This window comes from Phocoena phocoena, chromosome 19 (genome assembly GCF_963924675.1).
Source record: "Phocoena phocoena chromosome 19, mPhoPho1.1, whole genome shotgun sequence".
In the NCBI taxonomy this organism is placed as follows: domain Eukaryota; kingdom Metazoa; phylum Chordata; class Mammalia; order Artiodactyla; family Phocoenidae; genus Phocoena; species Phocoena phocoena.
The window spans coordinates 23,103,949-23,368,203 of record NC_089237.1 but is presented as its reverse complement, the minus strand read 5'-3'; the positions used below and the strand labels follow the sequence as shown (position 1 = coordinate 23,368,203).

General features: G+C 45.8%; 7 protein-coding genes and 1 non-coding gene across 13 annotated transcripts; 3 read left to right on the top strand and 5 right to left on the bottom strand.

The window, feature by feature from the left end:
- Positions 1-40,987: 40,987 nt before the first annotated feature.
- Positions 40,988-79,188, bottom strand: IGF2BP1 (insulin like growth factor 2 mRNA binding protein 1). Of its 2 annotated transcripts, XM_065896504.1 has the most exons (15): positions 79,014-79,188; positions 77,772-77,832; positions 54,769-54,817; positions 54,199-54,250; positions 50,770-50,833; positions 49,185-49,466; positions 48,290-48,424; positions 47,460-47,582; positions 46,568-46,703; positions 45,594-45,716; positions 45,124-45,243; positions 44,342-44,416; positions 43,471-43,602; positions 43,091-43,204; positions 40,988-41,426 (listed from the first exon to the last, which is right to left on the bottom strand). In XM_065896504.1, the coding sequence occupies exons 1-15, from the start codon at positions 79,186-79,188 to the stop codon at positions 41,334-41,336; spliced, it is 1,734 nt and encodes a 577-aa protein (XP_065752576.1). In that variant the 3' UTR covers positions 40,988-41,333. The 2 variants fall into 2 exon arrangements, with proteins under 2 accessions (XP_065752576.1, XP_065752578.1); XM_065896506.1 differs by lacking the exons at positions 48,290-48,424; positions 49,185-49,466 and having other exon boundaries at positions 41,334-41,426.
- Positions 79,189-100,636: 21,448 nt separating this feature from the next.
- On the top strand, positions 100,637-105,772 carry GIP (gastric inhibitory polypeptide). Its single transcript, XM_065897579.1, has 6 exons — positions 100,637-100,697; positions 101,530-101,632; positions 103,085-103,231; positions 103,790-103,879; positions 104,627-104,728; positions 105,639-105,772. The coding sequence occupies exons 2-6, from the start codon at positions 101,556-101,558 to the stop codon at positions 105,646-105,648; spliced, it is 426 nt and encodes a 141-aa protein (XP_065753651.1). The 5' UTR covers positions 100,637-100,697; positions 101,530-101,555; the 3' UTR covers positions 105,649-105,772.
- Positions 105,773-110,386: 4,614 nt separating this feature from the next.
- Positions 110,387-119,609, top strand: SNF8 (SNF8 subunit of ESCRT-II). Of its 2 annotated transcripts, XM_065897057.1 has the most exons (8): positions 110,387-110,521; positions 110,882-110,932; positions 112,415-112,553; positions 113,711-113,815; positions 114,452-114,524; positions 115,472-115,613; positions 116,815-116,889; positions 117,919-119,609. In XM_065897057.1, the coding sequence occupies exons 1-8, from the start codon at positions 110,468-110,470 to the stop codon at positions 118,054-118,056; spliced, it is 777 nt and encodes a 258-aa protein (XP_065753129.1). In that variant the 5' UTR covers positions 110,387-110,467; the 3' UTR covers positions 118,057-119,609. The 2 variants fall into 2 exon arrangements, with proteins under 2 accessions (XP_065753129.1, XP_065753130.1); XM_065897058.1 differs by lacking the exon at positions 110,882-110,932 and having other exon boundaries at positions 110,468-110,521; positions 117,919-118,142.
- A 2,036-nt stretch (positions 119,610-121,645) lies between these two features.
- UBE2Z (ubiquitin conjugating enzyme E2 Z) lies at positions 121,646-134,291 on the bottom strand. The gene is made up of 7 exons (XM_065897494.1): positions 133,978-134,291; positions 131,916-131,988; positions 129,801-129,988; positions 127,360-127,471; positions 124,643-124,755; positions 123,790-123,880; positions 121,646-121,816 (listed from the first exon to the last, which is right to left on the bottom strand). Exons 1-7 carry the CDS (start codon positions 134,289-134,291, stop codon positions 121,646-121,648), a joined length of 1,062 nt encoding a protein of 353 aa, XP_065753566.1.
- An 8,966-nt stretch (positions 134,292-143,257) lies between these two features.
- Positions 143,258-146,057, bottom strand: ATP5MC1 (ATP synthase membrane subunit c locus 1). 2 transcript variants are annotated; one of them, XM_065896697.1, is made up of 5 exons: positions 146,011-146,057; positions 145,373-145,420; positions 144,372-144,449; positions 143,796-143,974; positions 143,258-143,475 (listed from the first exon to the last, which is right to left on the bottom strand). In XM_065896697.1, the coding sequence occupies exons 2-5, from the start codon at positions 145,409-145,411 to the stop codon at positions 143,361-143,363; spliced, it is 411 nt and encodes a 136-aa protein (XP_065752769.1). In that variant the 5' UTR covers positions 145,412-145,420; positions 146,011-146,057; the 3' UTR covers positions 143,258-143,360. The 2 variants fall into 2 exon arrangements, with proteins under 2 accessions (XP_065752769.1, XP_065752768.1); XM_065896696.1 differs by having other exon boundaries at positions 145,941-146,034.
- Positions 146,058-147,848: 1,791 nt separating this feature from the next.
- LOC136139611 (small nucleolar RNA U89) lies at positions 147,849-148,134 on the bottom strand. The gene has a single exon (XR_010657130.1). It is a non-coding gene; the product is annotated as a small nucleolar RNA U89 (small nucleolar RNA).
- Positions 148,135-187,307: 39,173 nt separating this feature from the next.
- Positions 187,308-210,100, bottom strand: CALCOCO2 (calcium binding and coiled-coil domain 2). 3 transcript variants are annotated; one of them, XM_065896356.1, is made up of 13 exons: positions 210,052-210,100; positions 202,558-202,747; positions 198,269-198,371; positions 197,980-198,113; positions 197,044-197,169; positions 196,093-196,181; positions 195,643-195,712; positions 195,016-195,138; positions 194,633-194,719; positions 191,791-191,886; positions 190,113-190,248; positions 188,848-188,876; positions 187,308-188,337 (listed from the first exon to the last, which is right to left on the bottom strand). In XM_065896356.1, the coding sequence occupies exons 2-13, from the start codon at positions 202,735-202,737 to the stop codon at positions 188,164-188,166; spliced, it is 1,347 nt and encodes a 448-aa protein (XP_065752428.1). In that variant the 5' UTR covers positions 202,738-202,747; positions 210,052-210,100; the 3' UTR covers positions 187,308-188,163. The 3 variants fall into 3 exon arrangements, with proteins under 3 accessions (XP_065752428.1, XP_065752427.1, XP_065752430.1); XM_065896355.1 differs by lacking the exon at positions 210,052-210,100 and adding an exon at positions 200,092-200,154 and having other exon boundaries at positions 188,164-188,337; positions 202,558-202,737; XM_065896358.1 differs by lacking the exons at positions 197,044-197,169; positions 210,052-210,100 and having other exon boundaries at positions 188,164-188,337; positions 202,558-202,737.
- Positions 210,101-232,751: 22,651 nt separating this feature from the next.
- Positions 232,752-260,138, top strand: TTLL6 (tubulin tyrosine ligase like 6). The gene is made up of 14 exons (XM_065897510.1): positions 232,752-232,954; positions 233,828-233,868; positions 234,871-234,989; positions 235,127-235,257; positions 236,761-236,917; positions 237,701-237,844; positions 238,445-238,530; positions 243,143-243,368; positions 244,712-244,887; positions 246,185-246,373; positions 247,051-247,228; positions 248,171-248,452; positions 259,023-259,392; positions 259,870-260,138. Exons 3-14 carry the CDS (start codon positions 234,969-234,971, stop codon positions 260,136-260,138), a joined length of 2,229 nt encoding a protein of 742 aa, XP_065753582.1. The 5' UTR covers positions 232,752-232,954; positions 233,828-233,868; positions 234,871-234,968.
- The last annotated feature ends 4,117 nt before the right edge of the window (positions 260,139-264,255 follow it).

The following is a 264,255-nucleotide window of genomic DNA, read 5'->3' as shown; positions in this document are numbered from 1 at the left end:
CTCACTACCAGCCAATCGGAATAAAGTCACACACACTGCAGCCCGCACCCCAAATTTTGCCTAGAAAATCTTCTCCCCCAAAACCATTGGGGAGTTAGGGGTTTTGGAGCACGAGCCATCCATTCTCCTTGCTTGGCTCTGAAATAAACCTTTCTCTGCTCCGAACTCCAAAGCCTCAGCTTTGCCTCATTGTGCACTGGACACAGAACTTTTCTTCGGTAACATTGTGACCTGTGATTTTGGTTCCAGGGTGCATTCTTTGTGATGGGCAGGAAGGGAAAGTTAGCTAAGTGAGGACGTTTGCTGGTTTTCAGCTTGATTAGCCAGGGGTTTAAACACCAGTTCCCCATGGCAAAAGCCTGGCTGTGGTCCCTGGGTGTCTAGACCCAGAGCCAAGCAGTGTTCGCTGTTGCCCTGAGACATAGGGAAGAAACGGCCCCTCCCGTCTACCTGGAGCCCTAACATGTGGCCAGGTCTGTGCACATCTTACACCAGGTGCTGTCTGGGCCAGCCTGAGGGTAGCCTCTCCCAGGATGACTTCAGGCTTTTTCATGGTGGCTGGTTACTATATATTTTACCACCATAACAAGACCTCCACTTCTCCCTATGTGTGGGCCCATTTCTGGCTGTCACTTGATAAATTGGCAAGTTCTTAAGTCATTTGAACCTCCTCTGTGCTTGGTTATTCTAGCCACTCCCAGTGTACATTACACCCACCTCCATTACTGGTGTCACTGGGTCAAAGGCCAAGCTCTTTTTTTAAAAAATTGATGTATAGTTGATTTACAGTGTTGTGTTAATTACTGCTGTACAGCAAATTGCACAAACTAGGCACTGTTCATTGACTGAGTGGATGATTACCTTGAGTGGTAGAATTGCTTTCTTATCCACATAGTCACTAGCCCTTCCTCCTCCCCAAATCTAGTCCTCGCTGATGCTCAATAAATGTGTGCTGAAATTATTTTTATATATTTATTTAGTTAGTTTTGGTTGCACTGGGTCTTCATTGCTGCGCTCCGGCTTTCTCTAGTTGCAGCGAGCAGGGGCTACTCTTTGCTGCAGTGCGCGGGCCTCAGGCTCTAGGCGCACGGGGTTCAGTAGTTGTGGCTCTCGGGCTTAGTTGCTCTGTGGCATGTGGGATCTTCCCGGTCCAGGGCTCGAACCCGTGTCCCCTGCATTGGCAGGTGGATTCTTAATCACTGAGCCACCAGGGAAGTCCTATGTTGAAATTAAAAAAAAAAAAAAAAAAAAAAAAAAAGAAGATGGGGGTCAGCTGTTCTAAGGACTGAAGGAGCAGGGACAAAATACCCTGGTGTTGGTTTGCAAACTGGCCCGTGTACACGGAGGGCAAGAAGCGACTGAAGAAAGCAGCAGACCACTCCAGACTGGTAGCTGGCAATTTTACAAAGCAAGGGAACTTACAAGGCTTGTCTTGAGCAGCAGCAAGGCAAGTAGATCTCAGCATCCATCTGCCAGAATCTTAAGTTTATATAGCGGCCTTAACAGAGTTCAATCGTATACGGTTGTTGATGGTCCCAACACCACCTTGCTCTCTCAAGGCTGTGTCCTTGGAATGGCTCTCGCTGTGGGAACAATGTACAGAGTGTACCTTCCAAGGACAGGGGAGGGGGCGAGGAGCTGCCTACATCCACCTCGAGGGTCAACCAGAGGCCATGTCCTCTTGATTACCTCCTCCAACACCTGGCTTGCCATAATCTCAAAAGGCAAGTGGTGTCATTTGCTCCAGAATAAGAATTAAGCTCTAGATATACAGGGTTGGGCCCTCAAGGAGGCAAGGTCCTAAATAAATTAGGCTCTGATCTTGGTGAGGCTCAAAGGTTGTTCAAGGTCTCACATGCTATTCCTTCTCCCCGAAAGACTCCTCCAATCCTCCATGCTTCTTTTGTCTGGCTTTTATTTTCAGTCTCTGGTTAAATGTCACTTCCTCAAAGTGGCCTTTTCCAGAGCAGGTGTAGCTAAATCGGACTCCTCGTTCGACCTGTTTCTTTGACTTTAACCTTTGTTTTTCGTTGCTTTTGTTATTATAATCATACCTGCCTCAGGAAACCCTGCCCACCTGTGAATGGCTGCAAGAAAAAAGAAACTAACACATCTCCTCCCTGAAGCTGGCCATTCCAGCAGCTGTTTTGCAAGACTGATGGCCCTTTTACTTTTTCTTCCTTACTGCCTCTCCCTCTCTGATACTGTAAGAGAAACTGGCAGCCAGACCCATATAAGATGGTTTTTCAGAGACTCTAGTCTGCCGGCTTTCCGAATAAAGTCATATTCCTTGCCTCAACACCTCCGATTCACTGGCCAGTCGTGCGGTGAGCAGAGCGAGCTTGGACTCGGTAACACAGGGACCAGGTCAAATTCTTCTTTTGGTGTCCTTGTAGCACCCAGTACTTCCTGGTCGCCGTCCCGGGCAGAGTTTGTAAGTTATATTAATGTGCTCGTGTGCGTGTGTGTGTGTGTGTGTGTGTGTGTGTGTGTTTGCTGCCTGTTTCCAACATTCCCTGAAAACAAGGAACATCACCACTTCTGTTTTGCTCTCCAGTTTATCCCTAGCGTAGGAGCTGGCTCATAGTTAATGTTCAAAACTATCTCATGGAGAAAGGAATGAACGCGTTTTGCTTTACCAATTTGATGCTCAGAACAATCTCGGGCCTTCAGTGTTGTGTTTGTCTCATTTTCACATGAGGAAAGTGAGCTCAGAGACTTGTGAGGGGAGGCAGAGGGACTGGAGCCGGGTCTGCTGGATCTAAAGCCCCTATACCTCCCCTGCTGCCTGTGTAGAAGGGAGGGTCCAGGTTAGTGATTATGGGAGAAACAGAAAGAGAAAGGAAGAGACAGAAAGAAAGTCAGGAAGGATAGGGCCAAGTCTGGAACAGTGAAGCGAGGACTGAAGTGGAGGATACTGCCTTGCTGTCTTTAGCCTTAACCTGACAGTCAAGAAGTGCGTCACTGGGAATTCCCTGGTGGTCCAGGGGTTAGGGCGCCATGTTCTCACTGCTGAGGGCTCAGGTTCAACCCCTGGTTAGGGAACTAAAATCCCACAAGCTGCATGGTGCCGCCAAAAAAAAAAAAAAGGGCCTCACCGATGAGGACCGAGGGGAAAAGAATGCAGACTTGAAAGGCTACGGATTTCTTCTCAATTGTCTTCTGAATTCTCTGGATGCCTTCCAGAGGCAGAGTGTACTGGTTAAAAGGCGAACTCCAGAGCCTGGCTCTGCTCCTGCCCCCTACCTGCTGTGTGGCCTTGGACAAGTTATTCAACATCTCTGTGCTTCAGTACCCTCAGCTGTAAAAATGTGGATGATAATATCACTTACCTCATGAGATTGTTTTAAGAATTAAGTGAGTTAATACATGTAAAGTGCTTCAGACAGTGCCTGCAAGTGGTACTCTCATAGTAAGTGTTGGCAATTATTATTTGAAGGGCAGCTTTTTTTTTTAACATCTTTATTGGGGTATAATTGCTTTACAATGGTGTGTTAGTTTCTGCTTTATAACAAAGTGAATCAGTTATACATATGTTCCCATATCTCTTCCCTCTTACAGAAGGGCAGCTTTTTTTTTTAATTTTTTAATTTTTTTTTTTTTATACAGCAGGTCCTTATTAGTCATCAGTTTTATACACATCCTTGTATACATGTCAGTCCCAATCGCCCAATTCATCACAGCACCACCACCACCACCACCGCTTTTCCCCCTTGGTGTCCATACGTTTGTTCTCTACATCTGTGTCTCAATTTCTGCCTGAAGGGCAGCTTTTGTGCTTTGAAGTCTCTGTAACTACTAGGGTTTAAGTTAATATTTTTAAAATTTTATTTTTTATTGAATTCTAGTTGATTTACAATGTTGTGTTAATTACTGCTGTATAGCAAAGTGACTCAGTTATACATATATATATACATACATATATATATATTCTTTTTCATATTCTTTTCCATTATGGTTTATCACAGGAGATTGAATATAGTTCCCTGTGCTATACAGTAGGACCTTGTTGTTTATCCATTCTATATCTACCAGTTTGCATCTGCTAATCCCAAACTCCCAATCCTTCCCTCTCCCAACCCCTCCCCCTTGGCAACCACCATTCTATTCTCTATGTCCCTGATTCTCTTTCTGTTTCATAGATAGGTTCATTTGTGTCATATTTTAGATTCCACATGTAAATGATATCATATGGTATTTGTCTTTCTCTTTCTGACTCACAAATTAATATTGAATGTACTGAAATCACAACTACAAGCTCCATATTCAATGAACAAATCTTATTATTTGTGGTGGAATGAATTATGGGTTCCAATACTTCACTCCCCTGTAGAGTTCTACATCACATGCTTGCCATGGCCTCAGGGTGGGCCAAGCCCAGCAACCCTGGGTTCAGTCATAACATTTGCTTGAGCCAAGTGGATGTTAACAGAGGCTGAAACATGTTTGTGTGGATCGGCTTTTTCTCCTGAGTTCCAGTGATCTGCCCTTAGAAGAACACGCCCCAGGTAGCTGTTGTCCCTTTAGCTTTTGACTCTAGAAGAAAACCCAGGAAGGGGATTCAAACCGAACCCATGGCCAGGAGCCAAGACTAACTGACGAGCAGTCTATAGCAGAGTCACCTAGCTGAGCACAGCCTAGGTCTGCTGAAACGTAGTTGATCTTTGGACTCCACAAACTTGAGAATGAATGCTTGTAAGCATTTCTGGGATTTTTTTTTTTTTTTTTTTTTTTTTGCGGTACGGGGGCCTCTCACTGTTATGGCCTCTCCCGTTGCGGAGCACAGGCTCAGCGGCCATGGCTCATGGGCCCAGCTGCTCCACAGCATGTGGGATCTTTCCGGACCGGGGCACGAACCCGTGTCCCCTGCATCGGCAGGCGGACTCTCAACCACTGCGCCACCAGGGAAGCCCTGGGATGGTTTTTATACAGCACTATTTTGACAAAAGTCAACTAAGACATATTTCTATCAACAAGTCCAGTACATTTTAATCCTAAGTTTTAAGGGAAACTTCGATTAATATTTAAAGTTCCTTTAATAATCGTATGCATCGGTCAATGTCAAGTTCACAGTTGGCTCACTCCAAAGGGTTTGGCTGAAGGGAGTTAGAATAGGAATTATTCACAGAGATGTGGGTAGGGTTAAAGAAACCAAAATGAGACAGTGAAACCTTTGGGTGATTAGCAGCAGGAAGAAGCCGTTAGTTACCGCCTTAGGCTGAGGGGCAAGAGGTGGAAAGAGGGATATTCGAATGACCTCCCACTCCAGAGGACACCTAATGGCATTGTCCCCCCGTAATCTGACACCCCTGGGAAAACTATTTGCATGGTCCTTTAGTTAATTCAGAGGCCCCATGGAGACCCAAACGGCCAGGTGAATGAGTGGGTACAGCTTGTTTGCAGTTTTTTATGAACACTTTACACAGGTGCTTCATTCAACCGGATGGCACTGCATAATCCTCAGGTTACCTGTAATACCACAGGGTTTAGTTGGGCACCTGGTGGCAGACCCAGGCTCGGGAGAAGCAGAAGCACCAAACAGAGGTGGTGAGCTGGGTCTGTCATCTGCTATATTAGCTATACCTCTTGTCTTTGAATCACCTGCAAATAAGATGTTAGAAATATGTACAGCTATATTAGAAACCATGATAGATATGAGGACTAAACTCATATATAAAAGACAACCTATTGGAAATTCTCTGGCAGTCCAGTGATTAGAACTCGGTGCTTTCACTGTCCAGGGGCCGGGGGTTCGATCCCTGGTCAGGGAACTAAAATCCTGCAAGCTGCAAGGTGTGGCCAAAAAAAAAAAGACAGCCTATCAACTTGGATTATTAAAATGAGCTATATGATCCTCGTAAGGCACATCCCAAACCAAAATAAAACAAAACAAAAGGGGCACAGGAAGGTTAAACATAAAATGATGGAAAATATTTACTCGGCAAATAGCTAACTAAAAGAAAGCCGGTAGAACAATATTAAAATCAGACAGGAAAATCTTAGGCAATGAATATTAACAGAGACAAGGAGCAATATTTTGTAAAGATAAAAGGAACACTCTTAAAAGAATAGATAGTAATCAGGAAATCTTCTGTCTCCTTATAACAGAACCTCAAAAATGTAATTATAAGGAGAAATTAACAAGCATCCAATTATAGTTGGAGATTTTAACATAAACAGTTCAAGCAGACAAAATTCTAGTGAGGATTTACTAGAATCAAAAAATCCAGTTAACAACCTTGATCAAGTGTGTGTGCGCGCACGCACGCTTATGTACACTGACATATATACACATACACACATATATGTACTCAAAAGATAGAGAATATACATTCTTTTTAAGCACACACACACATTTATGAAATGGACTGTTTACTGTGCCCCCCAAAATCTCCAAAAAGTCAGCATCTTATAGACATTCTCTAACCACAGTGCAGAGCAGTTAGAATCACACACACACACACACACACACACACACACACACGCCAGGAACCCTTATTAATTTGTAAACTGAGACACATACTTTAAAATGATGCATGCCTTAAAGAAGAGATCTCAATGGAAATTGCTAAATATTTAGAAGTGAACTATGGTGTGGTTCTGGTTGTTACCAGTAAGCTGAACTAACTATGGAGGGAAAACACCACGAAATGGGAAGATTGTGAAAAAACCTAAGGGTGGAGGGGTGGGTGGAAGGTATAGGACAGCAGCTTTGGCTCGAGGTTAGCCAAAGGTGGTTATAGAAACTCAAGGAGGAGCTATTGGAGTTATGCCATTACCTTGGAACAACTCGTGCCTGGCCACACCTGTGGCGACTCAGAGCTGTTCCAGGTGTCCTCAGAGTAAAATCAGGACAGCACAAGCAAGTGAGGGGCTAAGGAAAACAAGAAGGCCAACCAACCTGTATATTCACTTCTCTCCCCAAACCTCCAGGAGACAGTTTCAGTTCCTAATTCTGTGAAACCATGACTGTGCATTTCAGTGAGAACATTCCTCCTTGTTCACTAGGACCTTCACATCCCCAAACACAAGGTCATGGCGGATGGGAAGAAAAATTATTCAAGCAAATTTTTATGTGTAATAGTAAGAGGACTGCTTCATCCTTCACTCCATGGTTCCCCAATCCGTGCTTCCAGGCTAAGGGGAAGAAGATGGCATACACTGGCCACAGGTTTAAGGCATATGCCCTTTAGACCCAAGCGAAAGGGAACCCTGACTTGGGCCATGAACTTCAGAGGCCCTGTTGTGTTTCTCCTGTGGGGGCACTCTCATGGGAGGAAGAGTCTGGGCCAAGGGGAGGTACCAACCCAGAGCCCACACACACTCAGGCCACTCTCTAGGTGCCCAGGACCCTGGAATTCCCTGCCCACTTCCGGAATCTGCACAGGCCTCTTCCCTAGGAATGTGTCACCACCATCAACATATACATCCCTAGACTCACAGAGTGGCCAAGCGTTAGCTATTTGCAGGGCGTGTGGATGGCGCTTGAGATGTGAAGGTTTGGTCTATACAAATTTACGGAAAGACAAAGGCAGTGGTTGGAAAGGGAAGGGGCTAGACCACGGGCTGCAGCTGGACGTTGGTTTGCCTTGCACTACGGAGATCCGAAAACTCTCAATTCAAATTTGAGTTTCCCCTTCTAATCTGTGCCTCTTAATACCCTACACCTATTTTGCCCCTCCCCCTATCCCTGTCCCCTGTGGTAACCTCTAGTTTATTCTCTGTATCTGTGAGGCTGTTTCTGTTACACTTGTTTGTTTCGTTTTTTAGATTCCACATATAAGTGAAAACATACAGTATTTCTCTTCCTCAGTCTGACTTAGTTCATAATACCCTCCAGCTCCATTCATGTTGTTGCAAATGCCAACATTCCTTTTGATGGTTAATATTCCATTGTATATATATATATATACCACAACCTCTTTATCCATTCATCTGTTGATGGGCACTTATTTTTTATTAATATTTATTTATTTGGCTGCGCCAGGTCTTAGTTGCTGCGGCATGTGAGATCTTTTAGTTGGGGGCATGCGGGATCTTTAGTTGCGGCATGTGGGATCTAGTTCCTTGACCAGGGATCGAACTCCGGCCCCCTGCATTGGGAGTGCAGAGTCTTAGCCACTGGTCCGCCAGAGAAGTCACTGTTGATGGACATTTAGGTTGCTTTCATAGCTTGGCTATTGTAAATAGTGCTGCAGTTAACACAGGAATGCACATATCTTTTCATTTTCTTTGGATAAACACCCAGAAGTGGACTGCTGGATCTATGGTAGTCCTATTTTTAATTTTTTGAGGAACTTCCATACTGTTTTCCATGGAAGCTGTACCAATTTACATTTCCACCAGCAGTGTATTAGGGTTGTAAAGTACAGCACAGGCCATATAGTCAATATTTTGTAATAACTTTGTATCGAATTGCCATTTGTACACCTGGAACTAATATAATATTGTAAGCCAACTATATTTCAATAAAAATAGTAATAGAGAAATAGAGAATAGATGCACTGGGGCTTCCCTGGTGGCGCAGTGGTTAAGAATCCGCCTGCCAATGCAGGAGACGTGGGTTCGAGACCTGGTCTGGGAAGATCCCACATGCCACGTTGCACCTAAGCCCGGGCGGGGCACCACAACTACTGAGCCTGCTCTCTAGAGCCCGTGAGCCACAACTACCGAGCCCACGTGCCACAACTATTGAAGCCCTCGCACCTAAAGCCCGTGCTCCCACTAAGAGAAGCCACTACAATGAGAAGACTGTGCACCACAATGAAGAGTAGCCCCTGCTCGCCACAACCAGAGAAAAGCCCACGTGCAGCAACAAAGACCCAGTACAGCCAAAAATAAATAAATTTATTTAGTTTTTAAAAAAAAGGAATAGATGCACTAAAAAATTGAGTTCCAATTCACTATGAAAGTGTATTTGTTAAGGTAGGAGGGCAGAACATTTTATATTTCACTGTTAGCCTCATTTGTAACTTAGAGTATTCAGACACATGGTATGTCTGCCTCCTATATTCTTGCCTTAGCCTCGCCACTGGGCCTGTGTACTGTGCGCTGTAGGACAGAACTCCAAAGGCACAGTGCTGTCTCCCAGCTAGTGTGTGACTGAGTCTTCAGCAGACCTTTCTGCTGTTCTGTCAAGCCGCTGCTTCTGTGATGGGGCCACTTGTTAAGACCAGGAATTCTGTGAGCATGAACCCACTATCATACTTGCTTCACCACAAAATGTGTCCCCTGGTTGGCATTCCACATTTTATGGGGGACATCATGGTGATGGACGAAGCATTCTGTACAGGGGGTTCGGGCAGAAGTGCTGAGGGTAGGCGGGCAAATCTGTACCCGAATGTGTCTTATCCCCATGTGGACAAAGCACTGCCCTCCATGATGGGGAAGGGTCCAATGTAGTCCACCCACCTTGCCTCCAGGTAGCCAGCTGGTTCCCAGGGAATTGGGGGAGCTTAGTATTAGTCTCTGCTGTTGGCAGGTCCGGCACTCAGCAGTGGCAGAAGCCAAATCAACATTGGGAAGGGAAGAACGTGTCTCCACTATGGCCGCTTTGTACCTGGGCCCATTGAGCAAGCACTAGGGTGACTGGGCAGGGAACAACCCCATGCCTGGTATTTACATCAATCCTAGTTAGGACCCTCCAGAGCAGAAAAGATCTGATATAATCAACCTGCCTCTGACTGGCAAGTTGGTTTCCTAAAGACGGTACCATTTTGAGGGTTTAGCCATTGTTTCTGCAGCTGACAGGTCAGACACGCAGAGGTAGCAGCAGAACGTAGACCAGCCTTGATGATAGGGGCCCATGCACAGGGCCATGCCTAGCTGCATCCCTGCCATTATGGCTACTCTGCTCATGGGCCCATTGGCAAGCATGGGGTGGGGCTGGGGCAGGACAGAGGCTGGCTGGCATCCACTGAATTAGTGTATCCACTGAGTGCCTCTGAGGTGGATGCCCTCTTATGGTTATTGATGGAAAACATAAATATATGCACACTGATGCCCACTCCCACAGATCCATCCACACACATCTCTAGACCTCCTCTCTCTAGTCTTTCAATCTTGCTTCTTCCAGACCCCAGAGCATCCAGCCAAGCTATTCTTTATTATCCAGACATTCATGTATCTCTTAACCTCTGACCACTTTACCATCTATACTATGACACTGCCATTAAGATACAGCCTGTATCAGTTAGCTTTTGCTACGTAAAAAACTTCTCCAGTCTGAATGGCTTAAAAACAACAAGCACTTATTTTTTCTCATGATACTGTGGGTAGACTGGGCAGCTCCTCTGCTCTGGACTGGACTCAGCTGGAGCTGGGGCTGAATAATCTGAGAGCCTCATGGCATGTCTGATTGTTGGCAGGCTGAGTGGTCTAAGGAGACCTCAGCTGGAATTGAGGACTCTTCACATTTAGGAACCCTTCTGAGGGAGAAAGGTTCCTAAATTCAGTGAGGGCAAACCCTTCCCGAGTCTCTGCTTTCATCACTTTTGCTAATAATGTAACATCCTACAGAGCAAGCCACCTGGCCCAACCCAGATTGAAAGCGTGAAAAACAGGATCTACCTCTTGATGGAAGGATTGACAGTCACAATGAAAGGGGTGTGCATACAACCCTCTGGAGGAATTTGTGGCCATTACTGCAATCTACTACATGGCTTTAAGACAAAGAAAAACTCAAGTGTGTGGCTATCACACCCTTTTAAAAAGACCTCTGAAAAGATTAAGGCAGGGCCTAATCCATTCAGCTAGACAGAAGGGTTCCTGGAATGATTAACTCTAAACTCACAGAAGAGTGATATGCCAGTTCTTTTTCTGTTTGTTTTGCCTTTTTTTTAAATTTATTTTATACCGGAGTATAGCTGATTAACAGTGTTGAGTTAGTTTCAGGTGTACAGCAAAGTATACATATAAATGTATCTATTCTTTTTCAAATTCTTTTCCCCTTTAGGTTGTTACATAATATTGAGCTGGGTTCCCTGTGCTATACAATAAGTCTTTGTTGGTTAACCATTTTGTTTTAAACCTTAATTTTCTTTACTTTTTAAAATTGGTTAATTAATTAATTTATTTTTGGCTGCGTTGGGTCCCCGTCGCTGCACGCGTGGGCCCTCTCTAGTTGCAGTGAGCAGGGTCCTCTCACGGTGGTGAGCTCTCTTGTGGAGCATGGGCTCCAGGCGTGCTGGCTCAGTAGCTGTGGCACACGGGCCTAGTCGCTCAGCAGCATGTGGGACCCTCCTGGACCAGGGATTGAACCCGCATCCCCTGCACTGGCAGGCAGACTCCCAACCACTGCACCACCAGAGAAGTCCCCATCCATTTTAAATATAGCAGTGTGTACATGTCAATCCCAAACTCCCTAACTACCCCTTCCCCCCGCCCCCTCCGGTAACCATAAGTTCGTTCTCTAAGTCTGTGAGTCTGTTTCTGTTTTGTAAATAAGTTCATTTTTATCTTTTTATTTTTAGATTCTGCATGTAGGCGATATCATGATATTTCTCTTTCTCTGTCTGACTTACTTCACTCGGTATGACAATCTCTAGGTCCATCCATGTTGCTGCAAATGGCATTATTATTATTCTTTTAATGCTATACTGTATGAAACTATTTATTTGGTTGCTCTGGGTCTTAGTTGTGGCAGGCGGGCTCCTTAGTTGTAGCTTGTCTGCTCCTTAGTTGTGGCACGCGGGCTCCTTTAGTTGCAGCAGGCAGGCTCCTTAGTTGCGGCACACCAACCGTTAGTTGCAGCATGCATGTGGGATCTAGTTCCCTGGCCAGGGATCGAACATGAGCCCCCTGCACTGGGAGTGCAGAGTCTTAACAACTGCGCCCCAAGGGAAGTCCTGCAAATGGCATTATTTTGTTCTTTTTTTATGGCTGAGTGATATTCCATTGTATGTATATACCACATCTTCTTTATCTGTTCCTCTATCAATGGACATTTAGGTTGCTGCCATGTCTTGGCTATTGTAAACAGTTGATATGCCTGTTCATAAATATCCAATATTAAGTCTAGAGAGCATAAAAGAATTGTGAGCATGGCTTCTGGCCCATGAAGTTATCTGAAATCAAATACATAAGAAATATTCATTTCTGGCAGTTATGTTGACAAGTGGCCCCAACTTGGACTGAAAGAGACAGGAGATGTAAAAGAACTTCAATGCCCCCAAGTTTCTACTATGAAAGGAAAATCAAAATGGGAGTCTGCATTGCTAAGAGCACTCTCCACAAGCAGGACACTAGGCAAGTGTGATGTATGCACTTCTCAGCCTGGATGGAATCTGACCTTTTGACCTGCCGAAGTCACACAGAACACCTGCCAGAAACTCAGCGTATGTATTGGACCCTTACACTAGAATAACTTGTGATAATCTATCTACTTATCAGACACCTACCCTACAACAACTTGGGATTCCTTGAGGACAAATATTTTCCGATTTTCGTCAAAGTCAATCACAATTCTCACCAGGCAACTTTTAACAACATAGTGGCTTTTTGTATTTATAAACACCTGACTCTCTCTTCCTTGGAACACTCTTTCAGTATTACCCAAATCTGTGCCTCTCAAATTGCAATTCTTTTTTTTTCTTTTTAATTTATTTACTTTATTTATTTATTTTTGGCTGCATTGGGTCTTCGCTGCTGCGTGCGGGCTTTCTCTAATAGCAGCGAGCGGGGGCTGCTCTTCGTTGCGGTGCGCGGGCTTCTCATTGTGGTGGCCTCTCTTGTTGCGGAGCACAGTCTCTAGGTGCGCGGGCTTCAGTAGTTCTAGAGTGCAGGCTCAGTAGTTGTGGCACACGGGCTTAGTTGCTCTGCGGCATGTGGGATCTTCCCGGACCAGGGCTTGAACTCATGTCCCCTGCATTGGCAGGCAGATTCTTAACCACTGCGCCACCAGGGAAGTCCTCAGTCACAATTCTCAAGACCCCAATTAAATAAATAAGTAAATTCTTTTCTTATTTGCAGCTCCTGCATTATTATTTTCATTGACACTGAAGACAAGAAGGTTAATAAAGCTTCTCCGCCAACACAGGGGGCATATTTTCAATGCCTTCTTCCAAAGTGACCAAGGAGAATGAGAAAGGAAGGATCTTGTAAATACTGAGCTAGGTCCGACAGGAAGGACGCCCAGGTGGTAAACACTCCACTGAGAATGTCACAATGCCAAATGCAATGGTCCCTTCTCCACACTCATGCTATTTGTCTTCTTAGGAGCTTTTAGCAGTTGACTGCTCCCTCTTTCTAGGAACCCATTCTTCTTTTGGTTTCTACTCCACCACATATTTCAGGTTTCCCTCCTACACCCTGGCAGCTGCTTTCCAGTCTTCTTTACTGGCTCTGTTATCTGCTCAAACTCAAAATGTAATCCAAGGTCATTCCTGAGAGTCCTTTCTCCAACTATACAGTATCCCTAGGAAATTTCATCCAGATCATGGCATTAAATATCATCTCCATGCCAATGACTATCAAATCTGTATCTCTAGTTCTGACACTAACCACCCAGAGTTAGCACAGACACCACAGGTTTAAGGGCACGATTTCCCAAACTGCTCTTACTTCATATGCCAAGTGCAGGGGTGTCCAGACCACCCGCACTTCTGACCAACTGGCTACAAATTCAGAGGTCACCACACCCTCTCAGATTCAATAATTTGCTGGAATGACTCATAGAACTCAGGAAACTCTATACTTACTATTACACTTTTCTTATAAAGGATACAAATCAGGACCCGCTAAATGAAGAGACACATAGCAGAAGGTCTGGGAATAAAATTAGATGAGCTATTCTCACTCAGCTTAAGGCTGAGCTAGTTTGTCCTGCATTCCCTCACTCCGGAAAAACATGGTTGTATATGTTAGTCAGCTGGGCCTGCCATCACAAAATACCATAAACTGGGTGACTTAACCAAAAGAAAGTTCTTTTCTCACAGTTCTGGAGGCTGGAAGTCTGGGAGCAGGGTGCCAGCATGGTCAGGTTCTGGTGAGAGCTCTCTTCCGGGGCCTGCAGACAGCCACCTTCTTGCTGTGTGCTCAAATGGTGGAGAGAGAGACCAGAAGTTCTCTTGTATATCTTTTTTTTTTTTTTTTGGGTGGGGGGCACACCGTGCAGCATGCAATGTGGAATCTTAGTTCCCCTACCAGGGATCAAACCTGAGCCCCCTGCAGTGAAGTGTGGATTCTTAACCACTGGACCGCCAGCGAAGTCTTGTGTATCTTCTTTTAAAGGCACTAATTCATTCTTTAGGGTCCCATCCTCACGAACTCATCTAAAACTAATTACCTCCCAAAGGCCCCATCTCCAAATACCATTACACTGGGGGTTAGGGATTCAGCGTATGAATTTGGAGAGGACACAATTCTTCCACGGCACTGTAGTTTTTTGTTATCTTATTTTTCTGTGAGACCTAGATCTCTTACACACATCTTGGTGGTTTGTGATGTCCCCCAAAAGCATGTCCTAGGTGACTGAGATGGGACCTGAATGTCTTGGACCTCTTTGATGTTTGCTTGGGTTCTCTTTCTTCTACTGTACTGTACCCTTTGTTGTAACAAGTATACTTTGCTAAGTCTCATGAGTCCTTTCAATCATCTGGTCGTGTGTAACTGCTGCATCCTCTTCCTGCTGAGCCACCTGTTTGGCTTCCACCGCTTCTGTGAACACCTGCCTGAAGGTCAGATGCGTCTAAGGGGAGAGAGTGAGCACGAGATGAGGCAGAGTAATGGCTTCGACAGCGCTGCTGCAGGGCCCGCATGGCCGCTGGAGGAAGAGGCCACGAATGGCTCTAGCAGCTGGAGATAATGTGAGGTCAGAACGCCCTTCCACCTCCACATCCGTGCCCAAACTGAGTTCACACCCCAGAATCCTCGGCTGCCCAAAGTGCTCCTGTACCTCATTCTGGCACCCTCAGGTAGAACACAGCCCACGGGCACCAGAAGGTATCTACTCGATTGACCACCTCCCTAGGGGAGGAGACCTGTGGGTCCCAGGACCCCCACCACTGACTAGTGCTCTTCCAAGGTCCTTTGATGGCCTGCTTGAAGCCCCCAGAGAAGCCAGATGGAAAACTGAGCCCCTGAGAGTGAGGGATGCAGCTGGTTCTCAGGGATTCAAGAGTGTGCTGCTCTCTGCTTATGACTTAACCAGTCCACTGCTTTCTCACAGCATCTCCACCACAAAACAGGAAGAGGACTAAAGAGACGATTTCCAAACCATGATTTTGCAAATCATGGTTTTCCCTATGTGTGAGTGCTTCTGATAAAGGGTTTAAAAGAAAGAGAAGGCAGGTAGAGGTATTGCTTCGGGTGAAGGTTTAGAATTCTGATTATGCATAGGTCTTCCCTAATAACATAAATAACTAAGAGACTTGGCTAAAATAAATGTCCCTAATGATAGTGCAAACAGTGAGAATAGATCTCAGGACTCCTAATGCCTAGCCTAAAGCAATTTACTAACTAACACAATTTTTTATTAAAAAAGAAGTAAAGGGGAAAACAGCTTTCGTTCTTCTATCAAATTCTACTTGCTTTATTTCTTCCCCTACTCTCCTAACTTCTGCTTTTTCTAATATAAGTAGTTCAAAACTTCTACTGAAGACTGCAGTGTGTTCCCTGTTTCTTCCAGAATTTTTAACACCCTCAACTCCCAAACTATGCCTGTTCTGTTCTGTCTGCTGTTTCTACTCTTGTTCAAAGTTTGAGGACGAAAACCCAATCCTGAGAAATGAAAAGTGAAATATATAATTGGAAAATAAAATTTCTCTCTAGAAGGGCCAGCTGAAGGCAGCAAATTTCCCATAAAATCTAATTTTATTCTCATGCTTCTTAGATATGGTTTCTTGTGGTCAGCCCAAATTTCCCCATCCAGAATGAAAAGAGCTTGGCAAACAATCTGAGCTGTTCTGAGAACAATCTGAGATCCCAGACAGACCATGTCCTATAAGTAAGGCTACACACACTCCAGGAATAAAGTAAAAAAAAGACTCACTCTAACAAAACCTAAGTCAGGGTTACCTATTAGCAATTTAACTGCCTGCCAAAACCAAATGTAATATTCTTTATGGGAAGATAAAATAATCCAGAACCTCTACAACATATTATCCCAATGTCCAATACACAATACAAATTACTGGACGTGGGGGCTTCTCTGGTGGCGCAGTGGTTAAGAATCCACCTGCCAATGCAGTGGACACAGGTTTGAGCCCTGGTCCGGGAAGATCCCACATGTCGCGAAGCAACTAAGCCCGTGTGCCACAAATACTGAGCCTGCGCTCCAGAGCCCGTGAGCCACAACTACTGAGCCCATGCGCCACAACTACTAAAGCCATGCGCCTACAGCCTGTGCTCTGCAACAGGAGAAGCCACCACAATGAGAAGCCCGCGCATCGCAAGAAAGAGTAGCCCCTGCTATGCGCAACTAGACAAAGCCTGCACAGCAACGAAGACCCAACACAGCCAAAAAATAAATAAATGAAATAAATTTTTAAAAAAAATTTTGTAAAATGAAATTACTGGACATGAGAAGGAAGAAAGTAACTCATAACCTGTAGCTAAAAGCCAATAGAAGCAGCTTCTTCATTTTATTTGTAGCTACTTCAGCTCCTCACTCCATGATACCCTAGACTTCTCTTTTTACACTTTGAGTTACCTCTTTTACCATTTTATACCTAGCTTCACCTAGTTAACAATTCTTTTTTTTTCCCCATTGTTGAGGTATAATTGATATATAACATGATGAGGTATAACTGACATATTAGTTTCAGGTGTGCAACACAATGATTCAGTATTTATATATATTGCAAAATGATCACCACAGTAAGTAGTTAACAGCTGTCATCATCCACGGTCACAACGTTTGTTTTCTTGTGATGAGAACCTCTAAGATTTATCCTCTTAGCAACTTTCAAGTATGCAATACGATATTATTAGCTATAGTTACCATGCTGTACATTGCTTGTAACTGGAAGTTTCTACCTTTTGACTCCCTTCACCTTTTTTGACCACCATCCATCCTCCACCTCTGGCAACCACCAATCTGTTCTCTGAATCTTATGAATACGTTTTTTTGGTTCTTTGTTTTTCAGGTTTTTAAAGATTCTACATATAAGTGAGATTATATGGTATTTGTCTTTCTCTTTTTTTTTTTTTTTTTTTTTTTTTGCGGTACGCGGGCCTCTCACTGTTGTGGCCTCTCCCGTTGCGGAGCACAGGCTCTGGACGCGCAGTCTCAGCGGCCATGGCTCACGGGCCCAGCCGTTCCGCGGCATGTGGGATCCTCCCGGACCGGGGCACGAACTCGCGTCCCCTGCATCAGCAGGCGGACTCCCAACCACTGCGCCACCAGGGAAGCCCCTGTCTGACTTATTTCACTTAGCATAATGTCCTCAAGGTCCATCCTTGTCACAAATGGCAAGATTTCTTTCTTTCTTTCTTTTTTAATTAATTTATTTACTTATTTATTTTTGGCTGCGTTGGGTCGTCATTGCTGCACACAGGCTTTCTCTAGTTGCAGTGAGTGGAGGCTACTCTTCGTTGCAGTGTGCGAGCTTCTCATTGCAGGGGCTTCTCTTGTTGCTGAGCACGGGCTCTAGGCACACGAGCTTCAGTAGTTGTGGCACACAGTCTCAGTAGCTGTGGCTCGCAGGCTCTAGAGCGCAGGCTCAGTAGTTGTGGTGCACTGGCTTAGTTGCTCCGTGGCATGTGGAAGCCTCCTGGGCTGGGGCTCAAACCCGTGTCCCCTGCATTGGCAGGCGGATTCTTAACCACTGTGCCACCAGGGAAGTCCCCAAGATTTCTTTCTTTTTTACGGCTGAATAATATTATGTTGTGTGCATGTGTGTGTGTGTGTCTCACATTTTCTTTATCCGTTCATCCACTGATGGGCACTTAGGTTGTTTCCATATCTCGGTTATTGTATATAATGCTGTAATGAACATAAGGGCGGCATGATAACAATTCTTAATAACAATTATATTAAGTTCTATCTTTTCAAATAACTATTAAGATTTCTGTCTCCTCACTGGACCAGCAGCAAAAAGAATAACAACAGCAGTGAGTTGAAACACATCAATTACGTCAAAATTCATGAACTCACAATAATACTTTTCAAAAACATCTTTGGCTTTGGAGAATGCTTAGAAACCAACTTGTTGTTCAGCAAACAGGTAAATAAAGGTGAAATTTTAAGCATTTATCCTGTCTTTCCCGTATGAACTGTTCCTCAGGGCAACCAAATAGTTGACGAGGGAAAAGTTTTTATGATAGAAACATTCCAGTTAATAAATAAAGAAGGAATAATAGAATTAGAAAATAGCTAATGGAATAATGAAACTAGGCAGTGATTGTAAGCAGCTGCTAAAAACATTAGGTGAAAAGCTGCATAGTTTCACTCTTACGTGTGCATAATAGTAATATGATTTTTTAAATGTCTAAATAAGTCTTAAGACTCTTTTAATAAAATAAAATTTCTAAGTGAAAGGAAGCAATGACAAGATGCTCAACACCATCAGCCATCTCAGAAATGTAAACCAAAACCACACTGAGATACATCCACTAGGGTGGCCGTAAGCAAAAAGACAGACAAAAATAACAAGTACTGGTGAGGATGTGAAAAAACTGGAAGCCTCATACGTTGCTAGTAGAAAAATAAAATGATGCAGCTACTTTGGAAAACAGTTTGGCACTTCCTCAAAAAGTTAAACATAGGGCTTCCCTGGTGGCGCAGTGGTTGAGAGCCCGCCTGCCGATGCAGGGGATGCGGGTTCGTGCCCCGGTCCGGGAAGATCCCACATGCCGCCGAGCGGCGGGCCCGTGAGCCACGGCCGCTGAGCCTGCGCGTCCGGAGCCTGTGCTCCGCAACGGGAGAGGCCGCAACAGTGAGAGGCCCGCGTACCGCCAAAAAAAAAAAAGTTAAACATAGAATTACCATATAACCCAGCAATTCCATTCATAGGTATATACCCAGAGAAAAAGTATATATGTCCAGACAAAAACTTGCACAGGAATGTTTACAGCAGCATTATTCATAATAGCCAAAAAGTAGAAACAACCCAAACGTCCAGCAACTTCTGAATAAACAAAATGTGGTATCTCCATACAGGGCAATATTACTTGGTAATAAAAAGAAATGAAAAACTAACTTATCTACGACATGAATGAACCTTGAAAACATTATTACGTTAAGTGAAAGAAGCCAGTCATAAAGACCACATATTGTATGACTCCATTTATATGAAATGTCCAGAACAGGCAAATCTATAGAGACAGGAAGTAAGTTAGTGGTTGCCAGGGGCTAGAGGATGTGACCTCTAATGGGGTTTCTTTGGAGGGAGGGACCAAAATGTTCTAACGTTAGATTGTGGTAATAGATGAATATACAAACACCATGGAATTGTATACTTAAATGGGTGAATTTTATGTTATGGAATTATATGGGTATATGGGACTATATGGTTACCAAAAGCAACCAAACAAACAAAAAGAAGCAATGGGGCTTCCCTGGTGGCGCAGCGGTTGAGAGTCCGCCTGCCGATGCAGGGGACAAGGGTTCGTGCCCTGGTCTGGGAAGATCCCACATGCCGCAGAGCGGCTGGGCCCGTGAGCCATGGCCGCTGAGCCTGCGCGTCCGGAGCCTGTGCTCCGCAACAGGAGAGGCCACAACAGTGAGAGGCCCGCGTACCAAAAAAAAAAAAAAAAAAAAAAAAAGGAGCAATATGGGGACTTTCTTTTCATGGTGATTAATGCTGCATCTTACAACTGATATCATTTTGGCATTGATTAAATATGGTAGCTTGTTTTCTTAATTATCAAAGCAATCCTGGAACTTAAGTATTAATAGCCTTATCTTGCAGATGAGTGAACAGTTGTGGATTTGAGGTTAGGTCTACATGGCTCCCGCACTCTGCCTAAGAGTTTGAGTGATTGCAAACCCGGGGTTAGCGCACGGCAGGAAGGACCCTAAGTCAAGGCTGAGCCTACAGGGAAAGCAGAGCTGATTTTGACCCTGGGAGTCCAGGTGGAGGAAACAGGTGCTGGTTTCTTCTAGTCTGGTCAAGAAGATAGTTCCTAGCTTGGGGACATGAAAAAAATAGGGCTGGCGGCAGAGGTAATCATCCTAAACTCAGCAGTCTCCTCAGGCCCCAGTCCAGGTGCCGACTCCTCCACGGAGTAAACACTATGGGCTCCGCCCCCAACCCGCAGTGTCAGGGCATCTTAGCTCTTCCCCTGGGGTTGGGGTCAGGGTCGCATATCAGGTCTGACTCTCCCTGGGAAGGCTTCATTCACTCTTCTGTCGGAACACTACAGCCAGAAAGAAGGCTTCTTCTCTCCTCCTGGTGCAGGGGCTCTTCCCTCGCGGCAGGGCTGGTTCTGTCTCAGGAGAAGATCGCAGATGTCTCACAGGAGAGCGGGGCCTAGTAGACAGCTGTTTGGACAGTTTCTGGACCCGCCTTCCAAGCCATGCCTTGAGACTGGCTTAGAATTTTGGCTTCAAACAATTAGTAAACCTATAAAAGCCATCTCGGCAAGGAGGAGAGAAGGCAAACGAGTTAGGTGTTTGCATCTAAATGTACTGTTTCACCTCCACATGACGTCCAGAAACCAAGGACCCTCTGAGCAAGACCCTTAATCCTGGAGAGTGAAAATAATATGTAAACCCATCCTGAGTTCCCTCTCTTTCCTCCCTTCTCTGGATTAGGTTTCCAGCCTTTATCAGTTTCTTAGCCTGTTTTGTCCCCCACCCCAACTCCCCCCCAGATCTGCTGTTATCACCTATTTTCCCTTCCTGAGGCTCAGTTTGTGCTCAGTGACATGGGTAGATTCGTCTCTGCCCTAGAAACCACTGCTGCTGGGAATGTTGCCACTTCCTTGTTCTTTCCAGCCTCCTGCAGGAGCGTCTGCTCAAAGCTCCCTGCCTCATCTACCACTTCCCCTGCTGAACTGTCAGGACTCTGCCCTGGGCTCTCCTCACCCTGCATTCTCCCTTCGGAGTGGGGCAGAAGTAGGGCTCTCCGCTTCAGTCAGGAAAGGAAAGACACAACGGTTCAGCCGATTGGAATGAAAGATGCAGCACCTGGAATCACATATCTGCACGGGTCAGGCTCTCAGGTGGAAAGACGGGAGGTAGAATCTGCACACAGGTACCATCCCTCTCCTTGCCGAGAGAGCAGCGAGACCCACTTGGTGGGATCGCCCCACTCTGTCTTGTCACACTGCCTGACTGAGCCTCATTGACTAGCCTCTCGAGGTCTAAGATGGTCTCTCCCACCGACCCAGGTTCTTCCCTGCCTTCCACAGCCACGTGATTATATGACCAGTCTCTGCAGGGATCATTCCACCCTTTATCCAGTCCTCCCCATGTCTTGCCTGCATCGCACACTCAGCCTCAACCCTAGATGGCTCAGCAATTTCTTTCTTATATAACTTGTACGATCCTAGACCATCTCACCCTGTACCTTACCCACTATGTGAGCTCCACCACTCTGTGATCTATGCCAGGACTAGCTTAGGAGTTGTCACTTGCATTCTTGATCATTAACTTCAGTGTCCATAATTGTCCAAATCCAGCAAGCATGGGCAGGGGGTGGGGGGTGGGGGCAAAAGAATCACCGGGTTGGGTTGGCGGTGCCTGATCTTCTCTGTTACTCTCCAATTCCAGTGGTCCAGTCTCCCAGGGGTAGATGTGGAAAGGAACAATGTGACCTGAGAAGGGTTCATTATGTGGTTTGGGTCTCTTACAGCCATTCTGGGTCTCCTCCCCTCCTCCCCAACCTCATAATTAAGCAATGTATTTAAACGGAAGGTACTTTCTAGAAAATTGCCACATTCAGAGACCAAACTGCCTTTCTTAAGTGTGATTTGCTGGAAGCTGAACCTCGGTTGTCTGGTTAGTTGTCTTTTCCAGTTTTTCCTTTAAGAGTCCATAGTAGGGGGGCTTCCCTGGTGGCACCGTGGTAAGAATCCACCTGCCAATGCAGTGGACACGGGTTTGAGCCCTGGTCCGGGAAGATCCCACGTGCTGCGGAGCAACTAAGCCCGTGCGCCATAAGTACTGAGCCTGCGCTCTAGAGCCCGTGAGCCACAACTACTGAAGCCCGCACGCCTAGAGCCCGTGCTCCGCAACGAGAAGCCACCGCAATAAGAAGCCCGCGCACCGCAACGAAGAGTAGCCCCCGCTCGCCGCAACTAGAGAAAAAGCCCGCACACAGCAACGGAGACCCAATGCAGCCAAAAATAAATAAATAAAATAAATAAATTTATTAAAAAAAAAAAAAAAAAAGGAGTCCATACTAGGCGTCAACGGCACTTGCAGCCAGGGGGTGATATGGGGCACGAAAGATCCAGTGAATGTTCCAGGTGCTGCCCACTGCTGCTGTACTTTCTACTGCAAAGGCAATGCCATTGTCTGATTGTATGTGTTCAGGGAATCCAAAAACATTACTCAGTCCATCTAAGAGTCCTTGAACAGTATGGCACCCATCTCTTGTGCAAACAGAGATGGTTGTGCCACCCCACGAAGATATCCATGGACCCCCAAAGGTATCCACATCCTAATCCCTGGAACCTGTGAACACATGTTACCTGGGAAGGTGAACTGGAGTTACAGATGGAATTAAGGTTGCTGAGTTTGAGGTGAGGAGATTATCCTGGATTTTCTGGGTGGGCCCAATGAAATCACAAGGATCCTTGTAAGTGAAAGAGGGAGGCTGGAGGGTCAGCGTCAGAATGATGCACGTGAGAAAGACTGGATGGGCCATTGCTAGCTTTGAAGATGGAAGAAGCCAGGAGTCAAGGGTGTGAGCACCCTCTAGAAACTGGAAAAGACAGGGAAAAGGGTTCTGCCTCGGAGCTTCCAGGAAGGAATGCAGGCCTGCCAACATCTTGATGCTGGCCTGGTGAGACCCATTTTGTATTTCTGAACTGCAGCATTGTAAGATAATAACCGTATGTTGACTTAAGCCTCTAAACGTGCGGCAACTTGTTACAGCAGCGACAGGGAAATAACACAAGTCTCCTGCAGCCAGTGCCCTCAAGAAACAAAACAGGGGGCTTCCCTGGTGGCGCAGTGGTTGAGAGTCCGCCTGCCGATGCAGGGGACGTGGGTTTGTGCCCCGGTCCGGGAAGATCCCACAGGCTGCGGAGCGGCTGGGCCCGTGAGCCATGGCCGCTGAGCCTGCGCGTCCGGAGCCTGTGCTCCACAACGGGAGAGGCCACCACAGTGAGAGGCCCACGTACCGCAAAAAAAAAAAAAAAAAAAAAAAGGAAGAGTAGGGCCCTACACGGTCTGCTTGCCAGGGCCAGCCCTGTCTGGTACCCTTAACTGTACACTCTGAAGTCCCCTTTGCTACTCAACTATGTAGCTGGCAGTCCAGGCACATTTTCCAGGCTTCCTTAGCCTTCTGGGCTGGAATCACTAGGCCTTGTTTTAGGGCCCAGTTCTGAATTGTACATGGATGACCACACCCTGTGTGACCATGTGTATGCACAAAGCTGTGGTCCTCACCTGGGCAGTGCAGACCAGCTTGTCGATTCCACCCATGTTCATCCTTGAAGGGTCTCTTTCCCCACGGGTCATGAACAGGGGGTGTGGCTCTTGTGCGATCTGCTGCCATGGTGTTCGGCCCCACGGGGCCTGAGACTTGTTGATCCGGTCAACTCCGGCCAGGCACCAGACCACACTGCCAGTCCCATGAGTTAATAAATAGATCACAAGGTACATTTTTGGGGGGGTGTTTTCAAGACAAGCACCGAAGTCTGCACTCTGCGTACTGAGCAGAATTCCTTTGCCCATGCAGTCTGCAACCACGTTCTAGGGCTGCCACAACAAAGTACCACACACTGGGTGGCTTAAACAACAGCAATTTATTTTCCCACAGTTCTACAAGCTAAAGGTGCAAGATCAAGGTGTCAGCGAGTTTGGTTTCTTCTGAGGCCTCGGTCCCTGGCTTGCACACGGCCACCTTCTCGCCGTATCTCCATATGGCCTTTCCTCTGTGTTGTACATCCCGGGTGCCCGTGTGTCAAATTTCCTCTGTTTATAAGGACACCAGGCAGACTGGATTAGGACCCGCTCTAACACCCTCATTTTAACTTAATCACCTCTTTAAAGCCCCTCTCTCCAAATGCAATCCAATTCTGAGGTAGTGGGGGTTAGGGGTTTTGTTTGGCTGTGCCATGCAGCTTGCAGGATCTTAGTTCCCCGACCAGGGATCGAACCCCTGCACCCCTGGCATGGGAATTCTGGGGGTTAGGGCTTTGACGCATGAATTTTAAGGGGACACAATTCAGACCATAACAGTTTCCAAGAACTCTGGTTGGGTTTCTGGTCCCAGATTCATGATGGGGTTAATCTTCCAGCCCTGTTCACTCAGAAACTGAACCATCTTATCTAAGGCAGTCGGTATAGTGTCCTTAGCCCTTCCAGTCAGAATAATGTCTCCATGTAATGGTACTGGACCCTGCTGGTGAGATGTTAGCCTTTTTAGGTCTCAATCTATCCACTGGTGACAAGTTGTGGGAGAGATTAGGCCGCCTTGCAGCAGCCCAGTGACAACACTGTAACCTAAGCCACGTGAAGGCAAATCGGCTCTGATCATCTGGATGCAGTGGGATGCTGGAGTCGGCGTTAGCCACGCTCCCCCACAGTGTGTGAGGCTGCTCCAGTCTGCACAGTGGGGCATTAGGCCACATTGAGCTTGTAGGGGTCCACAGGAAGATGCCAGGTGCCAAGGGCTTTTTCACTGACCACAAGGCTTATTATAAGGTGATAAGACTTCGGGTTTTCTTCATTAATTAATTGATTGATTGATTTTTGGCTGCGTTGGGTCTTCGTTGCTTCACGCGGCCTTTCTCTAGTTCTGGCGAGCGGGGGCTACTCTTTTTATTTTTTTTTAAATCTTTATTCGAGTATAATAGCTTTACAATGGTGTGTTAGTTTCTGCTTTATAACAAAGTGAATCAGTTACACATATACATATGTTCCCATATCTCTTCCATCTTGTGTTTCCCTCCCTCCCACCCACCCTATCCCACCCCTCTAGGTGGTCACAAAGCACCGAGCTGATCTCCCTGTGCTATGCGGCTGCTTCCCACTAGCTATCTATTTTACGTTTGGTAGTGTATACTATGTCCATGCCACTCTCTCACTTTGTCACAGCTTACCCTTCCCCCTCCCCATATCCTCAAGTCCATTCTCTAGTAGCTCTGTGTCTTTATTCCCATCTTGCCCCTAGGTTCTTCATGACCTTTTTTCTTAAATTAGATTCCATATATATGTATTAGCATACAGTATTTGTTTTACTCTTTCTGACTTACTTCACTCCGTATGACAGACTCTAGGTCCATCCACCTCACTACAAATAACTCAATTTTGTTTCTTATTATGGCTGAGTAATATTCCATTGTATATATGTACCACATCTTCTTTATCCATTCATCTGTTGATGGACACTTAGGTTGCTTCCATGTCCTGGCTATTGTAAATAGAGCTGCAATGAACATTTTGGTACATGACTCTTACTGAATTATGGTTTTCACAGGGTAGATGCCCAGTAGTGGGATCGCTGGGTCGTATGGTAGTTCTATTTGTAGTTTTTTAAGGAACCTCCATACTGTTCTCCATAGTGGCCGTATCAATTTACATTCCCACCAACAGTGCAAGAGTGTTCCCTTTTCTCCACGCCTTCTCCAGAATTCATTGTTTCTAGATTTTTTGATGATGGCCATTCTGACCGGTGTGAGATGATATCTCATTGTAGTTTTGATTTGCATTTCTCTAATGAGTAATGATGTTGAGCATTCTTTCATGTGTTTGTTGGCAATCTGTATATCTTCTTTGGAGAAATGTCTATTTAGGTCTTCTGCCCAGTTTTGGATTGGGTTGTTTGCTTTTTTGATATTGAGCTGCATGAGCTGCTTGTATTTTATGGAGATTAATCCTTTGTCAGTTGCTTCATTTGCAAATATTTTCTCCCATTCTGAGTGTTGTCCTTTGGTCTTGTGTATGGTGTCCTTTGCTGTGCAAAAGCTTTTAGGTTTCATTAGGTCCCATTTGTTTATTTTTGTTTTTATTTCCATTTCTCTAGGAGGTGGGTCAAAAAGGATCTTGCTGTGATTTATGTCATAGAGTGTTATGCCTATGTTTTCCTCTAAGAGTTTGATAGTGTCTGGTCTTACATTTAGGTCTTTAATCCATTTTGAGTTTATTTTTGTGTATGGTGTTAGGGAGTGTTCTAATTTCATACTTTTACATGTACTTGTCCAGTTTTCCCAGCACCACTTAATGAAGAGACTGTCTTTTCTCCACTGTATATTCTTGCCTCCTTTATCAAAGATAAGGTGACCATATGTGCCTGGGTTTATCTCTAGGTTTTCTATCCTATTCCATTGATCTATATTTCTGTTTTTGTGCCAGTACCATACTGTCTTGATTACTGTAGCTTTGTAGTATAGTCTGAAGTCAGGAAGCTTGATTCCTCCAGCTCCATTTTTTGTTCTCAAGATTGCTTTGGCTATTCGGGGTCTTTTGTGTTTCCATACAAATTGTGAAGTTTTTTGTTCTAGTTCTGTGAAAAATGCCAGTGGTAGTTTGATAGGGATTGCATTGAATCTGTAGATTACTTTGGGTAGTAGAGTCATTTTCACAATGTTGATTCTTCCAATTCAACAACATGGTATATCTCTCCATCTATTTGTATCATCTTTAATTTGTTTCATCAGTGTCTTATAATTTTCTGCATACAGGTCTTTTGTCTCTTTAGGTAGGTTTATTCCTAGATATTTTATTCTTTTTGTTGCAATGGTAAATGGGAGTGTTTTCTTAATTTCACTTTCAGATTTTTCATCATTAGTGTATAGGAATGCCAGAGATTTCTGTGCATTAATTTTGTCCTGCTACTTTACCAAATTCATTGATTAGCTCTAGTAGTTATCTGGTAGCATCTTTAGGATTCTCTATGTATAGTACCATGTCATCTGCAAATAGTGACAGCTTTACTTCTTTTCCAATTTGGATTCCTTTTATTTCTTTTTCTTCTCTCATTGCTGTGGCTAAAACTTCCAAAACTCTGTTGAATAATAGTGGTGAGAGTGGGCAATCTTGTCTTGTCCCTGATCTTAGTGGAAATGGTTTCAGTTTTTCACCATTGAGGACAATGCTGGCTGTGGGTTTGTCATATATGGCCTTTATTATGTTGAGGAAAGTACCCTCTATGCCTACTTTCTGCAGGGTTTTTATCATAAATGGGTGTTGAATTTTGTCAAAAGCTTTCTCTGCATCCATTGAGGTGATCATATGGTTTTTCTCCTTCAGTTGGTTAATATGGTGTATCACATTGATTGATTTGCGTATATTGAAGAATCCTTGCATCCCTGGGATAAATCCCACTTGATCATGGTGTATGATCCTTTTAATGTGTTGTTGAATTCTGTTTGCTAGTATTTTGTTGAGGATCTTTGTATTTATGTTCATCAGTGATATTGGCCGGTAGTTTTCTTTCTTTGTGACATCTTTGTCTGGTTTTGGTATCAGGGTGATGGTGGCCTCACAGAATGAGTTTGGGAGTGTTCCTCCCTCTGCTATATTTTGGTAGAGTTTGAGAAGGATAGGTGTTAGCTCTTCTCTAAATGTTTGATAGAATTCGCCTGTGAAGCCATCTGGTCCTGGGTTTTTGTTTGTTGGAAGTTTTTTAATCACAGTTCCAATTTCAGTGCTTGTGATTGGTCTGTTCATATTTTCTATTTCTTCCTGGTTCAGTCTCGGCAGGTTGTGCATTTCTAAGAATTTGCCCATTTCTTCCAGTTTGTCCATTTTATTGGCATAGAGTTGCTTGTAGTAATCTCTCATGAGTCTTTGTATTTCTGCAGTGTCAGCTGTTACTTTTCCTTTTTCATTTCTAATTCTGTTGATTTGAGTCCTCTCCCTTTTTTTCTTGATGAGTCTGGCTAATGGTTTATCAATTTTGTTTATCTTCTCAAAGAACCAGCTTTTAGTTTTATTGATCTTTGCTATCGTTTCATTTCTTTTTCATTTATTTCTGATCTGATCTGATCTTTATGATTTCTTTCCTTCTGCTGACTTTGGGGTTTTTTTGTTCATCTTTCTCTAATTGCTTTAGGTGCAAGGTTAGGTTGTTTATTTGAGATGTTTCCTGTTTCTTAAGGTAGGATTGTATTGCTATAAAATTCCCTCTTAGAACTGCTTTTGCTGCATCCCACAGGTTTTTGGTCGTCGTGTCTCCATTGTCGTTTGTTTCTAGGTATTTTTTGATTTCCTCTTTGATTTTTTCAGTGATCACTTGGTTATTAAGTAGTGTATTGTTTAGCCTCCATGTGTTTGTATTTTTTACAGACCTTTTCCTGTAATTGATATCTAGTCTCATAGCGTTGTGGTCAGAAAAGATACTTGATACGATTTCAATTTCTTAAGTTTACCAAGGCTAGATTTGTGACCCAAGATATGATCTATCCTGGAGAATGTTCCATGAGCACTTGAGAAAAATGTGTATTCTGTTGTTTTTGGATGGAATGTTCTATAAATATCAATTAATAAGTCCATCTTGTTTAATCTATCATTTAAAGCTTGTGTTTCCTTATTTATTTTCATTTTGGATGATCTGTCCATTGGTGAAAATGGGGTGTTAACGTCCCCTACTATGATTGTGTTACTGTCGATTTCTCCTTTTATGGCTGTTAGCATTTTCCTTATGTATTGAGTCGAAAACTTCCCTAATATGGGAAGGGAAATAGTTAGTCAAGTCCAGGAAGCACAGAGAGTCCCATACAGGATAAATCCAAGGAGAAACACGCCAAGACACATATTAATCAAACAATCAAAAATTAAATACAAAGAAAACATATTAAAAGCAGCAAGGGAAAAATAACAGACAAGGGAATCCCCATAAGGTTAACAGCTGATCTTGCAGCAGAAACTCTGCAAGCCAGAAGCAAGTGGCAAGACATATTTAAAGTGATGAAGGAGAAAAACCTACAACCAAGATTACTCTACCCAGCAAGGATCTCATTCAGATTTGATGGAGAAATTAAAACCTTTACAGACAAGCAAAAGCTGAGAGAGTTCAGCACCACCAAACCAGCTTTACAACAAATGCTAAAGGAACTTCTCTAGGCAGGAAACACAAGAGAAGGAAAAGACCTACAATAACAAACCCAAAACAATTAAGAAAATGGTAATAGGAACATACATATCGATAATTAGCTTAAATGTAAATGGATTAAATGCTCCCACCAAAAGACACAGACTGGCTGAATGGATACAAAAACAAGACCCATATATATGCTGTCTACAAGAGACCCACTTCAGACCTAGGGACACATACAGACTAAAAGTGAGGGGATGGAAAAAGATATTCCATGCAAATGGAAATCAAAAGAAAGCTGGAGTAGCAATTCTCATATCAGACAAAATAGACTTTAAAATAAAGATTAGGGCTTCCCTGGTGGCGCAGTGGTTGAGAGTCCGCCTGCCGATGCAGGGGACACGGGTTCGTGCCCCAGTCCAGGAAGATACCACGTGCCACGGAGTGGCTGGGCCCGTGAGCCATGGCCGCTGAGCCTGTGCGTCTGGCGCCTGTGCTCCGCGACGGGAGAGGCCACAACAGTGAGAGGCCCACATACCGCAAAAAAAATAAAAAATAAAAAAAAAAAAATAAAGATTATTATAAGAGACAAAGAAGGACACTACATAATGATCAAGGGATCGATCCAAGAAGAAGATATAACAATTGTAAATATTTATGCACTGAACACAGGAGCACCTCAATACATAAGGCAAATACTAACAGCCATAAAAGGGGAAATCGACAGCAACACAATCATAGCAGGGGACTTTAACACCCCACTTTCACCAATGGAGGCTACTCTTCGTTGTGGTGCGCAGGCTTCTCATTGCGGTGGCTTCTCTTGTTGCGGAGCACAGGCTCTAGGCGCGTGGGCTTCAGTAGTTGTGGCACGCGGGCTCTAGATTGCAGGCTCAGTAGTTGTGGCGCACGGGCTCAGCTGTTGCGCAGCATGTGGGATCTTCCCAGACCAGGGCTCGAACCCGTGTCCACTGCATTGGCAGGTGGATTCTCAACCACTGAGCCACCAGAGAAGCCCCAATAACACTTCTTAAACATCTCTGACTCCATTAGCTTCTTGGTCAGTATAGTGACCTCCTACCCCTTCTTCGGCCCCTACCTCATAGCATCCTGTATTGGTTCACAGTCATAAGAGTAGGCCAGGGAAGCCTGTTGGGCTCCTGACTATGGACTTGTCCCACTACCACTGTTCTAATTGTGGCATTTCCCCATTGGGAATATTCTTTGTAGTCAAAAGCAGTATCAGTGACAACCACTTGAGCGTGTATTGGCCAAAGGGCCCACTCATCGAGTTACAGTTGTCCACTGTCCAAGCTGAGAGTTAGTCCCAAATCCAGTGGCAGTAGCTTTCCAGCCATGTCCCTGGGTGTTTCCTGGCACCACAGACTTGTACCTCAGTGTCCAAAAGGACTGAAAAGGTTTGGCAACCTTGGTTGCCATCAGGTCCCCAGCACATCTTGACCAGTGCATACAGCCTCCAGCCTCCCTTAAGGAAGACGGGACCTTGGCTTCTGCCATAGTCCTGTTTGTTCTTGAAAGGGTGACGTCTGGTTAGACGGGCGAAGTGAAGGCATCAGACCAACACAAGTATAAGCAGCGCCGACCTCAGCAGGGCCTCTCAGCCCTCCTGGTCCTCCTATTTGTCCACAGTAAATGTCACAGCTGGCCAGGCATCTTCACCTGCTACAGCCCTGATCTTTAAAATGTGTGGCCCTCTAATGGCCCAAGAGTGATAATTTCCTTCGTGCGCAAGTCATCAATCTCCTGTTTGGGAACTCCCTGACGTAAATGCTAGGTCCACATTGTCCTACAGACTGGATATTCAATCTGTTTCTCTCCTCTTTATTCTGAAGGGCATTTACCTCAACCTGTGTCAGGCCTCTGACCTGTGGAGTTGGTTGCCCAGTAGCTAAATAGTTTTCTGGACTTAATTGTCCCCGACGATTGGTGCCAATTGACCAAGCCAGTCAGTCTGACCCTGAGTAACTATCTCATCACCTCGGCACTCATGGTTTCCGCTGAAATTCCAGGCTGGGGTTCCAGTGACCCTAAGGAAATTTATAGATTCTCCTTCTATCACCCATGGATGCTTATCAGACAAGGGAAGCTCCTGTAGGGTAGGCCACTGTTTCATTGTGGAGGCAGACACCCACTAACTGGGCTTCCCTGGTGGTGCAGTGGTTAAGAATCTGCCTGGGGCTTCCCTGGTGGCGCAGTGGTTGAGAATCTGCCTGCCAGTGCAGGGGGCATGGGTTCGAGCCCTGGTCTGGGAAGATCCCACATGCCGCGGAGCAACTGGGCCCGTGAGCCACAACTACTGAGCCTGCGCATCTGGAGCCTGTGCTCCGCAACAAGAGAGGCCGCGATAGTGAGAGGCCCGTGCACCGCAATGAAGAGTGGCCCCTGCTCACCGCAACTAGAGAAAGCCCTCGCACAGAAACGAATACCCAACACAGCTATAAATAAATAAATAAATTTATTTATTTATTTTTAAAAAAAGACTCTGCCTGCCAATGCAGGGGAAACAGGTTCGATCCCTGGTCCGGGAAGATCCCACATGCCGCGGAGCAAATAAGCCTGTGTGCTACAACTACTGAGCCTGCGCTCTAGGGTCCATGAACCACAACTACTGAGCCCGCGTGCTGCAACTACTGAAGCCCGTGCTCCGCAATGAGGGAAGCCACGGCAACAAGAAGGCCACGCACCGCAACTAAGAGTAGCCCCCGCTTGCCGCAACTAGACAAAGTCCGCGCGCAACAACGAAGACCCAACGCTGCCAAAAATAAACTTAAAAAAACCCCCAAAAAACCCATGTAGGCAGCCTGTCAGGTAGGCCCAAGTAGTATGTCTTCTGTAGTAAGTTGCATGGTGTCCCCCCAAAAGATATCCCCACCCCAGACCCTAGAATGTGACCTTAATAGAAATAAGGGTCTTTGCAGATATGTGCAAGGATCTCGAGATGAGATCATCCTGGATGAGGGTGGACCCTAAATCCAGTGAGGACTGTCTTTACAGGAGACGGAAAAACAGAGACAGAGCCACAGAGAAGACCATGTTGGCAGAGATTGGAGTGATCTGTCTTCAAGCCACGGAGGGCCAGTGATTGCTATTAACTACCAGAAGGTGGAAGACAGGCATGAGGTGGATGTCCCTAAGGGCCTCCAGAAGGAACAGACCTGCTGACACCTTGATCTGACTTGTTTTGGGGTAATTTGTTACAGCGGCCCAAGGAAACTAATATGGCCTCTTTTACAGCAAGATGAATAGGCCAACTTTGACCAACTTTTGCCAAGAGTTACAAGTTTTGAATTAGGACACGGAGTTTCTTGTTAAAAAAAAAAAAAAGCAGTTTTTCCTTGACTGTCAGAGAAAATCATTGTTTCAAGACACTTGACTTGGCAAGCAGGCCTGAGTCTCGCTGAGGCCCATGGGTTGTGGTCGCTGCCACTGGCAGGCATCCAAGGCCACTAAGAACGAGACCTCTAAACTCACCAAACAAGATACCTGCATAGAGTGAAAATTTGGGACACCAGAGGAATTTTCTAACACTTCATGCACAGTCACAATTCAAACAGGTGACACATTTTGATGCCTATTGCACGTTTATACAATAGTTCATACAATGAATGGGCTGGACCCTTGGCCTGCAAAGTTACTTTAACCTTTTTTTTTCCCGTCTTCACTGCAAGTTTTTTGCCCAAACTCTATTAGGTGCTTTTTCACAGAAACAGAGACCAAGGAGTTTTAACACAGGCACTGCAGTAGCTGGAAGCTGAGGGAGCAACTTGCACCAATAAGCAGCTCTGTACTTACTTTGGGTTTTAAGTGATCATTAATTCAGCCTCAAAGTCACTTTTAACACCTGAAAGCTCCAATCCTACCTCTAGCCACTTGACCTCCAACATTTATCAAGTGGCATTAGCTATCAGATCCCTGGAAGTCCTGTCCCCTAATGCGACCCACGAAGCACACAGCCCCTGAATAGATAGGACCTCTGCCCTCTTGCCAACCACTGAGTTACCAGGTCCGGGGGCAAGTATATTATTCCCTAGCCTGGTCCACACAGCCTCCAGTCTTCTTTTAAGGTCATTTTAACTGTATGAGCTCCACACTGGGCACCAATTTGTCAAACTCATGTACACGTGACAAGGCAGGGCCAAGGTCAAGGTCTAACGGGCTTGACCAGCAAAGATACAAAGAGATTTACAGTTTATTACTTACATGCATGGTGAAAAGAAGAAAACGGTTTTCCAGTAAACCTTTCCTCTTGTCTCACATGCACCAATGACGATTTCTCTCGCAGAGATGCTGGTTAGCCTTGTTGTGAAAGGTAGTTTCTAGAATCAAATGTCTGTGTGACTTTAGTAACAACCACTCTGAACTTCAGTTGCTTCATCTATAAAATGGGAATAACATTCACTTTAGAATTGTTGTAAGGGTTAAATAAATAATCCATCATGTAAAGTCCTTAATGCCTTAAATGTGTAACAAGCACAGTATTTATCTCGACAAACACTGGCCACCATTAGGCAAGTATCCACAGGGTTTCATTCCCATGTTTAACCACCTTAATTATTCCTGTTTTTTTTTGGCCGCACCTCAAGTGGCTTGCAGGATCTTAGTTCCCCGACCAGGGATTGAACCCGGGCCCCGGCAGTGAAAGCACTGAACCACCAGGGAATTCCCTAAGCTGCTTTTTTTTTTTCCACCTTAATTATTCCTAAAAAAAAAGTCAGGGAGCCAATAAATATTAATCTCCTACATAAAGCTTCCACTAAGACTTGAAAATCATGCCCCAACATTTACCCAATTATTTGCGAAGGCACTATAACAGCAACACTAAATCTAGCCCGATGACCTTACCCCATCCAGTCACTTTGCAGAGGAAGAGGGTTAAGTATGGTATCACCATACTTAGCAAATATCCCTCACTGTCCCCTGTGGAAGTCAAGTTTTCACTGATCTGCTCAAGATCCAGGGCTGCTGAAAAACCTAAGTGGGAGGGACAGTTCTTAGTGTGTTCCTTCTACACCAGACTTCTGGGGGTAGCCACATCTATTCACTCAAAAGATAACCTGGAATGTTTCTTTAAGCGTGGCGTTGCCCAGTACCAACATGTCATCTTTTAAGGATGGGTGATAAGAGTGGAAAAGGCTGGACCGAGAATCAGGAGAGCCAAGTTCGGGTCCAGGTTGTGTCACAAGGCTGTCCCTCAACCAATCTGGGCTTCAAAAAAGGAAAAAAAAAATAAGGGAGGGCAGGGTCACAGTAGATGATGACCAAGCTCCCTTCCAGGAAACCCCCCCCAAAAAGCCATTGGCACCGTTTTTCTTAGGGCAGGTGTCAGGAACAGCAACTGCAACTCCTCTGCAGACGTTATCCAACACCTTCTTTAACGGTGGAGGCCTTACTCCAATATGCAAAGTAAATTAGGAGCAAGGCCATTTAAAAGCCACTCCTCTCTTGCTATCCTGTAAATATAAGAAAAACCGCCTACTTTGCATTTGAGTGGCTCTGGTCCCTGGAGACCAGAGCTCAGCCCCCGCCCCCCCCCCCCCCCCCCCCCCGCCCCAGAAGTCTGAGCATCTCAGCTACCAGATCTCCCAAACCCTCCCTGAAACATAGACACAGTTCACAGCTTTCAATATGTTTCCTTTTATTTTGAAATTGAAACAGCAGAATGAAGTGATTTGTAGCTGAAACAACCTTCACAGGAAAGAAAACGGGAGCGCGCTCATCCAGCAAAAGAACAAACCCCAAGAGTCGGAGGCAGCCGCCCCACCTCCCCAGACCAAGCACAGAGCAGGTTAAAGGGTGGAAGGAAGGGTACAATCAAAACCCGGTGGCGACGGGCCGGCAGATTCCCAGCCAAGTACAGTTTTCAAAGTGGCCGCAGTTACAGAATACGGTTACACATATCACAGGCGTGAGTCCCCCCTCCAGCCCCCACCCATGTTTCGCATTTATAAAAATACATTTTTCACTCTCCCACGTGAGTGATGTCTCAGGACCAGACACCAATTCACTTCGCCTCAGGGGAGGGGGCTCTTTTATTCTGGTTTCTGGCACCAGGATCAAGATGCTGGAGAAAGGGGGAGACCTCAAACGGTGGCAGAGGGTTTTTATTCCTCCTGCTATCTCATTATCGGCTGAAATTCATCTCAAACACCTTTGCACTGCAGCAGGTTACAGAAACTTTGCATGGAAGTATTATAGGTGCTCCCCCAACCCCCGGAGGTTGAAATGGTGAGACCAGACTTCAGCACCCAAACATACACAAGCCCTTGTTCTTGGTGGGGGTGAGTGAAGTCACGTGGCTGAGAAGCAACAGGGAGAGCACAGGTAGGAACTCACTGGCAGGAACGGCGTCTGGGGTGGGGCAAGCCGGGGGGCAGATTGTGAAAGCTGAACCTGTTAGAAGAGCACATCATCTTAAACAAGTGGAGAAAAACGCCGAAGAGTGAAACTTATTTGCGGGGGAAAAAAAGAGAAAAGTTTGGGGAATTAAAACACTCCAGCGGTCACTGGAAAATGTCTCCCTCTTAAAATTTTTTTTTTTTGGTTTTTTTGTGTTTTTTTTTTTTTAATTTTTTGGAAAGTATTTTTAAGGTAATATTTTTCTTTTCCTTTGGAAAAAGAAATCTTTTTCCCCCCCTAATCTAAGCAAGTGGAGTTGCCACTACCTAATTTATCTCTATTGTCTTGCTAAGAGGTAGATAAAACAAAAGTGAAATGGGGCTTCTATGAGGAGGTCCATTAGAGGGTGGGGAGGGGCTGGGATCGCCCAGTGGAACTCCCCGACTACAAAGACTCCTGAGTGACCAGAGGACCAGGCCCTCGGACTCTCAGGATAAGGGGTCCTGCACCACCTGTCCTTCTAGAGCCAACCGTCCCTGTGAAGACTGGGATGGGGTACAGAGGAGGTGGAACATCTCCAAGAAACCCTGTTGAAGAGGTCTTAGCTCCAGCTTCCCCAGGCTTCCTGGCTTTGGGGCTGAGTGGCGGGTTCCAGGCTGAGCCCCACATCTCACCTCCAGGCAGCCCCCTCCGCGGGAAGAGAGGAGGCAAGTCCTCTCCTCACCCTCTGGTCCAATAAGATACAGCAGGTGAGGGAGGGACAGGCTGAGGGGAACAAGATGAAGCATAGGACCCCGGGGGCAAGGAAGGCAGAAAGGGAGGCCTAATGGCCAGTCCTCCCAACCCAACCGATGAGTATCTAGCAGGCATGCCTGTTCCTCAAGGACAAACCTTTTGCGGCACACGCCTCAGCTCACTCCTCCTGACTGGGATCCAAACCCTCACTCACGGGTCCCAGCCCTTGGTTCTAATCTCGCTGTGAGGATTGAGGTAGTTAATCCGTTTATACTCCTAGCGTCCACCACCTGTGGTTACTCAGAGCACATGCCCCGAGGAGCTTCCTGCTGTTTCATTTAAGGAAAAAAATTCTTTCTTTCGTCTTGTCCATCCAGATTCAACCAGACTAAGGCACCAGTAATGGTGCCATCAGACTGTGCCCCCAAGGAGTTGCACAGGGCCGAGGGTCAGGGTTGGGGCTCCCGCCCTCACCCTCTAAATCCACCTTCGGTCATGAGGCCCCCTCCCTGTTCTGTACCCCGACAGAGAAGCCTTATGTATCCAAAGGAAAGAAACTGAAGTTTTTAGCTGGTGTTCCTCTAAGTCTGAACACAAGAGAAAAGTCCTGCATCTAAATCACCAAGAGTTTGGAGAGGAAATGGCTTTATGTCCCCTGGCACTGAGGATTCTTCTATCTTCCTGCAGCTACGGTGGCAGGCTGTGCTGTTTTCCTCCTACCAGTTTTCAACAAATAGGCAAAAGTTGGCAGGGTTTGAACGTCAAAAGCCACTAGGATCTCCCCACCAACACTTCAGGGGGGAAAGGGGACTCCCCACCCCTGAGCCAGGAGGAGGAGGGAAGGCTGGACTGGAGGCAGACGCTCGGGCAGTCCCTCTGGGGCTCTGTGAGGTAGTTACGTAGTACTGCTGTTCCCAGTTTGGCAGAGGGTATGTCTGGGGTGGGAGGAGGGGAAGGCACCCTTGAGAGATAACTGAGGCCCCTCCTCGTTGCCAGTCTGCCAGGCCTGAAGAGAACTCGCAGTGCTGCCTCTGCAGTGGGGTCAGGGGACAGAGCACAGCCCCACTCGGAGGAGCCCCGAACTTCCCCTCCTTCTCCAAAGTGCAACCAGGAGCCATCGGACCCCCTTCTCAGCTCCCTGCCCCTTGGCACGTACCGCCCCCAATCCCCCAGGAGCCTCAGAAGGGAAGGGACGGGTCTTTAAGCCCACGCTGTGTCCGGGAGCCCTCCCCCACTCAGACAGCCCAGGTCTATGTCAAAAGATGGTTATTGCTTTGATTCAGAAATGGCGTCTCTCAGCCTCTGTCTGTCTGTCTTTGGCACAGAGGAAAACGGACACACAGAACCAACTGGAGTGTTCCCCTCCAGTGTTCTCTGGGTTTTACACAGGGTCTTTTCTGCCAATCCTGAGGCATGACTTAACAGCCCCCAACCGCCCCCCAGAAGTGGAGAGCTCAGGGTAAAGGGAAAAAGGCTGAGAAGGACCAGGTGAAGGGGAGGAAAGAGACGGTGATGAAACTCCCTGTCCCTAAAAACAGCTCTCTCCTCCCCAGACCCCTCCCTAAGAGCCAAGTCCACAACCCAAACTGCAAAAGGCAAGCAGACCCTCGAGGGGATTCAAGCCATTGGGTGTCACTGTCAGATGCAGCTTCAAAGTCAGGGAATCAAACCATTTTGGTTTTTTTACGTGTTCCACAGAATTAAACAATATATCCCAAAGTGATGGTCCTTTCTTCAAAATATATATGTAGCTCACACACATATCAGAGCACAGAAGCTGTTTTTTTTACAAGTCGTTTTTCTCAAATCAACCAAACCTCCCAAGTGCGTTTCACGTTGTTATCTCACCGAGGATGGGGAAATGGAGGTGATGTGCAGGCGGGCGTGAGGTGCCCAAAGCCCTCGTCTATGGGTCAAAGGCAGACCCACCAAGACAGGCCTTTTATCCTGCTAAACCTTAACCACCAAACCATATTCCTTTGCTTTCTGGTAGCGTAACTTCCACCATTTTCCTGCTGGGCGAGTATCAGCCGTGCCTAATCCAAGTCAAGTTTGACAGTCCCTTGCCACACTCCTGGTCTCTTCTGGGAGCTGAATCAGCGAAAGGGAAAGGAAGTGGGCTTCAGGTGTGAAGGGAGCCGGATCCCAAGGAAACTGAACACTGCAACAATCACATTTCAGGTACTGTGGGGATTTTATTCCGACGGTAGTTTGAACCAGATATCAAAGCATGCTTGCTGCTGGAAATTCACCTTACATCACTAAATGGCCGACGTCTGAACGTTATCTGCTTCATTTTGGAATAAAGCGTATAGAGCCAGAAAGAGAAGTTGGGAGACCCTTTTTTTGTGGTTTGGACAGGTGGGAAGCTTAATTATACTGGCCTGATATCATCCCTAAATGCTTTCCTGCCTCCTCCTCTTTGGGGTAGACAGTTCTGGGGGCTATAAAGGAATGTCATGGGGAGAAAGTGACAAGACACAAATGAGGCAGGAACCTGTCCGCAGTCACATTCCCGGATCCCCTGCCCCTCCTTGCCACCCACCACCCTAAATCAAGAATTTGGTACGTTTGGGTCCACAGTTAAAGAGTCCATCAGATCAATCGAAAGAAGAGGGGGAGACAGAGGGGGCAGTTAACTGTTTGCCCCTTGGTCTGTTGATAAAAGACCGAGAATAGCAAGACGGGATTGAAATGAAATAACAAGAACAAAAAGTGAAAAGCACTGCAACGACAAATCAGGTGGACCTCTCTGAGGGCGAGAGGATGGCTTTGTCTCTTCCACTAATGGAATCTTGGCTCCCATATTTTTAGACAGAGAAGTATAGATTTTTTAAAGGGTATCTTTTTTTAGTTATTATTTCTCTCCTCGATAAAACGGAGGCAATATTTTTAAATATCTCAACAGCACCACTGGTGGGAAAAACCGACTGGGGTGCCCTTTAACCAAAGCGGGGAGGGGAGACCACAGGCCGGCCGTTGGAGGGGCTGTTGTTTCGCCCTTGGGGCCACAGCTCTGCTGGGCCTGTTAATCTCATCAGGCAGGATTTTCCTGGGAGAGGCTGGTGGCTTAGGAGATCAGAGCCTGGCCCGGGGCTCTCTCACACGCATGGGCCTTCCCCCACTCGGCCCAGCCTCCGTCCAAGGGGCAGCTCCAGCCGCCTTTCCCACAGGGCCTGTTCTCCATAGAGAGTTCCTAAAGGGTTACACTGGCTCATGTTGTAAGAAATTATGAAACATAACTTTCTCGTTTTTTTTTTCTTTTCATTAAAAAAATAAAATATTCAAGACTATCAGCTTCTCTTTTGCTTCTTTTCTTTTTTATATAAAATATCAGCAAGCCGCAAAGAAAAAAAAAAGATTAAAAAAAAAGAGGTGGGGGAACAAAGAGGAAAGTAATTGCTGAGGTAACTTCATACCTTGAGGTAGTTTACTTCGCGCACAGCATTACCTGACTGACTCCGCCCACATGTCAAGGTTGTCTGGTTGTTACTGTCGTTGTTGCAATGTCGGAAGGAGGGGAGTCCAGAGCATGGGCTCTTCCACATGCGGGAGGCCTTCCTCCCTTCCCAGCACACTTGATAGCATTGTCCAAGGTAGCTAAAGTGCACCACCTGGCTAACATGCACTGACAATCAGTACATCTGGAGGGGAGGCCTAACCTCATTTAACTGATGGCTGATAGTCTTCCACAAGGGCTGAACTGAAAACGGGATCTTGCTGAGCCTGGAAAATTAATAAATTAAGCTTGTTTACCCCTTTGTGCATAACGTTGCTGGTATTTTGAATTTTGTTTTTTTAGGCACACATAACGTCATGCCAACGACTCGTGGAGGCAGAAGCCATCAGTTCAATATGCCTCTAGGATAAAAACAGAAGCCATCAGTTCAATATGCCTCTAGGATAGAAAGAGAAGCAAATTTTCTCTCCAATTTACCGAACAGTCATAAAAGATGCCAAATGATGGACTTCAGCTTTATCAGGAGCCTAGGGTCGGGTTCCACGTCCCACCACCACCAAGGGAACAGTGCCGTGGGGGGGAGTGCCCCGCAACCCCTGCTTCTGGGAACCAGCCCTTATGGGAGCACGTGGGCTGGCGTGAGGGCACAGTGGCAGCCTTTGGGGCCACTCAAGTCCTCCATGGAACTGAGACTTTATCAAGGGGCGTTAGTGTCCCCTTCCCAGTGCTCGTATCCAATCATTAAAATAGACTTTAAAAAAATATAAAATCTGCCTGAGAATGATAGGAATCAGGGACAGTACAGTGGTCAGCCCCTATCCCGCTGAGCAGTCAGTACCACCCATGTGCACCTGGACATGACGTGGGACTTACTTACATGGTTAGAGGGACATGAACGGGGCGGGAATCCTAGTGGGGAAGCCCCAACAGAGCGGGAAATTTGAACTGTGCCAATTTTTCAAGGTGGTGATCTGGAATCAATCAGCCACAGGGCACTCCTTTTAAACGTGGATTACTGTATAGTTCCATCACCTTTCTCCCCATTTCTCCCCCATTCTTTATTCCTTGCCATTCCTACTGGCTGGTTAGGAAGGGATTGGAATTAATCTACAGATGCCAATGTGTCTTCTCCCTTCGAGTCAATAACGTAAGCAAAGCAATGGATTGGTTCTCACTTTTGCCGGTAGCAGAAAGGTAACATAACCAGCGTGAATATACAAAAAGGCTATGTCAGGGCACAAGAACAGAGGTATTTTAATCAATAAATCAAGTAGAAGGTTGGAAGGATCTTAGGGTCAAGAAGTAAACCATCCTTTGAGGTTGATTAAAACACCCCTCTGCGTGTTTTAAAAGCCTGAAGGAAATTTTATTTCTCTTCCCACTGGGGTCTGACCCACCCTCTCGGTGGGACCTAGAGAACTTAAACAATCCACGTTTAAAAGCACCCTGAGCTAGAATGTCCACGGTGACACCCTCAGGGGTGGGCAGTGTTGGGCCAATTGGTTGGGTGTTTAGGGCTGAGAGATCAGGGTTCCTCACTGGAACAACTTCCTCAAGCAAGTGGGCAAACCTGATCTACATCCCGGCCCAAGTGTCCCTGATTCCCGCTCATTCTCAGGCCTGCTGGGGAGAACGTGCTCTCGGTTTCGGCCTGTTGTCCTTGAGCCGACGTGATGGGAAGGGGCCGGTCACTTCCTCCGGGCCTGGGCCTGGTTACTCTGTCCCTTTTGGTGCAGCTGTTTGACTTGGGCCAAGATGTCTCGTATCTTCCGCTGAGCCATCTGCAGATAGAACAAGTGAGAGTGAGGGTCTCCGAAGGCAAGGAGTTATAGCCTTACGTGCGGAGAGAAGCCATCGGGGTCTGGACACCAGCGGCAACCACAGGTCATGTTGGACTTGTGAGAAAGGTAAGAGAAGACAGGATTAGAGTGACCGTAAGTTTCTTTGCCTCCGAGCAGACCCTGAGCACCCACTGGATTCATACAGAGGAAGGGAGGATAAAAGTAGTATAAACTCATTCATCAGAATTTACAACGTGACCAAGTTGACACATGTTACTGAACTCAAGGGGGAACTCCCAGAGTTTCCAGGAGCATGTGTTGTCAGAAGGTCAAAAAGCAGGAGACCTCGTCACCAAACACAACTCCACTACACATGTAAACATCCCAGGAAAGGGGATGAACTGGGATAACCAAAAGGTAGTGAAAGAAGCTCCACTGTGAAAACGGACAAAACACCGAAGGACTGGTATCTTTACTCTTTCCTTCTGAGAAGTGTCTTCCCTGTGAACAACGTTTTATAAGGGAAATCAACTGCAGAATGCGATTCTCTTGACAGAAATTTACCAGGATGTCTCCTTTCCATAAACTGAGTGCTTGATTTCTTGGTTAAAGTTGGCCTAGGTTGGGGAAAGAATGTGGAGTCAATATTTATACATTAATTCTTACTCTGTCAGCCCTGTGCTTGACGTTTTACATAGTTTTTCACTGAGTTCTCATTTTAACCAATGAAAAATGTCACCACTTTGGTATTTAATGCACCCTGGCTCTCTGCATCCCTGGATATATCATTTAAATCTCACATTCCTCACTTGTACGATGAGGGTTACATGAGTTAATAGAGACCACACAGAATAATGCTTGGTGTAGCAGCAGAACCCGTAAACCTTAAATATGTCTGTGGCTATTAATGGCTCCCAAAGGGCTGTCAGAGAAAGTCGTCACGCTACGCTGGGGCCTGGGTTCCCGTCTTGCCCTTGATTGAGTGAGCAGCCTCAGGTGGGCCCCAAGCCTGATGTGACATGCTCATCTTCTGTGAGTGGAAGGGACTGTATCCAGTAGTCTCCACACCCCTTCTAGCTCCAACACTAAGGGGTTTTAGGAAAACCCCACTAGCTTCCAATCATCCTATAATTTGAACCTGATACCCGCCCTCCTTTCTAGACTCTGGGGTCAGTCCCAATGCTGGGCACTGCTGACTGGCTTTACTGGAAGCAGTGCAGGGACAGATGGTGAGTTCCAGGAAGAGAACAGGAGGGTGGAAGAACTGGAAGCAAGGATGGAGCAGTGGTTCTGGCAAAGGTGAAGGAACTGCACTGCAAATGGGCAACCCAGGATGTTATTCCATGAACAAGGCTGGGTGGTGGATAAGACCCATTTCTCTCCTTATCCAGTGCAAAAGAGAAGGACTAAGGTTAGACGACAGGGAAGGCTATTAACATATAACATAATACACCATAGTTATTATATAATGTAGACTATCTATGAAAACGGTCAAATCACTGTCCCTACAGCCTTCAGAGGGAATAAAACATCTACACCTCACACCCTTACACCTGGAAGGAAAGAATGACCCAGCCCACAGGCGGGCAGAGTGCACGGGATTTGTCGAGGTCATGCTCCTGGAGCCCTGCCGCCCTCCCGTGACGGGGGAGTGACATACGTACCTGGCTGGCATAGAAATGCCCGATGATCTTGACGATGACCTGGTCGTTCTCATCAGGAGTCTGGTCTCTTGGCACCACCACCTCAGCTGCTGTCAAATTTTGCAGCTCATTCACCTGGGGGCAGGGGCAGGGAGGACAGGTCAGAGAGGAGCTCAGGGTGCTGTCCATGTCAAACACGGATGGGACTGGAGGCTCAAGCGCTTGGTCACTAGCAGGTAGAAACTGGAGGAGTCAGGAGCTGGGCGTGGGAAGTGGAATCAAGTAAACGGGCAAATTGGGAGTACCCAGGCTGAGCCGGGCGGAGGAGCTGGGGGCCAGGGAAGAGCTGTTGGGTTTGGGGACTAATGTCCAGAGCTTTCAACCTGACCCTCACGGCTCACCGTTTTGCCACCTTTGCCAATGACCCGGCCAGCTGCCGACGCTGGCACCCGGATGTGGGTCTCCAGCTTTACTTCCTCCTTGGGACCAAAGAAGTTCTCCTCCTTGAGTTTTCCATAAATTCTTCCCTGAGCCTGAGAAGAGGAGGTCATTGTTGTGTCAGCGGGCCACATGTATATGACGAAAGGGAAGCTCCCCAAGCCCCACCCCTTCCTCCTCTGGCCCACAGGCCCACGCCCACTCGGGGTGGGTCACCATCTAGGCCAGGTGATACGAAAGGTGCACAGGACTGACCTGCTCACTTGTAACACTGGGGAGCCCAGGCAGAGTGACTGAGTATGAGTACGTAGCTCCCCAGAGGAACACAGCACCTAAGCTACAAACCAGACCTATGGGGTCTGGGATGCTTGCGTGGACTTGGACAAGCTGTGGCTGGCAAGTCAAGGCCCTGAGTGGCAGCTGGTGGAAGTCACCCACTCAGAGGGCAGGCTCTTGGTCACTCCACAGAGTCTAGAGAGCTGTCCCCGCTCTCCATCCCTCCCTAGGTCAGAATAAGCTATTAGCTCTTTGACTGTCTGCCCAGAAGTTCGAGAACCTCGGCACGTCATAGGGACATAAAGGAGAGGAGGGCCTTCCTTAGTCACTAAGGCAGAGGGCGAGGAAGAAGCCCTCAGACTGCCTTCTTTCCCACGTGCCTATTCACTCTCAGGAAGCAAAGAGGGAAAGCAACAGAGTTCCCGCTTGATGTCAATCTGAAAGCAGCCTTGCAGCCCTGTGTTTTGCAGGGAAGCTTAAAAACATGACGCAGATTTGCACTCCCATCCAAACTCGATTCCTCTGGGTCCTACTTGGAAAAACAATAAAGATCGGAACCTTGAATTGGGCCTCTGGGGGTCCAGTGATGATGACCATACGAAGTTTGGAGTCCGGAGTTTCAGGAGGAGCAATCTACAAAGCAAACGCCCGTCAGAGAGGTGCCCTCTACCTCCACCGCCTCCAGACCTCTACCACCACCCTGCTTCCGCTGCCCACCTGTGATGGCCAGGGGAGGGGAGAACAGAGACCCCGAACCCCAAGTCTCTTGCGCCTGCGCCAGAATCCATGAGGACGTGGGTGCGTTCGTTTCTTGACGTTTTCTAAGTAGGGGCACCCCGCCCACACCCCATCTCCCCCACTCCCCAGCAGGTTTCAGCAGAGTCCTGCCAAGAGGGAGGGGCACAGAAATGTAACAAAACATCTGTTCACTGTGACAGGTTCTCCATGGCCAGGGAAGGTGGAAAGACGGCTAACATTTACTGAGCAACCACTGTGCACCAGGCACTGAGCCAGGGGCTTTGGCTGCGTTGCTTCAGGGCATCATCATCCCTACTGTACTGACGAGGAATCGAAGGCTCAGGACCTACAGCTCAGAAGCTGCGATCTGAACCCGGTCGGTCTCGTCTGAACTGAAGTTCTCTTCTGTGCTACAATACCACCTCCTCCCTTAGCCTGAAAGCCCAGGAGCCTGGAAGGCATCCCACGGAGGACTAAGCGAGGTCAGAAGCAAAGCAACTGCCTAACACTAGGCAGATGGGGTGTCTGAGAACAAAAGCAGAGGGTGACGGGAGCAGAGCACTCTCCCACTCCGGGAACTGGAAGGAGACAGAGCAGCTCACCTTGATGGAGGCACTGGCAAAACGGGAGAGCTGTTTGATGTGCTGCCCCTTCTTGCCGATGATGGCGCCCACGGCCTGGGCAGGAATGAACACCTGCACCATCTCCTGCTCTGGAGCCTGCTGCCAAGACAGGACATGTTATTAACGCAGGTCAACGGACACAGCCCGGAAGCCCTCCGTGGCCCTGCCCTGCGTCCTCGAGGAGGGAAGGGTGCAGGCACCCAGCGGCCACCCTGGGCTACATGCTCTGTAGCTCTTTGTAGCAGGGACAAAGGGAAGAAGCTGGGCAAGACAAAGAGGAAGAGTGCTGCCAGCATCTGAGGCTGCCGTGCACAGGGCTGGTGCTCCGGAGGGTTGGCGCCAGTGGCTGGGAGCCCTTCCCTCTCCCCGCAAATCCCCAAGCGTCAGGCTGCCACAAAGAGTTGGACCCTGCAGCCGCATGGTCCCCTGTAATAAGACCCTGCACCTACCATAAAGGAGCTGTAGGGGGCAGCTCCAGTGACGCTGCTGGGAGGTGGTGGGACTGCACTGGAGGAGGCTGGAAAAAGGCCTACAGCAGCCAAGTTCAGGCCGGGGATGAGGTGAGACTGCAGCTGGGGAAGGAAGGTGAAGAGAGAGAGGTCGGCTCATTCTGACAGTACCTGGTGGCCCTCGTACGTGGCCCTGGCTGGACAAGAGGGTGAGTGGGCCTCCACAGAGGAATGACGTGCTTTTGCCCCAAACCTGCCTGCCCTTCTGGCTTTTACACACACTCACATGTACACCGAGGGTTCTCGCTGGACTAAGAACCGGCAGCTCTGAGGAGAAGGCCCAGCGTTAGACCCTCAGACGTCCTTCCTCTCTAGTGGTTTACAGCGCTCTGACAGAGACATACGTCGGACTCAGCCGATGACAAGGAAGAGGAGACACATCTCTGACTTTCGGGACTCACCTTTTTGGTCACGTGTCCCACATCCTCACTCCCCTTTAAAAACCAGATGAAAATTATGGATCCTCTCCCCACTCAAGTGCACGTAAACACAAACTTTACAGGAGGGTCACAGACCTCAAAGCCCAAGACCGGACTCCCACGTGCACCCCAGGAATCAAATGAAGAATCCCTATTAATTTAATTTAAAAAGGATTCTGATGAATCGAGGTCCAAAAAGCAAAGTAAAAGCTCCAAGGCCCGGGCTTCCCTGGTGGCGCAGTGGTTGAGAGTCCGCCTGCCGACGCAGGAGACGCGGGTTCGTGCCCCGGTCCGGGAAGATCCCACGTGCCGCGGAGCGGCTGGGCCCGTGAGCCATGGCCGCTGAGCCTGCGCTCCGCAACGGGAGAGGCCGCAACAGGGAGAGGCCCGCGTACCGCAGAGGCCCCCCAGCCTGTGAGTGCCCACCCCACTGGGGACCCACTTCTGCCATGGCTCAGGCTCACAGAAGGGCAAGCAGAGGCACCCGACACTCACACTCATGGCAGCCACGTCATTCTCATAGGCTTCCCGAACTTTCTTCATGATCTCCTGCTCGGCCCGGCAGCAGTTCTCGATGGCGCCCTTCACAGTGATGGTCCTCTCGGGGTTATAGAGGGTGAGGTCCTGTAGCCTGGGGCGGGGAGCAGAGCAGTGTCAACCTTCCACACAGGTCCTGGCTGGGGCCGAGACACAACGATGCCATTTCTGCAGGCTGTTTAGTTTTGGGCAAATAGCTCTCTGCTTCTGGCCTTCGGTCTGTAACCGGGGCAAGGATTCCCCACAGGGAGGTGAGGATACTCAGAGCAGACTGGTAGAGCAAGGAGGATGCTCGTAACTGGAAGCTGGTCCCCAATGGTGCCAAGCAATCCATTTCCTGTGCCCGTAGGAACAGAGCAGTTACTTTGCCCACGGGTAAGTCTCTGACAACATCAAGAGGCACAGTGCTCACGGAGTTGCCAGTCCAGCTGCATGACTTTGGTTCCGCCCCGCAGTGAGGCAAACCACCACGCACAGCACGTGCTCGGGGCTCAGAAAAGGATCTGGGTCTGTCCACATCCCATGGCCTGGCAAATGCTCCCGAAACCCCAAAGCCCTGGCTCCTGGCCACAGGTTCTCTCCTCCAGATGCAGAGCAAGAGAGAGAGGACGTGGCAGCAAAGGACTGAAGAGGCAGCAGGCTAACAGCAGCCCACAGCGGTGACGGGCGCTATAATAAACGCTCCAGCCCTTACGGATAAACGCTCTTTACCGCTGCTTTGATTCTTCTTCTTCAACAAGCAGAAACTGTTTCCAACTTAAGGGGCAGATATTAAGGCTCAGCAATGAGATACTGCCACGCCAGGTGCCCAGGCATCCCACTCGTAAAGGGAAATGAGAGAGCGCCTTACGAAGAGATGGTGATTTTCGTCTCTGTGTCCTGCTCCACCTTCTTCAGGTTGCGCCCCTCCTTGCCAATGAGACGCCCCACGAAATTATTATGGGCCAGGATCTTCAGGGGAACCTCGTCAGCCCTTGGGAAGAAGCGAGGGACAAGAGCTTCTTAGATGGTGGGCCACCGCAGACAAGGGGTTTCCAAGGTAAACCCCAAGACAAAATTACATTTTCAAAGAAAACCAGCAGATCAGTGGTTGTTTAGGGAGAGAAATGGGAAGCAGGGATGGGTGGCCAAGGGCACACGGTCAATAAGGGCGATGGGTATGTTCCTCATCCTAACTGTGGTGATGGTTTTATAGATGGAAAGAAGCGAACTATAGGACAGCGTGTTCATTATGATGCTATTTGTGCTAAAATACACGCACATACATACATGCGCACACACCTGTGAGGGCACAGCATTGCTAAGATATACAAGGCGTTCTTTACATGGAGGATTCATTTTCTCAGCTTTTATCCTTTCGTACCATTTCTCTGTCTCCTATTGGTCTCTATTATTGCTTTTAAAAAGTCTGCGTTAGGGCTTCCCTGGTGGCTCAGTGGTTCAGAGTCCGCCAGCCGATGCAGGGGACACGGGTTCGTGCCCCGGTCCGGGAAGATCCCACATGCCGCGGAGCGGCTGGGCCCGTGAGCCATGGCCGCTGAGCCTGTGCGTCCGGAGCCCGTGCTCCACAACGGGAGAGGCAACAGCAGCGAGAGGCCCGTGTACCGCACAAAAAAAAAAAAGTCTGTGTTATAGTCGAGGAGGTGGCAGTCCCCATGTGCCCAGAAGCTGAAGCCTTACGTTTTGGTGTCCTTTGCCTCCTTGTGCATAATCTCCAAGATCATTTTACAGGCAGAGGAGCAGCCCTCGGGGGTCGAGTGCACGCTGATGGCCTTCTCGGCAGCACCTGCGTTCTCCTTCCTGTGCACGTCGATCCTGAGGGCCACAAGTACACGGACGGTTAGCTAACCCTCAGCCGAAGCTATAGTCCGGCTCCTTTTGGAACGAGGCCAAGTGCAGAGTTGAAATGGGCAGAGAAAAGGGCCAGCCTGTTGCTATGGTTTCTGTCTCAGTCAGGAGGTGGTGGCTGAGAATGGTGGCATCTATCATGGGAATACAGGGTTGGGGGATCAACAGCCCTCAGCTCTGAAGCTGCATTTCCCCTTGAATTCTGGATTTCCCCCTTGAAACAACTATAAAGAGAAGGCACGCTGTCCCAAGTTAAAAGTAAATAATAAAAGGATGCATTACGAACAAGGACACAACGTGACCTGTTCTCTTTCCACAGAACACACAACGATCAGCTATAAAGATCAGCGACGATGGGTGGCTGTGGTGGAATGGGAGACGGGTCAGAACTGTGACCTCTTACTAAGGTCCCTGACGGGCCCCATCCTGCTGCCGCCAATAAGCAGTGCTGAAATCACAGAGCACTAAGGAGTGGCCACCTTACCAAGACTAGGTTTGCTCGATGAGACTTTCTACAAGAAATAAACCCTTCTTACTAACAAAAGTGTGTGGCCCAGCCACTGCCGCCAAATGGCACCCCCCCAGGCTTATTCCACCTCCCCAACATTTCCTAAGAGGTAAAGTTGAGTCGAGGCCCCTCAGCGTGCTTCCAGGAGAGGCTTCGCCCCCTGGGCACCCACCACTGTTCCCTGGCCCCACCTCCCCTTCCCCTGCAGCCAAGACTCACTTGGACTGGGTCTGTTTTGTGATGTTGCGGATGGTGGCACCCTCCTTGCCGATGATGGCGCCCACGTACTGGGTGGGCACAAGGAGCCGCAGGGGGATGTCCACTTGCTGTTGCTTGGCTGGGGCTCCCGCTGCCACAGGAGAGCCCTGGCGGGGCTGACCCCGAGAGCCAAAGCCTCCTCGGCGCCCATTCTCGGGACCCTGTGCTATCTGCTCATCAGGAATGTAGGAGACCTTCAAGGCGTGGTTCTCCAGCTGGTGGCCGTTCAGCTTCATGATGGCTCTGAGGACAGAGGCAGAATCTACTGGTCACTCCAATCCATGGCCAATCACACCAAATGCCCTCCGGGTGTAAAGCACTCAGCTGGGTTACAACGTGGAACATGCCAGAAGAAAGGGAGACGACCACCTGCGCACCACTCCCACCTCCACCTTAGAGAGGCTTCCAGTCTAAATAGCGTAAGACATCAAGTAAGGTATTAGAACACAAATACGTTATCTCCACTGAATTTTGAAACTGGCTTGTGAATTTCGACCAGAGCTACCTATCACATAGGATTCACAGGAGAATCACATGTGATTCGCGACACGTGAATAATAAAAAAAACATGCTAGAACATGTTTGTTTGTTGTGTCCCCTTTTGAGAGTGATACTGTCCATGTTTAAGCAAACTCCATGGAAACAGAAGAGGTGGAGACAGAATGGCTTGCAGGAGTTTAAGGCTGTCTGGAATGTCTGAAAAACAGGACTGATGAACACTGAAGGGAGGGGGCAAGCACCATGCATTCCCAAGGCTGATGCTGGTTAGAAACGTTAACAAGGCAACAATACGTAGTGGGAAGTAAGCAAGTGTTGACCTAAAGCCAGGTTAAGGCCCACAGATCAGCCACAGGGACCTCCAGAAAATTCTGAGTCCAGCAGGCATCTAAAAGAAAACTGAATGGTTTGAGAAAGTGGGTGGGTTTTACACTAGGTTGGAGGAAACAAATATGATAGAGGCAACATGCTGAAGGGACAAGAAAGCCATCAAAAGCAAAACGGCCTATAATTGAGCATAAATGAGTACACAAAGTATACAAGTCTGTCAGTACCAGTGGGTGGAGAAGTGTGACTCAACCAAACAGGCTAAGGAGCCAGAAATTGTGGGTGTGATGCGACTCAAGGAAATCCCTGAGATAAAATGTCTGCCTCTGCCACATCATAACAAATCCTTTAGGTCTTTGTTCCTCCTCATCACCACTAGATGGCGCCATCAACACAGCAAAGGACCCCATGGGCTCTCCCGCAACTAGAGACCTATTAGAGACCTATTAAAAGCCGTATCTTGTCCTAAAGAGGATGTCCCACCTTCCCCGGGAGATCTTTGGGTCCCTCCCTTCAAAGTATTTGCTATCAATCCTGGTGAGGTTTCTGAACCTTTGAGATTCCTGAACCAAAAGACAAGAGTCTGGATTTGGTTTTGCCACAAAATCAGAGGCTAGGTGCAGACTCGTGCCCACCTGGACCCCAGCCCTGCCCAAGCAGGGGCACCTGGCTCCCACCACTCACAAAGACCCTCCTTTGCCCCACTTTTGGGTCCACTCACTGCCTGGTCTGTTCGCGGTTGGAATAGGTGACATTCACCACTGCTGTCTCACTCTCGGTGTTCACTGGGGAAGCAAAACAGAGGTCAAGGTTAGAGCAGCGAGATCTGGAGATGGCACCAATGATGTAAACGTTGTAGAAAGCTCAGCTTTGATGGTTACGCGATCAAGAAGGAAATACTTGAACGATGAAGCCTTTCCCCTATAGACCATGTTCACCACAACTCCTGGAATATTCAAATTAGACTTTACATGCCTTCCTTTGATTCCCCCACCAGCCCTCAAGAGAGACAGGAATACACAAGGGTGTACAGTCAACATATTCAGCAGTTATGCAGCAGGGAGAAAAGACACGCACACGCATGCACACACACACACACACACACACACTCCTAGTGTTTTAAACTAGCTAAAAATCACACACCTAGTGAGACTGGACCAAGAAATGGTCTGCAAGGACATGGCTGAAGAGATTTGGGGAAACACCCAAAGCCGTTTTAGAGTATCCTCAAGGATATACTGATAAAATGTAGGTGCGTCATGACCTAGCTGAATGAGCTGACAAGAGTGGCTGCCATGGAGCCTGGGGGGAAGGATTTGGGAGCGGACCTGGGTCGGACATTAGAATTCCAGGCGATCTGGGCACATACTCTTCTCCCTTTGGGGACTGATAAAATTAACCGCTTATGCCTCGTCCTGTGATTATGGGTCGCCTAGGCCTGCTTAGCCCCTGGCATGGAGGACTTGGATCAAAAAAATCAAGCCGCCGCCCGATGACACTGAAGGCACTTAGCCACAAAACTGCAATGCAGACCACTCTCAGCCCTTCTGACCTCAGCGGTACAGCTCTCCCACCTCAGTGGAGAGGAATATTCTGAAAGAATAATCTACCAGAGACCTCCCTGGTGGCTCAGTGGTTGAGAATCTGCCTGCCGATGCAGGGGACACGGGTTCGAGCCCTGGTCCGGGAAGATCCCACATGCCGCGGAGCAGCTAAGCCCGTGCGCCACAACTACTGAGCCTGAGCTCTAGAGCCCATGAGCCACAACTACTGAGCCCCACGTGCCACAACTACTGAAGCCCGCGCACCTAGATCCCGTGCTCTGCCACAAGAGAAGCCACTGCAGTGAGAAGCCCGCGCACCGCACCGAAGAGTAGCCCCCGCTCGCCACAACTAGAGAAAGCCCACACGCAGCAACAAAGACCCAACGCAGCCATAAACAAACAAATAAATGTAAAAGACACTGAGACAAAGGACTATTACACAGCCATAAAAAAGAATGAAATTCTGCCATTTGCAGGAACGTGGATGGACCTAGAGAACACTATGCTTAGTGAAATATCAAAGAAAGATACCTATATGGGGAATCTAAGAAATCCAAATGAATGTATGTGCAAAACAGACACTCAGACAGAAGGCAAACTAGCGGTTACCCAAGAGGAAGGGGGAGAACCTTAAGGTTCTTAAGGTAGGGGGGTATGGGATTGATTGACAGATACAAACTACTATGTATAAAATTAGACAAGTGATGGGAATTCCCCGGCGGTCCAGTGGTAGGGACTCTGTGCTTTCACTGCCATTGGCCCAGGTTGGATCCCTGGTCAGGGAACTAAGATCTCACAAACCGCGCAGTGTGGCCAAAAAACTTTTTAAATAAAATAGACAAGTGACAAAAATGTATTGCACAGGGAATTACAGACGTTGTCTTGCAATGACTCTGAACAGAGTACCATCTTTAAAAATACTGAATCACTATGCTGTACAACTGAAACTAATACATTATAAACCAACTATACTTCAATTAAAAAATAATAATAAAGTCATTCTCTCCCTGAAAAAAAGTAAAAGGGTGGACAGAGAGGACTTTTCTTAGAAAGTGGCATCTGATGGGACTTCCCTGGTGGCGCAGTGGTTAAGAATCCACCTGCCAAGGCAGGGGATACGGGTTCGAGCCCTGGTCCGGGAAGATCCCACGTGCCGCGAAGCAACCAAGCCCGTGCGTCACAGCTACTGAGCCTGCGCTCTAGAGCCCGCGAGCCACAACTACCGAGTCCGCGTGCCACAACTACTGAAGCTCACGTGCCTAGAGCCTGTGCTCTGCAACAAGAGAAACCACTGCAATGAGAAGCCTGCGCACCGCAACGAAGAGTAGCCCCCGCTTGCCGCAACTAGAGAAAGCCCGTGCGCAGCAACGAAGACCCAATGCAGCCAAAAATTAATTAACTAAACAGTGGCATCTGAGCAGACTAGAAGACTTAATTTTTACAAAATCAACCACTTCCCATTCTGTTCTCTCCAGGTAGCAGGTATTGCCCCCAGATTCGGTGTGTTATAGCTCCCTGGTGAGCCTCTTAACCAGCGGTGACTCCTGTTGGGCGCCCCCAGTGAGGCTCTCCAATGTGCTCCCAAGCCATTGCTGTCTCTTTGTCCAGGAGTAACTCAGTCATCAGTCTAAGCTGTAAGCAGGACTGGGTGATGGTTATCAGCGCTTCCAGCTGTGTCCTGGCGTTTATGATAAAAGGCAAGCTTCGGGGTCAGCAGGAGAGAACCTGTCTGATTGATTCAGCACTTCATACCTTTATGCAGGCAAGTATTTTAATCATTTATAATGATTTACAGCTTGCCCCTTTCCACAAAGAATTTGGAGATGAATACTTAAGTCTTGTCTAGGTTTCTTAAAGGTCTGCAAACTCAAACTATTTTGTCTACCTAATGACCAAGCTCTGCTTTATGTCCAACCCAAATCACTCCAAATTTTATTTTAGCTTATTTTCTCTGAAAATAATTTATAACCTTAAGCAATAAATTCAAAATTCGTACAAAACGTCTTATCATCTAGAATTCTTTTTTATTATTTCTCCTTCTTGAAAGAGAAGAAGTAATAAAAAGAACTTAAATAATAATAAAAATAAGTTCTTCTGCACTCTTGAAAGATTTTGCCTGCCCACCATCAATATGTACAAAAATCCTGTTATTTTTTTTTAATTGACCAAAGACATGTAGCTCACAATCAGAGGTTCTACCAAAAAAAAAAAAAAAAAAGACAACCCATTGATTACTCCAGACAAAACAAAGAATTGTGAAGCTTTTAAAGTAAAAGGGCTACAGATTTGCTCAAGCCGCGTGCACAGTTTCCATTCTTAATCTATTCCTAAAATCTTGGGACGTCTATTGCTACCTTGGTTGACCCCAGGAGCCTGGGGACCCCGTGCTTGGAATGAGTGACTGTTGAGTCTCTCATTAAACAGAGGAGAAACCTGTCCCGGAGAAGCAGCAGAGCTGAAGCTGGAACTCCATATCCCAGCCCCCACCCCAGCGTACCTCCCTCCACACCTTTGGCCGTCTCTGCCCCTCTTCCTCACCCACGCCCCCGCCCCCAACTCCAACACCCACCCCTACCCCACCGCCCCGCTCCTCTGACCACTCTTACCTTGCTCGCAGTTCTCCACTGTCCCATACTGAGCCAGCAAGCTGTCCAGTACCTGGGAGCAGGGAGAAGGGAATACGGCTGCTCTGGGCATCCCAGGAAATCACAAAGCATCACTGGACACTCCTCACCCCAAAGCACCGGGGTACAGGCAGAGCCTTTGGTGGGGATTGAGTACGTCACCTGCTCAGTCTGCCCTTTCTCAGGTACTAATGCTGACGGCAATCCGTCGGGGTGTCTTCGCAGAATGTACTTGAGCTCAAAAAGGCATGTAAGGGCCTTTTTGGAAGCAGACCTGTGCCACCTGAGTCCCTAGCTGATCCTCTGTCATCACTAAGTTTGGGGTTCAGAGGATACCCTTCCCACCTCCCTAAAGCCTCTCACGGTAGGGACTGCCCAAAGGACTAATACTGGAAGTCTTAGGTTAAGGATGCGATCCAACCAGCCTCCCCTCAGCACCAGCTTCTCTGGCCTAGCCCCAAACCCCCAGGACACCTCCCAGTCATCTCTGCCAACTCAGGCTGACCCAGACTTCTTTCCCAGTGCCACTGAGAGTTTCCCCCAATCACTTACTTCCCATCGAAGCTGGGGTGGAATATTTCGGATCTGTATTTTTCGACTCCTGAAATTAGAGAGAACAGCATCAGTGACAGCTCTGGACACTTTAGGCGCCTGTGACCTTTTGCATTTTTCAGTCCTGTTCCAGTCTATCTTCCTAAACTTCTGCTCAACATCAAAGACTTAAGAGTCTGAGAACGATAACCTTTGGGAATGGAGATTTATTTCGCTTCGTTTCAGAAAGCAAAATAGAGTGCTACCACAGATAGGAAAGCGAAAATCAGATGCCCTAAGCACTGGGATAACACAGTTTCCCGCCCCCCCATACCAGTCACATCTGCTTTGTTTCTCTCTCTTAGGTTCTCCTCACCAGTTCTCTTACTCAGCAACCATCTACTACCACCCACTGTGTTTCAGGATCTAGGAATACCGAGCTAGCTATGTGAATTATTACACGAATCATTAACCTGATACCTTTTCAATCGGTGTCTACTCCAAGCTGGACTTTGTTCTGCATGCTGGGGACACAACGATAAGCCAAACAGACAAAGTACCTGGCCTCAAGGTGCTCACAATTTATTAGGGGAAACATATATGCAAACAAATTACAGCAGGTAAGTGGCAGCAGCTCTGCTCTTTCTTGGTACAGACACGGATTTAAACCTGTGCTCCACTTAACAGCACTGATCTTTAAAAGGTTATTTAACTTCTTTGAGGCTCAATTTTCTCCTTTGTAAAACAGGGATAATACCTATTCACAGGGAGGTATAAAGTAATGTCAGATAATATTATCAGGAGCTTAGCAAAGGGCTTGGAGTAAGTACTTAAAATGTAATAACAGACACATGTGTGGACGCTAAGGAGGAGTAATTAACACACACACGACCCAGCATTATGACCACCCCCTTCCCTCCTCCCAGTTTACTATGGTTTCTCCTTTCCATCTTTCCAATACCTCTTAGAAATGTAATTTTCCCTGAGGAAGGCTTTCAGGTTCAAGGTTGACTCCCACGGTGATTAACTGCTCACCACCCAAATCAATGCCCTAATCCCTGGGCTTAAAACATTTCAACTGACTTGATCTGCATTGGTCAATGGTCACTTATGTCTTTGCATATCCTTGATCACAAACTCTTAGTTCAGGGACATGGTCCAACAAAATTCTAGTGGCACAAGGGAAAATGAAACTAGGAAGCAAGAAAATCCAGTCCTAGCCCTTAAACTGCCCCTGATTGGCTGTTCTGACTAAGCCACTCAAGCTTCAGGCCCCCGTATTCCTGGCTGACATGCAACAGGGCCCAAGGCAGTTCTTGCCAAGCTAGGAGGAAGGGGTACTCAAAACACACGAGAAAAAAAAAAAAAAAAAACACGAGAGCAAGGGAAGGGATGCTAAGCTCTAACTGTAAATGTTTTTGATCTTGGCTCTGTCCTCAGCCAGGTCACTCATTTCATCCCTGTGACCAAGTATCTTGAGATATAAAATGGAAGCAGAAGGGTCTTTAAGATCCCTTCTAGCTCTGCCGCTTTGAGGGCAGAAAGTCTTTATCAATGAAACCTTTTCCCGGGTTGAAATAACTTAAGGGAAGTGGAAATGTAGCATAAGTGTTGGAGAATCTATGTCCACAGTTCTCTACTTTGGGTGGTTCATGAACCTGATCTAAGGAAGTTAGATTATAGGAGGACAAAAGAACAAGGGTCAGAAACAAGTCCAGTTCCAGGTCCTCGGGTCCCACACCGGGCCGGCTTCTTGGGATCCAATTCACTGGCCAAGAGGGAGGAGCCTCGTGGCATCTGCATGACATGGCGTACAGGATTACCCATACACAACACATTTCGTGATGAAATGGGCAAAGAAAACGCAGGGGCCCTCCCATGAGGAAAATCAAACTCTTGGTGAACTGAAGAGATGATTATACCGTCGCAAGATTGAGAACACTGATCTACCTTAATGCTAGTGACGGGGGGTTACCTAAACTGAGGGAGGACCTCCCTCAAGCAGAGGCTTCTGGAAGGACTGCGAGGAGATGGGCGGTGCCTGCCTGGAGTTCAAACCAGTAAGAACTTAAAGCAGTCCCCTGCAAAAGTTCAGTTTGAAGAGCCCTCTTTCAAGATGGTCCTATAGCTTACTATAATCTCAGGTCAAGGGTCAAAAATACCCTCTTCCTACTTCAAACTCCCAGTTTTAAGGGCTTCCTTTTCAGGGTAGGGAGGAATTGGGAGGGGATGGGGAGGTGAAATCAAATCTCAGTTTGGGATGTTAATCCATATCCTGAAAGCAATGGCAGTCTGGAATGTCTGGAATGTTCCAGGAGGGGGAGGAGGGCAGGGACACCCAACCAATGGAAGAAAAGACATCCTGGCAACCCTCCCCCACCCCCAACAGGCAGGGACTCACCCACCCCTCCAGGGCACACACACCCAATCCTGGGAACCCATGCCAGGCCCCCTGAGGCCTCCAAACCTGGCCAGCAAAGCCCCCAACCCTGACAAAAACACAGAGACCAAGACGAACCTTTTAAGCCGTTGGCCTGGTTTGTGTTAAGTATGGTGCTACCTAATTTCTTTCTGGCCCAAAGCACATGTGACCATGCTGAGAACTGGACCCAGTACTCCCTTCCAGGAGCCCATGGGTAACTCACTCACCCTACAGGTATTTCTGGATGCCTAGCTCATACTGGGCCGGGGCAGTGTGCCGAGGGCTTGGGGGATCAGCACGGAAACTAAGAGACCCTAACTGCTTACTTCTTTGCTCAGTACCTTACTTTCCTGTGGAAAGCTGACAGGGCTTTTGTGAGGGCTTAAAGCAGATGGGCTGGGGGGGCGGGGGTGTGCCTGCCAGGCCGTGGTGCTCAATCCCAGTCCCCAGGAGCCACTACCTGTGATAGTGAAATGGTTAGGTTTCTGCACTGGTGGGGAAATAGCGGGAGATACCACAGCCTAGAGAGAGCCCCCGCACTCCCACCTCCCGTGACAACCAAAGAGCCCCACTCCAGCACTCCTGGGGATGGGCTTCCACTAGGCTCCAGCGGGAGCCTTCGCCCTACAGGCAATAGGGCACTGCGCTATGTGCAGGACCCTAAACTCTAGCAGCCGTTGTTTAGAAAAGCAAGGGAACTCCCAGAAGTTCAGGAGCCACCACCCACCCTGGAGCTGATAAACCTGTTGAGTGAAAGAATGAAGCCTCCAGCCCCTGGCAACGAAGGCAATGGTTGCGCCAGTCAAATGATTTCCCCAGTGGCCGATACCCGGAGGCTTCTTACCCCCTCTTCCTGCCCTGACCAGCAGGGCAGTTACCAGGTCCTGGGGCAGCTCCCCAGATACAGAGCAATCACAAGGGATGCTCCTTTGTAATGTTGCTGGGGACAAGCAGGGGACACCAGGGCCACAGGGACTAAGTGACCATTCAAGCCCAGGGGAGATTCCAGGAGAGAACGGAGGGAGAGAATCTGGGCAGCAGCGTCGTAAGGAGTTAAGTAAGAAAAACAAGAGATTCAGGAAGCACAGGAGCTAGAGGCACCCGGAAGGATGGCTGGGACTGCTCCCTGGGCAGGAAGCTCTCGTCCTTTTCACCTTTTCAGAGAAATGTCATTGACTTAGACTGAATGGGAAGGAAAACAGTTCATTAAGGAAGAAGCTAACATGTGAGGAGTGCTTACCAGATGCCAGGCTCAGATTCAGCGCCTCCTATAAGCCTCCCACTACCCATGACCACGATAACCACAGCTCCACTTTACAGACTGGGGTCCTGAGATTGAGGGCTTGAGTATCTGCCAAGTCACACAGGTTCTAAGAGCCAGAGCCAGTATTTGAACCCAAAGACTGTCTGGTTCCAGGCTCTTTGCACAGTCCCCTGCACTGCCTTGACGATGGCAGAAAGGAAACAAAAGCCTTCGCCAAAATATAGTCAGGTTTTGGCTTGAGAACGAGTTTAAAATACTCAGAGTTCACACAACAGAGTGAAGAGCGGGCCTGCTGAGTGGCTGCTGCTCTCCAATACGTCGAAACATCCCACCTATAACTCCTTAAGACGCATACTTCCATTGTTAGTGGAAAAGTGACTCTGTGCTTATTGAACACTGACTAGACATTTGATAATATTGTTAATATTTTAAAATCAGGTAATTCCCTGGCAGTCCAGCGGTTAGGACTCTGCGCTCTCATTGACGAGGGCGCAGGTTCAATCCCTGGTCAGGGAACTAAGATCCCACAAGCCGTGCGGCACGGCCAAAAAATAAAAAATAAAATAAAATCATACTGATTTCTAGAAATACATACTGAAATAGTTACAGATAAAATGTCATGTCTAGGACTTGCTTTAAAGTAACTAGGGGGAAAATTAATACAGATTGGATATGATTTGGTAATTTTTAAAGCTAGGTGATGAGTACATGGTGGAATTATTTAATTATCCTTTCCATATTTCAAAGTTTTTTTTTCCACAACAAGAAACTTTAAATAAAAAGATAATTCTGAGAAGATGCGGTACTTATATACAATGGAATATTACTAAGCCATAAAGAGGAATGGAATTGGGTCATTTGTAGAGACGTGGATGGACCTAGAGTGTCACACAGAGTGAAGTCAGAAAGAGAAAAGCAAATATCGTATATCAACGCATATATGTGGAATCTAGAAAAATGGTATAGATGATCTTATTTGCAAAGCAGAAACAGAGACACAGACGTAGAGAACAAATGTATAGATACCACGGGGGAAAGGGGTGGGGTGGGAGGAATTGGGAGACTGGGATTGACACGTACACATTATTCATACTATGTATGAAATGGACAACTGATGGGAACATACTTTATAGCACAGGGAACTCTACCTAATGCACTGTGGTCGCCTAGGTGGGAGGGAAGTCCAAAAGGGAGGGGATATCTGTGTGTGTGTGGCTGATTCATTTTGTCGTGCAGTGGAAGCTAACACAACATTGTAAAGCAACCATACTCCAGTAAAAAATAAATAAATATAAATAAAAAGATAATTCTAGCTCACCCAATTTTAAAGTCATCACAGATTCAAAATTAATGGGTCTAAGCCAATGAGGTTTTCCTCTTTTATTTTTATTAGCAAGAATCCAGGCCCTGGTGAGGAGCCCGCTGAGGGCAGGGAGAATGGGCCTCAGGTCCAGCGGAGAGCGGAACAGATGCATAGATAGGACACTTTTCAGAAGGGGGGGGGGTCCCCATATGACAGAATGCACACCTGGACGGAATGCACCCTGGGAACAGTCTTCAGGTCTTCCGGAAGACAGCTAAAAACTGCACCAGGGAGTGTTCTTTTCCTAAACGTTTGCAAACCAGCTCCTTCCTCTTTCCACCCCCATTCCCAGAGGGTAGCGTGCTGCTCGTGGCCTCACCCTGCCAGAGAGGGAAGCGTTCCTTTAAACCAGGGTGGAGCAGACCAGTTGTGAGGACAGAGGCAATAGTAGGTTTTGGAAATCTTTTCATGCTTGGGGCCTCAACCCCCAGAGGCCACTATCAGAGTCAAACCTGGACTTTCATCTCATTTCAGAACTAGGATTAAACCAGGATCTCCAGATTAGACCCTTTACCTCCACCCCTCCCCCGGGCCGTGATTCTCTGACTAGCAATCTGCTTGCTCTAGGGCAAGTAAGGCCTTCAACTCCCTAGACCTCAGTTTCTCTCACATCAGGGACCAGAGGATTAGGATTAGTCCATTTTACTGGATCTTGTGTCCCCAGACAGAGATCAACCCTGTCCACCTATAGTGATACACTTTCTTAATTAGAGTGATTTTCTGTGCCTTAATGGTCTGCCCAAGTGGTTCTTAACCCCCTTCTTTTTCCTGGAGACTAGGTTCCCACTAGGAAATATGATAAAAGCTAAGAACACTCTCCACCAGAAAAATGCAAAATTCACTCCAGCCTGCAGACATCTCCTCAAAAATGTGGGAAGAAACTAGCCCAAGGCAATTAGAAAGCTAAGCTTGACTGGGGATGGAGCTGGGGTTATTACCTGGCAATTTTAAGAGTGAGCAACTAAGATTTTTCAAACCTGCAGTAACACCACACTCTTTCAATTCTAATCAGCAGTCAAGAAGGTCACTACCACTTCCCCAAGGTTTCTGGTGTCCAGCTGATGTGGAATCCTTCCAGATTTTCTTGCCACCTACTATGCACTGGGCCTGTGTTGTCCACCCTACAGTAGCCGTTAGTCTAGTCACGTGTAGCTACTGAGCACTTCAAAGCAGCAACTGGATTTTTTCTTAAAATTAAAATGTTTGTATAATGTAACTTTTTCTTCTGTATATTTTATGAACTCTAAATACAGATCAACTGTTTCCAATGAAAATTTAGCATATGAATCGGGACAGGCTCTAACAGTAAAAGAAAATACACACCGGGTTCCTAAGACTTAGCAGCCCCCCCAAAAGTAAACGATCTCATTCATCGTTTATATCGATTCCATATTGAACTCATAACCTTTTGAATTAACTTTAAAAGTAATTTTGAATTAATCATCTACATTAATTTCACTTTTTTCTTTTTGAAGGTGGCTATTAGAAGATTTACACTTACACACGTGGCTTGCCTCACATTTCTACTGGGCAGTGCAAGGCACTACACTGCAGTGCAGAACACGGAGGGATGAAGAAGCCAGGTAAGGCTCCTGCTCTCAGGAGTTTACAGTCCAGCGGGGGACCCCAGTTTGGTTTTTTGTTGTTGTTGTTGTTTTGTTTTGTTTTGTTTGGCCATGTTGCGGGGCTTGCAGGATCTTAGTTCCCCGACCAGGGATCAAACCCATGCCCCCGCAGTGCAAGCGAGGAGTCCTAACCACTGGACTGCCAGGGAATTCCCCTCAGTTTGGTTTGGGATGGGAGAAGAGAATAGACACGGTTAAGTGGGTTGGGGAGGTGGGCTGGCCACAGTACCCTTTCAGAAGTGGGTGATCCTGGGACTTCCCCGGTGGTCCAGTGGTTAAGATTCCATGCTTCCACTGCAGGGGGCGTGGGTTCGATCCCAGGTCGGGGAAGTTCCGGGTGCTACGCAGCGCGGCCAAAGAAAAGAAGTGGGTGATCTTGTTGACTCCTCAACAAGAGTCCCATGCGGCTGACACCGGAGAATAAGCACCGCCGCCCCCCCAAAGCTGGCTCCCATCCCAGTTTTTTTCCCCCAGCTGGAAATCACACATAAAAGATGTCCTAACGTGCCAACCTCTGCCCTTTCCATAAGATCACCACTGACCTAGTCCTTCCTCCCCACCCTGCCTCCTTATCCCTGTAGAGTGGAGAGGTGGAGAAAAAAATAATTGTCTAGGAAAGCTTCTGAAGGGGGCGGACCTGGCACGCTCCAAGCATGGCAGTAGCTGAGAAAGCGGGCCAGGCTGGGGAGGGGAGGAGGAGCTGGCCCAATGCCCAGGGCTCAATGCCAGGCTGATCCAGAGGCAGGGCAGCCAGACAGGCAGGCAGTCGGGTGGGTTGACCAGCAAGGTAGGGGCTGGAAAGGAAAACACTGACCTACTGGAAGGTACAGAACCAAGCAGGGCAGATGCCACCACCAAGGGGTCAAAGTATTGGGGGGAGGAGCTGGAAAGCAGGGACACCACTGGAATTTATCTGTGGTCCCATGAACATGGTCTTTTAAAGGTATGAGACACACACACACTGTCCCACGTGTGCTCCTGAACTAATTCTGAGGATAGGAAGGAAAAGCAAATCTCGGGGAGAAACTCTGGGATGGACGATATTCCCTCTCTGGCAGGCTCTTGTACTGTGTTTAATGTGCTCTTGGCCTACCTGGAGTCAGGGGAGAAGAGGGGGATTCACTAGGCCTCTTACATGACCAAGGACACACACACCCCATTAACCTGGCAATCAGAAGTTCCAATTGAAGAAAATCAGATTCCTACATTGAGGAAATAAGATTCATACACCGAGGTCTGAGAGGGTCTTAAATAGTCACCTTCGTTTCATAGATGGAGAAACTGAGGCTCAGCAAAAGGAAAGAGACTTGGCAACTTTGAGGTAGGACGAGAACTCAGCTGGTTTATGCTGAGCTCTAGTCCTACCCGGTTTATGATAAGCATAAACCAGCCTCCTCCCAGGCTGGTTTATGCTCATCTCACCAAACTTCGCTTCTTTCTCTCTGACAAGAAGTGTTAACACAGCAGAAGTTGTATAGCCCCGATGTCAGCAGCAGGAAAGATGCCCATATCCTGTATGGCTAAGTGCATGCCAACTGGCTGTTACTGCATGCGGCTCCAATTTGGGCACAGGATTTAACTTGCAGAAGAGCTAACTGTACTATAACACGGCTGGATGACTGTCAGAGAGATTTGTTAGCAGGGGAAAAGTGTAGTCACCAAATATTCTGTCTTGAAAAATTTCACGTTGGTTTGGGATAGGCAGGGCTGCAAAGGTGAGAGGCCGGTGGGAGGCGCCACCCGATGTTGGAAAGCAAGCAGAAGAGGAACAAATCCTTTTGCTCAATTCACTCATCTCGGAAATACACCGTTTGACTAGAGAGAGCTCACGGTTTTTTTTCTTGCCCATCTAGGCAGTGCCAGAGGAAGCCAAAACAGAAGCTGAGACAGTGGAGCTCTTTCCAGTCAAATTCCAAGTCGGCCTGGGCCAACTGCCACTCCCTCCCTCCACCGTGCTCTCTCTGCCTAGAACCGTGCTTTCACCTGAGGGGCTCCTAGAGCCAGAGCTGGCCTCCTGAGCCCTACACAGTGTGAAGTGCGAGGTGTGATGAAGCCATCAGATTCAACCTAATGCGTGGAGACAAACAGGAGAGGTGACCCGGTGTAAGCAGTGCAACCCTGTTGGTGCAGGCAGCGATGGTGTGGATACGAAATTAACCATTGGGGACACTGCTCACCTGCCTTCTCTGGCTGGCAGTGGGAAGCATTTCCAGGATCTTCTTCGGGGGGTGGGGGTGGGGGGGCAGCAGCGCGGGTGTTAATTCGCTCTGACAAAGGGGAAGGTGGAGGGGGCCTAGAAAGACCACTTCCTGCCCCAGCCTCACTAGAGACGTTGGTTTAGCTCACCCCCCAGTGGAGATGTCAGCATCTCTCCAGAAAGCTTAAGAGACAAAAGGTCTGGCACTCTGGGGCCCAGAGACCTGGCTGAGGGTGGAGCTGACAGCCGCAGGAAAGCCCTGCGGGGCATGCCTCGGAAATAGAGCAAGGTGGAGAGGCTCTCTCCTCAGGAGGAACCGGCAAGCTTGGAAGCACAGCTCCAGGCTAGGATTTGGAGGCAGAGAAGCAAAGAAAAGGATACTAGACCAGACTCAAGAGAAATCAGTTTTCTGCAACTCACAATTTGCACTGAGAAAGACCCTAGTGGAGTCTGGGTACCTCTTGGAATTGTTAGCGTTCCTGCTAAAGGATGAGAATGCATGCCAGCATATGCTGAAAAATACGAATTCATCCTACTAGTGGAAAGGCGCTCTGGTGTGACCCTCCAACAGGAGGTTTAACAACCTCACGGAATCCTTGTCTCCTCTCCACGGCTGCCAACACAGACCTGTTGGTGGCCGAAAACTTCAGGAAGCTGCTGTTTGTTTCTTTCCAGCGTGTAGGTCTTCATCAGAATAACTCTCTTCTGACATGGACACCTACCCTGAGTTCTGCCCTGGCTTGTGCGGGAGCAAAATGCCCTCTCTGTAGAGGTCTTTCTCCCCAGCCCCAGACTCTGCCAGGGCGTCACGACAGCACCATTCGAGACGGTTCTCAACCATCCAGGGGGGAGCAGGGGCAAGGTCTCTAACAGCCCAAGGGACGGCGAACACGGCCTTTCAGGAGGCCGGCGGAAAGCAGGCGCGGGCAGGGCAATTGAGAAAGAGGTGCCGGGGAAGGGCGGCAGCAGCTGAGAGTGGGGGAGGGCTGGCAGCAGCTGGGGGGGAGGAGGGGAGTCCTCATGAACGGGCAATTGAGAAGGGCCGAGCAGCTGAGCGGCCGGGCTGGCGTCGCCGGGCCTGTGCCCCACGTGGGCCGGCCCCTTCCCCCAGCCCCTCTCACCTCACCCAGGGGAAGCTGAGCGCTCGGCCCCGCACCCCGGCCGCTGGGTGGGCCGGGTCGGCAGAGCACAAGGAGGGGGACGGAGGATGTCCCCGGGGGCCCCCTCTGCTGCGGGGCCCGGCGGTCTAGAACGTTCTGCCGCCAGAACCCCCTCGGCGTCCCGACTCTCCCCTGCCCGTCCCACCCGGCCCAGGGGGCCCTGGGCTACGCGCGCAGGACCCGGAGGGGGAGGGGACACGCGCCGGGGGCTGCCGGGTGGGGGTGGGGACCAGGACTTTGCCCTTTGTCTCTCTCTCTCCAGAGCCACCGGCCGAAACCCGACCCCATCAGTGAGCCAGGCAGCCAGCGAGGGGCAGGCTCCCCCTCCGGGGTCCTTTAGTAAATCCAGACCCGACCTCCCCGTGGTCAGGGCTGACTGAGGTGGTCCTGTGGGGGAGGGGGCTTCCCGCCTGCGAACAGGCCTGCAAGCATTTAAGTGGGAACCGGCTGGGGGCAGGGGGCTGGGAGGGGGGCCGCAGAAGCAGAAGGGGAGAAAATGGCCCGGGAGGCGGCATTCCTTGGAGACCTCGGCTGGGCTGTGGGGAGGAGGCAGGACCCGGGCGGGAGGCCTCCCACTGAGAAGGCAGGAACTGAGGCCTGGGAGTGGGGTGGGCTGGGGGCGCGGAACCAAGACGCCTTCCGGGCCTCGAAAAAAAGACCCTCCCCTCCCAGGGCGTTCTGGGAGCCGCTACAGAAAATTTATAATCGAAGAGTCACACCTCCATGCAGAGTAGGGCACTTGTCTGGGGATGCGAATGACCTTCTTTTGTCTGCCCTCTTGGGGTGTCATCAATTACTGAGAGTCTTATTAATAACTCACGTTTACACAGTACTTCAGGGTTTACAATCCACACTCTCCTATGAGCCTAGAACACAGGTTGATTTGAGCCTCTAAACCACAGAAGATTGAGAATATTTTTATTTCCATTCTGCAATTCAAAAAGCAGCTCAGAGAGGTTAAGTGCCTAGTCCCAAGGTGACACTAGCCAGCCACTGTCACCACACCATGAAGCCGGCTGCTGCTCAGGGAAAGGTAACTGGGTTCTCGCTCCTCAAAAACATGTACGAGCTATGAATTATGATTCTGCAGGCTTGTAACAAAGGTCAACTCTTTGTCCCTTCCTGCTAGGAGGAGGGGGGATGGGAGGGGAAGCCACTCGATCCCTGCGCCCTTCCCCCCAACCTCTCATTTTCCCCAGGTTTGAACCCAAACAAAAGGCAAGGGGAAGGGAAAAAAAATTAGCCCAAAGCGCCAGCCCTGGCACCTAGAGGAATGCCAAAGGATGGAAGCTCTTAGAACTCAAAATAGCTACCAGCTTTTTTTTGCGGGGTTCATGGAGATGGGGAGGCTTCATATGAGGACACTAGGCCCAGGAAGATACTGACCCCAGATCCCACAGTGTGCACACATCTGGCAGAAGGGCAAACTGAGCTTGAGGCCTGAATCCTAAACCACTCAAGTCCTTCTCCACTTCATTCAGCCCCCTTTCTGTGGTTTTTCACTAAAAGCAGAATTCCCATTTCCCACGATAGCTGCCCAGAGAAGGGGAGAATGTTCTTAGTTTTCTTCAACCATTCAAGATTGCCTGAAAATCCCAATGGTGAGAGGAAAAATAATGCAAGGCAAGTATGAAACACCTACGGAGGAAGGAGGCTCAGAGCAGGGAGAAGTTAATGTTGGGCATGTTTTTATTTGCTAGCCTTATGCTCTCCCCCCGGCAAAACATTCAACTTCTCTGAATGTTAGAGATCAGCTATTCCCACCTAAGAGAGCTCAGCCTTGAAGGTAGAAAGGCCTGGGTTTGAAACCCAACACCAGTATTCAAGGTATGACCTTGGCTAAGTTACCATAACCACTCAGAGTTCCAGCTTCTTCTTCTGTGGAATGAAGACTAATGCCTGCAGGGTTCTTAGGATTCAATGAAGGAACAGTGCCTAGCTCTGAGTAGATAGATACTCAATAAACGCTCCCTATTATTTTTTTTAAAGCATTTTAAAAATATTTATTTATTTATTTTTGGCTGCGTTGGGTCTTTGTTGCTGCACGTGGGCTTTCTCTAGTTGCGGTGCGTGAGCTCCTCATTGCGGTGGCTTCTCCTGTTGCAGAGCACGAACTCTAGGTGAGAGGGCTTCAGTAGCTGCCGCACGTGGGCTCAGTAGTTGTGACTCGCGGGCTCTAGAGCGCAGGCTCAGTAGTTGTGGCCCACAGGCCTAGCTGCTCCACGGCATGTGGGATCTTCCCAGACCAGGGCTCGAACCCATGTCCCCTGCATTGGCAGGTGGATTCTTAACCACTGCTCCACCAGGGAAGCCCTGTGCTCCCTATTATGGCAGAAGGAACTCGTCTTTTGACCCACAGCACGTCACACAGAGCTCTAGAGAAAAGAAGATGCTCAATAAGGGAAATTATGGACATCTGCCATACTTACCTGGGGGCCTCTCCCCACTAGGATGCCATCCCTCTCTTCCAGAAGAGTTGTCTTCCCACAAACATCTCCCTGCCTGTCCACAGTGCTCTCCTGAATCCACTCCTATTTTTTCTGCCTGTCCTTCAAAAACACAGCTTAAGCTCACTCAAAGCCTACCTCCTGTTAGTTCCTGAGGTTGTGTGCCTCTCATTGTAGTCTCTTAGCCTCTGCTGTCCCACAGCTTTTCCTGGATCTAAAGTGAAAACACTGGAGGGCAGGAATTTTATCTTGCACCTCTTTTGTGCAGCTCCTCCTCCCTATGTTTCCCTTCCCTGCCCTGAAAAAGACCCAATAATGCTAAATAAAAACCCAATAAATAATCAAATGTTTAATTCAGGAGAGGGGTCAGGCAAAGACCCATTTTATACAGAATGAGGAGGTGGCCACCATGTAAGAAACAAAATTGGTGATCTTTAAATATGGCCAGAGAGAGGTGGGAATGGGGTGTTACTGTTTACTGGGTACAGTTTCAATCTTGCAAGATGAAAAGAGTTCTAGAGACGAACGGAGAGGATGGTTGCACACCACGGTGAATGTTCTTAATACACCCGACCTGTACACTTAAAAATGGTAAACTTTATGTTATGTGTATTTTACTATGTAAAATTCTTTTAATTTATTTCATATTAATTTTAATTTTTAATATAAAAATTTAATTTTAAATTTAGGTGGGTTTTTTTTTGGCTGTGACATTCAGCTTAGCAAAATAAAGAATAAAAAAGGATAGAGGTGGAAACCTAAAAGCTCCTGGAGAAAAATGATCTGATAAATTGTATTTCTTTGCCATCTCCACTCTAAAGACCAAGGTCTTTTGTTTGTTCTTCATTATATTTCTATAACCTGGCAGAGGGCATATCAGTAGCAGACTCTGGGGCTTCTCTGGTGGCGCAGTGGTTAAGAATCCGCCTGGCAATACAGGGGACACAGGTTCGAGCCCTGGTCAGGGAAGATCCCACATGCCGCGGAGCAGCTAAGCCCGTGCGCCACAACTACTGAGCCCACGTGCCACAAGTACTGAAGCCCTTGCGCCTAGAGCCCGTGCTCCGCAAAAAGAGAGGCCACCGCAATGAGAAGCCCGGGCACCACAACAAAGAGTAGTCCCCGCTCGCTGCAACTACAGAAAGCCCGCCCACAGCAACGAAGACCCAACACAGCCAAAAATAAATAAATAAATACATTTATTAAAAATAAGTAAATAGTAGACTCTGAATAGATAAAAATAAGTGGGTGCATGCATACATGTGTGAACGAATGCATGATTAGAAATACCAAGCTTTGGAGCAATATGCAAGCTATCAAATGTCTATACCATGTTAAATATTTTCTTACATGATTTAGTTGTAAATATATATTTTTAAAATTAACACCCCACTCCATCTCCAAAAAATGGCTAATGACTGACTGGCAAGAGCCCCACACCCCCAGGCTAAAGTGGCTGACCATGTGATGTTCTGAAGAGGAGAACAAAGGAACGAACTTGGGCCTAGACAGGCATCATTCCTCTTCTAGTTAGAAGTGTAGGGAATTCCCTGGCGGTCCAGTGGTTAGAACTCTGCACTTCCAATGCAAGGGGCAGGGGTTCGATCCCTGGTCGGGGAACTAAGCTCCCCCATGCTGTAAGGCATGCCCCCCACCCCCGCAAAAAAAAAAAAAAAAGTTTAAAGGAAACTACTCAAGATGGTCAGGGGCAAGGGTGGGAAAGTGAAAGAAAGATGATCCGAGAGATCTGTGAGGTTATGAGGTTCGTGAAGATCATTTTATTCCACCTCTTGCCTCCCACAGCTTATTCTGGACAGATATCACTCCACCCTATTCTAAAAAGTCAGCAGAAGCGGCTTTGAATCAAATGGTAATAAACGTTGGGAGGAAACCTCTCTATATAAAATAACTTCAGTCAGCTAGATCTTCCCTTCTACATTAAATAAAAGGTTGCTGGAGTGGACACTCTAGAAGAGTGAAGAGATTGTTCTTCTTAACCCTGCCGTCTCCGCAGCCAACATCCTATTTACATCTCATCCTCGCTCAGAACACACTGGCTGCAGCCACCAACAGCCACGCCTGTGAAGGATCATCTTTGCCCTTTAATTCAGGGTTCTGTCTCCAAATCCTGCCAGAGCAACTGCTCTCTATTACAGTTGGACTTCTCCTCCCAAGCAACTTAGAGACCTGGAGGAGGAAGTGGCATAGACACGTCTAACTCTGAATAGATAGCCTCACCAAGCTTACTCCACCCAACAGCCCCACTCCAGTTCCTCTCTCCCCCCATTTTCTCCTCCTCAGAGTACCTGATGCAAAGGTGACAAGCCCCAAGCAATCCCAAATGCCACTCCAGAAAAGAGGCAACACACATCATTCCACATAAACTAATTGTAAAACCCTTTACAGTAACTGAATAAAGTCACAAGCCTGTTAAATGGCCTAAAACCACATCCGGATTGGAAGCCCTTCTCCCCACCCCACAAAGAGAAGATTCAACCTTCATTCCCTGGACTGAGATGTGGAAAGGGGCTATAAGTCTGTGGGTTTGTGAGTTTGTACCTCTGGGGCAGGGAGGGCTGAAAAAAGCAAGTGGACATCAAAGTGGGTCCTGAGCACCCCTTTGGGGACTGTTTCCAGACCAGGTAGAGAAACTGAGACCACTGTGGCTTTGCTATCTAAGAGGCACGGGAAGGGGAGCCGTGTATGCCGTCACTTCCTCCGCATCCAAGGGTCCCCAACTCCTGAATGCCTACTTTGTTAGCTTAAGCAAGAAGGGAACTTCAAGACAAACATGCCCATCTCCTACCAGATAGGGGAAGCTGCCCATTTCTTCTTCCTCAGACCCCCAAAAGGACTTACACAGTCCCCTTCATCCTGAATTCTTACCACACCTCATCTGCAGAATTAGGGTAGTTCTCCTCTCATCAAAGTCCTACCCTACATGCACTTTTGACAGGAGCACCAAAAGTGTGAAATTTCAGAGAGGAACCTGGCCCAGGTTGAGGGCATCAACGTTGCAATGCATGCTCCATTCTCCTAAGAGGATGGTTAAGAGACAGTGGTAGGGTCCACATCTAGGGCCTCTTGAGGGTTGGTTGCCCTGATGAGCTTCATCTCCTTCTCCCAAAAGGTGGCCTTTCCTTTCAGCACACAGGTGATCAAAAGCATCCTGCACGCAAATCCCCCTCAATATGCCTATCCATCATCGTTCCACATAAAATACACGCCATATTCACAGAAGTGTACCTGAACACCGTACCTGTTGCCTTAGATATATGGCCAAGCTGTTACACACAGTCCAAAGACAGGAAGCACAGGTCCACATGGGAAACAAATAATATCTAATGTGTAATAGCACCAGCTTACAGTTATAAGGTAATGACGGCTCAAGGAGGTTAAGTAACTTTTCCAGTTTCCCAGTCATTGCCTGACTCCAAAACTCTTGTTTTTGAGCACTGAGCTCTCCTGGAGAGACCTTTCCTCCACACTCCTGTAGGATTGAGTGAGGGACCTAGGGGTAGGTCATGAGACTCTGACCTAATAATAGAGCTTCCTCCCTCCTTGAGCCTCAAGAATTCTGGAAAATTATTCCTGTCCTCCCTGCTCCTGTTGCCAAAGAACTCAGACTCCACAAACAACCTTTACACAAAACAATTTTTTAAAAAATTTCTAAATTCTCCGATTTCTCCTCTTAAAGATTCTAACTATATCCAATCAACTAAACTATCCAATCACACCTCACTTAAGACTTAACATTTTCCATTTCAGGTGGCCAAAACATCTGGATGAAGGACTAATTTTTCAACAGAAACTAATGCAAAATGAATAAAAATTGAAGCCTTCCTTAACCCACTTTTCCTAAGGAAACGGTGAAAGGATTGACTGGAATCCACAAAACAGATACACTGGAGAGGGAAAGAGAAAATGAAGAGAGATCCTCCACTTCTCCCGTCTCCACAACCTTCCCCCTAAACTATGGCCAAAATTCCCACCCATCCTGATAGGTCACTTATACGCCTTTAGCCACCAAAATGCCACTTGTCTAATAATCAGACTTGTCCTAGGGGTGTTGAAAATATCTGGACAATCCAGTCAAAAATTCTTTTACTCATCCAGCTGCTTGCTCTGTATTTCATACAAAAGCAGTTTACTGGTGGGCTCGCCATGCTCTCTGCTCTCTGCCACACGACCAGAACATCAAATCCTGGAAGCCTGGACTTCTGCACTAGGACTGCATTTCTGGTGGTGTTTGTTCTGTATACAGTTACATTTCAGTGTTTCGCAATCAGGTTTTCTCCAACTATATTAAAATGATGAGGTCCAGACCTACTTTTCTCCTGTGATTTACCCATAATCAACACACGTTTTATTTCAGCAGTCTGCGTTTAGGGTGAAAGCTTGTTCCAGCCTGTTGTTCCTTCATTCCATGATTATTTATTGCAAACCTACTGGCTGCGAAGGAGAAGCAGGTCTTACAAAGCGGGCTCTGCTTGTTCAATACTAGGATGACCCCTTGGACCCACTAAAAAGTACAGAGCCCCCTTTGAACAAACTCAAGTTCTTCTACTAGAATGCAGTTAACAAACTGGGGACTGGACATCTCCCTGCTGGCGATGCGCCCTTGAAACGGTTTGTGTTGTCACAGGCACTCTCCTGGTTGATCATTTTCTAGCTAAATCAAACTTTTATCAATAACCAAAAAAGCATACATTTTGATTCCACGTTTTTTGAGGAGAGACCTTTTCTTATTTGTTTTGACAGACATTTAAAAAGGTGTGGACTGGGCCCAGGTGGAAATGGTATTATGCAAATTTGACATTAACATGGAGTCAAACACTGGCTGAGACCCTGAGAAAGATCTTCAAAGCCTCACCAGTGGCCAAATGGAAGACCTGTTGTCAATCTTTTACAACATAAATAAAACCCATCGTAGAACCTCCGGTTACTATTACTCCCTCTGTTATTGTTTCAGTCAGCCTTTGGAACATGGGGACACACAGTCCATCTACTGAAGATTACAGATTATGAGACGCTGTTAACTCTCCAAGGTTCTATGCCCCATGGCCAAGGGGCCTCAGCTTCTGGGAGAGGGCAACAGTTAACATGGACTTCCATTTTCTCTCCACCTCTCCATCCTTACTTTCCCCTGACCTGCTCTTTTCCTCCCTTGCCTGACTCTTCACTCCACAATCACCCTCCAGCCTTTCTTTAGCTTTTGCCTTAGAATGTAAAGGGCTTGAGACAGCGCGGGCGCTGGAAGGTCTGCACCGCGGGGCCTGAGACCTCTCCCAGTGGGGAAGGCTGGGGAAGCCGCGGCGAGGTTTGGTATCTGGGGGCTCCCAGGACGAAGGCGAGGCTGTGGGCCGGCGCGCCGCAGCCAGGGGTCTCGGGACCCTGGGAAAGGAAGCCCTCGTCGGAGACCCAGGCCTGCGGATGTTCCCGGGCAGGGGCTGGTTCAAAGGCAGGCGAGGGCCCCTGCGCGGAGCGGGCAGAGATTGCGAGGCCGGGGCTGGGCTTGGTCTGCGGCAGGCGGGGAAGGGCAGCGGGGCCGGCGCGGGCTCTCCAGGAAGCGCCTCCAGCGCCGCCGCGACTCTCTCTGTTTTTTGAAAAAGCGAAGGGTAGGCAGGCAACTCCGAAAGCAAAAATCGCCTTGCCCTGGGCTGAATCTACCACCCGTCTTCCAAACCTGGTGTCTGCGACCCCCTCTCCCGTGGGTCGCTGTGCGCCTCTAGCCGCTCCTCTTTAAAAGGGAAGCGGGCAATCCACCCCAACCCCCATCTCCCTCCCTCTCCCTCCCTCTCTCTCCCTCTCTCCCTCTCTCTCTCTCTCTCTCTCTCTCTCTCTCTCTCTCTCTCTCTCTCCCTCTCCCTCTCTCTCTCTCTCTCTCTCTCTCTCTCTCCCCCTCTCTCTCTCTCTCTTTTTTTCTCCCCGTCTGGAATTTCCAACCCAGGACTAACTCGTCTGATTTTTCCAGTCTCCCCTGCTTTTTTCCTCCTCCTCTTTTCTCTCCCAAACACGCCCATCCCAAAATCTCAGCTGCACTTTCTGGAAGGCATTAGCCACATTTTAAGAATCTTTTAAGAGGATGGGGAGCGAACAAGACTGAATTTAAATTCTAACAGCTGGCAAAATGTCTGTTCTTCAAACGTCTTTGCTTCATACATTTATTCTAATAACAACATCACCAACACTACCACCCCCCCACACACACGAAAATCAACACAGGTACAACCAATACATATCTCTTCAACACAAAAACCCTTAGACTTCTACAAATAGCACTTAGGTCTCCCTCTTTTCACTTAACTAAAATTTTAATGTTTTAAAATTTTATACTCACTAGCCAATCTCAATGGTATCTTTGTCAACTGGCTGTTACACATTATAGAATAAATAAGCTCAAAAAATAAGCCTTAAAAGTACCCAAACACATAAAATATGATTCAAATGACATATATTAAGGTAATTTTAAAAGATTAGAAGCTCTGGACCTTTGAATCAAGATTCTTCCAATGGGAATGTCATGTATTTTGTCTCTAAAACGTAATTACAAGAAAGAATGTTTTGCTCTTGTTCCAGCAAAATCTATGCCATTAAAACACTTTACATTTGAAACAGCTAACTATACTTTGAATAAATTAGTGATGGGAATTACAATTCTTCCCCCTCTTTACTCAAAAGTTCTCCATCTGGGAAACCACTGGAGTAAAATTTCATCTTTCTACGTTGGGTTAGAAAATAAAGTGTTCTGGAAACCTACAACTCTTCCAAAGGATAGTCATATACCACTGTCTTTAGGAAAGTCACCTTGAAATACTGAGCACTAAATAACAAGTTAAAGATTTCTCTAGCAGTGAAAAAAACTTAATTTATGAATTTGTATACATTTATTTTCTAGGTGAAAATTAAAATGGGTAAAGTGAATTGATTTCCACCTTTCCTCCAAACAGCGCAGAAAAATTAAGAATCAACTTACTTAAAACTCAAAAACTTGATATAAGTAAGAAAACCTTTTTACTAAAAGTGTCACAAACCGTTTCTACTTTAAACTTACTAGTTGATTATCTGGTCAGACGTATCTTTCAACCATAACCACTAAAGCAAAAGTGCCTGCAAGTACTCCCACCCTAGTACTTGTCCTCCTTTATAGTTGTTTTTTAAAGACATTCCCTTGTTTCTTAACAACCCCCATAATTAATTTTCAGCCCATAGGAACAATTTTCCTTAAAGGCAAACCCATTTCTGAAGGCAAAATTCTTGTCTGTTTTGAAAACATTTAGTGATCCAATTATTTCTTCAGAGTCTCCGCAAATCACTTAAAAATATTTTTGCCACTTACGAGACATCCCTTTGCAGAGATCTTTGAAGCAACTAACTTCAGAAAATTAAACCATAAAATCAGAATTAAGTTTGAATACCTTCTCTTCTGAGAGTTCTCACACTTAGAGGGCTAGGAGACCAATTTTTGTGTGCTTTTTGATATTTAAAAATTTAAGGGAAAGTGTTATTAGCCCACCTCATTTTAAGTCAGAGAAAACAACCATTAATCTGCCTAAGGAAATCAAAGTCTTTAACTTGAACACATTTCACCTACAGAAATGCAGTACATCTCTTCACTTCTTTTCTTAACAGCAACAACTTTTATTTTGCTGACACCAGTGGACAGGAGGTATGCTATCTTTAGGCCACATTCCTCTAGAAAAAGGCACACACAGTGGCAAATGAAACAAAAATTTAATTCCCTTTTAAGGAATTTTCTCCCCAAATACCCAAGCCTCACTAACATGATACCCCCTCTACCTTAACTACTCAAGTGTCTTAAAAACAAACAAACAAACAAACATACAAATCCTTTCCACAACTGTCTTAAAAATGCTTTTGGTTTTCCTCCTTTGTCCTAATACTTGACAGTGAATATATACAAATTCTCAACAATAAGCTGAAACTCTTGACCAAAATTCCAACACTAACTAAGAGGGTATTTGGGAAGGTGATCTCAGAGAAATTTAACGCCACCCATTTTAAAAATTCCACTTAATGTTTTCAGTTTTTCAACTTAAAGTTCAGTCTCTTGAGTTCTTAAAAAGGAATAAATTATATTAAGCAATTAGATACAAGGTTAAAACAAAATATATTAATACTTCAAAATCAGTTAGAGTTAACTGCTAAAAAATATTTTATCATTTTCTTGATAACCCCCCTCTTAAAAAAAAAACAAAAAGAGGAACATTTAGGTTGCCAGGTTTTTATGAATCTCTTAGAAATGTTTAAAAAGTCATAATTCATTTGCAACTGAGTACATCAAGAAGAGTTCTCCTCTATTTTAAACAGTAAAAACAATATATATATATACACACACACAAAATATATATATGCACCATTGTTCATTTTGCTTAAAATATATTAGTCATAATTAATTAACTAGTTCCGGTTCTATACATCATGAGACTGAAAAAGCCAGGAACAAACCAACTGAAGAAATACTTTCAGACAGACTAAAAACACATACCACAACATGCTTCCTCAAAGAACACAAAATGATAGAGAGCAAACTGACTTCATGAAAACAAACTTTCTTTTTTTAAATCCTAAAACTTCAAAAATTGATTCATTCTAGAAAAATGAAGTGCCTCACCACCACTCAGAAAAAAATAAAACACAACTGACTCAATGTTTGTGCTCAAAAATTATTTCAGGAAGGGGGGGAGAATACACAAAAGATTGAATATAATATGGGTGTGGAAGGGAAGATTTTGTACCCACTCCTCACAAACCCCACCCCTTCCCAACTCAAAGGAGCCTTCAGTAATACATTTTGGAGGGAACAAGGAGCCTAAAAATGGCTTTAAAGCAAGCAGATGGCTTAGGGGAAAAGATCCATAAACACTGTGCACCATGAAAATTAAAATATAAATGTTTTGGGTTCCATTTCATCACATTTTGCTATTTTCTTATCACTTTATTCCCTTTAAAATTTAAACCATCCTTTAGAGCAAAAGAAAAAAATTCCATATATTTCAGAATTCCAGTTATTCTGGTTATTGTCCATCAACATGTTTCAAACACTTAGCTTTCAGGTCAAATATCCACTATCTTCTCAGTAGATCTACTGATGTCAGTGTACATAGTTCTCTCATTCCCATCTCCAGGAAATGCTTCCAAATAATAAATAAGACTTTTTTTCTTTCTTCCGATTTTATTGTCTCTTTACTCCTAACTCTAATTGCCTTTCCAATAACAGAGTATTTCAAGCACTTGAGGTTACATCACAAGCTCTATAAACATAGTTACAAGCCATATTGATCATCTATAGAAACAATAGTTCCAAGTTACTTAAATATCTCAAGCTAAACCACAGAACAGATTTTTCTCACATTAAACTTTCTAGACTCTCTTAACTGCCTTCAGAAAAACACAGCCACCCACCTGCACCTTCCCACCCAGAAAAGGCCAGGAACTATTCTAAAATGTAGCAAGTTTCCAGTTGAAATGAGGGGAGAAAGCGAGGAGAAGATCAAAGACTTACTGGAGGCTGCAACATGAGAGAAAACTCTGCACTGTCAACATGTTTAAAGTCAGGTCTGAGAAAGCAGAAAGACTGCCCTTATACTTCCCAGCCAGAGTTCAATGAAAGATCTGAACCATGAATCAGCTTTGGGGATAACATGGTAAGAGTTACTCCCTTTGGGGAAGTGAGGATAGGAAGGTATTGGAACACACTCTCTCTTTCTCTCTCCCTCTCTCTCCCTCTCTCTCTCTCTCTCTCTCTCTCTCTCTCTCTCTCTCTCTCTCACACACACACACACACACACACACCATTCATCCAGGGAGTTCTAGACCCTCCAAAGAGCCCCAGCTCACAGCCTGAACACAAAGCTCTCACCCCAGATGGTCGGTCCCCTTGCAACAATGGACTGAAGGAGTGGGGGTGGGGGGCTCAGAAAGGATAGTACAGCCAAAGTATATTTGCAAAATCCAGTTGGGAGGGGAGGATGTGTGATGGGAGGGACTAGAGATAGGTGTCTGTGAAAAAATAACGTCTTTGCCTGTTGCAGAAATATAAATAAAGCACAGAATTCTTTGGGGGGCAGGAATTCATTCCACTTCCCCTAGGGAGTCAAAGGGGACCCCCTCCCAATCCACTTAAGAATTATGGTGAGGGAACGGGGGGAAAAATAGTCCTGCTAGAAACTTGCTGAATGTCCATGAGTCTCAACTCTCTAAAGATTTTTAGCTTCCCCACAAAAATGGTCCCACACACCTTGAACAAACTCCACAAGGTTCCTCCTCTATTGGTTTTTCTCGCTTTTACTTCTCCAAGTAACATCTCCTAGCCCACCCCAGCCTCAGCTTTTTTTTTTTTTACAAGCTGTAAACCACCCATTACAAGATCTTAGCCAATCTTCCCTCCCTGCCCCCAACATCCGGAGTTGGGGGTGGGAAGGCCAGTAATGGGTTTCTTCCACTGGAGACACTATGGACCCCTGAACACAGCCTCTCAGCGCCCCCAGGCTGACCCCCTCCCCAGAGAAGAGCTCTTTCCTACCTTTGTTTTTTGGGGACGGAGTGTTCAATCTCTAGGCGTTTTCCTTGCAGCTCCACTTTCCCTAAAGATTAAATTGAAAAAGACAACATGAGAGGTTGGACGGGGGGGGGGGCAAAAGGAAGGAGAAATCAGAGTAATTCAGGAGTTACTGGGATTTGAGATCTTCCTAGGAATCCAGGTAGTGGGTTCCGCAGCCGGATGCGAAAAGGTCGCCTGGGGAATGGTGGACTCTCTATATTCATTACCGTGTTTTCTGAATTTTTGTTTTGTTCTCTCACTGAGGTAGCCGAGTAGTGGACGGCTCTGGGAGCCGGATCTGGGGGAGGTGCGAGGGCGTCCGTCCGTGTGGGCCGGCTGCCTTTACGGCTCCCAGATGTGGGGAGAAGGGGCCGAGAAAGGGCTCCCCGTTTCTCCCAAAGTCTGTGGCGGGGGGTGGGGGTGGGGCTGCAGAATGAAACTTTATTTTCCTGTCGAACCAGGGAGAAGGGCTTCGGGCGGCGGGGTGGTCACCTGTCGGGGCCGGCCGGGAGGCGAGGTCCGGGGGAGGGGAGCTGGGCCCCGCGGGGAGGGTCCCCGGCGGCCGCCGCGCGCGCCTCTCGGCCCAGCCTGGGCGTCTCGGGAAGCAGCATGGCGACCCGCCGCCGCCGCCGCCGCCGCCGCCGCGCCACCCCGCTCACGCCCCACTTTCAAATCAAAATGGCTCAAGCCCCGAGCCCTGGGCGGTAGGCGGGACCCCGCTCCTCTCAGGTCAGGCCCGAAGGCTGCCGTCCCCACGGAAACCCTGGAGGTCGGGAGCGGAGCGGGGACCCCTTCCCAGCCCGGAAAGGCCTACGGCGGAGGAAGGCGAGGGGGTGCGCACGGGGTGGGGGCGTCCAGCCTCGGACACCGAGGGACTGACGTAGGGCGCCCAGACAGAGTTCGCCTCGGTGGCGAGCCCCCCCAACTCCTGCCAACAGGGGCTCCCGCCCCGTCGGTTGGGGGCTAGGAGGATCACCTCACTAAAGCCTCCAGCTCTTCATCTCGGGCTAAGAGGAAGGGGCAAGAAAAGACAGATATTTCCGCGCGAGGGGCCAGCGAGGGGACGCAGGGGGCGTCGGAGAAGGTGGATGGGCGTCGGTACCGAGGCCAAGCCCCGCAGGCCGGGGGCAGAGAGGAGTTGGCGGGCAAGGAAATAAGAGGAGCAGGTCCCCGTTGTTCAGGCATTTCGCGGTGCTTTTTCCGGGGAGGTGGGTGCACTCTTACCGGAGAAAGTTTCGATGGCCTTCATCGCCCAGTGCTCGTCGGGGCAGTCCACGAAGGCATAGCCGGACTTGACCAAGAACTGGCCGCTGTAGGAGATCTTGTGCTCCGCAAACACTTTCTCCAAGTCCGCGGGGGTCACGCTCTCGTTGAGATTGCCGATGTACAGCTTGTTCATGGTGGCGGTCTCGGGCAGGACGCAGTCCTGGGCAAGGCCGAGCGGGCGGGCGCGGGCGGCGAGCCTCCTAGGCCGAGGCGGGAGGCGGCGGCAGCAGACGCAAACTTTCTTTGCACCCCACCCCTGAAGTTGTCCGGAGCCGAGGAGGGGAAGGCGGCCGGAGGGCGCGCAGAGGTCGCGGGAGAGTTCGGGGAGGCCCGGGAGAAGTGCCCGCGGCGCGCTGGGAGGCGGACGACGCGGCGCGGCTCCTTCCCTTCTGTCCGAAACCCCTCCAAGCGGGCTGGTGTGTCACGTTTCTCCGCGGCCGCCCTGGCGCCGCCTCTAAATAAAATCGACTTGAAAAAAAAAAAAATGGAGCGGAAAAAAAAAAAAAAAAAAAAAAGGCGAAGCCACGTGGTGAAAGCCCCCACCCACCCTGCAGGGGAAGACCCCCGACGCCTCTGGGCCCTTGGGCCCTCCAACCCGGCCCAGCCCACCAAACTCCCGGCCGGGGGAGGGGGGAGGGTGCCTCTTAACTCACCCCCCGGGTAAGTTGGGCTGGTGGGGGCTGTTTTCCCGAAGCTCTACTTGCCCCCTCCCCCTTGCAAGAATCTGGCCCCTAGGGAGGCGCCCCGCCCCCCACCCATCCCCCTACCCGGGCCCTAGCTGGGGGGAGAGTGGTCCGGCCCAGAATCTCCCACCTCTTAATGGGTTGGATAAAATGTGCGGTTATTTTTTATTCGAGTGGCCGGGAGTGGGGGGAGTTTGCCCACCCTACCCCAGCTAACTGCTAGCGACTGACAGGCGGGGGACGGCCGAGAGAGACAAAGAGAAGCCGAGGACTTTGGGGTCTTCAAGAGGGGGTCGCGCGAGCCGGTGATTTCAAAAGAAAAGCGCTATTCCCCTAGATCTTTAAGTAGGGGGGGGGGGTCTCGGCCTTCCCAGCCCCAGCGCTAGGAGAATCCCTCGCCTCGGGGATACAGGATCGAGGGGCCCTGCGAGCGCGGGACTGGGAAGCTGGAAACACGGGGGATCGTGGCTGGAAACCAGGGATCCACAGGAAATCATGTTTCGGGATTCCCCCGGGGTTCATACCGGGGGTTCGGCTGTCGAACTATAACGTCTCGTGGTCCTGGGGGAAAGCGCGGATCCGGCCCAAGATGACCCCGAGAGAGAGGGAGGGGTGGAGAGAAGGAAGAGGAGTGGTCGCGTGAGCGGACCCGGGCTAACCAAAGGGGGAGGTCTCAGGCAGGGAGTGACAGGGTGGAGATCTAAATGATCCCTTTCTCCCTCCCTGACGCGGGGGCAGACAGGTGGAGTACCCTACCCCCGTCCCACCCGCGACAGCGACGGCAGCTTTCCCAGCGCTGGGTTCGGGTCTCGGAACTTTGTTTGGGGTGCGGGATTTGGATCCCGGCGGGAAGGCGGGAGAGGCGCCGAGGGCCGGGGGCCGAGCTCTAAGCCCCGCCCACGTCCCCAGGTCAGACCCGCAGGGGGAGGGGGTAATTTCCGCTCGGCGCTCGGGGAAGCGAGGGGCGGGAGCTGTGCTCGGAGGAGGGGGCGGCGGCCCCTCCCCCGCCCGCCTAGGGAGGGGGAAGCGGATCCGCCCTGGTCCCTTCCCTCGCCTTTGACCAACTCGTTCCGGATCTTCTAGCCCCGGGAACCCGAGGGACGGACCCGACTGGGCAAGGGGCGAGACGTGGGCGGTCGCACCCCGTCTCGGCGGTGGGGGAGGGGGCAGTTGGCCGCGCGTTTCGGAGTCCCGGCTACGCTACGCAGAGCCGGGCGTGCGGTCCACGAGCACCCGGGATCCCAGGCCGAGGGACGAGCGAGGCCAACGAGTTTCTAGCGGCGGGGGCTGGGATGGCGCCAGCGGGTGGTGGAGAGCGCGGCCAGGGGACCCTGGAGCCCCCTTACCCAGCGAACCAGGGAAAGGGGCGGGGGTGGACCCCCAGTCATACCAGAGTCTCCTCGAACTGGGCGGAAGCTGGGGTTTTGCTCTGGGTTCTAAGGGAGGGAGAAATCTGTCGCGGGCACGCGTGCTGCGAGGGCAGGTGAGGAAGGGGGTCACTCTCCCTTTCCCGGTCCCCGACCCCATTGTCTCAGTCGCCTGCGGCCCGGGCCGACTCCGCAACACGTGTTGGCTGCACCGATATGAATGCCTTAGATTTTTTTTTTTCTTGTTATTATTTTGTGTTTGCAGAGTCAGTGAGCCGATTCCGACTTCGGCGCACCGCCCTTCTGGCAGAAGATTTTCTACCGTTCAAAAGTCAGGAGTTAACTGCACGCTCCACCTTTTGTCCCCCTCCCCGTTTTCCCCGCGCGCTGAAAAGAAATGGGGCTTGGGGCGGGGGTGGGGGTGGGGGAGGGCTTCCAACTCGGTTTCTCCATCTCCACCACCTTAAAAACCCACCCTCCAAATCCGCGTTTTGTTCTTGCCAGCCACGTGTTTGTCGGATTTTTACTTTTGTGATATTTTTTCTTTCCATGGGTCTGCAGAAATTAAAATACCATAAGCCATCAGTTGCTGAGCAGACAAAAAATGTTTTCTCTCCAAGAAGGTGGGCGATATCTCTCTTCCACCCCCCACACCTCCTCCGACTCTACCCCCTGTTTCTAACTCTTAATAGTCAGTCAGCTCTTGACCATAAACAATTTAAAACAAACCAACGAGCTGGAAACTGCCTGCCACATAGTAGGTATTCAAGAAGTAATTTCTTAAGTGAAAAGCAAGCTAATACAAATGTTCTTTGTACTAGAGCAAAGAACATTCGGAGGAAAATTAAGAGGCCAGGGGAAAAAAATTATCTTGGCGAGAATGTGTGGGTCTGTTGCCCGGGGACTCTTCTTGGTGCTGTGCGTGTACTTTTGAAAGGGCTAAAAGATGGTCTCAGAAAGGCTGTTGTGTTCCTTGGCCTTTCCCTATATAGGAACCCCGATCTCCTGAAACCTTTTCTGTTATATCTGGGAACAAGGAAGAGGGTACTTGGGAGGGCATTCCAGTTCCCAGAAACTTTAAGTGCAGTTTGCTTCATTTAATTTAAATCTTTAGGAATTAATAGAAGCACCTCTCAGGTTTTCTCCCTGGGGAGCATGTCCACTACTCTCTCTTTATTCCTAAAACAAAAGCAAGTTACACCCCACAAAAATCTTCATTCAGATCTCTAGACGTCTGTAAAATGCAGCCCACCTTTTCTTATCCTAAATTCAAAGGGAAACAAATTTAAGTTAATAATTGAAATCGGTTCACTTTTATGTTGATTTTTTCCATTTAAAAATAGAAGTCTAAATGTTAGCTGAAATGACTCAGTTTCTTTAATGTTTTAAAATGACAGAGGAAAAAATATAAATGTATTAAATTAAAAATTTACCAACTACTGATAAATTGAAACTGATTAGTTCTTTTTAAAAATCAGCTGTTCACTGAATTCTAATCCTCCCCCCACCCCCACCAAGAGCTTCTGTGTATAGTCAGAGGCTGCAAGAACACAAGAGAGAGGAGGCAGCTGGGGCTGAGATGCAGACCCTTTTAGCCCCCAAATCAGTTTTGCCTCAGTGACCTGGCTGTTTTAGGCTGAGGTTGGGGAGACTGAATGATGTTGACTGGTGTTTCATCTCTCCCCTCTGAAGTGAGTCCAGCTCTAAAATTAACCTGAGAGAAGGGTTATTTCTTGTCAAGACTCACATTCCCAGGTTAGGGATAGGAATGGGATGACTTGGGATTCCATAATTTATCATCATTCTTTTCTTTGGCTTTTTAAAAATTAAAGACAACTACTCAACATTTATTTGTTAATTTTTTTTTTTCTACACAACTTCTTTGGGAAAATTTAATCTTCAGTGCAGAGTTCAACTTAGTTTGTGAGAGTTAAAAATATAGCTGCAGGATACATTGTTTTCTTTAAGAATAATGATTTTTAAAAGTATTATTATTATACTTCTTGTTGTTCTCCTCCCCCCTTCCTCCTCCTTCTCTATTTTTTCCTGGAGAACTGTTTGGTCTAGTTACATAATTCAATTCTCTGAATTCAGAAACACTGAAACTTGACTCCATTTTAAAGATGGGATTCTGATCCATTTTCTTTCATTGTGAACATACAAATACATGCAGAGAGAAAAAAAATTAAGAGAATAAAACAACTTAAAAATTTTAAATATAAAGTAAAAAAAATCAATGTCTACCATTGTCATACAAAATTAATTTTAGTATTTTCAGTTGTTTTCCGTTTGTAATAGTTTTATATTTTGTCATCTTATTTGTATATCTTGATTTTTTACTTGCTGTTGTGCCATAAGTATTTTCCCATGCTGCCTCCAAGTTTTGATAATGATCATTTTTAGCCAGCATGTGTAAGTTAATCATTATTCTTAGATATATGTTACATCAAATTTTTTTTACTTTTGTCAGTGCTGAATAGGTATTTGAGGGCATATAACTTTTTCTTCTTTTAGATTAGCTCCTTTGGATAAATCCCCAAAATATATATTGCATTTTAAATCTAACAGTTATCAATGACTTTCTATTTTAAAAGGTTCACATGTTTTACAAAAAAGACACACACACAAACTGGAAAGCAGTTAGGAGGAAAATACATTAAAATATAATTTTTCCATTTTTTGTTTTCTAATGAATCATAATCAATATTGAAATAAACTTACGGTTTCTATGAAATATAGAAAAAGAAAATTTCACATTTACTGACATATGGCCACTTTGACTTCAAAGTGTTTGAAAGAATTTGTCTTTTGTTTGCTTGGTTTTTGTTTATTCTGTTGTTGTTTGCTTGTTTTTCATTGTTACTGTCTTCAGATATTTTATTTCTTCCTGCAACTTGAAGTCTTAGTGTGGTTCTTTTAAATGCCTATACACTTTGAAAAAGTGTACATTTGTCCCAATTTTAAAGCACATTCAGCATTTTCTCCTGTCAAATAAATAAAGGTAACTATGTGTTTAAGATAACTCATAAAATGTAAGAGAATTATAAGCAGAAAAGGAAATTTCCTCCTTCAAATTATTATGTAAAAGTGTTCAATGTTTAAAGCCTTAAATAGAAATGTATTTATTCCAGAGATAGAAGAGATTCAAGGAGGAAAAAGAACTTGAAGAGCAATCATTTGTTTTTGTATGGGTCACGCAATGTGTGTGACAAAGCTGCTCAATTTTTGGTTTTGGCCCAGGTTTACAATGTAGAAACTTGGATCAGGCGGGGAGTCATTTATTTTATTAACTTAAAAAAAATGGATATTTCCAAATTCAATTTGTTAGTCAATTAAACTGTACCACACTAGCCCCTATTGACACATGTAAAAGAGATGGTCGATAACATTCCTCAGATTACAAATACTGCATTTCACTCCAAAATTATTTGGTTAAAAGATAATGAACAACTTTGTTTAGTCCCTATTTTGCACAAAATGTAAAATAGATTATTGGTTTGTTGGGGGGGAAATTGTACAATTGAAGAAAAGACAAGGAAATAAATGTTACTTTTCAAAATAAAACAAATTGTAAAAAGCAACAAAAGTGAGGGAATACATACCTCAATATTATTTGGGAATAGTAGGAAGACAATTTTGTACTTGAAAGCTACATATCTTCTAGGTATTTAAATGATTTTAATTCAAAATGAATCAGTTACAACATCAAACTGCATGGAGTTAATTTGACTTTAGCTGCATAACTTCTATGTTTTTTAAGACTGAAAGAATTTTTCTATCTGGAAAGCAAAATATTTTTGTTTGCTTCATTAAAAATTTACTTCTGATGATGAAATTAATTGATTTTACTCCTGTTTCTAGTTAGGACTTTTTTTTTCACGAGGTGTCTTAAATGTTTCTGAGTGCTTAAAAGGGGATGCTACTATTTTTTATTAAGTTGAAAAAAGTAATACATATACTATTTCACTAATATTTCATCAGCAAAATACTCATTAAAAACACTTCAATCTGTCTTTGTAAAACAAACCTTTCCTTTGTAAAAGGAAAGGGACCCAGCCTAACAGTATATTATTTTTTAAAAACTGTTTGTCTAACTAAATTGAGATACAATTCTAAAAGTGATTTCAATTTTCATGGGTTAACAATCTAGAAAGAGTTTTGGTCCACACACTTCTCCCATAAATGCTGAAAATTTTTTTAGAATTATTATTAACACAACTTCCATTCTTAAACATAACTGGAAAGTATTTGATTAGCATGTGTATGATAAATGATTGAATAATTTTTATGAATTTCTTTTCACTTCTAAAATCTGCTTACAAAGTGTGTAGGAAGCAATATTAGAGTTATTTCTAAATTGCTTTGAAATGAGGTTCAGGATCTCTTTCCCTATCTTCCTCTTCCTCCCCGCCCCTCCCCCCGCCCCTCCCCTTTTTCTTCCCCCCTCCTCTCCTTTTGTTCCTCCATTTTTCTTCCTACTCCCGACACTGTCAATTCCTTTCCTCCTCCCCCTTTACCTTTACCCTCTTTTCAATTTTTCTTTTTTCTTTGTTACTTCTCTCCCCCCTTTTATTATTCTCTGACTCTTCTGCCCCTCAACCCATTTCTTCCCTCTTTTTAATCCGTGTACCTATTCAAACTTTCTATGCTTTTCTTCACTCCTTTCCTCTTCCTTTTTCTCCCACTATCACTGACTTGTTGTCATTCAAACTGTTATTTCCGGTGAAGTGGAAGGATACAGAGATGCTTGAATTATTTTATACACCAAAACGGGAAACTTGTTACATCTTTGAGGAGAACTCCAGGGTAATTCAGACCCCAGAGCTCCTCCATCCTGTACTCCCAGCATGTGTTGTCTGAACATTCACTAGACACTTGTACTTCTTTGCATCATTTTCCTGTGTCTTGTGTTGCTTATAACTAATTTGGTTATTAGCATTTTATGTTTCATATCCCTGGGGGTAAAGACTATCACCCAGGGAGTCAGACACAGGTGACTGACATATATATATATGTATATGTATATGTATGTGTATGTGTATATATATGTATATGTGTATATATATATATGTATGTATATATATGTATGTGTGTGTATATATATAAAATAAGTATCTTTTGATACTACCTGAGAAGAAGATGAGGTCAGTGCGATTAGATAAAATGCTGTGCTCAGCCTGTAAGTGCTTTTTCTTTCCTTCCTTCTTTCCTTCCTTCCTTCCTTCCTTCCCTCCCCCCACTCCTTCCTTCCTTCCTTCTTTTCTTTCATTTCCCCTCCCCTCCCCACCTCTTCTTTTCTTTTTTAAATACAATACTCAACCATCATCGGATGAACTACAAGTAAATGCAGCCATCCAAAAAACGGACTGGTCTACGTCAAAAATAGCAACCAAGGGGTATCTCTGGGCTTGTCGCTCCCTAGTCTTGTGCCCATGACAGTACCCATTGCCCACTGAGGAACATCCTCTCTCCATGTCTGGTCAAAGGAATAGCCTCGGAATTATTCTCAACTCAGGGTTTCAGGCACTCATTGGCAACCATCAGAGTTAGTTGGCACATCTCTTTGTCATCCTGATCTCCCTTGATGCCACACAGCCAGCATGACAATCTCAAGGGACAGTCTACATGCACCTCCTGCCAAGAGCCCTCTTAGGGTCTTCCTCTGGGAATGCAGCTAGCACCCCATTAACCATGTAATGATTTGTTATTTTGTATGTCATCCAAAGCAAAAATGTCACTCCAGGACAGCCTTCCATCTTGGTGACTATCTCCCAGAATGTCTGGTAGAGTCACCCACCCATAGTAGATGTTTATTGAATATCCTAGCTATCGATACAGCTATGAACCCTCAAGGAGAAGTCAAACCAATTTTTATAGCAGGTTAAATTAAAGAAAAAATTAAGCCGGTCATGAAAATAGCAAAGTGCTTTGTTTTGTTTTTAATTTATAATACTCATTACTAGCAAGAATATAGTGAAATAAAACATTCCATATAACTGTGGAGGAAAACAAATTTAAAGCAACAAAAGCCTTTCAAAATTCATACCATTTGACTAAGAAATTGCACCTTTGAGTAACACTTCTACCAAAAGTCCAGTATATAAAACTTTTTTTTCAGCCTTAAAAAGAAATGAAATGAAATTCTGATACCTGCTACAATATAGATGAACCTTAAAAACATTACACTAAATTAAATAAGCCAGATACAAAAGGACAAATATATGATTCCACTTACATGAGATACCTAGAATAGTTAAATAATTCACAGAGACAGAAAGTACCAGGATTTGGGAGGAGCAGGTGGGGTGGATAGTTAATGTTTGTGGGTACAGAGTTTCAACTTAAGAGGATAAGAAAGTTCTTGAGATAGTGTGATGGTTGCACAACAATGTAAATGTACTTACTGCCACTGAACCTTACGCTTAAAATGGTTACAGTTATAAATGTTATGTTATATATATTTTACCATGATTAAAGAAGGCAAAAAATAACTTTTTCAAAATTAAAAAAAAAAAGAACATGGCTGTGTTATGTGCGTGTCAAGAAAAAAAATGTTGGCAATATAAATGCTTAAAAGTAGTGGAATCTTCAAGTAACTTTAACATAGCTACTTAGTAAAATATTATGTAGCCGTTAAAAATTATGTTCAAACAAGGCCAGTGGAGCTTGTGTTTGGGAGATCTGGGGGGTTGTTAGAAACAGAAACTCTGCTCCTGAAGGACATACACAAAATTCCACACTCTCTGAGTCACGTTCTTGAATGGGGTTGTGATTTCCTGCGTGTATACATGTGTCAAAACTTATCAAATTGTACACTTGACCTATATTTTATATTTCCTACCATCCTTCACAATAAACTGTCAAGAGTTCCAGATCAAGCCTGAACATATATAATGCAGAGGAAGAAACGTGATTTACATTGAGTTTAAAATTAAAGTTTTAAACTAGACTAAATTTTAAAATAAAAAATTTTTTAATTATTAAATTTGATCAGTTTTTCATTAAGTGGTGTGAAAATGAGATTCCATAGATCATCACTGATGACTGTGATTAGAGAGGCATGAAACTATCTCATGTTACACTCTGCTTAGTTTACAAACTGGCCACATGAATACAGTAATGGATGTATGTCTGTATGTTGTTTCCTTAATTAAATACAACAGAGGTAATATCATTTCACAGTGTAACCTCAGTAATATTAGTTTTACCGACAAAATAGATTATTTATTTCATTTTATTTTTTTTGGCTGCACTAGATCCCTAGTTGGTTCCCCAACTAGGGATCTAACTAGGGATCTAACCCGTGCCCCTTGCCTTGGAAGTGTGGAGTCTTATCCAGTGGACCACCAGGGAAGTCCCCAAAATAGATAATTTAGCACTTGTTATAGAGTTAAATTTGGGGATATTGTTTGGACTCAGTATTTTGTATAAAATTCCTTGAATACATGTCTTATTATTTTGAATTTTCTCCTTTATCTTATTTTACCTGAGTATGCAAATTCTTAACTCAGTTACTAGCATAAATCTTTAATAAAATAAAACTACATTTGTGTTAAAACATCAAAAAAAATTATGTTCAAACAGAATTTAGAAAAACTTGGGGGAAGCTTACAAAAAATGCATGTCACAAAATTGAGTATTTGTGCTTATATAGTCTGTGTGATTGAAAAAAAAACTACATGTGCATAAAGACTAGAAATTACCTTACAGCAACTCTTGCGTGTGGGTACCCAGAGACATGTGCAAGAATATTTTACATCAGCGTCGTTTATAATAACAAAACCTAGAAATGCTACAAATATTCATCAACAGGAGAGTGGGTAAGTAAAGCCAGGTATAGTTATGCAATGGAATACTAGTGAGCAGTAACAGTGAATGAATTTTAGCAATGTGTATCAGTATGGGTGAATTTCGTAATGTCGATTGAAAAAAAGAAAAAAACAGAGACTGAGTAATATACACATTATGGTTCCATTTATATAAGTTCAAAAAAATATGCAAAACGAAACAATATATTGTTCAGAGATGCATCCAAAAGAGGTTAAACTTTAAAGAAAAGAAAGAGAATGATAAGCAAACTTCCAGAATGTGGTGAATTTTGGGAAGTAGCACAGGGATGATTGTAGCGAGGCTCATAGGGCACTTCAAAGATACTGGGAATGGATGTCCTAGTTCTTAATCTGAGTCATGGCTATGCAAGTGTTTGTTTTATTCTTGAAACCGTGCGTATATAGTTTGCATTATTTTCGTTAAGTATAAATATTTCATAATAGAAATTAATGGAAATAATAAAGTTTGGAAAAATTGTTAACAATACTTTTTTTCTTCCAGTTTTATTAAGATATAGTTGGTATACAGCACTGTATAAGTTTGTGTACAGCGTAGTGACTTAATGTACATCATGAAATGATTACAAGTTCAGTGAACATTCATCATCTCATATGATACAAAATTAAAGAAATAGAAAAAATTGGTTTTCCTAGTGATGAGAGCTCTCAGGATTTATTCTCTTAACCACTTTCGTATTTAACCACTTTCGTATATATCACACAGAAGTGTTAGTTATATTAATCACATTGTACATTACATCCCTAGCACTTCTTTCTTTTATAACTTGAAGTTTGTGACTTTTGACCACCTTCTTCCAATTCACCCTCCTCTCACCCCCCCATTTCTAGTAACCACAAATCTGATCTCTTCTTCTATGAGTTTGCTTGTTTGTTTGAAGTAATGACATACAACCGTATGTTAGTTCCTGGTGCAGAACACAGTGATTCAATATTTCTATACATTTCAAAATTATCACCACTAACAATAACTCTTTGGTTTTGAGAATATGAGTGGATTTCTTTCTGTTTCCTCCCACCCTCTCTCTTTCTCTCCCCCCTGTCTGTTTTGCTGTCTCTTGACTCTGCTATATTTTCAAGATTTCTAGACTGTCTATTACATTTTTACAACAAACTTTTAAAAAAGGTGAAAGGGATATTCAAGTTAATCATCCCCAAATACCTTTAAAAGCTAGGGAATAGCTTTGGCTCATCCGCTTTTCCAAGATTTGATGCAGCCAGTTCTTTTCCCATTAGCAGTCAGGGTTGAGGGTTAACTGCAACTCACCCTGATCCATCATGGATGTGGCTTGACTTTAGCTAAAGGTCTGATTAATTATACATGTATTCATAATAAACTGAGGTGGTATGTGCTAAAACTTAGGACCAGCTGGTGAACAACAGGAAGCAAGCACCCAGATTCACACCTGCCCAGTCCGTCCTGGATCTTGCAGACACATTGCTCCTTTCAACTCCCAGGCTTGAGTCATTTTCGTTCTCATTTGCATTCACTGGAAACCTGTAAGGCTGAAGCTTATTTCTTCCTCATTAGTCTCGGAGTTTCTTGCTGAGGGATCTCATGTCCTTCAATACACTGGAAACCACATGGCAGGATCCATGTTGCTTCCTGTCTCTAAGTGAGTGGCTTCATTATTTTTACCACCTAAGATCTCTATTATTCCCTCATGAGCCCAATATTTTGAAAAACGTTGCCTATCAAAAAATTCCATCGATCAAGTAATATCAAATATTGAGTGGTTAAGCAGAGCTTCCACACAAGTGGCAAGAGGTTATACTACTTCCACCAAAAGCAAAGGGACTTGGCATTGGCATTTACCCATAGAGCCTTGCCTGGAATAATGTCTGATTGGTTTGATGTCCTAACTGGCTGAAAATAGTTCATGGATATACTGTACCCATTATACCTTCCTTCCTTCTGTCTTAGAGCCCTGGATCTGAGGACCCTAGGGTTTGAGAAACATTAGTCAGGACGAGCTTTCCTAATTCCAGCACTTTGACTGGGAGGAGAGCAGAAGAGGAAAGAAGAAATGCAGAGAGAACATTGTAAAATGTGGTAAATACCCTGAGGTGGTAGTATCATTGTTTCTATCCTATTGCTCAGCTAGGCCACAGATAGGTAGCAAGACCAGGAGTCTAACCCAAATATGCCTGGACCCAAGTCCTTGCACTTGCCATTATACCAGTGGAGCATTTAAAAATCTCAGTGCAGGGCTTCCCAGGTGGTGGAATGGTTAAGAATCTGCCTGCCAATGCAAGGGACATGGGTTCAGGCCCTGGCCTGGGAGGATCCCATAGGCCGTGGAGCAACTAAGGCTGTAGCCACAACTACTGAGCCTGAACTCTAGAGCCCACAAGCCACAACTACTGAAGCCTGCGCACCTAGAGCCTGTACTCCGCAACAGGAGAAGCCACGACAATGAGAAGCCCGCGCACCGCAACAAAGAGTAGCCTCCACTCACGGGAACCAGAGAAAGTCCAACACACAGCAACGAAGACCCAACGTAGCCAAAAATTAATTAATTAATTTTAAAAACAAGACAACTCAGTGGGGAAATGATAATCTTTTCAACAAATGGTGCTGGAACAATTGAATATCCATATGCAAAAAAATAAATATCCTTCCATACCCCAACCTATATACAAAAGTTCACTCAATCATATACCTAAATGAAACCGCTTAGGTCATGTAATTAACTGTAAAACCAAAAACTATAAGAATTCTAAGAGAAAAATCCTTGTGACTTTGGGTGAGGCGAAGCTTTGGTACGACACCAAAAGCAAAATTCACAAAAAGCCAAGCTGATAAAGTGGACTTTATGAAAATTTTAAAAAACTGCTTCTCAAAAGATACTGTTAAGAGAATGAAAACACAAGCCACAGTCGTGATCATCTTGCAATGTACAGAAATATTGAAACACTATGTTGTGTACCAGGAGCTAATATAGTGTTGTAGGTCAATTATACTTCCAACAAACAAACAAATTCATAGAAAAAGATCAGATTTGTGGTTACTAGAGATGGGGGGTGAGAGGAGGGTGAATTGGAGGAAGGTGGTCAAAAGTTATAAACTTCCAGTTATAAGAGAAAGAAGTGCTAGGGATGTCATGTACAGCATGATGGACATAATGAACACTGCTGTGGGTTATAGATGAAACTGGTTAAGAGAGTAAACCCTAAGAGTCTCAACATAATGAAAAAATTTTTTTCTTTTTTTAAAATTTTCTATCTTTATGAGATGATGGACGTTCACTGAACTTACTGTGGTAATCATTTCATGATGTATGTAAATCAAATCATGATGCTGGACACCTTGAATTTATCCAGTGCTGTATGTCACTATACCTCTAAAACTGGAAGAGAAAAATAAAAATGCAAAAAAAAAAAAAGACACACCACAGACTGGGAGAAAATTTTTGTAAATCATATATCTGTCAAAGGACTTGTATCCAAAGAACTCTCAAAGGAACTCTCAAAACTCAATAACAAGAAAACAAACACCCCTCCCCACAAAAATTGGCAAAAGATTTGAGCAGACATTTCGCCAAAGAAGATATACAGATGGCTAATAAACCCATGAAAAGATATTCAACATCATTAGCCATCAGAGAGATGCAAATTAAAATCACAGTGAGGTACCACTACATACTTATTAGAATGGCTAAAATTTAAAAGACTGACCATATCCGGTTTTGGCAAGATGGTGGAAGAACTGGAAATTTCATGCAGCTCTTGGGAATATAAAACGTTACAACCACTTCAAAAACAGTTTGGTAGTTTCTTAAAAAGTTAAATATACCCTAATCCTAGGTATTTACCCAAGAAAAATAAAAGCATTATGTCCATACAAAGACTTGTCCACAAGTGTTCAGAGCAGTTTTGTTTTTTTTTTGCAGTACGCGGGCCTCTCACTGCTGTGGCCTCTCCCGCCGCGGAGCACAGGCTCCGGACGCGCAGGCTCAGCGGCCGTGGCTCACGGGGCCCAGCTGCTCCGCGGCATGTGGGATCCTCCCGGACCGGGGCAAGAACCCGTGTCCCCTGCGTCGGCAGGGGGACTCTCAACCACTGCGCCACCACGGAAGCCCCTTTCACAGCAGTTTTATTTGTAATAGCCAAAAGCTGGAAATAACCTAAATGTCTGACAACAGGTAAATGGATAAACAAACTAATGTAGCCACACGATCGAAGAATATTACTCAACAATAAAAAAGAATGAACATCCCGCCACAATGTAATTGAATCTCAAAATAAGTATGCTAAATGAAAGAAGCCAGACAAGAAGAGCACATACTGTATGATTCCATTTATATAAAATTCAAGAAAATACAGACAGATCTACAGTGACAGAAAGCAGTTCAGCGACTGGACAGAGTAAATAGTAAGAGCGAGAGGCTCAAGGAAACTTCTGAAGACAGCAGATATTTTCCTTACCTTAGCTGGACTGATGGTTTCATGGGAGAAGACACGTGTCAAAACAATCATTTGTACACTTTAAATTAGATATGTGAGTTAATTATGTGTCAGTTTTACCTCAACAATGCCATTAAAAAAAATCCCAGCACTGTGGAGGGAGCGGTAACTTGGAAAAATGACCATTTTCCATCGTCATAGTAAAGATAAGTTCACACAAGGATCATCAAAGGTGTTAAATAAGTCTGAAGGTGGGGGAAGTCTGATGAGGAAGAGGGTATGTGCATTGTCCTAACATGTCTCCGTGTACACTGCTTATTAGTTACAAGGAGAAAAATAGTAACTGTACAGTGGGAAAATCCAACAAAACTTTGGGTGATCAAAGTTATCGTCAGTTATGGGAAGGCGGAAGGCGGAAACATTGTTCCTCCAGATGCAATACCTCGAAAAGGACACACTTTCATTTTCTAGTGTTCTGGTCGGGATGCATAACCTGAGTCTCAGACAAAACCAAATGGAGAAACATTCTATAACGTAACTGGTCTATACTCTTAAAAATGTCAGTATCATGAAAGAAAGAAAGGCTGAGAAACTGATTAAAGGAGAATAAAGAGACATGATTAACTGCAATACATGAGCCTGGGCCTGATCTAAGAACGGAGGAGAAATACCTGAAAGGATGTTATTGGGATAACTGAAAAAATTGTAATATGGACTATATGATTTATATCAATGTTAAATGTCTCGAATTTCATAACTGTACTTATTGTGGTTAGATAAGTGAATATCCTTGTTTGTAGGAAATGTGGGTGAAAATATTAACTGGTAAAGGAGCATGATGTACATAACCTACTCTCAAATGTTTAAAAGATACATAATAGAATGATAGAAGAAAAGTGGCAAAATATGGAAAGTTGGTGAATCTGTGGGTACATTGGAGTTCTCCATATTATTTTTGCAACTTCCCTGTAAGTTTTAACTTATTTCAAAATAGAAGGTTTTAAAAATCTCCAGACAAATGACACAACAGAGTCTCTGGGAATGACACTGAGGCACTAGGATTTTAAAAATCTTTCCAGGTAGGGTTGCCAAATTTGGCAAATAACAGTACAGGATGCTCACTTAAATCCGAATTTCAGATAAACAGCAATCTTAATATTTTTTAGTATAAATACCTCCCATGCAGTATTGCTGCCTACCCAAGGAACTACGCTCTTGGAATGCAATTCTTCTTTTATTTCATTTTATTTTTTTTATTTGGCTGCGCCAGGTCTTAGTTGTGGCAAGCAGGATCTTCATTGCTGGCATGCGGGATCTTTTTTAGTTGTGGCATGCGGGCTCTTAGTCGAGGCATGCAGGATCTAGTTCCCTGACCAGGGATCGAACCCGGGCCCCCTGCATTGGGAGCGCGGAGTCTTAACCACTGGGCCCCCAGGGAAGTCCCTGAAATTCATTCTGATACCTGTCCTCTGCTAGTCTTGTAGCATATCAGAGACATTAACATGCATTATCCTCCTTCAATACCTAACATCATCTCCGTTTCTACTCTTGCAGTGAGATAGGGACTGAGATAAATATAAATAGATATTAAATGGCCAGAGTTTATGATGATGAAAAGAAACACTTAATGAATCTAGCATCTTCTATACTAATGATAATGAAGGTCAACATTTTTTAACACTGATTATGCATATGGTAGCCAACCTCTAAGGTGGCCCCCAATGACCCCGCCTCCTGGTATTCACAGCCTTGTGTAATCCCTCCCACATTGTGCCAGGGTTGGTCTGTGTGACCAATAGCATACAGATGAAGCGATGGTATGTTGCTTCTGGATTTAGGTTTTAAAAGACATTTAGGCTTTCATCTTAGGTGCATGCCCTGCCTCTGGGGGAAAGAAGCCATGCGGTGAGCAGCCTTATGAAGAAGTCCACATGGTGAGGAACTGAAGCCTTCAGCCTACAGTCATGGGAGTGAGCTTGGAAGGTGATCTACAGCCCCAGATGAGTCTTCCTTTGAGACTGCAGCTCAGCTGACATGAGAGACCCTGATCTAGAACCACCCAGCTAAGCCGCTCCCAGATTCCTGATCCCCAGAATTGTGAGAAATAAATGTTCTTTGTTTTAAACTGCTAAAATTTGGAGTAATTTGTTACACAGCAAAAGATAACTAAGGTATCAAGATATAATGTAACATAATGTATCATCTAAGTATACATGCTTCCCAAAAGAATTCTTTGAAGCAGGAGCCATTACATTCCCCATTTTGCAGGAAGGTAAACTAAAGCACAGAAAGGGCACATTGCTCCAAATCACCCTACCAGGAAGTATAGATGGATCTGTCTCCAAAGCCCTCCCTCACCCCTACTCAGGAATTTCAGAGCCTTCCATGTTTCCGATGCTGGGCTGAATCAGCCTGACCTTATTATTTCATCTTATTTAATTCTCACCATAGAGTGAGATAGGGGAGGTAATTCCAGAGAAAACCACCAGCCAGCACTGGCAGGAAGCCCTCAAGTTAACAGGACACACACTTTACACTTACCTATAAGCTAGGCAGAGCAGATTTTGCTTTCTTACTTAGAGACAAGTAAGCTAAGACTCTGAGTGGGTAAGGCCTTTGCCCAGACAAAGCCAAACAACCCCGGGAGTGGTGAGCAGGTAGAGCTGGGCTTGAATACTTCTACTCCTCTCTCCATCCTACCAGGCTACTCCCTAATCTAACTAATGAGGGGCATGTTTTCTGAAGTTGCAGAAGGCCCTCCCCATACACACTGCAGGAAAGTGTGTGTGTTGTGTTGATGGGAGGGTGGGGGGGCTCACTGGGGACCCTGGAAATGACTTCATCCCTCGTGTCCCCGTTCAAGGAAAAGGAAGGGAAAGCTCTTACTTTTCACCCCTCTCTTCACTCTTCACCCCTCTCTTCCTTTCCCTGGGGTGTGCTCCCACCTGGGAGAGAGAGGGAATGCTGCTCTCTCTGGGAGGGCCAGTCCTTTGGCCTTTTACCTAAATGCCAATCCTTTCCCTCCCTGGAACTGAGAACCTGTGGCCACCCCCTCCCAATTCTAACTCTTCACTGCTGTTCTCCTGTGGATTAAGCTGCAATTACTAAGGACTGAGCTCTTTTCTCGACAAACAAAAGCAGACCAAAAACAAAACAAAACAAAAGACAAAACAAACATACAAAAAGCAACCCTTTGAAAACAGCAAGAGGGACTGGTGTTAAAACTAAGAGGGGACTTCCAAACCGATCCCCTGTAGCAGATGGTCAAGAGAGGCTGTAGGTAGTATTAGGTTGGCCAAAAAGTACCTTTGGTTTTTTAAGTAAAAATAAAAGACACATTTTTCATTTTCACCAAGAACTTTATTGAACAACGTATTCACCCTTTTGTTCCACTACCTTCTGCCATTTTTCAGGCACCTTCATAATTCCGTCTTCCCAAAACTTTTTATCTTTTTGAGCAAAGAACTGTTCCAGGTGCCTTTTACAGTCTTCCAGGGAACTGAATTTTTTTTCATTAAGAGAATTTTGTAAAGACCTAAGTAAATGGAAATCTGAAGGCGCAAAGTCTGGTGTATATGGCGGATGAATCAGAACTTCCCAGCCAAGCTGTAACAGTTTTTGCCTGATCATCAAAGAAACATGCAGTTTGCGTTATCCTGATGGAAGATTCTGCGTTTTCTGTTGACTAATTCCGGATGCTTTTCGTCGAGTGCTTCTTTCAGTTGGTCTAATTGGGAGCAGTGCTTGTTGGAATTAATTGCTTGGTTTTCCAGAAGGAGCTCATAATAGAGGACTCCCTTCCGATCCCACCATATACACAACATCACCTCCTTTGGATGAAGACCGGCCTTTGGTGTGGTTGGTGGTGGTTCATTTCGCTTGCCCCACCATTTCTTCCATTCCACATTTTGTACAGTATCCACTTTTCATCGCCTGTCACAATTTGTTTTAAAAACGGAACGTTTTCCTTACGTTTAAGTAAAGAATTGTGTGCGGAAATAGGGTCAAGTAGGTTTTTTTTCCCTTAACTTATGTGGAACCCAAACATCAAAGTGATTAACCTAACCAAGGCGGTGCAAATGATTTTCAACACTTGATTTCGATATTTTGAGTATGTCGGCCATCTCCCGCGTGGTATAGCGTTGATTGTTCTCAGTTAATGTCTCGATTTGATTGCTGTCAACTTCAACTGGTCTACCTGACCGTGGAGCCTCATCCAATGGAAAATCTCCAGCGTGAAACTTCACAAACCACTTGTGACACTTTCAATCAGTCACAGCACCTTCTCCATACACTGCACAAATCTTTTTTTGCATTTCAGTTGCATTTTTACCTTTCTTGAAATGATAAAGCACGATATGCCAAAAATGTTGCTTTTTTCTTCACACAAAAATGGCTACACAAAAATTCACCAATTTTGATGTCTTTTTTAAAAAGCACGCTGATATGACAGCTGTCACATAAAATCTAACAAAATTGTTTTGAATGAAGTTAAAGACAACTAAGCACTCCTAGAGCCATCTTATGGAAAAAACTGAATGAAACTTTTGGCCCACCCAATACATACTTTCTTTAAGATCGTTCTGGAAAGTATCTCTCTTGACCAGAGTGGTACTGGAGGCTGAGTGGGTAAAAATGTCTGGGACTACCCCTGTGTTTGCGATGTGACTGGGGAGGAAAGATGGAGGTGGTCCTTCTAGGAATCAGGAGAGACCAGATGACTCGGCAGAGTTTGTCAGGGTTCCAGTCACCTCTTGTCTCCTCTTCAGGAGAAGAATAAAATCTGCCACCTGGTGTAAGTGAGCTCTGAGAGGGATGTCTGCTTTCTGAGTCAGCCGGTGAGCTCGAAGAGCAAGTGAACTTCTAAAGCAGAGTCCACGGCAGGGAGGCTGCAGCCAGCCCTCTGGATCACCTTGGCTTGGCTTCGGAGACTGGCCTGGAATGTCTGTGGTGGCCCTGTGGGCCTTGCGGGGATGGTGAGTCACCTCTGTGAGCTGGAAGAGCCAGCAAGCCTCCAAAGCTCTTCTGCTACTCCAGCTCCCGGGGCGCCTCAGTCCAGATGCCAGGAGGGTCTGGGAAGCAGCACCCTGGGTTCTCCTGCAAAAGAGCTGCCATCACCCGCTCCTGCACTGATAAAAACTGTCCCTGGCTCTGCAGACACCCCAACCCCACAGACTTTCTCCACCTCTCTGGGCCATCAGCCATTGTGTCTGGGCTTCCAACCAGTGAGGGGCATTTCCTGCTTCCCCATCCCCTGTGTCCATCTGATCCCTCACATCCTAGAAATTCTCCTCTGTGGACTGAGGCTCTGCTCACTCCCTGCCCTGCCCCCACCCCTGCACTGCACTGGACTCAACACACCAGGGCGCTGCCCATCGTGGCATCGACAGGCTAGTTGGGTCGCCAGTTGGGTTTATTGAACTATTTTAAGTCCAGCAGGCCCTTCTGATCCCCAGAAACTTCCCAAGGCCATCTTTCCCATTCCCTGGCCTCCCAATACGCCGTGCGGGGTCGGGGCTGTAGGTTCCCCTGGGAGTCTGGTATCTTCTCTGATCTCCTTCCCTGGTCCTCCCCACATCTGTCCCTTCCCCAGGACCCAGGCCACATTTCTCCCTAATTTGTCCACTGTTGGGCATGAGAGCCCCAAATCAAAGGGAAACAGGGAAGGGGGCTGCAGAGAGGTCACTTCCAAGAGGAAGTGGGCTAGGGACCAAAAGTGCAGCTGGCCTTCAGAGCAGCTCACCCCCAAACAAATCCCCAGAGCACCAGGCAGGGGTTCAGGGCTGCTGGGACCCATCCCAGAACGTTCCTTGACTCTGGTTTGGCGTGAGACTTAGGGGTCCCAGGGAATGATGTCCACACTTTTTGGATATGCTGTGCCTCCGGCAGTGGGGCTCAGGTTTCGCACCAACCCTTTTGAGCCCATTTGCTGTGCCGCTCAGCAGGAAGCAGGATCACAAGCAGCCTCCGCACCCCCTTTGGAGGCCAAATCTGAATTGACGTCTAATCTCTGCCCATTGATAGCTAGGAGATGGAATCTGGAGAGCTTGCCCAGAGAGAAGTTTTTCGAGACGGTGGAAAGTGGGTGGTGGGTCAGTGAGGTTTCCAGGAAGCAGAGGTAAGTGACCATCCTAGTCAGCTACCTCTCATCCCACACAAGCACTTAATTTCATGCTGGACCGGCTCCCAGGCTGGGGAGTTGACCTGGAAAGGAAAGCGGCCTTTACTCAGCCCTGCAGCTAACAGGCAGGGCAGGAGCGGGGCTGTTTAGGGTTCAAAGTACCCACAGAGAGTGGAGAGGGAAGAGCCTGGGAAGGAGGCCTTGGGGGTCGGCCTAACGTGCAGGCTGTGCCCCGCCCTTTCCGGACTGAGAGCCCTTGGGGACAGAGCCATGCACTAAGTGCTTGGAGAAAGGCAAAGGGTGCACCTCAAGGAGTCTCCAGTCTGAGGGCCCCGGGTCTGATCGAGGCACAGCGCAGCCTCAGAGGCCCCACTCTGATGGCAGAACACAGGGGCATATACTTCTCTCTTACAGGAGAGCAGAGCATTGGAGGAGAGAGGCTTGGACCTCATAAATCTTTACAGTTAGAGTTGTAGCTGGTCCGCCTTCCTCTGCGTCCCCACGGTGTACACGTGCCTCTTTTCCCCACCCTGCCTGCCCCTCAGCAGGAAGGCAGCTTGAGTAGAAGTTCTCAGTTCACCAGCTACCACCAGGAAACCCCCATCCTTCATGTTCCCTCAACCCTCTGCTCCATCACTCTCCCGCCCTTTCCCCAGGCAGCTGGACACCCCCTAGATATCGAGCTGGAGACACTGCCACATTGACAAAGCCGTGGGTCACTGTGGCCCCTCTCCCTCTGACCCAGGAGTAGTCTAATGTCTATGGCAGTGCCCCCCCCCAAGTTAGTGTCACCTTACCCAAGCCTGCCCTCACCAAGGGCACCCATCCTTCCTAACCGAGGGCACCTATAAAGGAAGTGGAGGAATACTGGGCTTCCCTGCCCAGAAGGGAGGAGGGGGAAGAAGAAAAGGGGCACTTAAGGTACCCTGCCCACAGGCCAGGCCCAGAGAGCAGCTGGAGATACCCAAATGTTAATTACCAATTAGCGCAGTTCAGGTGGAAAGGGCAACTTTATTACGTGTAAAATGGACTTAGTGTGGCAGGAGCTGTGGGATTAATTTCTTGAGATAAGATGCTTTTAGGCTAATCAGTGGGTCTGTGACATCTGGATATAAAGGAGCCGGGGCAGACTTTCTTGAGACAGGTTCCAAAGAGTCAGAAGGGAGGAGGAGACCCCTGCCCTATCCTTCTTCTGGGAGAGCTGGAAAGGAAGGCTGGTAAGAGAGCAGCTGGGATGGGGGTGGACGTGGACGTGGACAGGACACTGGAGAGGAGGTGGGTCTTGGCACCCCTGAGGTGTTTGGCACCCTAGCCCCTCACTTTCTTTTCCTCCGTGAAAGAAAGAAAAGGTGGGGCTGAGGGTTCCTTTAACACCCAGGTGACAACGCAGGAAAATCCACACATCTGTAGACCTAGCTTTGGTGTTCAGGGCTTGGGAGGAAGGCTCCTTACTGTTCTTGGTCTCTGCTGAAGATGCCCTGATGAAACGGGGCTTGCGTAGGACATCCCTAAGTGGGGATAGTGAAGGCTGGGGGGGAGGGGTTCTACTTACGGTTTTCACTCAGGCCAAGAGGGCTGCGAAGATTTAGGTGACAGCCAATCTGAGAGCTGGAAGGCTGGCTGGTATGAACTTTGGAGGCTCTGAAGGGAGAATCTTGCCAGTCCACGTGCCTGTGATGTCCAGCCACAGGGGCCAGGAAGGGGGCTGTCCCTGCACACAGGCCTTCACTGCTTTCTCCTGCCAGGATCGCCCCCCTGCTGCCCTCCTCCCACCCCACTCAGACTCCACCTAAAAAACAAGAAGCAGGTCCACTCTCATCCAGGCTCCATATCCCTTCTAACGTCCCTTCTAACTCTAATGCCAGCTCCTCCCACCATCCCCAAGGTGTTGCTCTAGCCTCTTAGAAAAGCTCCAACTCCCAGGGCACAGGGCCCCCCAGCTTTCAGACTCCCCACAGGCTCTGGGGCACCGGGAGTGCGTGGCCATATTGCTTGCTTCCTCAGCACAGGGCTTCTACCTCATGCTGGTCCTTTTCTCTCTTAGCTCAGGAAGTAACCATTGGAAGGCGGTGGCCATGAAGACCTTCTCTCTGCTGCTGGTGTCCCTGCTCCTGGCATTGGTGCTAGGAGAGAAGGAAGAAGGTCACTCCAGGTTGGGGTGAGAAGGAAGGGGTCAGGTGCCGGGGAGGAGGCTTGGGGGGTGACTGGGTTCTATTTTCAAGGGGGAGATGAGAAAGGGAGGAATCCCAGGCCAAGAGGAAAGATGTTCGACGGAAAAAAACTTTTCAGCAGTCTGAGTGCAGAGTGAGGCTAGAACCAGGGAGTCTTTTTTTTTTTTTTTTGCGGTACGCGGGCCTCTCACTGCCGCGGCCTCTCCCGTTGCGGCGCGCAGGTTCCGGACACGCAGGCTCAGCGGCCATGGCTCACGGGCCCAGCCGCTCCACGGCACGTGGGATCTTCCTGGACCGGGGCACGAACCCGTGTCCCCTGCATCGGCAGGCGGACTCCCAACCACCGCGCCACCAGGGAAGCCCCAGGGAGTCTTTTTTACGAGCTACTGTTGTAGCTGGAGAGAGTGTGCTTAGATCTCTGGAAGGACTTCTCAGTGGTTAAGTGTCTGAAGTAGACGATAGCATCTCCCTTCCTAATGAAAGCCTTAACCAGTCACTTATGTGTGCGTTTGATCAAATTTTACAGCAGGCTTCCTGTGTGCCAGGCACAAGGGATATACCTGAAGAGTGGTCCACAAATGCCACCTGCCCCCGTGGAGCATATAGGCCCAAGGGGAAAGCAGATGAAGAACCATCTAGGCAAAGCTTCAAACTGTCATGAGCGCTGTGAGGAAAAGGCAGGGAAGATTATGAATGACTATAGCAGGGAGCTCTGTTTGTGTGTTCGGGAGGCCGAGAGACGTGTCTGCGTAGAGTTAGGCCTTCTCATATGCAAGGACCAGCCATATGCCCCTGTCAACTTGGCTGAGTTTGAGATGCAGCTGTCACATATATACAAGGACAGACAACATCGTGCAGAAGTTAAAGACCGTAGACCTGGACCCGGACTACCTGGGGTAAACCCTGGATCATACCTACACTGTATGCTAAGTTAATCTCTTTGCACGGTGGTTTCCTCACTTACCAAAGGGAGATCTACATAGTGTCTGCCTCCTTGGGGTGGTGTGAGGATTTAGTAAGTTTCTGTATTAAAGGGCTTGTAGAGGACCTGACTCATAGTAAGTGCTGTTGTATGAGAGCTCACTATTGTTAGGAAACTGAGAACCAAAGAACTGAATCTGGTGGGGCCAGGGCAAGAGGAGCAAAGGAGAAAACTATGGCTCAGTCCTTAGGGATGAGGGGGACCCCTGATCTTTGCCCAGAAGCAGAGCCTCAAACACCGAGGATGCTGGAAGTGGGTGCTTGAGCTGAGGATAAAGCCCCAGGGGCTTGATGCATGGACAAGAGGGTGTCTCCATAAAAACTGACTCCCTAGAAATGGGCTGCTTCCTTTCCAAATAGCAGCCCCTGCTGGTGACAATCATTTATCTTCGCACCCTCTGCTCCTTCTATGGCATCCTAGTTTCCCTCTCTCTCCCCTCCCTGCCCCTCAGATTCCACACTAAGGCCAGCGGCTCCCAACCACGAGGCCCCAGGTACGCTGAAGGCACTTTCATCAGTGACTATAGCATCGCCATGGACAAGATCCGCCAACAAGATTTTGTGAACTGGCTGCTGGCGCAGAAGGGGAAGAAGAGCGAGTGAGTCATGCGTGCCCTTCCCTGCTCCCTGTGCCCCCGTGTGATGCACAAGGCCAGGTGGCACCTTTCGCTTAGGTGCTGCTGGGGAGCTGGACCGCATGGCGGCCCTGCCTGGGACCCTGGCTCAGGCAGCAGTCTGGTCGGGAGTTGGGGCAGGATTTGGGCAACTTTCCAATCCTTTTCTTCTAAGAGGAGGGGTCGGGAAGATGTATGGGACTCACAGAGGATCCCCGGGGGGCTGGGCATGAACCAGGGGAGCTGAATTGCTGCCAATGACTACTTGGTGGCGGCAGCTTCAGACTTTGGAAATAGGATAAACTGCTTTCATCGTTCTTCTCTATGCAAAATCTTTTCCCCTGCCCTCACTGTTTGGCCAGCATGGTAGCTCCTGAAAAGCTTGTCACTGATAGCTGAAGACAAGCAGCGGGGAGGCTGAGTAGAGAAAGAGTTCCCCTCTGCTCCTTGGGTTGAGGTACCAAAAGATTGGAGCTTCTTTGGGCTGGAGAACATCTGGAGTCCCGCCTGGCCCCACCCACTCCCTAATCTTTATTTTACCAGCTGGAAACACAACATCACCCAGAGGGAGGCCCGGGCCCTAGAGCTGGCCCATCAATCTAACAGGAAGGAGGAGGCAAGGGCGCAGCAGGGGTGAGTCAGCCCACGGGGGAAGGGGTCGGCGGTGGGGGGGGGGGGCTCTTGACCCCACCTCATTGTTCCCTCTCCCAGACTCCAGAGCAGGGCTAGGCCCCAGATAAGCATCCCCTTCTACTCAGAGTTCAAAGAGGGGTCTTCACAGAACTCCTGGAGGACAGCCCAAGCCTAAGGGAAAGCCTGGGAGGAAAGGGGGTGGGGGTCCTGGGAGGGAATCTGGGGCCAGAGTTTCTAAGGTGGATGACCAAGTGTGCAGAGTCACCAAGTCCAGGAGTGGGGCACAAAAGAGACCTCGGAAACTGGCTTCTCCACTTCTGCCTGCCAAACTTCAGGAAGGCTTTTGTGAAACTGGGACCCTCTGAAGGCCAGTCCCCTGAAATCAGTTACCCCGTCTCTGTAGGAAGCTGAGGAATTGATGACACAGATCCTTCTAAAGAGTGAATATTCCCAAAGTAATCTCTTGGGGTTTTGGAATGCACTCTGGGACACTTGGAGAGGTGGATGGGTGGGATGTCTCCCACCAGAATTGTTTCTCTTTGCCTGTATGGAAGAGCCTATATTCCCCGGCCGACAGGTCTGGGTGGAGCTTTGAAAGCTGAGACAACTGAGAGGCAGCTGTGTTGACTCGTACACCCCACCCCCACCCCACCTTGTCCCACCACGTTGGAGTCCCAGGTCCGGTATTTACTCTCTCTGGGTGGTGCCCAGGCTAAAGGCGCCTGCCTGAGGCTTTCTCCTTTGTAGCTCCCTACCCAAGAACCCCAGTGATGATGGTTTGCTAAAGGATTTACTGATTCGAGAGCTGCTGTCCTGGATAGTGGATCAGATGGAGCTCTGCAGGCTCAGGTGGGAGTTTGGTAGCTTTGGGCATCTTGCATAGTGGTTGTGAGCTCGCACTCTGGGGTCAGACACGGGTTCACATCTTCACCTCAACACATGCTGACAAATTACTTAGACTCTCTGAACCTTGGGGTTTTTGTGAAAATTGGGGCTACTTAAACCACTTCATGGGATTTGGTGGGGTTTAAATAAGATAATTCGAGGAAAAGGCTGAAATCAACATCTGCAGAGTACTAAGAGTTTGGTAACCTTGACAGTTATTAGTACACTTGCACTTCTTCCTCAATTTCCTCCAGGTGGGATGCTGCTCTCACCTGCCCCACCCACCCGAGCCCATCCTAACCTTAGCTTTTCCTTGGTACCGTTGTGCCATGGCACCTTCTCAGTGATGGAACCCCTAGAGTTTGAGGCATGTTGCCCTTCTCTGTAGCTGCTGCTGGTCTCAATAGTCCTCAAATCCTCCTCCTAAACTAGGAAGTCTTTCAATGTATTATGTCTCAGAAACAAGGGGTGGCTCAATACCATGGAGAGATCCACCCACCCGAATGGTGAGACAGGACACTCATTTAAGATGCAGACACCGAGGCACAGAAACCAAAACAAATTCAGACTTCGGTGCTGGGAAGTTGAGAGACTGAGGGAACAAATCTGGGATGGCTTCCTGTAAGAGGGTTAGAAGGAAGAGAGGCATGTGACCTGAACAATGGAGAAGAGAGTATGAGAAAATCTCCACAGGAAAGTGGGTAACAGTCTCTGTGCTTTTTGGAATCTTTTTGATTACTTATAATTAGAGAGGTAATCTGGAGGTAGGAGCAGTTGAACTATGGCTGGGTGCCAGGATACATTTACTTTGCTGCCTTTAAGCCGATACTGACCCTCCTCTCCACTGCTCCACTCCTCTCTCCACTCTGCACAGGTTTCAGTGACTCTGACCAAACCCAGCTCAGAACTGGACTCTGTCCTTCACTTACTCAGCTCCTGCCTCAGCCCCACCCCAGGATACCCCAAAGAAACAAAACCAAGTTCAAGCTGAAATAAATCTTTGTGCCCGTTGTCAAAACACATTCACGTGTCTACAGAGCGCTAACTGTTCATTTGTCTTCGTGTGTGCACCACCCAGTGAAAAGCAGATATGGCTCTTACCCATCTGTTAATTCATCTATTGTTTCCACGAACACTTACTGGAAACTTGACACAGGCAGAGACTGCACTGAACGCTGGGTATACAGCAATCATGGAAACAGACACAATCCTTGTCCCCAGGGGGTTTACAGTCCAGTGGTGGAGACAGACTTTAATCTTTAAACACACAAACACATTAATAATTACATAACATGCAGAGTTATGTGAAGAAACACTAGGGAGCTGTGAGAGGACAGAGAAGCCTCATCTAGATGGAGTGGGCAGTCAGGAGGGCCTCTCTGAGAAAATGACGTTTAAGCTGAGTGAGATTTGAAGGATAAAATGGCCAAAGGGTGACGGGAGCCTTCATAAATATTAGCCAGTGCTATGGTTGCATGGCAAAATGGGCAACGGTGAGAACGGCACAAGTAGAGACTGGGCAGGTGGGCAGAGGCAGGGCCTCAAAGGCCATGTTAAAGCTTTGAGAGTTTATCCTCAGTGCAAGGACAAGTACTTGAAGGATTTTAAGCAGGGGCAGGTCAGAGAAGATCTATTTGCATCCCCGAACAGTCACCCTGATGATGGTGAGAATGATATTGAGACGAAGAGGGATGAATGTGGAAGAGGCTCTTGAGGGATTCCAGATTTCACACTAGGGAGTTGCCAGTGAAGGTGAAGGGAAGTGGGAGAACTCAGTTTGTCCAAAAGTCAATACCTCTTTCTTCCGGTGTTTAAATGTTTTCCCACCTCGGCATGCTGCCTTCTCCCAGGGCTCTGCATCCACGGAAGGCAAGGCTGTCTCTCTTTCCCGCTTAGTTTAGGTTACCTTTGCCTAATGTCCCCTCCTCTCCCCTTGATCTAGTCATATTTTAGCATACTAGAGTCAAACACACCTAGATTCAAATCACTCTCTAGGTCCGTGACTTGGCAAGTTAGTTCCTCTCTCTCTGAAGCTCAGTTTGCTGTCTGGAAAAGATTAAAAAGTACTCACTTCATAGGGTTGAAGTATTTTAAAATAATGCCTGGCACAAAGTAAGTGGTCAATAAAAGTTAACTTTTGTTATTATTATTCACACACTTAAACCTCAGTTTAAAAACACTGGGGTAGGGCTTCCCTGGTGGCGCAGCGGTTGAGAATCTGTCTGCTAATGCAGGGGACACGGGTTCGAGCCCTGGTCTGGGAGGATCCCACATGCCGCGGAGCAACTATCCCCGTGAGCCACAACTACTGAGCCTGCGCTTCTGGAGCCTGTGCTCCGCAACAAGAGAGGCCGCGATAGTGAGAGGCCCGCGCACCGCGATGAAGAGTGGCCCCCGCTTGCGGCAACTAGAGAAAGCCCTCGCACAGAAACGAAGACCCAACACAGCAAAAATAAATAAATTAATTAATAAACTCCTACCCCCAACATCTTCTTAAAAAAAAAAAAAAGTAATATATAAAAACACTGGGGTATTAGTTTAAAATCAGGGAGTGGCAAACTGGATTGGCTGAATGGCTGGGCCAGTAACCTAAATAAGCAAAGTGGGGAGTGTGTAAAATAAGGGGAAGGATTGGGACTGTGAAAATGGAAAAGAAATGTGCCCCTAAAGGTATTCTGATGACCAAACAAAACTCTTTGGAGAACTGAATTTGCCTGAGGGCTGCCAGTTTGCAATCTCTTCCAGTTCTTAACATTTTGGGCTTCCTCTCCTCTAAACTCCTAGAGTTCTAAGAGTGTGTACCACACAATTTAGAGCACGCCTTTGCTCAGAGGTTATATTTTAGTGATTCTCCATGATAGAACTGATTGTATTGGGGAGGAGTTCAGATCTATATTTCTGTAGTCTTGGGTGTCTCTGTGAATCAGTGAATCTGTTAAGTGTTATTTAAAAAAATGTTGTACAACTGTCTCACTATGGGCCAGGCATTAGTGCTCAGGACTTTCGAGACGCCATTTTTTTCCAACTTTTGGTTTTTTTTTTTTTTTGGCTTTTATTCAGATTTAGAAACATCATTTAAAAAAAGTCATGGTGATCTCATTTAAAGCCTCATCACAGTCCTTCGAGGTAATGACAGCATCATAGCTGTCAACCGCGCACTACACTGCCTCCCTGAGGCAGAGAGTTAAAGCCCATGCTCTTAGCCACTCTGCCATAAGGCCAATGACTCACTAGTCACTTAAAGCAACTGAGAGCATCTGTGACGGTCACATTCAGTGGTGCACTGGGGCAGAGTGCTTCTGAGAGCCATTGTGAAATTGTCAGGAATTCTGTGAGCAGGCTGTAAAACCATCCATAGCTTGAAACAATAGCTCCAAAGGCTGTGGTCAGAGTATTTACACTATGGAAATTGGCAAATGATATAAATCAGAGCACCGCCCTCCCAACCTGGAGAGGTGATTGTTAAACATTTACCAGCACATTACTGGTCAGCATACTTTCTCTTAAATTATAGAGGAGAACAAATGTGTCTGAAGAAGGGAATGAACATGTCTGCTTGAGGGTGGCGACGAAGTTTATCAAGGGTCAATGTGTGTACCTCAGGGAGTATGTATGTGTGCATTTGAGGGTCTGAATAGTTAAATCTGAAGTCATGAGTGTGAGTGAGGGATCAGTGTGTGTACCTTAAAGAGCCATACAGTGTGAGTCAGAGAGTGAGAAGTGAGGCAGGTGTGTCTAGATGGTGTCAGTGGGCACCTAAGGGACGGAGTTTTTGTGTTAGGGAGTGGTGTAGTAAGAATATGAAAATATGAGGTCAGTATGTGCATACATGAGGCTAATGCATTTTTCATAGGGTATAATGGAGGAAGTCAATGTGTATGAGAGGGTGTCAAATGTATGTGTTGGGCGGGGACAAATCTGTGTCTGAGAAAGTAAGTTTGTGTTTAGGGGGGCTTATGTTATCTGAGTTTAGTGTCTAAGGGTATGTATCGGAGTGGATCTGAAGGTAGGACTATGATAGCCTAAATAATTGTTTCAGCCTTGGTTGTTCTTTCAAAATACAGAAAAACACAAATAACAGTGCTAAATATTTTTAGCAAGATAGAGCATTATTCCTCTTTCTTGTAAACACCCAGAGGCAGGCAGCCCGGAGCTGGTGTGACAGCTTTTGCTCCATGAAATCCTCAGGGACCCAGACTCATTGGCTCATGGCTCCACCATCCCTCAAGGCCCCAAATGGCAACTAAATATCCTGCCACCGATCTCTCTGCTCCCATCCTCTTTTTTTTTTTTTTTTTTTTTTTTTTTTTTACGTTGCATGGTGCAGCATGCAGGATCTTAGTTCACCCACCAGGGATCGAACTCCTTCTCTCACCCCCACCCCCCTGTCCCCTGCCACATTGGGAGCATGGGGTCTTAACCACTGGACCACGAGGGAAGTCCTTGCTCCCATCCTCTTTTTTTCCTTTTACTTGAAACCTCTCTGGTAACATTATTCACATCCATGGTTTTGCCTTGATCTGTAGCCCAGTACATCTGAATGACAATTGGCCATCTCTCCTGGGATGTCCCACAGACCTCAATTTCAACATTTTCAAAACCACTCTTATTTCCTCAGCTTCATCCTGTGGTCTCTTCCTACCTCTCTCTCTGAATGGCATCACGCAGTTGCCCAAGCCAGGACATTGAACATCCTGCTAACTTTTCCCACCCACTCTGCCCCCATCTCATCAGTTTTACCATCTCATTTTCTTACTTTGTCCGGAATCTGTCTCATTCTCTCTATCCTTTCTGCCACCATCTTAGTTCTGGCCCCCATCATTTCTACTTTGGATTGCTACAACTGACTTAAAATTAAGTCTAGGTTGCCACTAATTTTCCTATAACAAAATTTTGATATTATTGCTCCCTGACTTAAACCTCCCTTGGCTCCTTTTTTGTAAGACTCAATAATGCTATGGAAATCACCTATGGAACTTCCTAAACACACAGATAACTGATTTCACCCCAGACCTGATGAATAACATAGCTGATACTTATTTCTGTGCCAGGCATTGCACTAAATGCTTTGTTATATATTTTCTGGCTTAATTCTCAGAATGACTTCATGAGTAGGTATTACTCTTTCTCAACTGTGGAAAATGGAACACAAAGAGATTAAGGTATTTGCCTTAAGTTACTGGACCATACGTAGTGGAAGTGAGCTATGGAACCAGGTAAACTAATTCCAGAGTCCAAGTTCTTAACTGTAAGGCCTTCCCCAGTCAGAAGCTCTACGTGTGATTCCAAATGGCAAGCTCCATTAGCGTAGAACGGATTGTTTTATGTTTAATATGGAACGCTCGGCGCCCAACTCAGCGCGTCGCACGCAACAGACGGCCAGTGCGCAGCGGCGGGCCTTCACTTGCAGGCTGGGGTGGCGGTGGGGGCAGTCGCATGAACTCGAGAGGGTCCGAGGCGTCCACCTGTGTGGGGAGCGCTGGGCCGCAAACAGTTTTGCGGATCCTGGCTGGAGCACGAGGCGGGGACGCCCAGCCCCTGGCAGTGGGGGAGTTCAGCCCGGCGGCCGGAAGTCTGGGCGTAGCTTCCGGCGCGCGGAGATGACGTCCAGTTTGCGCATCCGCGTGGGGGAGCTGGTGGAGGATCCCGGGACGCGGAGACCCGGGGTCCCGGCAGCGGGGCGGCCCGCGGGCCACGGTGGGGATGCACCGCCGCGGAGTAGGAGCCGGCGCCATCGCCAAGAAGAAGCTTGCGGAGGTGAGGGGAAGGAGGCGGGCCCTACAATCACTCCAGACCCGCGAGAGACAGAAGTCTCTCCGCGCAGAGCTCTGTACCCTCAGATCGCCTCCCAACAGAATCTGACGCGGGTTTCTCGGTCCCAGGGAATTGAGTTTCTCCAGCTTCCGGTGTATTGGAATGTCAGCATCCCTAGATCCATCAGCCCTTTCCCCCACTTCCCCCAATTAGACTACAGTCGAGTCGTCTATTCTACTTCCTCACCCCCTCTCCCTAAGAAAAACCATTTGCGAGACCCTCTTAATACTTCTGCGGAGGCAGTACAAGTGGGAGCCCCCAGCACCCACTCTCTCAACTCATCCTGGTCTATTTGTCTGACAGGCCAAGTATAAGGAGCGAGGGACTGTCTTGGCTGAGGACCAGCTGGCGCAGGTGAGTGGGATGGAGGGCTCCAGGCAGCAAAGGAGATCCGACAAGGCTGGGCAGGACACCTTTGATATAAACCAGATTGTTTGGATCGAACTAAAAATAGGGCATTTGGCAAACCCCAGTTTCTGGGCTGCTCAGATCATTTAGGTGACTTGCTGATAACAATGATAGCTAACATCTTTGAGTGATTACCTGCTTGTAGCGTCCCAGGCACATGTCCGTTTTCTTTACATACACTGCCTTGTTCATTCCTCCTGACAGTCCTATCAGGAAGGAACTCTGTTCTTCGCACTTTCAAATTGAGGGCACTGAGGTGTTAAGTGCTTTATCCAAGGTTACATGGGTAGTAAGTGGTAGAGTTGTTTGATTTAGGTCTTTTGGGTTTTTACTTTAAATACCTAAGAATAACCTGAAAATATTGCCTAACCTGTGGCACCCACCACCATCACATCTAGGTGCATACCAGAAGTGTCAGTGATGGGGGTATGGCTCCTGCAGTTTCCTTCTCTAACACTTCCCTTTTCTGTACATGCCCTGTTGTTTACTCAGTTATTTTGCCTGGTGAAGAAGAGAAGGAGGCAGTGAGGCAGGGAAATGGGCCCTTGAACTGAGGAAAATAAATAGACACAGGGTGTGCTGTTCAAAAGCTCCCACTCAGGGGAGATAACGTGCAGGAATCAACTGGAAATGGTGATTATAATAATGTGTAAATTTCTAATATGTTGGAAATGAGGAGATGCTGGGCCAGGAGTGGTTATTCTTGGTGAGCTGAAGATAGGTTGTTAATTAGGGAAAGAGAAGGAGTAATGCAAATGGGAAGTCAGAATATCCCCAAACCAAAAGTATTTAGCTTTAGAATCTACTCTGGTAGAGCCACATCCCTTCCTCAGAGATTCTTTATCTATGGTTATCCCCAAGGAGGTTCTTGACTCAGAGGTTAAAACAACACACCTAATTCATGCCAGGCTTCCTTTCTCTCCTATCTAGCCTTTCTGTCAGTGGCTGAAGATTTCCCACCGTGTGAATGCTGCAGAATTATTAGGTGCCTCTTCAACTAATTAATTTCATTAGATTAAAAAAAATTTTTATTTTATTTTTGAGTATAGTTGATTTACAATGTTTTGTTCGTTTCAGGTGTACAGCACAGTGATTCAGTTATACATAAACATATGTCTGTTCTTTTTCAGATTCTTTTCCCATATAGGTTATTACAGGATATTGAGTAGAGTTCCCTGTGCTATGCAATAGGTCCTTGTTGATTGCACCTTCAATTTAATAACATTTTTTTCTTCTGGGAAAAAGAAAAGAAGCACTTACAACAAGCGAAATATAATTAATGCTGTTGTATGTTATATAATGAGAGTTATTAAGAGAGTAAACCCTAAGAGTTCTCAGCACAAGGAAAAAAATTTTTTTTCTATTTCTTTAATTTTGTATTTTGTGATGAAGGAAGTTCTCTAAACTTAACTGTGATTCATCCTGCAGATGTCAAAGCAGTTGGACATGTTCAAGACCAACCTGGAAGAATTTGCCAGCAAGCACAAGCAGGAGATACGGAAGAATCCTGAGTTCCGGGTGCAGTTCCAGGACATGTGTGCCACCATTGGGGTGGATCCTCTGGCCTGTAAGTTGTCTGTAGGGGTCCAGTGTTCTTCTAGGGTTGCTAAGGGACAAAGCTCACCTAGTTGTTGTCACTACTGTTGGGGCGTCTTCTATAAGGGCCTACAGGGAGATCCAGAGGATGTTGTCTTCAGGGAGTCCCTGGCAGGATGGCTGAGTATCCAGTTTGATGGGAAAGATGGAGAGGTTGGAGTGCAGGCTGAGTAGCCGTGTACATGATCTTCCCTGGAATGCTGTGCTGTGGAATTTTTTATGACTATTTTTCCCTTTGTTAAAAAAAAAAAGTTTTGATAAAAGTAGCATGTATTCAGGCAGTCAGTCAACAAAGGAGAAAAAAGAAAACGAGAAAGTGGAAGTCTTCTGACCCTGCCCGTAATTGCAGAGATAAAGTACTGTTAACAGTTTAAGGTATATCTTTCTAGACACCTTCATCATATTTATAAACTGTTTTTTAAAAATATATGGGATTGGGCTTCCCTGGTGGCGCAGTGGTTGAGAGTCTGCCTGCCGATGCAGGGGACACGGGTTCATGTCCCAGTCCGGGAAGATCCCACATGCTGCAGAGCGGCTGGGGCCATGAGCCATGGCTGCTGAGCCTGCGTGTCTGGAGCCTGTGCTCTGCAACGGGAGAGGCCACAACAGTGAGAGGCCCGTGTACCGCAAAAAAAAAAAAAAAAAAAAAATATATATATATATATATAAAAATATATGGGATTATGCTGTAATTATTACTCTGTAACTTGCATTTTTTACTCAATAAAATATCTTCAATGGATTTTTGAATGCCAGGTCTGCATATTCTTTTTCTTAGCCTGTCTAGACCATATGTCCCATTATATTTCACTGCATGCTTTGGGAAAGGAAACTCACTTTTATAGTATCCTGAGCCAGAGTTAGCAGCCAAATAGATTGCCCACCTTTAGAACTGTCTGAACCTGTTGTTTAGTAGGAATTACCAAGAGTCAGATTGTGCTGAGGATCCTGAGTTGTAAGTGGAGCAGAAGGACGTAAGGCTGGGCAGAGAAGACTTCCCATAGAATAGATGTATTTTTTTAAGTATATGGGCTGCCGAAGCAAGCACTAGAATAGATGTTTTAATCTAACTTTGAAAGAAAAGATGTAACTATTGAATAACCTAGCTTTTGTTTTTCTGTCTTTTAGCTGGAAAAGGATTTTGGTCTGAGATGCTAGGCGTGGGAGACTTCTATTACGAGCTGGGTGTCCAGATTATCGAAGTGTGCCTGGCCCTGAAACACCGGAATGGAGGTGAGGGTGGCTCGGTCCTGGACTGGGCTTTGGGCTTCTCTGAGAGGGAAAAAATCTTGAAAGATGATCTTTCCTATCCTGCAGTCTGCAGGCCAGTAAGGTCTTGAGAAGCTGTTAGGTCCTGAGAAGTATCTTAGTGCTTCATGATGTTGAATCCATGACCAGTCTCCATGGCCAAGGGTAAATCTGAATGATTATCTCTATTCTCCGAAGGTCTTTGGCCAGGAAGCCTTAGCTCCTAGTTGTTACAGAACATACAGGCAGGTAGGAAATAGGCCTTTTTCCCTGATAGATGATGTGTCCGGGTTATGATTTTCTCATTAGTTACTATAGGCCTGCCCTGCTTCTCCAAGGTGCGGTGATGCCAATGGAGTCTCTGTGCTCCCCAGAATGTTAGCTTTAAAACGATCATTCAGTGATATCATCTTAATAAGAACACTGAATGGTCTGTGTTGAAGTTAAGAAATAAAACTTAAACCTAGTTAGAAATCATTGGCTATAGACAGAAATCATTGGCTGTAGACATAGCCTTGGTGTCAAGAGAGCATTTACAGTTTTTCAGAGATGCTGTCTTTTTTTTTTTTTTAAAGTCATAAAGGTAATCCTTCAACTGCTTTCTGTCCCCCTCTCCAATAGGTCTGATAACTCTGGAGGAACTACATCAACAGGTGTTAAAAGGAAGGGGCAAATTCGCCCAGGATGTCAGCCAGTAGGTTTTGCCTTCCAACCCCTTGGAGTATAGAAAGGTCTTTAAAAAAGGTGGAAATCTTTTCTCCTTACCACTCGTTCGTCTAGGCTAGTTTAAGAATCATTTTTATTCCTCTTCATGATCAGAAGAAATGTTTTTATTTTATAAATCTGAAAATAGAGATATAAAAAAACAAAAAACCCATTCTCAACTGAGATATTACAACTGTTAAAAGTTTTGGTAGATTTCCTTCTAAGCATTTTTTTCATGCATAAAAATAATGTGGGTGTGTGTATACACTTTTTTTTTTTCTTCTTTTTAAACGTACTCGGGGCTGTATACACTGTTGACATTATTTGTGGTCAAGGAGACTAGAGCTGGCACTGAGAAAGGCTGGGAAAAGGAGTTGGGCTCAGAAGATGGGGTGTAAATTGACCTGGTTCACTAGCCTTTGTGTGACTCCAATTTGAGAAAAGGTAAAAAAGACTCTCAGTATGTGGGCTGGATATGTGGTCTACACATTATCTTGTGGGTTTTCTTTAATTTCAGTTAGTTGTCAACTAAGAAATCAAAATCTGGCACTACTGGGCCTGAATTTCCAAATGGCAGTAATCAGCTGGGTTGCCCCTTTCAAATCTCTATTTTGCCATAGTTTACAGTACTCCCTATTGTCTCTTAAGTTCAGCTCACTTATTCACATTTCCTGATGGGCTCCTGGAAGCATATTTTTTACCTCTGTCTGGTATTGGAATGGTTTGCTAAGTGGAGAGCCTGACTCCTATACCATTTCCCTGGAATGTCCAAGCACCATTTGGTGCACTTTGACCCTGCCTTTTTACTGATGTAGTTAAATGTTGTGCGGCCTTGTGAGTCTTCAGTCATGGTATCCTGCCCAGGGCAGAGCTGAAACTGCATTGTTGCTAGGTCTGGTCTGCCAGGGGTCTTTAAGCAGCTCTTCCTCACCTCAGAGACGACCTGATCAGGGCCATCAAGAAACTAAAGGCACTGGGCACTGGCTTCGGCATCATCCCTGTGGGCGGCACTTACCTCATTCAGTCTGTTCCAGCTGAGCTTAATATGGATCACACTGTGGTGCTGCAGCTGGCAGAGGTACTGGTGGGCCGTGTGCGTGCGTGTGTGTGTGGGGGGGGGGGGGGAGGGAGGGAGGGAGGAGAGAGGGAGGGAGGGAGGGAGGGGGAGGGAGGGAGAGTGTATGTGTGCGTGTGTGCGTGTGGGGGGGGGAGGGAGGGAGGGAGGGAGGAGAGGAGAGAGGGAGGGAGGGAGAGGGAGGGTGGGAGAGTGTATGTGTGCGTGTGTGCGTGTGTGTGTGTGAGGGGGGAGGGAGGGAGGGAGGAAGGGAGAGAGAGAGGAGAGAGGGAGGGAGGGGGAGGGAGGGGGAGTGTGTGTATGTGTGCGTGTGCGCGTGTGTGTCCGTGCGTGCACGCGCGCATGTGCGTGTAGAGGCAGTCTGGGAGGGGATTTTCTGATCTCCCCTCCATCACTCAGGTCTTTTGCTGAAACTAACGGATGCACTACTCAGACCTGTGCTTATTTAGCAGACGTTTATTGAGCAGCTATAGTGCAAAGCACTGGGCCAGGCTGTAGGAGCATATAAAGATGGGTACCATATAGTTCCTGCTCTCAAGGAGCTTACAGTCTAGTGTAGACAGACATGCAGACCACTAACTGAATTTCCTTGGTGGACAGATTTTTTGATGTCTTCATAAAACTACTTTATGGATTCTTTGAAAAAATGTTTAATCTTGTTTGCCATCCTCCTGTTCCTCAGCAATGCCTTAAGCTATATCATCTTCCTCGAAATCCTTATCATGTTTTTAGGGAAGACATGTTCAGTTTTCTCAATTCTGTAATGTAGAATAGAACTAAACGAGGGAGGGGGCTTTTCTGGATTGGGGAATGGTTAGGGTGAGGCAGGACAGGGGCTGAATACTTAAATATTTTAGATTATGAACAGTTTATGATGATCACCATTTCTTCCTATCAGTTAATCATTCTGAATCTTTCCTTGTCACTTTAGAGTTCTCTGGTAAAGTCTACATTAATATTTTAGTACCAGGGACTCGACTCTACTTTTTAGGACTGAACCCCTCAACCTACCTCTGTCATCCTGAAAGTCACTTCTCTCTTGCTCTCTACTGGGACCTCTAAACATTCTTCTGTGCTCTCTTAGGCTTCACCCAAGGGCAGTTCCCCCTCCTGCCTGGGTAAATTAATTGTCCCTGGGCAGATGCTGGATTCTAAGGGAAAGGACACTCTTAACTGACACAGCCTCCATTCCTCCTTCCTTCAGAAAAGTGGCTATGTGACTGTCAGTGACATCAAAGCCAGTCTTAAATGGGAGACGGAGCGAGCGCGGCAAGTGCTGGTATGTGACTTTTGGAATGGCCCAGAAAAGATGGGCCCCAGATGGGAGGAGGAGGGTAGACAGGTACCACACAGGCAAGCGCTTTGGCCTCTCTCTCTCTCTGCTGACTTCTTGCCTGGAAGGCTGCTGCTGCCACACCAGAAGTAACCCCAGCATTTCTCTGAAGATGGCACTGAGAGGTAGAACTCACAAAGGCAGGCTTCCAGCCCTGGCACATGGGTACAGCCAGGCTGCCACTGCCACTGGGGAGTCACCAATGCCTCTCTCTGCTGACCTGGAAAGCCTGGTCAGATGGTTACTGTGGCTTGTACTGGAAGTAACACTGTTAGTACAGATTATTAACTGCTGGTAACTACATTGCTGTAACTATATACTATTGTAGTGCATGTTACATATAGTTTTATATATACACATTTCATGGTACTGATGAAGACTGATGTGAAGAGGGAGTGCATGAGCACGTAGGAACCCTGGCTTTCAACACCTTTCTCCTCATGCAGGCAGTTGAACTATAGACCTAACTTCATCTGAAGTGGGGATAACAAACATTTAATGATATTGGGTAGAACCAACCCATCTGGAGCATACTTCCAGCTATAGGAACTGTGAGTCCATTCTAATACTAATACGGTTTTTCCGTTAACTTTTCCAAAAAGGTTTCCCCCTAGCTGTCTGTTACTCCATAAGTTAACTGAAAGGTACTGCTCTCCATTTTGTTTTAGGGAATGGAGTTAGTGATTTGCTCAAAGCCATATAGCAAATATTTCTGTAGCCCTTCCTTCCACAACATCCCACTTTGTCGTTATCCTCTTTCCCAGCAGCACAGATTAAGCAACTTGGTGGCATTTCTCACACCTCAGGCAAAGACCTAGGCTAAACAAATCATTCTAATTTGGCTGTGTAAATATGTGAAGGCACTCTTGTAGATTTAGTTTGAAAACCCCACTGAAGCCAAGATAGGTTTGAGGATTATCTACCCTACATTATGTAAACCCCCCTTTCTCAGTTGATTTTTCCTTTTTCTGCCAGGAACACCTGCTGAAGGAAGGGCTGGCTTGGCTGGACCTGCAGGCCCCAGGCGAGGCCCACTACTGGCTGCCAGCTCTCTTCACTGACCTCTACTCCCAGGAGATTACAGCTGAGGAGGCCAGAGAAGCCCTCCCCTGACTGGGAATGCGGAAGGGGGCACAGCAGCAGGCAGGGAGAAGAGGGAGGAGCTGGTGGTGAATAAAACCTCAACAACTTTGTTTTAAAAAAGAACCAAAAAAACCAAAAAAAATTCCAATTTTTTTCTTCCCCCAGTATTCTTCAGCCATTACTTTTTTTTTTTTTAAAGTGCCTTCACATTGCATCTTTATGGGAGAAAACCTTTTTTATCCGCTAAGGATAACCTGAGTAACATAGATAACAGTGAACATGTATAAAATGACTTGCACAGGTCATCTACAAGTTCATGGTAGAGCTGGGCCTAGAATGAAGGCCTTCTGTCTCCTGGCTAGACAGTCTAGTTTCTGTGGCCCTGAGACATAAATTATAGCCTCTGTTAATTCAAACCCCTTCCGCATAAAATGTTCCTTATCTCAAATGAGCAGACCCTAACGGACCAGTAAATAGTCACCCTTTCAGTCTCTTCCAGCTTCCTTTGTAGAGGTTCCAGGTTATGGCAGCAGGCTCAGCTACGAGTATGAAGGAAATAGAGGTCAATGTTAAATGGTGGTTACAGAAAAGAAAATTTAATTTGAGGGGAGTTAACCAATAGTGGATGCAGTATTCCTCAAATTCCTTACTACCTTTTCCTCCTATAGTGATCATCAGGTCATCCCTCTAACCTTAGGGGTGGGAAAGGGAATCATTTATTGAACACCTACCAGACACCCAGTTTTATATACACCTTGTATAGTCCTCACAACCTTAAAAGTTAAATAGGTGTCCTTAACTTTGGCAGGTGAGGAATCTAATTGACCAGAGGCCACCACCTTAAGCAGAGCCAAAGCTAGAGCCTGGGCCCACGCTTTCTTGTATGCAGCTTTGCGTGGCACAGGCTGGCAGGACATTTTGTGTATAATTTCTTCCGACACACATGGTCAGCCAAGAGGAAAAGCCTCTGTACCAGAAAGCAAGAGCCTTCTATAGCAAGTAGAGAAGGTGATGAGCTGGGAGGCCAGCATTAAGCCCCATCTTCATGGTCTGAATTCTGAATTCCTAAGAAGGGGTAGTTTGGTATCGGAAAACTGAAAACCCAATGGTTTGGACTATCTATACTAAGACACCTTTCCCTTAGCAAGGGGAATATATAGCCTGAGCCCATCTCTACCTCTGCCTGTCCTTGAGGACAAGCTCACTTCCTGAACAGGTATTTCTTTCGAAGCAGCCGAGGCTAAGATGGCATTCCTTTCCTGACTGCCAAAGTTACAGCCTCAAAAAAAAGGACCCTATTTCTTAATGATGGGAACTTTTGCCACCAGTAGTCCTGCTTCCACCCACACCACGTAACCCAAGTTTTTGGCTTCCACTGAGCACTATCTTTATCCCTGACAGTTTCAGGCCTAGGTGAGAGGTGTGGCTGTCAAAACAATCCCGTTCTTCCTTTTACACAAACCCTCCCACACCCATAGGCGCTTCCTCCTTCTGCCAAAACAAACTTTATTGCACCAAAAAGAAAAAAAAAAAAAACAAAAAACGTCATTTATGTACAGTCAGATATAAAGACATCTCTTTGACTCCTGTGCATATATTTCCTCAACTCAAGATTAGGACGTGAAAGTCAGGCTGGTACGCCAGACATGCTCTGCCCATGGCAGGACCAAGGAGAGGATTGTCACTTGAAAGTGGGAACACTTAAATGTATGACAGGTAACACTGGACCAACAGACCAAGGGCATTCTTCCAAGCCCTGTACTAGCTCTGGGAATGGAAGAGGGAAATTGGAAGCAGGGCCCCTTCTTCAGTCTTCTTGTGAAGAGGCCCAGCCTTCAGGTTTCAAAGCTATACTTCTGTCCCCCAAGCCCACTTCCTGTCCAGTTCCTTTGCTTCCTGCCCTCCCAAGTAGGACATTCTCCTTTGTGCCCAACCCCCTTCCCAACTTCCCCAGGAAGTCTCATGACCCACAAGGCAGAGGCCTCTCTAGCAGCGGGCAGAGCAGGTACAAGTTATCCTCTCCCTTACATGTGGCTGGATACTGACTGAGGCCCTGTGTCATGTGGTTCACCAATACCCCCCTGGGAGACCTATCAGTAAGAATCTGGAAGGTACAGGAGAACACATCGAAAAGGGGAAGGATGGGTTCCCTTGATGCCCAGTGTCACAGGGCACCTAAAGCACATTTTTCTGAGCCAACCAGATAAAGGATCACTGCAGCTAAACAGATAGAGAAGCGACACAGCCAGGCAAACACCCATCAGAGTCAGTGACAGAGCAGCTGGGGGTGGGGGGGCAGGGAGAAGGAGAGGAGTCTTCACAGAGTCCCAGCCCCAATCCCCTCTGCCATTGGCCACCCTTGCTCCCCACAACTCCCTGGGCCTTTTTTTTTTTTTTTAAGCGGTACACGGGCCTCTCACTGTTGTGGCCTCTCCCGTTGCGGAGCACAGGCTCTGGACGCGCAGGCTCAGCGGCCATGGCTCACGGGCCCAGCCGCTCCGCAGCATGTGGGATCTTCCCGGACCGGGGCATGAACCCGTGTCCCCTGCATCGGCAGGCAGACTCTCAACCACCACTGCGCCACCACGGAAGCCCCACCATCATGGAAGCCCCCTCCCTGGGCCTTGAAATGAGGAGGGGGACTACAGGCTGAGGTGAAAACACACAAGGATAGCCAAACGAAATACAATAGGACTAGCATCAGCCTCCCCCCTGTACCCCACCCCCAGGAGTAATACCCTCATTGTGACTAGTATTTATGAAAAATCTGTAAGAGACTGTTCTATGTAGTGGCTCTAATCCCAAACACACAACAGTTGTCTGCATTGGGAACTTTTCAAATCGGTGATTGCGGGAACGAACGGCAAGTCAGCTTCTTATGGTGTCTGTGCAGGCTTTCCCAAGACCTCGGTTCAGGCCCAGTCACATTTACCTTCTGTCTTAAATCTAGAGTGGGTGAGGGAATGGGGGGCAGAGGAGAAAGGTGCTCAGGTGCTGGTAAAGCTTACTCGTCAGCAGCCTAGACTCCACCACTGTTCCTTCTCTTTGGTCTGTCTAGAACAGTGACTATAAATTAGGAAAAACAAAATTAGGCTGGCCTGTGGGAAATAATGGGGGTAAAGAGACAGGGAGGAAAAGGGCATTGGGAAGCCCTGCTTCAAAACTGAAGACAGACAGACAACCACCCAGACTGCTTAAGTGTCACAGACAGCTCCCCACCCCAAGCTCCCTTCCAGATATCCCCATAAATCGTTTGGGCACACTCCCTCTAGGAATTGCAATTTCTGTCTCCACCTGTCCCTAAGGACCTGGCCCTGTGGAGAGGTGTGTTGGTTGTTTTGTTTTTGCCAGAGGCCCTCGCCCTAGATGCTCCTGCATAGGTACCTTGGCCCCTGATATGGGATGAACACAGCCCCAGATGCTCGAGAGCCAAGGAGGTCAGATCGGGAACAGCCTCCCCACTTCCACACCCTGGGATCCAAGCTTGCTTGGTTCTTGCCATCTTGCAGGATGATGTCACATTTGGAGGGAGATACACAAGTGCCTCTCCATCCCTGGGGTGGGGGGAAGGGACTTTGCTGGGACTCTCGAGTGGGGGGAGGGGAGAGGGGAGCAGGGTCTAAACCCTCAGGCTCCCGTGCAGGTCTGTCTCTGTCCCAGACGAGCTGCTATCAGAGTCCATTTCGGCGTTCTCATTATGGAGCCTCTCCAGCACTTTCTGACGAATCAGTCCCAGGCGCATCAAGAGGGACTGGTAGTCAAAGTGGCCCCGCTTCTCTCCAAAAGGGTCCTGTGGGGGAAAGGAGACAAGCGGGAAGGAAGATTCAAGTCTGGGTGGCTCACCCTAGACAGAGCAGCTTTAGGCCCACGTGAAACACACGCTCAACTTCTGAGCATGGGGACAGAAGGGGGCATAGCACAGAGAGTTGCCAACAGCAGACAACATCATCTTTGTTTAGGAATATTGTGGCACGTTCACCACCCCAGATAGGTCTGGCTTGGGCCAACATTAAAATGTGTTTGCATTCCCCCAAAGCAAGCCACTGTGCAGAAAGGGGGGACACAGTAACGGCGAGATAGATAGGGAAGAGAAATTCAAGACCAGGACTGTAATCATTAAGTGTGCTGGTGTTTTCAATTAACCTCATACAAACTATATAAGGGGAAAATTATCCTTCATTCCCTATACTCAAAAAGGGTAATTTGCTTTTCTGAGATCACAGGCAGGTCTAGAATGAAGGAGTTCTGACTTCGGATAAGCACCTGCCCTCCTCCCCACGGACCAGTCATCACATTCCTGTCCAGGTTTCTGGGCATCACTCCAGTCCTTGTCATTCGAGATCAAAGATAACCAAACATTACGTGGAAAGGGGTTAACTGTCCTTAAAGTCTCAAAAATAACTATGGGTGGGGTGAAGGGTATAAAAAAAGAAATTTAAAATGCTAAATAAGGATTATGGCAGCAAAGTAGCTTGCCCAGCGTTCAAACAAGTGGAGACCTCTTTCCTTTTGGCTGTTACAAAAAGTCCACGATTTTCCCTCTCACATAATGTCTGCTTCTCCCACCTAAACTCCTTCCACACTTCTGCCCACACATTACCATCATGATCAAGGGCCAGTGGATGTAAGTCAGTCTCTTGTGACTACAGCCCATACTTTTCACATTTGAGGGTTATGTTCTCCCAAAACTGAACTCCACACTTACTCTGGAGCTGTCAATTTCCCAAACCTTCCTCCTTCCCTCACTGGCTCCATTTCCACCCATTCTCCACCTTCCCAGATGCTGCTCCTCCCTGCCCTTCCCTTGTCATGAGTTGGTTTTCCTTCACAGACTGAATATTAGAAATGCTGCTAGATACCAGCAATGATAATTCCTGATGGGGAACAAGCTACAGCATGCATCATCCTCGGTATGTTCTCAAAAAAGGTTCAGGAGACAAGTCAGTCTTGAGCTGGTCCTGCCCTTTGAGTTTAAATGCGGGACGTAGGAGGGAAGTCCTTGAAGGGAGGACAGGGAAGCTACCATCTCTGAGCAGCACCTGAGGAAACAGTTACTCCCACTGCTGGTGGTGCTGGCTGGGTGGGAACATAGACCAAAAATAACTGGAAAGAACCTGAAGAGGCTTTAGCCACTTATCCAAGTCACCACTTTTCTAAGCAAGTAAATGGTCCAACAGACACAGGACTGGCCCTTCAGGACAGGAAGCTTCTCAACCAGTTGCTTATATTGGATCCTATTTACAATTCGGTTTAATAAGAACCTCTTCTTTTAAGCAAGCCTAAATTCTGCATTTTTATTGGAAGCAGAAGCACATTTCCCCAGTAGAGGCAGAGAATGAACAACTGGTTACCATCCTTGTATTAGGTTCTTTCAACAATAATTGCACACCCAATGTTTCCCTAAGCATTCCTTCTCTTAGCACCCCCCTGGGCTAGGGATGGAATTCCAACAGATGACTCTCATAATCCCTAAGTTCTGAGAGGGCCGAATGTTCTTGGTTTGAAAAGACTACTGACCAAGAAGGGAAGGAGTTCCAGGCTAGAAAGCAGGAGGATTCAGATTCTACTCTTGAGTACCTACTTTATGCCAGGAACCTAGAACCAACTCCATATGACTTCAGTCTCTCTCTGGGCCTCAGCTACTCAATGCACCAGGTTCCTTTTGGCTCTGAACTCTATGAGAGATGTGGATGTCACCCTTGTGAGGGGGGTTTACATGGTCTGTTGTAAGGCCTCTGGAGTCAGCAGCAGGGGCTCTGTTACCTGCATAGTCTGGCCTTGAAGGTGCAGACGATCTTTGCAGGCCACCTCATAGAAGTCATAATACTCCAGGAAGGACTTCTCCATCACCCCTCTGGAAAACAAGCAAAGAAGCTTCACTTAGGAACAAGAGGGGAAGGCACCACCCCTTCACCATCTAACCTTAATGCCGAATTCAGCAGCTAGAGTTCCCAAGACCAGATTTGGTTTCCTACAAAGATCTTTCAATGGAAAATGGAAAAAGAAACAGCTGACTGCCCATGGTTGATTTCCCTTATACCCTAAGGATTATAAAATGAGAGTGACTGTTAATACTGACCATTTGAACTCCAACTTCAACTCATGACTTCGCTCATTCTCATTCGTTTTCCACAGGCCATCCCTAATCCCAAACCTTACTCAAAATTCTCCTAGATACACCTGAAACATTGTAATCAACTGTACGTCAATTAAGAAAAAAGAAAGAAAAAACCGTTGCCCCCCCACTTCCTAGAAAAGTTTGTTTCATTAACTCTTTGCTCATCTAGTTTTTAACACCAAGAAATAAACTTGAACCCTAAGAAATGGGTTTATTATGAAGTACTCTACACCTCATTTGGCTGTATAACAGTTAAGTGTCTTTAGTCAAACAGGGGCTCCCTGAAGGCACGGACTATGTCTTTCCCATCAGGCTCGGCACTCTCCAAGAACCAAAAAGCTCTCTGAACTTCCTTTTGGGTAACCCCTTGGTCACTTGCTCTTTAAAAGCATGAACCACATCTTTCCGCAAAGGTTCTCAAATGTACGAACAAGCTAAATATCCAGAAGGAATACCAGAAGGAATACCAAATAGCAAGTGGGCTCTCTTCACACATACCGTAAGGGTTCAGGGCAGGGACACTTCCCTTCCATCATGTCACAGACCGCCACTCTGATGGTCTCATGCCGAATACATTCATTGTAATTTTTGCTGTCTCCTGGATGTCTCTCCTATAATGTGACAGACACCACAGTATCCAAGTACAAAATTTAGGTGAAAAGAAAAGCCAATGGGAAGAGATCTTAGGATTAGTATGGGGTACGTGACCCAAGCAAATGAACTAAGAGGATACCTTTCCCACTATATGCCAGATCCATGAAGAGCAACTAAGTCCTTGAGACCACTCACCCCGCACCCCCCCCCCCCCCGCCACACATACCAGTACCCATCCTCTGTTATGGGTCATTTGACCTATAAGCAGCAAACCACATCCATCAAATTTCCCTAAGCCTGAAATGAAAGGCCTCGCAGGAAGGATTAAGTGGGAAATAACCATGTATAAGAATAATGGTGGGACAAAAAGGTATAAATGATGCTAGGAGTCTTAGCCTGAAAAACCTATAGATATCAGGATGCTTCCTGGGTAACTCCTTTACACATCTGTGGATTCCACCATCACTGAATTCAACTATTGTCTATCAGAAGTAGAACCTGAAGTTTTCAAAAGAAAAAACTCCGAACCTGGTCTGGAGAGCTGATAGGAACATGTGGGCGTGAACAGACGGGAGCATGGCGTTCCACCCTTTAACTCTTCCCTTGTTCCCCCCTCCCACCACCAACTCTAGTCAATCAGAGCCTTGGCTCTGATCAAAACATGTAATGAACAGGAAATACACACATGCCTTCAGCCTACCACCACGTTCCCAACGTGCACCACAGCGAAATGAGAAGGGCACTATGGGATACTGTAAACTTTTTGAGGAAAACCACAGTATTCAACACCTGTGAAATTCCATGCAAACTACTACCTTGAGATAGGTAGTTCAGTTTTTTGTTGTTGTTGTTGTGGTACGCGGGCCTCTCACTGTTGTGGCCTCTCCCGTTGCGAAGCACAGGCTCCGGAAGCGCAGGCCCAGCGGCCATGGCTCACGGGCCCAGCCGCTCCGCGGCATGCGGGATCCTCCCGGACCGGGGCACGAACCCGCGTCCCCCGCACCGGCAGGTGGACTCCCAACCACTGCGCCACCAGGGAAGCCCTAGGTAGTTCAGTTTTAATGTTGAACTGTATTACATTCCTTTTGATGACATATTGTTTTCACGAAGCTGGATTTTCAGTCACTACTTTAATAAATAGCAAGTAGCATATGAAAACAGGAGGGAACAGAAATGAGGGTGGTGGCTCTGATCTGATTCCAAGATTTTAAAAGTCGTATGGCACTGAACAGGTGTACACATCCTATTATTAAGTCAGTGTAGTCATCTGAGAAGGAAGTAAGTTGTTTAGACCTAACTACTTAACAAATGGAACAGTGTGGCATTTCTTTCTGCCTAGGGAACTGTGAAAAAAAACTACCAAGACAAGGGGGTTCTGTGAACCAAGAATGTTTGGTAGTTTTAAGAATAAAAGTCCCATCTCTTGAATTTCCAAACAAGACGTAAAAATCAGGTCCTTGGTTAGCCAATGAGGTCCGTTTCCATTTCCACCTACTCCTGAAATCACATTCACTATTTGTTTGAAAGGATGGCTTAGGGAATAATTTTTGTTCCTTTTTTTTTTTTTTTTTTACCGTACGCGGGCCTCTCACTGCTGTGGCCTCTCCCGCCGAGGAGCACAGGCCACGGACGCACAGGCTCAGCGGCCACGGCCCACGGGCCCAGCCGCTCCGCGGCATGTGGGACCCTCCCAGACCGGGGCACGAACCCGTGTCCCCCACATCGGCAGGCGGACCTCCAACCACTGCGCCACCAGGGAAGCCCAATTTTTTTTCATTCTTAAAGGGTATTTCCCTTTGTTTAAGACTACAGAAGAATCACCAATGTTAGTGTCATCTCAAATAGTTTCAAAATGAATTAAGCTGTTTTAATCATTTAAACTGAATTATTATATCTTTTGATAATATCACTGGAACTCTTTTCCTGTGCTCATGAGTAATCTGGAAGGGGCTTTGAAACAATGGAAGACTTTGGGCTCCTGGGACTACATCCTGATCTGTGTGTCCTTGTGAAAGTTAACTAACCTCTCCGAGTCACCATTACCTCAGCTGAAAATGGGGATAACATTTATCTTGCAGAGTTAGTATGAGGATTAAATGAGAAGTTACATATAAAAGTTTGGAAGGGGCTGGCATATAGTACACCCTTGGAAATTATGAGTTTTCTCCACCTTCTATTTGGCAGCACTGACTAAAATATTCTTGCCCTAGCCAATGACTGTTCCTGTGGTTCTGCAGGTAACAGTACTTCGTAACTCCAAAAGAAAGTCTGGCTCAGCAGTAGTCACTAGGGAGCACCTTAAAGGGATACTGGGGAATGAAGGCATACAGAAGAACACACTGGCTCCAAGAGCCCCCAAAACAGACGCAGAATCAATTTCCAAATGACTCCACTGACTTTAATCCAAGTCAAATGGAAATAACTTGACAATGTTATTGTAACAGGGAAAAAAATTCATTATTAAGGCACACACATGCCAGCTCCTTTCTTCTCCCACAGTGACGAGTTTAATACATGGGGCTGAGCCAGGTCAAAAACAAAACAAAAACCCTCAAGTAGCTCTTTCAGATCTCTCAAAACCCAATATTCTACACCCCAAAGCTGGGCCCACCTGGCCTTACCTGCTCAAAGCCAGGTTCATTGTGATAAGGGTTCTCAGTCATCAGGGACTGGATGGAGATGAGCACGGAAGAGATGCTCTGGGCTGGGCTCCAGGCAGGGCCAGTCCATGTACTGCAAAACACATCAGAGGGAAGGGAAGAGGGTGAGGCAGAGAGAGACGGGAAAGGCCCTACAGAAAGACCAGTGTACGAGTACCCCGGGGCCTGGAAGCACCATCATAAGTGACTCACTTTCTCTTTCACTATTAATACTCTGGAATTTCCCAGCCTCCATCTCACCCTCATTCACCAGAGATCACTCAACTGCCTAATCCTCTTATCAAGTGTCACAAAAGAGGGCAAAGCAAGCAAAGTAACTTTGAAGGGATTTTCTTTGGGCTAGGAGAGAAACAGTAGCCAGGGAAGGTTCCCTTCATCAAAATGAAAGAAATAAGGTAAGAAAACAGCTCCAAAGGCAAGCTAAATGTTAACCTCTATGGATCTTAAAGAGCTTATTTATTTATGGGTGGTGATGGAGTCAGAGAGGAGAGAGAAGTAGAGCACAGAGGCAGAGAAGGGACTGAAGCTCCCTGGTTAGAGGCCATGTGGTGGGGTTGATGATCGGGGATCCAGCTCTCTATCAAACCCCCAAAGAGTGTCAAATCCTCTGAAAACTACAGAACTCTGCCAAAGGACAGAAAGGGAATAAGGGGCACTTCTAGAGTGTGGAGGGTTTGAAAATAATACATGAACAACATCTTCAACAACAGAGAAACACCAAAATTGCTCCTCTCTTTCGTATGCCTGATGGAATGCTGGGAGAAGGAGGGAAGCTTGGACATTAAGGACATTTATTTTTAACTCAATTAATTGAAGAGATGGCACCTGAGCTGGAAGCTGAACACAACCCGAACCAGGACTGCCTTGTTCAAGTTAACTCGCCACTTCCCTTTCCCTGCTGGCCTTGAGGGAAGGCCAGTAAGTAATGGGGAACAGTAACTTCCTCAGAGCTCGCTCTTCAGTGCCTCTCAACCTCTCTTCTCAGCTTCGGTCCCCCAGGAACCCTAGACCTTGTGCTCTCCGAAGCATCTAGTATTCGGGCATTGAAGTCAACAGGGTAAACTCATTCAATTTCTTTTGTAAGTCAGCCCAATATTTTTTTCTAGGTAGGGAGGAAAGGAATGCAGCTGTTAAAGTGAATAGTCAACTAAGTACGCATGGGAATTTTCTACTCTGATTCTTGACGGCAAATTTTCAAAGTCAGAGTAGCTTCTCCTTTTCCACCCGATACTTCTGCCACTTTTACCCCACCATCTTACTTCCCCTGTTTCTACCGTGAACTGATGTTTGCTCGAAATAGTTTTATATTGGCCTAATGAAGGAAAACCTAATACAAAAACACAAGAACAACTTTCATACAGAAACAACAACTAAGTTTCCTTACCACTGTGGTTTATATATACCACTATCCTTCCAGCACAGACAATCCTATACCCTAACGAGATAAAGGACTTCTTTAAGGACAACCTCCTTCAAAAGACTTTCTCACTGCCGCAATCACAGAACATATTCTTCGATCTGAGAGAACTGGGCAGAGGGAGAAGTTTGTTTCAGCTGCCTTTTCCCTACACAAACCTAATATATTGGATCAGACAGGAAGAAAGAAAACAGTATCATCAGTCTGGGCAACTTTCTTAACTTCAACTTTTACTTGTTCTATGCCCCAGGGAAATTCAGACCACACTAAAAAGACCAATCCAGAATATGCTAGAAGATATTTCCATTCTGAATTTTTAACCCCGAAGGAGATTAAAAGGGAATGGATGAGAGCCACATGAAGCAAAATCTTGGTAGCACCCAGAAACAAAAATGTACTCGAAACATCTGTGTTTCATATCTGATGTGACTTCCAACCTCAGACATTTTTCATTCAGTTGCTAAAACATAATCATCATCATCACCACCACTGCCTCCAAAGCCACTCACGAGAGACTCAGGAATAAGACATTCACAGCCTTGAATGGCACAGGATCTGCAGCCTTTCTCAACCTGCTCAGGAGAGAATTAAGCCCTGATGCCCTAAGGGAGTGGTTCTCCAACAGTTTGCACCAGAATCAACTGGAGAGCCTGTAAGACACAGACTGCTGGCCCTACCCCCAGAGTTCTTGATATAATAATTCTAGGGTGGGGGCCCAGACTCTACATGGCTATAAATTCCCAGATGCTACTGCTGCTCGGGGTGAACCACTTCACTAAGGCATCCACTGTACGTCACGAATTAACTTCTTTTTCTGCATCTAGAATGACAGTAATCAAGTACCATCCGGGGGAGAATTGAGGAAACAGTCACTCCCATCATTTTCTGTGTCCTGTGATTCAGATGAGAAACCCTGGTTGATGAAGGCTGGCCTAGAGTAATATTTGCTAACAACCAACTTGGCCACTTAGAAGTCTCCTCTTACCCTAGAATACTCAAGCAGACTTTCCCATTGCGGTAGAAGTTGGGGTTAAACCTCACTGTGTTATTGCCCGTTGTCATCAGTTTGACCCGAGGTGGGTGGATGGGATAGTCGGGCGGACACCGAAACACGAACAGGAAGAAACCCCCTTCATAAGGAGTGTCAAATGGGCCTGTGATCAATGCATGAATCTGCAAAATAAAACCCCATCTCAAAATTGTGAGGTGATGTCCCATCCCAAACCCTCCTGGCTTCCACTTGCTACCCACGCCAGAAGCAGGACCTTCATCTGAATCCATATTCCATATCCTCACCATGAAAAATGAATAGCCTGTGCTCACTCACACCAATAAATATTTTTGGAATTTTAAGAAACCCCATTACAGTGTAGTGGCATCTTACTCAGGGGTTACATTCTAAAGTTAGAGCCCAAGGTGAAAATTGAATCTAGCCAGAATCACCCTTGAGTGTCCCTTAAACTCCCTTAAAGCATGTTTTTTGTTCAGACTTCCCTGATCAGTATTTTATATAACAAATGGATAGAACACCAACGTGCGAAACATAATATACATCTGTAAAATATTGTCCTAGCATGCTTAATTTTAAGAAATCAATACATATTTTTACTGAGTACGTATGTTTGATTTGCCTAGGTTAAACATGCGTACGATGCAACTCCACCCTCCATTTATGTGGCACAAAGGGGAGGAGATGAATGGAAAAGAAGAAAGGGATTGGAGGCCACAGCACCGGTGCCAATCACAGGGCAGAGCTGAGGGTTGTGATGGAGGCCTACGGTATCTGTCTCCTCCGCAGAGGCTCAAACCTACTGTGGAGGATGTGGCTCAGGCAGCATCCAGCTGTGTGAAAGATACAAAGAAAAATGGGGAAACTCAGGGTCCACTCGGAGCCATAGACTATCCCCAGAACTTTCCCCAACACTGTAGGTTAATAATAATATAAAAAAATCAGCAGCACTTGAAACAAAATGCTAAGTTCTCTTCCTCCAGCTGTGATTTATTGAACAAGACTTCCCTTCTTGAAGGGAAGAAAACCTAACTGACTCAGTTATATTTCTTCATCTACAAAGGCTCCTAGGCACTTAAGTCTGCTCAGAATTTAAACAGCAAGAGGAAAAAGGACCTGCAATCCAATGCCTCTGTCTATAGTCCCCACCTTGCCCTGGTGGCATCCTATGTTATCTTTTACCCTTCAGTCATTTGGAATAGCAAGCTCAAATGGTATCAACATGACATCAATTCTGGGACCCCAGGGACTAGCATATTAACACTAATACTTGACTAAGAACAATATGTCCCAGGAAAAACATTTCCAACCACATAAAAAGAAAAAAATCAATTTAAAGGGAAACCTATTCAAAACAAAACAGACACACAAATAATACCAAATCTGAATTTTTACTATAAGAAATTTGACACTAAAAGGAGTTTTCATTTAAACAACACTAGATTTAGGTAATCTGATTTCTTCCCGGTATCAGTTTAAGTAAAAATTCACTTCTCAGGGTAGAGCAATCAATGACACAGAAGTCTAGGTATCTATGCCAGAGGAATTTAAGCTTTCTCTTGTGTCTGTGTGTGGACAAGAGAGGAACGGTCTTTGGGGTGGAAAGGATATTCAAAAGCAATCAGTAAGGACAGGAGCCTAAACAAGGCCCTGTAACTACAAACACTGTTCACTCAAGCTTGTCCCATCCCCAACCTTCTTGGCATCTGACTTACAGCACCACACTTAAAGGTCAAGAGTGGCAGGATGGGGGAAGAGTTGGCTAGTACAATAGGGTGACCATATAATTTATCATCCTAACTGGAGCACTTTTGAGAGGTAAAGAGTGCTCTGTTAATAATTAAGCTTGGACAACAGGCATAAACTGGGCTTTTCCAAGCCAACCAGGACCTTTTGGCACCCCAAAACAGATACCTGTTCAAGGCTCCGTTCCACCTCACTGTGTGACCTTGGGCAAGCCACTTACTCTCTTGGGGTTTTGATTTATTCATCTGTGTAATCAGAGATGTGAGCTGGATAATCTCTTTTAGGCTCTTTCAACTTTATGGGCCCAATTTCCCAATAACCCCCAAACCCCACCAAGGTACATACCTTAGTCATGTCAACAGTATCAGGTACAACGAACATTCCTGGAGGAGGCTCCTTATAAATGGACATGATATCCCTGTATAACACCAAGAGGAAGTGGGGGAGGGAGTGAGGGAGAGGAGAAAAAAGGGGAATCCCTTGAGCAGGACAGTTGTTATCACCTCAGTGAGGCCAGGGTTCGAGAAAGTGGTGCTTGGTACCACAAATGTTTGCACCGTCTTGTTGGCTGAGAAATCTCAGCTGAGTATTTGTCAGGCAAGCAGAGAGCAAATTATCATCAAAGGGGCATTGTTTCCTCAGGGGGAGGGAAGGGAGAGGGGGAAAAAAAAAATCAGAGATCCCAATGGTATCCAATGTCACCCTGGAAAAGCCACATCCCATTTACTCTCACTTCCTCCCACATGGCACTTCATTCACTCCCCACCTCCGAGATTCCCAGGTACTACGGCTGAATGCTAAATGAAGATTTCTCGGTAACTGGGATGGCATAATCAACTCCACTAAAAAACTAATTCCATAAACCACACAGTGGACCGTTGCTAGCACGGGGATTATATGAAGCAAGTGAGCTAGCAGGGAGCAATAATGGCCTTCTTGCCCAGGAGACTAATAGTGTACAGACCTCTTCATGTTGGGATGGGGACCCTCTGAAACTGCTGAGAATCTCACAGGTGGAGGATGACATGAAGTCATTACTATAGAAGATGAGAGGACTTCTAGGTCATAGCTCATAAACTAGAATGGATCAGTTGTGAGCAAGGGCCTATAGGTGGGAAATCTAGGGACTTGCTACGGTACAGAGGGACATAAAAAAGTGCAACCAAGTGACAGAGTGGAGGAAAAGAAGTATTGGCAGAACTCAGAGGTATGTTAGGATTGGAAGACTGAAATGGCTGAAGGAGTACAAGAGTTGAGGAGTGCTGAGTTTCTTGTTAGAGGTGGCAGCCTTGATGGAGCTGGCAAACTGTGTCAGGCACTGGGCCAGGTACTTTACACACAGTATGCTGTTTAATTTTTAGTACAACCTTGAAAGTAGGCAGAAACATCTGAAAGAACTTGGAATGTGGGGAATGTGATTACCTAGATGAGGATGACTGTGATGGTGGCATGGGGAGAGAGAGTCTGGCTATGAGCAAACAGGTTTCAGGATTAATAGCAGCTAAAAAGCATTCCCTTTTCCTATGGGATAGGTACTATGCTAAGCAATTTCACAGAAACATTATCTATTAAATGATATGATCTGAGATCAGTCACCCGAGAAATAAGCACAGAAGGGCCTTGGGCCTTTGTTCCTATATTTCAATTGGGTACATTTGCTTCAGAAAGTAAATCACATGACTCAGAGGAAAGAATACAGAAAAGAAAGTCTTGACTGGGATACCACAAGCCAATGTGAGACTGGGTGGGGGGGCGGCGGGGGGATGGAAGCTTGAGTTCCTGGAACAGGTGTGAGAGTAGAGAGCTTTGGGGTTCTGGAAAAGTGGTTCAAGAGAAGGCTGCTGGCATGCGTGGGAAGCGACCTAGACTTGGGTAGGGGACTCTGTGGAGGGGGTTGAGGAGGCCGGGAATAAAGCCAGGATGGCCTGACGTCTCAGGCCGGGCAAAGCAAGCTGTGTGTGTGTCTTACAAATGGGGCTCGGGAGGAGACGACGCAGGGGACCGCTGGGTGGGGCCTCCGGGCTGCATCTAACAGGGCTGGGGTGAAGAAGGGGGGAGAGGGGCGGTGCGGAGGGCGGGAGGGGGTGTTACTGAAGCGCCAAAGGGTCGGGTTTCGGGCGGGAGGTCGGGAGGTGTGGGGGAGGGTGTCCGGACTGGAGACTGAGGGCTCAAGGGAGGTTACCGAGGGGCGGGGTCGGACCTGGATACGCGAGGAGGGGCTTGGTGCGTGTGGGGCTGGGGGCGGGGGGAAAGGGGACTTGGATCCCGACGCTCCGGGCTGGCAAGATGTGGGCTTGGGAGCTGGGCCACCGCGAGGGCAGTGGGGGTGGTAGTGGTACAGGGTGGGGGCGGCGGGGAAGGTCGAGCCCCGGAGCTCGGGGCTGGGGGAGGAAAAACCCCGGCTCACCGCTTGATCCGGAGTAGACACTGCGGCGCGGTTCGCTCGCCGTCCCAGTCGGAGCTGAGTGTGGGGTCCCAGTGGCTAAGCAGCGCGGCCCCGTGGGCAGCGGCCGAGGGCGGGAGCCCGGGCAACGGAGCCAGGCCGCTCCCTGGCCCCCCGGCCCCGCCCGCTGCCGCCGCCGCCGCCCACACATCCGGCAGGAAAGGCGGCCCGAACCCGCCGCCGCCGCTAACGCCAACAACACCGGCGACGCCGCTCGCCCCGGGGCCCGCCGCCCCGGCGCCTGCTGTCGCCGCCTCCTCAGTCGGACTCTCCGCCATCGCTCCTTCGCTTCCGGGACTGCTCGACAGCACGTCCGCCGACCAGAGCGGCCGCTGCTCCCTCCCGCTCCCCGCACCACCGAGAGCGGGGCCAGAGTGTCCCCACCCTCCGCTTCCCCGGCCTGGGCGGTGTTGGCTCCGCCCACCCCCGCCCCGACCAGCGAGAGGCGCTCTGCAAGAGCGTCCACCCACAGTCCTCCAGGGCGGGCGGGGGTCGGAGCTCGCCGGCCAAGCGAGGGTACTGGGCCTGCGCGGGTCCCGCGCTTTGCGGGAGGAAGTTCTGAGGCGGGTACGGACTCCTAGGTGCAGTTGAGGACCCAATTCCAAGGAATATTTTAGTTTCAAGCGTTGAAAGGGGAGGAGAGGAGGACCATTTACCACATCTAGGAAAGCGACCCTCTGACGTGCCCAAGGGGTAGGACTGGGGATCCAGCTTCCTTGTGGGGAGGTGCTGAGTAGAGTTGACCCGCTTAGGGCCCTTCCTGTCCTAAAGTCTCTGTGATTTATCCTTCCTGCACCCTCACCCACGGAGGGCAGGCTGCCATTGCCCCCTGCCTGCAACAGGACCAAGAGGAAGGAAGGAAGGAATCAGGAACTACGAGTGAAAAACTACCTCGTTTTAGAGTTTATTCGATATATATTTATGAAGGGCTTGCTAAATGCCAGGCACTTTTGCTAGGCGTTGCCATAGGGATAATAAAACAAACCTAGAGAAGCTTGGTAAAAAGAAGAAAATCAGGCCTCCTGACTCCAATCTCAACATTTCTTTCCACAAGGCCTTGAATATGCAGGAATCAAGGGGCTGTGAGTTTAAATCCTGGGAGGATTCCTCAGGACTTTACTGAGATTAAGCTGAAAAAATACAAGCCATCAAAAAAACAAAAACAAGCCGTCCAAAAAAAAAGCTTTCCCTTTTTTCCCTATCCAGAATACAGGATCGGGACTTCCCTGGTGGTCCAGTGGTAAAGAATCCGCCTTACAATGCAGGGGACATGGGTTCGATCCCTGGTCGGGGAACTAAGATCCCACATGCCACAGGGCAACTAAGCCTGCGTGCCACAACTACTGAACTCGTGCACCTCAACTAGAACCCCCGTGCCGCAAACTACAGGGCCCATGCGCTCTGGAGGCCACACGCCACAGCTAGAGAGAGAAAACGCGCCGCCACAACTAGAGAGAAGCCTGCGCGCTGCAACGAAAGATCCCACATGCCTCAACACAGATCCCGCGTGCCGCAACTAGGACCCAACACAGCCAAAAATAAAAAAAGTAAAAAAAAAAAAAAAGTACAGGATCATAATTTAACACTCCCAGCAAGACCTGGGGCAGCACTCAGTAACCAAACATACTGATACTTCTGTAGCAAAGCATATGAATATTCATATTAATTTGGGTACACTTACGAATATTCATACAAAATCAGCCGAATAGCCTAACTTTATTTTTAAACTTTTTAAATTTCTTTAATGTTGTACCTATTTATTTTTATTTTTGGCTGCATTGGGTCTTCGCCGCTGCTCGTGGGCTTTGTCTAGTCGCAGCGAGCGGGGGCCACTCTTCGTTGCGGTGCGCGGGCTTCTCATTGCGGTGGCTTCTCTTGTTGCCGGGTGCAGGCTCTAGGCGCACGGGCTTCAGTAGTTGTGGCACAAGGGCTCAGTAGTTGTGGCACGTGGGCTCTAGAGCGCAGGCTCAGTAGGTTGTGGCTCACGGGCTTAGTTGCTCCGCAGCATGTGGGATCTTCCTGGAACAAGGCTCGAACCTGTGTCCCCTGCATTGGCAGGCGGATTCCCAACCACTGCGCCACCAGGGAAGCCCCTAGCCTCACTTTAGATTACGTTTTGCCGCCAAATTTGTTTCTTAAAAAAGAAGTCCTGTTTTCACAGCTTTATGAATTTTCCAGCCAGGGACTGTGGAGTTGAGTGATAATAGCCAGCATTTATTGAGAGCTAAAATACTGGATTTTTAGTTAACAATTATTGAGTGCCTAACAGGTCCCAAGCGCTTTTTTTTTTTTTTTTTTAACACAAATGGATTTTTTTTTTTTTTTTTAAATTTTTGGCTCCGTTGGGTCTTCGTTGCTGTGCGTGGGCTTTCTCCAGTTGCGGCGGGCGGGGGCTGCTCTTCGTTACGGTGCGCGGGCTTCTCATTGTGGTGGCTTCTCTTGTTGCGGAGTACGGGCTCTAGCCGCACGGCCTTCAGTAGTTGTGGTACACAGGCTCAGTAGTTGTGGCTCGCAGGCTCTACAGCGCAGGCTCAGTAGTTGTGGCACATGGGCTTAGTTGCTCCGCGGCATGTGGATCTTCCCGGACCAGGGCTTGAACCTGTGTCCCCTGCATTGGCAGGCGGATTCTTTTTTTATTATTATTTTTAAAATTTTATCTTATTTTTAAAATTTTTTTTGGCTGTGCTGGGTCTTCGTTGCTGTGCACAGGCTTTCTCTAGTTGCGGCCAGCAGGGGCCACTCTTTATTGCGGTACGCGGGCTTCTCATTACAGTGACTTCTCTTGTTGTGGAGCATGGGCTCTAGACGTGCGGGCTTCAGCAGTTGCAGCACATGGGCTCAGGAGTTGCAGCACGCAGGCCCTCGAGCGCGTGGGCTTCAGTAGTTGTGGTGCAAGGGCCTAGCTGATCCGCGGCATGTGGAATCCTCCCAGACCAGGGCTCGAACCCGTGTCCCCTGCACTGGCAGGCAGATTTCCAACCACTGTGCCACCAGGGAAGTCCCTGGCAGGGGGATTCTTAACCACTTAACCACTACACCACCAGGCAAGTCCCGTGCCAAGTGCTTTGTATGGCTTATTTATTCCTTTCAACAAACCTATGAAGTAAGTACTATTATTAGTCCGTTCTGATAGATGGAAAAAGAGAGGCTTACAGAGGTTCAGTCATTTACATGGGTCACAGTGAGAGCAAGCCAAATCTGTCTCCAGAAAAAACGTTCTGACCACTATGTGATACTGTCACAGCTTGGAAGTCTCTCTCACACTTATCACATTGTACCTTGTACTAATTACAGTCCTTTGGTACCTGTTGCTTCCACCCCATACTCCCCCCTGCTCCCCGTTCTTCAGACTCTAGATCGTGTATTATCTATGAATCCAGCATGGGGCCTGTCACAGCTTAGGTACTTAACATGAAGCAAAATGAATCGATACAATATTTTATACAGATTTCATGTTTTATTGGTATAGCGTTTTACCACTCTATAATAAAGAAGCCTAAATATCTCTGAAAGGATATGCAAGAAACTGGTAACAGCGGTTGCCTCTTGATTGCAGACAAGATGGGGCAAAGGGCATATATATATATACACACACACAAACACACTTGTACCTTTTAAATGTTGTGCTGTACATCTATTGCCTATTCAAACTATATATTTCATTCATTTTTTAAGGATTCTAGAATTTTTCTTGGGTATTATTTACTTAGTAAGATGGTCAAAAGTCATTGGGTAACCTCATGCAAAGAAAAACACTACTTCATAGCTTCTCCATGGCTACAGACTGCAGAGGCCCATAGGGGGCCCATGGGGTGAGAGGACTCCTCAATGGGTCCCTTACTTATTACTGGACCATTGTTTTCAGGTACAAGGTCCATTAGAGATGGGACAATGAACAGAAAACCACTTACCTCAGAACCAGAAAAAAGAGGTTCAACCTTTGATGTGTACCACTCTGCAAATATCCTCTTTGAGCCTATTTCTGCATCCATAGAATGGTGATAATTACTACCTCTCAGGGTTTTTCTGAGGATTACGTGTGGCATTTTTAGAAGTGTTTTGCAAAGTGGTAGGCACTGTCCAAATAATCGGCACCTCACTTGCCCATGTGCCTTCTCTCCTCTGGGCCTGTGCTCATATTCTCTCTACCTGGAATACGCTTTCCCTTTATTAGGGAAAATCCTAGTTATTTAAAGTCTCTAAGCGTCTATTCTTCATCAGTAATATTGATTAAAAAAATAGTAGCTATAAAGAAGAGATAATGTGATGACGACTGTGCACGATACCTGGCCAAAGTAAGTGTTCGATAATAATAATAATTATTATCTTAAATTTTACTTATTTATTTTTGGCTGCATTGGGTGGCTTCTCTGGTTGTGGAGCATGGGCTCTGGGTGTGTGGGCTCAGTAGTTGTGGCACATGGGCTTAGTTGCTCCGCGGCATGTGGGATCTTCCCGGACCAGGGCTCGAACCTGTGTCCCCTGCACTGGCAGGCGGATTTTTAACCACTGCACCACCAGGGAAGTCCCAATAATTAATAACTCTTATTATTCTTACCTTCAAGCCTGGCTGTAATATTACTTTCTCTGCCAAGCCTTAACACCCCCAGGCATATTATTAATATTATTAGTCATTTTTAATTACTCCATCCTCTGAAGTAATTCATACCTTTATTATAGCACGTACTGCTTTTTTTAAAAAAATATATTTATTTATTTTTGGCTGCGTTGGGTCTTCATTGCTGTGTGCCGGCTTTCTCTAGTTGCGGTGAGCGGGGGCTACTCTTCGTTGCGATGCGCGGGCTTCTCATTGCGGAGGCTTCTCTTGTTGCGGTGCACGGGCTTTAGGTGCGCGGGCTTCAGTAGTTGTGGCACGCAGGCTCAGTAGTTGTAGCTCACGGGCTTAGTTGCTTCGCGGCATGTGGGATCTTCCCGGACCAGGGCTCGAACCTGTGTCCCCTGCCTTGGTAGGTGGATTCTTAACCACTGTGCCACCGGGGAAGCCCTGCTTTTTATTTTAGTGGTTTGGTTACTCATCTGTCTAGCTACTACATATGACGTCCTCTAGGGCAGTAAGCATGGAGCACCTATCTTGTATCTCCAGGACCTGACATTCAGTGAGTATTGCAGAAATGGTAAACACAATGGAAGTGTTTGGTAGCCAGGTGCCCTTCCCCTGGCCACGGATCTTTAAGATTTCACCTCCTCTTCCTCAGAAATGCCTATTTTCTTTCCAAAGGGCTGGCCAAGCTTGTACAAAGAATCTTCAACTCAAGGTCTAAAGGGCTGCAGCTGCTTGAAGGACCAGCTCACCAACTCCCAAGGGAACTCCAGAAGGCCTCTAAACTGGGAAGAGGAAGGACCAGGGAGAGGCTGGCAGAACTTTGTGAACTGGCATTGCTTAGTCCAGTGCTCACTGACTTTTTCAAGGCAACACCTGGCTGCTTTTCCCTGGCAGCTTGGCCAGAGAGCAAGACTGTGCCTTCTGAAGCCACTCCCACGGCCTCTGGGGATGGATGACACAACCAAGCTGTGTTCCGACAGGAAACTGGATCCAAGCCTCTCTCTCCTCCCCAGCACACTGGACTGCATTGAGCCATCTCTCAGTGTAGCAAAGTTTGGTAGCACCTTGCTCATGGCAACCTGGCAAGCACTCTCCCCCAGGACAGAGACCAGCAAGTATCCTGATGTCCCGGTGACTGCTGTGCTTCAACCTTCTAAATAGATACATCGTGAAGATCCTTCTCCTCTTCCCCAAGGTCTTGTGTCCCACTGCTCTCTGGAGCAGTCCTTCCCCTCCAGGGCCTAGCCTTTTGTCTTGGGCTCAGTGCCAGGAATAGATGAAGAGTTCCCACCCAGGTCACAAATTGGGGGCTAAAAGGAAAAATCAGAACTTGGACTGGGTGTTGGAGGCTTCTGATTATAAGTAATAGCTCTATTAAAATTTTTAATAATACACGTGTTATGTGTTATCTCATTACATATCTCAATACATCTTTATATTACATATAATTAATACTGTACATGTACATTAAAAATACTGTACATGTATACATTACCTATATTATCATTATTTGCATACATTTACCTGTATTATCTTACTTTGTTGTCACAATCACTATGAATTGTTCTCATCCCCATTTTACAGATGGGGAAATCAAGACTCAAGAGAGATAATTAACTTCATAGTTAGGAAATGGCAGGGCTGAGATTTGCACTCCCCTCTAACTCCCAAGTTCATGGTCTTTGCCACCTTGCTGAACTCTTAAGGCAGTGGTTACTCAGTGTTTTTTTGGTCGTTACCCTTCTCCCAAGAACAGTGCACCTCTGTATGCACTCACAAATATTTTGCGGTAAGCAAAATGGTTCCATCCATGGGCCATAGAGCTTAGATAAAGAATCTCAATGGTAATGGACTAATTGCCTGCTTGCAGGTGGGAGCACATTCTCTCTTTTTTTCCCTAGTATTTCTTTATTTGGCTGCTCCTAGTTGCGGCACCTGGGATCTTGTAGTTGCAGCATGCGGGACCTAGTTCCCTGACCAGGGATGGAACCTGGGCCCCCTGCATTGGGAGTGCGAAGTCTTAACCACTGGACCACCAGGGAAGTCCCGCACATTCTCTCTTGATTCTAGAGTTCTGTGGGCCCACCAACCACATTCCCAACCCCGCTGATTTGGATTTGAAAGCCCAGCAATTCCAAAGCTCTTTGGAACCCATGATGAAGGGAAATTCTTACCAGCCCCTTGGGAAAAACATAAGTTCCTGGAGCTTCACAGGAAGGAAAAGGTAACCATCTTCCCTGGGGGCTGCTCCTTGATTACCACCAAAGGGTAGTGACCTGGCAAGGATGCCAGCCCGACATCCCAAAAGGTTACTGCATTCCATTTGCATAACAGCATTACCAGTTAATCCATTGCTCCCTTGGTGATACCTCAGCTGCCACTTCCACCTCAGTCTGATTCCTTCTCTTTGGCCCTAAGATTCCTGGGCTCTGCTTCAGGTTCTATCACTGGGTTGCTGTGGACAATCTTGAGAGTTACTTAAGGTGAACAGACTAAGAGGACAAGTAGCAGGTTACAGTAGACCAACAGTTCTCAACCGGGAGTGATTTTGCCCCAGAACTAGGAGACATTTGTCAATCTTACATTTGGCAATTGGTTGTCACAACTGGGGGAGGGGAGGTTGCCACTGGCATCTAGTGGGTAGAGACTAGGGATGTTGCTAAACATTATCAGACAATGATTTATCTGGACAGGAATGTGCCAAGGGTGAGCGATCCTGTGGAAGAAGACCATGGTTGTTGAATGTTAGGTGGTCTCGGATTGAAACCATTGGCCTGCTGTACGACCTTGAGCATGTCACTGAATCTTGGATGAGTCAGCACAGTGATTAGAACACAGGTTCTGGAGTTTGAATCCCAGCTTTACTAACCAGCCGTATGACCTTCACAGGATTCCTCACCTCTCTGAATCTCCCTCATTTTCCTTACTTATAGAATGACTTATTTCATAGGGAGGTTGAAGTTATTCATTGAAAATGCTTACCACCATGCCTGACATACAAGTGCTCAAATGTTAGCTCATGTTATTACAATCAACACTAGCCTCCTTGCTTTTCCTCTTCTATAGCACATAGCTTCTGTACCCACGTATTCAATAATGTATGGCATTGTTCAGTATTGTTTCCACTCTTGATTTTTCAGCATTCCCCAAGACTCCTGGGAGGATGCTTAATACCTAAATAACTAAATAACACCTAAATAACTGCACGACTATCTTTACTTATTTATTTATTTTTGGCTGCATTGGGCCTTCATTGCTGCACACGGGCTTTCTCTAGTTGCGGCAAGTGGGGGTTACTCTGTTGTAGTGCATAGGCTCCCCACTGTGGTGGCTTCTCTTGTTGCGGAGCACAGGCTCTAGGTGCGCGGGCTTCAGTAGTTGCAGCATGCGGGCTCAGTAGTTGTTGCTCGTGGGCTCTAGAGCGCAGGCTCAGTAGTTGTGGCGCATGGGCTTAGCGGCTCCGCGGCACGTGGAATCTTCCCGGACCAGGGCTTGCACCGGTGTCCCTTGCATTGGCAGGCGGATTCTTTTTTTTTTTTTTTTTTGGCAGGCGGATTCTTAACCACTACGCCAACAGGGAAGTCCCATAACTGTCTTTAAATTGCATTAAATTGAATCCATTCTTATTGACTCACATTTTTTGGTGTTTTAACCCTACTAGCTGCCCTTCAGCTGGAAGGTGTTAACAATTATTAGGAATTTTATTTTGGTTTCACTAGTTCAGAGTTTTGCAATAAGTTGAAGTATTGGGTTTTCAAAAAATGGGTCCCATATTTGAGACAGACCATGCCTACTAGCACCCCTGAGTTCATTCTGTGGATGTATCAGCTTAGCTTTCTCTTACCTGGGTTATCAGTCCCACGTCAGGCCAAGTGGGGGGCACCTGCTGGGCACAGACTGAGAGCACAGGATGACACCGTGAGGAGCTCTCTAAGCAAGTCATTTGTTGGTTCACTACCCCGCACCCCCCAAACACCCTTTTCATTCCTAGCAAAGCTAAGATCGTAAGTTCTCCAAGAACACAGACCATGTCCCTCATCTGCTTTATTCAAGAACATTTAGGCACTCTAAGAAAGGAAATGAAACTTACAGGTGGAGCTAAGTGCAGGCAGATGGAGGCCCACCTCCAACTCTAACGTGCTATACAACTTCTTTGGGACAAAGTTTCCCTATCTGTGCCACCTTAATTGTGTGGCCAAAATGAAAATAGATGGCACAGCACAGCAGGTAAAGGTTTAGGCTGGCCCGAGGCGGGGGTGGGGGTGGGGAGGAAATCTCCAATTCTGCCACTTTCCAGCTCTGTGATGATGGACAAGTTATTTTGCTTCCCTAAGCCTCAGTTCCCTCATTTGCAGAACAGGTATAATAACTGCACTTACAATTCATAGTGTTGCTGAGATAAAAAATGCAAAACACTTGGTAAAGAGCTTGGTGCAAATTAAGCCCCTCAAAAATGTTACGTATTATTACAGTAAATTTGAAGGGAAAAAAGCACCAATTATCATTAGACAAATCCGTGTTCCCTCCTGTGGGAGACGTTATTATAGTCATGGCAGTGCTACTTCTCAGCCCTGAGAAGTTCCTAATCACCAATGGTTCCTGACCCAATCCCATTTCCTTGTCCCACCTTTCTATGAAGGCCCTCCCCAAGGGCAAAGGACAGAGGCGCAGGCATACGAGTTTAGAGAAACATTGTGTTTAATGGTAAAGCTTAGCACACTCTAGCACCGGGCATGGCCTGGAGTCGAAGCAGCAGGGGTGGATAGGTGACCTTCATGGAGCCTCACATGGCAAAGAGGATGAGGAAGGCGACCATCAAACAGAAGAGCCCCATAGCCTCAGACAGGGCAAAGCCCAGAATGGCATAGGAGAAGAGCTGCTGCTTCAGAGACGGGTTCCTGCCGGGGACAGAGACAGGGAAAGGAAGGGGTGAGGGTATGGGTCATGGGTGGTGGTGGAGGACTCAAGTAGGTTAGATGAATGGATAGTGCTGAAACTGGGAGAGGGCCTAGCTTGCATATATCCTGGGAATTGGACAGGCAAGCAGAGTACCAACATGGTAAGTTTAAGTGAGCCAGATTGGAAACTTATATTTAAATTCTGAGAAAACAGGAGGTAGATGAAATCAACACAAAGCTAGAAGGATCTCTTGCTGAGGCTTCCTCCAAATAAGATGGAATTTATAGTAGAAGACGCTCTAGGCCACCCCACAACTTACCTGGCATAGCCAATGATCAAACTGCCAAACACTGTTCCAATGCCGGCCCCTGAACCAGCCACACCAACTGTGGCAGCCCCAGCGCCAATAAACTTGGCCGCTGTGTCAATGTCCCGGGAGACAACACTGGTCTGGAACTCCCGCCTGGCCACCTGGAGTGGGACACTGCTGTAGGAAGGCTAGAAGGAGGGGGAGAGAGAGGGAAGTAGAGCAGGAAAGGGAGGAAGAAGGGAGATAGTGAGGCTCAAGGACAGGTGGCTGACTCCACCCCTCACCCCACCCACCTGAGCTCGGAAATTGTTGGCAAGCTCTTAGCAAGTACAGAACGCTCAGACTGCAGAGCATGCTTGGAATTAGTCTTAGGGTCCGTTTCCAGACAGGACTAGGGAAATTTCGTGGGGTTCATGATAAACCCAATTTCACTTTTGCAAGTTTCTCACCTACAATGCTCACCTTGAGGTACTTAGAACTATTAAAGCACCACAGACTCTCCTCCCACTTTGGCCTAAAGGCAACTGAACAAACTTAAAGGAACTTAGTCTGGGGAAATTCTTAAGAAGGCCCAATCTCCTTTACCTGTTCAGATGGGATCTCTGGCCTACTCAGGAAGGAGGCACACACAGGCCTGCTCAGACCCCTGGTACAAGAGTGGATCTATAAAATCAGAAAGACACATTTCTCTAAATCAGGCAAGAAATCAAAACAAAACAAAAAATCCTCCTAACTGCTGAGCTTCAGTCAAAAATGACTACAAATATTATAAATAAAACAAGTCCAAGGTATTTCAAGGTCAATTAACGTGTTACTGTTGCTACCAGATATGCCCACACCAGAGACAGCTGTTCTGAGACCCTGGTGTAGTCAGCAGTGGCAACCCTTCCATTTAAAACTGGGTAACAAAGTTCACTTCTATGAGCACAGCCCTTAATCAATATCCCAGAATGGAAAAAAACAAAACCAAAAACCCACACTAACATCAAACCAAGTACAGGAAGGGTTTGTACCCAGACCACCAAAGGAATCAGAAGGGGAAAATCTTATTTTGCTAAAACTGTAGTCACTGTTATACACCCTGAATGGAGTGAGCCAGTAAGCCTGGTGAGGCTCCTGAAACAGTCACCTAAGCAGAGACTCCCGTAACAAGGCTTTCTTGAACTATTTCAAGAAATATAACCTAGCAGTTGTGAAACTTGGTCGAACATTAGAATCACCTGGGGAGTTATAAAAAAAATACAGATGCATGGATTCCACTCCCATAGGGTGCAGCCTGGGCATCAGGAGTTTTAAAAGCTCCCCAGATGATTCCAATGTACAGCCAATGTTGAAAATCACTGTTTCAATGGGTTAACTATGGCCAAGTCAGACTGGGGGTAAAGGTCAGATCCAGACTCTGACCACATTGCAAAGCCAAGATAGCTTGGTTTACAGGCTTAAATAATCAGGGGTTAACTGCATCCATCCTACTGCTTCGCTAAAGGGGCAACATCATCAGAATGCCAAGCTCCTCGCAGTTCATTCATTAAACACTGATGGTTCCCACACCTGGCGCTACAGAGCACCCGGGAGCCGCAGCTTACCAGAGCAGGAGGAATGAGTAGTGCCCTGGTGGTCTGCATTTTTTCGGTCTGCAGAGGAAAAAAAAAAAAAAAAAAAATCCACTGACAGCCTGGTTGTTTGCTTACAGTCGCGACCTTCGGTCGTCCCCTTCACCCCGCCCGTCCTCCCTGGACCACGGTCTTCCTCGAACCATGCCCCAGCTGAGGAGACCATTAGAGGTCAGAGGGACAGCGCAAATTCCCTCTCCACCACTTCCAGCGCGACAGGTCTGCAAAGGAAGGTCACGGAGATCGGAAGTAAAGGAAGGAGGCCCGAGCCCCAGCCGGGAAATGATACCCAAAGAGGATGATCTGCCGGGAAGACTGGGGAGGCAGAAATTAGGCAGGTGCCGTTCAGGGTCCTGCCCATTTCACACAGCAGTCCACTGCCCGCCTCAGCCGAGACAGTAAGTTGCTCATTACCATTGGTAACTAACATTAATTGTTAAGGTTACAGACGGCCATTGCCTTTCCCGGCCCTAGGGGCAAATGCCCCACCACACAACCCAGCCACATCCCTGCCGATAGTTGGCTTTCGGCCCCAGGTCACCTGCACTCCCACTGCCCCGCTGCCCCTGCTCGGAACACAGCGCTCGCCCGGCTCAAGGTGACTGACTCACCTCCGGGCTTTAGCTCTAGGACTCAGCGTTCAGCTCCCCGGCCCACGTGTCCGGGGGTCCCCCCACTCTCATTGGCCGCAATCCCCCCGCGCCCTCATTGGTTAACACCCTCGAGTCCTCCTTTCTTATTGGTCTTCCGCAGCTTCTTCCTCTCTCTCCACAGGAGCTTCGTGGCAGTTCCCGCCTCCGTGCGGGTAAAGGCGGGGTTTTCCTCCGAGATCTGGCTTCCGATTGGCCGATCCCTGAAGGGCTCGATCACAGAGTCGGCTTGACTCAGAGGTTCTATAACCTCCCGCACAAAATGGCGGCCAAGGTGGAAAGCTGCAGAAAAAGGCGTGGGAGAGATGACCGGCCGCCTTACACAGACAGACACATGACCTTGGACCTTAGCCTTCATTCGAGCGCTCGGGCCCTGAGGCGCGTTGCATGTTGGGATTTGTAGTCGGGTCAGAGGCCCTAAGGGCGGCTGAGATCCCGCGAGACGTTTCTCCCCAGGCAGGGAGAGCCAATGCCTTTGCAGCAACTCCCGCCCTAGTGTTTTGTGGGAGTCTTGCTTCCGCCGAGAGGCGTAAAGGCTACCTGCCTCCATGTAAGTTCTCTAGTGGGTGAGCGCAACTTTGTGGGCTTCTGCCAGTGTTGAGCAGTCATGAGCTAGCAACCAGTAGTTTGTTTGCTTGTTTTTTTAAAGTATTTTTGTATTGTTAAAAACAACATTCCAAGGACAAAACGCGTAACACCCTGATAAACAAGCAAAGGATGGGAAACAGGCAGAAGAAATACAAATTGAAGGGAAGAATCTTTATAAAAAGAAATAGAAGTTTAAACGCAACTTTTCTCACTAAATCAAAAAGCAGAGTTCTTTTTACTAATGTGAGCCAGGCATTTCTGTACTGCTGGTGAGAAGTATGAATTAGAACTTTTCTTGAAAGTGATTTGGTAATGTTTGTTGAAAGGTTTTGAATGGTCCATCCTCTTTGACTCAGAAATTCTCGAGGAATTGAGAGCCTTTAAACTCTCTATCCTCTTTGACCCAGGAATATCACTCATAGAAATCGGTCTTGAAGAAAAAAATCAGAAATGCAAAGATTCCCTTCAAAGGGTGTACATTGCAGAATTTGTTGAAATTGGAAACAAGTAAATGGTAAACGTTAAATAAATTGTGATATTTTCACTTGATGAAATAAGCACTGTAAATTTCCTTCCTTCCTCCCCCCCTTTTTTTTTCAGCTTAAGTAATAAAAATTTATTAAGAATTCCTGGGATGGTGGTTGTGGCTTCCCAACCTCAAGAGAGGAACAACCAACACTAGGAAATCACTGAGAAATCACACAGTCCCAACACCCCTGGCCAACATAGGGAGGAAAGTCATTCCCCTGAAAATGGGTCAGTTCTCATTATTCCAAGAAGTGTTGGGAGGACAGATGCTGAGGGGACCATCACATGTTGCTGGGGGCAGGGTGGGCGTGTGCTGGACCCCGAACTGGCTCCTGAAAAACCAGGGGAGAAACAGATCCACTTCTTCTCTGGGGGCCGAGTTCTGGGTCACCAGGCTCATTTCTTACCCTTGATGAGGTTGTCACTTCCCTGGGTGTAGGGAAGTGACCTACACTTCATGTTGTAGGTTCAGCACAAGGCTGTCAGCAGTGAGATAGATACGATTCTGTGACGTGGCGATTGTCTTGGAGATGTTCTGTGCTGCCCAGATCTTGTGCAGTTTTGATGTAGCCTGGGTTCTTGCTCAGTGCTTCTCCGAGGTGAGCACGGTGGGTTCAACAAGACCAAGTCTCAATCCCTGACCCCACCCTTACTACCCCCCTCTCCCCAGCCATCCTCTGGGCTCTCAGATCCAAGGTTGCATTAAGGTGGCTCGTGCTTAGCCCTACTTTGGTCCCTACCTGTGAACCCTCCCTGTGGGCAGCTGCCAGGAACAGGAGGCAGCATCAGAAATTGAGGCAAGGCCTGTAAAACCATGTTTCTGGTTTTATGTTTTATACTGAGAAAATTTTCATGATGTAAGACAAATTTTGAAGATTTAAAAGCAGAGCTGTATAGCATTGTGAAAAAAATGGAAAAAAGATTAAAAAAATAAAACAATAGTTAATTCAGTATGGTATAATAAAGTTGATTTATATTTTTATGAGTATGTATTAGTTTTTTTTTTTTCTGGTTGTGTTGGGTCTTCGTTGCTGGGCAGGCAGGCTTTCTCTAGTTGCAGTGAGTGGGGGCTACTCTTTGTTGCAGTGCACAGGCTTCTCATTGTGGTGGCTTCTCGTTGCAGAGCACGGGCTCTAGGTGTGTGAGTGTCAGTAGTTGCAGCACGTGGGCTCCGTAGTTGTGGCTCGCAGGCTCTAGAGCACAGGCTCAGTAGTTGTGGCACACAGGCTTAGTTGCTCAGTGGCATGTGGGGTCTTCCAAACCAGGGACCAAACCTGTGTCCCCTGCATTGGCAGGCGGATTCCTTTTTTTTTTTTTTTAATCTGACTTCAGCCAGATGTACCTTTATTTATTTAAAAAAATTTTTTTTAATTAATTACTTTATTTTTGATTGCATTGGGTCTTTATTGCTGCACACAGGCTTTCTCTAGTTGTGGCGAGCAGGGGCTACTCTTTATTGTGGTGCACAGGCTTCTTATTGTGGTGGCTTGGCTTGTTGCGGAGCATGGGCTCTAGGCGTGCGGGATTCAGTAGTTGTGGCTCACAGGCTCTAGAGCGCAGGCTCAGTAGTTGTGGTGCATGGGCTTAGTTGCTCTGTGGCATGTAGGATCTTCCCGGACCACGGCTCGAACCCGTGTCCCCTGCATTGGCAGGCGGTTTCTTAACCACTGCGCCTCCAGGGAAGTCCCTGTATAAGATTTATAATAGCAATATATTAACAATTATGCTAATCTGGAAAGTCTGAACTTTGGACTCTTAGAAAAAATACTTTAAGATTGAGATTTAAGGTATCCTGCAAGAATGGTACAATGGAAAGAATGTGGAGTTTTGAAATCACACAGACTTGAGTTCCTATCATGGCTCTATCATATAACTAGGTATGTCTGTCTCCGAGCAGATTACCACATCTCTTTTGGCTTTAGTGTAATAAGGTACCATTTACCATACAGCAAGCATTGGATTAGGTGGATTCACCTGTTATATGATTTAAGCTTGACAACAGCCTTTTTTTTTTTTGAGGTACACGGGCCTCTCACTGTTGTGGCCTCTCCCGTTGTGGAGCACAGGCTCCGGACACTCAGGCTCAGCAGCCATGGCTCACAGACCCAGCCGCTCCGCGGCATGTGGGATTTTCCCGGACAGGGGCACGAACCCGTGTCCCCTGCATCGGCAGGCGGACTCTCAACCACTGCGCCACCAGGGAAGCCCAACAACAGCCTTTTAAGTGGATATTATTATCCCTATTTTACAGATTACCCCCATGTTACAGAGCATCTTTTTTCCAGTTTGGAATATTTGGTAAGAAGTCAGTATGTGGACCCAGGTCGGTCTGGGTCCAAAGTGCTTAACCATCAGCTCTTGAGTCTCCCTAAAACTGGGGAACCTGTAAAACAGGGTTAATACTACTTACCTTATAGAAATGTGAGGTAAAATAAATGCCAGGCCTAGGTTGGTGTTTGGTGAATAGTCCCTGTCTGTTACTACTCTAGGACAAGTTATATTTTCGTGTGGAAATCCCTAACTTTGTCTACATGTTTTAATTTTTTTTTCACTTCCAGATTTGTCACATAGCTCTACTCATAGCTTAACTTCAACATTGTCAAGTTTATCCTGTGACCTGCTGGGAATCAGGTATTTCAGTGCCATGTTTAGGACATGAATTTTGGAGTTAAATAAGCAGGATTCAAATCCTGGCAATGCCACTTACTGCTGTGTGATTTGGGGCAAGGCTCTTAACCTCTCTAGTGCTCTGTCATCATCTATAAAAAGGAGATACCCCTTTTTCAACAGAATTGTTATGAGTAAATGAGATAGTACATGTAGAGGTGCTCCTTTAATTATTGAAGTAAAAAGTACTGGTAAACCAGGAGAGGCTGTAGGAAGTGGAAGGAGGTTGGGAAACCTCAAACCCAGACCTGACATCTTGGGGGTTGTACTAGCTGGCTTGGAGGAGGCCCAAAAACTTCTGTGGGAACTCTGAGAGGATTCCTGAGTAGGCAAAAAAGCTTTTTTCTTATGGTTACAAAATGATTTATTAGAGATATATTTTCTTATTGAATTATAGTTGACTTATAATGTCGTGTTAGTTTCAGGTGTACAGCACAGTGATTTGGTTATATATATATATATATATATATATATATATATTCTTTTTCAGATTCTTTTCTCCTATAGATTATTACAAAATATTGGGTATAGTTCCCTGTGCTATACAGTAGGTCCTTGTTGGTTATCTATTTTGGTGTGTATATGTTAATCCCAAACTCCTAGTTATCCCTCCTCCCTACTTTACCCTTTGGTAACCATAAGTTTGTTTTCTATCTGTGGGTCTCTTTATGCTTTGTAAATAAGTTCATTTGTATGGCAAAAAAGCTTTTGATGAAGGTGGCAAAGGGCAAACTTGTGGATAATAATACCAGCAGGTCCCTCTTTCCAAAGGCATTTCTGACTCCTCAAATCTACCTCTTCCACCCAGAGTCTTATCTCAGATCGTCTTGCTTTTCCTCTTGCTTTTCACTCTTCCTTTAGGAATTCAGTTCAACAAACATTTTTGATCACTTGACAGCTCCAAGCAGTGTATTTGGTGCTGGGGGAACACAGATGAATAGAACCAGTTTCCACACTAAGGAAACTCAGTTAACAAGAAAATAAATAGGCAAATAAATACTAAGAACTAGTATCTTAAGGAGCACTACAAGAAAACTTCCTGCAAAGTATAGAGAAGGGAGGTGGAGAGAACCAAGGAAGAACTTTTTGGAAAAAAAAATTCTGGGCTGAGATTTGAGGATAAACATATGTTAGCTAGATATATCAAGGGAGAGAGTGAGAATGGATGAAGATATTCCAGGCAGAGTGAATGAGATGTAGAAACCCAGGAGAGTTGGTGTGGCCAATTTTAGACCAATCAGTCATGGCCATGGGACAGCAGAAATATGACTGCTATACTCCATTTCTGGCAATATGGCCAGACTAAGTATTCTGAAAATCCTCCTGCCACAACACCTAAAAATGCTACATAAATATAGCACACATATTTTAAAACGCATAGCCTTGTTTTTGACAGCTAAAATAAAATATATTCTATATTATATCCAAATTACCAACTTCCCACAGTCTGAAAATAATATCTCCTCTGCCAAATGACCCAGGTGGTGATGATATATTCTGTAACAACAATAGTAACAAGTATAAAGGGAGGGGTTTTTTTGGGTGGGGGGAGCTTTTGGCATAGATGATTCATGGTGATAAATCCTAGCTTTTAAATGCATAGCTGAGCTCACAAGAAAGTAACGAGAGTCCCTAAGGACCCAAAAGAAAGAGAGAACATAAAATTAGAGCAGTAAACATGTAATATTAAACTGAAACTGCCATGACTGGGAATATAGTGGGATAGGGAAAGGGGTATCAGCCGCAGCAATTAAGTGGCTTGGCTTTTAATCGCCCATGGGGACAGAAGGATTTGGGGTCTGTATAAAATAAGGAGTTAAAATTGAAATTTGCGGATAAACCTAAGATCCTCAAAAGGCTACACCCTTTGAAGGGTGGACTTCAAATGTGCACTACCATCCACAGGGAGGTAACAATGAAGCTTGTGTGCCTATTCCTGGCTCTCAGTGGGAAAAGAAAAACAAACAAACAAACAAACAAAAACTTTCCTGAGAATTTATAGTGACAGGACTATATGTTGGGATTTGGATTCAAATCTATACCCTGGGTCCAGGAATGTCCAGGCTAAGGAACTGATATTGAAAGCTGTTCTAGACAGGGGATGTCCCTGGGATGAAACAATGTCAAACTCCTCTGGACCCATGCAGGATTCTCACAATAACTGAAACATAATCTCCATAAAGAAACAATCCACAATGAGCGAGGATCAGCAAACATAACAAACAGCAAGAATTTCAGATAACACAATATTCAGATTACAACTCAACTATAAAAGAGGCAGTAAAGTGTAGTGATTAAGAATGTGGACTTTAAACCCAGACTGCCAGGCATTCTAGTCAAGGCATTCAACTTACTATCCAGGTGATCTTGGGCAAGTTGACTAAGTTCTCTGTGCCTCCACTTCCTTATACAGGGTTGTTATGAGGATTAAATGAATTAATATTTATAAAGTACCTAGAACAGTGCTTGGCACATAGTGTCACAGAGCATTTGTTATTATTTAAAACTAAGTATGTTTACAATGATTAGGGACATAAGAAAAAATCAAGATGGTATAAAAAAGAACTTGCAGATTTGAAAAAGAAATAAATGGGGGGCGAGAGGGATAAATTAGGAGTTTGGGATTAACATATACACACTACAATATATATAAAATAGGTAACCAACAAAGACCTACTACTGTATAGCATAGGGAACTATACTCAATATTTTATAATAACCTATAAGGGAAAAGAATATTATATATATATATATATATATATATATATATATGACTGAATCACTGTGCTGTACACCTGAAACTAACACAACACTGTAAATCAACTATACTTCAGTAAAAAGCAAAAATAAGTAAATAAATAATAAAAAAATGAATTAAACAAAAAATGAAAAATATAGTACTTGAAGTTAAGAAAAAACTTAATGGATAGGTTAAACAAAAGATTAATGAGAGCTGAAGGAAAAGTCAGCAAACTGGAAACAGGTCTGAGAAAATTATTCCTATTGAAGCACAAAGAAATAAAAGATCAAAAATATGAAAAGGAGGTTAAGGGCCATGGAGGGCAAAATGAGAGCTAACATCCACCTAATTAGAATATTAGAAGGAGAGAACAGAGAGAATGGGAAATAATAAATATTGAAATATAATGGTTGAGACGTTTACAGACTGATAAAAAACATGAGTCCTATAGTTTAGAAATCTCAACCAATCCCAAGTAGGATAGCTATAAAAAAAGAAAAATCCCATTTCCCATTTTAGTCAAACTACAGACCACTCTACAAAGAGAAGATATTAAAAGTTACCACAAAGAAAAACAATTTGTCTACAATAGAAAGTTTCACTGAGAAGGTAATATTTGAAAAAGTCTTGAAAGAGGGGCAATAAGGTATGAGGATATCTGGGGGAAACATATTCCAGGCAGAAAGAACAGCAAGTGCTGTGGCAGAAGAATGATTAACACATTCTAGGAGTAGAAATAGACCAGTTTGAATAGAGAGGAGGGAGCAAGAAGGAGTATCACTGGAGATGTAATGAGAGAGATACTGGTGGTGGGAGAGGAGGTCTTGTAAATGTTAGCTTTGTAAGAATTTTGACTTTTACTCTGAATGAAATGGTGACTCATTAGAGGGTTTTGAGTAGAGGAGTGACATAGTCTGACTTCTGTTTTAAAAGGGTAATTCTGAGAAAACAGTACTGACCAGGATAGGCAGGGACCCCAGTTGGAGGTTATTGTAATAATCTAGATGAGAGATGATGTGGCTTGGACCAGTGGAAGTGGTAAGAAATCATAGGATTCTGGTTTTATTTTAAAAGTAGAGACAACAATTGCTATTAATGGATGATGAGAATGAGAGAATGAGAGCAATTAAGAATGACTCCAAGGTTTCTACCTTAAAAAGCTGGAATAATGGAGTTGGCATTAACTGAGATAAGGTTTGACTATGTTTAGAGCAGGATATTTTTGGGAAAGTGGGATTAGGATTTCAATTTTACCATATTAAGTTTGAGGTGACTGTTACACATTCAAGTGAGGACAAAAAGTAGGCATTTGAATATATGAGTCTGGGGTCCAGGAGAAGTCTGGGCTTGAAATATGTATTTGGAAGTCATCAGTAAGTAGTTAGCAATTATCACACCTAGACACGTCAGAGCCAAACTGTAAAAAGACAAAGACAAAGAGAGAAACTTCAAAGCAGCAAGAGAAAAATGACTGATCATGGACAAAGGAATCCTCAATAAGATTAACAGCTGATTTCTTACCATAAAGTATGGAGGCCAGAAGGTAGTGGGATGACATATTCAAAGTGCTGAGAGATCCAGTGGTTAGGATTCTGTGCTTTCACTGCCAAGGTGTAGATTCAATCCCTGGTCGGGGAACTAAGACCTCACAAGCTGCGTGGCATGGCCAAAACAAACAAAGAAACAAACCCTGTTAGCCAGGAATTCTATATATAGCAAAAATATCCTTCAAAAAGCATAGAAGGGGGGCTTCCCTGGTGACGCAGTGGTTGAGAGTCTGCCTGCCGATGCAGGGGACATGGGTTCGTGCCCCGGTCTGGGAAGATCCCACATGCTGCAAAGTGGCTGGGCCCGTGAGCCATGGCCGCTGAGCCTGCACGTTCGCAGACTGTGCTCTGCAATGAGAGAGGCCACAACAGTGAGAGGCCCGCGTACTACACACACACACACACACACACAAAAACCATAGAAAAAATTAAGACATTCCCAGATAAAGACTGAGAAAATTCACTACTAGCAGAATTGCCTACAAGAAATACTAAAGGGAGTCCTTCAGGTTGAAATGATAGGAAACTAGACGTAATTCAAATCCACATGAAGAAATAAAGAGCATTAGCAAAAGTAAATAAACAAGTAAATGTAAAAGTATTTTTTAAATTAATTAATTAATTATATTTATTTATTTACGGCTGCGTTGGGTCTTTGTTGCTGCGTGTGGGCTTTCTCTAGCTGCGGCGAGCGGGGGCTACTCTTTGTTGTGGTGTGCGGGCTTCTCATTGCGGTGGCTTCTCTTGTTGCAGAGCACGGGCTCTAGGTGCGTGGGCTTCAGTGTTGTGGCACGTGGGCTCAGTGGTTGTGGCTTGCAGGCTCAGTAGTTGTGGCACGTGGGCTCAGTAGTTGTGGCTTGCGGGCTCTAGAGCGCAGGCTCAGTAGTTGTGGCGCATGGGCTTAGTTGCTCCATGGCATGTGGGATCTTCCCGGACTAGGGCTCCAACCCATGTCCTCTGCATTAGCAGGCAGATTCTTAACCACTGCACCACCAGGGAACTCCCATAAATGTATTTTTGTTTGTAACTCTTTTCCTCTTTTACCTGATTTAAAAGACAATTACATAAAGCAATAATTATAAAGTTGTGTTAATGGGGTTTATAATATCTAAAGGGAAATTTGTATGATAATAATAGTACAAAGGAGGGGGAGGGAATTAGGCTATACTGGAGTAAAGTTTTTGTATGTTATTGAAATTAGGTCAGTATTAATCTGAACTACATTATTTTAAGCTAAGATGTTAATTGTAATCTCCAGGACAACCATTAAGAAAATAACCTTAAAAAATACTGTAAAAGAGACAAGAGAATTCAGATGACATACTAGAAATATCTATATGATGCAAAAGAAGAAATTCACAAATATGTGGAAATTAGAAAATAAACTCCTAAAAAACCAGTGGGTCAAAGAAGAAACCACAATGGAAATTAGAAACTACTTTGAGATGAATGAAAATGAAACACAATGTACCAAACTTTATAGGATGCAGCTAAAGCTGTGCTTAGAGGTAAATTTATAGCTGTAAGCACCTATATTAAAAAATAAGGAAGATCTCAAATCAATAACCCAATCTTCCACCTTAAGAAACTAGAAAAAGAAGGGAAAACTAAATCCAGAGCAAGCAGAAGAAAGGAAATAATAAAGATAGTATGGAAATAAAGGAAATAGAGAATAGATAAAAATATCAACAAAACTAAAGATTGATTCTTTGGAAAGATTAACAAACCTTCAGGTAGGCTAACCAAGAAAAACAGAAGATAAATTGCTAAAATCAGGGGTGAAAAAGGAAATGTCAGCACTGACCTTACAGAAATAAAATGGATTATAAGGGAATACTGTGAACAATTATATGCCAACACATTAGATAACTTAGATGACATGGACAAATTCTTAGACACAAACTATTATAACTGACTCAAGAAGAAACAGAAAATCTGAGCAGACTTATAACAAGTAAAGGGACTGAATTAGTAATAAAAAAAAAATCCCCAAAGGAAAGCTGAGTGCCAGATGGCTTCACTAGTGAATTCTACCAAACATTTTTAAAGTTTTTATTTATTTGTTTGTTTGTTTGTTTGTTTAGGCTGCATTGGGTCTTCGTTGCTGAGCGCAGGCTTTCTCTAGTTGCGGCGAGTGGGGGCTACTCTTCACTGTGCTCGCAGGCTTCTCATTGCGGTGGCTTCTCTTGTTGCGGAGCATGGGATCTAGGCACGTGGGCTTCAGTAGTTGTGGCACGCAGACTCCGTAGTTGTGGCTCGCGGGCTCTAGAGTGCAGGCTCAGTAGTTGTGGCACATGGGCTTCGTTGCTCCGCGGCATGTGGGATCTTCCTGGAGCAGGGATTGAACCCGTGTCCCCTGCATTGGCAGGCGGATTCTTAACCATGGCGCCACCAGGGAAGTCCCTCTACCAAACATTTAATGAAAAACTAACATCAGTCCTTAACAAACTCTTACAAAAGATAGAAGAGAAGGGAACACTTCTCAGCTCACTCTATGAGACCTGTATTATCCTGATACCCAAACCAGATATTAACATCACAAGAAAAGAAAACTACAGACCAATATCTTTTATGAACATGATTCAAGGGCCCTCAACAAAATACTATCAAACCAAATGCAGCAACATATAAAAAGGATTATATGTCATGACTGAATGGGAATGTAAGGTTGGTTTAACATACAAAACCATTTAATGCAACACAGCATATTAATAGAATAAAGAACTACATGACCATCTCAATAGATATAGAAAAAGCATTTGACAAAATCCAACATCCTTTCATGATGAAAATATTTAGTAATCTAGGAATAGAAGGGAACTTCCTCAACTTGACAAAAGATATCTATTAAAAACCCACAACTAGGACTTCCCTGGTGGTGCAGTGGTTAAGAATCTGCCTGCCAATGCAGGGGACACGGGTTTGATCCCTGGTCTGGAAAGATCCCACATGTCATGGAGCAACTAAGCCTGTGCACCACAACTACTGAGCCTGTGCTCTAGAGCCTGCAAGCCACAACTACTGAGCCTGCGCACCTAGAGCCTATGATCCGTGACAAGAGAAGCCACTGCAGTGAGAAGCCCACGCATCGTAACGAAGAGTAGCCCCCGCTTGCCGCAACTAGAGAAAGCCTGTGCAAAGCAATGAAGACCCAATGCAGCCAAATAAATAAATAAAATTTAATAAAAATTTTTTTAAAAAAGAAAGATCTTGGCCTATTTATTTTAATAAAAACCCCACAGCTAACATACTTAATAGTGAAAGACTGGATGCTTTCCCCTAAGATCAGGAACAAGACAAAGATTTCTGCTTTACTGCTTCTATTCAACATTCTATTGGAAGGTCTAGCCAATGTACAGAAATTAGAAATGAAAAAGAAAGAAAAGATATCCATATTAGAAAAGAAGTAAAACTATATTTGCAGATGACATAATCTTGTATATAGAAATTCCTAAGAAATTCCCCCAAATCTATTAGAACTAATAAGTTCAATAGTGTGGCAGAGCCCAAGATCAATACATGAAAATCAATTGTATTTCCATACACTAGCAGTGAACAACCAGAAATTAAATTAAGAAAACAATTTTAATCACCTGAAACTAACACACATTGTAAATCAACTATATTCTAATAAAAATCTTTAAAAGAAAAAAATTTTATTTACAATAGCACCAAAAAGAATAAAATGATCAGGAATAAATTTAGCAAAATAAGTATAAGACTTGTACACTAAAAAGTACAAATATTATTGAAAGAAATTAAAGAAGACATCCCAGGTTCCTGGGCTGGAAGACTTACATTTTTAAAATGACAATATTCCTCAAGTTGATCTACAGATTCAATGCAATCTCTATCAAAATCTCAGCTGGCTTTTTTTTTGCAGAAATTGAAGAGCTGATGCTAAAATTTATGTGAAAATTCAAGGTTCCCAGAACAGCATAAAGAATCTTGAAAAAGAAGAACAAAATTTGAGGACTCATATCTCCCAATTTCAAAACTTTTACAGTAAAAAAAAAAGAGAAAAGCCCAACCGCAGCAACTCAGCCAAAAAACAAAACTGCAATGAACTACAACTTTACACTCACTGTGATGGCTATACTCAAGAAGACAAATAATAAGGAGTGTTGGTGAAGATGTGGAGAAAACAGGGCCCTCATGCACTGTCGGTAGAAACAACATGGTGCAGCCACTTTGGAAAATAGTTTGGCATTTTCTGAAAACACAGAATTGTCATATGACCTAGCAATTCCAGTTTAGGTATACACCCAGAAATGAAAGAGAAATCAAAATGTATGTCCATAGAAAAACTTGTACACAAATGTTCATAGCAACTTTATAGCCCCAAACTGGAAACAACCCACATTTCCATCAACTGATGAATGGATAAATGAAATGTGGCATATCCATACAATGGAATATTATTTGGTCATAAAAAGGAATGAAATACTGATAAATTTTACAACATGGATGAACCTTGAAAACATTGTTCTGGGACTTCCCTGTTGGAGTGGTTAAGAATCTGCCTTCCAATGCAGGGGACATAGGTTCGATCCCTGGTTGGGGAACTAGGATCCCACATGCCATGGGGCAGCGAACCCATGCACCACAACTAGAGAGAACCCCACGCACCGCAACTAGAGAAGACTGTGAGCTGCAATGAGGATCCCGCGTGCCGCAGCAAAGATCCCGCATGCCGCAACTAAGACCCAACACAGCCAAATAAATAAATATTAAAAAACAAAACAAAACGTTATGCTTAGTGACAGAAGCCAGGCACAAAAAGCCACATATTATGTGACTCTGTTTATATGGAATTTGTCCAGAGACAGAATCTGTAGTGGTTGCCAGGTGCTGGAGGGAAGAAGGTGTGACTGCTAAAGGGTATGAGGTTTCTTTCAGAGTGATGAAAATGTTCGAAACTTTTTGTGGTGCTGATTGCACAACTCCGTGAATAAACTAAAACCTTTGTACACTTCAAATGGGTGAATTGCATAGTAATTGAATTATGAAAAATTTTAAAGAGATTTAAAAATATATATTTTAGGTTGCACAACAATGTGAATGTACTTAATGGTACTGATTTGTACTTTTTTTTTTTTTTTTTTTTTTTTTTTTTTATGCGTTACGTGGGCCTCTCACTGTTGTGGCCTCTCCCGTTGCGGAGCACAGGCTCCGGACGCGCAGGCTCAGCGGCCATGGCTCACGGGCCCAGCCGCTCCGCGGCATGTGGGATCTTCCCAGACCGGGGCACGAACCCGTGTCCCCTGCATCGGCAGGCGGACTCTCAACCACTGCGCCACCAGGGAAGCCCTGATTTGTACATTTTTAAATGATTAAAATGGTAAACTTTGTTATGTACATTTTATTTATTTATTTTTTTTGCGGTACGCGGGCCTCTCACTGTTGTGGCCTCTCCCGTTGCGGAGCACAGGCTCCGGACGCGCAGGCTCAGCGGCCATGGCTCACGGGCCCAGCTGCTCCGCGGCATGTGGGATCTTCCCGGACCGGGGCACGAACCCACGTCCCCTGCATCGCAGACGGACTCTCAACCACTGCGCCGCCAGGGAAGCCCTGTTATGTACATTTTACCACAATTTTTAAAATATGTGTAAAAATTAAACAAAAATTGTGTATCAAAACACACACACACTACAATATGGAGGAAAATACATCCAAGTGATATGTAAATACTATTAAAATTTTTTTTAATTGAAATATAGTTGATTTACAATGTTCTGTTAGTTTCAGGTGATGTAAATACGTTTGTTTTCTTTTTTTTTTTTTTTTGGCTGCGAGGCATGTGGGATCTTAGTTCCCCTGCAGTGGAAGCGCCGAGTCTTAACCACAGGGAAGTCCCCAAGGTGACGTAAATACATTTTAATGGCATTTCACAACTCCTAAATAGAGAACCTAATAATCTGAAAAATACATTTGTTAACAATGGTTGCCTCTGGGTTTTTAGTTTATAAGTAACAATGCCTCAATTAATCTTTTTCTTTTTTGAATTTTTAATTGTATATAATGAATATATATTACATTTACTTTGAAAAATCAAATATATAAATTAACAATAAAAACATACCTTTCGGTTAAAGTTGAAAAAAGAATGAGTGTAGATAGAGAAGTCCAATCATAAGAGGTCAGGGAAATGAGGGGAACTAGCAAAGGAGTCTGAGAAGGAATGGCTCAGGAAGTAGGAGGATAATTAGGCAAAGTGGTGTCTTGAAAGTAAAATGAAGAAAATGTTTCAAGGAGAGAGTGATCAACTGTCTCAACTGCTGCTGACAGGCGGATCAGTGAGAACTAGGCTTTATTTCTGGGTGGAGCAACCTGGAGGTCATTGGTCAACTTAACAAGGAAAGTTTTGTAGATTGGTGGGAGTGAAAGATGATTAGAGTGGGTTTGAGAACAGAGTTATTTGTCATAATTTTAAATGACTGTTTAACTAAAACTTACTTTGAGGGACTTCCTTGGTGGCCCACTGGTGAAGGCTCTGTGCTTCCACTGCAGGGGGTGCAGGTTTGATCCCTGGTTGGGGAACTAAGATCCTGCATGCCGTGAGGCATGGCCTAAAACAAACAAACAAACAAACAGTTACTTTGAAAATTGGTAATTAAAGGAAAATAAACAAGCATTTGTCTTGCCTTTCCAGTAGGAACTGTATTTTGGGATAATCAAACAGATTCAGTTGATAAAGAAAAACTTTCCTGGGCTTCCCTGGTGGCACAGCGGTTGAGAATCTGCCTGCCAATGCAGGGGACACGGGTTCGAGCCCTGTTCCTCTGGGAAGATCCCACATGCCGCGGAGCGCCTAAGCCTGTGCGCCACAACTACTGAGCCCATGCACGACAACTACTGAAGCCCGCGTGCCTAGAGCCTGTGCTCCTTAACAAGAGAAGCCACCGCAGTGAGAAGCCGGGGTAACACTTCTCAACAACAAAGAGTAGCTCCCACTCGCCGCAACCAGAGAAAGCCCACGGGCAGCAACGAAGACCCAACACAGCCAAAAATAAATAAAATAAATAAATAAATAAATAAAATAAAGTGTATACATCTAATAACATGCATATAAAGTGAACATTGACATAATTATAAGGGGAAATTCAGAAATTCAGCATCATTTTGGGAGATAATGCATCTCTGTCGGTAACTGACAGATCTACAGACCAATAATGAACCAGGATATAGAAGATTTGAATGACACAATTAACTCCCTTCATTAAGTGAGCTTATATAGAACTCTGCACTCAGCAGTTAAAGAGTACACATTCTTTTCAAGCACACATGGAACACTTATTGACCACTTACTAAATAACAAAACAAACTTCAGTAAATACCAAAGAATCAATGTCACACAGACCACATTCTCCGACCACAATGTAATTAAATGAGAAATCAAAACATTACAAAACATGCATTTAGACATAAAGAAACCTTTCAAACGTGACTGTTGGAGTCCATATCAAGAAATGAAGGGCAGTAACTAGAGAAGAGGAAGCTAAGACCCCCATTAGCCAGGCAGATACCTTGGAAAGTCTCCACTACATTCTAAACCCTATCCCCCCACCACCTTTCTCCCAGTACAGCCTAAGATGAGCCCTCTAACATGACCTAACCACTTCAAGAATAACCACTACTCACCTTCCCAAAGCTAAAATCATCTGTGTCCAGCTAGTAGCCAGAGGCACCATAATGAGGCAGCTATTCCCCAAGTGTATTACCTCCCACTGATGTCTATCTAATCTTCTAGTTCAGGTTCGATCTTACCTTGGTGTGGCTCCACATCATCCTGTTATTTATGGACTAAACAATAGATAGAGCCCCACCTTCTGCACACTTGGGCTTCCTTCCATGCAGCAGAGGTCTCAGATGGTGCAAGGATCAGGACAGATTCATGGACACTTGGTTCATTTATGCAGGTGCAGTGCCAAGACCTTTTGGAGCACTAGACGGATTGCATTCCATTTTGTCCATAACTTAGACCTTCAGTTTAAAGATCTCAGTCATTATCTTTGCACAAAATTCTTCCACTTTCTAGCCCAATGCCTCCCTCTCTCTTATGATTTAAAAAAGTCAAATGGTACAATTTATTTTTTAAATCAGTTTTGCATCTCCCAGCATTTTGCTGACCAAGACACGTTCATATAAATTTACTGAATTTTTTCTAACACAACGTATTCCTAAACATACACGCTCACATTAGCATCAATTATAAGGTACATTTCCCTACATATTACTGACCATACAAAATCCCAATTTTAATTCTGATTAGTAGTACCTACCAGTAACCACTACTCATATGCAATAGTGGGAAAGGGAAAAAAAAAGGAGAATCACATTAGCTATTCTTAAGAAAAGGGTTTAGTGGGAGGCCTCCATGAAAGCACCATACTTGGCCACCGGTCCAGGGGCTGTGCTGTATCTTGTTGGACAAATCTGTATAGGTAAATGATGCAACAGCAAATCACATTGGCGTCATTGTATAACTCACTTCTTGAGCAGTGGAGTGACTTCCTTGGTTCCTATGATCTACCTGTTTGGAGGACTTCCTTTATATTGATATAACCAGCATCCTTCAGGACTGCTTCAAAGAGGACCAGTGGGTAGGGTCTCCTCTAGGGAAACATCTACTTCCTATTATTGCTGGTACCATTTTTATGAGGTTTGGGATCGAGTCTTCCTGTAACTTGGTTTAAGAAAATCTCAGGCCTCTATTTGCCAGCATTACTTTTTTTTTTCTGGTACTACAATTCCCATAAAATTTTGGTGACCTGAGCATTTCCTTTGGGAGTTCTCTGCTACAAAGTCCAAACTAAGAATCTTGTCTTTCTTTGATAATATCCAGGCCTGGTGAAGATTCAGAGCTGGGCCTGCCTAGGGGGTTCTGCTCAGCTATACCAATTCTCCAATTCATGCTTTAGCTTCAGGGTATGGATGGTGAATAATGAGGGTGGAGGTGTCTGACTTGCTCCTCTAATCTGCCCTCGAAGGTCAGTCATCCCTGCAACCTCGCGTTCCACTGCCATGGGGAAGGTCTTTTAAGATGGGAGGCAATTTCACATTTGTCCAGCAGAGGGGGCTCAATGAAAGATGGTTTGGAGAGATCTGAGGTTTGGTGGTGGTTTTTTTTTTTCCCAACAAAGCTGTTTTCTCTTACACCCTACATTCGATCCCAGGAAACTATGCTGGTTCTGCTTTCAAAATTCGTCCAGGATCTGACCACTTAATCACACCTCCAATGGTACCGCTCTAGCTTGAACCGCCTTCATTCTCTCATCTGGGTTACTGCAGAGACCTCCGAACACTTGCCCAGCTTTTACTTGCTTCCTTATCATCTATCCTCATCCGACCCAGCAGCCAGAGAGATCCTTTAAGATATAAGTATACTGTGTCACTCCTCTGCTCAAAATCCTGCAAAGGCTTTCTCATTTCTCTCAGAGTAAAAGCCCAAACTCCATCCCACTTGGTCCCCCACTACCTGTCTGACCTGTCCTACAAGTCCCCCCACCCCATACCCCGCTCCAGCTCCCTTAGCCTTTTGGCTGTTGCTTGAACTCCCAGGCATATTCTTGCTCTTCCCCTTTTATGTCCAGGTAACTCACTCCCTAGTTTCTTCCACGTCTTCACTCAAATCTTGCCTTTTCAGTGAAGCTTGCCCTGACCTCTCTATTTAAAATTGCAACCACCATTTCCCTATTCTCTCTCCAAATTTCTTAGCCTGCTCTATTATTTCCTCCACAGTACTCAGCACCTTCTAACATACTGTTCTGTACTGACTGTTACAGACAAATGTAATTGTTATGTTTACTATTTATCATCTTTCTCCCTCCTACATGAGCTCCTTGAGGGCAGGGATGTTCATTCACTGTGCTTAGAATAGTACCTGGCCCAGAGTAGGTGCTCAACAAACATCTGTTGACTGAATGAATCGATCAATACCTTCATTCCAACAGCTAAGATCTTACAGTTTCTCTAATCAATGCTCTAACTTCATTCCTGGGTGTGGGGAGGTATAGAGAATCAGAAAATCTGACACAGCAATTCAGCAGGATTCAAGGCTAATTTGTTTGTTTTTTAATTTTCTGTATTTATTTTCTTTAATTTATTTTTTTGGCTGTGTTGGGTCTTCTCTTTGCTGCATGTGGGCTTTCTCTAGTTGCGGCGAGTGTGGGGGAGCGCTGCTCTTCGTTGCAGTGCGCGGGCTTGGCATTCTGGTGGCTTCTCTTGTTGCGGAGCACGGGCTCTAGACGTGCGGGCTTCAGTAGTTGTGGCGCACGGGCTCAGTAGCTGTGGCTCACAGGCTGTAGAGCCCAGGCTCAGTAGTTGTGGCGCACGGGCTTAGCTGCTCCGCGGCATGTGGGATCTTCCTGGACCAAGGCTCGAACCCGTGGCGCCTGCATTGGCAGGTGGATTCTTAACCACTGCGCCACCAGGGAAGCCCAAGGCTAATTTCTTAAAAAATTTTTATTGAAGTATAGATGATTTACAAAGTTGTGTTAATTTCTTCTGAACAGCAAAGTGACTCAGTTATACATATATTCTTTTTCATATTCTTTTGCATTATGGTTTGTCACAGAATATTGAATATAGTTCCCTGTGTTATAGAGAATGACCTTGTTGTTTATCCATTCTATATATAATAGTCTGCCTCTGCTAATCCCAAACTCCCATTCCAAGGCTAATTTTTTTTTTTTTTTTGGCCGTTCCATGGAGCTTGTGGGATCTTAGTTCCCTGACCAGGGATCAAACCAGGGCCCTCAGCAGTGAAAGCACAGATTCCTAACTACTGTGCCGCCAGGGAATTCCCCCAAGGCTAAGTCGTTTTTTTTTTTTTTTAACATCTTGATTGGAGTGTAATTGCTTTACAATGTTGTGTTAGTTTCTGCTGTATAACAAAGTGAATCAGCTATATGCATACATATATCCCCATATCCCCTCCCTCTTGCGGCTCCCTCCCCCGCTCCCTATCCCACCCCTCTAGGTGGACACAAAGCACCGAGCTGATCTCTCTGTGCTATGCGGCTGCTTCCCACTAGCTAGCTATTTTATATTCCCCAAGGCTAATTCTTGATCTTGACTGCAACGTCAGGTCGCCCGGGGTTTTACCATCTTTGGTCAGCTGGGCCATTGCTGGATAACAGCTTGTCTCTGGCTGCACCTTACTGAAGTCCACAAACAATGGCCAACACACTGTGTCTTGCTATCAGGTCATCTGAAGCCTTGGTCTTAGTGGACACATGGACTGAGCACCAAAAGACACCAGGGAAGGGGTGGGGGAGATAAATTAGGAGTTTGGGATTAACATATACACACTACTATATATAAAATAGGTAACCAACAAGGACCTACTGTATAGCACAGGGAACTACTCAATATCTTGTAATAACCTATAATGGAAAAGAATCTGAAAAAGAATATATATATATTCATATATATATATATGAACCATTTTGCTGTACACTTGAAATTAACACAGCATTGTAAATTAACTATACTTCAATAATAAAAAAAGAGAAACTATCAAAAAAAAAAAAAAGACACCAGGGAAGAGCTTAACCAACCACTTCACTACCACGTAGCAAGGACTGCCAGCTCCCCTTTCTGTGGTCACATATTCTTTCTCGCACCCCTCTGCCCAGCTCAGCCAAGTGCACGGTATCTCTCAAGTTTTGTGAAATGAACCCTACTCTGGATGCTCCTTTCTATGTCACCTAGGACTCTTTGGTTGCAAATTAGTTTGTTTTTAAAATAAGAGGACTTATTATAAAGATATAGAGGTGTTTCACAGGGAGTAAAAGCTTAAATTTCATAAAACCCAAACTTTGCTCCTTATACAATGTGTAGCCCAAGATGTAAGCGGATTACTTCCATTCTTTCCCAAGAGTTTGACTTGCTAGGGCGCCCCTGTTGGTTTGATTGCCTGACTAATAACCATGTCTTCCTTTTCTTCCTTCTGAAGGGCAGTTTGTACTGGTGTTTTTTCTCCACGGTGTTACATGTGTCAGTGGAAGGGGACCTTATCCCAACTCCAGTGGCAGAACCTGAAGTGAACCATGGCAATTCCATTGCCCTTGTCGTTGACTGGCTTAGCAATGGTTGAGTGTCTTCTGTTGGGTTCACTAGAGCACAGCCTAAGACAGGGATGCTTGACTGTTAGACGGACTGCCCTCGGGACAAGGGAAATGAGGGAATCTGGGAAGCAAGGACATGGTCTCATTTGGAGATTAGCTTCAATCTGAGTCCATGGGGAGTTCTGGAGTGCACCACACAGTTCCTCCCATCTTGGAACCAGGGGCCAACCTTTTGTACCCCCCATCAGTTAATCACTGGCTACAGGCTCCCCTGAGGAGGGGCTGTGGTGGTGATGGTGTAACCTCCACAGCAAGGTGGCTCTGGTTCAGCTGAAGGCAATTCTTTGGAGTTGGAGACAATCTGTGGGTCATTAGTAGTCAACCCTCAGGGGAATCCCCAGCCCAGCAAAGGGAATTTGAGCAGGACACCAAAGATATGTATTATAGCATGGAGCTAGGGTGATCAACTGTCCCAGTTTGCATGGGACTGTCTTGGATTTTTTCTTTTCCTTTTTTTTTAATGTGGTTGACATGCAATATTATGTTAGTTTCCAGGTGTAGCACATTGTGATTTGACATTATGAAACAATCACCATGGTTAGTCTAGTAACCATCTGTCCCCAGACAAAGTTATTGGAATATTATTGACTATATTCCTCCTACTGCCTATTACATTCCTGCGGCTTATTTATTTCGTAACTGGGGGTTTGTACCTCTTAATCCCCTGCACCTATATCACTCAACCCCTACCCCCTCCCGTCTGGCAACCACCCGCTTGTTCTTTGTATCTATGAGTCTGTTTCCGTTTTGTTTTTTAGATTGCACATATAAGTGAGATCGTACATTATTTATCTTTCTCTCTCTGATTTATTTCACTTAGCATAATAGTCTCTAGATCCATCCATGTTGTCACAAATGGCAAGATTTCATTTTTTATGGCTGAATAATATTCCATTACATGTATGTATATATGTATGTATATGTGTGTATATGGCCCTACATCTTCTTTGTCCATTCATTTATCAATGGACACTTAGGTTGAACATAAGGGTGCATATATCTTTTCAAATTAGAAGTTTTGTTTTCTTCAGGTAAATGCCTGGAAGTGAAATTTCTGGATCATATGGCAATTTTATTTTTAACTTTTTGGAGAACCGCCATATTGTTTTCCATAGTGCTTGCACCAGTTTACATTCTCATCGACAGTGCATGAGGGTTCCCTTTTCTCCATATCCTCACCAACTCTTTTTTTGTTGTTTGTTTGTGTTTTTTTTAAAATTTAATTTAATTTATTTTTTTATACAGCAGGTTCTTATTAGTCATCCTTTTTTTTTTTGCGGTACGCGGGCCTCTCACTGTTGTGGCCTCTCCCGTTGCGGAGCACAGGCTCCGGACACGCAGGCTCAGCGATGATGGCTCACGGGCCCAGCCGCTCCGCGGCATGTGGGATCTTCCCGGACCGGGGCACGAGCCCGTGTCCCCTGCATCGGCAGGCAGACTCTCAACCACTGCGCCACCAGGGAAGCCCAGTCATCCATTTTATACACATCAGTGTATACATGTCAATCCCAATCTCCCAATTCATCACAGCACCACCACCACCCCACCGCTTTCCCCCCTCGGTGTCCAGACGTTTGTTCTCTACCTCGCCAACTCTTGTTATTTGATGTCTTTTGAATGATAGCCATTCTGACAGGCGTGAGGTGATATCTCATTGTGGTTTTAATTTGCATTTCCCTGATGATTAGCAATGTTGAACATCTTTTCACGTGTCTGTTGGTCATCTGTATGTCTTTTTTTAAAAAATATCTATTTTTCAATAGGTCCTCTGCCCATTTTTAAATCATTTTTTTGTTTGTTTGCTTTTGTTTTTATGTTGAGGGCACTATCTTGGTTTTAGCATGAAAGACCCACAGCCCAGAAAACCCTCAGTCCTAGGCAAACCAGGATGGTTGGTTCCTCTACATCAAACTCAAGTTTGGCCAATGATATATGAGGGGAAGTCTGCCAGGGGATTTCTAAGAAAGAGATACAAGAAGGATAACTAATCGTTTTTCTTACTCGGGACGTTGTCGTCTGGATTTATGCCTGGAACTGCTGTACTTGCCTGGCAGCTGTGACAGAAGAGTCTTTAGGCAAAGCTGACACCATCAGGGGGTGACTAACAGTTACTCCACCTAGAAATCTGGGCTAGCTCGACAGAAGACCCCTGTAAAGTGATGTCCTGTCTTCCCTTCATGAAACACACACCAGGCAACAATGACTAAAGGAGCTGAAAAGACCAGTAGAATATGGGAAAAAAGAGCATTAACTTTGTTACGTGTTCCCTCGCACCATAAAAGGGAAGGGTCTTCCCATCCTAAGCCTTGGAAACGAGGGTGTTTAATGTGGGCGTCCCTCTCGCTCAGCTTTCTCCGTCCCCTCAGCTCTCCCCCCTTTCCCCTCTTATAGGACGCACGGTACAGTGCATCCCAGCCCCTTCTTGAGAAGCTTCACCCCTGGCCAAAAGAAAAGCAGAAAAAAAAAAAAAAGAAAAGCAGACAACGCCAGTGTCCCTCCCGTATCCCTTCCACATTCCTTCCACGTCCGCTCTCCCCTCATGTACCTTCCCTTCCACACACATGGTTCTCGACATCACGCTCCTGCAGCTTCCCACTTGAGGCTCTGCTGTTAAAGTGAGGAGGAAACGGGGCAGCTGGTGGGAGTTAACAGCTCTGGGGGTGGCCCTCAACCAATGGTGGGTAGGAGTTGGTGGATAAATACCCCAGCTTTCTCACTCGTGGTTGGGACAGCTCTGAGGTGTGTTCTGTAAGGACTGAGCCCCAGCTGCCCACAGCAATCATCTGCTGTGGAACACATCTTGTGTTGTGTTCCTCCCCTCACTCCCCCACACCCATCTCTGCCCATGCTTCCTGGGATTACCACCCAATAACACTATTTGTCCTCAAAAACAGACTCAGGGTCTGCTTCTGGGGGAACCCAAGTTAAGTCCTTTGTTCTGTTTTTAAAACCCAAACATCTCAGGATTGGGTCAGATAATTGCCAGTAATATTCCCCTGTGTGCGGTCTTTGCTGACATCAGAGGGATAGAATGTGGTTTGACCAAGTGAGAACAGAAGTGGGTTCCCCAGTTCCCTTCACGCTCTACTAGCTTTTACTGCTGGTATGGAGTCTCCTGTTCTTAACTTTTCATTTATTTTTTTTAAGTGAAAAACATGTTTTTGAAGTCAACATAATATATTTACACCATTTAAAAGCAAATGAGGACTTCCCTGGTGGCGCAGTGGTTAAGAATCTGCCTGCCACTGCAGGGGACATGGGTTCCATCCCTGGTCTGGGAAGATCCCACATGCCGCGGAGCAATGAAGCCCGTGAGCCACAACTACAGAGCCCACACGCCACAGCTACTGAAGCCTGTGCACCTAGAACCCATGCTCTGCAACAAGAGAAGCCACCGCAATGAGAAGCCTGTGCACTGCAATGAAGAGTAGCCCCTCATTCACCGCAACTAGAGAAAGCCCACGCGCAGCAACAAAGACCCAACGCAGCCAAAAATGAATGAATGAATGAATAAATAAATATAAAAATTAAAAAAAAGATATTAAAAAAAAGCAAATGATACTAAAAGGCTTATAATGGAAAATATCAATTCCCTGCCTGACCCCTCCCTACTTCTCAGACGCCACTATTTTCATCTAACATTTCTAGCTGTTTCCTCTGGTATTACCACCATATTTCTAAGTAATATGCTTATACCGTTAATGCCTAATTTCTCAACATTAGACATTACCCATTTTACTTATTATTATGGTAGATGAGCATAGAGCTCCCTTCAATTCCTGGTTTCTCCTCTTGTACACCTCCACACTTCACATATCATAATTTTTGGTTAATTCAACATTTACATTTTATGACTAAATAACTATGACTCCCAGCTAAGCCATATATTATACTATAATTACATTTCCTTTCTTATGCAGTGTTTTGGTTTGCCTGGAAGTAATTGTCTCATTCTTTCATTTGTTTAGTTTTCTTTGAAGCTAATACTAATTCTTCCCTCCCCCTTCCTTAATCCCATTTGTGACTGGGAATATTTCTTTTATACGAAAGGTAGTCTTCTATACATATACAGGTTTCCCTTGCTATCTGAAAGTAGAGTGTTCCTGTGAAATCTTTCATAAAATAAAATGGCGTGAAGTGAAGAAACAATTACCTTCGGACGCATCTTGCTAATGGAATGCACAAAATAAACTGAGATAAATCACAGATGCTCACAGACTCGTTCAAAGCTACAGTGGCTTGATGCTGAGATGCTGAGTGTAGTTCCCAGGGAAGGAGCCTGGTGGCGCCACTCCCGCTGCCCAGCTAGCTGCAAAGCTGAGCGCTTTTCTTTCTTTCTTTTGTTCTGGCCGCTCCAGGCGGCTTGTGGGATTTTATTTCCCTGACCAGGGATGAATCCATACCCTTGGCAGTGAGAGCACTAACCACTGGATCGCCAGGGAATTCCCTTTCACCCTTTTTTTTTTTTTTTTTTAAATATTTATTTATTTGGCTGCTTCGGGTCTTAGTTGCAGCATGTGGCATCTTTGTCGCGGTGGGTGGGCTTCTCTCCAGTTGCAGCTCGCAGGCTTAATTGCCCCGCAGCATGTGGGATCTTAGTTCCAAGACCAGGGATCGAACCCCCGTCCCCTGCATTGGAAGGTGGATTCTTAACCACTGGACCACTAGGGAAGTCCCCCCTTTCACCTTTTTTCTTAAAGCAAAAATCCTCTTCAGATTTCTTTTGGTTAGCAAAAACAGATACTAATGTAGGTCTTCTGTAAAAGCAAAGTGGTGTAAAGTGAACTTTTGAGAAGCAGGGGATATCCGCATACTCTTTTGTATCTTGCTTTTTCCACTTAATGATACATCCTGACCGTGACTCTGTATCAGTTCAAAGCAAACTTTCTTGTTCCTTTTTTATAGCTGCTTTAGTACTCCACTGCAGGGATGTACTAGAATTTCTTTAGCCAATCTCCTATGTTTGGGCATTTGTTTCTCATACTTTGCTATTACAAATAATGCTGAAAAACCTGTGTGTATTTTTTTAAAAAATAGTGTTGGAGGGTTATATTCAGGGTAAATTCTTGACGTGGGATTGCCAGGTCAAAGGGTCAATGCCTATTTTGTTAGATATTGCCAGATCCTCCTCCATAGGGGTTGTACCATTTTGCACTCCCACCAGCTAAAGGAAAACTGTTTCCTCTAAACACCAACAATACTTCTGACACCAAATGTGTGGGTTTTTTTCCTATACCAACCAATTCTCCAATTCTCTGCGGACATCAACTGGGTGTCCTAGAATTCAATTCACACACTAACTACCCAGAGTTAGAGCAGACCCCAAGACCCCACAGGTTAAGAGCTCAGGCCCACAAAGCTACTTCCTCACTTCAGACACCAGTCGTAAGTCCAGGCCTCACATACTTCTGACCGACCAGCTGTAAATCAGGGCTTCCCACATTTATTTGTTTTTATTTTTGGCTGTGTTGTGTCTTTGCTGCTGTGCGCGGGCTTCTCATTGTCGTGGCCTCTCCTGTTGCAGAGCACGGGCTCCAGGCGCGCGGGCTTCAGTAGTTGTGGCTGGCGGGCTCAGTAGTTGTGGCTTGCAGGCTCCAGAGTGCAGGCTCAGCAGCTGTGGTGCACAGGCTTAGTCGCTCTGCGGCATGTGGGATCCTCCCAGGCCAGGGATCGAACCTGTGTCCCCTGCCTTGGCAGGCAGACTCCCAACCACTGCGCCACCAGGGAAGCCCTCTCAGGTTCAATAATTTCCTAGAATGGCTCGCAGAACTCAGGGAAACACTTTGCATACTCTTACTGGTGTATTATAAAGGATGTAACTCAGGAACAGCCAGACGGAAGAGGTTCACAGGGCAAGGTATGTGAGGAAGGGGTGCGAAGCTCCCCCACCCTCTCCAGGTGCACCAGCCACGCAGCACCTCTACATGCCGCTCCCTGAACCCATTCATTTAGGATTTTAGTGGAGGTTCCATTACACAGGCATGATTAATTTAATCATTGGCCATTGGTGATTAATTTGATCCTCAGACCTTCTCCCCTCCCCAGAGGTGGGCGTGGGATGGAGCTGAAAGTTCCAACCCTCTGATCTTGTGGTTGATGCCTCTGGCAACCGGCCCCTATCCCCCAAGAGTCACCTCACTAGCATACATTCAGGTAAAGTTGAAAGGGGCTTATCACCCCTGCACTCAGGAAATTCCTAGGGCTCAGTGTCAGGCAACAGTGGCAGAGACCAGATGTATTTGTCTTATGTCACAGCAGCAAAATATGAAAGTGTGTGTTTCCCATACAGCCTCGCCAACAGAGTATGTGGTCAAGCCTTTGAATTTCTGTCCATCTGATAAATGAGAAATGGGGTTATGGTGTACTTTTAATTTGCATTTCTCTTCTTCATGAGTAAAATTGAGCACACTTTCATCTATTTAAAGGCCAGTTTTAGATGCTTTACTCTGATGTATGTGAGTAAACTATCTCTTTGTGCCTCTTGCCCACTATTCTAACGGGGAAGGATTACTTTAGAAAAAGATACTGCATTCATTAAAGGTATACACTAAACTGCTGTAACAGAGGCCCCTATTACAGTGGCTTAGGTCCTAATACAGTGGCTTAGGTAAGACAGAAGATCAATTCCTTCTCATGTAGCAGTAAGAAGGGAGCAGCCTGGGGCTTTTGGAGTGCCTCTGTCACCTTCAGCATGTGCTTCCGTCTCTGTGTCTAAGCCACTTCTCATCAGCAGGAAGGGGAGACGTGAAGGGCAAGCACCTTTTCTCCTTCTGAGGACGGGATCCAGAAGTTGGGCACCTCAGTACTGCTTGTCTCCTATTGGCCAGAACTCGGTCACGTGGCCATGGCCAGGGTGATGAAATCTGGTCTCTGACTGGACTACCACTTATCCTTGAGGGTGGGGTTTCCATTACCAACCAGAAGACAGGGAGACTAGGTAGTGGAGAGTAGTACTTCAGGGGATACTTCGGCCTCTCTGCCCCAAGGCCTGTATGAATCATAATAGAGAATGTTAATTGAGTGGCTCCTATGTGGACATTCTATTTCAAACACAGGACACGTGTGAAACTTGTAATCTGCACAAAAATGTATGAAATGGGCACTAGTATAGAAAGGAGCCCAAGGCAGAGAGCAGTCAATTACTTAATTTCCCCAGAATCTCATAGGTAATAAGCGATGCAGCCAGGCAGCCTGGTGCCGGGACCGATACTCTTAGTCACTATTTTATTCTGCTTCTGGACCATGTTTAGGTATTTTGAGATATTTTTTTTGTTTTGCTCCCTGGGGCCAGAACTTTCTTTCCTCTAACACACGAATCTATTGTTCAGCTTTCGGACATATCACTCTCATACACTTTTGTAGGAATGTGTCATGTTTGCCAGTAAAGGACTGTCTCCCTCACAGCTGTATTGCAGCCTTCGGGATTGCTCAGTTGCCTTCCAGTCACTGCACGGCCTGGTTGTTTGGTGGCTGAGACTCCTGTCCTCCTGCCTTCCTCGTGCAGCCTCGTAATAAACCCCCATTATGTAAAGAAATTTCTCCTTGAAAGAGCCCCAAACTCACCCCCTTGTATGTGAGGCTGGGAGTCTGGCCTTTGCCCTGTGCCTGTTGATGTGCCAATGGAGAGGTTTAAGCAGGCAGAAATCAGGAGCACCCTGACTGTGATTTAGAAGCATCCTTAGGTAGTGATGTGAGGGGCAGGGGAGAAACAAGGAGGCCAATGCAAGACCTTAACCAAACCCATGGGAATGGAGAGACATTCCTCCCTCTTGTTGGGCACAGGGTCCTGGCCAGAGTAGCATGTCCCTGTTTTTCAGACGGCAGCTGCGTCACCATCTGGCGCCACCTGCCTCTCTAGGCGGGTCTTGCACTGTTCCATGCTATGCACACTCCAGCTGCAGGGCACCTCTCACTGCCCCCCAACAAGCTCACAGTTCTACAGTGCGTTGCCTTGGCTCATGCGGTTCCCTCTGCCCAGAATGTCTTCCCTGTCTAGCGCTGCCTGGAAAATGCTTACTTATCCTTCGAAGTCCAAGTAAAATGTCACCTCCCCTGTGGTGACCCTTCCCCTACTGTCCCAGACTTATTCATATCCCCCCTGTGCTCCCATGGAACTTGGTACACACATATATTACAGTAGTCATTGCACTGAATTGTAATTGTGTTTGTGTTTGTAGTCACCGCTACAAAATGGTGACCTCCCAGATGACAGGGATGAACTTTATTCCTATTACCCTTTGTTCCCAACGTGCGTACAGGACACCTGGTATAGGTAGGCGCTCAATAAATATGAGTGAGTGAATGGTGGGGTTGATCTCAGCCTGACGGCTGAGGGGACTCCCCACCTGCACCTTCCTGGAGCAACCTCTAGAGGGCAGTCTCACACCACATGCGGCTTTTCTACCCTCTGTCCAGTTGCCTTTATTACTTTAGGCAGCCTACATAGATGATGATGGATAGATAGGTAGGTAGATAGATGCTACATAGATAATAGATAGTTGGGTGGATAGATATGGTCGGGCGGTCCAGATGGGCCCAGGAATTGACAAGCACTGGGATTTGGGACTCTAACCAGGCACTGCCGGCCCATACCTTAGACATAGGCTTAGGGCCTAGGGACTATGGTTGAAAGATGGAAAAAAGTTTTTGGTTTCAAAATGAACAAAGAAAATTGCAAAATGAAAATTCGTATTTAAATAAATGGCTATAAGACAAAAACATCAACCAGTTAACTGCAGTTCCACTTGTACATAGTTTATGTATAAATGACATTTCATGTGGCATGTGAGTGCATCTTAGTTTTTGTCATTATGTGGGCAGTCCTAAAGCATCGAGTGCCCTTGGTGCCCTTGAAAAGGCCCTGGGAGGGAGTAAGCGGAATGGAATGTTACTTGGAAGCCCAGACTCCCCACCAGAGGGCTCAGGGTCCTTCTCTTTAGCTCAGCTACCCAATGAGTCTGAGGCTGAAGGCCCGCACACCCACATCTGCCTCCCCCCTTCCTGCTGGGGGCTCTGGAGCCATGCCTACCCAGGCCTGGTCAGTAACAAAGGCTGACCTCAGCCAACATCTTTCTTGGTCTCAAGGTAAGATGGCAGAGGGGTGGTTTAAGCTTCTCCACTGGGAAGATATTGAACAGGAAGAGGTTCTGTCCCCTGGGACTTCTGGCTCAGCGGGTAGAATGGGCAGGAGACAAGAACGGGACCACGTGACTCTGAATTCAAGTCAGAACCAGTCAGGGGCTCTAAAGCACTAGGTAGGGGCCCAGGAAGGCTTCTGGGAAGAGGCAGTATTTTGAGTTGGCTTTGACAGGTGAGTGAGTGTCACACAGGCAGTAGTTGGAACATCCTAAAAGAGCAGGAGAGAGTGGAGGGGAAACTAGATGGCATGTCCTTCAGGCTTCACAGAATTCATAGGGCAGTGGTGTCTCCAAGTCATACATGAAGGGGCTGAAGTTCAGAGTTAATAATAATAGTAACCAAGGCCAATCATTGAGTGCTTACTTCCATCCAGACCCTGTGCTAAGCCCCTTACATATATTGTCTCATTTAATCCTCTCAACAATCCTAATGAGAGGTAGATGTTATTAGGTTCATTTTACAAATAGGGAAACTGAGGTTCAGAGAGGTTAAATAAGTTGTTGAAAGTTAGGATTCAAGGGCAAGGTTATCTGACTTCAAACCAAGTGCTCTTAATCACGACATCATGCCCTTTTTCAAAGTGGCCTGCCCAATTTTACAGGGCTATGAATCACACGGAAGGGTGGAACATTTATTGTTCCCAATCAATGTGTCAGACCCTGTTCTAAATGCTTTGAACATTTTAACTCATTTACCACTCATAAATGGGGAAACCAAGGCCAAGAGAGGCTAAGTAACTTGCTGAAGGTTGCTGCCAGGCTGTCGTGGTTCCAGAGTCTGGGCTCTTTACCACAAGCCTGCCTACTCTATGGGGTCATAAGGTATGGGGCTGGGGCAGTGACGAGCCCAGTGGAGTAGAGAATGAGGGAGGGATGTGGTGGTCTATGTGATGTGTGAGGGAGAACCCAGCCACAGGAGCTGATCACAGTGTTTTACTCTGCTGTTTCCTCAGTTGGAATTCAATGCTGAGTTCCTACCAAAACTACTGAGAGCATAATGCCTTCCCAGGTATCTTTTCCTTATGGCATTTTGTTGAAGTAATTTTATTTATTTTATTTTATTATTATTATTTTTTTTGCGGTACGCGGGCCTCTCACTATTGTGGCCTCTCCCGTTGTGGAGCACAGGCTCCGGACGCGCAGTCTCAGCGGCCATGGCTCACGGGCCTTGCTGCTCTGCGGCATGTGGGATCTTCCCGGACCGGGGCACGAACCCGCGTCCCCTGCATCGGCAGGCAGACTCTCAACCACTGCGCCACCAGGGAAGCCCTGTTGAATTAATTTTTAATTAGCAAATACAGCTGCTCTGCAAAGAGGGGTTTATTTTCCGCTTGTGACCAGAGCTCCTGGTCTGTTGGAGCTTTCCTGAATGGCTCACAGTCCTCCAGTTAGGCTGAGGAACCACTTTGTTAAGAAGGATATTAACAAGATGGGGCCATACAGGGGAAAGGCTGGTGTGGATGTGGTCAGAGATTGAATTAGGAGATGGAATGGAAAGCTTCCATGGCCCTGGTCCCTAATATGACTCTATTCAGGGTCTTTGGGACCAGTTCTAGGTTGCCTGCCTCAAGGGGAAATATTGTGGACAGGTATATATGCAGGTGGAACGATTCCATTTGGGGAAAGGAAAATTGTAGGGAGATACGGAGCATTAATTATTAATTAAGCACATGGGCCCTGAAGTTGGGACTATCTGAATTCAAATCCCTACTCTGTCATTGGAGGATGTTGGGTAATTTACTCAACCTAAGTCTTGGTGCCCCATCTGTAAAATGGGTATATTAATGATACCTTTAATCATTAACTGTTTATACAGTAATGATTAATGGCTTTTTGTGGGAATTAAAATGACCAAGTACAAAGTGCTTAATACAATGCTTGTCATACAAACGTTCAATGCCTATTATTTTATTCACATTAAATGGGGGACAACAACAAAAACAATTCTATTGTTCAGAATATCTTAACAGGGACTGAAGTTGGCTATAGAAAGAATTTCCTAACAACAAAGGGTGTGAAGCCTAAGAAAATTGTAAAAGCCCCTCCTCAGTTTCTTTCCAAGAGTGGATTTCAACTCAGGGGTGGTCATTTCTGGAGGCAGGGCCTGGGGATGCCCTGGTGATGGGCAGGTCTGTGTGGCTTCCTGAATCCATGACAACTGATAAACAGACACTCCGTATGGCATTGCCTGGGGTTTACAACCAGGAGATGGAGCGCCTGCATTGCCAAGATGCCCTTTATAGCTGTTTCCTGAACCTGAGTAAATTTCTGTTTAAAAAGTACCTCCCGGGCCCCTACTTAAGTCTCCTTACTGCTTAACATTAGCAGTTGCTTCCCTTTGGCTGCAAAAACCCCCGGAAGGAAGGAAGGAAGGAAGGGATAGTGGGTTGGGTGGGGTGGCAGGGATGGGACCTCCATAATGGGGGATGGGCCTGAATCCGAGCCTGGATGTCCCTAGGGCCTCTTTAAGAGAATTTGTCCTGACTTGGAGGTAGCTGGAAAGCCTGACTACTGGCAAAGGAAGAGTCACTAAGCATCAGCTGAAGGGATAGCGAGTGGTGAGTGGGGCCCTGGCCAAGCAGTTTTTATCTTCGGGAAAGTTTCAGAGTCATTGTCACTTGCAGGGGATTTCCTGGACTATGAACTTTATTGCAAAGGGCAGAATGGGTGGGCTAGAGGAAGTTGGCCTCAGGCGCCACACCCACCCCACCCATTCCCCCACAGCAGGATTCTGTGTTACAAACCTAAACCCCGGTCCAGCTTGGCCTCCTGCAGCAGCGCCACCCTCGTCCAGTCCTCATCCTCACTAAGCCCTGGCTCCCTCCTCTATAAAAGGGGATGACAAGAGCGCTTAACTGGTAGTAAACACTCAGTGTATCTTGGATTTAAATAATATGTGATGACTCCTGAGGTCAGAGATTTGCACTGAGGGGAAGGAACAGAGAAGAGAGTCTGTCCCTTTTCTTGGGAGCTAATTAGAGGAACAAGCCAGGCATAAATCAAAAGAAATGCAATTGGAAAATGCCTTTTCCAGCCAGTGGTGGGGAGCAAAACACAAACATTGGAAAGAATTTCTAGTTACCCTCTGCAGTATATTTTGTTACACCTTTGCATTGGTTTTCTCAGCCCTGTCTATCTCGACATGCTGTTCAAATAAAAGTGTGTCCTCTGGGCTCCCACACACTGACAGCAGGAAGCAGCAGTCAGGAAGCACACGGTGGTGAGCCGGACATTTGGTCAGAATGTGTTCTGGGCCCCCTGGCAGATTCTGGGGAATTGACTTGGGGAATCGACCATTTCACTACAAAAGCACAGAGGGGATGGCAGGGACTAGATTGTGCTGGCTGAAGACTAGGCAGTGGTCACCGAATTCAACAGGAGGCAACAAGCATCTACCAGGCACCTGTGTGTTCAGTAATCAGAGAAGGCTTCCAGGTGGAGGGGGCTTCTTCTTGTAACTGGCGGGAGATTATTGGCTCAGGCAAAGGGTATAGGATTCAAAAAGGAGAGGAGGATCAACACCAAGAAGCAGTAAGGTGGAGAAAGCACCTCTGCCTTGGGGGCTTGTAGAGAGACCAGGTGGTATCAGAGGTATCGGAGCAGAGAACAACACCCCAGGGACCAGATGTTGAGAAAGGATTAGCCTCTGACAACGGATGTGAAAACACTGACCCAGAGAAAAGTGCAGCAGCTTCTGCGGGAGGAGGTGCAGGAAGATGGCCCGGGTCGGGAGGCCGAGGCTCCTGCAGCTCGCCCAAGGTCCAGAACTCAGTCTCCCTACCTGGAGACAGATCCTCCAGGAGGGTTTAGAGAAGGATCCTTATGTTTGAAATCAAGGCAGGTGGCTATGCACACACAGGAGCACACACGTATAAATAATTAAATTTTTTTTTTAAGGTCACCTATGCATAGAAAGAACTGGATGGAAATGTTAATAGTGATTGCTTGATGGAACTATATTTCTTTTATTTCTATTTCATGCATTTCAAATGTTCTTTCATGAGCAAATACTGGTTTTTAAAAAGAGAGAAAAGAAGCGCATCTGCCTGTCAACGTTTAGTTCCTGAAATCAAAGGTTTCTTTCTAGCCCTGCTGATATAGCTAAAACTGACTCAATTACTTAGGCCTCCATCACCTTATACTTCACTTGCACGTCTTCTTTCCATATGTTTTTCTTTTCCTTTGTTAATGATTCCTTTGCACCTAATTTACCTGCTAGTATTTGACACTATTGAACTCATTTCCTGAAGCTGTTTCACCCCTTGGCTTTCAGGTGGCAGCTTTCTTCTGCTTCTTAGATGGCTGCCTAGCCCCTAAAGTTGATGTTATTCAGGGCCTGTCCTCAACTGACCCTCCACGTTAGCACACTCATTCCCATGGCTGCAGCTACACCGCCCTGTGTCGGTAACAACTTGCAGCTCCAACCCATCTTCTTATCTGGCTGCATCAGGTCTATAATTGTGGCACACGGGCTTTTCTCCAGTTGTGGCGCACGAGCTTGGTTGTCCCGTGGCATGTGGGATCTTAGTTCCCCCACCAGGGATCGAACCCACGTCCCCTGCATTGGAAGGCGGATTCTTAACCACTGGACCACCATGTAAGTCCCCCAACCCATCTTCTTGCAGAAACATTTCTCCAATCATCTACTGTCTATTCCTGCAAGTTCCTCAGATTCATTATGCTTAAAACTTAAACTCTCTGCCTGAGAGCAACTCTTCCTTCTGTATCGTCTATCTTGGTGGTCTGGGTCAGAATCGTAGTTATCTATTCTTCCCTACCTCTCTGTAGCAGGTTGAAAAGAGATGTCCATGTCTTATAATTACTACCTTATATGGATAAAGTATACTGCCTTATAAGAAGAAAGATGGGATTAAGGATCCTGAGAGGTGCTCATCTTGGATTATCTAGGTGGGTACTAAATCCAATGAGGAGTGCCCTTAAGAGACACTTGGAGGAGGAGACACACTGAGAAGAGGAGGTATTGTGACCACGGAGGCAGAGACTGACATGACGCTGCAAGCCAAGGGATGCCAACAGCCACTCAAAGGACAGACTGTCCCCTCCAGCCTCGGGAGGGAGTGTGGTCCTGCCAACACCTTGGTTTTGGACTTCTGAGAGCCTCCAGAATCTGCCACTGTGAAAGAATAACTTTCTGTTGCTTTAAGGCACCCAGTTAGTGTTGTTATGGAAATTAATATAACCTCATCCTTTGGCACCTAATTGATCACAAAAGTCCTGTTGACTTCAACTCCTAAATAGCTCTGGTTTTCCCTCCCTTCTGCATCTCCACTGTCTGGTCCAGGCCCTCCTGAGCTCTCTTGAACCACTGTAGTGGTCTCCTAACTGGTCTCCCTTCCTCCCAGCTTCCCCTGATTATTATCCCTACAACCAATCCATTCTCCACAGTGCTTCCACAACCTAGAACCACAGGGATCATTCTAGAATATGTTTGACTACATCACTCCCCTATTAAAAGACCTCAAAAGCTCTCTATTGCCTTTAATAGGACCAAGTCCAGATTATTCCTCAGGATGGTATACAAGGCCTTTCCCAGGCTGGATTTAACCTTCTTTCCAGCCTCCTCCTTTCTCACTCTGCCCCACTAGGAACGCCGTGCTCTCATCACACGGATTGTTGCAATCTCCTTGTCATGACCTGCTTTTTGAAGCTCCTGCTCTTTTTTAGAAAATAAACCTTTACTTTTGTGGTAATTGTAGATTCATGTACAATTGTAAGAAATAATAGAGAGATCACACGCACCTTTTTTTTTGTTTGTTTTTGTTTTTGTTTTGTGGTACACGGGCCTCTCACTGTCATGGCCTCTCTCGTCGCGGGGCACAGGCTCCGGACGCGCAGGCTCAGCAGCCATGGCTCACGGGCCCAGCCGCTCCGCGGCATGTGGGATCTTCCCGGACCGGGCCACGAACCCATGTCCCCTGCATCGGCAGGCGGACTCTCAACCACTGCGCCACCAGGGAAACCCTCACATGCACCTTTTAATGCAGCTTCCCTCAGTGGCAACATCTTGCAAAACCTTAGTACAATATCACAACCAGGATATCAACATTGATGCAATTCACCTACCTTATTCAATTTCCCATTTTTCTGGTTCTCATTACATAGTTGGTTCAATGCATTTTTATCACATGTAGGTTTGTGGATCCACCCCCAGAGTCAAGATACAGCACAAGGACCCCTTCCTCACATAGCCCTCACACCCCAACCTCCCTTCTACCTAACCCCCAGCATCAGTAGCCTAGTCTCCATTTCTATAATTTTGAAATTTCAAGAGTGTTAAGTGAACAGAATATATAGTATGTAATTTTAAATGCTTTCAAATTTAGCTTAATTCTGTGGAGATTTCAGTCAAGTTATTGCATGTGCCAGGTTTGCTCCTTTTTATTGCTGGGTAGTATTCCATCCTTTGCCTTTAAAAAAGAAATTATTTATTTATTTGGCTGTGCCTGGTTCTTAGCTGTGGCATGCGGGATCTTCGCTGCCGTGTGCGGGACCTTCATTGTGGCATGCGGGGATTTTTTTTTTTTTTTTTTTTTTTGCGGTACGCGGGCCTCTCACTGTTGTGGCCTCTCCCATCGCGGAGCACAGGCTCCGGACGCGCAGGCTCAGCGGCCATGGCTCACAGGCCCAGCTGCTCCGCGGCATGTGGGATCCTCCCAGACTGGGGCACGAACCTGTGTCCCCTGCATCGGCAGGCGGACTCTCAACCACTGCGCCACCAGGGAAGCCCGGCATGCGGGGATTTTAGCTGCGGCATGCGGGCTGTTTTAGTTGCAGCATGCAGGATCTAGTTCCCTGACCAGGGATCGAACCTGGGCCCCCTGCATCGGGAGTGCAGAGTCTTAACCACTGGACCACCATGAAGTCCCCATCCTGCGCTCTATTATGGCATCCTCCCCAGTTTTCTCCACCTAAAGGCCACTCATCCTTTAATCAGATTTGAATCCCATCCTCCCACCCGCAGCATTTGTTATAAATTATTGCAATTATCTGTTGCATGCTCAGCTCAGACCATCTTCTCCGGTACTCTCCTCTCCCCATGCACCCCCCTTCCCATCCCTGCAGTGACTCAGAGCTGCCAGGTTGGTGCAGGGTGACCGCACATTCTGGCCACAGTTGACTGAAAAAGGAGTGAGTGCATTGGTTCACCCTAGCAGGGCCAAACAAGTCCCTCCCTCAGGGAATCTAGAGTTGGACTGAGATTCCCATCCTTTCCTTTCACAACTCTTTTTTTTAAAGCAGAGTATAGCCTAAAAACTCAGATAAGCAGCAACCATTTTCCATCATGCAGTCTGGGAGGCAGAGAATCAGACTGGAGTGAAAGAGAAGGTTTGACTCAGAGGCAGAGAAGCAGGGTAACAAATGGCAAGGGATGATGTCTCTGTATCACCTAGCACTCTAGCCCTGAGGGCTGGGAATCTTAAGCCTGGGGCTCTGAGACAGTCCTATATCCTTAAAACTGACACCCTTCGCCACCCTCCCTCCTGTCCCTTCTGAGCTCAAATGAGCTTGTTAGATGTGGTTCAACTAGACTGGAGCGTCTTTCAGGACAGAAACTTGTTTCTTTTTATATGCTAGTACTTTTGCTTAAAAGTTCTTTGCATTCTGGAGCGGCTTCTCTCTCCCCCTTTGTAGAGACCCTCAGGATACCCTCCCCATTTTGGTCTGCCATTTTTGTCCCTCAACCTCTTCCAAAGCACACTCACGTAAGACATCATTAACTTGGGCCTTGCTCACATCTTAATTAACACTCAGGTCCCATAGCCCTCGTGTCTTCAGTTTGCGAGATGATGTCCCTTATCTTTGCGTCCTTAAATTGGGCAGTTAATCTCATTTCCCCAACAGATTAGGAGACCCCTGAAACCTGAGAATCTCTCCCCCAGCAGTTTGAGGGCTCCCAGAGGGCAGACAGAATGTCTTCATTAATCTTGCAGATCCCTCGAGGGAAGAACTTTTCTATTAAAAAAAAAAAATCCTGGCCCTGTGTTAGCTCTGCACACTGTGGGTGCTCACTAAACGTTGACTGACTGGGTAAACGACAGACTTAGTTCCCCAGTGTCATATTCTTTCTTTCCACAGGGAGAAAGTAATAACACTAGGCAGAGCAGGCTGGATCCCTTAATATGATTACCTGGGATTTGTGAGCTGGTGACTCTTTATCCCAACTTTATTGGGTCCGTTCATCTCCACAAAATAGATATTCCCAGAGACCACCAATGCTGCTGGCCAGATGGTAGGCTACCATTAATTGGCCTGACCCTGCTAATCACAACTGAAGCGCTGCCTCCAGCCCGAGAGAGGGGGAGAACCCAACACTGCTGAGGCAGGGGTTGTACTGACAAGTGTGATTTAACCAAGGTCAACAGTGCTGAACCTGCTCTGTATCTGTATTTAAGACATCCTAGGGACTTCCCTGGCGGTCTGGTGGTGAAGACTGCACGCTCTCCATGCAGGGGGCACTGGTTTGAGCCCTGGTTGGGGAATTAAGATCCCGCATGGCACGGCCAAAAAAAAGACATCCTTTAAACCTTTTAAAAACATACCAACTTGAGATATAACTCACATAGCATGCGATTCACCTGTTAAGGGTATAATTCAGTGGTAGTTAGCATATTCACACAGCTGTGCAATCATCTCTGTAATAAATTTTAGAACATTTTCTTTACCCCAGAAAGAATCTCCATACCCATTAGCAGTCATTCTCCATTTCCCCCAACACCCAGCCCTAGGAAAACACTAGTCTATTTTATTTCCATAGAATATTTTCTTATTCTGGACATTTCATGCAAATGGAATCATACAGTATGTGATCTTCTGTGACTAGCTTCTTTCACAGCATGTTTTCAAGGTTCGTCCACGTTGTGACATCTCAGTACTTCGTTCCTTTTTATTGCCAGATAATATCTCGTTGTATGGCTATACCATATTTACCCACTCATCAATTGACGGGCATTTGGGTTGTTTCCACTTTTAGCAGGTTATTTCTCCATGTTTCATCTTTTTTTTTTTTTTAAATTAATTAATTTATTTATATTTTTAATTTTTGGCTGTGTTGGGTCTTTGTTGCTGCATGCAGGCTTTCTCTAGTTGCGGTGAGCAAGGGCTTCTCTTTTTTATGGTGTGTGGGCTTCTCACTGTAGTGGCTTCTCTTGTTGCGGAGCATGAGCTCTAGGCATGCGGGCTTCAGCTGTTGTGGCTCAAGGGCTCTAGAGCGCAGGCTCAGTAGTTATGGCACACAGGCTTAGTTGCTCTGTGATACGTGGGATCTTCCCAGACCAGGGCTCAAACCCGTGTCCCCTGCATTGGCAGGCGGATTCTTAACCACTGCACCACCAGGAAGTCCCATGTTTCATCTTATTCATCTATAAAAATGGGAGTTAACAGCTGTTTCAGGGACTTCCCTGGTGGCGCAGTGGTTAAGAATCTGCCCGCCAATGCAGGGGACACGGGTTTGATTCCTGATCTGGGAAGATCCCCCATGTTGTGGAGCAACGAAGCCTGTGAGCCACAGCTACTGAGCCCACGTGCCACAACTACTGAAGCCCGCACGCCTAGAGCCCATGCTCCACAATGAGAGAAGCCACCGCAATGAGAAGCCTGCGCGCTGCAACGAAGAGCAGCCCCTGCTCACCGCAACTAGAGTAAGCCCGCCCGCGTAGCAAAGAAGACCCGATGCAGCCAAAAATAATTAATAAATTTTAAAAAAGCTCTCTGTTTCAAAGGGTTACTGAAAGTATACATGGACTATATGAAATGCATTCTAAACTATAAAGCACTACATGCTTATAAAGCCATTATTTTAATATTTATGTGAGATCAATTAAGGAGATCTCAGTGTAATTTCCCCAAGCTTGTGGCCTACTGTTGGTTAACTCAGGGGAATTAGGTGCTATCTCTTCGGGTTTGAGCTCTGTTATGCCGAGTCCACTTTGCTTTTTTCCCTAGGTAATGGACGGCATCTTTTTGCCACAGCCTACCATCTCATTAGCATTTGTTGCTAGGAGACCAGGTTAGAGAATGCTTAGCTCAGTGCAATCCACAGCCACTGTAGAAAATCACTCGAATCACAGGATCATATTTAAACATCAAGGCAGTTCCATTTCATCCCAATTTTTAGCAAGATGAGGCAAAAGGGCTGAAGCTACAGGTGTTCTTAGGGGTCTAAGTTTACCATATATCTTGCCAACTCTCCCTTCTCTGATTTTAGGTTAGCTTTCCTTCACCACTCACACTCATGTATGCCAGGGTGACTTTTTTCCCCACTGCTTAGTGAGTGAGTGTGCTAAGGTAACGCAAAAACATTTTAATATTAGAAAAGAGAAAATGAACTAGGAAGGAAAACTTGTTGCCATAATAAGTACACAGATTCTCAAATCCAATTTGCTCCCACAAGCTGTTATTTCTTGCAGGAATTTTCCAGCTTTAAAATCTGTGGGTGTAAGAGGTATAGACGAGAAAGGCTGGGGTGATGATTGGATTATGTAAGAATGACTGTTTCCTTTACCACTAGTAGATGCCTGGAGCGTAATTTCCCCTTCAAAGCCTTGGTAAGAGCAGCTGGGGATAATGAACAGTGGTTAAAGATGCTTTGTTTTACATCCAGCAAAAAGGATCATTAACACCTCAACTGCTTTTTTGTACCAAGCCTGTGGAAGGGCTCCTGCTGCTGTTGATAATCACGGTAACCCTCAGGGTAGCAGGGGCAAAGGGGTGGGTAATTCACCAGAAAATGGTATTCGCTGATTTGGGTTATGTGCACCACCGCTCCTCTCCATTCGTGTGCTTAATTAAGAGCTGACTAGTATAAAATAAATGAAACTGCAATTCTTCACTGGAACTATCTGGGGAGCAACAGAAATTTTGCAGGAAGGGTATCTGCCAGAAAAACTGTGTTACCGTCTCCCCGTTATATTTCTATTCATTCATTTTTTTTTTGGCTGCGTTGGGTCTTCTTTGCTGCGTGTGGGCTTTCTCTAGTTGCGGTGAGCGGGGGCTACTCTTCGTTGCGGTGCACGGGCTTCTCATTGCCGTGGCTTCTCTTGTTGTGGAGCACGGGCTCTAGGCGCGCAGGCTTCAGTAGTTGCGGCATGTGAGCTCAGTAGTTGTGGCACACGGGCTTAGTTGATCCGGGGCATGTGGGAACTCCCTGGACAAGGGATCAAACCCTTGTCCCCCTGCACTGGCAGGCGGATTCTTAACCACTGCGCCACCAGGGAAGTCCTATATTTCTGTTCTTGACTTTGTCTTAATGTCACATCTGATTCTTACAGGGCAAAGGCGTATGAGTCTAAGAGACATCATATCGAAATGGTGACACGGGAGAAGCAGTGGGAGTACAGTCTCATCTTCATTTTATCAAAGGAGAAATAAAGGTGAGGAGCTGTGACTAGGACAATACAGTTAGTCTAAGGCCTAACTTCAGTCACGTCAGGGAAAACCGCAGAAGGAATGCAGAGCTATAACTGGCTCAACCTGGTGCACAGCATCGTGTTTCACATCATTGAGAAGTTTCTGTAAAAGTCTCTACGGTGACCAGCTGGCTGACTGCCTGGGAGTCATTTCCATTTGTTCAGTCCCTGGGGTGGAGAAAATGGAATTGCTTTCTTATAGTTCAATTAGGCAGATCTGGATGGAGGGAATTGAAGTTAGTTCACAAAAGGTGCCCAAATCCACACCCTTTCAAAAATGCACAGAAAGTTAGAACAAGAAAGTCAGGGCTCCAGATTTCTCAAACTAATGCTTCGTCACCTCCCTCTCCACCTCAAGATAATGACCAGGACACTCTTTTGTTGACTAGTTAAGACAGGTGAAGAGGAATCCTTGGTGGGGGTCTATAATTCCGACAATCCTTTTATTATACTTTCCCCACAAGCTTAAAAATAAAGAAAACATGAACTCAAGGTTTATTTTAAATTACCAAAGTCCCTGAAGTAGAAGACTAGTTTATTTTTAGTATTAAAGCGATTAACAATAGTTCTTATTCTAACTTATCCATATTCAAACTCACCTGCTCAGAAAGTTGCAAACCCATACAGTTTCTAACAAGTCCCACTAACCATTAAGAAAGGACTTACAACAATAATAGTTATGTGCACAGGAAAAAACCAGAGTAGAAAATGCCAGTCAGAGGTATCCAGAGAGAAAGCCTTTCTGTGAGTGAAATATTTCATGTCCATTGTTCAGGAATGCTTCCGTCGGGAGCTGGGAAATCAAGATGAGAAAACCTTGGTATCCAAATTGGATGTCTGGGTTCTCTGCCATGCCTTTTTTGACTATTCTAAATTAGTTGGAGAAGGAGGCCTGAGGAGGAGGTAGAAATTCTCAACCTCTGATCAGTCACCAGCCCCAGGGTTAGGACTGAGGACTGAGTACAAACACACTCAAGGCCTGACCTTGAATGGCAGTGGGACAACCCGGAAAACTACTCACTTAGTACTCGAGTCAGGCCTCCTGTGAACAGCCAGGTCAGCTCCATCCCAGGGCCTTTATGCTGGAGACCCTCGCAAGAATGGGCATTTTAGTTGAGAGGCTGACACAGCTGGAGTTATGTGACTTAAAAGGTACTAAAACCCACAAGGATGGAAGTAACCGCCCTTAACACTATGCTTCAGATAATCGACATGACTCCACCTATAGGGCAGCAGGACTAAGTAAATCCCTAATAATTCAGGTTAGGCAGGATCTTGGGTCATAACTCATAGTAGAAGCTTCTGCTCTATAAAATCCATGTACAGTATAGATCCAAGAGGCTGGGACACTTAGAGAGTGTGGCACAACACATGGTCTTCAAAGATCTGCTTCTCTTTTGCTGGGAAGGCCTTGTCACAAATTGGACAATTCAAACTACAGGGCTGCATGTGCTGCTCCAAGGTGTGGTCAAACAAGTCATCAGGAAAGTCTGACTTGCAGGTGGGGCATTTCTTGATGGAGAGCTGGGAGGAAGAGCAAAGAGGTCAGTCCGAATGTAAGTTATATGCGGCAGAGACTGTGTCTGACTTTCTACTATATCCTCAGCACCTAGCATCATGCTTGGCAGATGGTAGGTGATCAAGAAATAGAGGATGAATGAACAAATTCACATTGGGAGACACTCACTGGGGCATTCTCTAACCCCAGGATTGAGAGGATGTAATACTGCCTGGAAGGGGCACTGGACATACCTCGTTTGGCTACCTGCCTGGTTCATATCTCCGCCCTAGTCCTTCTACCAAACTCAATTCACAGGTGAAAACTCTTCAGCGGAACACTGACGGATGAACTGTGTTTTCTTCTCCCCGCCCTAACAGGCTCTCTCAGTTTTCGGCACTGACCAAATTGACCCTGCTGACTTGGATTATCACGGTGAACCAGTCTCCCTACGGTTCTCCCGTGAACTGGATGGAGCAGGAAGGGAAATCTTCTCAAAGATTTGCTGTGGGCAATCTCAGGAATCAAATACTTACCAGGCTGGGGGCAGGACTTTCTTGGATACCTGAAGGTAATAAAAGAGACTGCACTCAATGAAATGCATCCTTAGGATACATTCTCCAGCTGTGTTCTAGCAGCTGTTTTTTGTAACCCTCATTGTTCCCCTTCTGATTCTTTAGCTCTCATATATACCATCTACTTTGATAGAGGGGATCTAGGTCAAGGATAGTGGGAAAAGAGGAAAAAAATAATGAAGTGGCATTTTCAGTAGCCATTATATAATCAGAAAAAAACAATAAACCTATTTTCAGTGTGGAGAAAATGAGATTTTAATGAAAACAGTAACAATTTAACACGGAAATAGTCTGAGAATAGATTTTAAGACCAAATCCACACAGTCATTTTTTAAATGAAGTGTTTAAAAATACTTGTAAGGAAAAATATACTTGTACCCCTGCCTGTTGCAAAGATCAGACTGTGACTGTTAAGAGAACAGGACTGGGCTTCCCTGGTGGCGCAGTGGTTGAGAGTCCGCCTGCTGATGCAGGGGACACGGGTTCGTGCCCCGGTCTGGGAAGATCCCACATGCCACGGAGCGGCTGGGCCCGTGAGCCATGGCTGCTGAGCCTGCGCATCCGGAGCCTGTGCTCCGCAACGGGAGAGGCCACAACAGTGAGAGGTCCGTGTACCGCAAAAAAAAAAAAGAGAACAGGACTGCTTTAAACTGTCGCAAAAAAGCAAATGAGGTCTCATATCGCTTTGGAGACACAAAAGGAGGAAAGTTCCCTGTTTGGCAAAGACATCTGACCCCGGGTCCTTCAATTGCAAGACTGGTTGTCACCCCATTTCCTGTCCTCCAAACCACTCAGGAGTCTCTGTTGAGCACATCCCTGCTACCCTTGGTCAGGCCACGGGGGTGGCTGCCTAACAGCCCATCCTGGGTGGCACAGTCCGCCTCTTGTGCTTCCACTTCCAAATCTTAATTAGCTTCCTCAGCTTTAGATGTATATATCTTCTACACAGAGACATTTCTCTGACTCATATATTTGGAATATAGCCACGGGACTCAATTTGTGTCTGCTGCCTCTAGGCGAATGATCTTATTTGTGTCTTCTAGATTCAGATTTATTTCTCAATTAATACTTCTTGCCTGGCAGTCTTTCTGTTGGGTACTCAGCTTCTGCCCAACAAGTCTTAACAATAAGGCTGGTCTTAATTAGCATTTCAGATAAAAAAAAAATTTATTGGAGGAAAGGGATGCAAGCAGGGGCCTCCGGCTCAAATGGCAAAGTTGTCTTACCAGAATATGGGTTTCCATAGACAAGTCCTGGGTTTTGTCTCGCACCTCCTTGATTCGAAGCAGGCGCTTGATGCGGCAAAGAGTCATAATTCAGACCCATGTAACTCAGCAGTGTGCTGTTCTCCATCTTCAAAAGCTAAGGATAGAGTATTTACAGAGACATGTTAAAAGACAACAACAAATGGCCACAAGGAACTGGCCAGGGATGCCCATTACAGGTAGTTCTCAATTAACAATGTGGCACTGGAGAAGCCCAAGAAATGATAAACCCTAATTCTTCAAAAGGGGAAGCAGCAGCCTCAGTATTCCAAAGATCTGAGTTCTTAATATCTGAATTTAGATATGTATTGAATTTTGTTTAGAATGAATGCAAAAAGGAATTTTAAATCTTTAAATACACACCAGTTGAAGAGGGTACAGAAGTCGTATGGATATGTGAGGGTGGTGGGAGCTATATTAAGACTGAAATTGTTACACATTATTGAGAGCAGAATGCTTTTTAGTCTCCTTCCTAGAACAATTTTCTTACATAGTGTGAATATTCATCTGATGTAATTTTCCCTCTTCATGTTTTATCCCATTAAATGGATATGCCAACAGAGAGTGAGAGGGAGGAAAAAAGAGAGGGAGGGAATGTGAGAGAGAGAAAGAATGTAAGAGATCAAGCCACAAGGGGGACAGGCAGCATTTAAAGTTCTTAGAAAAAAGAAAATCAGTAAATTTCCTCTTAACATCTTAAGAGGGTTTTACTGTAGTTCCCAACAAAGCTCCCAAATATCAGGTCTTTCTCTTCTCGCTGCAAGTTGTGTGCATTCTTCCTCCCCATCCGCTGCACACCCTTCCCCCACCCCATCGACTATTTCCAAGTCAAGGTACCGCTAACTAAATCAAGAGGATGAGAATGACAGGACCAGAAACAGACCCCAAAGTCTTTCTGCAAAATTGAAACACATTGGCATAAATGATATAATCAAAGGTAGAAATGATCACTTGAAGGCACAGCCCAGAAGGGTTATGGAGAGGGTAGAGATGGAGAATGGCTGGAGGTGTAGATCGGAGGAGCAGCCAGAATGCATGGACACCTGCTCTTTGATGCCAGCAAGCACGTAAGAATGACTTCAAGTTCAACCTTCTTATTTGCTGCCATCATCCTCAATCGATCAATAATAATGTGTTTAGCATACAGCAGAAAATAAATACTGGTTGGATGAAAGAATGGACAGATGAATGAATGAATGCACAGTATTTATTTGGGGCCTACCATGGGTCCAGCACTGGTACAGACCACCACTTCTGCTCCTGGCTTGGCAGCAGAGAAAAAGAAAAAAGTTGTGCTGAAGGAAAAGGGTCCCTCAGCTAGCACAAAAATGATGTAGGATATTACTCCCCAAAGACAATACTTAGAATAGCTGTGGAGTTAAAAGCAAAAATAGTAAGTTAGATCTTCATCAAGGCTGCTCCTTTCAAGGTCACTACTGCCATGCCAAACAAGCTTCAGTTACAGAACAAAGAATGGGTTTTGCGGTAGATAAGGAAACCAGATGAAATGTACTCTTTGTCTGGGAGCAACTGTCTCATCCAATGTCCCAGAAAGGGCTCTTTTGTTTAACTTTTTATGTTATCACCACATCTCTGGGTCACCCTGCTCCTTCCCTTAAGAAGTCTTTTACACACTTACACCGTTTTCTTCTTCCATTCTCTCTTTCTCTTTCTGCAGAACATTACATAGAATCTTGTTCTCACTCAGTCTTTTTGACAGGTCAAAGTTCTGGTCCTGTCAAAAAAAAAATTAGGATTAGGACCACCTATTGCAGTCTGGATCCAAGGTGGGGTAAAACAAGATCAAAGAGGATCTGGCTGTCCAAAGTGGTGGGACTGAGGTGGTGGAGAAGGAAATGGGGGTAGGGAGGAGTGGTACCATGGAGGTGATGCTGACTTACAGAAAAATGACTTAACACAAAATGCCTGAAGGCTTGGGCTGGCATCAAGATGCCAGTTTCGTTTGGTTTAGCTGGGAGTAAGTGACCAAAGAGAGAAAAAGTTAGCTTGGGGGAAACCTCAAGACTGGCTTAACAGAATTAGGGATAAACTGAGCTTTTTTTAAACCCCACGCAACCATGGAAACAATCATCATCTTTGTCTTGAATAAACATCTCACCCAACACAGCGTGAAGCACTGAGTTAGGCTGGTGTGACTCCCTCCCAGTGTGAAGATAGGCATATGGACTCAAGTTACACTGAGGAAGAAGGAACCCTGGAAGGCATTTATCCAAGGCTAAAAGGAACCCAGACTGCGGTCCTGGGCTTCCCAGTACGATGGGTTCACCTGACTAGTTTCCTGGAGCCAAAACTCACAGGCATGCCTCAGCGCTTCCCGACACCTGCCTATATACACACACACGCGAATACCTCATAAAAACACTTTAAGCTAATCCTACCAGTTGTGGGGTTTTTTTTCAAGATTTTTTATTTGAATGCTGGTGCCCAAACTGCTGTGCACTTCTAGCCGACCCTGAGGTAGTAATGCGAAAGGGGGCTACCCGATGACAGTACTGACTGCAGGCCCCTGGTTCCCCACCCCCAATGGCTCCTGCTGGCTCTTCTGGTCCTGGTTCACTTCCTCAAAAGGCAGAAATAAGAAAGCACTATCTGAGTCTGTACAGAAACCTGCTCAATGGTTATAAAAACCTTCCCTGAGGGCTTCCCTGGTGGCGCAGTGGTTGAGAGTCTGCCTGCCGATGCAGGGGACACGGGTTCATGCCCTGGTCCAGGAAGATCCCACATGCCGCGGAGCGGCTGGGCCCGTGAGCCATGGCCACTGAGCCTGCGTGTCCGGAGCCTGTGCTCCGCAATGGGAGAGGCCACAACAGTAAGAGGCCTGCGTACTGCAAAAAACAAAACAAACAAACAAAAAACCTTCCCTGAGACCCATGGCTGAGCTGGGGCCTCTATTTCTGGGGATCTCCAGGCTGGTTTCTGGCCCCATACTCCATACCTCTTTTTAGCAGAGGGTGTATTCTCCTTAACAAGGATGTACAATCCTCTGGGCTTGGTCCAGGAGCCACAAACCTTCACACCCTTTGCTTCCTGGGCCCCTCATCTCTGTCACCTACCTGTGCGGCAGCCCTGAGTTGCCCGATCTGTTTGTGGAGCCACTGACACTCTTTGTACTTCTCTAAGAAACAGGCTTTCCCCGCCTCTACCTTTGCCTTTAGGCGTTCCACCTCTTGTACTAGCTGCTCCTCCACTGCTGTTTTCTTGTTCTTAGGCTCCTGAAGCCTAAGATACACAGTCCTCAGAGTTAGGGGACTTTTGGATGCATGAGGAATAAAGAATTGCTATCAGACAGCTGGGGAGCCCCTGGATCTTTCAAAGTATTCCATGAAAACCAAGGAGGTTCAAACCTTTGAATGGCTGTAGATTATTTAAAGCAGATTTCTTTGTTACATCAGAGGTCACAAACTCAAAAGTGCCAATAGGGGCCTGGCAAGTAATGGAACTGAATGAAGGAGTGGGATGCAACAAAACAGTGAGGACGGCAGCCACATGGGGAACTCATGACCCATCTAAAGGGTCAGCAGCTCCAGCTCCAGATACTGCTACTGGGCGGGAGTGTCGGCTCATATGTTGCCAGAGCCTCTGATTTTTCAAGAAGCTGGAAATACAAATTTCTTTTAACGGGAAATGTTCCCATTTTTAAGTGCTGTTCACCAAATCAGTTTTTTAAAAAACACCATCTAGAACAAATAAAACATTCCTGTGAGCTATACTTAATCTGTGAGTTGATGATTTTCAAACTTTGTTGCATCTATTCTTTATTATATAAGCTAAAATACACAGTATCTTATATACAGTAGGTACTCAATGATCAATTAGATAATGACTGAATGAATGAATGATGCATAGAGGATATGAGTTACATTCCCAATAACTGGATATTCTCCACACATCAGGAGTTCTCATGTCCTTACAACAGTTCAGAAAATGGAGCTTCTAGGTACCTGTGATCACCATGAGGCCTTGTTTCCAACAATATATTATAGGAAATTATTAGTCAATTAGGCTTTCATTATTACTATATTACATAGCTCAGAACAATTTATAATGATGATAATTGCTAACATTATATTAATTATAACAAAATTTGTTTGACTACTATAATATCTTCTAATTGTAGAGCTCATTTGACAATCATTAATTTGTCTGCCCCGACAGAAACTCTTTAAGAAGGGGGTAAGGGTTATTCTGTGTGACTCCTAGCCCAAGGCTCTATTTACTACAACCTCTCGTGAAGTTTAACTTCCAATATTCCTTTTCACTCGTCACATATTAGAAATGCCCACCTCTCCTAAACAGTCTATAAATGGCAGATTCTCTGTCCCTTTGGATAGAGAGAAGAAAGTCCAGAGGTAAATGCTATTCTAATCTGTGTCATTTATCCTGTCCATCCCCTGAAAATAGGCCCTATCCCTTCCTTTCTTTAGGCTGCGTCCCACATAGCCATCCAAAGACAGACATGCCGTTAACTCCTGTTCTTTCTTCGCTGCAGTAGTTTCTTTCTGCTTCATCTCCTCCACTGTCCGTTCGAGCTCCTTCCGGTGTTCCCTCTGCACAAAAACAGATTTCAGTACCACTGCTGGGAAAACACACGCACACGCACAAGCACATGTGCGCACGCACTGGGGAAAGGCCTGCTAAGCTAATGAGCGAGCAGGGCGCAGAGAGAAAAGCAAGTCTTCTCTTATTAGTTTCTGAGAAAAGCCGTTAGATACCTCATTTCAGATGGCTTCCCCCGAGACCTTTCCCACAGCCAGTGACACCCAGGTATATGATAGAGCAAAGAAAGAACAATGTATAGATTTTTTTCACAAATGCCTAAAAATATTTTGTTCCATGACTCTACCTGTTCAGTTAAACTGAGAAAGAGCTGGCCATTTTCCTTTTTCAGGTCCTCCAACTGCTCTGCTTTATCTTGAACTCCCTGAACAAGCTTCTCTATTTCTTTCTCTTGAGTTGACAGCTGGGCCTAAAGCAAAAATAGTGAATATAACCAAAATAAAAAAGAAGGAAAACTAAACAGGAAGAAGGCTTTTAAATGTACAGTAACATAAGGAGATGTGTGTTCCCCAGCAACTCCCAGCTGCCAAATATCCCTAAGAACTTCTTCACTCTTCAGCTCTACCTTACACCTGAGAATCTAAGACTCAACTGAGTAAAATCTGACAAACCACCCTTTAAAGCCCCTCTTCAAGGCACAGCTTCCTAAAAAAGAGAGTTCTGCTGCTACCTGCTTTACATTCCAGGCTTTTTAGTAAGATTTTGCTTGAAAAGATTTTGTAGCTAAAAGAAAAGTTAAAAAGGGTGTGGAGGGCCAAGAACGGAAAACACACACACTGAAACTGTAGTGTGATGCTCTGAGAGATCCACCACTAGGCACTCAGTACAATGAGCTGTATCTTCCTGGGCCACCACAGTGGAGTGGTGGCAAGGCTAAGAAAATATACTTTGGCAAAGGTTTGGCATTACCTACCTGAAGCTGATCCACTCTGACTCCCATCTTTTCATTTTCTGAGGACATCTTCTGGTTTTGTTCTTTCAGTCTGTGGAAGTGGAGATGACTAAGTGAAAAAAAATACTGATTCTAGGTCAGCTCCCCCAGACCTTAAACGATTTAAGGCTGCCTTGGCCCTAAGCCTGCAGAGTTATTTTTAAATCCACTAGTCTCTTCTTCAGTCCTATTTTGGCTTCCTGACCTCAAACTGCAAGTGTTCAATACTTAACGCTAATACTTGAATTCAGGTCATTTGTCCTTACAATTCTGATACTAATTCTCTAACCTAGAGTCAAAGAGCTCATGAATCAACGAGGGAGAATCATGCCTATCACTGTCGTAACAGGAAGACTGTTCTAAAGTCTAATCGGACCCTGCCTAAGGGTGTCTATAATACAGCAGCTCCTCCCATTCAAGAGTCACACTCACTGAAGAAGCTCTGTCTCCCAACAGTCCTTCTGCTCTTTCATTGTCTGTTCCAATTTCTTATTGATGCTCTTTAGGGTTTCTAGCTCCTCCTGTAGATTGAAACATCAAAGGGACTTAACATTTCTAAGACAGTGTTTAGTATCTCAGGCAGCCAACAAATATTTATTGAGCACTTATTATATGTCAGGCATATAGCATGACACAGCAGTGAATGAAATATCCAAGTAAAAGGATTTCTATATTAAAATGTTCTTAATATGTTCTTTCCATATTAAAAATACATCTACCTTAGGAGTTTGGGATTAACATTATACACACCACTATATATAAAATAAATAACCAACATGAACCTACTGTATAGCACAGAGAACTATACTCAATATTTTGTAATAACCTATACGGGAAAAGTATCTAATATATATATATATATGTATATAAAACTGAATCACTTTGCTGTACACCTGAAACTAATACAACATTGTAAATCAACTACAACTCAATTAAAAAAAGGAAGAAAAAATACATCTACCTAATTTCTCTTCTGGTGGAGCTCATATTTGTCCATTAATTCATTAAACAAATATTTAATGAGTGCCTATTACACACCAGACACTGTTCTGGCACTGCAGACACAGCAGTGGGCAAAATAAAGGTGCTTTTCTCCTAGAAACGTGCTGTCCAATTAATTCATGAAAGCCACATACATAATTTAAAAATTTTAGTAGCAACATTAAAAAAAGTAAAAAGAAATAGATGAAATTATTTTACTAATAGTATATGTATTTAATTCATTAAATGAAAATATCATTTCAATATGTAAACAATAAAAAGGAAATCTCCAATATACTAAAATCTGTGCCAGATATTAGTATAAGGGCGTGAGATCACAAGAAAAACAGAAAATGATTCTGATCTCCAACCTCCAAGTTCACCTTTAACCAGCAGCCATACCTGCTTCTTCTGGAGCCTAGCGTGCATGTCTGCGTTCTGCTTCTCGAGGCTGACACAGCTGTCCTTCAGCTGCTTGTTTTCTCTGCAGAGCTCCTCGTTGTGCTGCTCAATCTCTTCCACCTCACCCTACGAAAGAACATTCCATAAGCTCATGTTTGGCCCTTTATAGCTCAATGGATATTCAAGTCCCTCTAGCAGAAAATTCCCATAGGCTGTGATGGTTAGGGTCTAGCTGATTCCCACTCACTGTAGTGACATCTGTGTACCCCAAGTGGAAGCAGCCCCTCAGTATGTAGGGAAGCGGGGTAAGAGAGGTGTGTCTGTATAATTGCAGCATTGAGGCTGCCATTACCAAGAAAGAAAGATAAACAAAATGAAGGCCACAAAAAGTTAAAAGGGGTAATGACAAAAGAACAGAGTTTTTTCTTGCAAACACTTAATATTGTTTGTCTCTCCTCTCAGACTTAGCTCCTTGAGACTGGGACAGGATTTTAATTGATTCTTCACTACATCCCTAGTGCCTACCAGAGTGTTGGATGGAAGTAGGTGTCCTGTTAAATAACTGAGTAAGCAAATGAATCTGAGAGATACAAAGAAGAATATCTGCTGTGTCTCTCCTCAAAGGAGCTTATAAAATTTACTATGGTGATAAGATGTGCAGATGACAAAAATTACGTAACTGGGAAAGTTAAATAACTGAATGTCACCTGAGTTACAGAAGTTTTAGAGAAAGGAGAAATCACTTATTGTTATGATTCTTGTTAACATTCCTAAGTCATTCCCTTAGGAATGGTGGGTTTGAATGGGTACTGTATAAAATTTTCCCAACAGTTAACTGTTAGACATTCAATAAAGGCTTACTGACTAAAATTCTACCCTATCCTGGAATTGCTACCCTTAGCGGCAGGAAGGGATTGAGATGAGATGCTTACAGACCTGAGTGGTAACAACCAGGATGTCCTCCTCATTTTCTGGACAGAACTGGAAAGGGATACTTGCCCCCCGGACCACACCATCCTGATCCACATAGCAGAACTGGTAATACTCATCATCCTTGGGCAGGTAATAAGCTGAAAACAGAACATGATTTTTAATCCAAAATAAGGTCTATTCAGAAAACTAAAAATCCGGAAGTCTTTTATCTACCCAGAAAGCTCAAGCTCAAGGGAATTAATTAGTCTTGGCTGCTAGCTGTCTTCTACCTTTGATCCAGTATTTTTCTCACCTTTGAATTGGACCTCCTGCTGTTTGGGAGATCTGCTGTTTAGGTCAACGGGCAAAGTAACCCACATGAAGGTGTAGTACTCACGGGTTGTCTTCCATCCCACCTGCAATGACAAGAGGCTCTTGTTCAGCATCTGAAAGTGCTCAGGTTTGGGCCGTGTCTTCGTAAAATGCACTTTTTGTTATGTTGATTTTACAATAGAGTAAGTTCATTATGATAAGATCTACCCACAATGGATCAAATCTTGTTTTTTGACTTATGATAACTATATATACAATTAAAAACTGGTATGCACACACACAGTCTAAATTACTTGTCTTAGAAGGAAACAAAAACTGGCCATTCAACACCCAGGACAAGAGTTCCAAATATTGTATCTCCAAGTCAGACATAGAACTGAGAGTGATCGGGGGAAAAAAGTTGTGGGATTGTGAACCTTGATCCCGCTATTTTCCTACAACAGTGTTCTTGGAACTTCTTAATCAGAAAGCACTTCTGATCTGCCCTCTCCACTGGTTCGTCCTCTCCTGTGTCCAATTCAGTCTTGTCCCCTATACCAACCCGGTTATATCACTGCGTTTAAAAGTGCATTTTATTTTTATTTTATTATTTTTTAAAATTTATTTATTTATTTTTGCGGTACACGGGCCTCTCACCACTGTGGCCCCTCCCATCGCGGAGCACAGGCTCCGGATGCGCAGGCCCAGCAGCCATGGCTCACGGGCCCAGCCGCTCCGTGGCATGTGGGATCTTCCCGGACCGGGAAACGAACCCGCGTCCCCTGCATCGGCAGGCGGACTCTCAACCACTGCGCCACCTGGGAAGCCCCTAAAAGTGCATTTTAAAAATAATGTGTGTGTTGGGGTTGGATGCAAGAGTGTTCTTAGACTATGAGGTACCAGATAACTGAGTCCAATCTGTAGAGTTTTCTTTCTTCAGTGTTTTTCTTAATGCATGTTTAATGAAGGCTTTTTGGTGATAAAGATAACAACAACAATCTGGTAGTCATAAAGGCCCCTTCTAGGTATGGAATGCAGTAACTCATAAGATGTAAGGATACTGTAAAATATGCCTCAGAGCAGAAAGCTGGCTAAGTGGAAAATATTCTCACTAAATGTGAAGAGGGGTAAAAGACGGCTCAAATCCTATCTGGAAGATAAGAGTATACCGGAGAATAGAAAAGGAGCCATTGTGTCTTCAAGGGGAGAATACTCAGCAAATAAGCAAAATTACATTTATTGCCATATTGTGACCCTGCCTGAGCCCAGTGGGAAGAAAAAGAACTAAAAATAAATTCCATGTTCATATACTAAGGAATCAGAGCAGGGTTGAAAAGGCTGTAAGTGCATCACACATACTAGGGCATGTTTTAGTGTCTCATTAACACCCACACCATTGCTGTAAGCACCTCTGGGCCACTGAAACCTGTGGAGGTACAGGAAGCAGGAATTTTATGGAGTCTTCATTCACATCCTGGAGTTTCTTAATGCACTGTGACCAAAATATCATCTAGGAAGGCCTAAGAATTACTGCTGCCTTGGAACAAGGAAGCAACTTCTAGCCACTGCGATTTCTGTCCTTGGCTCTTCCATCTGAGCAGTCCTAGTCGCAGCCTGCCTCTTGTGCTATGACATCTCCCCTCCCCGGAACCCTGGAACATCGCATAAATGCCCGGGTAAAGGAGAGTATGGAGCGCAGGGCTCTACGTTGAAGGAAGAAAAGCTAACTCCCATCCACTTTAGGCTTTATCACTGGTGGTAGCTTTCACTCTATGGAGAAGATGTAGCATATTGCACGTGCAGAAACATTTTGTGAGTGCCTGCTTGGTGCTGGGAACCAGTGGTGTTAGGGCAGATGAGGAGTTGAGGGGTATGATTAAGACTACACTGCAAGAACACCAGGAGCACTTTAGAAGTGAGCTAGGAAGTACACAACTTTACAGTCAGCCCTTAATTCTCTAACTGACCATCTGTTGTTCCAAGGAATTCAGCAGAAAAGAGGAAGAAAAGCAGAGGTTTGGGAGTCAAACAAACTTGCTTCACCGCTAAGAGACCTTGGGAAGGTCACCATCTTGAGTACATTCACTTATTCATCTGTGCACAAGCAATACTGCTACTTACCTCAGGGGGCTGCTGCGCTGTAAGGATTAAATTAGAAAACACAAACACACACACACACACACACACACACCCCCCTCATCAAAGACCTAGCACATCATATGTTCTCAAAAAGTTTGTGTTCTCTCTTTATTAGTCTTAAACTTTGCTTGCACACTTTAGGGTAGGTGTTCAAATCAACAGCTTTGTGACAATGAACATCAGAGGCCATTCTCTGGGTTAACCACAATTTCCTTATTGTGGTACGCAATACCTCTGAAATGAATGAAGTATAGATGCATTTAAAAACAATGCTTTTAAACATTTGTTTTTAAAAAGAATAACACTTTCGGGACTTCCCTGGTGGTGCAGTGGTTAAGAATACACCTGCTGGGCTTCCCTGGTGGCGCAGTGGTTGAGAGTCCGCCTGCCGATGCAGGGGACGCGGGTTCATGCCCCGGTCCGGGAAGATCCCACATGCCGCGGGGCAACTAAGCCCGTGCACCATAACTACTGAGCCTGCACTCTAGGGCGCGAGAGCCACAACTACTGAGCCTGCGTGCCACAACTACTGAAGCCCGTGCACCACAACTACTGAAGCTCGCACGCCACAACCACTGAAGCTCGCACGCCACAACTACTGAAGCCCGCGCACCACAACTACTGAAGCCCGCGTGCCTAGAGCCCGTGCTCTGCAACAAGAGAAGCCACTGCAATAAGAAGCCCACACACTGCAACAAGAAGTAGCACCTGCTCACCGCAACTAGAGAAAGCCCTTGTGTAGCAACGAAGACCTGACACAGCCAAATAAATAAATAAAAATAGGGCTTCCCTGGTGGCGCAGTGGTTGATAATCTGCCTGCCAATGCAGCGGACATGGGTTCGAACCCTGGTCTGGGAAGATCCCATATGCTGCGGAGCAACTAGGCCCGTGAGCCACAACTACTGAGCCTGCGCGTCTGGAGCCTGTGCTCCACAACAAGAGAGGCCGCAATAGTGAGAGGCCTGCGCACTGCGATGAAGAGTGGCCTCCGCTCGCCACAACTAGAGAAACCCTCGCACAGAAACGAAGACCCAACACAGCCAAAAATAAATAAATAAATAATAAATAAATTAAAAGCATAAGACTCTCATCTGGTTTAGAGTGAAGTCCTCACTGGAAGTTGCTCCGGCTGTCCCTCCGGTTGTCCACTACCCCCACCTCTAAACACCAGCCTTGTTACCTACAGCTTCCATCGTTCTATCACTTAGCTTGGAATTCCAAACAATTAAGGAAAAGGAATTCGATGAGGAAATGTGAATTAGCATCAGCTCCTACACAGTGCACTCAAGAACGATGTCTGATTTTAGGATGGACAGCATTGGTAAACAAGCACATGACATACTGTGGTGTCAAAACAAAGGTCACTTATGTTGGGACTCAGCAGTGTAAGTTACTTACGTTTGACCTTTATCTCTGTCTCTGTAAATAGGACGATTTGTCATTATGGTGTGTGAGTGAGTGAATGAGTAAGAGTGTGCATGTGTGTGTTTGTGTGTGAGGGGATGTCAGAGACAGAGATACAGAGGGGGAAAGAAGAGGAGCTAGACAGTAAGTTGACTATAATAAAAAGTACCATTTCTGTACTTGAACTGACAGGGCGATTAGACACTGGAAGAGGACACCGAGGGAGCTCTTAAACTTTCCGTTCTTGGAAATCTTCACAAAGAAGCAAGACACGCTTATTCAGGAACAAACTTCTTGGATGCAAGATATAGGACAAGGTAAATTTTCAACATCCTTTCCAGATTTGTAATACTTATATTAAAACAAATTAAACATTGTACTAAGTAAGCAAGTGACGTTTAAATTCACAGAAATTATATATGGGGCCACCGACCCCAGTCAAGTCATAGATGAATATTTCAAAATAGGATAATTTAAAAAACATTTACATCTGGTCTTTGAAAGTAGAATAAAACTTGTGGATTGTATGATTTGCTATCTTATTTTAGCTTAAGACTGAAATTAAAATTTGAGTCCTACAGCACATGCCGGTGTGTGTAGGGAGAAGTGCTAGGGAGCTTAGTTTAGGATTTTAACATTGGCCACACATATATGCAAAATGCTTATAATACAGAGACAGACACACACTCAGGTAACTAAGATGAACCTCTAGTTCCCAGTCACTTGGTACTAAATTAACCACTTACTCTAAAGATGCCAATCCAATCCTTTCGACGGGGAATGAAATGCTGGGTGAGGGTGTAATAGCATGTGATGTCCCCTCCAGGGACGTAGAACTTCTCCACACTGTTAAAGATGACCTGAGAGAAATGACAGTGGTCCAGCAAGACAGCTGATGTGGGGGGATCTTCTATTGTCTCTTCCATGGTAGGGGTCCTGTTATGAGATATGGGATAGAATAAGGCTCAAAAAGGGTTGTCTGAAATGCTGGAAATTTCTGGGCTCTCACCCAGGGAACATTCAGTTCGGGGCAAGTCAGTTAAAGCAAAAGCCTGACAAGTATTGGGATCACACAACTTGCTTTCGGTTTCACTATGAGCCACTTTGCATTCATAACTTCCTGTGCTATAAGAATTTTCTGAGTCTCTGTGACCTCTTCACCACAGGCACCACCACCCTCACATACCCTTGTTCTCTGCTCACATCTAGTTTGCTCCCCTTCCTCTAAATACCTTAAGTAAGGCAGCCTAGAGGTTCCTGAGCTGGGAACTGTTAAGACTTAGATTCTAGATTTTTCATTCCAACAAGCCCTGTGACTTTTGGAATGTCAATTTCTCTAGATTTCAGCTTCTCTATTCAATTTCATTTATCCTGTAATTATCGGGTCCTTCTATACATTAAGGCACTCTGCTAGGAGCTGGGGATGGGTGCAGAAAGAAAGATAGGGATGAGAGAAGGGGATTATTTGACATGCAGTGGTGATGAGCATGGGTTCAGAAATCAAAATGTTGGAGTTCAAATTCCAGCTTCATCACCTATTAAACGCATGCCCTTGGGTAATTTACTTAACTGGACTCTGCGCATGGTTCCTCATTTGTAAAATGGGGCTAATAACATCTACCTCATTCTTTTTTTTGTGAGCATTAATTGAAACACAGGCATACCTCGGAGACACTGCAAGTTCAGTTCTAGACCATCTCAATAAAGCACATACCTCAACAAAGCAAGTCACACAGTGTTTTTGGTTTCCCAGTGCATATGAAAGTTATGTTTACACTATACTGTAGTCCATTAAGTGTGCAGTAGCATTATGTATAAAAAAAGTACATACGTTAATTTAAAAATATTTTATTGCTAAAAAATGCCAAAAACTTCCAAAAGTAACATCAAAGACCACTGATAACAGAGCACCGTAACAAATATAATAATAATGAAAAAGTCTGAAATATTGTGAGAACTATCAAAATGTGACACAGAGACATGAAGTGAGCAAATGCAGTTAGAAAAATGGCGCCAACAGACTTGCTCAAGGTAGGGTTGCCAAAAACTTTCAATTTTGTAAAAAAAAAAATAGTATCTGTGGGCTTCCCTGGTGGCACAGAGGTTGAGAGTCCGCCTGCCAATGCACGGGACATGGGTTCGTGCCCCGGTCCGGGAAGATCCCATATGCCGCGGAGCGGCTGGGCCCGTGAGCCATGGCCGCTGAGCCTGCGCGTCCGGAGCCTGTGCTCTGCAACGGGAGAGGCCACAACAGTGAGAGGCCCGCGTACCGCAAAAAAAAAAAAAAAAGAAAAAATAGTATCTGTGAAGCAGATAGGTATGCCTACAATGTGCAGTGTCTAGTCCTTAAATCAGTACCTGCCATAGAGTAGGCAATTCACACAAAGTAAAGGCGGAGTGACAGAATAAAGCACGTGCACAAAGTCTGGATAAAGAGAGGGTTTAACAGATGTTAGTGACTATTACGTTTGTGTTTTTTTTCTTTTCTGTCAGTCTTTGCCCTCAAAAGAGTCCCAATCCGATATGGAGGTTAGATGAGAATTTAAGTGACTGCCAAATAAGTGCAAAATGCTCTTGGGTTCGAGAGAGAGATGAAACTGGTTAGGAAAACGAAGAAAAGCTTCGAGGAGTGAGTAGAATCCTAGATAAGCCCTCAAGGAAGATTAGAATTCTGACAAATGTGTTTGGGGGTGAGGAAATTCCAGATGAACGAAGCAGCATGCATAAAAGCAAAGGAATGGAAAAATGCAGCCCATGGAGGACAGCAAGCAAGTTTGGATTCCTATCTATAAAATGGGGATAGTAAGCTGTATTTCACCTTTCTGGGTCATAGTACAGATAAAATGTGATCAAGGATGGGAACTATTGGGGAGATAAAAACAATACACAAAAGAAACAAAGTGTTTCGAATTGTCGGGACCTCAAAAGCCACATGCCCTGTCTTCTAAATGCATTTAGTGAGTCTATGTTTCTCAACCCAGAGTTCTACTGGGAAATGAAAACAATACTGCAGCTCTACACAGCAGATGAAGAAAGGGCTGTACATTTGCAAATACTACTACATGGTATCTTACAAATTCAGCTGTTAGAACGTGTTGGAAGATGTACACACACACACAGAGACACACACACACACACACACCCTTAAAAAAACAGTAAGTACAATAACCAGAAAAACACAGTAGCTCTTCTAGCTCTGCCCCACCCCACTTATTTCCTGGTTTTATTTTGAACTCTAAGCAAACAGGCCTCCTCTTCCAGCTCCCCCAGAAGTCAATTTTTTCACAGAGAAGGTAAGAGGACTTTGAGGCACTGAACTGTCTGTTCTGGAGACTGAGCTAAGGAACTAAGAAATGTACTAGCTTTCTGGTTTGTGACAGTTTGGCCACATCCTCAACCTCAAACCTCAGATCAGTTTTTCTAAGGAAGAAAGAGGTCACATTCCAGTCTAGGCCAGTACTTGTTCCTCAAGATAAGCTGTTGACTACTGATCTGTTGGAGGCTGTGGGAGGTTGGGCAGGGAGATTTCTCAGCTCGCAGACCCCTGTCTTTCCTAGTGGTCTTCAGTCACACTGAGGCCAGCATAGCCCCTGTGTCCTAAGCCTGGAGCACCATTTATCTGAGCATGTGACTTAATCTGTCCTTTACTGTGGATCATGAGAACACTCAGGTAAGAGTGAATTCAGGGCCTGTCTCTCAATTAACCTAAATACCACCATACTCCCTGTTCTTTTCCTTCGTAACACTATCACCACTACATACACAACAAAACACCTAGCCCATAGCAATCACTTATTGCTAAGTACTCACTGAATAAATGAACGAATAAGATACATATGCAATTCATCAAAAAGTGAAAGGAAGGGGCTTTGTAGGTAAACAATGCTGTGAATGATGGTGGGGCTAATTATTATCTTTAGCCCTGCTCTTAACTTGTTGGGTACCTTTGGAGAAGCTGTTTCTCAGCTTTCTCTTTTCTAAAATAGGGTGAGGAGGGAGTTCCCTGGTGGCCTAGTGGTTAGGATTCTGGGCTTTCACTGCTGTGGTTCGGGTTCAACCTCTGGTTGGGGAACTGAGATCCTGACAGAATCTCACTGAAGAAAGGACAGCATACACACACAAAATGACACGAAAGAGCTCATATTCTGAGGCCTGAGTGCACAGCCAATGGAACCTTCATCTCTTGTCATTCATCTGAAAACCTAACATCTGTCTGGAAAAGTCAACAGCCTTGGTTTCTTGCTTATCAAAAATATAAGAGACTCCATGAAGTTTTCCATTTCAGAGACCTCATCACATTCCCAGAAGGACTCAGGGGACACCCAATGGCACTCCGGGTGTTTGGAACTCAATCATTCTCGAAATAAAAAACTCTTCTGCCAAGACTGCAGAAGGGTTTGAGGAGGTAGAGTGAAGAAAAATAGTGGCTTTTCTGCTTCTTACCAAAGCCAACGACTTTTAGAAAAGGCCATGGGTAAACCTAGAGCATAACCATGTCAATCTACACTGGGTCAGTGAGGAGGTATCTCATTCAACTTTTCCTGGAAGGAAGCTATCTACTGATTTTTTTTTTTTTTTTTTAAATTATGGATTTGATTTTTTTTTTTTTAATTAATTTATTTTTATTTATGGCTGTGTTGGGTCTTCGTTTCTGTGCGTGGGCTTCCTCTAGTTGTGGCGAGCGGGGGCCACTCTTCATCGCGGTGCGCGGGCCTCTCACTATCGCAGCCTCTCTTGTTGCGGAGCACAGGCTCCAGACGCGCAGGCTCGGTAGTTGTGGCTCACGGGCCCAGCCGCTCCGCGGCATGTGGGATCTTCCCAGACCGGGGCACGAACCCGCGTCCCCTGCATCGGCAGGCGGACTCTCAACCACTGCGCCACCAGGGAAGCCCTATCTACTGATTTTTAAGGTCAGTGATCCTTAAAGCTTATCCTCCCTCCCAGCGATAAAATTCCCTGGGAGAAATGGGCTCCAACAACGACTTGGGAAATTGTCTTTCTGACAAAGCAGTCTAGAAATGACTGTTTGTGGCGGGGGCAGGCAGGAAGGATGCGGAAGGAAAATTAGAATGATTTAAGCATCAGCTCCCCTCTTTTAACCACTCTTCCCACTATAGAACCTGTCCACCATCCACTTTTAATTCTGGCAATATCCACAGAGACAAGGAAGAGAGAAGAAATACAAAAAGAGCAAATGTTAAATTTAGAAACCTAGAGTCATTAAAAAGCAGTGGGATGAATTAGGCTCCCTAGAAGTCATGGAATGGTATTCCACTTAATTCCTTACTCCTACCCTCAAATCAAAGACTGGCCATATAACGGGTGACCAGGGAAAACATATAGAAAATTTTAAAAACAAACCATCAGGGCTTCCCTGGTGGCGCAGTGGTTGAGAGTCCGCCGGCCGATGCGGGGGACGCGGTTTCGTGCCCCAGGCCGGGAAGATCCCACATGGCACGGAGCGGCTGGGCCCGTGAGCCATGGCCGCTTAGCCTGCGCGTCCGGAGCCTGTGCTCCGCAACGGGAGAGGCCACAACAGTGAGAGGCCTGCGTACCGCAAAAAAAAACAAATCCAAAACCAGAAAACAAACCATCAAACGTGGGAAAATAATGCAGAGATTCCACAAACTGTCAGAGGCACTTTACTTGGACTCTGACACAGTTGTTACTTTTTCCTTTTTTTCAGCTCAGTTTCCAAAATGATTAGGGTCCTCAGAGGAGGCAGGCAATAATAGGCAATATATCTTAAAATGAGTCTCCTGAACTGGCTCCTGGCTTCTAAGAAAACCTGACACATTTTCATCTAATGAGCTTCTCAAGTCTAATACAGTACTCCCAGGACTGTTCCATGAGGGCATAGATTCTCTTATATTCTCCTGAAGGAACAGAAAGCCAGTTCTACTCCTGCTCTTTCTTGAATCTGTAAACAACGCTGATATGCTTTTTAGCAGAAAAATGTTAAGCTTTCTGTCGTTTTTTTTTTTTAAGTTTTCTGGTTTAGGTTCTAACAGTGCAAATATTCAACCAAATCAACTCACCAATTTTCCTAAAGATTTTTCCTCATGTGTGCTGAACCACAAAGAATAACCTTATAAAATGACAGCAACAAAAACTAAAATTCTAGCACAAAGAATGCCCAACATTTTTACATTAGCCTTTTATACCAGTGGGCACATGTTTCAAGAGAAGTGAAGACTACAGATTATAAGTTTCTCTGAATCAGTTCAAAGAAGGAAACCAAATGAATCCACAGCCGAGAGAGAAATGCCAATCAGTTCTTCATTTGGGAATAGTAAAAACAAAAATAAGTAAAAACTAAACACACATTCAACCTAATCCCTTCATCCTTCTGCTTACTTAAGTTTCTAAACTACTAGCAATTAGCAAAATGCACGAACTGATTTGAGTTCCACTCCCCCTGGCCCCGGAATAGATGCTTCCACAAAACTACCCTTTAGAGAACACTGACAATAGATATTATGGATGTGTAGATGGCCCTGAGATGGGGAGCAAAAGCACAGACACATAGTCACTGGTCCTCAAATTATGAGAGACACTTGCTCTAATCCAAATTTTCCAAGTTCATTCCAGTTCCTTACCTAAAATCTCTCTAGTGCCTTAAGTAAATTTTGTACCCCCAGGAGACTTTTAATACCTAATTCAGTAACAACGTTTGGATTAGCCGCCCGGCTTATTCTAAGCAGCCTTCATCCCACATACCACAACACCACAGTGCCAACAGTACTAGGGAAGAACAGAAAAACTGTTCTGGGCAACCAGGAGAAACTGCGAAAAGCTCCAAGCTGTGGACTAAATCTCCATTTTATTCCATTTTACTTTACTGAGATTTTATACTTTTTCTGTGAAAAGGGTGATTCTGCTAACCCTTGAAGTGACCTGGGTAGTGACAGTGTTTGAAGTGTAGTAGAAAGGGGACTAAGCTAGGAGCCAAGGGACCTGGGTTCCTGTCTTAGTTCTGCCACTAACTAGCTCTGAGATCTTGGCCAAGTCACATTACCTCTTTTTAGGCCTCAGTTTCCTCATCTGTAAAACACATGGATCAGGCAAGAAAATCTCTAAGGAACTTTCCAGCTATAATGATGATCCCAAGTGAAGGAAAAAGGAAATGAAAGAGTTTATCTTTTCATCTAAGAAAATGAGGAAGCATGGTATTATATTAATAAGCACAGTCAAAAATTTTAAAGAGCCCTATTTGTACTATCTGACTCCAAAGACCACATGACTTGTGTTATGTAACTCTTACTACCTTTCTTAGGGTCCTTTCCACTCCACAGCTGTCATTTCTGCAAAAGAGTAGAGTTTCAAATAGAGGCCCTCTGAAAGTATCTGTGAAAGTGACTCACCTGGATATTCCTTAATCATGTGCTCTACATAATCTACAAAGACCTATTGTATTAAAAGTCTTTTGCTTTTAACAGTTTTTGCAATAGTGGAGATGTTATAATACATAGCTTTTGTATTATTCTACTCAGCTCCAACCATGGCCACTTGTTGGCTTACATCAGAAGCAAAGAATCCAAGTGATAGAAAAAAGTTTAAATGTCCAGGAGGGGTTGAAATCATAATAAATTAGAGTGGGAACATTAGCCCCAAACTAAATTGGGGGGAAGATGGGGGGATGGTGGAGAGGGAGGGGCTACCGGAGATCAACGGTAAAGAAGCAGGTCACCGCACCCCAAGTGCTCTTTCTTCTCGGTCGTCTAGAACATCTCCTCCAATTACAAACGGCCTCAACTGAAGGAAGGGGGCTTCAGGGATCAAGACTGGGAAATTGAGGCCCAAAGAGAAAGTAACTTGCCTAGGGTGACGGGGCAAGGTCCGCCCTCGGCCACAGCCACCAATTACGTCAAGCACGGGGATTAAGGAACCAGCACGACCTCGGCCGGAGAGGCTGGGGCATGACATCGTGACTTCAAGACCCTCAATCGGGTCAGAGGGTTCCTTCTGCCCCAGGAGCCGCCCACCCGGCCCCGGGCACTGAAGCCCTGCCCTACTCGGGGAAAAAACTGCCCTCAACCCTCCAAGGCCGCGGAGGGGCTCCAGGGGCCCCATGACGCCACTCTCCCTTACGGTCACCCTAGAAAGATGGAAGGAGGTGAAAACCGAAACCAGCCGCACCACTGCCCGCCCATGGCCCTTTCTCAGGACTGGATGTGTGAAGTCGGGGAACCCGAGGGCCCAACTCTCCCTAATTGCCCACCTTCACTCCAGGGACTCACCAGGGGCTGCAGCCAGCGGCGGCGCCACAGCAACAGGGCGGGGAAAGGGACAGGGGCGGGGCTGAAAGCCCAGGGCAGAGCGGTCCCGTCTGACCCCGCCCGCTACGTCGAAACGGTCAGCAAGCCCCGCCCTCACCGCGGTGCTTTTGGGGACTTGTAGTGTTTAGGTGACTGGGCCCCAGGGTTGCTCCGCAGCCCTGTATGGTTTTCCCCAGTCTGGAGCAAAGATCACATTCCAAGGAGCCTACTTCTTTCCCTAGAAAGAGCCATTTACCTTCCTTTAAAAAAAAATTTTTTTTTCTTTTAGACCTGAGTGAAAACTCCATACATTTGAAGGACCATTGAGAGGTCATCTTCATTTTTCTCCTGCTCCACGTAATACTTCACTAAGAATCTTATAGATGAGAATCTCTTTGTCATTTAATCGTGCCTCCCACTTGCCCCTAAAGGAGACCCAGCAGCCTCCCTGGGTAGCCCAGTTTGTGTTTCATCATTACCCCTCCAGAAAGAAATTATTCTTTAGTGTTAACTCTGTTAATGTAGTGCTCTTTCTAATCGGAGTAAGAATAAACTCAGCAAGAATCCTGCTAAGTCAGTTTAGAGAAAATTCCCCACCCTTGATATCTGATCAGACCCTGGCCTGCCTTCAGCAAGAATCCTGTAAGTAGGTTTAGCAACAATTCCCCCACCCTTGATGTCTCCTCTTAGTAATTTTCTATCCACTTGTCCTTATTGTATTTGGAGTTGAGTGCAATCTCTCTCCCCTATTGCAGTAGTCCTGGTTAAAGTCTCTTTTACTGTTTTATCAAGTGTCAGGATAATTATTTCTTTTTAAAAAAATTATTATTTTTATTTTTGGCTGCATTGGGTCTTCGTTGCTGCACACAGGCTTTCTCTAGTTGCAGGGAGTGGCGGCTACTCTTTGTTGCAGTGCGCAGGCTTCTCATTGTGGTGGCTTCCCTTGTCGCGGAGCACGGGCTCTAGGCGCAGGATTCAGTAGTTGTGGCTCGCGGGATCTAGAGCGCAGGCTCAGTAGTTGTGGTGCATGGGCTTAGTCGTTCCGTGGCATGTGGGATCTTCCCAGACCAGGTCTCGAAGCCATGTCCTCTGCATTGGCAGGCATATTCTTTTTTTTTTTTTTTTATAAATTTATTTATTTATTTTTGGCTATGTTGGGTCTTTGTTGCTGCGTGCAGGCTTTCTCTAGTTGCAGTGAGTGGGGGCTATTCTTCATTGCAGTGTGCAGGCTTCTCATTGTGGTGGCTTCTCTTGTTGCAGAGCATGGGCTCTAGAGCACAGGCTCAGTAGTTGTGGCGCACGGGCTTAGTTGCTCCACAGCATGTGGGATCTTCCCAGACCAGGGCTTGAACCCGTGTCCCCTGCATTGCCACGCAAATTCCTAACCACTGCGCCACCAGGGGAGACCTGGCAGGCGTATTCTTAACCACTGCGCCACCAGGGAAGCCCAGGATAATTATTTCTTAACACTGAACATGCTGTCTATGGAAGGTTAAATTCAGAAGTGCCCCTTCTCCAGGGAGTAGCATCTGTCTAAATCTGGAGAGAAAGTTTTCCATGTCATCTAACCAGGGATTTATGCCCCTGAAGCCACTTGAGGTTTCAGGCAGGAGAGTGAGCATTCTTAATCCTGCCTTCTCACAAGACTGGTGGCACTCAACTGAGATGAAAGGATGGTGGGCAATGATGAGTAAACCTGGGAGTGGGGTTTCTACTGAAAGTTCAGATCACCTTCTGAGTTACCAAAATAATACTCTTCCCTTTAAAACTCTATCTACAGGGGTGACCTTAGAATCTTGGATATATTTCCATTAATTTTACTTAGCTTTCTTAAAAGCACTGAGAACTGACACCTCCTACACACACGCAGCTTACTGTCTATGTTAATATGACAACTATTAACACTCTTGCCTGGAAGTTAAAAATGCAAATAAATCCATTGTTCATTTTAAGAACTTCCTAAAAGAACCATCAGCTTTTCAATAGGAAGTATCACTTGACAATTCTGTACACTCCAAGACTCTTAGAACCGCTGGCCTCAAAATCCTTGCTGTGCCCTCCAGTCCTAAACTATTATATCATGACCCTTGCCCAATTCTAATCAAATCCTGCGCCCCCCGCACCTGCACTGAAAGATTCCCGCCCCCACCCCCACCCCGCCTCCAACCAATCTTCAAATTCTCAATAAATACTACTACTTTGTCCTGCCACCTGTCGGCCACTATTACAACTCTGTCAAGATACTAGTCTTCCTTACTGCAGTAAGAATAAACTCACTTTTGTCTTATCAATAGGTTGTTTTGTTGATAGCTTGGAGAGCTAAATTTGACAGCACAGAATAAAAAAAAAGGTTAATTAGTCTGATTTACTTATTTCCAATAGAAGTGTCAAGGGAAGCCTGCAAGTACAACCCTTTATAACTGAATATTGAAGAAATGGGAATTTACATTCAGACCTACAGAGAAAATCTTCCACTTTTATCTTCAACTTCCAGGTATGGAGTCGAACAAAGACTGGGGTTTGGGGTAATTTGTCTGTGCCTGACACAGTGGGTTATCTCATTTAATTCTTATAAGAGAAGCACTTTTATTATCCCCATTTTAGAGATGATAAAATTGAGGCTTAGAGAAAGAAAGTTACTTGCCCAAGCTCACACAGCTAGTAAGTGCCATTAGAAGGCTATGAACCCAGCATTCTGACTCAAGTGTACTCTTACTATACTCACTATACTTTTCATGAGAGTTCAGTAATCCATAAGGGACGAAAAACACATAAATGAGTTTAATACCACGATATTGGCTTTAGAAGAGGAATTGACGTGGTGCTAAGATAGAAGAGAATTAATTTTTCCTAGGGGCAAGAAGGAAGGTTTCATAGAAGAGGTGTTAAAGAAAAAATTATTCTGAAGCCTGTTAAATGGTAAGGAAGACTATTCAGAACTGTTACAATAGGAACATTAAAACAGGGGAGAGAGATTGTGCTCAGCTCCAAATACAATAAGGACAAGTAGGAATTTATAGCCATTAAGCAGAGTGAGGGGGTCAGTAGATGAAAAATTACCAAGAGGACACACCAAGGGTAGTGGGGATTCTTGCTAAACTGACTAAATAGGATTTTTGCTGAGGGCAAGCTAGGGATGGATCAGATATCAGGGGTAGGGGATTCCCTCTAAATTGACTTAGGATTTTTGCTAAAACTGGACTTGGCAAGGATTAGACACAGAAGCCAAATGTTGAGACCTAGTTGAGAAAAGTGCTCAGAGGCACCTAACTGGAGTTTGGTCAAAGAGACAGTCTTTGTCAGATGCTTGATTTATTTGAATAACAAACGTGGCAGGCAGAAAAAGTGATAGGAGAGAAATCTGAGATGGAAGGAGGGAGTGGTTATCTTCAGTGGTGCAGTCCTGTAGAATTCTCTGCGATGATGGAAATGTTCACTACTTCACTATCTGATCCAGTAGCCACTTGCCACGTGTGGGTATTGAACACTTGAAATGTGGCTATTACAACTGGAAACTGGATTTTTTCTTTTAATGTAAGTTTAACTAGGTCTACGTGATCATTGTCCTGGCTAGTGCAGATCTGCAGCATCTGGGTGGCAGGGGTGTGGACTTTGGGAAGGAGAAGGTGCCCAAGTAGCTGCTGCTACTTTCACCTTTGCCCTCAGCTCCAGCCCTGCCCAGTCCTGTACAGTAGCAATGGCTCCTCTGGCCTTTGGACTCTCGACTCCATGGAAAAGGAAGGTGAGAGGAATTTTTATCACTAAAGCTTGCTGTCTCTGTAACCATTTAGAGACTCTGCAATTTGACGACTTGCAAAGCAGAGATAGCTTGTATGCCCAGGTTTGAGAAAGAGAAGGAATGAGTAATCAATTGGAAGAAGGAGACTATTAATTAGGTCAAGTATGGTATTTTATAAACTTCAGGAGAACGAGGAACCAGGGACTCCCCTGGTGGTGCAGCCTGGGTTTGATCCCTGGTCAGGGAACTAGATCCCACATGCATGCTGCAACTAAGAGTTTGCCTGTCACAACTAAGGAGCCCACATGCCGCAATTAAGACCCAGCGCAAACAGATAAATAAATAAAATTTTTTAAAAAAAAGAGAGAGACAGAAACAGGAGCCAGGTATGCCTCAAATTAACCATGCGTTTCTAAAATGTTCTGGCAAATCAAATCACCTACTAAGCACTTCAGGGGGTGTTAATATTTAAAGTGCTTTGGAATGTCCTGTTAAAAATTTGGCAATAAAGATGTTAAAAAAAAATTGGGGAGAGATATATTTGTTTTTTAAAATTACATTAAATAAACTAAAAAAAAATTCTATAATCCCACCCATGTTTTTAAGACTGCCATCTGTAGAGAAAAATGTGTGTGTTGCACACCCTTCCTTTAATTAGCTGATTCAAATTGATTTCACGGGAACTATTTCACAATTCTGTAAATTTTAAGTAATTTGTGGACAAGTAATTTCTGACTTGTCTGACAGAGGCTTGATTGTTTTCCCTCCTTTCCTTGTGGAAAAAAATCAGTTTTACCTCTGCTTGCAATTCCTTTCAATATATATTTTTTAAGTATTTATTTATTTGGTTGCATTTGGGTCTTAGTTGCGGCGCACGGGCTCTTCGTTGTGGCGTGTGGGCTTCTCTCTAGTTGTGGCGTGCAGGCTTAGTTGCCCAGCATGTGTGGGATCTTAGTTCCCCGACCAGGGATCGAACCTGCATCCCCTGCAGTGGAAGGCAGATTCTTAACCACTGGACCATCAGGGAAGTCCCTCCTTTCAATACTCTAATGGAAGAAATTTTCACATATTGCGGTATGGGGAAATCATTCTGGCTTGTAGATGATTGAACTTGAATTTTATGCTAACTACAACAGCCTGTTTGTGGCCTATCGAACATATATTATACATCTGTTTTAGTCATCAAAGAAAAGGTTATATTGACCAGAAGTAAAAAATGTCCATGTTAAAAATAAAAAGTACACGCCTCCCTTCCTGGGACACCAATGCTGGTACTCCTTTGATAAGACTCCCTTCCCAGGTGTCAAGGCCATACTGCTTGCTGTGTATGTGCTGATCTGGTGTTTTTTTTTTTTTTTAAACCTTGAAGGAACGTATTCCTGACTTTTTTGATGTTCTTTGTTCTGACAAGATATAAAACTGTGTTGAAAACCATGCTTCTCCCGAGCAGTTCCTCAGAGATATCTGAGGGGCTGTGTCTGTCCTATGCTATAGTCCTCAGTTTGGCTGAACTACAACTCCTTTCTATTCCTATTATAGTTTGGTTATTAATTATTTACATCGACAATGCTTGGAGTTCTTGGCAGGATATCAGAAAAACTGGCCTGAGGTCACGTGGATGCTACTTTGTGCTGGTGCTTGGTACCAAGCCCCCTGAGGAGACTCCCACCCTCCACCCCTGCTTCACAGCACTCTTCAGATGCTTTGGTGAGTTTTTCCTGATGTCTGGATATCCTTTCATTAAGTAATGGTCCGTCACTTTTATTTGAGCTGTTATCTTAAGATTCGTAGTCTTAAGGGGGTAACAGTTCATTTTCTAGGTGAAAGTAACCTAGGGAGAATTCCTAGACAAAAGGACCTAGGGGAAAATTCCTAGGCAGGGACCTAGGGAGAATTTCTAGGCAAAGGACCTAGAAAGAACTTTGGAGTGAACTATGTCAGCTGACCTTTTTAAAAAAATGTAGCTTAAAATTGGAAAGATGTGTACTTTATAGTAAAATTAAACTTTAAAAAAAAAGTGGGAGGGCTTCCCTGGTGGCGCAGTGGTTGAGAGTCTGCCTGCCAATGCAGGGGACACGGGTTTGTGCCCAGGTCCGGGAAGATCCCACATGCCGCGGAGCGGCTGGGCCCGTGAGCCGTGGCCGCTGAGGCTGCGCGTCCGGAGCCTGTGCTCCGCAACGGGAGAGGCCACAACAGTGAGAGGCCCGCGTACCGAAAAAAAAAAAGTGGGAAACTATGCTTCTAAAACCTATCAGCTCCCAGACAGACAGCGACCCACTGGAACTGTTGGCTTCATGTACAATTACGGAGCCAATACTTGCAAGTACTTATCTAACCCTAAAATGGCCAGGATGGAGCTCTTTTGACATTCCAGAACTGCTTTTTGCATGTGCAGTTAAAGAAATCTGGCTTGATAAAACATCTTTTCAAAATTCTTACCCTGAGAGAACAAAAGTACTCCTAGGAGAAAACTTGAAGTTATAACTCTTATCATGTCCTTGAAATGCAAACACAGCCCACATTGCCTGAGACTACAGCCTTGGCTCAATTACTGGAAACTAAAATTGAAAACAAAAGGCAGGTGGGGAGAAAGGGAGGCGAGAGGCCTTTTAAACTCAAGCAAGAAAACTATGAGATCTCTGTGTGTGTCTATCTGTCTATACGTGTGTCTTGTGTGTGTGTTATAAATATGATGTTTCTACCTTCAGATGATATTATCAAAATTAATTTGTAAAAGAGCTCTATTTAATTGACTTAAAAGTAAGCACTTACAAATCAAATATTTCTACATGTAATGAAAAACTAACCCCAATTTTTAAAGGATCACATGATCTAAGATTAATCTTTAATGAATGAAAACAAGTTTAAGTTATTGGTTTTATTAATACAGGCATGTCTTTGGAGTCATCAACATTAAGTATAATACTTTTAATGTGCCTGGGTTTACTGAAAGTCAATAAACTTATGTTATCTCTGTTATAAAACTTGTCAACAAGAAAATTAACTTGGTATGATGATATTTTCATAAGTAATAAAATAGAGACAAATAGGATAAGAGTTTTTAGGTGATTAAGAATAATTACATTTTTAAAAATTAATTAATTTAAAATTTTTATTTATTTATTTTTGGCTGTGTTGGGTCTTTGTTGCTGCTCGTGAGGTTTCTCTAGTTGTGGCAAGCGGAGGCTACTCTTTGTTGCAGTGGACGGGCTTCTCATTACAGTGGCTTCTCTTGTTGCAGAGATCAGGCTCTAGACACACAGGCTTCAGTAGTTGTGGCATGCAGGCTCAGTAGTTGTGGCACACAGGCTTAGTTGCTCCATGGCATGTGGGATCTTCCTGGATCAGGGCTCAAACACGTGTCCCTTGCATTGGCAGGTGGATTCTTAACCACTGTGCCACCAGGGAAGTCCCGAGAATAATTACATTTTATGATATGTCTATTTTTTTTTTTTTGGCCACACCACACTGTTTGTAGGATCTCAGTTCCCTGATCAGGTCACAGCAGTGAAAGCCCAGAATCCTAACCACTAGACCACCAGGGATCTCCCTGGTATGTCTACTTAAAAATAGGTTCTCCAGATTTTTGGGTTTTGCTAAATTAATTTAAATAATGGAACTCATTGAATATTCAGATCATTTCCAATTACGATAAAATACTAAAACATTAATTGCTAAGCAAGTCTAAGTTTACCTACTTTGTCTTCTTAGATGTTTGGGTTTATTGGAAGAGAAAATGTATGTTTCTAGAGGTTTGGAAATATATTCATAAGTTCACCAATCAGGAAATGTTGGTATGACAAACAGTTCACAGTTGCTTGCTTCTTGGTTTCTTAATCTAGCAACTAAGGTTTTTTAAGGGCTAAAAATTATAATACACATGTAATTAAAGCTACTAGAAATAATATGGGAAACGTTTCAGTATACAAGGAAAATAGGTGTGTGTTTTAAGTAAAAGAAGGTATGAGGAGGGACTTCCCTGGTTGCACAATGGTTAAGAATCCAGCTGCCAATGCAGGGGACATGGGTTCGATCCCTGGTCCGGGAAGATCCCGCATGCCATGGAGCCACCAAGCCCGTGCGCCACAATTACTGAGACCACATGCTCCAACTACTGACGCCCGCGTGCGTACAGCCCATGCTCTGCAACAAGAGAAGCCACCACAATGAGAAGCCCGCGCACCTCAATGAAGAGTAGCCCCTGCTCGCCGCAACTAGAGAAAGCCTGCGTGCAAAAACAAAGACCCAATGCAGCCAGAAAAAAATGGTATGAGGAATGGAAATGAATTTTGTTAAGGGAAAAGAAAGTAATTTTGTCCTAAAGTGTCTCAAAGGGAGATATTAAACTAATTGGGCTTATTTGTTATGTTAAATTACATGGGAAGCATTGTCAAATAAAAGGTAACATTAAGCCTCCTTTATGTTATGCCTATATAAATATATATTATAAACGTTCCAGAAATTATGTGAAATTCCTGGAAGTGTTTTTTTTTTTGGCTGCTTCAGGTCTTAGTTGTGGCATGTGGGGTCTTTGTTGTGGTGCAGGGGCTTCTCTCTAGTTGTGGTGTGTGGGTTTTCTCTCTCTAGTTGTGGCATGTGGGCTCCAGGGAGCGTTGGCTTTGTAGTTTGCAGCACGTGGGCTCTCTTGTTGAGGCGCACAAGCTCAGTAGTTGTGGCTGGCGGGCTTAGTTGCCCTGTGGCATGTGGGATCTTAGTATCCTGACCGGGGATCGAACCTGTGTCCCCTGCATTGGAAGGTGGATTCTTTACCACTGGACCACCAGCGAAGTCCCTCCTGGAAGTCTTATATGTCCTCACATAAAAATGTCATTAGTCATCAAAATTGAGGCTCACACTAAAGGGACTGAACCGAAGTATTTGGGAAATGCTCTAGCTGACTTTCATACAAAGGCAACAACAACAGAATCTGTAAAGGTTATGGCACGTGTAGATAAAGTCCATTCTGCTTTTGCAAAAATGAACCCCTTGCTGTCAGACTTTTGCCATCTTGATGTCTTTGTAACATGACAACAGTCTGCTCCCAAATCAGAGAAATTAAGATGGGTAAACAATAGCTGTAAATTAAACAGTTGGGGCTGCTATGGGAAACCCAATACAGCTGCTTGGCTCTTCCTGGCTCCCTGGCAACCCCCTTTTTGTTTGATGGGTTAAAGCCTTCCCTTGCTGCAAAGCTGACATCCTCCCAAGGACAAAGAAACTGTTAGAAAATGTATTTTCCGTGTGGGGTATGCTTTCCACAGTCTCCGGTGATCAAGGCACCTATTTCACTGAGCAAATCATAGGAGTCTTCTTTTTATCTTTTAAAATAATTTTTTTTTATTTTTTATTTTTAATTTTTTGACCATGCCACATGGCATGCAGGATCTTAGTTCCCCAACTGGGCATCGAACCTGTGCCCCCTGCAGTGGAAGCACAGAGTCCTAACCACTGGACCTCTAGGGAATTCCCAATCATAGGAATCTTTAAAAAAATCTTACAAACTTCTTAAAATGATTACTGTCACCATCATCCTCAATCACCAGGCATGGTCAACAAATCTAAAGGAAAAACTAAACTCAAGCAGAACAAACATCAACTACGTGGGATTTGACTAATTGGTAAATGTGATTATGATTTTTGTGACTTTTTATCTGAAATACTACTGGCTTTTGGGCTTCCCTGGTGGCGCAGTGGTTGAGAGTCCGCCTGCCGATGCAGGGGACACGGATTCGTGCCCCGGTCCGGGAAGATCCCACATGCCGCAGAGCGGCTAGGCCCGTGAGCCATGGCCGCTGAGCCTGCGCGTCCGGAGCCTGTGCTCCACAACGGGAGAGGCCACAACAGTGAGAGGCCCGTGTACCTCAAAAAAAAAAAAAAGATTTACGATCAAAAGCGGGAAATAATGGAAGAAATTTTCACATAGAGGTATGGGGATGTCATTCTGGCTTATAGATGATTTAAGTTGAATTTTATGCTAACTAATACAGACCGTTTGTGGCCTATCAAACATACATTATGCATCTGCTTTACTCATCAAAGAAAAGGGGACATTGACCAGAAGTAAAGAATATCCATGTTAAAAATAAAGTTCCTGGGACACCAGTGCTGGTACTCTTCTGATGATAAGACTCCCTTCCCAGGTGCTGACTTGCAGCCATACTGACTTGCTGTGTACATGTTGATCTGTTTTGTTTTGTTTTTTCCTAGAAACCTTGAAGGAATGTATCCCTGACTTGTTTGATGTTCTTTGTTCTGACAAGATATAAAACTGTGCTGAAAACCATGCTTCTCCAGAGCAGTTCCTCAGTTATCTGAGAGGCTGTCTCCTGGTTGGCTCCAATACAACTCTTTTATATTCCTATTATAGTTTGGTTATTGATTATTTGTGTTGGCAATTCTTTTCATCAGACAAATTGTACTGCTTTTTTTGAACCAGCTGAACGATCTGACTATCTTCAGTGAATAAGTTAAATAACATCTTTAACATGCATTCACTTTTATGCCAGTATGGGTCATGGTTTTACCTTTTTTTTGTTTTTGTTTTGTTTTTTAATTAATTTATTTTATTTTGTTTATTTTGGGCTGCACTGGATCTTTGTTGCTGCTCACGGACTTTCTCTAGCTGTGGTGAGTGGCAGCTGCTCTTCGTTGCAGTGCGCAGGCTTCTCATTGCGGTGGCTTCTCTTGTTGCAGAGCACTGGTTCTAGGCGCCCAGGCTTCAGGAGTTGTGGCTCGCAGGCTCTAGAGCACAGGCTCAGTAGCTGTGGTCCACGGGCTTAGTTGCTCCGTGGCATGTGGGATCTTCCCGGACCAGGGCTCGAACCCATGTCCCCTGCACTGGCAGGCGGATTCTTAACCACTGTGCCACCAGGGAAGCCCCGGTTTTACCGTTTTTGGTGAACATTCTCTTAGTATTTCAAAATTTTAATGCAAACAAATACATGTTTGACATAATTATAGTCACAGCCTTTATAAAATTATTTTTCACTTACTACTATTAGGTAAAAAATTCTTTTATACTGCTGTAAAACTTCATAATGATTGGTTTTGGGTTTTTTTTGGTTGTTGTTACATAAGTGATTCTACCACAGTCTACTTCCCCATTCTCTAACCATTGAATATTTAGGTTATGCATTAAACAAACTTTATTTATTTATTTATATTCTTTTTTGGCTGGGCTGTGCAGCATGTGGGATCTTAGTTCCCTGACCAGGGGTTGAACCCATGCCCCTGCAAGTGGAAGCACAGAGTCCTAGCCACTGGAATGCCAGGGAATTCCCTAAACAACTTTTAAAAAGCAAAGATTCTACATCTATTTAACTGCTTTGTAATTCTTGAATTTGACTATCATTACTATTTTTACCCTATAAAATGACAGCAATGTGTAAGTGAGAGGAATCCATACTATATACCCATGTCACACACATAAATATTGTTTGGCCCACCAAAAAGGAGTGTTGGTGGGAAATGAGTGTTCCAAGCACTTTGAAGAAAAATAAAAAGGCAACTTTGCAGAGGATCCTTTGCTACATGCAGTGCACTTATAAGTGCATGTGTCTGGGTGTCTCCCATGGCACCCAGCAAACTGCCTTGCTCATAGAAATTGTTCAAGTAATGTGCCTGTTATTTCAGCTGCAGTCAGGGCACTTTCTATGGAACTTGTTTCTAAGAGCATCTATGCCAAGAAAAGGGTGCCCTAAAAACAACCATGAATAGCTCCTTTCAAGGAAAGCTGTTTTCCCCAGAAGGCAGAGGGAAGATGAAGAAGGACGAGATAAAAACAGAAGCCTGGAGAGCTTCCCTGGTGGTGCAGTGGTTAAGAATCTGCCTGCCAATGCAGGGAACATGGTTCAAGCCCTGGTCCAGGAAGATCCCACGTGCCGCGGAGCAAGCTTGATCACAATTAGTGAGCCTGCGCTCTAGAGCCCACGAGCCACAACTACTGAAGCCCATGCAACTAGAGCCCATGCTCTGCAACAGGAGAAGCCACCGCAATGAGAAGCCCGTGCACCACAACAAAGAGCAGCTTCTGCTCGTGGCAACTAGAGAAAGCCCGTGCAGCAACAGAGGCCCAACGCAGCCAAAAATAAATAAAATAAATAAATTTAAAAACAAAACAACAAAACAAAAAAACCAAAGAAAACCCAGAAGCCTGGAAGCTCCATTGCCCTCGTCAAGTAACCCCATTCCCAGGGGCTCTCTCAGCCCCACCAGATACATACCAAAATGGGAGGCATCAAAAGAGGTGCTGGACAGCAACTTCTGTTTCTGTTTCACCGATAACAGTACTAAGAATGTGTGAAGGAAGGAGCAGTTCTCTATGAAACCCTGCAAGGCCTTGGCCAAGCCACCATATTTTTCCGGGCCTCACTTTCCTCATCTGAATACAAGAGAAATACCAGGGTCTTTGAGATCTCTTCTGATTTAACAAGACTTCTGATTCTGTGATTGGACACAGTTCTATAACATTCCCTAATACATGGCAGCATTTCAACTCCCTACTTCCTCCGTGGTACATATACCAAGACTTTCTTTTGACTGGCACAGGAAGAGAGTGATTCGAGGCGGGACCTTGGTTCAGGGGAGCAAAAGCAGGACTCTCTCTTTTTTCATTAATTACTTAAAGGAAGCATCTCAAACTGAGAGTGTGTGTCAACTGTAAACAACCTTCTGAGGGGTTTGTTATTGTTTTACTATTTATTTAGTCAGGTGGGTGCCTTAGGCACAAAAAGTGAAAACAAAAGTTTCAGACCTGTATTTTTTCACACAATCTTTCCTCTGAGTTGGAGCTCAGAGGAGGGTACATAGTTCACATTTTGCAACGACCAGAAGGACCCTCCAACACACTGCTTCAACCTTCATACCCAGGCTCAGAAAACCCCTCACTTATTTGTCACGTGTATTTTTCTGTTTCCGGTTTGTCTGCTACAAATCGCTGATGCTCTCAGATCTCCTGGCTGTCACTCTCTGGCCCTGGAGAGGATGCCCAATGGGGTCGAAGCCTGCTTTATTCTACAGTGGGGGCAGCTCTACTATTCATCCTGTGTTTGTTCTTGTCATCAACCCTGAAAGGACAGCAGTGCCAGGCTCTGGCCTATTAGCTCCCACTGCAGCCAACCCTCTCATAAATAACCCGTTGTCAGGGATTTTAATGGAAGCCCTCTGGAAGCTGTAAATCTTTGCAGCTCCCTCCTGCATCCTCTCCCTCATTTCCATCACAATATCACTCCACAGGAACCAGAGACCAAAGTGTGAGCTTGCCAGAGCAGATTGGTAGGACACTGGGGAAAGAAAGAGGCAGGATGGGGGGCAGGGGAACCAAGCTGGGACAGTTGGTCTTAGGGAAGCATCTGCTGAGTGACAAGTCGATGATGGTCACCTGGGTCCTCGAGGCCCTGGAGAGGGGGAAGGGCAAGATGGCCTAGGGCCACCTGGAGGGAAGAGGGAAAAGGGAAGAGGGAAGAGGACAGGATGGCAGAGAGTTTTCTGGAAGAGCAGCAGATGGGCTGCTGGTTCCACCTCGGGCCCTACAGTGTGAATTTAAGTACCACGTAGCAGGATTTCAGTGTCTGCTTCGGGTTAAGCTATGCCTTTGCCTCTATCCTCCTGCCTGGGCAGATCAGCAGGTAAAGGGGCAGTGTCCTGTGTTGGCAGGAAATCTTTTCCTCTACCAATTTAGGTCTGAAAGGTAACAGTTTATATGCATACGAGAGCAGTCTAGAGTGAGTAACTCCCCCGATAGCTAGGAATTAAGGTTTATACATCAGTTTAATAAGGGTGTGTGTGGGGGTATTCAAGGCTTCAAAGGATGGAAGGCTCTGATGAGACTTATTTAGACAGTTTGTTTGGAATATCCGTGTATCCCGGGATGGTGCCTCCCTGACTGGAGGTCTCCCTGGAGGGGTGGGGGTGTTGCTGGGTTGTAACCGCTGGCTCTTGTAAACCTCTGCATTATTCAGATAAGGAAAGTTCAGATTTCTTTCTGCATCTGCTGTAGCTCAAATGTTTCCACCTTAAAGTAAAAACCATCCTGAAGGGTTTTTTTTTCTAGTCCCTTCACCTGCTGTTTCTCCAGTATCCTATCACAGCATAGCATGAAGTCCTGGGCATAGTCACTGACCAGAATGTTCCCAATGAATCTGCTAAAAGCTCACATACTCTAAGAAACACTCCTGGACTAACTCCAACATGCTTCACATCAGAGATGTGGACTTTGCCTCTTCCCTTAGTTGTTTCGACTACAGGTTTTCTGAGATGGCCTTGTGCTCGCTTCGGCAGCACATATACTAAAAATGAGATGGCCTTGTTTCTCCTTTTTACATGTCTCCCCTCAACTGCTGGAAAAGAGCTCTACCCTCAGTGGAGAGTAATAATACAAATCTTACATAAATCTTACTCCTTGGGACTAAATGATTTTTTTTTTACAGGAGCGGTTACATTTCAGTGGCATCAAGTTAAGCATCTGGAAACATTTCAAGAATGAAGAGGGATGGACACAGGCAGCAAGACTCCTCGGCTCAATCCGTAAGGGAGTTTCTCCAAATCACTACGGTTCAAGACCTTAACATCTATCCTTTGTTCAATCTTTCACCAATCCTGAATCAACCCAGGCAGAAACGGCCCTACTGGCTGCCAATCCTTTGCAGGCAGGACTCTGAGCTTAGACAGGTGGAAACGTTAGGAAACCACAATTATTTAAATCCAGTCACTACTCTGATTCTCCACCTAAGGACAGTCAAGGTGTTGCTTCGAGAAGCCAAGACCCCTGAGCCCTGGGCGGCCCTCTCTTATTGGCCAGTTCAGTGCAAGGGCCAGGACCCCCCACGCTCTGAGGAGATGTCATGATTCAATAAGCCTGAGCTGTTCATCACAGGTTTGTGATACCCATTTTACTGCTAAAGAAGCGAGGCCTCAGGTCACGTCAGCTGCCTGAGGTTACACAAGCAACCTGAGATCTTGACTTAGATCTCAATCCAGTGCTCTCTGCAAGGTGCCTCCTGCTCCCGGTTTTGGCTTTTTATCCTCCGCAGAGGCCCGAAGGGCAAGGCGCCCCTAGCTCGGCGCCACCCGCGCCGCCGGAGCTCCGGAGGTAGACTTGCTGATCTGCGTTAGCCAGGACGTTCCAGCCGCGCCTGCGCGCGACGCCCCGACGGCGCGGGCCCGGACCGACGCGGACGCGGGGGCGGGGCGGACCGGGGAGGGCGGGGACCTGTGTAGGGTGAGCGGTAGTCGCGCCTCGCGCGCTGGGAGCGCGGCCCGGCGTCCCCGCGTCCTTGGCGTCTCCCGGGGCGACCTCGGGCGCTTCCTTCTTCGAGCGGTTAATTGGGGAGCGGGATGGGCGCGCATGTCAGCCTACCGCAGGGGCCAGTCGAAGGCCTGGAAAGCCCTATATGCAAATAGGAGGGCCGGGCAGACCCCAAGTTAGGAGGGGCGCGGGTTGGGGTTACGGGTTGTCTGGCAGCCAATGGGAGCGTGTCTCAATCCTTCGAGCAGTGGACCCACAAGTGTGGTTGCGAGCGGTACGGGTGGCAGAGCGGGGCCGAGACGGGAGAGTAAAAATCGCGGGTAAGAGCGCCCTAAAGCTCGGTGCTGTCCCCAGGCCGCGGCTTCCTAGTGCCTCCCCACTGAAAACCAGGTTCTACGTGTCCCCGTTGGCCCCCACGGTGCCCAGTGCCCCAGGGCTACCCCCTCTGCCCTCCCTGGTGGCGTTCTACCAGGTGGCAAAAGCCACCCGCACCGCACCCGCTTCCTCTCGGCTCCATAGCCCACCGCTTCTCAGCAGGTCTAGGTATCGCTCACCCTCTTCCACGCCCCATATTGAGTTCACTGCTAAAATATTCTCACACCCTTTTCTCATTCTCAAGACCCTCATGCCAGGACCTTTCTCGCACACCGACCCTTCTTTTCCCAGCTCCTTACTCCCCTCCTGTCCTAGCTTTTCTCCCGAACCCGGGTCGCCCTTTGTGTGCACCCTCACTTCCTGGCCTCCCTCGATTTCCCAAATCCGGTGCCCCCAGGGAGCAGTCCCTTAGATACAAGAGATCCCTGGGAATCGCACAACCCTCTCCACCTCCCCCTTCCCCATCTTTGGATCCTTCTCTTGATAACCTTTCTTCCTTTGCCTGGAGAATCCTTAACAGAAAGACACTGCTGTTTTTCTTGGCAACACAGCCCTCTGCAAATAACCTACCCCCTTTCCAGCCTCTTTTTCTTTCATTTCCAGATGTTATTTCTCACCCTCCTGAAGGAAAACTCTTCTAGGCTTGAGAAAAGTTCTTTGGGATATGAACCCTAGGGAAAAATGTAACTTCCATTTGGGGATGACGCAGGAAGGGAGCCAACAGTTTACTAAGCACTGGTATGTGCCAGGCACTTAAATAAGTTATTTATTGTATACACCAATGCCACCATTATATTTTCATTTTACAATATAGCCCTTATTTTGAGCCAAACACTGCTTTAAGAGCTTTAGAAATATTAACTCATTTAATCTTTAAAGCAACCCCATGAGATGAATATTATTATCTTCACTTTACTTATGAGGGAACTGAGGTACAAAGAAACTCAGTTACTCACCCACAATCGCCCTTGTAGTAAGTGGTAGAGATGGGATTTAGATCCAGAACCATCTGTCTTTGTTAGTTATGCACTGCGTTTTGTGGAGAAAATGCCTGGGCATGAGCCTGCTCTGAAAACTGCATCTTCCAGTTTTGCAGAATTCCTCAGTTTCTAGCCGAATAAAAGGTGGCATCTGAGTCAGCAAGATTCTTATTGTTCCCAGGGAATGTGGTCAGTCATTCTCAGCACTTACTGGCAAAGCCCTTGAGTACCTGAGTGTCCCCTCCCCTCCCTTGTTAGTCCACGTTTTGCTAAGGATCCCTTCAGGCCCTGTGCTGAAATTCAAAGGGTGGCTAGAATGAAAAGCCAAAGACCATAGAAGGCATCTTATTTTATCCTGCCTGCTTCAAAGCTCAATGCACTTTTCTGGATATGAAGCTTTTATCTTCCTGGTGATTCTGTAATGATGGAGAAGACAGGGAATGAGGGAGGAGATAAGTACTGGCTTCTTGTGACATACTATGTCAAAGAGGCAAAGCTGAAAGCAAGATCCAGGGGTCCTACCTCCACACCTTTTTTTTTTTTCCCCCTATCTACTTCGACCTTTTCTAAGGGCTACCCACTGAAAACCTTCAGAGGATGCGTCTAGGAGGGGAATGAGGACCAAAAGATGAGAAGGGGAGGGGAGTGCAGGAAAGCCTATTATTTGGGAGAAGAGAAGGAAAGTCACAGGCAGACACAGTAGGAAAAACTCTTCAGTGCCGTATGAATTCCTACAGACTGAAAGAAAAGTCTAGGCTGTGAAGGTCAGGGTGAAAAAACTTGGCGAAAACTTGAAACACTTAACTACCAAATGATTCTTTTCCTCCCATTTACAGAACACCCATATTAATTCAGCCTTGCAAAGGAGAGCACTAAACATTTCCCACCCTTCTGCAATACCCTTAGAGCCAAGAAGAGTAGTCAACATGAGTAGTCCTTCAGAGGTGGAAACGAGTCCCTCCAAGTAACCTGCAAAGTGTTCGTTTGCATGGAGCCATCCCAGTGCTCATCCCCTCCCCCTGGTGGCCAATGAAGGTCATTTTCATGCTGCCTAACCCGGCTTTAGTTGGCAGCCTCTGACTTGGAAGATCCCAAGATCAAATCCCATACCAAAATGGAAGGAAACATCAGGGTTTCTTCACTGTCTTAACTCTCCTACTTGGGAAGGTGAATTGAATGTGTCTTGTGTCATCAAGAAAAACTGAAGATGGTATTTTCTATGTTTGCTACATATATTTGTACAACATAGTGTTCTTTTTTGAACTCCCCAAATCCCTTGGTCCTCATTGCCTGCTCACCTACCTGGCATAATGGAAAGCTATGTAGAAGGGCAGGAAACTGGGGCTTTGATCCTGGCTCTGCAGACTTCTCTCCGGCTTTGTGCATGTCCCCTCCAGTAGCTGGGAGGGGGGATTTCAAAACCTTTAAAAAGCAAACAGATTGAACTAGACACACTCCAAGGTCCCTCCCAGTTGTAATATTCAGGACTTCCACCAGAAAATGTTCTAATTACACTCCAAATAAGAGCCCTGGTACAGCATGGATACTGGTGAAAAGAAGGGAAAGAAACAGAGTGAAAATAAATGCGAAGTAGAAACAATAGGGCTGGTCCCAGGTTATGTCAAACCTGAGGAGACCTAGGCCCCTTGTTGGAAGTGGGAATTTAGAGGCACTTGGCTTTAAGGAAAACAATGTGGGACCAGCTGATTCTTAAGGGACTAAAGTCACCGAGACTGTTTCTGGGAGCTAAGAAGTAAGTTGCTTCTCTTTATGGGCACGATCATTTATAGGTGATCAACAGAGAGGAAAAGGCAGTGCATGGAGTATAGAGGAGAGACAGCTGGTGGGGTCAGACAGACATGGCTTCTAATCCCAGCTCTGCCTCTTAACCTCTCCATGTTTCAGCCTTCTCATCTGTAATAGAGGGAAGAGAGTATCTGTGATATGATATTATGAGGATGAGATGAGACAGTATGTATATAAAGTGCTTTAGTATAGTTAATACCTGTTACTTGGTAAGTAGGTTGTAAATTGTATTTACTATTATAAGTGAATGAAACTAAGTGTTTTAAGTGCCTGCTATATGAAAGGATGCAAGGTCGATGCTTTAAAAAATGTTTTTTATTTTTTAATGCTCACAGCAACATTTCTATTATATAAATGAGGAAAAAGAACCTTAGTTAGGTGAAACTAGTTCATGCATTTATTCATCCTTCCAGTCCATTCATTCAAGAAGCATAGAAACCTCTGCTATGCACCAGACACTGTGGTAGGAGCTGAGAATTTAGACATAGCCTCTTCCATCAGGGAGTTCACAGTCCAGGGCCACACAGCTGAGAATGATAGGTAGCAATTAGTGAGCACCTACTATGTGCCAGGCACTGTTCTAAGCACATTGTATTAACTCAAATGAATTACCTCATCTAATTCCCATGGCTGGGGCAGACCATTTTACAGATGGGGAAACTAAGGCAGAGGGCTGTTATGATAAGTAAATTGCCTGAGGTCACACAACTAGGAAGTGGCAGAGCAGGGATTTAAATCCAGGCAGATAGACTCCAGAATCTTGAGTTCTTAGCCACGTCACTACAGCTGCCTCTTAGCAAGTGATTTAAAGCCACATCCCTGACTACAGAGGCCCTTAAACTGGGAAATATAGTATTTCAGGATGCCAGCAGCAGCCCCCTTCTCTCTTTTGTATTCTCCTTAGCCTTGTCCTTTGAATCTGTGGCCCCACCTCTTTTGATTCCCCGAGGCTGCAAGACTGCTTTTGAACAAATTTTAAGGCAGGAGAGGAACCCCCAGGTTAGCAGGGAGCAGTTGTTGAGACTGGGAAAGAGAAGTAGAGATGCGCAGGTGGAGGATGGGTAAATTCAGATGTCTGGGGTCAGGTGTGTAGCCTAAATGAGAGAGAAGTGATCTGAGGCATATGAAAATGTTCCCTCTCTCTTGATGCTACTATATGGAAGATAATAGCACAGGGACAGCTGTCACTTGGCTCCTGAATCACGGAGACAATAGGGAAAGACGGGGACTGGGACAGGCTGGAAAATGGCTAAAGAGGGAGCCATTGCTCAGCCCTAGTTGATTGCTGGCGTGAGGCAGTGGGGACCTGCTTTTCCAAAGAGGAATGGAAATCTAGATTTTTATGAGAAATCTACATTTCCTAGTTACTGGCAGCTGTTTTTATGAGAAATCTACGTTTCCTAGTTATTGGCAGTTGTTTTATGAGAAATCTACATTTCCTAGTTATTGGCAGCTGTTTTTATGAGAAATCTACATTTCCTAGTTATTGGCAGCTACTTCTAGTTTACAGCTATAACAACTACCACCACCACCGTGGCCCAGTAAACATTTCTGTAGGCTAGATTCAGGACGCAAGCCCTGGTAGGCAACTTTTTCTTTTTTGGCGGTACGCGGGCCTCTCACTGCTGTGGCCTCTCCCGCTGCGGAGCATAGGCTCCGGACGCGCAGGCTCAGCGGCCATGGCTCACGGGCCCAGCCGCTCCACGGCACGTGGGATTCTCCTGGACCGGGGCACGAACCCGTGTCCCCTGCATCGGCAGGCGGACTCCCAACCACTGTGCCACCAGGGAAGCCCGGTAGGCAACTTTTGAGAGAGCCGTTCTCTTTCAAGGGTTGGAGAGAAGCCAGAAGGATTTAGCCTTGGGGATGAAACAGGAAGGAGAGAGCTGGGAGAAGAGAAAGCCCCCAAACAGAAAGCAAATATAGTTACACGTGGCACTGACTGTTGTCTGCCGTCTTGCACCTGTCTCGGGTACCTTCCAAGAGGCTCTCGTGTCATAGGTAGCCTAGTTTACAGGGGAAGGTGGGCAAGGCTGCCGTGATGAACCAGCTCCTGCAGAAGTATCAATACATGGGCTCCATCTCTTCCTTGCTTACGTGCCTGAGGCCCTCTTGTGCGAAAGTAAACAGAATTTGACTGTTTTTTTGTTCTTCTCTTTGAGGCAGACAAATATAAGCGGCCACGGCTTGTTTATACCACTTGGGCAAGGATTCGAAAAAGGGCAAAGACAACTCACAACTCCAGAGGCCAAATTCAGGGTCAGTTTTCTCTCCTCAAGTTAACATTAACGTTTAGGTAAATGGAGCCAGTGCTCCTGGAGGGCTTGGTAAACAGGAGCTGTTGTGGAGGCCACAGGAGGGGAGCTGGCCCTTTACCTGGCAGGAAGGGAGCAGCCCAAGGTCAAGATCTCATGTACTGTAGTCCTCTTGAGCTTTTGCCAGGAATGTGCCCGTTCACTAAGGAAAGCTGACTCACAAGACCCAGGTTTCATCGTTAATCGTGCTGAGCACAACCCTTTCTCCCCCTGTTCCGGTGTCACCACAGAGGCCTTGGGTGTTAAGGGACAGCCCTCTTCAGCAAGAGAGAGAAACAAGTGGCAATCCCTGGCCATTAAAAAACTCTGCTGTCCCTCTGAGAAGTGGCTACGAGCATTCAGTGAGATCGTATATGTGACAATTCTTTGGAAAGCTTAAAGAATGATGCCCATGCAAGGGTTTATTATGAAATTATTCATAGGTAGCCTCTGAGTTAGAGCCCCCTTCCCCATTCTGGTTTGAGAAAGAAGCGGAGAGAGGTGGCAGGGTGTATTCATGTTAAAAAAAAAACCTGGCCGTAAGGTATAAAAGTTGTCTAGAATTAGCACGGTTGGGTACAGGGGGGAGATGATTCCCAAGAGATTGTGTGACTCTGGTGAGCCTGCTATAATTGCACGTTGCTGGTGGTAGTCGAAATTGTTGGAATCCCTCTGGGAAATAACATGGTGATATAAATAAATAAATAAAGTATCAGAGGCTACGTAATTTTCATATTCATTAACTTAGTAATTCTAGTTCTGGATAAATATCTTAAGAATATAATCCTGAAGAAATACAAGCTCTTCTGAACATGAAAGTGAGCATTTTAGAGCTATTTATGTAACAGCAAGATTGAAAGCAACTTACATTGCCAGTAATAGGGCAATGGTTGGTTAAATGCAGACACGTTCCTTCAATGGGATATTATTACACAACCATTAAAAATTAGAACTATGTAAACTTTGCCACAACCAAAAGGATGGTTATGTTATGATTGTAAGTGGGCAAAAAGCAGATACAGAATTGTTTATCTATTATGGTCACAATCATATAAGAATAATTATGCTTAGAAATTTAGAATAAAAAAGAATACACAGTAGGGCCAAAGTTGCTATGTTAGCTACGGGTGATTTCCCACACTGCCCTTTTCTGAGCTTCCTTTAATGTTATAGTATTTCAATGATAATAGTACATTAGAATAAATTATAATAAAGATATTATTAATATCTTTTTTCAAAGCCAAAGAGTTTGTGAGGAAAGAACAGGGTAAGTAGCAAGAAGAGAGAGGGCCTGAAATAGTGAGGAGGTTGGCGGGCTTTGGAGAGGTGAGGAGAGGAGGGGAAAGCACCAGAAATTTGGCTTTATGATCATAGAAGCCTCAGATGTGAAGAGGATATGAATCAGTTTATTGGGCCTGGGCAGTTCTGGGTACCCAAAGGCAGACTAAGCACATTCCTAAGGATTAGTGAAGCAGGGGCATTAAAAACCATGTCAAAAAATTTGATATTTGAAATTTCAAGCAAACATCACAGAAGTCATCATGGGGGCGGCGGGGGTGGAGGTGGAATGGGAACTTTGCTGGACTTCCTTGTAGGTATTTTACAATTTGGTCTTGCTTTTATTTTGAATTGGATAGTGAGGGAGACACTGTAGCCTCTTTTGTGGTTGAGGTCTCCGAAGGGCTGCATCTGGCCCCGGGCTTGAATCTTGTTCAACCAGCTACGAGTCCTGCACTCATGAGCGCCAGTTGTGTTCACTCTCAGGCCAGCAGATTGTGGGAGGGAGGTTTGGTGCAGAGCCCAAATAGCTAACAGACCTCCTCAAAGCACCTCACCCCATCTGCACCCACGGGGACTAACTTCCTCAGCTAGGGAGGCTTAGGGCTTGGTTCTGAAGCTGTCTCCAGAGACTCACTCACTTTAATAATAAGATTGTTTATGGCGTGGTGCCATGCATAGCATCTCAGCTTGCTTCTGAAAACCCCAGGAGGGAAAAACCAAGGCCAGTGTTGGCTGAATGAGTCCCCAAGGTCATAGTCATGGCAAAAGGTGGAATCAGCTCCTTGCTGGAGCCTGCACCAACTGTGGAGGTGGCGTGGCATTTTATAAACTGCAACCTGTTGTCTGGTCTCTGAGCGCTGGTCCACCGCCCACAAGAGCAAGGGAGGGGGGTCCCCCTGCAGGTGGATCCGAGTAACTGCCACTCCATTTACCCTCTCTCCAGGGGAGGACCCGTGTTTCCCCAGAGCTTCCTCCAGGCAGGGGAGATGCTCCAGTGCCTGCTTTTGGAAGGAGAGGAAGGGACAGACTCAGAAGAGAGAGAGGACAGTCCCATAGAAGATTCAAAAGAAATCGTCACCCTGGCTTTTGTGAGAGAGAACACTGGGGCTCAAAATGGGCTTCAGCATGCCCAGGAGCAAGGCAAGAAGAAGAGGAAGAAAAAGAGGTTAGGACTGAAAGATGAGGAATGGGGATCCATGTTGGTAAGAGCAGGAGGGACCTGGAGGGGGGCGGGCCTCGGCTGCTAAGGAGTGGGTAAAGGAGAAACTGTGTGGAGTAAAAATCACACCACTTTTGGTTCATATAAAAAGAACCCACTTTTGATCATCTGTTTTATAGAATCAAATAACGGTGTGTAATATAAAACCATGCCTGTCCTAATCTTCATTCTATTTGTGTTTAGAATCCCTTTAAAAAATTGTGTGGGGAGAGACGATGGATTTCCTTGTTTTAAGAAAGTACTCATTGTCTTGGGGATTTAGTACACTTTAAATGTAACAGAATCACGCCGACTTCTTAGGATCTGACCGCAGCTTCCACATTCTAGTTCTTATTTAATATTTTGCCATACCTTTTGCTCCATTCTGGAGGGGGAGTGAATTCCTCCTCAGACTGATTGATGTCTGAAAGCTTGTCTGCTTTCTAACTCACAGCTTCCCTTAATGGGGGGGCAAGAGGAGGGAGACCATGAAGTATTTTGGCCAAAAAGATATTCACTTCCTGTTCCCGATGGGCCACTGGAGTAAAAGGATTGAGGAGGCGATGATGTTAATATGAAGCTTCAAGCAAAATCAGCTATAATCACAATACAGAATTTCTAGCTCGTGGGCAGAGTAACAGTACTCTGAACCCATGTTTTCTGTCACTCTGCAACCCTGGGGATTTGTGTCCTCAGTAACAGGGATGGTCAAACCGGGCTTAGTGTGACCACTTAGGTATCAGGCAGCTCCACGTGGGACACGATGTTTCTACGTGCAGTCCCTTGTTCTGGCATGTGTGTCTGTCTCTGTCTTGGTGCTTTCCCCTTTCTCTTTTCCAGATGATTGGTGATCAATCTATCCAGCTGCCGATATGAGAGTGGTGAGCACCTACATTCAAGGCACCCACCATGGGGACCCACTGGATTCCCCCAAAGAGTTGGGAAGGCTCACTCATATATTCTTCTTTCTATTTTTTTTTGAAGGGTGATTTTTTTTAAAAAAATTATTTATTTTATTTTTATTTTCTGACTGCGTCGGGTCTTTATTGCTGCCCAGGCTTTCTCTAGTTGCCGCGAGTGGGGGCTACTCTTTGTTGCGGTGCGCGGGCTTCTCACTGTGGTGACTTCTCTTGTTGTGGAGCGCGGGCTCTACACTCATGGGTTCTAGAGCGCAGGCTCAGTAGTTGTGCCACATGGGCTTAGTTGCCCCGCGGCATGTGGGATCTTGCCGGACCAGGGCTGGAACCTGTGTCCCCTGCATTGGCAGGCAGATTCTTAACCACTGCACCACCAGGGAAGTCCACTATTTTCACTTCGAATTTGGGTGCTTTAGTTTGGTCCTGACTCTCCTGGTCACTGCAGGCACTTCTTTTTTTTTCCAGGCTCTTGAAGGCATTTGAGTTTGTGTTGGAGTCAGCTCCCAGTTATTAAGATTAATAGGGACTGGAGAAGAAGGGCGTGATAGCATATATATGGTTTTGAAATACACTGCATAGTTTTTTCTGTCAATTTACCTCGCTAGTTAAGCTTGGCTGTGGCCCACGTTAAGGATTCCTTTATATCCCCTGAACATTCAGTGCTAGTGCTTGGAGGAAAGCCAGAGGCCTACTTCCTGGCAAGGGTGGGTGAAACATTCACCCCAGAAAACCTTCTGTGGAAGTCACTGGGCACAGGCTGTGTTCCCCAGGAGCTTTCCACTCTCTGCGTTCCTTTCTCGGCAACGGTGTGTCCAGATGGGGCAAGACGGCTTCCAGTCCCAAGGAGCCCAGTTGTCTGGCTTCAGTGTACGGTCTGGGAGCACCTAGAAACATAACCTCCCCACCACGTGCTCCTCCCCCACTTCCCGGCTGACGGGGCCTTTCTTTCTCCACCTGCCACGGCAGTGCGTAGGGCTGCCCAACAGTATGGCCTTCGAGAGGGAGGGGAAAACGACGACTGGACTCTCTACTGGACTGACTACTCGGTGTCGCTGGGGCGGGTGATGGAAATCAAAAGTTACCAGGTATCTGGGTCAGAGCCGGTCCTCTGTGTAAGCGTGGCATCTACCCCGTGGAGCCCCAGTCTTATGACTGTCCCCAGGGGGAGCTCATGGGTACTCCCATGGGCCCCCTTGTTCACGACTTCCGGCTTCCTTTGCAGAAAATCAATCACTTCCCAGGGACGACTGAAATCTGCCGCAAGGACTTGCTGGCCAGGAATATGAGCCGCATGTTAAAGATATTCCCAAAAGATTTCCACTTTTTCCCTAGGACCTGGTGTCTTCCTGCTGAGTGAGTGCCCACCTGCGCCCCTTTCTCCACTCCCCACCGCCAATTTACATTTTCCACTTGCCCCCGAGTCCCTGGTTGCTACTTTCCCTTCCCATAGGGTCTCCCATCTCTCTCTCCTCTTCAGGAAGAGAAGGAACAAAGGGTGTGTCCAAGGTTGAGAAAACACAAGGCTCTGCCTATACAATTAGATGACATTTAGGGGCTGGGTGCCTTGGAGCCTGTGCCTGCAGTTGGGATGAGAATTTGTTCTGACCTTGAAAGCTGTTGATTTTGAACTTGTTCCAGCCTTTTCACTGTGCACTTTTGGAATTTTTAAGGCCCTCGAGCATTTCTGGAGGGAGTGAGGTAATGGTTAGCACCCAGGTTAGGAGCAGGGAGGGACACCTGACCTCTGACCCATGGCAGTGCCGTGGATGGCAGTCAGCCTTTTCCCATCTCTGGTCTCACTATATCCATCTGGAAAATGGACATCCATTCCTGGTACCTAAAATACTCTGGACCACATCACGAGAAGCAGGAGGAATGTGAGATGACGTGAGCACGACCTGGGTACAGTCTGGTGTTTGGGACGAGGTGGGGGAGTAGAGGAGCATTGCCATCAGAATTATACTTACTCACAAAGGCCCCCCCAGGAATCCCACTCTCCCGTCTCCCCCCAGTGCTTTCCCAAACCAAGCGCCCCAGAGTTCCCAGCCTTTCCTAACTTGTCTGGAACAATTTGCAGAGCTTAGCAGCAACTTCAGAGAAAATGTGTTTGCCATCGGGTTGACAGGAGCCTCCAGATTTCATGGCCACTGAGGGACATTGCAGTCATGTGACTTCTCTAGTGGTGACAATGTTCCTTTGAGTTAAAAGGCAAAATAAGAAGTATAACGAGCCTGAGATTTCTAACCCTTGAAGTTGGTTTCTTTCTTCTGAATATACTTTCTTCAAACTACGTTCAAAGACAGCATTTGCCCTGTCACACTCTAGCTGGAGTGGAGGTGTTACAGAGGAAAGGCTGAAGCCCAGAGCAAGGGAAGAGACTGATGGATCCAAGGTCACATCATTTGTCAGGGCCTGAGTCAGATTCAGAACTTCACACCTCTTGTCTGCAAACTCAGAGAGCCGAAGCGCTTGGATCACAGTTAGTTACCTTTGTGGGGTGTGTGGCGTGGACCAGCACCGTGCCCGCATCATGTCATGTGTGAGATAGCTGTCATTGTCTTCATTGTGTAGATGATGGAATTGAGGCTTAGAGAGGTCAAGTCCCGGTAAAGGGCTACACCGCTGGTGAGTGCTGTTGCCGGGGCTAAAATCCAGGTCTGAGTTCCCTCCAGAGCCCATCTTCTCTCCGCTGCGTGTGCTCGACTGCCTCTCCTATAACCAGATCTCTGGGCATCTGTCTGTCAACTCCAGGGCTTTTGTCACTTTTTTCTTTTTTTTTAAATAAAGAGCTAGCCTTCATTTTCACTGATTTCCCCCCCGCTAAAGGTGTATCTCATTCTCTTCCTGCTCTGGTAGCTGGGGAGATTTGCAGAACTACAGCAGGTCAAGAAAAAATAAGGTGTACATCTGTAAGCCGGATTCGGGCTGCCAGGGCAGAGGTATATTCATCACCCGGACAGTGAAGGAAATCAAACCAGGGGAGGATATGATCTGTCAACTCTATATCTCAAAGGTACTTCCTCATCGTGATTAGTTATTTATCATCCACGGCAACCTCAGGCTGAAGCTCCACTGGACTGGTTGTGAAAAGAGGGAAGGGATGGTGGGGTGGGGGTGAAGCCAAGTCCTGCCTTGGACTTGGTCGGACCGAGCCTTCTGACCAGAGACGTGTCGTGTGCCTGGGCCAGAGCGCCCTTGCCCTTGCACTCTTGTCGATTGGTCTAGCGCTGCCAGGCTGGCCCCTTGCCTCTAACAGACGGCAGCTGGGAGAGCCCCTTGGGTCTGTGGAGGCCCCACCTCCTTTGGGAGAGGGAAGTAGCCCTGGAGAGAGCATGGTAACCAGCTGTCCATGACTGGAGGTATAGCCCTTTACAGGGAGGGAGCCTTCTAGAAGGTGCATAGGAGACCTGGCTGGCATCGCAATCAATACTGCAACTGCAGGGAGAACTCTGGCAGAAGTGCGACGGTAGCAAGCCCCGGGTGGTGACAACATGGCCTTCATCGCAGGCCTTTTTCATGTTATTTTGTCTTGTTGCCAGGAAAGCTCTTGGAGGTGGTTACTCGTGCCATTTGACAGATGAGGAAACTGAGGCCTGGTGTGGTTAGTGGCTTGCACAAGGTCACATGGCCTAAATCCCCTTGTCCCCCTCCCCAACCCCAGCCTGGCCTCTGTAACGCGAGCTGAAACGTGGTTTCACTGGAGCTGAAACCACGAAAACAAGACAGGGCGCTAATGGGCTTCAAGTTGGGGTTTCTCCTCTGACGCCGCCGTGTGTCTTCTGTTCTCTCCTCCCAGCCCTTTATCATCGACGGGTTCAAGTTTGACCTACGGATTTACGTGCTCATGACGTCCTGTGACCCTCTCAGGATTTTTGTGTACAACGAAGGACTGGCGCGCTTCGCCACCACCTCCTACTCCCGCCCCTGCCCAGACAACCTGGTGAGCTCGGGGACACGCCGCCTCGCCTCCTCTCTTAGCTGGTAAAAAATCCGAGTCACACCTACCTTCTCAAGGCATGGTGGATGTGGCTGTCACTTGCTGAACTGTGGTTTACTATGTGCCAGGGCGTATCTGTTCTTTCGTTTAGCCCTCCCAAGAGCCCTCAGAGACAGGGATTATCATCTCCAGTTTACAGATAAGGAAATTAAAATCCAGGTATAAGGGACTTGTCCAAGGTCACAGAGCTAGGAAGAGGTGAGGTGGGGACTCGTGGCCTGACTGCAAAGCAACAATTCCGTGGTGCTCAAGGAAAGAAGGATGTGGGCAAGCCCCCAGCCCTCCCCCAACGTCCCCAGGCCCTCAGGGCTCCTGAAGTCCTCCCTCAGCAGAGCGCCACCCAACCTCAGGAGGGGGAGTTTCTTATGCTCCAGGCTGTAGGATATGCCTTCTTACTTCCTCTGTTTTGCCAGTGTAAGTAAGCCCTAAGACGCCCCTTTTCTTTTCCATCTCTGTAAGCCCCAGGGGCCATGGAAGGGCACAGAGAGGAAGTGGAAGGCTGCCCTTCCTCCTGACCCCACAGACTTGTGTCTCTTTCCCCAGGACGATATCTGCATGCACCTGACTAATTATTCCGTTAATAAGCACAGTCCCAATTTCCTCCGAGATGCTCACTCTGGCAGCAAGAGGTAAGGAAGCGGCTTCCCTTCTCTTTTCTTTCCCTGCTGGGCTCCGAGCTGCTCTCTGAGATTCTACCCAAACCCTGTCAGTCCCCATCAGTGTTTCCATCTTGGGTCACATGGTGTCAGAAGATATTTCTTTGCCTCTAAGCCCAGAACAGACTCCTTAGTCTCTGCCCTCTGGCTGTTAATCATTGAAAGAAGGCCACATCATAAACCCTAGGAGATTGGGAGGAGGAGAGAGAAACACACACACACCAAAACATACTCTTATTACAGCTGGCCCTTCTGACATTTCTAGACCAACAGATATTTATCGATCGCTGGTCTGACACCGGAGAAGGACCTGCCAGGCCTGTGGTTCCCTGGGGTGTTGCTCCAACAGAGATTCTCAAGTGATGTGTCACGATGCCCCTGCTCTTTCTCTTGCATCAGACTTAAAGGACTGATAAACAGGCAGTCTGTTTGGCTTCAGAGCATCAGAGAAGCACAGGAAATTTCATGACTCCCTTGGTAGCAGAGTTCCAAAAAGCAAATGGAAAATCACTAGGTTAAGCCTGCTGGAAGGGGACGTGTTGGGCTGGCAGGAGGCGCTCTCCCCCTTGTCGGAGGGCGCTGGCCACCCGACTTTGCCCACGGCTCCCCCACTTCCTCTTTGCCCACCTGGTCTGTGGGCACCCTCTGGCCTCCTGCGCGGTTGCACGTTGAACATCGGGGCTCGGTGAGGCCCGGCTTCCAGTCCCCACCCTGACCCACGCCAGCTGAGTCAGCTGGAGCAAGTTCCTTCACCTCTCTGAGCTTCCATTTCTTGGTCTGTAGAATAGGGCAGTGAGACGCCCTGCCCTGCCCACCTCGTAGGGTCACCCTGAGACTCAGGTGACCTGTGACAGAGCACAGATGATGCCTGTAGTTACTGTGATTTCTCCTTCGTCTAAAGGCACGTCATCAAAGGCCCCTCATCTCCCTCCTCTTATGGGAATGGACTCCCCAACCAACAGGCTTTGGGCCCTCAGGCTGTGATGGGGGTGTGTGTCATGTGGTGCCAGGGCTAAGGTGACAGTGTGGAATATTGTCCTGCTACCCTAATTCCCCTCCCTCCTTCCCCTTCCTTCTCCTCGCCTCACTCACCGGGCCCTGGCCTCATCCCTCTTCTCCATCCCTGCTCTCTGCTGGAGCTGTCGGCTGCCCCCTCTCCCCCTGCCCCTGCAGTACCCCCCACCTGTCCCCTGCGGTGCTCCAGGCCCATCTCTCCTCAGATGCACCTGGATGTCTCCCCGTTGCTTCCAGCTCAGCATCTCCCAATGTCATGTGTTCTCTCACATCACTTCCACCTCAGCAGTCCAAGCTTCCCCCTCTCTAACTTCTAACCCGCAGGACTGGAGAGTTTGGTGTCATCTTAGATGTTTCCTCTTCCAGCATGTCATTGAATTCTGAAGTTTCCCCCTTCAAATGTCCCTCCATCCCTTCCTTTCCACCAGACAGCCGCATGGCCTCCTCACTCTTCTTAGCCCCAGCCACCTCTGCTTAACCTTTCTGTACCTCCGGTTTCTCCTCTCTAAAATGACGCAATAAGGAATTCCCAGGCAGTCCAGTGGTTAGGACTCTGCAATTCCACTGCAGGGGGCCCGGGTTTGATCCCTGGTCGGGGAGCTGAGATCCCGCAAGCCACAGGGCGCGGCCCAAAAAATAAATAAATAAAATGACACAATAAACATGAATCCCAGCTGGCCAGCCTCACAAATATGCCGTAAGGACCTATTGAGATGATGGGTATGAATAGGCCTCAAAAACAATGCCCCCTGTGCAAGTGGGTGCTGTTATTATCACACATTCCGTATACTCATTACTTCTGCTCTCAGGTAACCGGTGTGGCTCCCAGGTGCCTAGAGCATCCAATTCAAACTCCTCTGCTTGCTGTATGCTTTGACCAGACCCCATTTCCCACTATTATTATTACTACATTAATAGTTACCATTTTATTTGTTGAGCGCTTCCTGTCTGCCAGGCACTGCTCTAAGAAATTTACATTCCTCAACCTATTTAATCCTCATAACAACACCATAAAGTTGGCGTGATATGATCACCCCGATTTTGCATATTGGGGAACAGGTGTAAAAAGGTTAAGAAACTTGCCCAAGTTCGCACAGCTAGGAAGTGGCAGAGCTGGAATTAACCCTGGAGTCTGTGCCCTTAACCGCTAGCGGTACTGCCGGTGCCACCCGCTCCGTGGTGCTCTCCCAGGACACTCTTTTGCTCATTTTTGATACACAGGCCTTGCTCGTTCCCACCTCTCTGCCTTTGCTCAGCTCCAACTGAAAACATGGGAGAACATCCTTGATGTCAAGCTAAGCTTCCGTGTTGCCTTCTCTGACCTGGTTCTAGGTGCTGGTTCAGCCATATAACCACTGCAGTGTGGGTGAAACCCATCTTCTCTGTGGGCCTCTGATTCCTCACCTGTCAGATGAGAGGATTGGCTTCCATCTCTAAGGACAAGCCTATGGAATCCGAGTCTAACCACCCCCAGTAACCTCTCTGTCTCTGGGCTCCCACCACCCTCACGGTCAGCATCAGCTGTAGCCCGTAACTTCTCTGTGCTTGGGGCGCATGTTTTCCTTGTGTCCCCAATGGTACTTAAGTTCCTTGATGGTTAGAATGGTGCCCTGGCCTTCTAGGTGCCTCCCATGTTGCGGGGGCAGAGTCCTTTCCTTTTCTCCCTCCTGTTTGCTTTCACCTTTCCTCATCTTCCTCTTCCCCATCTTTTGAGACAATCTGCTTCTCCTACTAGCCCATCCCCTACCTCAAACTCCCCCCTCCCTAGCCTGAGGCCAGCTGTACCGGCAGTAAATCCCCGCCAGGCTGCAAACTCAGTAGGAGCAATGAAGAAGAAGAAAAACTGGAAACCTGGCAGGCCTCTGGGGCAGAGACCGGGTCCTCTTCGTCTTTCAGGGTGCCTGGCACATAGCTGTTCAATTGAATGCACTAGCCACTGGCCGTTATGAAATTGCACAATTATGTGTATTCATTGTGATGTGCCTGAGTCATCGAGAAGAGGTTATGTTATGATTCATAACGTCTGTTGTAAGAAGGCAGAGGTGTGTATAACCTACTCTGGGAACATTTATTTTCCAGTTAGGCAAATTAAACACTTTTTTTTTTTTTTTTTGCACTTGAAAGGGTTGCTTTCAAGCGATCTGGAAAATTCACGTACGTGCAACACTCCATCCTTGACAATGGCAGGTAGAAAAGGTGTGCCTCTATATTGAGTGGCCTCTGTTTATCTGTCGTGATATAAATGCATCTTTGGTTGTCTCATGTGTGTGCTGACTCCTCATATGGTCCTTAGGCTTCCCAGAAGAGAGGTGCTGGTTTCTTGGGATCCCCTCATTGCATGAGTTTTGCACACACAGCAGGTCCTTAGCAAATGTGCATTGGCTCCATTGACGGGAGTCCATCTAGCTCTTTGGATGGTCCGGGTGAGCTGTGTTTCCTGTCTTCTCATCCTTCTCTTTGTTCTTCATTCCCCCGCATCACCCGTATTTCCTCCTCCAATATTTCCACTTCCCACTTTGGTTCTCTGTGCACACCTGTGTGCGTGTGAGTGTCTGTCCCCGCCATTGCCTTTGGGACCTGTCAGATTCACCCTGTCTCTGTACTGCCCAGCTCAGAGCTGACCGGAGCATTTCCTCAGATGTTTCCTCACAAACCTCTCCTCATGGGGTAGATATCCTCTGATTTCTGTGATAGGGTGACCAGCCATCTAGGTTTGCCTGTGACTGAGGGGTTTTCTGGGATGTGGCACTTTCAGCTCTAAAATCAGACTGTCTGGTTTGCCCTGGGACAGTTGGTAACCCTATCTGTTGAGATGCCCTGGGGTTTCCTTTCCCCTCTGGTCAGCCCTTTAGGGGGTTAATAATGAACAAAATTTCTGTGTCTTTAGCATCCCCAGAATCCCCTCAGGTAGCTGAGGTGGAACCCAGTTATCGGTGGCCTTAAAAGCCTCCCTAAGTGCTTCTAATGAACACCACAGGCTGAGAAACCATTGCCTCCAAAGCAAAACCATGATGTAGGGTGTTTTTTTTTGCGATACGCGGGCCTCTCACTGCTGTGGCCTCTCCCGTTGCGGAGCACAGGCTCTGGACGCGCAGGCTCAGCGGCCATGGCTCACGGGCCTAGCCGCTCCGCGGCATGTGGGATCTTCCCGGACCGGGGCACGAACCCGTGTCCCCTGCATTGGCAGGCGGACTCTCAACCACTGTGCCACCAGGGAAGCCCGTAGGGTGTGTTTTTAAGAAATTTTTTATTCATCCATTCAGCTCTCACCTGGGATACCGAGTCCCTGCCCCAGCCCACAGGTGCTTTCTATGTTACAGTGAAAGTGCCCAGGCCAGGGCTTACGTGTCAGTGTATCTCTGCCCACTCCAGGACTGTGGAGGCTTGAGGAGTATGGCCCTGTGGCTCCTCCTGGGCCGACACAGCCCTGGTATGACCCTGGCTCCTGGGTGTCCCTCCCCACTGGCCTTGGGGCCTTCTCTTCTCCAGAAGTTTCTGGTTTCCAGCATGCCATGGCCTTAGATGACCAGAGGTGGGCTGCCCTGCCTCATGGCCCGTGGTTCCCTTCCAGGAAGCTCTCCACCTTCAACGTGTACATGGAGAGCCACGGCTACAACGTGGGGCAGATCTGGAGAGATATCGAGGACATCATCATCAAGACGCTCATCTCGGCTCACCCCATCATCAAGCATAACTACCACGCCTGCTTCCGCAATCACACACTCAACAGTGCCTGCTTTGAAATCCTGGGCTTCGACATTTTGCTGGACCACAGACTCAAGCCCTGGCTGCTGGAGGTGCGGGCTTGGGGCGAGGGGTGCAACTGACGCCTGTTACCAGGGTGAGCTAGCCGGGCCCATCCTTCCGCCCTCCTGCTCAGCCAGGATGTTGTAATCCACTTCCCAAGCCACTGCCCCCCCCCCGCCGAGGCGCTTGCTGCCTGGGGCTTCTCCCTTTGCTGAAAAGTGGCCACCAGAGGGAGGTAGACGGCCGGGAATTAGAGAATTCCTTGTGCCTTCTCGAGGTCCACCCAGACTTAGAAGCTCTAATCTCAGGCCCAGAGTGATTCTAAAGACAGCTCTACCTTTCATAACAGAGTCATCTCCCAGAAAGGGGTGGTTCTTCACCAAAGCTGGGTGGAGGATGTTCAAGATCAGACAGGAGCCACCAGGCTTGGTTCTTAGGGGCCTGGACCACTCAGTTCCAAGCACCAACGGAGAGCGGCCCGGTGTCTGTGGGCATGGGAATGGGTGGGGAGCCACTCAGTGAGTTTTTTGCTTCCCCCAGACCCATGGGGTGGTGGGAAGAGGAGGAAGAGAAGCTCCTGGGTGGCCTCCTCTCTTCCCGATTGGACCTGTGCAAGCAGCCCTCTCCCGTGGCCATTCAGGGTGCACGCCGGGAGTGGGGGTGGGAGTGGGGCTGCGGTACAAATCAGAGGTGATGGTGACAGCTGCCAGTGACACAGCGTCAGCCCTCAGAGCGCAAGACCCAGATTTACAGATCAGATTCCTGGGGCCTTGCCTTTCCTCCAATCCCAGCCCTTATTCCCAAGTGTGGCTGGGAAGGAGAATATGGCCGTTTGGAGCTCTCACCCGAAGAGCAGAATAAGCCACCAGGAGCAGGCCTTCAGAAACTGCTGGAAACCTTCAAATGTCACACAGTGCCTCTGAACAACGTAGACTCTTCTGTGGGCAGAAATGAGTCCTCTCCGTCCTCCCACCAGTCTCCCTGTCAACCCCGGTCAGGATCCCAAATGCATCACTCCTTTCCCCTCCCCACCTCCCAGCCTGGCCCTTCGGACTGTCCCCTTCCGTCTACTCTCTGGGATGCACAGTGCACGGGACGGGGCACACGCACACCAGGTGGAGGGGAAACCAAAGACAGCCCGCCCCCCCGCCCTCTGCCATGTTTCTCAGGAAGACAGGACTAAAATGAAAGCTAGTTAAACTGGGGGGGTTTCTGCTTCCTCCTTTCTTCACTGTGGCTCCAGTCTAGACCCTCTCTCCGTCTCCTTTCCACTCATCTTGGTAGCCAGGGCCCTGACTGAGGTGGGCTCGGGTGGTTCCCTGGAGGGGCCATTTCGCCTCACACCTTGCTTGCACCCTGCCCAGCCTCCCCAGCTGCCATCTTGCCCTCACAGGTCAACCACTCTCCGAGCTTCTCCACTGACTCCTGGTTGGATAAAGAGGTAAAGGACAGTCTGCTGTATGACACTTTGGTCCTGATCAACCTGAGAAGCTGTGACAAAAAGAAAGTCTTGGAGGAGGAGAGACAACGGGCGCGGTTCCTGCAGCAGTGTCGTTCTCGGGAGACCAGGTACAGTAATGGGTCAATTCTAACAAATGATACTCCCGTTTGGAAAATTAACATATAGTGGCAGGATGTGGCAGTTTGAACAGTTTTACTGTGGCTATTCCTTTGTTCCTAAAAATAGATTAAGTTATAGACATAAATACCTGTGGTGGATATGAGTTTATTAATATCACATGAAGATCCAGGGATTACCAATTCAAAAGTAAAACCATTTATCTATACAAAAAGGAAGATTTGTCCATCCTCCCCTTGCCACTGTGTTGGCAGGAGCCTCTGTCGCCCTGCTCCCTGCTGGGTAGCATTTACCTTTTAACAGAGGCCTTCCTCTGTAGAGTGAGAAAGAAGACAGGAGCCTGGCCAAGGAGTGGCTTTGTTGCTTTTCAGATCCCACGGTGGCCCGCTGCCCCCAGCATGAGCAGAGCCAGCCTGATCCTTCGGGACTGAGCTTCTGGAACCGGGGCATGGCATCTCGGTTTGGATGGCACTGTGTTTCTCAGAGCGTGTTCGCGTGCACTGTCTTCCCTGGAAGGGGGATGGGTAGGCGGTAGCATGGGGTGTTGTATGGTCCTATTTTTGGAGCTAAGAAGACCAAGACTCTGGAAGGGGAATTGCCTTGTACAGGTCACCTCGCTGGTAAGTGGCAGGTCTGGACACAGAGCCCACTGGGTGGGCTGCCTTCCATTAAACTCCTGGAGAAGGAGGCAGCGTCAGCTAAGGGGCGGCCAGGGCCCGTCTCTGGATCAGTCTCCTCGTCACGACTTGGCCCTGGGTGGCTCAGGGGCTCCTGGTTTCCCTGCTGTAAAAGGGGCTTATCGTTCCTCGCTCCCTGACCTCCACCTCCCCGGGGGGCTGTGAGGAAGAATGAGATCATCACAGCTCATAAAAGCTCATCAGGCTCATCCACGAAGCCCTCAAATTTAGCAGAACACAGGCTGCCAGTTCGCCAGAGAAGGGTAGCAGGGGCTGTGATTGGGAAGATGGCGACAGTCTGCCTCGTCAGAACAAAGCCAAGAGGGAAATAGGCTCTACTTGTAACGGGAGAGAATTTGGTGAGCTGTCAGGAAGACCGTTCCAACCAGCTCTCAGTGCACTGTGACACTTGCTGTCCCGGGAGGGCTAGAATCTCCTTTCAGGGAAACGTTCATGCGTTCATTTATTTAGGAAATGCTGACTGACCACCGTTGCGTGCGAGGCCTCCGTCTGGCCCTAGATGACATCTGTGTCCTTGGAAAGGCCATGTCCTCTCCAAGCTCGGTCCCAGGAAACCCCAACTGCAGCCCTGTGTTCTGCTTCCCAACAGGAAGGAGGAAGTCAAGGGCTTTCAGGCCGTGCTTCTAGAGAAAACTGAGAAGTATGAAAAGGAAAACTGTGGAGGCTTCCGCCTGATTTATCCCAGTGTGAATTCGGAGAAGTATGAGAAGTTTTTCCAGGACAACAACTCCCTCTTCCAGAATACAGTTGCTTCCAGGGCTCGGGAGGTGTATGCCCGGTAGGAAGGCTCCTGGGGCTAGGGGAGCAGGGTGTTGGGGGAAGAGGGGTTTGCTTGACCTGAGGGGTAACCTTGGGGCAGCTTTGAAGTTGCTTTGGTCTCGCAAGGACCAGGAATCCTAAGATTCTTTGGTGTGGGATGTTGTTAAGTGGATATGAGGCTGTTTCTAGAAACTCACCCATGAGACAGGTACCCCCACCCCACTCCAGAATGCCCAGCCCCTCAGGGCTGCCTCCTGGATTCATGCAGGTGTCAAATCTAAGGGCCGGAAGGGACTCATCCCATCCGGTCCATTCCCCGCCCTCCACCTCATTTCATGGAGCAGAAAAAGGATCGTACAGCAGATAACGACAGAAGAGGCTCTAGAACCCCCGTCTCCTGAGTCATGTGACTGAGTTATTTCCGTCACATCATTGGCCAGAGAGGCCCAGCGTATGAAGGGGTCCAACGTGGGAGCCCCTAACTTTAGCGCCCTACCCAGACCTTCTTCCCAGCACCTGCCAGTTGTGGCATCTGGCCTACTGGGAAATGAGGAGAGAGGTGGGGTGTGGTGAGTGGGGTACAGCCCGCCACCCCACTCTATGAGGTGGGCAGGGCAGGGTGTCTCATTGCCCTCAAGGAGAGTGTCCACATTCCCAGCCCATCCCTAACCTACATGACTGTTCCTCACTGGGCAGGCAGCTGATCCAGGAGCTGAGACTGAAACAGAAGAAAATATCCTTCCAAACGAAAGATAAGAGGGTGGAAATGCAGGGGGAATCAGCAGGCGAGCGAGCGAGAGGCAAGTGCAAGCGGAACTGGCGACAGAAGCAAAGGCAGGAGTGCAAGACCACCACCAGCCTGGCCTCCAAACAAGTAAACCTGGATGGGAGGGGAGCGCGCATGCCCAGCACCCTTCCCTGGCTGGGGCCAGTTCAGGGGGTGATGCTGAGGAGACCGCTACTGAGATAGGCACACTGAAGGAATGGGGCCGCGTGGAGAGCTGGGCCCTGGGAGGGGAGCCCGGAGGCCTTCAGAGGATCCCTCCATCCAGGCAGAGAGGACTCTCGCTGGTCTGCCCTTCTTCCTTCAGCTGGAGTAAAAGCAGCTGGGAGGCTGACCACCATCCCCATGTAGGGAGTAGGCTCTAAGACTACCTGTGGTCATGGTCCCCAACTCTAGTTTGGGTTGGAATGCTCCCCTCCAGGGGCACAGCTGAGAGAGGAGGCCACAGGGAAAAGCTTCTGGGAGGCAGGACCTCAGAACACTACATGGGGTGACTGAACACAGCTGGTGCTTCCAGCCTGCTCTCTGCTCCAAGTGTGGACCAGCCTCTAGGCTGGGGCCAGCTATCCAGTTGTCCTATCATCTGAATCTCTGGATCCCCCGCTTCTCTGCCTAGCTCTCTCTTCTGGCTCACTGGAAAGATTCATTGACTTTTCAGTCTATCTCCTTCTCAAAGACTTACCTGAAGGGACAGGTTTAGAGCAGGTTTTTTATTTTTTAAAAAGATAAGTTTGTTAGGGTCATAGACCCTTCGAGAATCTGATAAAAGCTATGGAATCTTTTGCCATAACGTATACAAAGATACAATTTTAAAACTGCAGTTTCAAGTGGCTCAAAGGCCCCGTGAAACCATCCATGAGCCCTTTAGGGGTCCTTGAACCCCAGGTTAAGAGCCCCCGATTAGAGAGACTTTGATGCTGATTGCTTTCCTCTCCTCCTCATCTCCTTTGCACCTACCCTTGGGTGCAGATGATCTGGAAGTGGACAGAGCTGGGTTCCCATGGGCTATACGTTTGGTTTCCTCCTTCCCAGTACCTCCAGCCATTGACATTAGTGTCCTGCACACCCGACTTGCTGTCGAGCATCAGAGACACAAAGAAAAATGAGACAGACGACAGCCTCGAGCAGGAGGCCCCCAGGGAGGAGGCTGGCCCTGCTCCCCATAAGCCTACATCTGCGAGGCCTTACAGCTCTATTACTGACTTGAGGAATTCAAGCCTCCTCAGCTGCTCCAGGCCAGAACTCAGTAAACCCGTCTCCGGAATCAAGGAAGCCAAGTCCACCTCTGCAGTGAACACAGTCACCAGCACTGTGGTAGGTGGAGCAGTCTGCCTTCCCTGAGGGCCGAACTGGTGGTGGGGTGGGGTGGGGGGTGAGGTAGGTGTCTGGCTTTCTGGTCCCTTCTCTGCACTTCCTATGGCCCTTTGAGTAAGCCACTTACCCTCTCTGGGCCTCGATTTCCCCACTTGTGAAGCCCAAGTTGTGGAATGGCATACTGTTAGGAGTCTAGACCTATACCTTTAGGGCTTTTAGAAAGGCCAGTCTTATGCATCCCCTCTTTGGGGCAGGTTACCACCTATTGTGTTAGCTTCTGTAGGGCTGCTGTAACAAATTACCATAAACTTGGTGGCTTGAAACACGAATCTATTCTCTCACAGTTCTGGAGGCTAGAGATCTGACAACAAGGTGTTGGCAGGGCCATGCTCCATGTGAGGGCTCTCTAGGGAGGATCCTTCCTTGCTTCTTGCTAGATTCTGGTGGTTGCTGGCAATCCTTGGCATTCCTTGGCTTGTGGCAGCACAACTCCAATCTCTGCCCCTGTCATCACACGGACTTCTTCCTGTGCTTCTCCTCTGTGTTTCTTCACATGGCTTTATAAGGACACCAGTCATTGGATTTAGGGCTCACCCTAATCCAAATGAGCTTATTTTAACTTGAGATCTGCAAAGATCCTATTTCCAAATAAGGTCACGTTCTGAGGCTGTGGGTGTACATACATTTTCGGGGGCATATTGTTGAACCCAGTCCACGACCTAAACAGTGTTTTTCAAACTCCATTGTTGTATGGACACCTTTTGAAGGAAAGAAAGCTCTTTTAGATTCCAATTGTAAACTTAAATTATTTGTGTAAATATATGCAAGCATAAAACCAGATATAAAGTCTTTACACGTATATAGCTCTTATGCAACTGCAAAACAAAACAAGTAGCACCAATAAAATTTGCATAAGATATTAATTTAATATGACAGTTGCTTTTCTATTTTTCCAGAAACTAAGTTGCCACATGAATGTAGTACCAGCAATGCTAACGCAGGTTCTTTTGTGTTCATCATACTTAGGTCCACCAAGAGCTATGTGATGACTCTACTAGAACTACTGGAAAATCTTCCGCGTTGTTGGGTCTTTGCTTGGTCCAAGTGCAGGGTAGAGTAGGGCAGTGTTTTTCAGATTTCCCACAGCCCACAGTAGAAATTCATTTTATTTCATAGTCCATCACACACACACACATACAACTGGAGAAAATTTTCTAAAACAGCGCTTAGCCACACTGCATACAGCGACTCATCCTTTTTTTTTTTTTTTTTTTTGCGGTACGCGGGCCTCTCACTGCTGTGGCCTCTCCCGTTGCGGAGCACAGGCTCCGGACGCGCAGGCTCGGCGGCCATGGCTCACGGGCCCAGCCTTTCCGCGGCATGTGGGATCTTCCCGGACCGGGACACAAACCCGCGTCCCCTGCATCGGCAGGCAGACTCTCAACCACTGCGCCACCTGGGAAAACCTCATTCTATTCTTTTAAAAATACCCGTTACATGGGCTTCCCTGGTGGCACAGTGGTTGAGAGTCTGCTTGTCGGTCCAGGGGACGTGGGTTCTAGCCCTGGTCTGAAAAGATGCCACATGCCGCGGAGCAACTGGGCCCGTGAGCCACAACTGCTGAGCCTGTGCATCTGGAGCCTGTGCTGAAAAAAAAAAAAAAAATGGGTAGAGGCTTAAATAGACATTTCTCCAAAGTGAAATCAGCCAGTCACGAAAAGACAGATACTGCATGATTCCACCTCTATGAGACATCTAGAGTAGTCAAACTCTTAGAAACAAAAGGTAGAAGGGTGGTTGCCAGGGGCTGTGGAGAGGCAGAAACAAAAGGATGTTTAATGGGTATAAGTGTCAGTTTTGCAAGTTAAAAAGGTTCTAGAGATGTGTTGTACAACAGTGTACATAGAGTTAACACTACTGTACACTCAGAAACGGTTATGATGGTAAGTTTTACATTATGTGGGTTTATGTGAGCCACAGCTACTGAAGCCTGCGTGCCTAGAGCCTGTGCTCCGCAACAAGAGAAGCCACCGCCAGGAGAAACCCACACACCACAACTAGGGAAAGCCCGCGTGCGGCAACGAAGACCCAACGCAGCCAAAAATAAATAAAATTTTAAAATAATAATAATGAGTAAAGAGTATACTTTGGGGAATCTGGCTGCCACTGTTTAGATCCTGGGGTCTCCTTTTATTATATATATGACTCCCATCTAGTCACTCTAATCTGCCTAAGCCTCAGTTTCCCCATCTAAAAAATGGTGTTTTCATAATAGTACCTACCAGCGGATCATTGTGAGGATTAAATGAAAGGATCCAAGAAAGTGGATCCACGAGTGGTGTTTATCACACAGGAGTCAGTACGCATTAGCTATTATTTTAATATAACTACTTCTTAAGACTGCCCTTGTTCTTTTTGCATTAACTTAAGGCTTAAAGCAGTACTATTTAACACTAAAGAGATTAAAAAAATAAGGCAGCTAACAACAATTCATTATTTTTTTTCTTTTTTGGATTTCATGTTGATTTAATCAAAATCATTGGTTCAGGATGTTGTATCATACTTGGTTCATTCAAAGCCTTTGACTGGTTTGTTTATTTACTTGTCCCTTTATCCCTATGCTCACCTCCCATTCATCTATCCACCATCTTTTGTTTGTTTCTTTGTAAAGAAGGGATTTCTAAATTTTTTTATAATCTTTATTTTGTAATTTTTATTTAAAAAATTTTTTTGGTCACGCTGTGTGGCATGCAGGATCTTAGTTTCCAGAGCAGGGAATCTAACCCGCGCCCCCTGCAGTGGAAGCACGGAGTCTTAACCACTGGACCGCCAGGGAAGTCCCAAGAAGGGATTTTTTTAAATACATGCATTTAAAATCTGTTTAAATGTGATTGGGTTATTTATCTCATTCTATGTCCTATTTTTTTTCTTATTGAACCCCACTTTTTTTTTCTAAAATCTTAACTGTACAATTCTGACAAATAAATACACCTGTGTAATCCATATCCCTATCACAATATAGAACTTTCTGATATTTCCCCAAAGTTCCCTCCTGCCCATTCCTAGGCAATTGCCCTCCTGCTCCCTGCATCCCTCCTCAAGGCATCCACTATCCTGACTCTGACTTTTTCCATCTTAGAGTAGTTTTGCCTATTCTAGAATTTTGTGCAAATGGAATAATATAGTATATATTCTTTTGAGTCTGACTTCTTTAGTTCAGTATTATATCTGTGAGATTCATTCATGTTGTTGGGTATATCAGTTGTTTGTTCTTCTTTATTGCTGAATTGTGTTCCATTGTACAAATACACTGCAGGGTTTTTTTTTTTATCATTCTCCTGTTGATGGACATTTGGGTTTTCCCGGTTTTTATTCTTTTATTGCTATTGTAATTAAAGCTCTTATGAATGTTCCTGTACAAGTCTTATTGTGGACATAGTTTTCATTTCTCTTGGATAATTACCTAGAAGAAGGATTACTAGGTCAAAGGGTAGATCTATGTATAACTTTATAAGAAACTCCAAAGTCTTTATTTAAAGTGATTGTATCTTTTGTACATTTCAGCCAACAATGAATGAAAGTACCAACTGCTCCACATTTGTCAACATTTGGTGCTATCTGTCTTTTAAATTTTAGCCACTCTAATGGCTATGCTGTGATTTCTTATTGCGGTTTTAATTTGCATTTCTCTGATGATTAAGCATGTCAAGCACTTTGTCAAATGCTTATTGGTCATTCTTGTATGTTTCTTTATGGAGAGTCTGTTCAAGTTTTTGCCTTCCTCCCTTTTAAGAAATGGGATTATTTATGTTTTTACTGTTGTGTTGTAGGAATACTTTATATAGTCTGGAAACTTGCCTATTCTTTTTCTTGATAGTGTTTTTTGATTAGTGAAAAAACTTAATTTTGATGAAGCTTATAAATTTTTCTTTTATGGTTTTTGCTTTCTGTGTCCTATATAAGAAATTTTCATGCACTCTCAGGTCACAAAGATATTCTCCTAGGTTTTTTCTAAAAGCTTTATAGCTTTAGCTTTGTGTATAGTTCCATGATCTGTTTCAAATTAACTTTTGAGTGTGCTAGGTGATGGGCACTAGGATTTTTTCCCCATATGCACATCTAGTTACTACACTATTTACTGAAAGACTTTCCTTTCTCATTGAATTGCTTGGGTGCCTTATAAATTCTAGTAAGGATTTTTGTTGTTGATTCTGTAGGATTTTCATCAAACAAGTATGTCATCTTCAAATAAAGATGGTTTTTACTTCCTTCTTTCCAATCTTTATGCCTTTTATTTCTTTTTCTTACCTTATTGCCTGGCTGGGATTTCTAGTACAGTGTTGAACAGGAGTGGAGAGAACAGATATCCTTGCCCTGTTTCCAGTCTTAAAGGGGAAACATTCCAGTCTTTTATCATTAAGTATGGTGTTAGCTGTAGGGTTTTTGTAGATATTCTTTACTAGGTTGAAGATGTTCGCTTCTATTCCTAGTTTGCTGAGAGTTGTTTTTAATCATGAATGGATGTTGAATTTTGTCAAGTGCTTTTTTGGTATCAGTTGATAGTATCATATAGTTTTTCTACTTTAGACTGTTAATATTGATTTTTTTTTTTTTTTTTTTTTTTTGGCCACACCTCGTGACGTGCAGGACCTTAGTTCGTGGACCGGGGATCAAACCCATGCCCCCTGCAGTGAAAGCACAGAGGACTGCCAGGGAAGTCCCATCATCGATTAATGTTTGATCTTGAGCCAGTCTTACATTCCTGGAATAAACCCCACTTAACCATGATGTATTGTTCTTTTTATGCATTGCTGGATTCAACTTGCTAATGTTTTATTGAGGATTTTTTTTTTTTTTTTGCGGTACGCGGGCCTCTCACTGTTGTGGCCTCTCCCGTTGCGGAGCACAGGCTCCGGACGCGCAGGCTCAGCGGCCATGTCTCACAGGCCTTGCTGCTCCCCGGCATGTGGGATCTTCCCAGACCGGAGCACGAACCCGTGTCCCCTGCATCGGCAGGTGGACTCTCAACCACTGCGCCACCAGGGAAGCCCTGTTGAGGATTTTTATGTCTGTGTTCATAAGAGATGTTAGTTTATAAGGTTTTTTTTCTTCTTTTACTTTTCTTTCTTTCTTTTTTTTTTTTTGGTCTGTTAGCTCCATAAAATAAATTGGGAAGTGTTCCCTCCTCTTCTGTTTTCTGGAAGAGATAGTGTAGAATTGTCATTCAATTTATCTAAGTTGTTGGATTTATATGTGAAGAGTTGTTTATAGTAGGTCCCTATTATCCTTGTAATGTCTGCAGAGTTTGTAGTGATACCCTCTCTTTCATTCCTGATATGGTTAATTTGTTTGTTCTTTCACTCTCTTTTTTTTCTTGGTAAGTGTTGCTAGGAGTTTATCAGTTAATTCTTTTCGAAAAACTGGGTTTTTGTTTCATTTTTTTTCTATTATTTTCCAATTTTTTATTTCACTGATTTCTGCCCTTATTAATACTTATGTTCTGCTTGCTTTGGATTATTTTCTTTTCTTTTTTCTAATTTCTTATGGGGGAAGCTTAGAATGTTGATTAAGACCTTCTTCCCTAATATAAACATTTAATGCTATAAATTTCTAAGAAGCAACTTTAGCTAGATACCACAAATTTTGATATGTTTTCATTTTCATTTAGTCCAAAATATTTTATAATTTCACTTGAGATTTTCTTTATGACCCATGGGTTATTTAGAAATGTAGGGTTTTTTTAATTAAAAAAAATTTATTTTTATTGAAGTATAGTTGCTGTACAATGTTATATAAATTACAGGTATACAATATAGTGATTCACAGTTTTTAAAGGTTATACTCCATTTATTTTATTGTAAAATATTGGCTTTATTCCCCATGTTGTGCAATATATCCTTGTAGCTTATTTTGTACCTAATAGTTTGTACTCCTTAATCCCCTACCCCTATATTGCCCCTCTCCCCTTCCCTCTCCCCACTGGTAGCCACTAGTTTATTCACTATATCTGTGAATCTGCTTCTTTTTTTTTTTTATATCCACTAGTGGGTTGTATTTTTTAGAGCCTACATATAAGTGATATCGTACAGTATTTGTCTTTCTCTGTCTGACTTATTTCACTTAGCCGAATGTCCTCTAAGTCCATCCATGTTACTGCAAATGGCAACATTTCTTTTTTTTTTTTATAGCTGAGTAATATTCCATTGTAAATATAGACCACATCTTCTTTATCCATTCGTCTGTTGATGGATACTTAGGTTGCTTCCATATCTTGGCAATTGAGAAATGTGTTGTTTAATTTTCAGTTGTTGGGAGATTTTCCTGGTGTTTTTCTGTTACTGCTTTCTACTTTAATTCCATATCGTCAGAGAACATACTTTATATGATTTCAGCTCTTTGAAATTCGTTAGAGTTTATGTTATGACTCAGAATATGGTCTCTTTCGGAGAATGTTTCACGTGCACTTCAGAAGAATGTCTATTTTGCAGCTGTTGGGTAGTGAGTCAATTAGATCTGTTTGGTTGCTGATGTCGTTCAGTCCTTCTATATTCTTATTAATTTTCTGTACACTTAGTTCTGTTAATCACTGAGTTCTATTAATCACCGAAACCCACCTCAGGATTTCATCATGGACATGGGGGTACAGAGAGCGGAGAAAAGAAAAGAAGAAAAAAAGGTCTTTGAGCCACAGCTACAGGGCTTCTCGTAGAGCTTTCTCTGTCTACTCCCCAGTAGCCACTTTTGAGTTTTGAGTTGCCTTGAGTTCAGGTCAGAGGATACTGGAGGAAAAACAGTAGACTCACTGCTCTCTTGCTGGTACTTTAAATTCTCATCTTCCTCAATCTGCCTGCTACTGTTTACTTTTCAGAATTGTCGGATAGCTACTCTATGCATGCATTCTGTGCAGGTTTTATAGGAACAGTCAGTGGGAGAGACAGATGCAGTATGCTTAATCCATCTCAGCTAGAACCAAGACTACTGTCCCTTCTCATTGTTTTAAATTTCCTTATCCCTTTGATGTCTGCGAGATCCGTAGTGATATCCCCTCTTTCATGGATGATAAAAGCAATTTCTGTTTCCTCTTTTTTTAATCTTGATCTTACTATGGGCTTATCCATTTTATTAAGTAAAGAACCAGCTTTAAGCTTTGTTAATTTTCTCTATGGTTTATTTTCTATTTCATTGCTTTCCAGTATTATCTTTATTATTTCCTTTTTTTCCTACTAGCTTTTAGTTTAATTCGGTCACCATTTTCCAGCCTTTTAAAGTAGAAAGTTAGATTATTTATTGTAAGCCTTTCTTCCTTTCTAATATGTGTTTAGCACTATAAATTTCCCTGTAAACACTAGTTTATCTGCATATGTTGCATTTTTATTATCATTGTTTGAAATATTTCCTAATTTCCTTGTGATTTCATTTTTGTTCCATGGGTGATCTAGAAGTATATTGTTTAATTTTTTAATATTTAGGGATTTTCTAGATATCTTATGGTTATTAATTTCTAATTTAATTCCTTTGTGATTAGTAGAAATGCTTTGTTAAAATTTATCAAGACTTATTTTACGGCCCAGCAAATGATTTATCTTGATGAATGTTTCATGTGCACTTGGAAAGAATGTGTGTTCTACAGCTGCTGAGTATAATGTTCTGTGAATCAATTAGATCACTCTGGTTGACAGCGTCACTCAGATTTTCCATATCTGGACTGATTTAGTTTCTACTTTTTATATCAGTTGCTGAGAGATGGATGTTAAAATCTCAACCCCAATTGTGGATTTGTATATTTCTACCTTTTGTTCTGTCAGTTTTTGTTTCATGTGTTTTGAAGCTCTTTTATTAGGTACACATTTATAATTATTTTGTCTTTTTGATGTAGTGACCCTTTTATCATCATGAAATGATAAAATCTTCTTTATCCCAGGTAATACTCCCTGTCCTAGAATTTATTTTGTTTGATATTAATATAACCACTCCAGCTGGTTATGGTTTGCATGGTATATCTTTTTAAAAAAAATTCTTTTAATTTCAACTCACTTTTCTCATTATATTTAAAGGATTTCTCTTATATACAGACATAAGTGGATCTTGCTTTCTTATCCGGTGTGACAACATCTGCCTTATAATTGGAGTACTCCATTTTCATTTAATGTAGTTATTAATACAATTTAGGGCTGAAATTCTGTTTGTTTTCTATACATCTTTTCTGTTTCTGCTTTTCCCCCGTGTTCCTCCTTTTCTGCCTTCTTTTGGATTAATCAAAAAGTGAGTATTTGTTAGTTTAAATTTCTCCGTCATCTTTTTAGTTATAAGTTTTTGCCTTTTTGTGGGGGGTGTTATTCTATGGATTGCAATATTCATCTTCAGCTTGTCAGAGTCTCCTTAGAGGTAACGCTGTACTTAAATTTAAATATGGGAAACTTATTCTCTCTCTTGTACTAACATACACTACTAGTATTTACTCTAGTGCACATCTGTATACTGGTGATGAATTTTCTGTTTTTGTTTATCTGGAAATGTCTTTATTTAAAAGCCTTCATTTTGAAGGAGATTTTTGTTGGACCTAGAATTCTGGGTTAACATTATTCTTGAAGCACTTTCAAAATGCTGTTCCAGTTCTTCTGATCTTCTTCTTTTTCTTTTTTAATGAGAAATTAACTGTATTCATATCATTGTCCCATGTATGTAATGTGTCATTTTTCTCTGGCGGCTCTCTTTACCTCTGAATTTCAGCAGTTTGAAATGCAATATGGTGTAGTTTTATTTGTATTTATCCTATTTAGGATTCTTGAGCTTGTTGGTTTTGTAAATTGATGTCTTCCACCAAATTTGAGAAGTTTCTCTCCATTATGTCTTCATATATCTTTCCTGCCTTATTTTGTTCCTCTCTGTTGTATTTTCTGTCCCTATCAGGACTCTAGGTAGCTCATATAAATAGAATCATACAATATTTGTACTTCTGTGTCTGGTTTATTTCACTTAGAATAATGTGTTCAAAGTTCATTTATGTTGTAGCGTGTATCAGAATTTCCTTCCTTTTTGAGGCTAAATAATATTCCATTGTGTGTATACACCACATTTTTTTTTTTTTTTTTTTTTTGCGGTACGCGGGCCTCTCACCGCTGTGGCCTCTCCCGTTGCGGAGCACAGGCTCCGGACGTGCAGGCTCCGGATGCGCAGGCTCAGCAGCCACGCCTCACGGGCCCAGCCGCTCCGCATCACGTGGGATCTTCCCGGACCGGGGCACGAACCCGTGTCCCCTGCATCGGCAGGTGGACTCTCAACCACTGCGCCACCAGGGAAGCCCATACACCACATTTTTTTAATCCGTTCATTTGTTGGTGGACATTTGGGTTGTGTCCACTTTTGGCTATTGTGAATAATGTTGCTGGGAACCTTGGTGTACTTGTTTAAAAGGAGCAATCTGATAACTTATTTAGCATATATAGCTAGGAGCAGAATTGCTGGGTCACAGGATATTTGCAATCTTATGTAACCAAGTATTTCTAGATGGTTCACCAGAATGGCTGGACCAGCCTACATTCTCAACAGCAGTGCATGAGACACCCCCCACCTTCCCACCAACACTGATATCCAGCTTTCTAATTTTTGCCAGTCTAATAGCTGTGAAATAATACCTATTTCTCTGATTACCAGTCTCCAGGGTTTAAAATCTATCTCATGTTTAGAAAACCATAATTCAAAAAGAGTCATGTGCCAAAATGTTCATTGCAGCTCTATTTACAATAGCCAGGACATGGAAGCAACCTAAGTGTCCATCAACAGATGAGTGGATAAAGAAGGTGTGGCACATATATACAATGGAATGTTACTCAGCCATGAAAAGAAACAAAAGTGAGTTATTTGTAGCGAGGTGGATGGACCTAGAGTCTGTCATACAGAATGAAGTAAGTCAGAAGGAGAAAAACAAATACTGTATGCTAACACATATATATGGAATCTAAGGGGAAAAAAAAAGGTCATGAAGAACCTAGGGGTAAGATGGGAATAAAGACACAGACCTACTAGAGAATGGACTTGAGGATATGGGGAGGGGGAAGGGTAAGCTGGGACAAAGTGAGAGAGTGGCATGGACATATATACACTACCAAATGTAAAATAGCTAGCTAGTGGGAAGCAGCCGCATAGCACAGGGAGATCAGCTCGGTGCTTTGTGACCACCTAGAGGGGTGAGATAGGGAGGGTGGGAGGGAGGGAGACGCAAGAGGGAAGAGATATGGGAACATATGTGTATGTGTAACTGATTCACTTTGCTATAAAGCAGAAACTAACACACCATTGTAAAGCAATTATGCTCCAATAAAGATGTTAAAAAATAATAAATAAATAAAATCGATCTCATGTTTAAAGACCTTCAGAGGAAGCTCTGTGGACACTCCCCACCATCTTCTGCCCTAGTGTTTAACCAGTTCATGGTTAAGAAACTGTTCTAACCAAAATCTTTCTTGCTGCTCATGAACTCAGCTCTTTGTCTGTTTGTTTTAATTAAAAATGGCATAGGAGGGAGCCCTTTGCTTTCCACAGTCTCATTTTGGACCATTTTCTTTTTCAGCCTCTAACCTCAGTAGAAACCTTCCCAGAATTCATCACCCAGGTCTCAGACACCCCCCAGTCTCTGCTAGGGGCGACCATGGGAACCAGCTCTGAGGGCAGTAGCTCAGGGATGGACAGGGGGGCCTCCTTCAAATGCAAGCAGCAGCAGATGCCTTGGCACCTCATCCAGGAAAAATTATCAAACAATTCTCTGCCTACAAAATCCCAGAGCTTCTCAAGGAGTCTGAACCCAAGGTGGACTTTGCTAAAGAATGGCACGAAGAAGCAACATCCCGTGTCAGAGCTGTTCGCCAAGGTTCCACTGAGGGAGAAGCTGTCCTTGTTCCCAGCTCACTACAACCCAGAGCTGGTGCTGAGTGACAAGTCACGTGAGTGCTAGCGTACAGGGATGTGCGAAGAGCTTAGGGGATGGAGAAACCAACAGAACCTGTCCTAACCTTGGAAAGTGCCCCATCTGAGGGGGATGTAGTCCCTGCCTTCAGGTAGACCCCAGTCTGATGGCGGAGACATAGTTTTTGTCCTTAGGGGGTCTCTAGGCTTATTGGGAAAGCAAAAAAATGATAAAAGTAGAGCTATGTCTAAGTGCCCTCTTTAATCTTTCCCGTTCTCATTCAAATGAGGCCCACTCAACTGAGCCTGTACAAGTTGGGGATGTTAAGTTTGAAAAAAAAAAAAAAAAAACCCGGGAAGAGAAACTGTTTGGAGGAAAGGCACAGCGGCTGATTCTGATTCTGCAACTTCCGCCAATTTTCAGCGGGAGACCCTAGTGGGAGGTGGCCTTCGCCAGGAATGTGTGCTGAGTCCAGCAGCACTGACTGATGATGCCAACGCCTTTGCCTTTCCAGAAAACCTCTCCCTGCCCCGGGAGTGCTGCTTCTGCGGCCGAAGCTCTGGCGAGAAGAAGGAGCTGGATGTGCCCTCCCTCCTCCTCTTGCAGAATTCTCACAGCCATGCCGTTTCCCTGAATGACCTGCTGGTGGTTGCCACTGCAGCCCGACTGGATCCGAGGCCTGGCAGAAGCCATACAGGTGCTGCGCGAGACCGGTGTATACAGGATCGGGAAGCGTACAGCCACTGCATGACCTCTGGCCAAAGAGGATGTGAGAGGAACTAGGTAGGCCCATCCATATTCCCTTCATGTGTCTGGTGCATTGGCAGGCACTATACGTATACTTCTAGAATGTTGGGTAGGTAGGTGGACTGATAGGTTCATAAATACATACAGGTAGGTAGACAATTAAGACTTAACCTCAGTCAAAATGTGACCCCCTTGCAATGTATATTTCTGCTATGACTGATCCGGCCCCACTGCTTTAGGTACACTTAGCCTTGTTTTCCACTCATAGCTGAAATTGAGACAGTCGCTAATGCCGGTCCCGTAAGTAGAACCATGCCAACCGTGAGGGGTTGATTTCCACACCTTTTGTGCTCTGCCAGCCTGGCCTAGGTCCAGGTCACTTGCCCTGAGAGCTGGCCCTGTGATGGTGTGTACTGAGGGCACGGAACAACAGGATAGCGGCGCCTGAGAAGATCTGGAAACAAAGACCCTTAAGCTTTGATTCCACTGTGTAAAAGGACCAAAGAGATAGCAAGGGAGCCCTCTGTCAGAAAGTTAGTGCTTCTAAAGGAAGGTGATATGTAAAAACTTAGGAGAACTCTACAACGTAGTATTGGTATCAGCTGCTTGGCTGATTATGGAAGGAGATACATTTTAATCATCTCCCTCACTCCTGCCAGCCACCTAAGGCAGACTGTGACCAGACAGTCTGACCTGACCCCCTCGTGACCTGTAGCTCACACTGCAGAAGGGCTGGCGAGTGAACCTCAGCCCATAGGGATCACTTTGGGTGCTCATAAAAATGCATATTCCAAGGATTGCTCCTGAAAATTCTTATTCAGGAGGTCCTGCTGGGGGCCCAGGAATATGCATTTTAAGAAGCTCCTCTAGGTGATTCTGTTGGTCCTCTTACCACCATCAGAGAAAAACTGGGCCTGGTGTTTCCCAAACTTCCGAGATGATATGAATCATATGGGGCTCCTTGTTAAGCCTGTAGTTTCCAAGGCCACACCTCTGGAAATCCTGACACAAGAGATTTGGGACAGGCCACTGAGAATTTGCCTTTCAAGGAAGTATCTCAGGTGTGGTAGTGAACACTGTCCTGTGTTTAGACCCAGGTCTGGGCAGAGGAACCTGTGACGGCCAGGCCTGACCTGTGGGCCTGTGATAGGAACAAAACTCCCCAATCCTGATGGGGCTCAAACCTACCCCCACTGTCTTCGGTTCATAATTTTCCAGAATTTTAAGTTATTTATGCTCCTACTTTTAAAAAGGGGGATCATGTAGCAGATTACAATAAAAACTTATACTTAATATGACTGTTAAAATGAAGTTATAATGATCAGAAGCCACACAGGGACAGGGAAGAGATAATTATATTGAAAGGATGTGATAAAGTGCTTCCCGTAATGACCATTGAATTTGGCTCTAGACAGAAAAAGCCAAACATAGCATTCTGTTTTGGACTTTGTTGTCTCCCCAGTCAGAATAGAGACTCCTTAAGGACATGGACTATGCCTCCACCATCGCACTGGGGTCTCTCTGAAGGCGGGGGCTTCATCCTCCCACTCCCACCCCACACTGAGCTCTTGGACATCCCTGTACACACTGGCACTCACATGACCGGTCACTCAGCACCAGCTTTGGGTTGTAGTGAGCTGGGAACAAGGACAGCTTCCCCCTCAGTGGAACCTTGGCGGACAGCTCTGACACGGGATGCTGCTTCTTCATGCCATTCTTTAGCCAAGTCAGCTTGGGTTCAGATTCCATGAGAAGCTCTGGGATTTTGTAGGCAGAGAAGTTTTCGATATTTTCTCCTAAATGAGTAAAGATAAGTTTACTCATCTAGTAAATAGGTGATTCTTTAGGGGAGACTTCTTTCCCTGCCTCTAATTTCTAAAAGCAGTTTGTCATGTGGTCACTTGCTATTATAGACTTACTACCATCCATGGTGGATAATGGCTGAAGGTATTGACATGTTTTCTAATGAATATTAATGATGGTAAAATTTACCCTTTTTTGGTAGCGTACTCTCCAGGCGCCAGCACTCCTCTAAATATATATATATATATATATATTATCTAATTTAATTCTAATCATAACTGTACACTTTAGAAAAGAAAAAACTGGGGCTCAAAGAGCATAAGGCTTAACATTCAGGAGGTTCCACGGTGGTGGAGGAAGGATTTGAGTCAGACGTTGCCGATTCCCAGCCCTCAAGCTCTTAAAGCTACACTATTATTGTTCTTTCAAATGGCATTTTTAATATTAGGCTTCAGTTAGAGCCGAGGGAATAATAAATGGCTCTTTTGTGAAGGCATTTCTGTAGGAAGTAGTGATGGCCAAGGCCAAGCAGGGCTTCCTAGAATACCGTGTGGTGTCACCAGATCTCAGAGCTGGTCCTCTGCTTTTAGATCAAATAATGACTTCTAAAAATTCCCAACTAGCCAGATTGCAAAGGACCGACACATACAAGTCTGATTATATACAGCAGAATGCCTGTCAACACACTGATTTACAAATGGAGCAGGATGTGGTGTGAGAATAGGGCTTCTGCATAATAAATAATGTTTGAATGAAAGAGGGAAAGAGCAGAGCAGAAGTCCAAATTATGGGTCATGGGCTTTCTTGGTAGGTGTAATAATAAAACCTCCCACACATCAAGTTTCTGTACCGTATCTCATATAGTCCTCAGGTCAGTGCTGTGAGTTTGGCAAGGCAGACATTACTACTTTATCCTCAAATTGCAGATGAAGAGAATCAAGGTTCGGGGACATTAAATGATTTGCCCAGACTCACACGAGTGGTGGGCTCTGGACAACATAGCCTGATATTTCTTCCTCTTTACCACCCTGCCATGAACTTAGATCGCATCCTGACCCATCCTGAGGAAGGGACCCCTGACAATTTCCTCCATTTTTCTGCTTAAATCTCTATGATCTCATCATCCTTCCTTGGGATCCACTTTCATAGTGAGTGGGCCACGTATTTAGGGGATACATAGGCCATTGTGTAGGATTTTAAGGATGATTTAAAGCTTGCTAAAGCAGGGTGCTGGGCACCCTACTGAATAACGTAGCTGCAGTGATGAAGCTGATGGTGTTGATGGTGATGAGGATATTGTGCTGAAGGTGTTGTTCCCAGCACTCTGGACACTTGCTTTCGGTGTACTAAAAGCCTCTCATACGGTATCTCAATCCTCAAAGCAACCCTTTGTGGTAAGTACTGTTGTTATTCTCTTTTTTCAAATGAGGAAACCAAGGTTTAGAGAAGTTAAGTAACGTGCCCAAGGGCACATAGATACCAAGAGCTAAGTTTGTACTCTTACCTGCCACCACTTGTTATCCGTGGCCAGCTTTTAAATGATCCATATCAAATGTTTGGGGCTGTAAGGATGCAGGAAGATGAATGTTGTATAGGAGATCAGCTCGGTGCTGACCACCTAGAGGGGTGGGATAGGGAGGATGAGAGGGAGATACAAGAGGGAGGCGATATGGGGATATATGTATACATATAGCTGATTCACTTTGTTATACATCAGAAACTAACACAACATTGTAAAGCAATTATACTCCAACAAAGATGTTAAAAAAAAAATAAAGTTTCTGGTTACTGTGGATGTGAATCACCTGAGTGCCTCCTGACCCATTAGATAGGAATGGTGATGATGAGTTAATTGGCTGGAATATTCTAGAAGCCATTTTAAAGGAAAATCTAAGAAAAATCTTTTTTTTCTTTTTTCTTTCCAGAATCAGACTGGATCTCTGCCACTGTGTCCCTTTCCTCCTCTTACTCCCAGGAAATGATTTGTTTCTTCCTACAGTGTCTACAATGCCCATAGAAGCAACTGAGTTTTATTTCCTCGTCTAGACATCCTGGTCTTATGACTACCACCCATTAGCACCCTGAGGCTAATAGCCTTGCCTTTTGCGCCTCCCCCCCACCCCCCCCACCCCCCCACCCCCGTTAGCTTACAGTGCTGGAGGACCATGACTTCTGGGAGTTACTGGTGCTGCCCAGGACACACACCAGTTGCCCCACTGGTGACATTCCTGTGGGTCATCCAGAACACTCCCAAGGACAGAGCAACACGAAGGGAGGAGAGCTGCAGAGAAGGACTCACAATTTCCAGGAGCCCAAAGCCCTCAGGGCACCAACAGGCCAGTGTCAGTTT

Bases quoted from the DNA above. Each gene is read 5' to 3' on its own strand.
- IGF2BP1 (XM_065896504.1), bottom strand. From the start codon at position 79,188: ATGAACAAGCTGTACATCGGCAATCTCAACGAGAGCGTGACCCCCGCG. The intron at 49,467-50,769 runs GTGAGTGGACCC...CTCTGTCCTCAG, and splicing joins AACCGCGAACAGACCAGGCA to AGCCATCATGAAGCTGAACG. The intron at 43,205-43,470 runs GTGAGCCGTGAG...CCCTGCCCCCAG, and splicing joins TTGGCAAAGGTGGCAAAACG to GTGAATGAGCTGCAAAATTT.
- GIP (XM_065897579.1), top strand. From the start codon at position 101,556: ATGAAGACCTTCTCTCTGCTGCTGGTGTCCCTGCTCCTGGCATTGGTG. The intron at 101,633-103,084 runs GTTGGGGTGAGA...CCTGCCCCTCAG, and splicing joins AAGGAAGAAGGTCACTCCAG to ATTCCACACTAAGGCCAGCG. The intron at 103,880-104,626 runs GTGAGTCAGCCC...TCTCCTTTGTAG, and splicing joins GAGGCAAGGGCGCAGCAGGG to CTCCCTACCCAAGAACCCCA.
- SNF8 (XM_065897057.1), top strand. From the start codon at position 110,468: ATGCACCGCCGCGGAGTAGGAGCCGGCGCCATCGCCAAGAAGAAGCTT. The intron at 112,554-113,710 runs GTAAGTTGTCTG...TCTGTCTTTTAG, and splicing joins TGGGGTGGATCCTCTGGCCT to CTGGAAAAGGATTTTGGTCT. The intron at 115,614-116,814 runs GTACTGGTGGGC...TCCTTCCTTCAG, and splicing joins TGGTGCTGCAGCTGGCAGAG to AAAAGTGGCTATGTGACTGT.
- UBE2Z (XM_065897494.1), bottom strand. From the start codon at position 134,291: ATGGCGGAGAGTCCGACTGAGGAGGCGGCGACAGCAGGCGCCGGGGCG. The intron at 127,472-129,800 runs GTAAGAGGAGAC...TGTGTTTTGCAG, and splicing joins GTCTGCTTGAGTATTCTAGG to TACATGGACTGGCCCTGCCT. The intron at 123,881-124,642 runs GTATGTGTGAAG...CTTGTTTTCCAG, and splicing joins CCCTGCCCTGAACCCTTACG to AGGGGTGATGGAGAAGTCCT.
- ATP5MC1 (XM_065896697.1), bottom strand. From the start codon at position 145,411: ATGCAGACCACCAGGGCACTACTCATTCCTCCTGCTCTG. The intron at 143,975-144,371 runs GTAAAGGAGATT...CCCTCCTTCTAG, and splicing joins CAGAGATCCCATCTGAACAG to CCTTCCTACAGCAGTGTCCC. The intron at 143,476-143,795 runs GTAAGTTGTGGG...TGTCCCCGGCAG, and splicing joins TTGATCATTGGCTATGCCAG to GAACCCGTCTCTGAAGCAGC.
- CALCOCO2 (XM_065896355.1), bottom strand. From the start codon at position 202,737: ATGGAAGAGACAATAGAAGATCCCCCCACATCAGCTGTCTTGCTGGAC. The intron at 195,139-195,642 runs GTAGGTAATGCC...TTTTTGCTTTAG, and splicing joins TCAGAGTGGATCAGCTTCAG to GCCCAGCTGTCAACTCAAGA. The intron at 188,877-190,112 runs GTAAGACAACTT...TATTACCTTCAG, and splicing joins CTATGGAAACCCATATTCTG to GTATCCAAGAAAGTCCTGCC.
- TTLL6 (XM_065897510.1), top strand. From the start codon at position 234,969: ATGGAAATCAAAAGTTACCAG. The intron at 234,990-235,126 runs GTATCTGGGTCA...CTTCCTTTGCAG, and splicing joins TGGAAATCAAAAGTTACCAG to AAAATCAATCACTTCCCAGG. The intron at 235,258-236,760 runs GTGAGTGCCCAC...CTGCTCTGGTAG, and splicing joins ACCTGGTGTCTTCCTGCTGA to CTGGGGAGATTTGCAGAACT.